This window comes from Nematostella vectensis, chromosome 7 (genome assembly GCF_932526225.1).
Source record: "Nematostella vectensis chromosome 7, jaNemVect1.1, whole genome shotgun sequence".
NCBI lineage: Eukaryota > Metazoa > Cnidaria > Anthozoa > Actiniaria > Edwardsiidae > Nematostella > Nematostella vectensis.
This window is the reverse complement of record NC_064040.1, coordinates 11,638,938-11,847,384: the sequence shown is the minus strand read 5'-3', so window position 1 is coordinate 11,847,384 and position 208,447 is coordinate 11,638,938. Positions and strand designations below refer to the sequence as shown.

At 40.1% G+C, this 208,447-nt stretch overlaps 17 protein-coding genes across 30 annotated transcripts; 6 read left to right on the top strand and 11 right to left on the bottom strand.

Annotated features, from left to right (window-relative positions):
* Positions 1–1,921: 1,921 nt before the first annotated feature.
* LOC5504788 lies at positions 1,922–6,599 on the bottom strand. 4 transcript variants are annotated; one of them, XM_032373129.2, is made up of 5 exons: positions 6,446–6,589; positions 6,307–6,379; positions 5,873–5,951; positions 4,581–4,871; positions 1,922–4,092 (listed from the first exon to the last, which is right to left on the bottom strand). In XM_032373129.2, the coding sequence occupies exons 3-5, from the start codon at positions 5,886–5,888 to the stop codon at positions 3,794–3,796; spliced, it is 606 nt and encodes a 201-aa protein (XP_032229020.1). In that variant the 5' UTR covers positions 5,889–5,951; positions 6,307–6,379; positions 6,446–6,589; the 3' UTR covers positions 1,922–3,793. The 4 variants fall into 4 exon arrangements, with proteins under 4 accessions (XP_032229020.1, XP_032229019.1, XP_048586173.1 ...); XM_032373128.2 differs by lacking the exon at positions 6,307–6,379 and having other exon boundaries at positions 6,446–6,590; XM_048730216.1 differs by lacking the exons at positions 5,873–5,951; positions 6,307–6,379 and adding an exon at positions 5,686–5,802 and having other exon boundaries at positions 6,446–6,588.
* Positions 6,600–7,181: 582 nt separating this feature from the next.
* Positions 7,182–16,591, bottom strand: LOC116612434. 2 transcript variants are annotated; one of them, XR_004293907.2, is made up of 7 exons: positions 16,127–16,591; positions 15,105–15,825; positions 14,336–14,626; positions 13,162–13,506; positions 11,258–11,659; positions 7,412–8,351; positions 7,182–7,381 (listed from the first exon to the last, which is right to left on the bottom strand). XR_004293907.2 is itself a non-coding variant. In XM_032373134.2 (6 exons), the coding sequence occupies exons 1-6, from the start codon at positions 16,196–16,198 to the stop codon at positions 8,173–8,175; spliced, it is 2,010 nt and encodes a 669-aa protein (XP_032229025.2). In that variant the 5' UTR covers positions 16,199–16,591; the 3' UTR covers positions 7,182–8,172. The 2 variants fall into 2 exon arrangements, 1 of the variants encoding a protein (XP_032229025.2); XM_032373134.2 differs by having other exon boundaries at positions 7,182–8,351.
* A 691-nt stretch (positions 16,592–17,282) lies between these two features.
* LOC5504791 lies at positions 17,283–42,571 on the top strand. Of its 3 annotated transcripts, XM_048729932.1 has the most exons (35): positions 17,283–17,433; positions 17,643–17,941; positions 18,920–19,061; positions 19,325–19,465; positions 19,806–19,966; positions 20,754–20,889; positions 21,172–21,485; positions 21,811–21,955; positions 22,595–22,758; positions 23,385–23,528; positions 23,634–23,775; positions 24,319–24,488; positions 24,610–24,735; positions 24,904–25,045; positions 25,122–25,379; positions 25,677–25,802; positions 26,014–26,139; positions 28,333–28,458; positions 28,635–28,763; positions 28,987–29,112; positions 29,470–29,595; positions 29,765–29,890; positions 30,356–30,478; positions 30,551–30,667; positions 30,753–30,878; positions 31,347–31,472; positions 32,105–32,230; positions 32,666–32,791; positions 32,976–33,092; positions 33,260–33,705; positions 34,176–35,639; positions 36,724–36,858; positions 36,937–37,068; positions 37,514–42,133; positions 42,266–42,571. In XM_048729932.1, the coding sequence occupies exons 1-35, from the start codon at positions 17,373–17,375 to the stop codon at positions 42,335–42,337; spliced, it is 11,160 nt and encodes a 3,719-aa protein (XP_048585889.1). In that variant the 5' UTR covers positions 17,283–17,372; the 3' UTR covers positions 42,338–42,571. The 3 variants fall into 3 exon arrangements, with proteins under 3 accessions (XP_048585889.1, XP_032229016.2, XP_048585890.1); XM_032373125.2 differs by having other exon boundaries at positions 32,976–33,093; positions 33,261–33,705; positions 37,514–42,571; XM_048729933.1 differs by lacking the exons at positions 17,283–17,433; positions 17,643–17,941 and having other exon boundaries at positions 19,870–19,966; positions 37,514–42,571.
* Positions 42,572–45,414: 2,843 nt separating this feature from the next.
* On the top strand, positions 45,415–49,029 carry LOC5504797 (kelch-like protein 20). The gene is made up of 4 exons (XM_048729934.1): positions 45,415–46,548; positions 47,036–47,316; positions 47,753–48,175; positions 48,731–49,029. Exons 1-4 carry the CDS (start codon positions 45,692–45,694, stop codon positions 48,973–48,975), a joined length of 1,806 nt encoding a protein of 601 aa, XP_048585891.1. The 5' UTR covers positions 45,415–45,691; the 3' UTR covers positions 48,976–49,029.
* Positions 49,030–50,695: 1,666 nt separating this feature from the next.
* On the bottom strand, positions 50,696–54,909 carry LOC5504805. Its single transcript, XM_032373123.2, has 5 exons — positions 54,819–54,909; positions 53,960–54,110; positions 53,105–53,206; positions 51,700–51,790; positions 50,696–51,106 (listed from the first exon to the last, which is right to left on the bottom strand). The coding sequence occupies exons 2-5, from the start codon at positions 54,064–54,066 to the stop codon at positions 51,017–51,019; spliced, it is 390 nt and encodes a 129-aa protein (XP_032229014.2). The 5' UTR covers positions 54,067–54,110; positions 54,819–54,909; the 3' UTR covers positions 50,696–51,016.
* A 607-nt stretch (positions 54,910–55,516) lies between these two features.
* Positions 55,517–62,206, top strand: LOC5504804. 2 transcript variants are annotated; one of them, XM_001625639.3, is made up of 8 exons: positions 55,517–55,692; positions 57,869–58,120; positions 58,807–58,913; positions 59,292–59,490; positions 59,760–59,990; positions 60,388–60,487; positions 60,953–61,011; positions 61,435–62,206. In XM_001625639.3, the coding sequence occupies exons 1-8, from the start codon at positions 55,638–55,640 to the stop codon at positions 61,482–61,484; spliced, it is 1,053 nt and encodes a 350-aa protein (XP_001625689.2). In that variant the 5' UTR covers positions 55,517–55,637; the 3' UTR covers positions 61,485–62,206. The 2 variants fall into 2 exon arrangements, with proteins under 2 accessions (XP_001625689.2, XP_048585892.1); XM_048729935.1 differs by lacking the exons at positions 55,517–55,692; positions 57,869–58,120 and adding an exon at positions 58,435–58,456.
* A 16,625-nt stretch (positions 62,207–78,831) lies between these two features.
* LOC5504807 (stress response protein NST1) lies at positions 78,832–88,588 on the bottom strand. The gene is made up of 12 exons (XM_048730542.1): positions 88,317–88,588; positions 86,849–86,944; positions 86,356–86,427; positions 85,647–86,084; positions 84,808–84,915; positions 84,194–84,282; positions 83,281–83,362; positions 82,669–82,737; positions 82,135–82,215; positions 81,419–81,573; positions 80,618–80,768; positions 78,832–80,183 (listed from the first exon to the last, which is right to left on the bottom strand). The coding sequence occupies exons 1-12, from the start codon at positions 88,371–88,373 to the stop codon at positions 79,767–79,769; spliced, it is 1,815 nt and encodes a 604-aa protein (XP_048586499.1). The 5' UTR covers positions 88,374–88,588; the 3' UTR covers positions 78,832–79,766.
* A 2,087-nt stretch (positions 88,589–90,675) lies between these two features.
* Positions 90,676–101,414, bottom strand: LOC5504806 (glutaminyl-peptide cyclotransferase). Its single transcript, XM_032373141.2, has 7 exons — positions 101,222–101,414; positions 100,961–101,110; positions 97,968–98,243; positions 96,209–96,343; positions 93,277–93,376; positions 92,743–92,862; positions 90,676–92,085 (listed from the first exon to the last, which is right to left on the bottom strand). The coding sequence occupies exons 1-7, from the start codon at positions 101,294–101,296 to the stop codon at positions 91,871–91,873; spliced, it is 1,071 nt and encodes a 356-aa protein (XP_032229032.1). The 5' UTR covers positions 101,297–101,414; the 3' UTR covers positions 90,676–91,870.
* Positions 101,415–105,092: 3,678 nt separating this feature from the next.
* Positions 105,093–109,712, bottom strand: LOC5504811. The gene is made up of 5 exons (XM_032373140.2): positions 109,104–109,712; positions 108,290–108,421; positions 106,430–106,604; positions 105,986–106,137; positions 105,093–105,697 (listed from the first exon to the last, which is right to left on the bottom strand). The coding sequence occupies exons 1-5, from the start codon at positions 109,573–109,575 to the stop codon at positions 105,492–105,494; spliced, it is 1,137 nt and encodes a 378-aa protein (XP_032229031.2). The 5' UTR covers positions 109,576–109,712; the 3' UTR covers positions 105,093–105,491.
* Positions 109,713–110,664: 952 nt separating this feature from the next.
* On the bottom strand, positions 110,665–131,523 carry LOC116612435 (neuroblast differentiation-associated protein AHNAK). Its single transcript, XM_048730543.1, has 11 exons — positions 131,191–131,523; positions 130,972–131,091; positions 127,224–127,420; positions 126,578–126,725; positions 126,019–126,147; positions 124,844–125,676; positions 124,367–124,508; positions 123,832–123,963; positions 113,632–123,177; positions 112,651–113,369; positions 110,665–111,711 (listed from the first exon to the last, which is right to left on the bottom strand). The coding sequence occupies exons 1-11, from the start codon at positions 131,375–131,377 to the stop codon at positions 111,295–111,297; spliced, it is 12,570 nt and encodes a 4,189-aa protein (XP_048586500.1). The 5' UTR covers positions 131,378–131,523; the 3' UTR covers positions 110,665–111,294.
* A 9,294-nt stretch (positions 131,524–140,817) lies between these two features.
* Positions 140,818–151,994, bottom strand: LOC5504809 (N-terminal kinase-like protein). Its single transcript, XM_032373133.2, has 19 exons — positions 151,772–151,994; positions 151,639–151,698; positions 150,680–150,760; positions 150,372–150,488; positions 149,817–150,052; positions 148,773–149,019; positions 147,936–148,094; positions 147,453–147,560; positions 147,038–147,151; positions 146,552–146,641; positions 146,228–146,290; positions 145,822–146,010; positions 144,727–144,805; positions 144,030–144,197; positions 143,166–143,302; positions 142,949–143,047; positions 142,623–142,712; positions 142,223–142,351; positions 140,818–141,715 (listed from the first exon to the last, which is right to left on the bottom strand). The coding sequence occupies exons 1-19, from the start codon at positions 151,898–151,900 to the stop codon at positions 141,149–141,151; spliced, it is 2,862 nt and encodes a 953-aa protein (XP_032229024.2). The 5' UTR covers positions 151,901–151,994; the 3' UTR covers positions 140,818–141,148.
* A 213-nt stretch (positions 151,995–152,207) lies between these two features.
* On the top strand, positions 152,208–158,249 carry LOC5504798 (CCR4-NOT transcription complex subunit 9). Of its 3 annotated transcripts, none has more exons than XM_032373116.2 (9): positions 152,208–152,377; positions 152,944–153,077; positions 153,323–153,375; positions 153,468–153,535; positions 153,869–153,956; positions 154,404–154,510; positions 155,087–155,182; positions 156,149–156,339; positions 156,701–157,140. In XM_032373116.2, the coding sequence occupies exons 1-9, from the start codon at positions 152,354–152,356 to the stop codon at positions 156,753–156,755; spliced, it is 816 nt and encodes a 271-aa protein (XP_032229007.1). In that variant the 5' UTR covers positions 152,208–152,353; the 3' UTR covers positions 156,756–157,140. The 3 variants fall into 3 exon arrangements, with proteins under 3 accessions (XP_032229007.1, XP_032229008.1, XP_001625688.1); XM_032373117.2 differs by lacking the exon at positions 156,701–157,140 and adding an exon at positions 156,519–156,576; XM_001625638.3 differs by having other exon boundaries at positions 152,210–152,377; positions 157,057–158,249.
* LOC5504800 (peptidyl-prolyl cis-trans isomerase FKBP3) lies at positions 158,247–162,641 on the bottom strand. The gene is made up of 6 exons (XM_032373118.2): positions 162,494–162,641; positions 160,935–161,156; positions 160,322–160,451; positions 159,735–159,811; positions 159,411–159,508; positions 158,247–158,573 (listed from the first exon to the last, which is right to left on the bottom strand). The coding sequence occupies exons 1-6, from the start codon at positions 162,596–162,598 to the stop codon at positions 158,516–158,518; spliced, it is 690 nt and encodes a 229-aa protein (XP_032229009.1). The 5' UTR covers positions 162,599–162,641; the 3' UTR covers positions 158,247–158,515.
* Positions 162,642–162,975: 334 nt separating this feature from the next.
* Positions 162,976–169,518, top strand: LOC5504799 (serine/threonine/tyrosine-interacting protein A). Its single transcript, XM_001625637.3, has 12 exons — positions 162,976–163,202; positions 163,280–163,312; positions 164,284–164,337; positions 164,477–164,574; positions 165,135–165,195; positions 165,789–165,825; positions 165,937–165,976; positions 167,054–167,104; positions 167,221–167,293; positions 167,887–167,965; positions 168,501–168,558; positions 168,663–169,518. Coding segments are annotated over exons 1-12 (657 nt in total). The 5' UTR covers positions 162,976–163,130; the 3' UTR covers positions 168,664–169,518.
* Positions 169,519–171,840: 2,322 nt separating this feature from the next.
* Positions 171,841–186,988, bottom strand: LOC5504803. Of its 4 annotated transcripts, none has more exons than XM_032373137.2 (7): positions 185,626–186,982; positions 182,293–182,493; positions 181,603–181,677; positions 180,903–181,143; positions 180,078–180,281; positions 178,657–179,187; positions 171,841–173,324 (listed from the first exon to the last, which is right to left on the bottom strand). In XM_032373137.2, exons 2-7 carry the CDS (start codon positions 182,404–182,406, stop codon positions 172,333–172,335), a joined length of 2,157 nt encoding a protein of 718 aa, XP_032229028.2. In that variant the 5' UTR covers positions 182,407–182,493; positions 185,626–186,982; the 3' UTR covers positions 171,841–172,332. The 4 variants fall into 4 exon arrangements, with proteins under 4 accessions (XP_032229028.2, XP_032229027.2, XP_048586361.1 ...); XM_048730405.1 differs by adding an exon at positions 177,456–177,488 and having other exon boundaries at positions 173,194–173,324; positions 182,293–186,988; XM_032373136.2 differs by lacking the exon at positions 185,626–186,982 and having other exon boundaries at positions 182,293–184,823.
* A 980-nt stretch (positions 186,989–187,968) lies between these two features.
* LOC5504802 lies at positions 187,969–201,981 on the bottom strand. Of its 2 annotated transcripts, XM_048730403.1 has the most exons (7): positions 201,919–201,958; positions 200,592–200,792; positions 197,871–197,945; positions 197,201–197,431; positions 196,420–196,623; positions 195,004–195,534; positions 187,969–190,286 (listed from the first exon to the last, which is right to left on the bottom strand). In XM_048730403.1, exons 4-7 carry the CDS (start codon positions 197,283–197,285, stop codon positions 189,295–189,297), a joined length of 1,812 nt encoding a protein of 603 aa, XP_048586360.1. In that variant the 5' UTR covers positions 197,286–197,431; positions 197,871–197,945; positions 200,592–200,792; positions 201,919–201,958; the 3' UTR covers positions 187,969–189,294. The 2 variants fall into 2 exon arrangements, with proteins under 2 accessions (XP_048586360.1, XP_032229023.2); XM_032373132.2 differs by having other exon boundaries at positions 200,592–201,981.
* A 1,584-nt stretch (positions 201,982–203,565) lies between these two features.
* LOC5504813 (heat shock protein beta-6) lies at positions 203,566–208,219 on the top strand. The gene is made up of 2 exons (XM_032373131.2): positions 203,566–203,688; positions 207,238–208,219. The coding sequence occupies exon 2, from the start codon at positions 207,357–207,359 to the stop codon at positions 207,963–207,965; it is 609 nt and encodes a 202-aa protein (XP_032229022.1). The 5' UTR covers positions 203,566–203,688; positions 207,238–207,356; the 3' UTR covers positions 207,966–208,219.
* The last annotated feature ends 228 nt before the right edge of the window (positions 208,220–208,447 follow it).

Below are 208,447 nucleotides of genomic sequence, written 5' to 3'. Positions count from 1 at the left end.
TTACATGGAAGAGTATGAAATTAATAAGGGGTCTGAAATTTCAAGGTGTGGTGAATCGCTATGCCATATGCAGGGGGTCGACTGTATACTATCTTTTTACCTCATCATTCCAAGCGATTTCCTCTATAATCTTTAACAGCTCAAATGCCAGAAGGTCCTGGAAACATGCGTAATCAATATTTCCGTCTCCATAATATCTTCAGTAGTTTGGCAGCTTGCTTTTTGGTTGATGGTTTTGCATTTATCTTCTCCATATCCTCTTCACTGAGGACATCCTCTTGGGAGAGCTGACTGAGAAGTGGTTCAGCCTCAAGGTTTTGCTCTAGCCGAACATAGCATCTACAAATAACCTCCATGTCACGCTCTTCTATATCTAAAAAGATGTATCTTAGTACAAATGGTCTGGGGTGTGATTTTTGATATGAATATTTGTGTTTTTTGTATTTACACATTTTGGATATTGCCCCTCCCCTCCCCCGTCCATATTAGGTTGAGAAATGTTTTGTTTTCGAATATTGGGATTCTCCGAAGGCCAGGTGCGCTGGGCCACTGGGCGAGCACGATCGAGAATTCCAAAGCCTCCTCCACAGGCGTCTCTAAACAGAAACAAAAAATAGAGAAACGCTGTGTTGGGATTTCTGTGGTAGCCGGAAGCGTCCAACCACAGGAATCCCGACACAGCGTTTCTCTCTTTCTTTCTCTGTTTCTGGAGACACCTACGGAGGAGGCTAAAAATTCCCAATATTCGAAAACAAACTATTTCCAAAAAAGCCCGAATGAGAGCCGGCTACTGTTGCAAGGAAAATGTCAGCCTGAAGAAAATAAACATTTAAAAGCTTATGCTTGCTCATTATTTTAACCAGTGCCTCTCTGTCTGTTTTATTTTACAGGCGCGTATCCAGGATTGGCTGAGAGGGGTGCGCAGTCATAGGTATCATATGGAAAAAGCATGGTATTTGAAGAATCCTTAGTAAAAAATGACCCTATTTTTGGCCGCCGATAAGGGGGGGGGGGGGGGGGGTGCGCGCGCACTCTGCGCACCCTCCTGTGTACGCATCTGTTTTATGGTCAAAAGCTCTCACATTATTGAGTAGCGGCTCACAAATCATGCTCGAAGCCAGAAGTGAAGGAGAAGAGACATAAAAAGTTTCAACGCCGTGCGAAGGCTGATTTCAATGCGCGAATTCGTGGGGTCGATTTTATATTATGTTCATTCAATGTCGACCTGTCGACCAGAAAATCTGACGCTACTCAACAGATCCTTGATGTCGAGCCCAATTTTTCTATAAACAAGATCAGGGTTCCGACAATTCACAGCTAGTAAAAATGCTCTTGTTGCTGTACATCCACCTTAACACCCTGAGTTGGTGAGGAACCTTTTTCTCCCTTCCAATCCTTTACCACTCATACATCACTAATTATATTGTGATATTTATACCGTGTAATTCTCAGCTCACGCGTTCCTGTATCCTTCGTTGTCTCCTTGATTGCGTTAGTTGTGTCGACTTGCAAAAGTTCGAAACGTTTAGCATTTCCTAGAAACTCCACTTTGATTCACACCGATTATAAAAGTGACGACATACATCTTGACATTTGACCTGTGACAATTTTTGGGTATACCTGTGGATTCGCCGGGCATAGTCTAGGATATTTTGAATGAATCAGCATTCGATACTTCAGACACTATTTCGGAGGAACTCACTCTGTTTATCGCAGAATGGGAAGGGCTTGGACATATATACATGTCCGCATCCTCATTGGCTTTGGTTGCTTACTTCACTGTCAAGGTTGTCACAGTTTAGCCTGCGAAAGCAAGCTCAATCTTCGTTCTTCCCAGCTAAGACTCCCCGAAACGCTTCCTTAGCAGGCTAGCCACAGGGAAGCGCGGGTCGCACTATAAACAACACCCTACACACAAAAACACATTTACAGCGGTTATCAATAAATATATATATATATATTTTTTAAAGCGCTGTGAGTACTTTATTTTCAAGAGGATGCTGTAGATTAGATTATTAAGGATAAAGCTATTTAAAATTTTCAAATACACTCTTTTTTTAAAGGAACGACTATTTTTTCAGTTGAGGCTGGGCCGTTCTTATTTTTGGGACATATTAAGGCTGATATGTTCATAACGATGTTCTTAAATTTTAGTGTATATAAGAATATAATATCCAATGAATTAGGAAGAGAATTACACTTATGATCAATAGCAATAATAAGGTTGTTACTATGAGCACAATTTGATTCTGCATTTTAGAACGCATCAGGACTAAAAAAAGAAACGTTTTTCTACTATCTTGAGCCTCGGCATGTTCTTAGCATGTTCCTAAATTTTGGTAAAATATCAGGCTGGACGTTCTTATAAAAAGGCTCTTATAAAAAAGAGTGTATTCGACAATTGTCCTTTGAACTAGAATGGGCTATGATCCCAGAGTCCTTAAGTAACAAACAGCGGTAACAATGGTCCTAGCAAAAGTCACACTATTCTATTTTTAGACAAACTATCTATTTGAATCATATTTACTTCAAACTCTAGCCTAGGTTTGCTTGTACAGATTAGCGTGTCAAAATATTCGACTTGAACGAAGAAGTCACGTGACTTTTTGGGTGGCACACTCACGAGCGCTCAGGCTTTTCACAAAAAGATGCTTTTTTAGGGTTTGTGAATTTTCCAAAAAGTTTCTTTGCCAGAGATGGATCATTTTCTTTGAAAGGTTTTATCTTTTCGTCCTTCTCCGGCGCAGACATTTCAGGGGTTTATTTTGGTTTGAATTTCCACGCAAAAAGTCACATGATTTGCAAAGGGCACGCTCGCAAACTCGATCGACCAAAAAGACATTTTTTTTTAAAGGATATCGATAAACCTTTACCCTCTAACCAAACAACTTTTATCTTTAGCAAGTTTCTGCATTAGTCGATTCTTCTAGCCCCCAGCCCCTTCCCACAAAACAACAACAACAAAAAACAAAGATCAAATGGCTCACCCCTGATTGGGAAAATTCAAATACCTAAACAACTTATGAATTAAAAATGCGATAATTAGGCCACAATATGTAAAAGTTGAACAAAATCCTAAAAAGAACAGCTGCAGCAAAAAGGTATAACATCTATATTATATAAAATATTATGTTTGCTATAAAAATATCTTAGATCAAAATATTTTACAACATTTGATGATTTGCAAAGGGAAGAATTACTGAAATTGGTTAAAAAAATGCTAAAAAAGTGTCCAAAAAAATGTACCCAGATATTGAAGGGCAAACTAAAGAAACCTTATTCTTTTACTTATTTCTCTAAGCATTCCCTTTGCATACAGTACGGTAACTTATGACAAAGTGAAATTCCAGAAAAAAAGGCTTATGCATAGTTTAAGATAACATATTTACAATACTAATTCCACTAAAATCAGCGGAGAAGCCAGGATTTTTAACAGGGGGGTCCCAGAATGCCCTGTCAAGGAATTTTCTCCTGTATTTTAGATAATATCTCATACATTTACTGTATTTTTGGCTGCAAGAAGGGGAACCCTCTGGGCCATCCCCCTGTCTTTGCCCCTGAAAATTCCATCTTAAAGCAGCATTGTCACTAGTTTACTTCTGGTCGATTATGTAATAATCTCTGATTATTTTTAATGTCATTAGAAGTTTCTTTGAGGATGTGACTGATAGTTTAGAGTGGATGGCCTGTTAAATACAGTGGATTGTAATGGAATCTTTTTTTCTGGTTGGTTGAAGTTTCCTTTGGCCCTCTGGAATTAATCTGGTGACAATGCCGCTTTACAAATCTAAGATTAATGCCGTCTCTCTTTTCTTTGGGATTTCTTATGAAACATCCATGACATAATGCTATTTGATCTTTGGATTTCATTTCTGTTAGGTTCTGCATCACTCTGATGGTAATCATCAATTTGTTGCTGCAGATCAATAACTTTGTGATTGAGTTCTTTGACAGTCTGGTGATAGTCTGCTTCTAGTTGGTTGTACTTTTGTTCCAATTCATTGTACTGCTTCTGCAGTGCTGCCTTTTGAATCTCAATGATTTGGCATCGGTCTAAATTCCCATCAACTTCTTCGCGGAAGTTTTTTATTTCTGTGTTTAAAATGGTGCAAAACATAAAATGGTTGCATCTTATGCTCAGCAATATGTTAATTCAGGGTATCAATAATAATATGATTTTTATTCCTGCCGTATGGAATTATAATAGTCAATAATTTATTTACTTTTTATAGTAGTATTGAAAGTGAAAATTTAAAACAACATCTCAATATAATTTACTGAGCCTAGCTGAGACTAATGGGAGCCTGTGTCACAATCAATCCAGCCAAGCTTACCTTGATCAGTTGAGAGTGATAATAGATACATGTCAAAAAGTTCATATTTTTTTAACAAATTGTAAACAAGTGGGAGTGCCCAACCTCAAAAGTTATTGTTTTGCTCCTTTGTAAACTAATAGATATCTTTTTAATCTTTTTTTTTTCTTCTATCTATTTTTTTAGAAAAATTGCAAAAGCAATATAACACAGAAAGTTTGGTTAGTCATGCATGGATATATTTCATGCAAATAAAAACTCCCCTACCTTCATCATTCCAAGCAACTCTTTCTAACAGCTCAAATGCCAGAAAGTCCTGGATCTTTGCCAGGAGAAGAGCTTTAATTAACATGCGTAATCCATATTTCCGTCTGCATAATATCTTCAGTAGTTTGGCAGCTTGCTTTTTGGTTGATGGTTTTGCATTTATCTTCTCCATATCCTCTTCACTGAGGACATCATCTTGGAAGAGCTGACTGAGATGTGGTCCAGCCTCAAGGTTTTTCTCTAGCCGAACATAGCATCTACGAATGACCTCTCTGTCATGGTCTTCCATATCTAAAAAGTAATAACAGTACAGTTCTAGGTTAGAGATTATTAACCTTTAAATGGTTTTGCTTTATTTTTAGTTCCCTAATTGTGTTTTGTTTTTAGCACAAGTACATGCTCTAATCCCTTACAACATCATAGCTTCAGATAAATGGTATTTTTGGAAGAAGCAAAGAGTTAAAACTTTCCATTGAAAGCAAGCTGTTTTCAAATTGCTAAGTTTTGAAAGTAACACACAATTAATACTTTGGATTGGCAAGACTAAATATATTCTGGAGCTGATATACAAGTGAGAATTGAAAATATTATGAGTTAAACTGTAATAAAATTAATGTTTATTCCAGTATAAGCTGATATAAGTACGGAGCTCATAACTAATGTATGTAGACGTTTTGACCATGATAATATGGGTTCTAAACTGGCAGATAACTCACAAAGCTGTTCGAGCAACTTCTTTGGCCTTTATTCCCTCTATATATTATGAATCCTAATGAAACTTACCCCAAATCAATCCCTGAAATGTATAAGATGATGTTTTCAGCACTCATGTTTGTTTAGTTTAGTAGCACAGGTAGAAACAGTGATTTAGTTTGACACCAACCTTGGTTTTGTATATTTATGTTGTTATAGGGAAACAAATCACACAATTTTGAAACACTGGTGGTAAAAAACCCATGAGTCATTGCCAAGTTGCTGTAACAGTTTTGTGTGTTTTATCCTGCCAGTTTAGAACCTATATCATAATGAAATGGCTATGGTTATCAGTAGCGGATCTAGGAGGAGGGTTTAGGGGGTCTAACAAACAAAATGTAACAAAACATACCCCCTCAGCCCTTTATCACTGAGCCAAACCCAAAGCTAGATCCGCCCCTGGTTATGGAAGAACTGTTTTTTTCTATGGACGAACTGGTCGATGGTCGAAACGTCTGGTATTCATATACTGTATAAACAATCTCTGTTATGAACCACAAACTCAAAGCTGGTTCAATAGATATTCATAATATCTGTACCTTGTCTTTCTTTCATATAAGTTCCCAATATCTGGAATTCAATTCCCCTTTATTTTCGCCAATCCCTTACCACTGCCAACTACAAAAAGAACCTGAAATCATTCTTCCTAGCAATAGAAACTACAAAGCAACAAGACGACAAGTAGTATTTTTAGTTCTTATGCGTGTGGAGTAGTATTCAGAACTTATCATGTGTTACATACTTTGCTGACCAAGCCTAATAAGCCTCTGTCTTCGGCTTTTCCCTTATTGTATATACATTTAAAATATTCAATAATGATTTATTGATTGATTGATCGAGTGCCTTGCGAGTAATTCGATCCTTGCGGATCCCTGGTCACCTGCGACGTATTTGACCTGTCGCACGTCGCACCTAGACATTAGCGTTAAGCTATAATAGGTTAATTTATAAAAATATTTATAAGTATTCGCACCTGAAAATGTCGTGAGGAATATCACACACGGATGATAACACAACAACGCAACTCTGACTCAACTGTGCTTTTGCTGTATTCAACGATTATATAGTAAGGATAAAATTCTACGAAAACAAACAAAAATTATCTGACTTACCAGAAGAATCTAAATTTGCGTGCAAGTTCCGCTCAATGTGGAGGAACAATCACTTTGAGTCACTCCACATTTTCTCACCAGCAGCAATGGCAGCAGATCTTCGAACTTCCTGTTCTGCTCTGTCAGTCATTGGGTAGGCTGTGGGAATAATGGATCGCGCGAGAAGTGGATACTAGCTGGGGATTTTTCTCGGTCGGTACACAGGGAGCCCAAGCTATGTTATGTAGAGTGAGATAGGGGTGACCGAATTTTACAAAACTTCACGAGGTAATTAAAATGATCACTTCTAACCGTTCGTTGAGTTTCGTGTGATTTTATTAAGAACTTCTCACAAAACCCCAAAACCACTAACTTTGAGCTCCCTGTGGTCGGTCATGGCTAAAAGAGACAAAGAGGGGGGGAGGGGTGGGTGGAGGGGTCTAGAAATTAGTTTGAAGTTGTTTGAACCTGTAAATATTTCGATAATTTTGTTTTCGACCCGTCGATCCAAGTGCGGACTGGAAACTGAACTGAGGCTGGGTACTTCGAGGGAGAATTTCTGTGGTTTCTGAATCTTTACTAGTCAGCAGACTTTTACTAGACGTTCGCGCGACGACGGGTGGGACGGTTCTGTTTGGGAAAAATGTGCGAGGGGGGGAGGCGATTCTTCACTTTTACTTTCAGTACCAATCTCTCTTCTGGTAAGACATTCTCCTAAAATTCACAAGCATTATATAACATTATAACAACACAAAGATACTGGAAACATTTTAATTATATCTGCTATATTTACAATGTATTTAGACCAGGGACTTCCTCGCTTTACCGTGAGAAATGTACAGGCCAAGCTCGTGACAACGAGGGGATTTTGCAAGAATTTAAAATTTGTTACACAAAATAATGAATAATTTTGAATAATGAATAATAACACTATAAAAATTCGATTCAGTACAATATCTAGATTGCTTAATTTATCGTGGTATACACCACCATGTTAAATGGTAGAAAGGGTCGGAAAATGGTGATTGGAAAATGGCAGCCCGATAGAAAGGAACAATCGATCTTAATTACTTCAATCAAATGTAGAGATGTGCGATTGTCGGCGTGTTATTTACAACTATTCATTAATGTTTTTTTTTTCAATGCATGGTTCTGTCTTAGCTGGGGTTTTTTACGACCTTAATTCATACGAATTATTAGTACCTACAGGGCCGTGGCAGGGGCATTTGGGGCACGTGGCACACCAATATTTAAAAAATTTATATGGAAATGACCAGCAGGGGCGTGGCTGTGACCCCTAACTTTCTTGATGTTTCTGTACCGAGAGGCCTGCTACGACTCTGCCATAAGCAACTTCCGTTCTTAGAGAATGATGTTTTCGAGTTTTTAAATGCATGCATGCATGCGCAATGGGCCAGCATCGGCGAAAATAACCTCGACGCACCGTGACAAGCCTCTTTCGATTTGCAGCAGACTAGTACCCAGTCGTTACTTGCTGTTGCGGGGACATCTATTTAACCTCTCCAGAATGCATCGCGCGGGGTCTGGGTACGAGACTGGGTTTGCAGCTGTGCAGGCGGGGAGCATTGCGTGACTCCGACAGGAGCGGCTGCAAACATGACTATACCCTGTGACCCGCAGAGATCCATTTGTGGGAGATATAACACTTGTTGCATCTTTCAGTTTGGGTTTAAGTATTCGGACAGGGGTTGCCTTTAGCCTCCCCGTATGTTCGTAATGGCAGCACATCAGGCATCAACATCTCGTCTTGGCAAAAAAGGTGAGTCTTCTGTCTGATCATCTGTTAGCTGAAGCCTTTCTTCAGGAGACGGATCATTCGACAACTGCCTACTAAGAGCATCCTTCCCTTTTGCAAAATAGTTCTTTAAGCTGGTTTGCGACGATTTACGTCTAGGGGGCTGGCCACCTTTGAAGACAAAAAGATATAAGAGTGGTAGTTGCAATTGACCCCAAAACTACTTTAAGTTGCAAGAGGGAAGATGGATGGGAGTAGGTATGTGTCGTTGATAATGATCTAGTAGTGGGTCCTTAAGGGTGTACTGCATGAAAAAAAATATAAAATAGAAAAGGAAATATATTTAAGTTGGGTCCTTAAGTCACCATGGAAATGTTTGGGGCCGGTACCCTGGAGGCGTCGTCATCACCAATATGGGAGTGGGGTGGTTCCAGGCGGTGACCGTTACCTATTGCGAACAAAATGGGTCCCTGTCGGGGGTGGGGGTACGACTTGCTCCCTTAAAGCCGCATTGTCACCAGTTTACTTCCGGTCGATTACGTAACAATATCCAATGATATTTAACGGAAAACGCGAAAAATATTTCAAAATATTGAAAGCAGTGTGTCTATTGGAAGTTTCTTTGAGGATGTGATTGATAATTTAGAGCGGATGGCCTGTTAAATATCTCGGATTTTAATGGATTCTTTTGTCTTTTAACGGTTGAGGTTTCCGTCGGACCTCCGGAAGTAAACTGGTGACAATGCGGCTTTAAACGTCCTGTAAACACTAAGGATATTATAGAAAATCTTGCAAAGAATACGAAGTCGGCGTGTTTTTGCCCGTTTGATGATTATAATTTACTTCCGCTTGTGTATACTGCGTATAGGTTGTTGCACAAGTTTGTTGGTTTTTTGGTATTGGATGAAACCGAATTATTAGATTTCAACTGCAACGAAAAAACAAACATCGAAAAATCTTTCCGTATCACTGCACTTTGTCTCGTCTCGTACGACAAAAGCTGTGTAAGGTTGCACAAGTTTGTTGGTTTTTTGGTATTGGATGAAACCGAATTATTAGATTTCAACTGCAACGAAAAAACAAACATCGAAAAATCTTTCCGTATCACTGCACTTTGTCTCGTCTCGTACGACAAAAGCTGTGTAAGGTAAATTAGAAAACATGCACGGAGCAGCAAAAACAGCCGGAAGGTTATAGAGAATTTGAAAACTACGAAGGGAAAATAACATGTTCCTCATAAACCTACAAAAAGGAAAAGGTGAGCTGGCAACAAACGAGATTTACGACGTTACCATTTCCGACGTTTCAACAGAACATGGTAAAACTCATTAGTTGCTATATGATACGATGAGATAGACCGAAGTTGAGGATGATGATTGATGTGGCTTATATAAAAGATCTGTGTATTGATGGCGCTAGTTTACCATTAGATTATGAGCGATTATAAGTACAAGCAGGAGGGGGGGGGGGGGGGGGGGCTATTTGAAGCGGATGACCAAGAGACCATGATATAAGAGAACGAATCCCCGTGGCCTATGATGTCGACCATGAAAGCTATTTTTAGATTGCGTGAGCTTGTCAATCATAGCATCCATACATGTTTCGTCGCGCCATATTTGGTTATGGGCACCCCTAGCTAGTACAATTTCACACCAATTTTTTCCCTCTGCACTTCTTTACTTCGTTCGCTACCTGTTTTTATCCTTTTAGCTGCTCTTCAAGGCTCATGATCACAATGCTACTCATGGAGTGGTTTATCTAATGTTCAGTTATCTAAATGTTATATAAATAATTGAACGGGAAGAAGTCGGGAAGACGGTGAACTTGGAGTTCATCCAAGATGCATCGTGCAGACTCCTAAAAAGTTATTTTTCTCTGCAATTCGGTGAGATAGAATACCTAGGCATTCTCAGAGTCTATGTTATGTATTTTAATACAAGAAGGCCTTTATATTTCTTTGATTTAAAACATTTTTAGATGAATGAACTTCAATTCTTCACGCAAATGTTCAGAAATCATGTCACTCGAGAAACCCTTGTCACTGGAATAAGATTTACTTCATTATAAAGAAATCTTTTATTTGTAATATCGGTGTGAATATAATGGCATTAAGTTCTGGATGTATCTTTTTCATTAAAAGGGAGCTGGAAGAGAATTGTTTTTTGTAAACACAGATTTATGATTGATTGTTGTGTTATAATTTGCGAATCAGCAGTGAAAACTTTTACTGGCGAAGTTGACCCCAGAGCCTAAAATCACGCACTTTATGCATTTCAATGTCCTAGAAACGGTTGATTGGCTCCAGCGTACTCTATGGAATATCATTTTTACAGCGTTCGTAAAAAAGGAAGGTATTTTCGGTCAAAAAGATTTCCAAAACATCCTTTGCCGGATCACATTGCTCAAGGAATTGATCGCGCGTAAGACTCATGTTGCTAGGAAACGTGAGCCCTAACCAATCAGAGACGTATCTAAAAATAACTGCTTGTTCTAAAAAATAGTTTTTACGGACGTCATCATTGGAACATACCCTAATACGGGGGATTCGTTCTCTTACATCATGGTCTCTTGGGATGACCTATTCGTGAATTCCAGTATTCGAACTAAAGGGTCCAAGCATATGCATCATACAACAGATCGGAGAACTCTTCCCTGCCCATCCCCTCTCCCCCTCCCTCCACTTTTGGGACAGCTCCGCCGCCCTGATCTCTAAATAGGATTTTTGGGGATGCGGGATATAGCATTTTGAGCGATTGGAAAACTATCCAGAGACCCCAAGCTTCGCGAAGCGGATCTTTGGTAGTGAAGCTTGCAGTCTCTGGTACCCGGTAAACAGGTAAGGGGAAACGGAAATTCGGGGAAAAAAAAGCGGGATTCGGGATAGAAATGTCGTACGGGATGGACTATCTTGAGTTTTCTCTCGGGATAACAGGATTTGAGGAAAAATTATCGGGATAACAAAATTCGGGGACCCTGTTGTGGGCTTTTCTGGATTATGATGATAACTATAATATTTTTTTATGATGATTTATGCTTTCAAAAAGAATAACTTATAACGTAGTGAATGTATCACTTACCTTCACTTGTATTCGATTGGTTTGATTTGGCCGAATCCGAGCTTTGCTGTCGCGAGTAGGCACGCTTTCTCTCGAGATTTTCCGGCCCAGGCAAGCTTTTCGGTTCATCGCGATCCTCAAGTGAATCAAAAGACCTGTCTAATGGATTACCACTGACTTGATGAGACTGCCTCGTAGGCGGCTTGCCATCCAGTTCGTCTTCACTTTGGTAAGGAGATTCGTGCAGTCCAGGGTTAGAAAACTTAAACTTGACAAGAGGAGGTGATGGATCCCGTGGAGGGGTAGCCACGTACACATTACGGTCGTGCACTGGTGAATTTTTTGGGCTTGATGGGCTTTGTAGGTCGACCGTTAGCGGCAGAGATTCGCTGGAAAGCTCTATTCCACTTTCCGCCCGATTTGCTGTGAAAGTGAACAAAATAATGGGGTTATAAGTGAAAAGACTGTGAAAAGGGAAGTGTACACGCGGATCTCGGGCCGAAAAAAAAACTTTGAGAATGAGACCTTATGAGGTCCGCGTGCACAGGCCGTCTGCAGGGTTCCCGTGCGCGAGTCTCCACCACTATACAAAGAAAGACAGGTTTAAATGGTCTATAAGAGATGCGATTCAGTAAAACTCCGTAACACAGGGAGTTTGAAGCCGATTTTCCGTAGTCAATGATTCTAGATAAAAATACAAAAAAATGCTGTTTTAGTGTGAAGATCTATAATCTCGGGAGTAAAAATCCAGTTTCCGATGGGCATTTTACAAATCAACTCACTATTTCGAGCTTTGGAGGTGAGCGGGCCGGTATCGCGGGGTCCGGATCGTAGGATACCGGGCCTCACGAGAGCCAATCAGAGCATGCGATTTGATGGATACCGGACCCCGAAAAAAAAAACTTGTTTTTATGAATTATAAATGAAGCTCTTTTCTCATTATCTTTTGTCAATCTTACCCAAAATAGGAAATTATCAATTGAGGATGGGCCGTTCTTAATTTGGAGCGTTTGAACACTGAAATCTTTCTTAGATGTGTATCTAAAAACATTCCACCCAATGCTGTATTAGAAGAGAATCACACAAAAGATCAATTGAAAACAATTGGTTGTGAGTAAAGTAAAGATCTAATAAACGCTCCCTATCTGAAGAACGCCTCCTTTTTGGTGCAACACCCCCCTAAGCTTACAAGTTTGTATTGAACGCCCCTCTCTTTTAAATGCCTCCCCTTACCCTACCCCGCTCCCATCTCTCCCAGCTTAAAACTGACATGGGGATTCAAATTAATCTTGCATAATCAGCACTGGTAAGCGAGTAGCGTCTTGCACAATGTGAAGGAATGCTACCAAGGCTATAATTCAATGAGATCCTGACTGAAATGAGAACAATGCTGCACTTGGCTGTATTATATTGTTATAAATAGTTAATAATAAGCACCCCTCTCTTATCAACGCCTCCCTCAAACCATCAAAATTTAAAAAAAAACGCCCCCATATTCATGATTATACTTATATTTATAATTTACAAATAAACAATTGAGTTGAATTGAACATTGTAGCCTTAGATTCTCAATTTTATCATGAAAATTAATAAACTAGAAATATCATTGAAGGAAAGTTAATTATAATCAATTGATATAATTAAATGATATATCATAATGTTCAAGATATCAAATTTATATTAACAATTCATGCTTATTAGACACAATGTACTAAACTGAAGTCATTACACAGATAAATAGCTAATGAAACATTTGGACAGTAAACAACACATGTGATCTTGTGGAGTTTTTCAGTTTTTATAAAAGAAAACACATGTGATCTTGTGGAAAACACATGTAATCTTGTGGCGTTTTTCAGAGACATAATTAAATTAATATTATAGTGAGTTTGTTTTAACACTTAAATCATCAAAATTATACTTACATTTTTCAGTATTTTTAGGCTCCCTCTTCCCGGAAGGTATTTCTCCCAAATGCTTGTCTACTGTAAGTTCTCCTTCCAGTTTAAGGACAGCATCTCTTCGATTTATTGTCTTCAAATATTTGCAAAATGTGTAAACTGTCAAATCGGGCTTGGCAGATTTTATATAATCTATCACGTCTTGGGCTGCACCATCTTTTCCATCAAAAGAATTCAGTGTAACTCTTTCCATTCCATACTCCGTTCCTACTTTTTTCCAGTTTCCTATACTGTGTGAATGTTTAGTTGACAGAAGTTGAACTAGAATACTCTCACTTTCTTGGGATAAATCGTAAATTTTCTTGTACTCTGAAATAGATAAGGCAGAAATAAATAATTAAATAAATAAATAAGGCAGAAAAATAAGGTAGAAAATAAATAATAAATAAATAAATAATATAGTCATCTTTCCAGAATGCAAATATTTTTAGAAGGTACAACATTATTCCGTATTTGCTTGAGTTGTAAAGAATGTATTTGAATTGTTTTTTTATAATACTAATCTAAAAAAAATTGGCGGTATATTGAGGTATGACTGGCCTAGTGGTTAGCAACCTGGCCTCTCATCGCTGCGGTCCAAGTTTAAATCACAGCTCTGAACTAGGAGACTTTTCTTGGGTTCAGTCTGGAAATGAATTTGGTGCTGTAAGTGTGTTGATCTTGTTTCTCCTGTGCTTCTAGTCTGAATGACACAGTTTGAATGACACAAACAAAAACCAAACGTCTCATCTCCTAAATATTTAACTCAAAATATCTGCACCTGTGTGCTATTCATAAGAGAAGGATATTGCTCCTGGTAACAAACCTGTGAACAAATCTCTGAACCAAAGAGGGCAAAGAGCCACCATGTGGATTTGCCTCGATTGGGAACCGTCGTTGTCATAGTTGCGGTCATATGTTGTCATTGTTATTATTAGAATTATATTGGGGTGGGCTTAGTCCATACTCAATGGAAAAGCAAACTCCAAACATAAGCTGTTCATTAGGTTAATTGTTTGGCAGTTTTTATTGTTTCATTCCTTCTTCGGTATTAGGATCTGAACTAAGTTCAATCCCTTGCCATTTTATGCTAGATTAAAGTGTAATCTGTAATACTGAGTTCAATGTTAGTTAGTATGTGAATACTAAATAGTCCAACCTTTGTTTGGTGAAGGTGTGACATCAAGCTCTTTATCCTCTGTCTTCTCCTGGTTGGTGTGATGAGAGCAGGACACAGAACAGTAATATACACCAAATTGAGGTACAGTTAAATGTTTCAAAGTCAAATTTTCTCTTCTTTCCCCCTGTATTTCAATTCCATCTTTATACCATTGGTACCTTGGGGAGCAACAATTGGGATAGGGTTCCATAATGTTGCAAACAAATGAATGACTTTTTCCTTCTTGCATTGTTTTGAGAGTTTGCTCAGGACTGTGAACTATTTTAATGCCTAAACAAAAAAAACAAAACAAAAAAGAAACATTTACTATCTGTAGATATCTACATTTTGTAAATATTCAGTGAAACATGAAGTGCTATCAAGGGGCACTTGATTTATTGTGTCCTGTTGTGCTGCAGTTTGTGAAATTGTCAGCAGCAGCAGAGGAGGTGGTTGAAAGGCTGTCAGCCACATAATAAAAGTAACAAAGATAGAACCAACTAATTTTCCCCTCCCATAACCATTTTCTCCTACCACCTCTTAACATTTAAATGTCTTTCCTTTATTTATGGCTTTATTTTACTTCTTATTCCATTTTCATTAAAGATTCAAAGCTTATCAGTATCATGCCCCATCAGTATTTGAAGGTCCTAAAGTGTTTTTCATGTCTAGCATCTAAGAATATTATAAAAAAGAGGAGAAATTAGAAGCAAAATGTAAAAGGTCATAACTATGTTAATAAATGCATAGCCAACTAAAAACAACATACCACACTCTTGTTGTCCTTGAGACCTGAGAGGGTAACCTTCTTCAGGGCCTCCATTTTGACCAGCTTGTCCTTGTTGTCTCCCTCTTTCCCTCTTTTTCTTTTTCCGACGTATCCAATAAAAAATAAAGATTCCCAATAATATTGCTACAATAACTGCTATTACAATCCAAGTAATGCTCCACTTTGAGATGCCTCCAGGACCCTCTGTTGCTGTTTGGTATTCTGTGGTGCTCTTGGCGGGTAAACTTGTCTGGCCTGAAAATCTTGGTGTAGGTGTTGGGCATGTGTCATGTATAGAACACTGGCGTTGTTTAGGTAAGCCTTGAGCAGCACATTCTGCTTGTAACACTGCAGATTCAGGTTTACAGCAGTAGGAGCATGGCTGGCAGTCATGTGTACTATTTTCATAGTATGTCCTTGGCTTGTGCTTGCAATCATCTGTGCACTGTGTATCACTCTCAACTGTACAGTTCTTTTTTACTCTAGTTGTGCATATGTGACAAGGTTTGCATGAGCTTACTCCGTATGTGTCAGAGTAAGTTTTACCAGAAGTACAAGACACACACTCTATTTTTGGAGGATGATAGAGCTTCTTTCCACAAGATGGCTCGAGACCTTGGCCATGCGGGCATTCCTGACAGTTTTGGCATACGGAGGTTCCATCACCATGGTCAATCGTATACTGATTAGACTCGCATCTTTCTCCATCTGTGAAATCAACCTAAACAAAAGAGTTCATTAGCAACTGCCCTGAAAGTCGAGATTGTTTTATAAACATAACAAAATTGTCAACATAGAAAATATACCGCACATTGCACTGTGGAGGAACTTTTTCGTGTGTTGTGGATTTACAAACATCATGTGAGTAATGAGGTTCCTTGATTCGCAACTAATTGCATGCATAAGTAAGGATAAAGTCAAGTACAGTCAAATTAAACTAATCAATTTGACTAAACTCTAGCAAAATAATCATTAAGTTATGTTACCGAGTTAAAAAGCAGCTACGAAGTTTAAAAACTCACCGCAAATGCGAAAAACACCGCACAGTAAAGCAACAGTCTGCTTCCTAAAGAAAACATCAATCTGTCCGACATGATACAACTGGAATTGTGGTTTAGGTTAGTAGCTGGGTTTGATTCAAAATGGCCGAAACCCTTCGGCTTGCAAATAAGGATCTAGAGCTGTGTAACCAAACATATTTCATTCAAAGTGTAAACTTTGCATAGTAGAGTACTAAATGGTTTAGCTTACACTTGTTGCGAAACATTAGAAGCATAAACAGAATTTCAGTGTTCGAACTGTTGATCGCATTTCCTACGGGGATTTTTTTAGTTCGATTTTTGCGTGATGTGTCTATATTTAGGTCTGATGTCACGCATCAAACTCACTGATCTTTTGTGAATATTTCTTGTGCAATTATGCATGTATATAACCTAGACTTATACTAAGATGTACCCTGGAACAGCCGGGTAAACCGAAGTAGACTCGATCTTATCCCAGTTTCCTTTGAAAATAATCAAACTGATAGATTTGTTTGTGGGTACCACAGGAAACCCGTTATCATGTTTTCATTGCGTAAACGATACGGGAGGAGCTGAGGGCACACCATTACAAAAGATACAAGAAGACAACACATACACATGTACAATATTGTTTGCATTTAACAAAAAAAAAAAAAAAACTTCTTAGGCCCCGTCTACCCGTCAAAACGCAAAATCTTTTTTTACGAATCCGGCTCTCGTCCAAAGACGCGCAAGCGGAACGCAGGTAATTTTCCGATTCTCACTAGGACGTAAGCGCTTGTCCTAGTGAGTCCGCGCCTCGCTACCTCGCTTGCGTTTCTAGTTCCTTGGCATGGCTTACGCACGAGAAGACTAGTACACGCGGCGAGGTGTCACGTGCGCGCGCATGTATAATGGCGTGGAGTAGCAGAGTAGCGCGCCCTATGCGAGTTCCAGTAAAACGCGAATTTATTATCATAATAGTAGGTTCACATTGTGTGGAAGAGGTTAACTTGATAAACTAACTGAGACGTATTGATACATTATTAAGTCTTATCCAAATGTTTCATCAAGTTTTGCCTGTACTCGTTTCGAAAATAGCCAATCACAGTCAAGCGCACATAACTCCACATGACGGTAAGCGCGCGCTATTTTTATTCGTCAGTTAACCGTTTTCTTATCATCCTCTTGTCGTTGGAAAAGTACAAAACATGGAGCTTTTAGAACTTGTTTGCGTTTCTTTTTGAGGCATGGTGATCAATTTCAGATGGCTTCTTTAGGAAGCACGTTTATTCTCATTATATCCGTTTGGTTGGGCTTGTGCAAGGGTAAGGCGAATGGTTTTGTTTCCTGGCATTTTCACGTTGATATCTTCATGTCAGCTGCTCGTACATTTTCGCGATTGGGATTTGATATAAATTGGTATCAGGGGAAGGGATGTTTGATACCATGTTTGATAGCATGAAAGGGGTTGAGAAATTTGATGAAAAAAGATACTTCTTAAAGAATATAACACCCGTTTTCAATTTTGCCGCAGGTGAATCTCCGTTGATGTCTCAGGTTTTTACAGATGCTTACTCAGCGACTACAACTGGTTCAGGCTCTTCCAAACTTAACCTCTTGATGAATGTATATGATAACGTCTGTTGGGTTCCTTCGACCGCCACGGATCCTAACGATTTTGTTGTGATAAATACAAAAGCGAGGAATTGGCTAATTGCAGTTGCTACAAGGGGCTGTGGGACGTTTGCAGACGAGTTTGTGAAATCTTACAAACTAGAGTATAGCCTCGATAACAGGAACTGGATTTTGTATGAGGAGGATGGGTCAGTGAAGGTATGAACAGTCAGCCTCTTTACTTATAAAGACCATTTGAAAATACCTAAAAGAACATATCCCAGTTTAAAACAACTTTTGATAAAAAAACCTATTATTTTATGAATGCGAAGTCGAAAAAAAAATTTTATTTGGTAAGAGGGCTTGCAATAAAAGTGTGAAATTTAGTACTAAAAAGTAGTACTAAATGTTATTTAGTGTTTCACGCTTTTATTTCAAGCACTCATTTTTTTTATGAATTTTACAAGACACCCTACTGGGTTCAAAATTGCCGCTTTTTGCGCTCTCGATCAAACAATTTATTGCCACTAATTAACATAAGTAAACATTTTGTCTAAAAGAACACTGCTATTATGGGAAAAAGAAGCACCCGGACATTCCCCTTTCTAGGGAGCTAAAATCCGGAGGCTAAGCAAAGAAGTAGGCTATGGATTCGTTTCGTCGGACGAACACGAAACGATTTGTCTTCCATTTTGTATTTTTCCTACGAGTAAATGAAATGGCGGTCGACCGCGCTATCAAGTTAAAAATTAAAATCAACTCCTCCACCAAATCCTCCATTTGATCGCTGTTGAGGCTGCCAGCGTAAGCGTAAGCCTCACGGATCAAAAGAACCAAGGCTTTTAATTCTAGAGAAGAGACATTTTAATATTTTTCTGATTTTTTTTTTTAGAAAATTTAAATCTTTCTTATTTTGATAGTTATTAGAACTGAATTCCCAGCTTAAACGAAGAGTACAATGCAAAAAAACTGTTAATCGAACATATTTTTTTAAACAAGTTTGTTTTTTTAATATCCCATTTCAATTTGACTTGGACTCTTTAGGTGTAATGGAAGTCTGTTGAAAATTTTACTTCTACAATAAATGGAAGGGGAGATATGGGAGCGATAGGGAAGGGTAAAGGGAAAGCCAAGTTCTACCTGCTGACGGCGATCAACGATGATATAATTGACATTGATCTAATTTTCAATCAACAGATTTTTGCAGCCAATAACGATTCTTCTACTATAGTGAAACATTACCTGACCTCTCCACTAGAATTGGTTTATCTAAGGCTGTATCCAATTGAATATAACACCGACAAAGGACTTCAGCTAGAGATCTTCGTTGAAAGTGCAGGTAGGTATGAGCACAATCTAAATAAAATGATTTATATTGTTATTGTATTATTATAATTTTTTCTTTTTTCTTTTTCATTGTACCAATCATGTAAGCTATACATCGATCCTTCACTCCTGTACTCTTAATATATCTGAAATTAAGCCACTCAAGCCTCCGGCTTTGGCTCTTCCTATGTATGTTATCACCAATTTTTACCAATAAAAATTGATTAACTGAATACCCGCCATTCAAACTTTGTTCTATCATTAAATTTCTTGCAGAGTGTAACTATAATCTTGGAATAGAGACTTTCATGATCGGCTCAGACCAATTATCAGCGTCTAGTTTTAAAGACAGTAGTCATGAACCGAGGCATGCAAGAATCACCAACACTAATGTATGGTGCGCGGACCCAGGTGTAGGTAGGAACACTGGAATTATCGTATGATACCTCTTGTACATTTGCAGGGTCCAGAGGTTTTTGTTATATTGTTAAAATCATTAGAGGTTAGTACATTAGACAACTTACATGAGGCGTCAGAAGCCCCCCCCCCCCTTCACATACACCAACATCACACACACACACACACGACAAAAACCACACACAAACACATTTTTATTTCATCCTCAAATGCAAATAACATAGATTTGACCCAGAACATAATTTTGATGCTACACAAACGTTTCTGCGCGCGGGGAATTTATCCTAGGTATGGCACGATTTATAACAGACTGCTTAAAATCATTTACCCATTTTTTTAGGAGGTGACGTGTATCTGCAGGTAGACTTAGGCGTTGCCACTATAATCACCGGCTTTTTCAGCAGACCTATCACAAACAATTATGGTGTGATGTCCTACAAAGTCAGCCACAGCCTTGACGCAACAACGTGGAAAGATTACAAAGAGAACGGCATAACTAAGGTATAGCTACTGTTTATCATTTTCTTGTAGTTGAGTCATGAATTAATGTAAAATTGATTGTATTGAAATATATGCTAACAGGAATACTATAAGAATATTTTATTTGTTCTGAAAATCCACTTTTTCCTTCCCTTATTAATGCTGAGTCCAGGCTCGATACACCTATTTCAAAATAAGGTTGTCAGTGCAAACGGCGACTGTCAAATAGACCAAGCGATGTAAGAGCGATGCATTTATTACATTTATTTGGAAGGCGTAAGATTTACATTTATTTTCTGAATTTGGAACAGACACATTGGAATCCATTGGTTCTTGTGGCTGGGCCGTAGCAAGGGGTGGGCTCCCCCAATCTTACATGGGCTGCTACGGCGCTGAACTACCGTTTGCGCTGAGAACATTTATTGAAATATATATTTATGTATATGTATACTCTCCAATGCTACCAGACAAACGCATTAAGTCGAGACTCCCTTCCTATTATCATACATTAACTGTAATTTCAAACGATAGCCTTGAAATTCGTTGACATATCAAACCTGGGCTATTATCATTATTTATGAAAAAGACAGTACGTTATCCATGAGAACAATGTTTGTTTAGTACAAAGTATGAGATACATAATATATTATGATAATAAGAGCCAGCGAAATCATTGTCATCATCATCATCATCATCATCGTCATCGTCATCATCATCATCATTATGTTCATCATGTTTTAACCACATCTTGTCATCATCACTACCACAACAATCACCATCACCATCATCTTCATTTTCTTGTCTTTAGGTGTTTTCACATGATGGGTCCTATCATGCGATGGGATTCTGGATTTCCGAATCATTCAAGGCTTTACATGTGCGCTTCACATCATTGTCGAGAATCACCGAAGATTGTATGGGCTTAGAGCTAATGGGATGTCGAGGTAACTGAAGTATTCAACTGTAAACTTTATAGTTAGGGTAGTAATCTTACATCCATGCCAGTGCTCAAAACCTCGTTTTAGATTTCTTTTACTTCTTCAAGTTGAAACATTCGGCTAAGACATCGAGCCTCATCAATATGACGCTGTTCTTAGTCCATGTGTGGAGGCGTTGTAAAGTTCTTCGCAAACACATCCTCTTGTCCTGTGTTCAACCGAGCTTACTGATGTTGTCCCTGCTTGCGCGTAGCTTGACATTAAGTGTACAAAGCATTTTGTCAACAGGAAAATGTCGGGACATGGATGTAGGAATGGGAGATGGCCGAATTCCGGATGGAAGCTTAGCATCCTCATCAACAAAGGATGGCAATACACCTGCTTCGAACGGTCGCTTGAGGTACACAGGCGGACAGTCATGGTGTCCCTCTTCCGGCGATGCCACGCCTTATCTTGAAATTGACCTAGGTTCGAGTCACATCATTTGCGTGCTTGCAACACAAGGCAATCCTCAGGCCGATGAGTGGACCACCCAGTTTAAAATCGAGTTTTCAGTTAATGGTACTTCTTGGCAATATTTCCAATCTGGCGGAACAGACAAGGTGAGTCTCGCTTTAGTGTCATTTTGAGGCATACTCTAAGTCCTAACATACTCTAAAAAGCGACAATATTGATGTGACATTTGCTTAGCAGAGTATACTACTAGAGAAAACTACTAGAATGAATCTCCCGCCATAATCAGCAGTTTTTTTCTTTTTTGTGTACCCCTTTAAAACGTTGTTTAATATTGGAAGGTTTTGTGAGGTAATTAGCCAACGTTTTCTTTGTATTGCTGCCATAAGAGCGTAGCTGTGACAGCAATGTTGGCTGATGTGTTGCTATTTGCAAGGGTCTTTCTGTACTTATTTGTATTTCTAATTAATTTAGGTATTTACAGCCAACAGTGACCGGGGCACAATCGTAAGACAGTTTTTAAGTAACGTTTTACTTGCACAATATATACGATTCCGACCAGTGGCATGGAGCGGACTTGGGTGTCTTCGGACAGAGCTGTTTGGAGGGACAGAAATTGGTGAGATTAATCAATTAAAAATTAAAATCAGCTTCATTATATTATTTAATTCAATTTTCAAGAAAAATTAGAATAGGCGCTATCTACCCGTGGCCTAGCGGTTAGCATATGCACACTGGCTCTCATCATCATCATCATCATCATCGTCGTCGTCGTCGTCATCATCACTATCACCATCACCATCACCATCACCATCACCATCACCATCACCATCACCATCACCATCACCATCACCATCACCATCACCATCACCATCACCATCACCATCACCATCACCATCACCATCATCACCATCACCATCATCACCATCATTATCCCCATCATCATAATCACCATCATCATTGTCATAATTACTGTTATTCTATTTATTTATTTATGCTATACAATATCATTTTTTTGGTTGTCTCAAATGATCATTGCTCAGTTATTTATGGAAATACCTTTTGAGTTCTAAAACATTCATCACCACCATCATTATCCCCATCATCATAATCACCATCATCATTGTCATCATTACTGTTATTCTATTTATTTATTTATGCTATACAATATCATTTTTTTTTGGTTGTCTCAAATGATCATTGCTCAGTTATTTATGGAAATACCTTTTGAGTTCTAAAACATTTGAGTTCTAAACAGGCTGTCAGAAAACACCGGTTGGACTCTCTGTATATGGACCAATGCCTGGTCACCACGTCACAAGTACTACTTTCTATAGTAAGCGTTATGGTACGTTAAGATCTCGATTATACTCCGATTTTGGATGGGCTGCACAAGATGTTGGCGCGGATAACTTCATTCAGGCAAGTTTCTCAGATTTTACCTCTTTAATCTGATCTAACCATGGCACTCAAAATAGTTTCTATTTAAAATAATCTCATCTAAAAAGGTAGGCTCTCACTTGGACGTAAGCGCAAGCGCAGCGCACGCAATTTCCCGATTCTCACTGGAACGCAAGCGCAAGAGGAAGCGAAATGGGAAGAGCAAGTAGAAGCGCAAGAGAACGCAACTGCTTGATTTTCTTGTGCTTGCGCTTGTGACCGATTCTCACTTGTGGTCCGCTTCCGTTTGCGCTTACGCCTGTACTTGCTAGTGAGAACCAACATTCAAGGGACTTCCTTAAGATTACTGATTCAATGTGACTATGGAAGTGACGTAAACCCTGCTCAAACTTTTACCATAATTGTCGAAATCTAATTGTATAAGTATGATTAAAAGCCATTTCTACAGCTTTTTGAAGCACTAGGGAAGTTCTTATCATCTTATTTTTATATTTTTTTGTGAAAATAGGTTTTCATGCTAGAAAAAAAAGGAATCCTACTGTAAGCCCTCTTGTTTTTTCTATTGCCTTTGAATCTAAAAGTTTTTCACCTTTTTTTAAAGAAAAATTGTCATACCATATCAATTCATTTTTTTCTTATATTTATAGCTAGATCTAGGCGACTCGTATATCATTAGCGCCGTAGCAACGATGGGCAACTCAGTCTTGGGAGAGTGGGTCACAGCATATAAATTGCACTATTCCAAGGATGGAGAGACATGGACTGCAATACAGGAGGGAGGCACTGAAAGGGTATACATTTTGTGATAAAATCTAAAGCATTGTTAAACATGCAAGTGATGCGCTGATAAAGAAAATGCAAAATCCCTTTTCTTTAAAATCGCTATTTCTATGAAGGTTTTCGCTGGCAATACTGCAAGTGGTTTGAACTACGTAAAAAACACGTTCTCTCCTGTCATAATGATGTTCGTCAAGCTCATACCAACAAGCTACTACCAATACTTGACAATACGTATTGAGTATTACGGAATAAAGCAAGGTAAGGCACGAATAAGATCCTAATATCCAAGAATGTGTTAAAATTTTTTAGGATAAGACTCTTAAACCACCCCCATTAAACCAGAACCTGTTTTGAATAACTCTTACAGCTAAATTCGTTGTTGCGCGACCTCGGCGAATCCAAAATCCTTGTCTCGTTTGGGAATAGCGCGTAGTCAGACACAAGCTTTTGGGGCGGTTTGTCTGGTTTTCATTGTTTGGTTTGATTGACTACGCGCTATTCCTAAACGAAGAAAATAATTTTCGATTCTGGAAGGTCGCGCAACAACGAATTTGGCTATGAACATGTATGTTTTTTATATGCATTGCGTGAAGACGACTCATAGTCAACTTGAATTCAAAAGCCTTACAATGAATTGAAAAATTTCCACTGTCACTATCGAGCTCGGTTCTCCCGCATGCTTACAGTCGATGAGAACTTGTTTTAGATTCGGAGATTTAGTTAAGCTTTATCATATGACTCAAACGGGACGAACGTTTCTCATTCTTTATTATTATTTTTGTTATCGTCAATATCACATAGACTGTTGTAGAAGTTTGGGAGTTGAGTACAAGTCACAAATGGATGATTCGCGTATCACATCGTCCTCGAACTCGGACGCGACTCATGTTGCTAGTATCGGACGCTTGTACGATTGGAGGAGTGGCTGGTGTCGATCAGACGCTACGCCTTCTACCGACGAATACCTGCAAGTAAGTGCAAAGATCGCAAGCTAAGTATATCTAAGCATGGTTGCTAAGCTTACATGTTAACTGTAGTAACACTTTTTATGATTACACGTTTTCTGTTTTAAACTTGTCAACTTAAACCTAGGTTGACCTTGCCCAAACGACACATATAGCTGGTTTTAAAGTTCAGAAGGACAAGGACCATAATTACTACACCACCTCATACGATGTCTGGGTGGGAACCAGCCTATCAACTTGGCAGCAATTTACGGTGTGTATCTTTGCATATTACAGTCAACCATTTCAAGCAACACTCAACCTTACAGTGACCACTTCGAAAGTTTTGTGAAGTAAACAAATATGCGAGAAACATACTATTTATTAATTTGCAATCCAAGTTTATTAAAAGGCAATGAAAGGAAATGATTCTCTTGCACAGGGCATAACTCTAACAACACCTAATGAGGAGATGCCTGAAGTGCATTGGCTGAGCGAGTCTACAACTGCTCGCTACGTTCGTTATATTCCCAAAACATGGATGGGAAACGGTTGTATGAGAGTCGAGGTTGTGGGGAGAAAAGGCAAGTAGATTTCTGTGACTTTCTATAACCAAGATAGAAAAAATATAAACAAAATAATGCTCTTGTTTCTTAATAGTTACTGAATGTTCGGCAGCTGCATTACATCCACCCTGTGATACCCTTTGTGTCGTCGCTGACACTGACAGTGGGTACCAATGCCTTTGCAATCCTGGCTATCATTTAGATAGCGACCCACACATATGCAGCGACATTGACGAGTGCACTAGCGGGAGTCATACATGTGCACCTAGTGGTGGTGTCTGTACAAATACCATGGGCTCATACACGTGCGCCTGCGATTCGGGATATACTGGCGATGGACAAATATGCACAGGTAAAACACAATGCTCTTTATTTTTGTTTGAATATTGATTTAAGAAAAGATAAAAGAATACTTGTTTGATTTATTCAATTTATTTGTCAAGGGCATGAATGCAAAAGGTCACCTTTCAGCTAAGCTGATCTGTCCATAAAAGCTCAGTGAAAGCACCATCAAGACGTGCTAGTTTAACAAATAGTTTCTCGTTTAATTAATAGCTTATTTCTCTCCTTCCATATAACATGGCCAAAAGCGACTATAACGATTTTTGTTGTTTATATATAATTTTTTTGTACAAATATTTGTACATAGATGTTGACGAGTGTTCGACTGGGAGCCACACATGCGCACCTAGTGGAAGCACGTGTACAAACAATGCAGGCTCATTCACGTGCGCGTGCAACGCAGGATATACTGGAGATGGGTATTCTTGTTTAGGTAATGAAAAATGGACCGCAAGGAATTTCTAATATATTCTCTAGGTTAGGTCTTTTTTTATCATTATTTTTTCGTTATGGATATTGCCTGCTTTATGTATTATCACCAGTATAATCTATAAAGATATTTCTTAAAGTAAAGGCTTTAGATGATTAGACGACATTATATTAATCTACAAGCGATAGACTGATCTTACTTACTTCATATTTAGATATTGATGAATGTTCCAGCGGAGGCCACTTATGCGCGCCAAGTGGAAGCACGTGTACAAACACCGTTGGCGCATTCACGTGCGCATGCAATGCAGGGTATACCGGTGACGGAGTAACATGCACTGGTAGGTAGTATGAAGTAAACAAGAACATTTTTCCAACGACTGACTAACACATTTTAAAATAAAAGCACGAAATGTTGATTATCTTTAAAAATATCTTTACTTATTTTAAACGTTACTTCTGTCGGACAAACCTCTTTGATTGGTCGAGTGGTATGATGTCATCAACCTGCACAGGTTTCAGCTTTGAACTTTGGGCGCCATTATAAGAAAGACATAAAAACATGGCAAAAACACAAAATTTGTCTGAGATAGACGTATACCTTTAATCCAGGGATACAAAGGATAAGGGATAAAAAAATCCATGCAAGTATAAAAAAGGAAGCAAGTATAAAAAACCATGCAAGTATAAAAAAACCATTCAAGTATAAAATAATCCATGCAAGTATACAAAATCCATGCAAGTATAAAAAAACCATGCAAGTATAAAAAATCCAAAATTTTGTATATACAAAATTTTTTTTATACTTGCGTGTTTTTTTTTTATACTTGCACGGATTTTTTTATACTTGCATGGATTTTTTATACTTGCATGGATTTTTTATACTTGCATGGATTTTGTATATTTGCATGGATTTTGTATACTTGCATGGATTTTTTATACTTGCATGGATTTTGTATACTTGCATGTTTTTTTTTATACTTGCATGGTTTTTTTATACTTGCATGGTTTTTTATACTTGCATGTTTTTTTATACTTGTATGGATTTTGTATGCTTGCATGGATTTTTGTATACTTGTATGGATCTTTGTATACTTGCATGGATTTTGTATACTTGCATGGATTTTTTATACTTGCATGTTTTTTTTTATACTTGCATGGTTTTTTTATAGTTGCATGGATTTTGTATACTTGCATGGATTTTTTTTATACTTGCATGGATCTTTCAATACTTGCATGGTTTTTTTTATACTTGCATGGTTTTTTTTTATACTTGCATGGTTTTTTTTTAAACTTGCATGGATTTTGTATACTTGCATGGATTTTTTATACTTGCATGGATTTTTTTTATACTTGCATGGATTTTGTATACTTGCATGGATTTTTGTATACTTATGCATGGATTTTTTATACTTGCATGGATTTTGTATACTTGCATGGATTTTTTATACTTGCATGGTTTTTTAATACTTGCATGGATTTTGTATACTTGCATGGATTTTTGTATACTTGCATGGATTTTTGTATACTTGCATGGATTTTGTATACTTGCATGGATTTTGTATACTTGCATGGATTTTTTTATACTTGCATGGTTTTTTATACTTGCATGTTTTTTTTATACTTGCATGTTTTTTTTATACTTGCACGGAATTTTTCATACATGCATAGATTTTTTTATACTTGCATGGATTTTGTATACTTGAATGCATGTTTTTTTATACCTGCATGTTTTTTTAAACTTGCATGTTTTTTTATACTTGCATGGATTTTGTATACTTGCATGGATTTTTTTATACTTGCATGGATTTTTTTATACTTGCATGGGTTTGTTTATACTTGCATGGGTTTGTTTATACTTGCATGGATTTTGTATACTTGCATGTTTTTTATACTTGCATGTTTTTTTTATACTTGCATGGTTTTTTATACTTGCATGGATTTTTTTATACTTGCATGGATTTTTTTATAATTGCATGGGTTTTTTTATACTTGCATGTTTTTTTATACTTGCACGGATTTTTTTATACTTGCATGAATTTTTTTATACTTGCATGGATTTTGTATACTTGCATGGTTTTTTTTATACTTGCATGGATTTCGTATACTTGCATGGATTTTTGTATACTTGCATGTTTTTTTGTATACTTGCATGGATTATTTTACCCTTGCATGGATTTTTTTATACTTGCATGGATTTTGTATACTTGCAGGGATTTTTTTTATACTTGCATGGGTTTTGTATACTTGCATGGAACTTGTAAACTCACGGAATCTTTACTTCCTAGCAAAGTTTTTTTGCATAATCTTGTGAATTTGTATACTTGCAATGATTATTTAATAGTTGCACGGATAGTTTGGCATAACTTGATTGTCAAATTGATACTATAGTGCGAAAATGAATTTTAAAACGTTTGGCGCCTGATACAAGGAAAGTTAGTGTTAACATGTGGCTGAACCTTTGTCGTTAGTATTAAGAGAAGAACGAGCATTAATAACGTTTCCCTTTTTATATCTATTGTTTTAACATACAGATATTGACGAATGTTCCGATGGAACCAACACTTGCGCACCGATAGGTAGCTCGTGCACAAACAACGCAGGCTCATACACTTGCTCTTGTAATGCTGGATACGCCGGCGACGGAGAGACTTGCGTAGGTAGGAACAATAATGTTAAAATCCCAGTACTCATTTGCTTGTCTGACACCCCTGGTTCCTTTTGGTTTGAATTTTGAAGATTGTGTTTGATTATTTTATATTTCGACATAGAATTGATCCTGTTGTAGGATGGATTGATTTTCTTTGAATCACTCATACTTTATTGCTGTTTTCAGAGGATATTGATGAATGTTCGAGCGGGGCTCATACATGTGCTCCAAGTGGCAGCACGTGCACAAACACCGTGGGCTCATACACTTGCGCTTGTAATGTTGGATATACCGGCGACGGGGAGACTTGCGTAGGTAGGTTATATAATTTTATTTTAAGAGCTAAACTAAAATTCTTCTTCTTAAAATTCAAATTTAAAGTTGAATAAAACAAATAAGATAAAGTAAAATGTCTTTTATCGATGGATGATCAGGTAGTTTTTTTGTTGGTGTAAATATTATTTAAGATTGTTTGGTCCTCGTTTCTTTTTATCTGCATATTAGAATTGACCGTATTCCCTCATCCTCGTGATTTAAGATATCGACGAATGCTCAGCTGGAAGTCACACATGTGCCCCTAGTGTTAGCACTTGTACAAACACCGTGGGATCATTCACTTGTGCATGTAACGCTGGTTACACAGGAGACGGAGAGGCTTGCACAGGTAAAATATGTGTATATGATTGCAGTGTTTTATCACTGGGTTTTCGTTTGTAAGTCATTAGATCCTCACCCAAACCAGTCACCTACACATTTTGTAGTTTTTGCTAACTATGCCATTAGATTGCTTATCGTAATATATAGAGAGATGGGATTATCAGAAAATTTTACTTAGCGAACCGATAAGTATTCCATGAATTTTATTAAATAACATTGGCAAAATAGCGGTATGGGTGATGGTGAGTAGGAATCTAGACATCACATAAGCATAAGCATTCTCATAAGCAGTTTATTTTAAACTCATCCTGTTGCAAATGGATTATAAGAATAATAGGCTAATTTATTCCATTACTTCTTGCAGACATTGATGAATGTACTGACGGAGTCCACACATGCGCTCTCAATGGCAGCACGTGCACAAACACGGTGGGCTCATACACATGCGCGTGTAATGCAGGGTATACCGGTAACGGAGAAACTTGTGCAGGTAAATAATAATTATAATATTTGAGAGCGACGGCGCAACCAAGAAGTGTGTGGAAATGAGAGAGGATATGTACAAATTCTGTATATATTTTGACAAATGGCAAGCAATATGCCTTCCAAAATTTAGCAATAAGATAGATATCAAAGAATGTATTACTCTGAATCTGTAGATATTGACGAATGCTCCGCTGGAAGCCACACATGCGCACCGAGTGGAAGCACGTGCACAAACAACGTGGGCTCATACGTATGCACATGCAGTACTGGATACAGCGGTGATGGAGATACTTGCACAGGTAAGGATCACGTGATAACGTCTAGGTACGTGGGCTAGCAAATGGGCATGCAACATAAGGTTAATAAAGAAAGAGAAATAATGTCATGTATCAACCCGCTGATTTATTTTTACGTGAAGGGTCTAGGAGAGAGTTTGTGCACAATAACTCAGTAACTTGTTTTATAACAAATGTAGCCGAAAATCGAAACCTCTCAAAATATCTTGAAGCCCGTCAGTTTTTTTAAATTAACAAATTATAACAGTTTTTTTTTAACTCTAAAAGAGTGTTTTCCTGCATAGTTTTATATGCTCAATACCGGGCAATTAGCTAACCTTTTATCTTATGTATACATCTAGCTGTTTCTTCGGGATGGGTACAAAGCATTCCATTTTTCATGTTCTGTCACTACGAGCAAAGCAATCTCAATGATTGTTTTAACTTTTTTTTATTTTGATGATAAAACGCAATGTCATTATTCCACAGATATTGATGAATGTACTGGACTTCACACATGCGCCTCTGTCGGCAGTACGTGTACTAACAGTGTAGGATCCTACTCATGTTCCTGCAATATTCTATACACGGGAGATGGTCATACTTGTACAGGTAACATTTCTTATAACCAAGCTCATAATTGATTATGTCTTATTTTTTTAAAACCTATCTCCTCCATTTCAGACCTGTGTAGTGCTGAAAACAGCTGTGCTCCAATTGGAAGCTCGTGCACATTAACCAATGACTCATACACTTGTGCCTGCAATTCAGGTTTTCTTGGAGACGGGTATAATTGTACAGGTTTGTACTAATACATCTGTGTTTCAAATTTTCTATAAGCTACTCTTAAATACTATATAATGATATCTTTGGGTTTCTCTTTTAGAAATCGACGAGTGTGTCACTGGATCACACACATGCGCAGTTAACACAAGCACGTGCACAAACAATGTGGGCTCATTCACATGCGCCTGTAATCCGGGGTACAATGGAGATGGACATGTGTGTTCAGGTATAAAAATGTTTAAGTTAAGTACATGTTTGAAGCACTAATACCAGATGTAGATTTATTTCATTTGCTGCAATTTTGAGTATTCTGCGAAACACTTGGTTACCGCTATACCACTTGCTATAGCTTCCGTCAGTCAGTCTTTTAATTTAAACGGAGTACAGATTATTGTGTGCCCTCTGACTGGTCAACAATCAAAGTCATCTAATCAGAGGGCGAAAACTGAAATCGGTTAATGATTCAGATTGACAGAAGATAGTGTTCGCAAAATGCTCAAAACCGCAGAATACAAATTTGTTTTTGTTATTAGAATAAAAACAATACTTTAAATGAAAGGACATTTCTAAAGGAGTCAAGTAGTAAGTGTCAAATTTATAAACTCATTAATGCTTAGGGTTAAATGGCTTTTGGCTCGTTTCTTGAAATGTTGCTTTAATCTGTGGCGTTCTAATGATGATTTAAAATCCTCAGATGTCGATGAATGTTCTACTGGAACCAGCACTTGCGCCCCAATGGGCAGCGTTTGTACGAATACTTTCGGCTCACACACGTGTGCCTGTATTAGTGGGTTTACAGGGAGTGGTCACGATTGTAATGGTAAGTAAAACTTACGTAGACGGATTGCAAGTCTACTGTATATAAACTTTATAACGTAAATCTATTTCTTTAGATTCTACAATTCACGTTGTCACATGTGTCTTTTTGAGTGCTCTTTTTAATTGTAACATCTTTACACTCGTTGTACAAAGTCACACGTGCATCTTGTGTTTTTCGTTTCCGAGTTGCGACTAGTTTTTGGTGTCGGAAGCCATTTCACAGTTTCGGCGGCCGTATGACCGCTAACCAATGAGAGAGCGCCGAAAAACACAAGGCGTCAAGAAGGCAGACAATAAAAACATACGCAAATACGCACTGATTCAACAACAACGCAAAGCTAAGAAGCAATTCGAACTTTTTTGAATTGCTAGCTTTGAGTTAATCGGTATTTTCTCTTGGTTGTGTCTAAAGCTGTGAAAGATGGCGGATTGAAAAAGTTATGATTGACGTCTACTAAAATACAGTTGTGACTCGTAAAGGAAAGGCACAGGGTGTACGTGTGTCTGAAAACGAGTGTAAAAAGGTGTACGCGTCAATATCTATGGATGGATTTATTATTGTTATTTTGATAACTGAAGCTCTATGTGTCACAAGGACGATAGGTAGCAATTTGTTTTCTTTTCTAATTTTAGACATCAACGAGTGTGCTGCCGACATTTTCCCCTGTGCACCTAGCGGTAGCAACTGCACGAACACTATGGGCTCATTCACGTGCTCTTGTAGCCCAGGATTCATCGGCGATGGACATAACTGTACAGGTATGTGCCATCATAATACATCTTAGAACGGGAATAGCAACTATAAATATAAATGCACATTAATTGTTGAAACGAGACTTTGAAGCAAAAGTATGGTGCAACATTGATTTTAATCGTTTTAATCATATCCGTTTGTAAAATAACAAAAGGCCCCGTGCATATATTTAATTTATTTTATTGGCATTATTTGTACGATAAGATATCTTAACCAGTACTGTCGCCTTTTTTGTGGGTTTATTCTTTGTATGAGTAAAACGAGAACACCATGTAATTCCCCCCAACCGAAAAAAAGGCATCGCCGCGTTTTACCGCTTTTGTGTTTTTTCTATCCACCTTCCGCCTTCCGTTTTGTTGGTCTATAGTTCCCACTGTTTGGATATTTGCCGTCAGCCTTCCGTGTGTCTAACATTGCTTTTTTTTTATTTAAAACACAAGATTTTGACGAGTGTATCGACGGGAATCATACTTGCGCACCTATTGGTGGCAATTGCACAAACACCGTGGGCTCATACACGTGCACTTGTACTGCTGAATATGTAGGCAACGGGCACTACTGTTCAGGTATGTACTGTACTGCTTTATAATGTTTGCCATGTACTTTTTACCATCCACATATTAATTGCACGATTGAACGCGTAAATAAAGCAATTTTGGCTTTATATGTTTATTTCCGCAAAGCAAAAGGAAACAGACAGACAGACTTGCATGCTTCTAGAATAACTGCGTCATGTTGTCTTCTTTTTAGTTTTAAATACTGGAAGGGGTACAGTTGGAGCTAGTACGGTAACTGGTGCCATAGCAGGAGGAAGTGTAGGGGGGCTGTTTCTTATCGGAGCAATTGTTGCTGCAATCTTCATAACAAGGTAACCTAAAGCAACTAAACATTTTCTCCCTTTTAACAACGAAAAAAGTAATGCTTGAAGTTTAATCTGGTCTCAAATTGTCTCCACACTCTTGTCCAAATCGCGGTCGTTGTTCGAACCATGCAAAAGCCTCTGACAAAAGTCATAATATTTATTCTTGTTTACCGATATAGGAGGAAAAGGACAACTATCTCACACAGACAGCCCCAGGATGATGAACTCATAGCAATCGAAATGATCGATCAAGGTGATGACCAAGAGATTCCAAAGATAATAGATGGAGTCTCAGCCACAAGAAACAACGAGTCAAAAGTAACTTCTGCACTCGTTCATACCGCGCCGCAAAGGTCTGATCAACCGCCTAATATGCCTAAAAGACTATTTGAAATGCGGAAATACCAATTCTATAAAGACCTTCCCCCACATTACGCGACCCCAGGACGAAGACGATCTTTTAGTGGATTCCATCTCGATGAAAAGGATATGGTTTTGGCATACAAAAGTTATTCTGAGCTTTCTGTGCTAAGCGAAGAGTGGATTGAAGGATGGAGAACTTATCAAACTGATGACAGTACACAGTTTACAGAGAGCCCCACAGCAGGACGATGTCAGGTTTGTTTTCCTTCTTTCGCTACAGTGATGCAGGCAAAGCACAAATTAGTAATAAGGCCAAAGGTATACTTGTGAGAAACGCTTTCTAAAGGCTTTGCTCAATTGCACAAAGATAAAAGCAAGTGCCGGTGATCTTTGCTGGGCTCAAACTTGTACACAGTGCAGCAACTATTGTCACTCGGTTACAGGGGATTCGACTAATCGAGAATGAAAATTAAGCAAACCTTTAATTTCTTAATAGAAGTTGCGTTTGGCCTATCTTAGCACGATTAAACTTTCTAATTGACGTTTATTCTTTAACCTTGATCGCGACTCGCTGGTTTAATAGAAGGCTCAACGTGTAAAAGTGTATATAAAAAAAGGTTTCCTTCATTAGGGCCTGGCCCTGCACGATAACCGTAAATTATTCAGTCAGTGAATCAATATAGCTATCTATGTGCTATCCTAATTTTGATTGTAAATATTTGCAGAGGTCCTACTCCGAGTTTTACCCCACAACATTCTCGCAGCCATCGTCTCGTGAAAGTCGTTCCGATATGAGAGTAGAAGTCCCATCTGCTTTAGTAAGTGCTTTAAAGAAAAGTCAAACTTTTGAGGATGCTAGAAACGCCGCACCTTCTAGTCCCACAGCTCAAGTCACCAGAAGTAGTATAGAATCGCAGGCCTCGAAAGAATCTATAAAAGCGTCAGATGACAGAACTAATCAAGTATTGAATTACGCATCTTCCGAGACAAGCTCACAAGAGGGACAGCGCCTTTTGGATGTTACTCCATCTACAAACAAGCAATGTTCGAAAGCGTCTGTTTTAGGACGATTATCTCAAGAATCGTTTCCGTCTTCAAGCTCTTCTTACGGAGACTACCGCAGTTCTGATGAAGTTGGAGAGCCTATTAAGCTAGATAAATTCGAGTCCCAGAGAAGACGTGTTTCTGTCGCTATTAGCGGACTCTTGTCGTCAATTGATAATAAAACCAACTTCTCTATACTCCTTGGCACCCCCACAACAAGCCAGTCTAGCTTATCAATACAAGACGAAGTCGACCGGAGAAAAAGCTCGAAACTAACAGATGATTTACAATCAAATCGAACTGATACAACCTCACGCTCCTCATCAAATGAAAAAGTTGTCGAAAGAAATGCATCGTCTTTAGGGGCTATTGGGTATGCCGGGTCCAGCACAAGAACAAGTTTACGCTCCCTTAGCAGCGATGTAATTGATAATTCGCTGATAGATTTGAAAAGAGAAGCAGAAAATTTTACGCCTCGCGAGCCCCTGACGGATCAAAAGCATCATTCAGCATCCGGTGAAGCTTCCCCTGTGGTAACATCTACGGTCAACACGCTCAAGTCGGAAAAAGATTTAAATACTGATATGGACAGGTCTCAGGCTTTTGTTATGGGAGTAACAGATAAAGTTGCCTCTCTTACTACTGTAGTAAACGATCGCCCGTCTATTGAAGAGCCTCAAAAAGAGGTTGACACTTCACCAGGCTTCGAACCAGAACAGGCATCAAACGATCAAGAACTTGGACGTAAGAATGCGAAAAAGCGTCATGGAGTGTTTGGATTCGCCCGTAAAAATATCTGGGATAGATGGCGGAAATCTAAGCCTGATGCATCACCATTAGAGGAAAATACAGCGCAACACCAGACTCTTTCGGAATTAACATCCTCTCCTGGTCCCTCGATTGCAGTTTTATCAGTTGAACCAAAGCTGTCTTCAAGTTTTAATGATAGCCCCACTAAAGATGTTGAAAGTAACGCCGCGGCTCGATCTTCAATATCTAATCTCTCAGTCAGGAGCTTTTCGTTGTCTACAGAAGATTTGAAGACAAATAACAACGTGCATGGTCCTAAGGGAACTTCGCCGCAGAGCGTAGTCTCTGGTTTCACTGAGGGATCCATTTGCAGCGAGAAGTCTTTAGAAAAAAAGGTATTTAACGATCCTTAAATGATAATAGGGTGTTTTAGATCCACGATGCCGGCAAGAGGACGCCGGCTCGCGCTTGTTATATTTCCTGCTTTGCATCCTAAAGAGGACGTGAAAGAGCATAACATTCCATGTTGAACAGGACGCGACGCCGAGGAGAAATTCGAGTGCGCGCAATAGATCTTGTTCTCGCTGGCGTCGTGGATCTAAGGCCTGATTCATACGTCGCGCTCTTGTCTTCTTTGCAGCCTTCCGCTCCTGTCGTGCCGAATCTTATTGTCTACTTGGATCGACACAATTGATCTCAGCGTTGATTCAGATGTCGCGCTCAATAGGTTGCGAGTAGTAAATGTTGGCTTGATGCGGAGTTTTGTGTTCTACAGAATAAAAAAAAATATGGTATTTGATTCGGCACATCTAAAGCTCGACGTTTGAATCGGTGTCGTCCTTCTGCCTTGCAGCACGACTGGTGCAGCCGCGTATATATGCCGAATCCAAACTATTAGATTCGGCACGGCAGGAGCGCGACGTATGAATCGGGCTTTAATCACCCTAATAATTTGCAAGACCACACAAAAGGCCACTTTACTTCTTTCTAACTAAGGCTAAGTTCAAACGTCGTATTATTTATGAGCCGTACCCAATGCAAATGCGTGCAAATGGAGATGAAACAATCGACTCGATTTATTTGCAAGCATTTGCATTGAATACGGCTCATGGATAATATTATGTTATGTCTTTGATCCTGAGGTGCTTTCATGATAACTATAGTCCGTGACCCATCTTGATTTGCGCGTCTTATTGGGCCACGAGACCTCTGATAGATTTATCAGCCATCTCAGGTCACTTTTATCAACCGTTTTAGGAACAAAAGTTATCTACTAAAAGGTTTATATGAGGATAAAATGCAGGTATACCACCGTTAACTTCTATTTGACCACCTCTCAGTAACAGTTCCCAGTACGCTATGTTCTCCTCCATCGTTGAGGCCTATATTTGGATTCTACCAACCAGCAGAATGGGGTCTTATTAGCTAGCGATAGGGTTCTTTTTGCCAATGTCTCTAACTAGATTTGCGCTTCCTAAGGACTACACGTCGAATACGTCTCATCCAACAAGTACAGAGACTGGACCCCGATCCCACGTGATGTACGATTGGAACAGTTATCGAAGTGAGCACGGTTCACCATCTACTGAGAACTCTATTGACAGCGGGAGTGAGGTATTGTTCCCTAATGGTGATATTGAGGTAATAAATCCAGTAATGGTAGGGCTAACACATGTTTTTTTTTGCTTGCAGAGGCTGTCGCCTCTTTACTCCCCCACCACTTTTTCTGAAGCATCTTCTCGTGCAAGTCCAACAAGTTCTACCACGAGCGCAGATGCGCCAGTTGCTCTGAGTGAGGACAGTTCGATTTCTCCATCCCATCAGGTAGATAGACCCAAAATACATTTCGTTTACACCAGTACTAAGAGTCTACAAAATACGTATTTAGATTTCTTTTCAATTCCTGTGTAGAGGGTTGTTATGAATGTTTAAGCTTCAGTGGAAACTCAATGTAGCCTCTTCGATAAAAGGTCATAAGATGTCGTAGAAAACTCACCTTGTCCTGAAGTACACATTCAGTGCTTGCAAAGGGCTCTGCCCTCGAGACATATTTTCATTCTTTTAGAATTGGTAAACCTATAATAAGTTTATGTGAGAATTACAAGCGATTTCAAGTCGTTTTGTTGTGAAAAAGAACTTGTTTGCTGTCAGTTAAAGAAAAAAAATATATATATACTTTTCAAGATATAAGGCAAACGAGTTTTATTATTGATATTCTTTATCGATAAGTATTAGCGTTTTTGCCGTGATACGACGTTCCATGTCCTAGATATTCTGGACCGCCAGTCACCCGTCAGCGCATAGCCAAGCCGCGGCTTCTGGAGAGTTGAGCTCATATCAGACACCGACTACCAACATCGAAGCGGCTTCTGACACGAGTGAAACCCAAAGAGCATTATACAAGAGTGTGTATGTGGCTTTGGGAAGTATAATACCTGAATTGATCGATACCACAAGGAAGCAAGTGTCTGACAAGCGTGATAAAGAAATTAAGGACAAGTCTCATTTTATGTCAAGTTCCGAAGTGTCAGATGAAGAAATGACATCAATTGGACGACCGGAATCGATAACGACTAAGAAAAGTTTGTCTTCAACTGATAAAAACACTAACTCAAGTTCAAGGATAGACATGAGCCAACTAGTAGACCCAAACGAAATATCGACGGAAGCGTTGTACCATGCATTCACGCCAGGCGAAGGTCAATCAAGCTTAAGGGCTAAAGAATCGCTAGTTGTTAACAGTGAGACGAACTCGATTTCCGATAAAGAAGAATTTACACGTGTGCAAGGAAAGACGGAGTCGGATTCTTATATGTTCGGTTTAAGCCACAGTGGTTCGGACGGTCATAGTGTATCTCGTGAATCGGCAAGTTCTGCGTTTTCATCAAGTGATGACATGGGGGAGCCCTTAAAACTGGATAAATTTGAACACCAGCGAAAACACGTTTCGTTGGCTATTGGGGGTCTTTTATCAGCCTTGGACAAACAGAGCACTGTACTTCGTGGTAGCTCCAAAACAAGCCATTCTAGTTTGTCCTCACAAGGTGAGGTCCAAAAAGGAGAAAGTATAAAACCTGTGAATCCCACGTACCAACCGAAAAAAATTTCCAGTTCTGTGTCATTTGAAAGAAGTGACAAGTCTCAGAAAGAGGGTGGCGAAGGGAATATAAAAGACCACCGTACATTGCCTAGCGGAGATTTGACTGGGCAAATAATAGCCCTGGACAATAAGACATCGGACATAGACATCCAGTCTCTCAGTATCGAGACGGAATCAGAAGATTCTTATATTGAAAAGTCGAGTTCGTCGGTCTGTATTGTAGATATCGAGAGTGAAAACTCCAGTCGAAATGAAATACAGGGGAATGCTGAAGCTGTCAATAAAGCTCTCCAGGCGATAGACGACACTGATAGGGAAGAGTACATCTCTTCTTGTGTTGAGACAGAACAATCATGCGACGATCTTGGACCCAAGAAAACGCATGTAAAGAAGCGCCATGGTGTGTTTGGATTTGCTGGGAAAAATATCTGGGAGAGATGGCGAACACAAAAACCATCTACTGAGCCTGTTTCGATAATGCAGTCTCAAAACACTCCACCAGTTGAAACCGAATTGTCTGCCGGAAGTCGGACAAGTCTGCCGAAAGTCAGCGCAATTAAACCTTCTGTGGCGTACGGCCAATTGGATGACACTGAGATACATGAAACTAACCTTTCCGCGTCCTCAATCCCTAGCGAGAAAGTCAAAAGCTTGTTTATGTCTTCCACTTTAGACACCCCATCATCACTGAGCATAACATCGGGTTCTACGGAGAATTCCATTTTGGTCGATCAAGGTCAATCAAGTAAGGAATCTCAAACCACCCAGGAACCGTCTTCCAGAAATTCAAGCATAGACCTCGACAAACGCGTAGATGTTTTCCTCGAAAAGCTAGAGAAAGAAAGAAGAGCATCATTTCGCTCTGCAAGTTCTGCTTCCCAGGAACACATGCCAGGGAGTTTACCTGATGCCTTAAATCCGTCAGTACCAGCTAGCTTATCAATCAAGAAGACCGAGTCCCGCGTCTCCATCAGCAGTGATCGTATTGACGAGTTTCTAGACAAACTCGAACGTGAGCGAAGGTATTCTATGCTCCCTTCGGGCTCAAATTTCTCATCTTCGAGATGTGATGTCCCACAACTTGTTACAGACGAATCAGTCATATCTCACGAAAAAGCGTCAACTTCTTCAGCTACTAATTTTAAGGAATCCCAAACCTCCAGACTTCACTCTACTGGCACTGCTGATGTAGCAGAATGTATACAATCAGCAAGTCCCTTGAGTTCAACTCACGAGAGGAAAACACCAGAGTCTTTCAGTGAGAGTTCTACCAACGGCGAATGGCCTTGGGGAAGACGGCGCTCCCCAGCAAGCAGCAACGATTCGTATGGCAAGCTGCCATCAGATGTTCCACCGGCTCCCAGCCTTGAAAGATGGAATACGATTGTGGATGCTATTCGAAAGAAAAAGGAGACGAATCGTAGGTTGTCTGATTCCGATGCTGAGTCTCCCGATTATACTGTGCGCAATGGTGCTCGTTGGTTATATAAAAGCGACTCTCAGCTTTCGGAATTAAGTTCTACCGACTACTGTGACCCTAGTATCATCAAGAAAGTTTTAGGAGTCAAATCCAGCAAGGAAATCTCTTTGCTGGAGAAAGATGTTACAACAAGCGAATCTGTGTACACGAGTCGCTCAACACCTTCCGATCATGGATTATTGAAATCAAAAGATCCGCATCCAGATACACTTCAAACGACATCGCAAGACCAATCCAAGAGTCGGTCTGGTATCAAAGCATCGCATTCTGGTGACAAGTCTCAAGTGTCGGCGCCGCTTGCACATGGAGACAGGTTACCTGGTATCGCTCAGGCAATGCCTCTGGAAAAGCAAGACACACCAGCACTAGGGGTCGAAATGTCAAATAACTATCCAAGTCCTTACATAGCATCATCAGAATCAGATGATTCTCTTGATAAATCCATTAAAGATTACTCGGACAGTAATTCTAGTGGGATTGGAGAGCCTGATGAAATCGACAAATTTAAGCGCTATCGAAAACGTTTTCTAATGGCGATTGGAAGTCTTCTATCATCCATTGATCACAAAGGTAGCCCCTCTATACTTTCTGGTACTTCGGCAACAAGCCAATCTAGCGTGTCAACGGAAGGTGAAGTAGACAAGGGAGAAAGTCAACACCTTACAGACTATTTACAATCGAAGAAGACAGACGAGAGCCCCCACTCTACGTCATTTACGAAAGTTGAAGAAATAAGTACTTTAACTTCAGGAGATATGGAAAGAACAGGGCCGATAGCCGAATCCCGTCTACGTTCTCCCGGAAGCGGTACTATTGGGGCCAGACACCATTCAATGTTGAATACAGAATCTGGCACAGAAGAGCTGTTTCAGAAGAAAATGCCAGAGAAGAAAGAAGTCGTACACGTGACCACGACAGAGATGACAAACAAGACAATAAAAGAGTCTGAACATGCTCAGTATCAGTCTCCAAGTGCTGCAGGAAGAAATGCTTCCGAAAATCAAGAAGGACTCGTAAAAAAGCGTCATGGTGTGTTTGGGTTTGCCCGCAGAAACATCTGGGACAGATGGAGAAGATCCAAACCCAATACGTCTTTACCAATACACACGGAAACGCCTTCTGAGCCTGATCAAACGCAACAGCTGTCAGGGATTGCCCAACCAGTTGCTGTGGAATTATCTACAGGCACTGAAATGCAAACTTCTGTACGTGAGACACCCTCGGAAGTTAAGAGCTTGTCCATGCCTTCCACTACTGATTCAAGCTTCAATTTCCATGAGCAATCACAGAGCGTAACATCAGGTGCTATCAAGAGTTCTTTTTCGCTCAAAAACAGCCAAACAAGTGAAGAGTCGTCAAACAAACAGGAACTTTCTGTATTCCATCCACTCGAAGACCTCAACAAACGCTTGGACGCTTTCCTTGAAAAAGTAGCGCAAGAAAGAAGAAACTCATTTCGCTCCACAAGCTCCACCTCTCACGACCACTCAGGAAGTGCACAGTTAGCTCATTCCAAAGATGACGCCATCAATCCCTCTCTAACATCCATCTCAATCAGAAAGACGGAATCCCGCGTCTCCGTTAGCAGTGATCGTATTGACAAGTTTCTTGAAAAACTCGAACACGAGCGAAGAAACTCTGTGCTCCCTTCAAGCTCTCATTTCTTAACTGCGAAAAACATTCAAGACTATGAAATAACAGATCCCAAACCCAATACTGCTCCAGTCACATCAACCAACAACGAAGAATCAATCCCTATATTCACAAAGGTCAATACATCCATGACATCTGCGTCTTCATCAGCTAAAGTTCACTTTTCGAACGCTGCTTCTGACCATGACGAACCACAAAGTCCTGTTAATGCTTTTCATGATATGAAAACACTAGAATCCTTTAGTGAGGGTCCTACCAGTGGCGAGTGGTCTCTGAAAGGACACCGCTCCCCAACAAGCAGCAACGATTCTTATGGAAAGGTGCAAGCGGATGTTCCACCGGCACCAAGCCTTGAAAGATGGAATATGATTGTGGATGCCATTCAAAAGAAAAATCAATCGAATCGTAGGTTTTCAGAATCTGACGTTGAGTCTCCAGAAGGTTATGATGTATATTCCTCTTATAAAAGTGAATCTCAGCTTTTGGAAGCACAATCTGCTGACTACTGCGACCCTCGTTTTATAAGGAAGATTTTTGGAATCGAGGAGGAATTCAGCAGAGAAACCCCTCTGGTGGAGGAAGATGTCACAACAAGCGAGTCCTCTGTGAAAACGAATCTGGCTACGTATTCTAACCGTGAATTATCGAAGTCCGAGGCATCCGATTCAAGTATCGAATCAAAAGCCGAAGAGAAGAAATCTCAAGGGATCCAGTCGCTAGCCCTGGGAGATGTTTGTTACGGCTTCGTACAAACTTCGTACTCTAACCGTGAATTATCGGAGTCCGAGGCATCCGATTCAAGTATCGAATCAAAAGCCGAAGAGAAGAAATCTCAAGGGATCCAGTCGCTAGCCCTGTGAGATGTTTGTTACGAAAGCCATGTTATCGGACAATCTCCAAGCACTCCTCTGTAACCCATGTAATTAATTACGCAAATTTTCCTTTTATAAAGTTTTATATAGATTGTATATTTGGAGTTACCTAAAATTTTAAAAGCTAAGCCGTTGTCAAGCCAGCTTTAATCCCCCCCCCCACCCAGTTTAAGCTCTTTTTGTTTGTATCCTTTCTTGTAATAAATGATTTATTTTATGTAACTTGTCTGTTTCTCCCTTAAGTAAGCTCTATGCAAAGTGCACCAGCATATGAAATTGTCAGGGTGTACTGACATCTGTTGCTAAGGAAAATTGAATATAGCATAAAAGCCTTGTAGAAAGTAATAAGGGTCTGATATTTGCCAAGTTGATCACCAAAAGTGTGCTGACTTTTTAGATGACGTTACCCGTGACGTCATCATGTGACGTCATAGATAAAGAATAAAGCAAATTTTTCAAGTAAACTTGCTCTAAAATAAATAATGAATACGTTTTATGAATCTTGAGAGATCGGCGCATAAAGCCAAGCATGCGTTTAAAAATGAATCAGGAATTATTTTTTGACGATTTTTCAAAGGTCCTGAAATCCAGATTACTTTTGATATAATTTCCGTTTCTGTTAGATTAACTCTAAATCCATGCTTGGCTATATAAAGGAGATTTCAATAATAGGGAATAATGAAAAAAAATATTGCGTTTTGAAATAATTTGGCGACAATAAAAACTTTTTTTTTAGAAAATTCAGAACCGGAAGTAAAACAAAGCCCGCGCGTGCACAGACGGCCTGCTCAAACACGCTGATAACTCAGATGATCTGATGATGAAATTGAAATGAAGTTTAAACACTAATTCCAATAGTGTTTCGTAGTATTTACACTTCTGAGGAACCATATCCATCATGTCATGATCAAAACTGAAATAGGGTTTTATAAATTCGGATACAGCGCGCGCTACTTTGAAATAAGATTTTCAATGCGTGCGCGAGCGTCTGCAACCGGTGTTTACAGCGCGCGCAGATATAGTGGAATTGAAAACTTGGGCTTTAAAAACATTGCCTTGAAAATCTTCGCTGAATTTTTGTTTGTTTTTACAAACATAGGAAAAAAGGTAAGGTTGAGATCAACTTAAAGTCCATTTTTGTGAACTTATAGTGCATATTTAAAAGGAGTCAGTCCTAGTTAGTGCAGGTTTAAAAGAAGTTCGTCCTTTTATCCCTCTGATAAAGCTTTGTAACAGGTTTCACAGTTCTGGACCGTAATGAGCGAACGCCCATTCCCCTAGAGTTTTGCATTTAGTTTCCGGAACTACCTGTATATTAGCTATGTTTGATCTACGATTATAGGACGAACGAATGTAGTTGAGTGTTTTCAGATAGGAGGGAGCGTTATTAATAATGCTGTGGTAAAGTTGGAGCAGAATTTTGTAGCGTACCGTAAATGTCCAGGTAGCCAGTAACTCAATCAGGACAGGTGTGATGTGGTCAAATATTTGGTACCAGTTCCACAACACGCGCAGCAGCATCGAGGATCCGTTGGAGACGATTCACTAACTTGGCATTTAGGTAGAATAAGAACCAGTTACAGCAGTCTAGGTGTGTCGTAACAAAGGCATGGATGAGAATTTTACAAGCCTTTTCATTTTAAGTACTTCTTTATTTGTCGAACAGAATAAAAGCCACGGAATGCCTTGCTACAAACATTGCTCAAATGTACAATCCATGCTCATGTTCCAATCAAACCAAGCACCAAAGTTCTTCACCTCTGCGACTGGTTTGATTTGACCGACACTTTGTTGATGTTGACATGAGCCAATTACCAAGAATTTCGCCTTAGAGTCATTTACCTTAAAGCGATGGCTGATCATCCGAGCGCGTACTTCAGATATGCATACCTCGATTGTCTTCAAGGCATCTTCTTAACCTGACGGATGTGACGGATTAAAATCTGAGTACCATCAGCATACCCATGTGCGTTGGGGAGGTGTTGATTGATGATGTTAAAAATGCCACTTTCATAAATGATGAAGAGAATAGGACCAAGACAGCTACCCGAGGAATACCTTGTGTTGTTTATGACGATGTTTTTTATCTAATTCTCTTATGCTTTCTAGTTTTGTCTACAAATAGCTCGTTTATTGCTACCCGGAAGTGGATTTTCCTCTGTTGTGGTCTGGGTACGGGCCTGTATATATCTAATTAATGATTACATAAATAAATGTTTGCGTGTATTATTATTATTATTATTATTATTATTATTATTATTATTATTATTATTATTATTATTATTATTATTATTATTATTATTATTGTTATTATTGTTGTTGTTGTTGTTGTTGTTGTTATTATTTTTTTTTGAAAATCCGCGGTTCCGCACAAAGTTTTCTTCATCCGAATCCACAACGCATAATAAAAGAAAACAATCGATTTTTCCCTAAGTCAAGAATCGGCAAAGTCTGCAGTCACGATTCAGAATCCGAAATCCGAAGTTAAATTTTCAATAGATCCGTGATCTGGTACATTTTAAGAATCCTACAATCCGCTCTTTTTTTCCTTTAAATCTTAAAACCGCGTGCCATTTTAGGCCGGATCCGACGATTCGAAAACCTCTTCCATCCAGAATCCCTACAGCGTGAACGGTCTTAAAAAAGATTCCGCAATAGTAATTAAATTAATAATGAAAGGCAAAACGCCCGTCCAACATAAAAAAGAACCAAAGAATGAGTGCTTCTTACGAATACATTGACGTTTTTTTTGTCTCACATATGAGTGAATCTGTCACCGAAACTTGGGCATATTTTAAAGTACACAAATTTGCATAGGAAAAATTTAGTTTTGCTTGATTGTGTTTAAGAGAAGATAGGAAAAGCTTGTTTATAGTATTTTAAGATACATCCAGAATTGTTTTTTATTCATTATAAAGATCGCTTCAGCTTCAACTCAAACAAAAAGTTCCTACAAACATTTTGTTTTGCTTGTCATCACGCTAGGTAAATAATTCATCCGGCTCACGAACGTACATCATACAAGCTTGTGGCGCGTGTCACGTATGGCTCGCCACAATAGAGCACCTGTAAGGGAAGAAAAAAACATCTGTATGGAAGCATGTTTAAAGATAAGATCTCCTGAATGGAATATGGTTGGGAATCGATGTTAGAGTCAAGCATCGATTGAGGCAAGACACCGCTCTACAGTGAAGCCTTGACCTTTTCTTGTGTGTTTATAAAGCCCTTGGCAAATACGTCTGAGCTTGAAAATAACACCCGTATGACATTTCAAAGCGTTAATCGATTCACAAGCAAAGAGTACTCAACGCCGTTTTGAGAGCAACTTTTGATTCTAAAAAAATGAGCTGTAACAAGTTAGAAGATTCTCATGTCTACGGAAGCCATCTTGTTTCGGACGACAGATTTCGCCGGTTCGTGTTTAGAGAGTTGAATGAAATGCGAAAACGCGAGTTTCTTTGTGATGTTATCATACTGGCTGACAATGGTTGTCGCCGATTTCCCGCTCATCGCGCCGTTCTCGCTGCTAGCAGCCGATATTTCCACAAACTGTACAACGGGACGACGCTAGCTCGCTACAGCAGAGAAACCATCTTAAGCGGGATATGTGACAGGGAGCTAGAGACAGTCGTTCACTACATCTATACCTCTGAGGTGTGTATAGACGGAGATAACGTTCGAGCACTTTTACACGCCGCTTATAATCTAGGCCTGGATTTACTGACTTTAGCTTGCGAGAAATATCTGGTAGAAAACGTTCACCACGAGAATAGCATTGAATTAATGGTCCTAGCGCAAATGTATTCGTGTGACAAGTTACTAAAGACCACGGGACAGTGCATAGGAGAGCACTTCTTAAGACTGAGTAACACTCAGCCATTCTTCAGGATGTCACCCCGACAGCTTCAACAGATCATTGCCGATGATGATTTGAATATAAGTCGAGAAGAGGAGGTCTACAACGCTGTAATAAAATGGATAAGGTTCGATTACGAGAGACGGAGGGACGATTTCCCGAACCTGATTAATCACATTCGGCTGCAGTTCATACCGAGGAGGTTCCTAGTGAATACGGTCGACAAGGAGCCACTGGTGAGGTCATCGGAGTTCTGCCGAGGCCTATTAGCTGATGCGCTGGCGCTCAAAGCGGTTGACAGGAAAAAGATCTGCATTTACGGTCATCTGCATCATAAAAAGAGGTGAGAAATAAATGTGTGCACTGCAATCGACTTTCGACCGGGAAAAATGAAATTTAGATAAGTGTCAAGGATCCAGGGGGGGGGTCACTGGTGATACGCCAGTGATTACAAAGGGGTCAAGGCTCTGGTGGGGGTGGGTGGATGTTTCCTGAATTACACAATGCTCTTGAGGTATAGTGTGTACTATTCAAAAATTACCAAAAATACTCCCCCCTCCCCACACCCTTGGGCGCATTGTAGAGTTTAGGTCTGAAAGTTATCAAGTTAGTTGTCTTGCAAGCGCTATTTGAACATTGTACCACAATGAAACAGAAAGCAAAATCGGCGTAAATTCGGAAGTTTGGCTTCGTTCTGTTTTTGATTGACGGTGAAATTCTCACTTCCCACTGTGTCCTCGTATAGTCGCAGAAACTTTTACTTGTTTTACTGGAGTGTTTAAACACTTCCATTTGTGCAAAGATATTCATTCTTTTCTGCTTTATTCAAGATGGCGGACACACCTGATGAAAGTCATCATGATTGTGGGCGGAATAACGGAGGACTCGGACCCAGGCTCTAGCAGTTATTGCTACAATCCGCTGACCAATACATGGTATTCAGTGGCGCGGATCAAACAGGATCGCCTCGATTTCGGGATGTCACGTGTCGGTTATTGGCTGTTTGTCGTAGGAGGGAGTTCGCCTAGAGAGAGCGGCAGTGTCCTGGCTAGTGTGGAGAGGTTTGACCCGAAATACAACAAGTGGGAAAAGATGGAAAGCTTGATACAAGGTAAGAAACTATGAATCAAAAGATGATGTCCTCTATCCTCTGCTTTGAACTTTGGTGTTTTGAAAGTATATTCTTCTATTCGTTTGTTCTCGAACAAAGAAAGGAAAGTGGAAAAAAAACAAAAACAATTGGAGTAGCTAATCACTCTTATTGTAGCTAGATACTGAATTTCGAGAGCGCAGATTCAAACGTAGTCGAGTTGAAGGCATGGGAAGACAGTCGCCATACAACTCATATCCGACCACGGAACACAGCTAAAATCTAAGTGGGAAGGAAGGGGGAAGGTTTGGTGTTGGCCACTGTTTGAATGCATCTTATTATCTAAGACAACAACGAGGAAAGGAAAGGCGGCAATAGATTAGGATATATGTGTCGACAAAGGTATATCACGTATCCTTTAATGACATTTCAGCACCCTAAAAAAATTCTGTTACAGCTCGATCGAAATTTGAGCTGGCAGAGGTAGAAGGGAAGCTTTATTCCATTGGCGGAACGATAGGAGGCGATCCGCTTACCAGAGACAATGCAGTTGAATGCTATGATCACGTGAATAACACGTGGAGTTCACGTGCGGCGCCGCACCAGCTTCGCCATTTCTGCAGCACCGCGGTACTTCACTGCAGGATCTACGCTATCGGAGGTATTTCGCGCTGCGGGACCGTTCTGAGCACGGTGGAACGGTATGAGCCGCAGTACGATAGATGGATGACAGCGGCTGCCCTTAACACGGCAAGGGGCGGAGCATGCGCAGTTGTACTGAATGGTCATATTTACGTGATGGGCGGGTCATCTGAACGGTCCGCGCTGAGCTCGTGTGAGGTCTATAACCCAAGTATAAATAAATGGACCTACTTCTCAGGTAAATTCAGCACTCAATTTCTAGTAGGGGATTTTCTCTAAGCTGGTCACGTGACTTTTGGGTGGCAAAACATCAAAACAAACGCTGGAGAGAGCGACGAAAAAAAATTGATGGCGGTTAAGTTGGTAGTGTAGGATTTCTCCTAGTGAATGGTGATGGTGGTGGTGGTCGTGATGATGTTGGTGTCGACTACGTTTGTAGTGGTAGTGTGATGGTGGTAGTGAAGATGATGATGTTAGTGATATGTTGAGGTGATGTTAATGACGGTGGTGATTTTGGTTGAGGTGGTGGTTTTAATAACGATGGTAGTGATGGCGCTGGTTATTATAGTAGTGGTGGTGGTGGTATTGTTTATCATAGATATGGCGTTGGTGGGTATGTTAGTTTGGTGTAGCTATGATGTTTTTTATCATTGCCGAAACGTTTGACAATAGCGGTGACGATTGTTGTGATGGTGTCTGGTTGAGATACTAAGATTCTACGGGTGCAGCCTTATTTGAAATAGGTGTATACCACTCAGATTGCAAGTAACAAAATGTTTTATTCTATCGTCAGATATGAGCATCAAGAGGGACCGCGCAGGCGCTGCTGTCTTTGACGACAAGATCTATGTATTTGGCGGTTCCTATGGCAACGTCGTGATTGACACTGTCGAGTGTTACGACCCTGCTGTTGGACGATGGGAGACTGTGGCCCACCTTCCAAATGCGAGGCACGGCTTTAAGTGCGCATGCGCGCTTGTGAACAAAGAACTTGTGCGTGAAGTGAAGGTTAAGGCGAAGTCAGAGAAACTCATTTAAAGCAATCCATCTCCAGCATAGCATTATAATTTAAAATAAAAGTTAAACTAGTCTCAAAGTGTGCCTCCATTTTCTTGTATTGTGTTACGAAGGTCGGTAAGGGATAGATTTTTAAAAAGTTGGAAGAATTTTTTTCAAGGATTTATGGAATTTTAACGTTCTAAATGGCGAGGCCTGTGATCACAAACAAAAGTAGTTAAATCCACATCGGTCTAATTCTACAGGGCCGGGCTCCTAGAAAGCAGGTTAATGCTAACCCAGAGATGAATAAGGTTGCTATCCAATCAAATGTCTCGATAACCACATTCATCTGTGGATAAGCGCCAACGAAGGTCGGTAAGGGATAGTTTTTTTTAAAGTTGAGTTAGCACCGGTAGTGCGGGATATCTACAATGCATCTGTTATCCAGGGTTACATTCCAGATGAGCTCAAGGAGTCTATTGTGTCGCCAATTCCCAAGTGTAATCCCCCTAAGACTGTGGATTCCGATCTGCGTCCGATCTCGCTTACGTCCCAACTGTCCAAGGTACTGGAAGGTTTCGCCAATAGTTCATTATTTAACCAGGTGCAGAACCGCCTTGATGATAAACAGTTCGCAGTGCGGGAAAGTCTACCACCCAAGCGCTTGTTTATTTCCTGCATACTATTCTTGAGTCTTTGGACAGGGGAAGTAGTTACACAAAAGTCTTCTTCTCAGATTTCAGCAAGGGCTTTGATCTCGTGGACCACCATGCCTTGCTACAAGAACTTGAAATATTAGGTGTGCATGAATGTACCACACGCTGGTGTGGCGCATTTCTAGTTGATCGCCAACAAAGAGTGCGGATCGAAGATAAATGGTCATCCCAGATATCACCTCGTGGTGGTATTCCCCAAGGGACCAGGCTGGCGCCCCTTTTGTTCGCGGTACTCGTGAATAGCCTTGCTGATGAGTGGAGCACCAGGCTTAAATACGTGGACGACGCTACAGTTCTTGAATTCATACCCCGCAATTCCCCAAGCTACCTGCCAATTGTAGCTTCTGGCCATGGTCGCTACGCAACACAACGAAACATGCGACTAAACCCCAAGAAATGTAAAGAAATGGTAATCGATTTCTTGCATTATAAGTCTACGGTTTTAAGCCCCCTCTTAATTGGCGGTTTTGTTATAGAGCGAGTTTCAAGCAATAAGCTATTGGGTGTCTCCATCTCTGATGATCTGTCATGGAATTTACATTGCGAAACCATATTCAAGAAAGCAATGAAGCGTCTCTACGACCTCCGGGTGCTGAAGAAGAGCGGTCTCGCCTCCGAAGACCTGGCCACAGTATACTGCTCCATTGCTCGAGTACGCCTCTCCAGCATGGGCCGCGCTGCCGGGTTATCTCAGCGAGCTGCTGGAGTCAGTGCAGAGGAAGGCCCTGCGCACCATCTTTCCTGGGGTGACTTATGAGGAAGCTCTACTCCGAGCGAGTCTAGAACCATTGTGTTTTAGAAGAGAGGTGGCCTGTAAGAAATTTGTAACCAGCTTTCAAGCCCGCGTTCTCCTGTCCGGGATCCTTAAGGAGCCGGTGGTGACTGACCTAAAGTACAACCTCAGAGCTGGTTCACAGTCGCACCACGCCTCCTCGGGCAGAACTAATAGGTTCAACAATTTTATCACTGTAAAGTACCAATGAATATTGTGTTGCTTGTATAAGTTGCTTTTAGTTGATGTTGCTGACAAACCTGTAATTCAGTTACGACTGCAAGTGGTTTATTAAAACGATTGGTTGATTGATTGATTGATTGATTGACAACCTGCTTTCGAGGAACCGGGCCTAGGATGACAAATGACAGCTGCAATCTTTTGAGGTAAAAAGTTCCAGATTTTTATGTCCAAGGAAATGAATCGCTGGTGCCATAACTTCACAAGTAGGTGATTGCAAAAAATACGATATTGTCAAGTCATTTTACAACTGATTTTCAAAAATAATTACAAATATTGATTTTATAAAGAGATTGTTGCTGTGAGTGTGAATAAGGGCGTATATCATCAAGCATGTCACTACCCTTGTTTGTTAACTGCTTGTAGTCATCACTATATGTCTGTTCCATTTATAGCAGAACAGGACGAGACTCTTCAGTAACAACGAGAACCAGAGGCATATCTAGAAAAAAAACATCTTGAATTGTAAAAAAATAGATACACACATGGTTTACTACAGATATACACTACTGATCTTGTCAAACTAAAACAAACACAAATAAAAATCTTAATATATAAGATGGATAATATGGTGGACAAACATGATTTTAGCTACAACATTGTTCTAATAGCACATGGAGAAATCAAACAGGCGAACAGTTGTAGACTTAACCCCATCAAAAAATCTTTAGCTTGCCAATATGACCTTAAATACATTCCTCTCTATAGAATAATTATAGTTTATCTCTCAAAAAGAGGGGCAAACTCCACTGACAACATTGTACTGTTCAAATGTTACATTTCCTTATCATCTTTCTAAGATTTTACAAATCTTGTTCAATATATCTGACAAGGGAACACTATAATATTACACGACACAATGGTAAACTCTTAATACAGAAATCAGTATCTTGGAAAAAACAAACTGTGCTACGATATTTTCAGTTGATTCTCCTTAGTTCGTAAAATTGAGAACCTCTTTGAAATGATTATGAAATGGAAGTTCGAAGAAGACCCTACAATTCAAAGATGTTTAGTAAAATTAAAAAAACTTACAGTGATAGCCAGAAACCAATAAAAAGCTCCATAACAGTCAGAAAATTTGGGGGTGAAAAAATGCCAGTCTTGTTTATTGTTGTACCAGCAACTGCAAAACAAAAAAAAGCATAATATAAAGAGTTGAACTGTTTACAGTCATGCCCGCCCAACCACTGCCACCACAGAAGTTCATGACAAGTTTTTGACAAGTTTGAAGGCTTCTGGTTTAGAAAGCAGTTCGCTTTGGCGGAAATTTTTAATCCTTTTCCAGTTTTCAGGAACCTCCGTTGGGATTATTCTTCATTATGGATATAAATTAAGCTAAGGAATACTTTAATTTGCATGTTATTTTGATCACACACTTTTTGTTAATAAAATTCACTTTCTTGAAATAAATATCTAATCTCGCCTAAAATCGTCTCGGTAGGTTTTATGCGAATTGAGGCTACTCCTTATTTTGTACAGAGAAAGAATGCTAGGGCTCCACCAGGAGGGGAAATATAGTAAGCGAGAAATAGCAAGACTGCTACATGTGAGCCGACCGTATGTTGACATAATTGTGAAGTGGTACAACGAAGCCAATGTTTCTATCCCAGCCCTAAAAACAACACCCGGCCCATACAAAATCGACACTGCACCAGAGTTGAACGCCTCATGAAACCAAGTATTTTTGGTAAAGAAATACAGCAGAGGCTTTTTTTAGTACTTTCATTAGTACAGCAGAGGCTTTTATTAGCACTTCATCGGGAAATGATATTCACAAATCATTTCACAAATAAACAAAGTGTCACGAACCAAAAACGGAATGACAAGGAAACACATAATTGTAATCCTGTGTGAATCAATGACTCCCGATGTTGCGATAAAAACAGATAACTATCTCGATGAGATTGCAAAATTAAGGGAAGTGTCATTATTTATCATGGGGGTGATCAAGGGGGGGGGGGAATAATTTATTATGAAACTGCAGAAATAAACCAACTAAATAGATCCCTAATCCCTTTTTCAGAGAGTTTATTCACTTCTATTTATCACATTTGGGCTAATACTGTAGCATCAAAAACTTATTCAAATATAATAAATATATTATACGCTTGTGCGAAGTACTGTAATCAAGAATATTGTACATTGTTTTCTTTTCTTTCTAACTTTCTTAGAACAACCTTGCTAGTGCCTCTTTAAGCTTGAATTTGCCTGCTTTTTATTCGGCTTGGACTTGGGGGAAAAGTGGATAAGCCTGCTATCTGCCATAGCCATAGTCCCAGGGCCATAGCAGGCCAGGGGGGAAGGGGGGGGGGGGTGTTTGGCACAGATACATAAATAAAACTGGGAGGAGGAACAGCTACGTCCCTATTCTACTAGTCATTTGCTGGTCTGGTCCTGAGTTTACCCCAAGCTGCTTTGAGGAAAATAACTTTCTTACCTGTTTATGGTGAAAGACCCACACCAAGACTTGAAGCCAATAGAAACAATAGTTGCAGCAAGACAACCAGCACACATCCCAGTGAAAAACATGCTTCGCATCCTATTAAATTAAACAATGAATTTTACTTACAGTGTATTTCTTCCAAGAAATTAAAAATACTAAACAGTAAAACATTGACGCCTCAATCGAACGTGATGAGAGTTCCATCTCTCACGACTGTGCACTCTCACTGATTAACATTCACTTTGAACATGCTCAAATTCAACACAAGAGTTTTCACCATTTGGTCACATAAATAAGAGTTAAGTCTTTTATTACTATAATGCCCTGAGATGCCCGTAAAATATAGGCCCAACTTCAAAACGTCAGAAATGCAAACTGCCTTTTGGATTTTTTTTTTTTGAAAGATGTGTTTAGAAATTATTCTTCTATGGCCTATAGGATTCTGAAGGGAAAAGCTGTCCGTTTTCTGCCGAAAAAGTTGCCTCGAAGAGTCGAAGTTGTGATTGCCAACCTGTGAACCTTCCTACCCCTACCCTGTTTATTACTAGTGGGGAGGAGGTGAACAGAGATGAGGGAGGAAAATCGCCTAAACTGTTATGAATCACGTCTAAAACGGAACCACATCAATGTATGACAACATCTTCAAGAAACTGGCTTTATTACAGATATATTGGGTAAACAAATTAAACATAATATTCGATACACGAACATTTCGTCAGGTTTGCCCGTGGTCCTAGCGACATTCGATGTTTACCGTATCTTTAGGTATTAAAAAAATATTGAATGTTTCAAATACTAACAAAATGTTCAGTGCATTATAACATGACTATCCAGACTTCTAGACCTTACCATTTTCTTTCTTGTAGACGAAGTTTGATTGCTAGAGTATCCGCCAGAAAACTCACAACACATAGAAGTGCGGAGACGAAACACCACATTCTTGATCCACCATCCATATGCCTTCGCACTTCAAATATCTCCCCGAATAAAATACACTGCCCTGCACAGCGATAAAGTGATATCGTGATAAGTATTAGACTGGCCACATTGCAGATCCAGCTTAACAGTAGAAAAAACCCGCTGAGCCGAACATCAAAGCACTCGATTACAGATGACAAAATTCTTAGCCTAAAAAAAACCATAATAACTTTTGAAAAGTCATTGAGTTCACTAAGATATTTACGTCATATTTAGCTGGAATAGCGATTATTGAATTATTGATATTGAATTCGGGGATTAATCATGGAGTTGCATCAAAGTTTTCCCACAAGATATCATGTTCTGTTGAACTCCGAAAATTGTTTATCACATCAGTCACGGTTGGAATCCTGCAAGGCGTCCCTTGAATTGAGTGCGCGGCCCTGACTATGCGTCCAATCTCGTTTCCAGAGCCCACGGCCAGTGCTGAAAAACGCAAGACTAGTTCCAGTACCGCGCGGTTAAACCAGCCTTTTTGTTTTGAAATGGCGGCGTTTTACCGGCGAACTGTCACATTTTGGTGAATGTTAAGAAAACTAGACCAAACCTAAGGCTAAAATTTTCTTTATGACTCCCTCATTATCAAACAAATCTGTCATCTTTTGTACAGTATGGTTTTAATGCTGTACAGTTAGTCAAAACAACGACTGAAGTCATCCTTTCGTGAACGAGTCAACAGCCAGAACACGCGCATGCGCATACGTTGTTCAGCACTGTCGAGCCCACGTACCTTTCTGGCACAAAAATAAGTGGGCTCTGGGTAGACTCTGGGCTTCTCTGTTGTTAATGTTCTCTACCTTCCCTTCAAAAGTTGCGGTAACCTAAGAACAAAAACACAACAACCCCATCTTTGTTAACTATGGCCGAGCTGACCTCGATGCCCTTGGTACCCGAAGATGGATAGCTCGAGTGATAAATAGTTCGCCAAGCATTCGGGTGTTCGGTGGAAAAGGACCAAAAAAAGTGACGTGAATAAAAATCTGTTTTTTTCCCCTGTTGCACTGGTGCTGTGCATTGCACCTTTATATAAATGGTCAGGGTCCTTTAAAAAGGGTCAACTATAATACCAGTTTCTTCCACTAATTTTTGTCGTTGATGTATTCGCCGTTTGCACCGACAAGGCTGATAACCTTTTTATGCAATTTGCTGTGTGATTTTATGCTTTTTGCATTGGATTAGGGATTCCCCAGGGTTTTTTTTCGGTGCTTTTATTAGCAGAGGCACCCGGATAAATCAAATCAATAAACATGCAAATTACATTAGTCGTCATATGCACTTGACAACAAAATTTTAACAAACAATCATGAGCTCCAATCCCTATTATATACTGTTGCTAACGGCAACACCAAACACTTTTTTTCATTGGACGCCATCTTACAATGACGTCATAGGGTTATTATGCATTTGTTTTAATCGATGACTCAAAATAGAATGTAAAACCGTTCCGTCATCTTTACAGGAACAAACACTAGGACTCTACAGCTTGACAAAACAACTTGAGCTTTGCGAGTCTTAGAGTATCTAATACAATCCAGGGAAGGTTCTCGTCATGAAAGCATACAGTGTATTGTTTGTCATCACCGTGTTTGGATGTGTATTCCTAGGTAAGTGCTGAATATATTCATCTTTCTTGTTATGTAATTTCGTCTGCCTGCGTTAGTGATCGTAGTTCTGAAAATGTATCGTTGAAAAGTAATGCATGACATGTTTTTACCACAAATGGTTTGCAAATCCACAGAAAGTTCGACACTATATTTTATACGGCTTTATAAAGGCCAGAGCGTACTCTGCTTATGAGAATATTAGAAAATATATTACCGAGCTGATTTTCAGCTGCCGCTTGCGCGAGGACGGATGACCTCCAAAAAAAGCAGATGAAAAGTGATCTTTCCTTTTAAACACAAGCACAGTTTGCAGAGTAAACAGTCTTTTTCGTTTTCCGGGTATGACAAATAGCAAAGTCCTCTTAACGTCTGTTTATTTATTTCTAGTGAAAATTGTTTTGAATTGTGTTATGGTTAGCAACAGAATTAATTAAGCATACTTTCTATTTTAAAGTCTTGTTCTTCTATGCTGTTAGAAATGGCTTACCAGAGTCATGTAGCATCTACTTGGAAACAAAGATTCTTGCCTAAACAAACAACAAAACTTGAACAGACCGGTTGTGTCTTTTCGTTTAAGCGCAGTCCTAATGGTTTATGGAAATTTCCTAAAAAGTAATAAATTATTGACGCACGAGGGGCTCCTTATTGCCCATGGTATTATGCAGGATTGTCGAAAAGTCTTATTTACTTAAATTGGTTACAACAATTGCAAATTTTATAAAAAAAATTGACATTTTCAACTGTTTCAATAAAATAAGAAATATAAATAGAACTTTTAGATCCTAGACTTCGCTAAATTTTGAAGCTCCGCGAATAAGCTTTACAGCCTTTTCTAAAGATCGGCAAAATACAATTTGTTTCTGAATTACTCATTTTCTAACGTCAACCAAAGCTAATTGAATGCGGGTTAAAGAAAACCGTATAACTGCTTACTGTACAAGTCCCGCCGCCTCCCCCTAGCAATAGCCCCGATATTAGTCTCAGCGTCGTCTTTGACCTGAATTTCGCCCAACTCAATTTATTCGTCCATTATGTGGTTTCAGCCTTATCGTAGGCAAGGTTTTATGCTAACCAAGCTATCTCATATTGTACGACTACTATAATTTTGCTCTTCAACAGCACGAGTTCTTGACGGCACACCGCTTTGTCACAGACCCGGCTAGAGCTACATTTTCGTCGGGTTTCTTTGGGACTCAACGGGTTCGAAATTTACGCCGGGTCAGCTAATTTTAATTTCAGGCCCGTACCCAGGGGGGCGAACGCACCTCCCCCCCCCCCCCACAACGTTCTAAGGTCCACTTTCGGTTCTCATTTGTAGACAAAACTAAAAAGCATAAGCTAGATCAGTCTGGTATGTAGCCAAATCCGACAATTAACATCCCGTGGCAATACTGCAAAGGCATATAAACAGTTTTTTACGGGGCCGTTCAGAGAACTCACCCCCCCCCCCCCCCCCCACATGAAAATGAGCTAGATAGATAGATAGATATTTTATTCATGGCACCTTATAAAAAATTTACATCGGCGTAAATCCACAAATAATGTTTTTCTTACTTTGCCTTTTGCATTTTTTTTTCTTGTAATAATGTTTTTCTTACTTTGCCTTTTTCATTTTGCTTTCTTGTCATCAAGCTTCACATTTCTTGCCTTCATACATTCAAAAATATGTTTCGCTAAGCGCCGATTCACGTTTTCATTCCGGCTCAATCCCATAATTCTGACGAAATTATTTTCTTTGTTGGCATGGTGTCTAACATTGATACCTGCATGCGTTTTAAGGAATTCCAGTAAATTATCCCGATCATTTTTATAGGCCGGACATTCTAACAGAAAATGCTATTTATCCTCCACTTTACCTGTCTGGAATACTAAGCATTTTCTTTCGTTAGGTTTTTTATATGGCTTTTCATACCTTCCAGTTTCAATTGCTAGCTTATGATTGGTTAGCCTGCATTTAGTAAGAGCAATCCTATGGTCAATATTTGTTACGTCCGTTAGATAATCTCTAAATTGTGGGACAGTTTAAACTTTCTGAGCATACGCTGAGGTACATTTTGTCAGATTTCGGCCATCCCCCCCCCCCCCCCCCCCCCCCCCGGGGACGGCTTGGCCTTCTTTACCACAAAAGACCTATTACAGAGAAAAGTTTATAACATTTGCTACTTGTGTATGGCAGCATCCTGCACGGAGGAGAAATCAGATGAAAAGTCCACCCCGGCACCGGTGAAGTGGGGTGTCCGATTTTCGGACAAGGAGCCCTGCATGTGCGCTGACCCAACTGGCACACCCCACCACGCCCGCCCATCTCACCACCCCCATCAGCCCAAGACACACCACAAACACAACAAGGACCATCACCACGGTCGCCGTAATCAGAAGCGCCGCATGCATACCCCTATGTACTGCAAGTGCCTGCCTAAGATGACAGGTAGGGTATACATGATTGTGAAGTTGGGTAATCAAAATACTCATCTAAAATGACAGGTAGGGTATACATGATTGTGAAGTTGGGTAATCAAAATACTCATCTAAGATGACAGGTAGGGTATACATGATTGTGAAGTTGGGTAATCAAAATACTCATCTAAGATGACAGGTAGGGTATACATGATTGTGAAGTTGGGTAATCAAAGTACCCATCTAAGATGACAGGTAGGGTATACATGATTGTTAAGTTGGGTAATCAAAGTACCCATCTAAGATGACAGGTAGGGTATACATGATTGTTAAGTTGGGTAATCAAAGTACCCATCTAAGATGACAGGTAGGGTATACATGATTGTGAAGTTGGGTAATCAAAGTACCCATCTAAGATGACAGGTAGGGTATACATGATTGTTAAGTTGGGTAATCAAAATACTCATCTAAGATGACAGGTAGGGTATACATGATTGTTAAGTTGGGTAATCAAAGTACCCATCTAAGATGACGGTGAGTCTGCATGACTTATTCATATGCAAAGTAGGGTGTACATGATTATTTAATAGGATACACCGTATCTCCTGAAGATGATTGTAGCGTGTATGTGATTTCAGCTCTCATAAGCTCTTGTATGCTCATATAAGACATCGCAACAAGATATTTTTTGGATAACATTTGTGTCGATCTCTACAGAGAAGAAGTTTGCCGTCAAAATGACCTTCAACATGACCTTCGTGGATGAGATGAAGGATGTAAAGTCCATCCAGGCTCAGAAGCTGATTGGACAAGTTGAGACAATGGTAACCATGTCAACCCACTGCCATAGTAAAGTTATGAATATTGGAATTTGGGACCCTATTTTCTGTCCCCAGTGCCCCGTCCCCTTCTACAGAAATAAAACTAATTAAAGGCTCGGTATCTATTCCCCCGTCCAGTCAACGTTTTATTCAATGCAATACAATTGATGATTTTAAGAAAGTGACATTTTACAGGATTTTTACCAAATAAACTACAGAATAGATTACCGTGAAAACGCTCTTTATAGTCATTTGCGAGAGTGTGGTAAGTTATTGTCAACGGTCTTACGCGCAACTCGTAATGAGTAGGTAAGAAATAAATTACTTAGAGATACAAGGCATACCAGGATCATCTTGAACTACAGCCGTTTTTATTTCTAGATTCGTAAAATCCTGAAACCCAAAAAGATTGGCAACTGGAAGTTGTTCAAAGGCAGCGTGATCGTGTCCTACGAGTTGACCTACGACATGGCCTCCACCGAGAACCCTGAACCTGCTATTCGGGCTGCTATCAAGAAGGGCGAGTTGAAGGAGCTCAAGGTCGTGGAGGAGCATGTTTACGTACAAGACGCTTACCCAGGCAAGTCTATGAACGCATCTCCATGTCTTGAAAAACCGGCATTTCTACTTGATTAATTCAGGGGTTTTACTTTTGACAGTTCGAACTGTTAAAAAAGGAACATTTTCGCTCTGAATTTTTCATTGCCTAAAGATAGAAGCTCAAGTAGAACTGTGACATCCCCCGTGGGGATGGCACAACAAAAAAATAAAAAAATACACAACAAGGGAGGGAAAATGGGGACGCACTAGATAAAACACTGTAGCTGATTTTTGTGCGGCGCTTTTCAGGCGTGAAAATTGGACAATGGCAGACGAACGAGGACGACCACGAGGAAATGTGCGAGGATTACCACTACAAGCACGGCAAGGCGGGAGAAGAAAAGATGATGAAGGAAGAGTGCATCGTGCTGCAAGAAAGGTCGTGCTATGAAGTGAACAACTCCTGCGAGGGAATACTGCTCAAGCGAGAGGTGTCTTGCTTCCATGGCTGCAGCAAGTCCTGGTGGGACTACGGATGCTGTGAGTATCGTACTACACAAGGGCTTACTTGAAGTATACTACCCAAGGGGTGGGGGGGTTACTTGAAGTATACACTTTCCAAGTGGGAAAGTGCGCTTTATGGATATACGCTTTATGGATATGTGCAATTAGTGTATGTGCCGTGTACTCTTGCGCCCCTGCCTCTAAAAATGCTAGAATGATGATCGTCCAGACGCATGGTTTATCTGCTTACCCCTAGCCCTGCGAGCACCCAAGTCCATGCTTGCATCCTCCCCAGACCCCCCTACCCTCCCCGCCATAGAAAATCATGGCTACGTTTTCTTAGGCACTGATGTCTTTATGTACGCTTCCTTATGTACTGATGTACATATGTTTGCTTTCTTATGTACTGAATGTTGTAATGTGACTGTTCTAGGGCGTTACACTCATGGCCACCGTGTTATTTACCTCGTGTGTGGTGTGATTGCCGCCATAATGATGTTAACCCTCATCATCTCCCTTGTCGTCAGGAAGAGGTAGGTCTCTTGGATAAGATGTCAGAAACGTTCCCTCAATTTTCAATCATTCTCATAAAGATCACCATCCTTCTGTTATTGTTTATAATCGAAATACTAAGGTTTATTCGCAAGGAAACTAAAAAAATCTATGAATGAAGTCTAATACATTATTCATGATATTTTGTTGAAAATGTCTTGGTTACTTGCTTTAATTATCTAATGGAAATGGATGCTTTGTGTGACTCGCCATTGAGCGGAAGCATAAAATGGCGGCATGATTGGCCTTCAATATTATGATAAATTAATTATGTGGAAAGAAATCATCATGTGAAACAATTCATACCTTACCTAAGGCAATAATTTTTTTTTATGGCAATAGCTTTCAGACGTCAACCGACGGAAATGAGTGCTTCCAATACAAGCCCTAGGGGTGGTTGTTTTTTGCCCCCAACTTATACGTATGCTTTCTATCCTGGTGTATAGATCCTTGCGGTATGTAGAGAAGAGGACCTCGTCTGACAGCGACCTCAAGCACCTTACTGGTATGAAATGAACCAATTAGCGAGCAAGAAATCCCACTGCTTGCTTTTAAGCCTTTGCATTGATTGGACAAAATTCAATATACACCCGGCAAAACAGTTGCGTAAATTTACACCAAAAAATGAAAGAAATAACACTTGAAAAACGGTTGCGTTATCAATGGATTGTCTTTCTACATCTTTTTACGTAAGGGGGTGTTTATTAAATTACTTTTACTAAAGATGGGGGGATTTTATGGTGTCCTTAGTCCTTTTTCTCCCTCAAGATATTTTTTTAAAAATTCTCCCTTACAATCATATTTTTAGATTAAATATTTAAAAAAAAGATATTGCATTCCGTGTGAATAATCGCTTTCTCTCATAACGCTGTTTGTAATGTATAGTATGGTGTGCGCCGGTTTGTTCTCATCATTGTTTTTATTTCAGACGCAGATTACTGTGCTGGTCCCTTGCCAACCAAGACCCCCCTGGCTTGAGCTAATGGGTCTCCTGGTCAGAAGAGCCATAATCAGGACCCCCTGGCTTTTAAAAGACATGGGCATTAGCTCCACACTTGCACGGCTACCCAGAGAGTTGCTTGATAACCTCCTACTTGCACGTATTTATAACAGGGTATTCATTCATTCACTCAGTTTTGATATCAAATACAGTCCAGTAGAACCTCGATAACGAGAACTTTTATAAATCCAACTCCCTCTTCCTAACTTTTTTCCCCCTAATTTAGCTCCTTAGTTCCTTAATTTCTATTCGGATAATTCGAACTCCGTGCTTATTCTTGAAAATAGTTCGAAGTTCCCAAGAGACCAAATTTAGAGTCATCTCCACATGGACAATTCGAACTTCCCGCTAGCCAAAAATTGGTTCCTTTAAAAATCCGAGTTAACGGGGTTCCACTGTAAATACTTATTGCTACAGTTCCGATAATTCAGTTTCTAGTAATCTTTTAGATGAGTGGCTATTGTAAATATAATTTTACATGTTTCTGAGTTGCACACTGATCTGGAGGCTGCACGTTTTGTACAGTGAAATGAGTTTGGACAAATTTACGTTCAACGGCTTACATTTATGATTTCAACCTGTATTAGAATTTCAACCTGTTGTAATGTTTGAAAAATCATTTTAGAAAACGTGTCATTTGTAGCATCACTTGCATTTCATTAACCTAATAAAACCACAATAAAAACTTTGAAAAAATAAACTGCTTCTTGGTTTTCGCTGAACTCTTCTGCGATGCTTCTTGTCTTGTTCAGCGCTTGCGAGTCGAGTCGACAGGGAAAGTTTCAAAATGAGCGTGAACTTCTTAAATTGGTGAGATAAGACTCGATTCAATTGAAATCTAAAGACTGGTATGTTTCTAAAGTGTTTTTGCGCTGGATTGGCGATTTGTTGATTCCGGCGATTTTATCTGGTCTCGTGTTCGTAGTGGTTTCGCGTTCGTAGTTAGGTTGAGTTACACAAGCCTTGTCTATACTTCTATTCTGATGGAAACACATCGGGCCTCAAACTCGCGATTTAAACATTCTAGCCAAGTGTGAACTGAATTCCGATACCAGCGCACACTCTAGACAAACAACGCACCCATTTTGAACGCCCTGTTACCTTTAAATTTTCAAAAGTTCATTTTTGTCCAAAACATCCACAAAACAAAAAAGAACGCAGCGGTAGTTATGGAAATTATCGATCATAGTTCTCTTTTCCCCTAAATAATGGTAAAATCTGAATAATCTAAGTAGACAGAATTTCGGGAATCGCATACACTTTTTGACAAACGCACACATTTTTACTGCACAGTTCCCAATAAATATTAAAAAGTTCATTTAAGTACAAAATGTCCACAAAACAAAATAAGGCGCATCAAAAGTCTAGGAAATTATTGATTATAATTATCTAAGTAACCACACACTTTTTTAGTAAACGCACAATTTTCGACAAACGCACACAATTTGACCGCATATTTCCTTATAAATATTGACAAGTTCATTTTAGTACAAAATGTATACAAAACAAAAAACGGCGCATCAGAAGTTATGGAAATTATTGATAATAGTCCTTTTTTCTTTGAAAAAAATGGTAAAATCGGAATATCTCGATACCAGCGCACACTTTTTGACAAACGCACACATTTTTACTGCACATTTCCCTATAAATTTTCAAAAGTTCATTTCAGTACGAAATGCCCACAAAACAAAAAAGAGCACACCGTTAGTCATGGAAATTATTGATCACAGTTCTCTTTTCTCTAAAAAGGTAAAATCGGAATTATTTTAGTAAACAGAATTTCGATATCAGCGCACACTTTTTGACAAACGCACACATTTTGACCGCACATTTCCCCGTAAATTTTTAAAAGTTCATTTCAGTACAAAATGTCCACAAAACAAAATAAGGCGCATCAAAAGTCTAGGAAATTATTGATTTTAATTATCTAAGTAAACAGAATTTCGATACCAACACACTTTTCGACAAACGCACACAATTTGACCGCATATTTCCTTATGAATATGGACAAGTTCATTTGAGTACAAAATGTATACAAAACAAAAAAGGGCGCATCAGAAGTCATGGAAATTATTGATCATAGGCTTTTTTCTCTGAAAAAATGGTAAAATCAGAATTCTCGATACAAGCGCACACTTTTTGACAAACGCACACATTTTTACCGCACATTTCCCTATAAATTTTCAAAAGTTTATTTCAGTACGAAACGTTCATAAAACAAAAAAGCAAAAAAGAGCACACCGCTAGTCATGGAAATTATTGATCATAGTTCTCTTTTCTCTGGAAAACTGGTAAAATCGGAATTATTTCAGTAAACAGAATTTCGATATCAGCGCACACTTTTTGACAAACGCACACATTTTTACCGCACATTTCCCCATAAATATTGACAAGTTCATTTTAGTACAAAATGTATACAAAAGAAAAAACGGCGCATCAGAATTTATGGAAATTATTGATCATAGTCCTTTTTTCTCTGAAAAAATGGTAAAATCGGAATATCTCGATACCAGCGCACACTTTTTTACAAACGCACACATTTTTACTGCACATTTCCCTATAAATTTTCAAAAGTTCATTTCAGTACAAAATGCCCACAAAACAAAAAAGAGCACATCATTGGTCATGGAAATTATTGATTACAGTTCTCTTTTCTCTAAAAAAGGTAAAATCGGAATTATTTTAGTAAACAGAATTTCGATATCAGCGCACACTTTTTGACAAACGCACACATTTTGACCGCACATTTCCCCGTAAATTTTTAAAAGTTCATTTCAGTTTATCTCCTGCAGTTTCCGTGTCCGAACACGGTCCCATCTATAAACAAGGTGAAATTGTATTCCTGTCCAATAAAAGCAAAGCTGATAAATTATCTCAAAGAAACGCTTGGCCATATGTGCCATATGCTAAGCCATATCTCTCTTGTTTTACTCTCAAACCGAAAGGGAAAAGCATCAGTCTGCATCATCAGCACAAAAAAAAAAAAAAAGAGATACATACATTATAAAACAGAATGAGGGCCATTAGACGGGTGTTGCAGACTGGCAAGCGTCCGGACTCCAGATGGTCTTGGGTTGTGTGTGTTGCTTCATTTTTTATACATTTTCTCGTCGGAGGGATCTCTAATTCGTTTGGCACGATGTTTCTAGCCCTTCTCGAAGAGTTTAAGCAAAGTGAATTAGAAACAGGTAAGGAAAGATTATAAAAATATAGGAGAAACGTCTGTACCTAGGGCCTCGTTACTGGTAATGTGTTGGCTAACTGATGTTTAGAATTCATTTGAATAACCTTTGCTACTAGGGCAGCCTAAAATAATATCGGTGGGCGGCAAAATTGGTAGGTCGTAAGAAAATTATTAAGATTGTATTATTATTTTTCTTTTTTTTTTGCTGAAAGAAGAAAATGCTTTTCGTTGTAGCGTCTTTGAAGGGATGTAAGAGATAAGTCTAAACGCCATCCACAGAATAGATATTCTCCATTAAAAAGAACTGTTCACTCAAAGAGCCCTTGTCAGCCAAACCTTTTTTGTTGTTTTTACTTAATATTGCAAGGCACATAATGTAATAAAATCTCGAAATAACCATCTAAAAACAAAGTTTGACTCTTTATTCACCAAATTCAATCGAAAATACCGCATTGGCTTTTTCAAACCAGCCGATGGAAATGGATGCTTTTTCATACTTGGTACTTTGCTAGGATGACAAAATGGTGGATGCGTCTCCTTGGTACGTAATGGTCAATTCTCTCGTCTTTATTTCAGCCGGTGTAGGCTCCCTTGCCATAGGCATGACCTATTTCTGCGGACCTGTTTCCTCTGCCCTGTGTCAGCGGTTTGGCTGCCGCGTAATAGCATGCGCAGGGAGTGTCCTATTCATGACGTCATCGCTCATTACGTCATGCACGACGAACATCCCGCTAATGTACGTCACGTTCGGGATAATAGGAGGATTCGCCCTCAGCTTGATGTATTTCTCGTCTCTGCTCGTACTGATTGAGTACTTTATCAAGAGACTTTCACTCGCTAACGGTATCGTCTTAGCAGGCTCCGAGAGCGGGACATTGGCATTTAGTTTTCTTTTAGGTAAGATGTGCTCAAAATATGGCGTCCATGCCGGATTCAAGGCCTTAGCTGGCTCATCTGTCATAGGAGTTATTGCTTGTCTTGTGTATTTTCCTGTGATCAAAGATGAAGAGCGATTGGATGAGCATTTTGGTCACGACATAGCGCACGTGTCTCTACGTGACAAATGCACGGATGCCGTTAGACTTGGCATTCAGTGGCAAAACAAAGCGTTTGTGCTGTGGATCTTTGGATTGTTCCTGGTGTTTTTTGCTGTGTATATCCCATTCACATATTTGGTAAGTGAGTAACTAAATGCTTGCCTTGACGGGGACACGTGTAATGGTAGAGCGCAGGACGGGCGGGGTGGGAGAGTTGAAGGGAGGGGGAGTTTGGAGATTGTTCAGAGAGGCGAAAAGGGGATCGGGAATAAGATGGCAAGCATAATTCAGAGAATCGAAATCGTACACTGAATTTTCTGGGAAACGTAACATCAACAAAAAATGAAGAAAAATAATTCCCTTTTTGTCATAACCTATGACCATTATATGGAGAAAGAAATAACATTGTTAGACTTGTTTAAGTATTTCTTGATCTCAAATTATGAGGTTTATGTACAAGTATTTTGGTAACGATTAAGTCCAAATCACTGCAAGCGCCGTCAATAAACATAATCACTTTAGTTAGGCTAAAATCATAGCTTGGATTGGCTGATTTGATTTCGTGCAAGGTCAAAGATATCATAAGCGAAAAGTCCAGCATTTGTAAATACTTCAGATGAAAATACTGAGTTTTTCAGCGAGGAGAGAGGGGGGCGGGGGGCTGGAAGGCGTGCTACGCTAATGAAGCATTTCAATGTTGCCTCTCCAGCTCAATATTAATTATGAATTTCTTTGCCCCAGGTCCAAGTCGCGCAGCTCAAAGGTATCCCACCGTCCCAGGGCGCACTCTTGGTAGGACTCATGTCCATGAGTGGGACAGTCGGGAAGATCGTGTATGGGCGGATCGCGGACTTGCGGTCGGTGAACCGCCTCTATCTGCTCCAGGCCTCTCTGCTCGCTATCTCCATTGGAGCGATCGTGTTTCCGTTATCGCGCTCGTACCCAGTCTTCCTTGCATACGCCCTGGCCCACGGGCTCTTGGACGGCGGGGCTGCAGTCCTGCTTGGACTCATCACTAGAGATATAGTTGGCAAGGAGCTCATGTCTGCAGCAGTTGGCAGTATGTACGGGGTGGCGGCGATCCCCTTGAGTGCCGGGCCCCCTGTGGCAGGTATGTGATGAGTTGGGTCTGGGTTCTATTTGGAGATAGGTGGCAAGGAGTGGGTGCTGCTGTACGGGGTGGGGGCGATTTCCTTAACTACCGGGCCCCCTGTGGCAGGCATGTGCTGCGAGAGTAGATAATCTCTTACTCTCGCACTTGTCTGGTTCTCTGATGTTGTTTGTCTGGGCTCTCATGACGCCGTGCGTCATCCCAATCTCTCTTTAATCTAAACTGTTGCCTTGTTCTCAGGTCTGATGTTTGAAAGCTTCGGCTCACATGACGCAGTGTACTATCTGGCTGCAGCGCTAACCCTGGCTGGTGCCTCAATCATGAGTCTAATTCCACGAGTCTCACGCGAGCATCGCGCGAGGCTCGAAAGATTACTACTCGGGATCGACGAGCGCTCCGACAACATATCGACAATTGACGACCAAAAGCTCGCGGAGCTACTTGAGTTCAACTCGCCGGGAGAAATGATGCTCGGGAGACTTCGGGCGCGTCTCGACTCCACCTCGGGCTCGGTGTGCTCTCGCCGATCATCCAGCTTTGTTGGAATGTTCGGAATCGTCGCGGACGATAACTATCGCGATGTGTCGTCGTATAGAAGTCGGCTTGGCTCGGATACTATCAGCAACATAGATTTGTCTGCTGTAGGGAACAGACGATCGTCTCGCCAAGGATCGATTATTTCTCGGCGGAGCTCGTCTTTTGGTCGGAAGGGATCAAGACCATCTCGCCTTTGCTCGGTCGCTGGAGCACAAGGGTCGATATCATCTCGTCTGTGCTCGGCTATTAGTCGACAAGGGTCGATATCATCTCGTCTGTGCTCGGCTATTAGTCGACAAGGGTCGATATCATCTCGTCTGTGCTCGACTATTAGTCGACAAGGGTCGATATCATCTCGTCTGAGCTCGGCTATTAGTCGACGGGGATCGATGTCATCTCGTTCAAGCTCTGACGTTGGAATAAAAGGGTCGATATTATCTCGTCCGAACTCAGAGTTTAAAGTACAAGGGTCGATATTATCTAGTCCGAGTTCAGACGTTGGAGGACAAGAACCGATATCATCTCGTCAAAGTTCAGAGGTTAAAGGACAAGGGTCACTCCCATCTTGTCCGAGCTCGGCTATTCGTCGACAAGGATCGATAATACCTCGTCCATCTGCGGTTAAAGGAGAAGAGTCGATATCATCTCAACAGGGCTCGGCCGTTGGAGGGCAAAGACCGCCATCATCTCTACAGAACACGGCTGTTGTACAGCATGGCTCTGGATTATCTTTTCCTGAAATCGCATCATCACCCGATCCACTCTTACCGATAGAAGAGAGGCAGGTCAATATATGCGCCAAGCCAGCGGGTATCCCCAGTGGGCACAGTCTCCCAACGGTCAGTGGAGAAGAATCATCATTTGGAAACAACCTCTCAAGGGTACAGCAATGACTTTATTGTAAACTATCCTGTATATTATGGAGCATCTTATGTGGTATGTCATCCGTGTGTCTTGTTTTGTCACGATATCTATATGATTTGGTTTTTTATATTTCAGAACCCAGGACAAAAAAAACCAGCCATAATTAATAGGCCATACAATCGTTTTTTTTTATGTCCGTAAAGAGCTGGGAGAGGGGGAGGGGGGGTCCGTAAAGAGCTGGGAGAGGGGGAGGGTGGGGGTCCGTAAAGAGCTGGAAGAAGGGGGGGGTCCGTAAAGAGCTGGAAGAGGGGGGTGGTCCGTAAAAAGCTGGAAGAGGGGGGGGGTCCGTAAAGAGCTGGGAGAGGGGGAGGGGGGTCCGTAAAGAGCTGGGAGAGGGGGAGGGGGGGGGGTCCGTAAAGAGCTGGGAGAGGGGGAGGGGGGGTCCGTAAAGAGCTGGAAGGGGGGGGGGGGGGGTCCGTAAAGAGCTGAAAGAGGGGGGGTCCGTAAAGAGCTGGGAGAGGGGGAGGGGGGTCCGTAAAGAGCTGGAAGAGGGGGGTCCGTAGAGAGCTGGGAGGGGGGGTCCGTAAAGAGCTGGGAGAGGGGGAGGGGGGGTCCGTAAAGAGCTGGAAGAGGGGGGGTCCGTAAAGAGCTGGGAGAGGTGGAGGGGGGGTCCGTAAAGAGCTGGGAGAGGGGGGGGGTCCGTAAAGAGCTGAGAGAGGGGGGGTTCGTAAAGAGCTGGGAGAGGGGGGGTCCGTAAAGAGCTGGGAGAGGGGGGGTCCGTAAAATGCCCTGCCAGGGATCCAATTCTTGCAAAGATTCTATTGATGCCATTATAATATCCAAAATAAACTTATAAAGTGGGAAAATAATGATAACTGAATAAAGAAAATAAAATCAGTTATCCAAAATTCCCTTGAATTGTGGCATAACACATTTAGTCTGGGATGTAAAAACCAATTTCAAAGTAATAAGCAAAAATAAGTACATATTGGTTTCTTGTATCGGCTGCTTTTAAGAAGCTTTTGTATAGGAATGCTCAGGAAGACGTTTTTTTGAGACCTTTTCACGTCTTTTAATATACTCTTTTTTTATAAGAACGTTCAATTTTCAGTGGAAAAAAAATATATAGTACCCAACGATCCATAGCAATTATAAGGTTGTTACTATGAGCGCAATTTGGTTCTGCGTTTTAGAACGCATCAGGACTAAAAAAGAAACAAAATTTCTGCTATCTGAGCCTTGGCATATGTTCTTAGCATGTTCTTAAAATTTGATGAAATCTCAGGCTGGACGTTCTTAAAAAGGTTCTTGTAAAAAAGAGTGTGTTAAAATAAAAGCAGGTGTTGCTGATAAGGGTAATTAGAAAAACATGAGTTACCCCTGGAGAGAGGATATGAACAGTATTTTGTCATTTCTACAAAGCTTTATCTAATTGTATTTGTCACTGGCCCACAATGTTTTCGACGAGCGATGCCATGCCAAGAAAGATGAATGTCTCGATTTATTTAATTGTGTGCTCGTCATTTTGCTTCTGTTAAGCGACTTGTTATTGAAGTTATTTGAATAATTAATTTTCAAGCAGAAGCAATTAACTACGAATGTGGAAATACACCTACACACATACACGGCGGCATAGAGAGCAGAGCGGTTTATAAACAGTGAAAACAAGCCGTCTAGGTAAGACTTACCCTGTAATAGCCAGTCATAAAGTTCCAAAAAAAAGGAACTATAACTGTTACAAACTCTCAGATCTATACCAAACTTAATCAGAGGTGATTGTCCCTTTTTTTTTTTTTTGCCAAAATTAAGTTTTGCATTTCATCTGACGTATCATTTTTGTCAAAAGGAAGTTTTTCACTTCAAATGACGTTTTTTTCTGACTCTTTATTCAAAGCTTTTTAGTAAAACAGTTTGCAATTTCCCCATGGTTTTATGCTTTGTAATAGCCACTATACCATTAACCTGGTGATCGTTAGAGATTGAACTGTTTGATTAGTTGTGGGACAAATATATAAACAGCTTTTTAGGTCACGGAAAATGACCATACATATAGATGTATCCTGAATAATTGCAAAACAAGTAGAGCTTTATGGTAAAGCCTGGAATCTTAACACCACCATCTAGCACAGGCCCGTACCCAGAATTTTTCACACCCCCGAAAAAAAAAGTTTTTTTATGCCTTTGCAGTATTGCCACGGGACGTTAATTGTCGGATTTGGCTACATATCAGCTGATCTAGTTTATGCTTTACAGTTTTGTCTAAAAATAGCACGTCTATTGAGAACGGAAAGTGGACCTTCGGCCGTTGTGGAGGGGGGGTGCGTTCGCACCCCCTGAACCCCCCCTGGGTACGGCCCTGTAGCAACTGTGCAGCATGATCGCGATACCTAATAAAGCATCTGGGTCCAAATGGGGGCAGTAATAAAGTTCCTTGTCCTGTCTTTTACCGATTTATACTGTTTACAAATACAAAAAATAACATTCCGGCGTCATTTGGCATTTTGGGAGTCTTCTAAATAAAAAACAAGTACATGTTGGATACACTCTTTTTGTTTTTTTAAGAACCTTTTTGAAAAGGACGTCTAGCCTTAGATCTCACCAAATTCCAAGAACATACTAAGAACATACCGAGGCCCAAAATATTATTTTGTCATAGTGTTTTGCGTTCTTGCAGGATCATAATATTGTGTAAATGATAACAATAGCCACAGAATTATATAAAGAAATTTATTATCGATGAGGGAATTCCACGGTAAATTCAGGCGTGACCCAGGGGGGTGCAGGGGGTGCGAACGCACCCCCCCAACAGCCGAAGGTCCACTTATCAGAAACTTATTCCCTACCTCCCTCCCCCCCCCCCCCCTTTCCTGGAAAAATTAGGTCCACTTTTTCGGATTTCGCACGTTCCCAAGAAAAAACCTGAAATTTCACGCGAAAAAAACGATATCGCACGAATCCCATCGTGTGATATCGTGTTTAAGTGAAATTACACGTGGAATTCACGAATCGATGATGGATTATTTTTAAATCCTATTGTCAAATTCTTTTTTGTGGTTGAAGAGAGTTTTATGCGCTATTTTTAGTTGGCGAAAAAGTTATTTCGTAGTTGTTATCACCATCCAATGAGACGCGAGCATTTTTTTACATTCGATCTATCCCGTTCAGAAAATTGAATCCATTTTGTTATCAAGAAAAAAAGACAACGGTTTGATTGAGGTATTTTAATTTTCGATGGTACAATTAATAGCTGGATATTTATCGGATTGAGAAGTATTAAGAAGTAAGCACCTGCTCACCAAATCTGTGAGGATTCGTAGTTCTAACCTGAGATGAGAAAATGGACAGATCAAAACAGAAAAGAGTTTTCACTACAAAACGCGTGTCTTCAAATTTAAGAGGAAATCGTGACTTCCTCCGGATGGGAAGTAAACAACATGGAGATTGACAGCAATGCTCATTGGGGAGTTGTTGAAGTTAGTAAGTTCCAGAAACAGACAGCTCACTGCACTATCGAGAACCGGTGGTTGTGGTACAGAGGGATTTTTACGCTTGGTGGGTAGCCACTTCTTTTTTCTGGTGTTGTAGGCCTTCATACACTCTTTGAATTCTTGTATTTCGTTTAAAATATACGTAACGATTGTAATTTCATTCATGGTTTTTGTCTTTTCTGCGGCAAGAGCAGTCATCTCGGTGTTTTGACTTTCGTCGCAGTTTATTATGTCCTATACTAGCAAGAGACAAAGGCTTAGAAAGTTTGAACGAAAGTTTTTCAATCCTGGCAAGTCCAGACTGAGACCAAGTCTCAGGGCAAAAGTTTCTTCCTAAAAAATCGATCTATATCTATAACAGAAGTAGTTTTATGAGAACTTTGATTTTCTCAGCTTATGCTTGTAAGATATGATTCGCGTTGGGAAAAAGTTCGTGGTACACCTGTGCTTTTATTGAAATCCACTTTTCAACTATTGAATTCCACCATGATTCCACTCTGTCTTGACCGATGAGATCGCGCGTAAGAATTGGAACATAGGATTCTGTGTTTAAATCATGTAGTCATATAATGCTTCAAAAGAAACACGGCCTAGCTTCAACTGAAGATTCCACGTAAGTAAAGAGTTTAGTCATTCCACAGGATGTAAATTGTAATGGTGTAATGTACTTATGAACCTCAGGCTCTCTTTCTATTTGCTCTACTATTGATATACCATCAGAATTGAAATGAGCTTTATTCCTAAAATAACGACGTCTTCCTTCTTAGTTGAACCTTTCTTTGGATAAGAAAGGAGACATCTCGCTCTCCTGCCTACATATTGCAATCTGTGATCGGGCAGAAGGAAACATGCTATAAACATCCAGCCCTATTAGTCTGTCTTGGCTTTTAATCCTTTTTTTTCTTTATCAGTTCTGTACATGTTCAGAATTTTCCCTCTGAGGTCACAGACCTTTAAATCTTTAAATAACTTAATTGCCTCTAGCGAGCTAATCCGGCAAATGGCGGTCAGCGGAGGCTGGCGCGTGAGAACGATAACGGGCGACAACATGTACATAACAAACGAAAAACACGATGAAAGCCCATCATCGAATTAGCTCGCTAGGTAAGGCCGCTACAAAGTTGGCTGCAGATTGTAGACAGGGAAAAACTGCCTGCGGTAAAGCATTCCAGACGGGGATAGTGCGTGAGTAGAAGGAGAACTGGAAAGCGTTAATTTTAGCTGGGAGGAGTGAAAATTGGTAGCTATTACAGGCACTGGTTCTTGTGAAGTAGACGGCAGGTTTAGGTGAAACATCAAGGGGAAAATCAATTTTGACGAGGCCGGAGTTTATCTTATAAAAAAGTGCGAGGTCACTAACTATTCTTCGATGACGGAGTGACTGCCAGCCTAACACATTAATCATTTGGGTAACGCTACTTGTTCTTTGGTAATCCCCTGTGGTAAAGCGTGCGGCTCTACGCTGGACAGATTCCAACGTGCTAATATCCCTCTTGGTATGTGGAGACCATGCCACCGAACCGTACTCTAGGATGGGGCGGACGAGGGACGTGTAGGCTCGCTCCTTGATTCGGACTGAACACGATGAAAGGTTCCTCTGTAGCACTCCTAAGACTCGATTCGCCTTCTTTTTAACTTCCTCAGCTTGCATGTCCCAACGAAGGCTTGATGTGATGTAGACGCCTAGGTATTTTTGGCACGTGACGCTCTCGAGGACGGAACCGCATACGGAGTACACCCCTACTGATGGATGACGCTTCAGAGTGATTGACATGATGTAGCACTTTTTTTGGCGCAAAAGCCATTTGCCATTTCTCCGCCCAGAGTTCCAGAAGGTGTAGTTCTTCTTGGAGAATATCGTGGTCGTCAGGTGAGTTGATTGGGCGGTATAATACACTGTCGTCGGCAAACAGCCTTACATGCGACTTCAGACCAGTTGGCATGTCGTTGATGAAGAGCAAGAATAAGACCGGGCCTAAGACAGTGCCTTGGGGGACTCCAGAAGTCACTGGAGACCATTCTGAACAAGACCCATTCACAACGAAGCGTTGCCTTCTATCCGTAAGGAAGCAATGAAGCCAAGTGAGTAGTTTCCCCCTGATCCCGTAATATTGAGCTTTAAGGAGGCGACGCTGATGGGGAACAGTGTCAAACGCCTTGGCAAAATCCAAGAACACAACATCAACTTGACCATAGGCGTTTAAAACGGAGGCCCAGTCGTGGATCACTGAAGTAAGTCGAGTATCACATAAAAGACCTTGCTGAAATCCGTGTTGGAGATGCGTTATTATTTGATTCGCGCAAAGATGGTTTGTAACATGCTTGCAGACTACGTGTTCCATGACTTTAGAGATCAAAGATGTTAAAGATACTGGGCGATAATTCTTGGGGTCCGCTCTGTGGCCTTTCTTGAAGATTGCTGTAACGTTGGCGTCCTTCCAGGCGGCAGGTAGAGAGCCCGAGTCATAAGACTGTTGAAATAGTGGAACTAGCAACGGGGCAAGTTCGCCAGCGGCTTCTATCAGGATACGTGCTGGCACAGAGTCGGGACCGGAGGCATTGTTGGGCTGGATGTTCTTTAGCTGCTTATGGATGCCATTAGTTGTAAATGTCAGGTCAGGAATGTTGGTCCTCTTGCGTGAAGACGCTGTCGTATTGGACGCGCAATGCCTCCGCTTTGGATGAATCTGACGCGCAGATCTGGTCACCTTGAAAGAGGGTCGGGATACCCAAGGACTCGGAGCGCAGCAGCTTAAGGTACGACCACGCCCTTTTTGCTCCGCCAAGATTAGGTGTACTAGGGTCCGGCGCAAGCCCACCCAGGACCTCGCTCTCAAGTATATATTATGCGTGTCTCTGATGCATTTGGTTGTATAGTTCCGTATACGTCTGTACGAGCGGAGATCTTTTTCCTTCGAAGAGCGTTTGGCTTTTTTGTAAGCTCTATCTCGTTTACGCATAAGCCGCTTGATGGCTGGGCTCATCCAGGGAAGGTGGCGTTTCCCCTTCGACATCTTGTGTGGGGGGAATCCTTCAAGCCTTCAAAAAGTGCAGCCCAATTCTCATCGACAGATCTTAGCGGGAATGATGCCATGTAATCAGTTCCGAAGGTAGACAAGTAGGACCTCAGGCCATCGTAGTCAGCTTTATGGTACTGGTAGATTTTGTGGGGCGCCTTTGGGGTATACTTTGGTGAAGTATCAACCTCGAATAAAACAGCCCCCTCGTGGTCGCTCAAGCCGTTGGTCACATGACACGCCTGGATGAGTCCTGGGTTAGACGAAAACACCAGATCGAGATAGTTGTTTTTGCGTGTCGGGGGCTTTTACGTGTTGGGAAAGGCTAAACATGTCTGCTGTTTCGGTAAGTTTGTGGTCCCAAGAGCGTGCAGAGGGGATAAGCGCTGCTTCGCCGCTTGACCAATCGATTCCGGGACAGTTGAAGTCGCCGCCGAGAATGACGCATGGGAGTTGAGTGTGTTTGCTGTAGAGCTTGCAGAGGTGATCATTGAGCAGGCTAAGCGCGTCTTCGTCAGGAGGGGGTCGATAAAAACTAGTGAAGAATAGCTTTTTGCGCTTCACAAGTTGGATCGAGCATGTAATGATCTCGCAGCTGTCGACGTCTACACCACGTTCCTCCGCCGCAGGAAAGGTCGTTGCGGACGGCGACGAATACACCGCCACCGAATAGAGTTCTGTCCTTACGAAAAAATTCGTAATTTTCAGGGAACACTGAATATGCCGGTATGTTTGAATCGGTTTTGCTTTCGCATCCAAGAATGCAAAATCGCTTCACGGCCACGAGAGCCTTTCTTTCTTTCATCTTTGCGGCCATCCACCACCTGCGATGGCTTTGAGATCAGCCTCGCGCTGATAGTCGGGCTCACCAAGTTGTCTCTCAGGCTGTCAGGTTAGATGGGTCTGAAAGCCACCATGGGAGCTACTAGAGCGCTGCTAAGACACATGCGATGAGATCTTAGATGCGTTACGTGTGAGTGGGCGAAATGTTATCGCCAGGGGCACTCGCCTGTTCTTATTATGGCGTATTTTGGGACTCTGTTTTGGCTTTTCCTTTAGGGCTGGTTTCCATATAATCGTTAGTGTCGCGGCTATCGCCACCCTTGTGCTGACACAAAAAATATGTTTGGAGCGATGTGAGCGATTTACCCGTTTCCATATAATCGCAGCTGTCACGCGGATGGCGCGAAAATCGAGACAAAATGGCGGCTACTGATGAGCGACTCTTGCTTCAAGCCTGCTATCTCCTTGCCCTGTTACGGCGTAGAAGACAAAGAGGATTGCGAAGATCCAGAAGGGATCGAATTGAACTTTTTTCAAATAACGCCTGCAGCCACAGTTCCGATGTTTTGAACTTTTTCCAGCTTCACATTCACTCATGTTAAATTTATCGCCTATAACTTATTTTTTTGTAAAGGCAGTTGTATTTCTGTACCTCTTCCATGAACAAGACAGTGTTCACCCCTCTGCCCCCGCCAGACGCTATTTTTTGTGATAGAAGGTGGGATTCTGAGATATGATAGTCACGTACGCAATGAGCTCTGGGACATATTTTTGTCCCTACCGTCGCGACTAGTAAAAATATTGGTTTCCATTTAAAAAAATGAACTATCGCCTCTGTCGCTACTGTCGCCGAGATATATTTTTTTCTGTCTCCGCAACAGTGCCGTTTCTTGTCGCAGCTATCGCAACCGTCGCCGAACAGAGCGTTTCCATATGATCGGCGCCGTCGTGGGACACGTTTTTCGACGACGGTGGCGACAGTCGCGACGCGAGCGACTATATGGAAACCAGGCTTTATTATCTTCTTATACACAACAGACCAAGGCATTCCATCTGAGATAACAGAATGATCCTATCAGAGAGAATAGCTGTTAGCTCAAATAGTTATTCAATCCAAAAATGTTTATGGTTTTCATTAACATTGAGAGAAAAATCTCGAAATAAATTAGATTTTAATCTAATTCCATTAACCATGCCAATCGAAATATTGCAATAGCTTACGCCAACATCCTCTCCCTGGTGGTCTTCTTGTCTACGAAGTGCATGCGCAAACGACCATACTTCTTACTGATCAGCTTAAGTGTGGCGGATTTCTTGGTCGGCGTCAGCGTCCTAGAAAAGATCCCGCAACTTGAGCTCTCGACGAGCGAACACGTGATTCGCAGTAATATCGGCTTCGTAGCCGACCCTTCTTCCCTGTACGCACTGACTGGCATCGCTATAGAGCGCCTTCCCCTTTTTCCACCGCTTTACTGGAGTCTGGCTCTACGTTATACTGGTCGGGTTTCCATGGTTACTCGCAACAGCCGTGATGACGTCATTCATCGGTATCTTCCACCTTGGCTTATCTCGCTCCGTTGAGTTCTACCTGTTTCTGACCATCCCCATCTCTCTTGCTACCATCATCATCAGTCACATTGCACTTGTCATCAGGCTTAATTGCGTTCGTGAGTATAGCCTGGAGTGCGCCTTGCGCCAGCTAGCTTTACGGAACCGGAAGTTGGCAGAACGCTGGCAATTGTCACGCTGGCGTCGATGATCACGTGGTGACCGTATGGTTTGTATAAGCTCGTGGTTGCGTACTGCGACTCTTGCGTCAAGTCCACGAGTATCATACTCGGGCTGAAACCCCTGCGCTACAGTAACTCGGCGATTAATGTGGTCGTGTATATGTCACGCATAACGGAGTTCAGGCGATATATTCTCGATTTTTTCTGTTGCAGCAGAGTGCAAACAGGGACAGGAAGCAGCCGAGTGCGTCCCACTAATGAGGGAGAAACACCCATGGCCATGTATCGACTATAGCCTAGTGACGGCCACACATCAGCCCTATAAAGGTAACGCCCATGGTCATATACCAGCTGTACCCAGGTGACGCCCATTTTCATATATCAGCTCTACCCAGGTGATGATACCCATGGACATATATCAGTTGAACTCAGGTAACGCCCATGGTCATATATTAGTTGTACCCAGGTGACACCCATGGTCATAAATCAGCTGTACCCAGGTGATACCCATGGTTATATATCAGCTGTACCCTGGTAACGCCCATGGACATATATCAGTTTGCTCCAGGTAACACCCATGGTCATATATCAGCTGTACCCAAGTGACGCCCGTGGTAATATATCAGCTGTACCCTAGGTGACGCCCATGGTCATATATCAGCTGTTGTCAAACACTATTTCCATGCGTTGTCTTACCGATGCATACCCCTGTAGACTTCCTTACGAACATCGCCCGCGTCACCCTAGCGCAGCGTCTTCTGGTTTTCCACGACAATATGGACCTCAATGCGCGCGCTCACGAATCGCTCAAAAACGGCGTTGTGTTCCTGGACGGCAAATCAAGGGCGGCACTTCCCTATTTTCCCGTTTTACGCGCGCTTACGATCGCGTTAACGATCGGAGAAGACACATTTGTACGAGGTATATGGAGTATCTATCGGCTGTTGGCATGGAGATCGCGTAAACTGCGGTCAGTTTAGTTTAATCTTTGTTTATCGAGGGTAACATATTTAACCGAATATACAGTTTTCTAACATATGGCCCTCGGTTAGTAAGCACTGTCACTGGGGATGGTCACTGCCAGAGGGTTTATTGCGTCCCCAGTGGTTCTTTTACGTCCCTTCGGTTCAGGTTAATGTAGTGCAGCTGGAAGAGACGGGACCTCCATTTGAGTGTCCTTATCCGAGAAGACTGGAAACATGTGAGAATAACTTCAACTCACTTGTGACACAAATTCGAATCAAGACAGGAACTCGGAAAAAATCCCCAGATTGAGCCAGGATTCGAACCTGGGCCACAGCGGTGAGAGGACGACGCCCTAACACACTAGGCCACCCGTGCTTCCAATGAAGCAATGTTGTAAAAAGATGTGAACAACTTTCAAATTTTCTATTTTCAATTTGGGCATAAACTTCCTTTTTGGAGGTAGCTCGAGAGTTAACTGTTGTCAGACATCGAAAGCCTACTCAGAGTTGGCCAAAAAATGAAAAGCGTGAAAAAGTACAAATAGAAAGGAGATTCAGGATTACATGGGGGTAATTAAAAGGTAAAACAATTTTAATATAGAGTCACACTTTTGAATAGCAGTTTATTACGAAAATATTTGTTTTCTTATAGTAATTAAATGCTTTAAATAGAACCTCGCGACTGGCACGTAAGTTGATATGTACATAGGTACGTATAAAAATACTTATCGCATAAATAATAACTTGACTAAATCAATATTCTGCTAAATACATGTGATTGCCTTTATATTATTTTTTTGTAAATGCAGTGAAAAATCAAATGATGGTGAATTGAGAAATCGAGATTTTAGAACAATATGATCGCATTGGATCGCAGGACGAGTTTCCATATAATCGTACACGATTGCCTGCGATCATATGGAAATTTCGCGATCTTCCCCGCTATTTCGAAATTATAGTGAATAACCACAACTAATAGACCTTACCAATTATTATATAAATGGCTTTCCCCGTCTTCTTTGCCAAAAGTGCAGAGTTATTGAATTATCCTGGATAAAACATATGTTAAAATGTGAACTGGTGAATTCAGCATAACAAGGATAAGCACTGAATATCAAAAATCCATCAATGAATATTGCAATATTTAAAAACAACACTAGGAAGTTCCTGGTCCTGGCCAGCAGGGAGATAATCTTACACGAGCCCATTCCAAGGACAACACGGGGCTTTTTTCGTGAGAATAATAATTATCTGTTTACCACTGCATTCTGAATGGTACTTCACATCCTTTTGTCGATGTGTTTTCGGTAGGTCATTATTAGCTCGACGGCGGGTCCTCGATAGATCGTCGGTAGATCGACGGTCGCTAGAAGCTCGACGGCGGTTCGTCGATATAGATCGTCGGTTGATCGACGGTCGCTAGTAGGCTCGGCGGCGGGTCGTCGGTTGGTCGACGGTCGCCAGTAGTTTGTCGGCGGGTCGTCGGTAGGTCAATAGTAGCTCGTGGCTTATTAGTAGTCCATCGTCAGGTTTTCGACCATGGGCTACATCACAACACATAACGCACTCGTTACCTTTTCATTACCATTCGTAACTCGACCATTTCCAGTCTCACCACCGTCCTTGCTATTACCCCTCGCGGGAGACTTTGACGTTTTACTCGATTTCGAGTTCTTAACGGAATCGCTGCTCCCAGAGCCTTTAGAGTGAACGGACTCTTTGGAAGGCTCTCTCGCAAGTCGCGCATGGGAACCGTTATTGCTGTGGATACTCATCCTCGAGGGCCTGAGTCCGACTCGTGAGTTGCGCATGTCTGCCGTAGTTTTACGTAGAATTTCGTCGACAGAAGGCCCGGATGAGTCCGAGGCGAGGTCCGCGCTTTTACGGGCGAGTTCGAGCTGTGTTTCCAAATGTTTGACTTTTTGAGTGAGACGTTTGTTCTCGACCGCAAGCGCTTCCATCTGTACACACACACAAACAAAACAAGAAATAGATAAATACCACACGATCTTGCTATGGAAGTTATATGAAGGGTATATGAAGGGTGAAGAGGAAGTTTTGGCTTTAAAGACATTCGGCCCGACCTGGATGACACTGCTGTTTTTTTTCTATAGAGATGTAGAAAAAATGGTCAATGAAATCTTATGCCCAGATAGATGTGCCATATCACAGTAATAAATTGGAGGGGGAGGGGGCACCCCATAGTCTTGAAACTTGTCTAGAAGCCGAAAAAAAAAGACATTAACTTAATAAAACTTCATGCACTTTCCTGATATTCTTGATAAGGACTTTTTGCCCAGTCACTCAAAAGGGTTCCTTGATCCAACTTGACGAGTTGACAATGTCTACAAGCATTTGCACATTTTCTAAATCCCACAGGGAGCCCATTACTAACCGTCTGATGCGTCTCGGCCTCCCGCTCGTTCCCAGCTTCCACGGCTTTCTTCAGCGTAAACAGCTCCTCTAGTAGCTGCTTGTTCTGGTACTTGAGTTCTTCAATGCGCATGTCCGTTCCGCGGTTCAGTCCGCTGACTCGACTGGCGCTCCTACACCGGCGGAAAAAAAAACGATACAGTATTTGGTGAAATTGAAAGTACACGAAGCAAACGGCTTGAAGACCCTAAAGCGAAATTTAAACTAAATTTGGTGCCAGAGGTTCTCACACCACTAAGCAACCGAATGCGCAACGATAGAAAATCGATCGCATCCGAATAAGCCGGGCGTTCGAAGATTTGTGTCCCCCTTGTCACGTTATCAAGATTTTTTGAGAAAAGATCTATTTTTACCTCGGATCATCCTTAGTAGAATATCACCCGCTTTTTACGCTGAATCACCCGCATTGGGTAAAATAAAAATATCAAGGGTTTTCTGCGATCGGTAGCAGGCCCATCCCCCCTTATGAACCTACGATCCGGCGTTTTCGTAATAGGGGATTATGCGCTAAGAGATCACGTGATCTTTCTGGGTGGCAAATCAAAACAAAAAAATCAAACAAAAAATATCAGAAATGACTGAGCCCGTCACACCAGAGTATGACGGGAAAATAAAATCTTTAAATAAAACTAATCCCTTTCTGAAGAAAAAATAATAATTCGTAAGCGCCAAATAAGTTGCTTTTTGTTGCTGTTATTTTACCGCTGAAAGCCTGAGCGCGCGCTAGTTTGCAGCCCAAACAGTCACGTGATCCCTATTTTACCTAGAGCGTCGCTCAACCAATGGTGGCGGCGGTATCGCGCTCGCCCCAGACTCCTCTTGTTCCAAGGCTTGCTGCATGTTCTGCTCCAGAGCTTTGCTTTTGTTGAGCAGGCGCTCACGCTTAGCTTCCAGCTCTTGCGATAACGTGTCAAGATCCTGACGAAATTTGAAAATAAATATATTACCATAACATACTTTTGAAAGCAAATTATCAGGTATAACTTATTCATTACTATAAGCCCCCAGCTCCAAGACGGCAAAAATGTAAACTAAACATCATTAGATTCGGTTACTTGGAAGATGATCTTCAAAAGTGCTTGGAAGCAATGTAATAGAAATGACTCCGTTGAATCAATCTCGACGTACAAACATCTATAAGGACAGCTTTAATTATGCCCCAACAAAGTTAATAATGCCAATGATGTCCTTAGGGAAATATCCTGATGTGAAAAGCTGCGATTGTTTTTTTTTAGCAAATTACAAGCAAAGCTCTTGTCAGCAACAGGCTGTTAGAGCGCAATCGCTAGACTAAAGAGATACCGCAGTGTATTTTTGGAAACTTTAAGGTATATCATCTAGGGTTAGCGGTAGCTGAACTTGACTGGTAGTGTGGAAGAGAGGGAGGATTCTGTTTTCAGTCCTGTTTATCTCACAATTTTGGATCTATGATCGACCACGTCCTCTCCCTCCACAGGAATTTAATACCATGGGACTTACATTCTGTAGCTCGACCAAGTCCTTCTCTTTATTGTTGCATACTGCGTGACGTCGATTCAGGTACTCCTCGTAATCACGAATCTACGGCAAGAAAAGAATTATTATGTTATCCACAGCCAACTGTTTCCATAGCTGTCGAGCCTAAGCTAATTCACTTGTTTCAGGTGGACGACTTGTTGCATTTTCAGGCATCAGTCTCTCACATAATCGGGTTGTCGAGATCCATCATTGCCTGGAAAACTATTGATGAGGTGCTAGATTCAAGCTCCTCCATCCACTTCGCAGTAATGTATTTCTATTTGGTATAAGAGGCGGTTGGTGAAGTCACCAATCAGAAGCCACCGTGTTTGCCTCGTTCCCGACCAATCAGAAGCAGGCATAACTTACTCATAACGAGAAGGGAGAACGAGAGTCAGATCGCGAAATTGCAGCCTCGCCAATATCGTTCGCGGCCGAACAATGATAAACTCCGCTTACAAATATTTATTTTTGTTTGATCGGGGATTGTTTAGATTTCATGGCGCATAGCGTTACCTCTCGGTCTTGCTCGATAGCTTGCTTCTTTCTCTCCTCGAGTTCCAGTTCTTGCTTTGTTATCAAAGCCTAAGAAGAAAGAACAACGTTCAGAAACTAAGGTTATAAATTTCAACAAAATAGGCAATAAACCTTTCCCAAACTAATTATGTTAAGGATTAGAATGGCATGTGTTCAGGGGCGTGCCTAGACACAAAAAACAGGGGGTCTAGAGTTATCAACTGACCACGGATCAATTAATTTTAAATTGGCATCTTTAGCTCTGGTAATAGGTCACAAGATCCATCTAGAAAACACAACAAGAAGATGAACTTCATCACCCACTCCTCCCAGGCATCTCTTCTCATTGGAAAGAAAAATAGTTTTTTTTCAATGCGGGGTTCCTGTGGCGAATAGAGAAGAAAAATAACGCAGGGGGAATCCCGAATCTGAATAAAGGCCATTACAGAGTTGAGTTGCCTGCGGAAAAGGCTAAAGATGAACTACGACTAGGGGTATAGTTGTATTAACTACTACAAAGAAAGGGGTCAACCGGGGTCGAGCTCATCTTGTCACATACCCCCCCCCTCCTCCCCAAGACACGCACCTGGAGTTATTAGTAAGATTCATTACCTCGTGTTCGTGGTATCTTTGTCGTCGTTCTTCCAACTTTTCCTCGTTTTGAAACTCTTCCAGCTCTTCCTCGAACTTGCGCCTAAAAACGAAACGAGGGACACATAAATCCCTGTCAAAACTATGGGGGTAATTCTAGTGTTGTTGTAGCATTGCAACAACAAGACTAGGATAATCCAAAGATGCTGTGGGAATCCCCTTGTTGGGTGAAGTGCCTCGAAAGCAATAAAATGAGGTACCATTTTGAGTGTTGTTTTGTCTTTATCTTAAACTGTTCAGCGTTTATAGACAAGTCTCTCCCGTGATTGATAATTAAGAGCGGATGGCCTGCTAAATATAGTATTTTGTAAGTTGAGGTAAAGTTGTGCGATTGCCGCTTTAAAAATAATAAGAAAAGGTTGTCAGTGTGAATAAAAAGTGGTAATTGCAAAATGGAAAACGGTAACCGTATATATATTTTATCAAAATGCTGAGAAAAATTTAAGAATTATTGTGTAGTTCCAGAAAACATCCATACCCCCCATTGAGGGGATTGGAAATACTGGGGGGGTGGGGGGGGGGTTTCAAACGCCCAGGAATTTCCAGAGGGGAGGGGGTGGGGTTAAAATGCCATTTTTCCTTAACAGTTACTGTATTTATTTTTTTCCAGGGGGTTGGAAATTCCAGAGGGGTGGGGGGAAGGTATGGCTATTTTCTGGAACTACACATTTGTGGTTACGGCCTTACGGCCGAAGGTTCTCAATGTATGGTACTAGATTCGCTGGAGTCACAAATTATTGAGTAAGGGCACCTTTCGGCCTTAGAACAGCTATTTGGCATTCGCTGTTTCCAATAAAAACATTTTTTAACGATTGGTGTATACAATAGGTGTATGTGATTTGTGTATTGGAGCATATGTATACTAGCGCCTTACTTTTGCTCCTCTCTCTGCAAGTGTATATTGTTGATATCCGTAATGTACTCGTGTCTCCGTGCTTCTAAGTCTTTCTTCAGCTGTTCCATCTAAAGAGAGATAGAACATTTTAACAAAAGACTCTGTATAGATGCAGTTGTTAGCTAAAAGCAGGTATTCGTACCATGGCTTCTAAGGTGAGGGGGGGGGGCATAAAAGAGGATAGTGGGTAAGGGTGGGGGATGGTGGAAAGGGTAGGTAGTGTTGTGAGTAGTCCCATATATGTAGTCACGCCATCACGTGACTCACTACTGTTATGTAAGCTTGCCATGTGCTTAAAAGTTAAAACTTAAAAGTTGCTTGTTGATCTTGTCCGATTATAATAGTTAGCATGCAAAAAAAAAAAAAAAATAAATAAACTTTGCAGAAGCACTATTAAGGCTTGTTACCATATGATTGCAAACAGGTGATCAGGTACAATTATATTTGAAAAATCACAGTGTGATTGTGTGCGATCGAGTGGGATCATATGGAAACTAGTTGCAAAGCAAAGAAACGACACAGAAAGCTCTGCACAAGAGGAAAACGCTAATATTGTGTTTCGCATGAATAAACATAAAACCATACAACATCACCTCTTTGTTTGTCTCTTCTCTCGCTTTCTTCAGACTTTCACTCAGATCACTTAGTTGTCTTTGAACAGAGTTCTTGCGTTGTGAAAGTGCTGATTCAAGCTGATTTACCTACAAGTAGATTAAAACGTTCATATGATTATGTCGCTTAAGGCCTCATTTCTAAATCCTTGATGACTCAGATGGGGAGAATGCATACTCAGTGAAAATTCTGGCAGAAATATTACTGCTCTCCCTCTTGAAAATGGCATTGCAAGTAGCAGGATTTCTTTTTTTTGGGGGGGGGGGGGGATATACAAAGCTGTCAACTCATCCGCATTGGCTCTTTTGTTTTTTGTTTTCACATATTTACTGTATTTCACCCGATTTCACAAAATTTGTATCCAAGTTGTGTTGACAGCTATATGGGTATATTACGAAAACATGTAAAACTCAGTAATTCTTCAAAGCTATGTGTCTAGCACCAAACTCATCAGGGCCGTATCAAGGGGTGGGGTACTTGGGGCCAGGCCTGTAGCCAGAATCAGAATTCTACCGAGGTAAAGCTAGCCACAGGTTGGATGATAAATCCAACAAAAGCATGTGTTTTATCTCATACTTTTCAATTGTGAAACACTAAACATCAAAATTTTACCGAGGCGAGTGTCTCACTTGTCTCATGCTGGCTATGGCCCTGAGGGCACATGCCCAAAACATTTCATGAAGAAAAAAACAAAAAAACAGTAGGGGTGTGTCTGTGACCCCAATACTGAATTTACTGTTTCTGTATTGTGCCTTCCTAAAATTTCAAGGCCTGTTCTGCGCATCCATAAACAAATAATATATATATTTGCAAAGCTTACCTGAGATACCTTCTCTCCAGTTTCTTTGTTATTGTATTCATTTTTGCTCGCAATTTCTTGATGTTCATATGAAGTATCTGTCACTGCATCTCCATTTTGAACAACCCCAATATTACCATTTACATCTTTACGATTTTCCCCTGATTTATCCACAAGGTAGCCATATTTTCCTAATCCATGATTACTCCCTTCTTCACTTGTATCAGTTCCATAGTCATTATCATCATCTTCATCATCATCATCATCATCATCATAGTCATCGTCATCATCATCACCACTGTCGTCATCATGACCATTCATATAATAGCTTGTGAAATTGATGTTAGTAGACAAATGGCTGGTATGGCTTCCTTCTTCATCTGACAACTCAGTGTATTGGGAGTAGCTGTAGGAGAACTCTTCATTGTTTGACAAGTTGAAATGCACTCTTCTCTTGGCCTGGGAATAAGACAATAGTGTCAAAACTAAAGGGATGTAGCAAGGGGGGGTGGTGGGCACTGGGGGATGCCGTATGCACCCTGCGCACCCCCCTGTGTATGTGCCTGCCCCGCTCCTCCAAAAATCAAATCTGTCTGGGGGGCTGCCCTTCCTCATCTGCCCCCACCCCTCCCCTCATCAAAGTAGTATTAAATAAAACAGTAATTAAAGGTGTCTTATAATCCTCTTCAGCAACAGGAAATCATTTGATCCCTTTTCTAGTAAAAACTACCTTATTATTCTTTCCCTCCTTTATTCTATCAGCTGCCTCCAGCAAATTGTCCAGCTGAGAATCTGAGGAGCACTGAAAACAAAACCAACAGAAACATAATCAAGTCAACTCATGATTCATGGAATCATATGTCCTATTGACCGTTTAATAACAAAGTTATCTTGCCCAAATCATGATAAACCACGAAATTTGTGAAATGTGACATCATCTGGTCTAAATGACAGTTCAAAGTTGTTCTTTGGCCACTTTTTTCTTGATGTTTCAGGCTCTAATTTATAATTTCCTAGATTTAATTTTTTTAAATTTAAAACTTAAAAGATTTAATAAAATGGTTAATGTTATTTTCTTAGACCGTGATTGGTAAAATTGTGGGAATTGACCCATATGATTTGTGATGACTACCCCCCTCTTCAACCAATGTGTTATGTAGTCTATTGTAGTGAGAATGTACATTTAAATCTATGTATAATGAACAACCAGATAGCAAACAAACCTCAGAGTTAGACCGCTCATTCCGTCTGAAGTAAACACCACCATTCAAATACTGTTTGTTTGTTTCATTGTCTTTTTTGGGACCCTGCTTTAATACCTAAACAACAACAACAACAAAATTCAGCCAAAGTTTACTGACTTGAGAATCACAGATGTAAAGGCTCATCACAAAGGGGTACTGCATCGGGAAATGAAGGGGGGGAGGGGTAACAGTTATACATATCACTCCCCCTGCATCATCACCACTGGCCCCTTTGGAGTGGTATTTTTAACAAAATGTATTGGGAGCTAAACCCATGAATTCCATCCATCATATGTTTTAGAAAAAAAAACATATTTTATACCTCCTAGTGACATCAGCAAGAGGCTGCGGGGGTATCTTATTGGCAATTATTGCATACCCCTATGGGCTAATTTGATCACTGTTTACTGAATCTTTTCCAAGTAACTCACCTACTCAAGGTGAATTATGGTACACAGTTTTTACCTTTATGAAATCATAACAATTTTACCTTCCTTCTTTGAATTGCCAATGTGTACATTTCAAATTTGTTTGGTTTCGAGATAAAACAGAGGTGACCATTTTTATGCTTTTATGAGATTATATCAAAATAGAGAGTAATGTATAACAAATGGATTCATTCAAATATATATCCAAAAAAAGAGTGAGTATAAAGATGATTTGAAAAGGAGAAGGATTAAAACCCCTAAATATAAGACTATAGCAAAATGGATAAGCAGGTGGTTATAGTAGGAGCAACGTGTTGTTGAAGAATTGAAAGTTCCTGTTTCGACCCCATACTTGGATAAAGTAATATATTAGCATACTGCTTCTTGATAAATTCTCACCAATGCCAAGGTTTTAGCGTTTACAATAGTCGGACTAATTAAACCAAAAATTGAAATTAATTTTTTATAATCTAACTCCAAGCGATCAAACCCAAAAGGCATCAATAAACAAAAGCATATCAGCAAATAGGAAAGGTATATGATCGCTCCTAAAGGTTGTACTGTAAGATGAAAAACTCTTAGAAGATTAACAGTAGCTAAAATATTAAAATACACAAATCCTTTGGCAAACATAACACGATCTTCCTGAATAAAGAATCAACCCATTTTCTCGCTTTTTCAATTGAATATATAAATTTGAAGCATGTATAGTACAAAGACACCCTTTAAAAAGTATTTAGATGCAGGACAGAGATACCATTCTGGTGTTTCTCGGGGAAATCAAGACAAAGTCCGGGAGTTTGGCAACACCGAAAGATGTAAACACATGGAAAAAATATCGATCAATATAAACTAAAATGGCGGTGAAGTAATAGCTACATATGCCATCTACACAATCCAAGGAACCAAAAAGGCTAAATTTCACGATGGAAAGTCATTTTGGTGCTTTTAGAAACATTACAACCAATAAACACACTACATACCACGGTTGCTTGCTATCCCGTTTTGTCCTAACTTACCTCCGAATACGAAGTCTTTCTCTCAACAAGAACAGTGGAATCTGTCATTTCTACCATTATGGCCTAGACTTCAACCCATCTTGGAGAATTTATAATAACCGCAATGAATTTTGGTAAAGTATCTTTGACAAGAGTTCGTTCCGTTCTAATATTTTAGTCGTAACATGGCTGCGGGCAACATTGTGAAGACCTCAAAGGATTATGGGAGATAATCACTTTGGCAACCCCTTGCTTTGCTTAGGAGGGGGTGGTCTTTTAAACAAGCCTATCGTCTACTAGAGACGCGTTTTTTATAACGTGGATATCTTTACGCTGCTTTTTATTTCTTTTCACGTTAATAAGAATATACACGCACAATAAGAGGAATATTTCAAAACTTTCACAAATGAGAACAAACTATATAAAAAATTACAAATCCTTAAATTCCAAGATATTATATCATATCTCAACTGTCAATTCATGTTCAAATTTTACTCAAGATTATTACCTACTCCATTTAATAATTTCTTCACACTCATCAGCTCAAGGCACACGTATGAAACCAGGCTAGCCTCGAGCTCATCCTACTGTCTTCCATCAGTTCATACAAACTATAGCAAGTTCAATATTCGCTTCCAAGGAGTTATAACATGGAATAAAATCGACTACTCAGCTAAGCAGCTAGCCTTTAACCGATTCAAAAAAACTATAAAAAGAAATTTCATAATCTCTTACTAGATCTGAGACGTTTTTGCCATGTATATTTTCATGTATGTATAATTTTCGCTCTGTATGTACCGTTCTTATCTAAGTTTATTCATACATTCTTTTCCTTTTCTTTTCGTGTTTGCTTGTCTTTTTTTTTGCTGTTTTTTATACTTGTGCCTCGTTGACGACAGAATCTCGTAAGTTATTTAATTTTGGCTGTCTAGCTAGATTAGCTTTTTAGTTGTTTCTAGACAGCCAGTACCCGATTTGTATTAAAGTATTTAGTTTTGTATTGTAATTTCATCTTGTGGTACAAAATAAAATATATTGTATTGTATTGTATAACTCGCTCTGCTTATTAGAATTTGTAACCTCAGATACATCCATCAATGCAAGCCCCCCAGCTAGGGTTATATGTTTACTTGATGGGTTCACATTTGGCAAGTGTCCTAAGTTGGCTAGGGTCTTCTAGCAGAGAGAAAGTGAAACCGCGTAGGACAAAGGGAAATGGAAATCTTTCTAGGGCGGGGTTCGGTCGGCCCGATCTGACACAAAGATATTGGGTGTGGTTTTGTACCCGACTTTTTTCTTCATAGACCGAAGCAGTGAGCCGAAAAAAAAGACCGACAAACCGTTACGTCTAAAAAGCGACTAAAAGAGGAAAGCATATTCTTAACCTTACACACTACATCTCAGCATAACCATAACAAGTGGCATAACCATAACATTAAGACAAGGCTGGGATTTAGGGTATTTTGATTATTTCTTTCCAAGTGTGAGTTCGAGTGTGATAGCGGGGTGCTGGGTCCGAAATCTTTAGCCTAGCCGTAAAAGTTTAAGGTGTCAAACAAGATTTTTTTGGCATTTCTTGGATGGTCTGTATGAGGTTCAATCGATGGGGTCAAGAGACCACCACTCACACATTCCCGAGTGCCAACTAGAGTCAGTGATCACCCCTCACACATTCCAAGAGCCAATTAGAGCCAGTGATCACCCCTCACAAATTCCAAGAGCCAATTAGAGTCAGTGATCACCCCTCACAAATTCCAAGAGCCAATTAGAGTCAGTGATCACCCCTCACACATTCCAAGAGCCAATTAGAGTCAGTGATCACCCCCACACATTCCAAGAGCCAATTAGAGTCAGTGATCACCCCTCACACATTCCAAGAGCCAATTAGAGTCAGTGATCACCCCTCACACATTCCAAGAGCCAATTAGAGTCAGTGATCACCCCTCATGCATTCCAAGAGCCAATTAGAGTCAGTGATCACCCCTCACACATTCCAAGGGCCAATTAGAGTCAGTGATCACCCCTCACACATTCCAAGAGCCAATTAGAGTCAGTGATCACCCCTCACACATTCCAAGAGCCAATTAGAGTCAGTGATCACCCCTCACGCATTCCAAGAGCCAATTAGAGTCAGTGATCACCCCTCACACATTCCAAGGGCCAATTAGAGTCAGTGATCACTCCTCACAAATTCCAAGTGTCAATTAGAGTCAGTGATCACCCCTCAAATACCACAAGGAAATGAGATAGGACCTCCCCTCACATACCTAAGGGGCAGGCAGGCAGGACCTCCCGTCACATACCTAAGGGGCAGGGGGGGGGGGTGAGGAAGACACGTGAGGACCATGGGGAGGATGGGTCGAAAAAAACTTCAACAAAATCATTGGCTGTATTTATTGTTAGTTTATGCATTACGTAACCATTCGAGCACCATGCAATATAAATTTCGTGATAAACAGAGACCATATTTTCAGCACGTATGAGAGATTCCTCAGCGCTCCCTCTCTCCACTACTGACTTTCTCAGAGGCGTCGGAGAATATTATCGAGATAATAAAATCCAGATTCCATTCTATTCAGGTTCCATTTAATTCTGTCTCACACTTCTCTCTATAACCTTTTTTTTCTAAAACCATGCAAGTAGAAGCATGCTGAGATACAGAAACAGCATTTTCCACGCATGCTGTCACAACCTCACCGTCTTTTTAAAACGTCCTTTTCCAATAACCATCCAAAGAGTATAAATCATATTTGAAAATCACCTTTTTTAGAGATAGGATATCTTTAAATTGAATTAATTATATTAAATTATATTTTGTTTTACAATTCTTGGGAGGCTATGCCCTTTCGGTTTTCCCTTGACGTTATTGCGTAAGACATTTTTCAGTTGGTTTTAGCAACAGTACAGGGGCGGGTCCAGCTTTTCGCTAAAGGGGGGGGGGGGGGGTTGGCTCAGTGAAAAAAGGGAGGAGGGGGTAATGTTTTTTGTTACATATATGGCTTTCCGGTGGCCCAAAGGGTGGTGGTGGGGGTATAAACCCCCTAAACCCTCTCCCCCTAGATCCGCTACTGATACTGGCCTTGTATTAGCCATGAAAACGGTACAACACATATACACAATAAAGACGATCCCACGGACAACATATAGTTATAAAAATACCTACATGTCAACTAAAGCTTACTACGAGTTTGACTATTTTGCGAAATCTTGCCAACGATATCCAACTTCTAAACCGCTTCCGTGTGTTTGAAAATTTCTGATTTACAGGGGTCGTTGAAAAGTTTAACAACATGGGTTCGCAGGATACTTAAATCGCAGTAATACACAGGGATACAGAGGTTCATCAATTCCGCAGCGACGATAATGATTTTGTTTAGCTGCAGCTGCAGTTTTTTCTTAGGGAGGGTGGGCTTAATTTTCATCCACATCCCGCTCCCCCGCCACTTGAAGGGCGTGGTCTACCCCTTTAGCACCCGACAATATAACTTAAATGAGGAACCTCTATACAAAACTATATGAAAGGTTTTCTGGGAAAATGCCTAGACTCTGTTACACATATTGCAATGCTGTTAACTTTAAAATTCATTTGTATTTGTGTTAGTGTTAGGCACTTGGGATTTTTTGGCTGGGTAGACTGTAGGCACAGGAAGCCCATACTCCTCTGCGATGAATTCTCGGAATATCTTAATGAGATTCTCGATGACCACGTGATCTAGATGCTGCGCGTCATCCGTGGACTTGTGCCAAACTTCAGGGAATGGGATGGGGATAATGTGAAGTATGGGCACTCCTAGAAAACACAATATTTTTATTTTTATCTTATCAGCTTCGCCACAATAGGCGGGGTAGCCGCAACAGCATGGCCATTTACTGCGGACCATTTACTGCCATTTACTGCGGACCATAAAATGATGCAGTTAAAAATGTCCTTAAAATAGATGTTTAAATAGTATTCGGTTGTCATGGAAGTCCCAAAAGTGTTCTTTTTAACGAGGTTCCAGTGTACAAGACAGTCTTGTGACTCCCAACAGTGTCCTTATTAACGAGGTATTAGACAATCTATTGTGTCCTTATCAAAAGGGTTACATTATTCGATCAAGGCAATTCGACCAATGGAAGAGGCCAGCAAGCCATAGAAAAAGTCAGAAAAAGCGTCTGCCATTCCCCTTCACTCTTGGTAACACACGTCACGATATTATGGGGTTTTAGACAATCTATTATGTCCTTACCAAAAGGGTTACATTATTCGACCAAGGCAGTTCGACCAATAGAAGAGGCCAGCAAGCCATAGAAAAAATCAGAAAAGGCGTCTGCCATTCCCCTTCACTCTTGGTAACAAACGGTCACAATATGATGAAGGGGACGGTACAAAGGGTTATTATTAACTAAAAAAATAAATTCCCGGTCTTTCTATGGGTTAGGGAAAGCTAAAAGAGTCAAACCATACCTTTTCTCAGGAAAGGGATATGGTCGTCTTCTATGTAGATGCCTTCTTGCAGGCCAATGTTGGTGCGGAAATAATTTTCGTACGGACCAATCAGATCGCCTCGGTTGGCCATGGCGACCTCTGCAAAATACAATAGAAAAAGGTCAACCTAAAGGCGAACCAGATTTTCCTCTTAGGCTCTTTCTAAGATGCGCGAATTTATGAGAACCAGTTGCTCTTTTAGCCTCTTATCTCTTCTTTGGGATTTTTAAAATGCTCTCTAGCCGGTTTGATTTTAGCATACTTGTGTTTGTAAGTGAAATTTCGTCACCGGGGTATGGGCATAAAAACTCCTTCGGCCCAGTTTGGACGCCGCTCCTAACATGTGCCGTCCCACATGTGAATGAAATTGAAACGATCAGTACAGTTTATTTGCATGTATTTGCATTTAGAACGCCAAATGAAAAGAGCTACGTTAATCTAATCCTCACTCGTCCAGCTCGTTGAGCTCTGGTAGCGGAATTTGGGGCACCCTAGAATAAGTGGTATTTGTACCTATTTTATGTAGTCTGTGGAAATACGGCGAGGTCTTGCTCGACATGTCGTAAAAGGCAGGTCTTGGGGAGCCGATGAGATCCAGTAATATAAGAGATTCCTATGAAAAAAAGATAAGAATCAGCGTGTGTAGTAGGGCAATGGATCAACGTATCAAGACATGACCCAAAAGTATTTTGGGAACCTAAGTAATCAAAACTATAACAAGTGAGTGCATAAGAAGGGTGTCTGGGTCAGTGTACAGGCCCGTAGCCAGGGCGGAGGGGGGGGGGGGGGGTTCGGACGAACCCCCCCACCCGGCTTGAAGGTCCGCTCAGAGCAAACAAAAATATATAACGTTTGGCTGGAGATATACCATGCGCATCAATATGTCTTTAAAATAACTAAAACAATTTATAATAATTATCTTTATTATTATCGCTTTATGTTAAAAAGTACCCTATTAATAACATTTTAAATACAAGATTGATTGCCTAATGTTATAAGGCGAGTAGAGGGGTATATTGGAAATTTGGTCCTCTGAAATGGAAAAACGAACCACCCCGCTCAAAATCCTGGCTACGGGCCTGGTGTATTAGGACGTGCGCTTTGATGTAGGTGTGTGGGTAGTAGTGTAGTTGGGTGTGTGCGTAAGTTCTATAGGGTGCCTGAAGAGTGGTAGGGTGCATGTGGAAGTGTAGTTGGGTGCGTGCTTAATGCAGTAGGTGCTTGTCTGAATGCAGTAAGGTGCGTGCATAAGCGCTGTAGGGTGCATGAAAAAATGGCAGTATGGTGCTTGTATCAATGTAGTAAGGTGCTTGTATAAACGTAGTAGGTGCGTGCATAATTGTAGTAAGTAGCGTGCATAAATGTAGTAGGTTGCTTGCATAAGTGTAATAGGGTTCGTATAGTGCTTGTATAGATGTAGTAGGGTGCTTGTTAAGTGTAGTTGGGTGCGTGCATAAGTGTAGAAGGGTGCGTGCGTAAGTGTAGTAGGGTGCATGCATAAGTGTAGAAGGGTGCGTGCGTAAGTGTAGTAGGGTGCATGCATAAGTGTAGTAGGGTGCATGCGTAAGTGTAGTAGGGTGCATGCGTAAGTGTAGTAGGGTGCATGCGTAAGTGAAGTAGGTTGCGTGCGTTAGTGTAGTAGGGTGCGTGCGTAAGTGTAGTAGGGTGCGTGCGTAAGTGTAGTAGGTTGCGTGCGTTAGTGTAGTAGGTTGCGTGCATAAATGTAGTAGGTTGCGAGCATAAGTGTAGTAGGGTGCGTGCATAAATGTAGTAGGGTGCGTGCGTAAGTGTAGTAGGGTGCGAGCATAAGTGTAGTAGGGTGTGTGCGTAAGTGTAAAGAGGTTTCAATAACTTTTGAAGTAGCAAAAGCAAACTGTGCTTGGGAAGTACATGGCTGGGGCTTTGATGCATAGAATAATGGCTCAAGGTCCCCAGATTGGATAGGGTATCTCACCAGTTTATAAAAATTGATCAGATAAAAATATGGCAATGGTGCAATTCTTCACGTAAAACCAGAAGTCATCAAAATATTGTGTTCCATCTCTTTTACTTTCCATTGAAAATGATGATGCATTTGGTTAAAAAATATCCAGATATAAGGGTTCAATAGCTTGATTCACACAATCCCAAATCTTTTTACTTACTACTGCTACTTTGTATAGAGAAAAAAATACAATAACGACAGATGTGACCTCCCATGAGAAAAAAAAAACAATAGAACAATACGGAACAAGGTTTTCTTTTACCTATTTTCTTCCGATAAAGCGCTATCTGAAAGACTGCTGTAGAGTTTGGGTTCAAAATCACCAATGATCCTCTTTGATAAAAATCAAAGATGGCAGCAACGTGCGGTGAGCATGAAAAAAGCCGGCGGTTCACCGCCAATAGCCGCCTTCTAATGAAACCACTCAGTGTAGTATGATTCGTGTAGTAGGGTTCGTTTATAATGCAGTATGATGCTTGTATAAATGTAGTAGGGTGCATGCGTAAGAGTAGCAGTGTACTTGCATAAGTGTAGTAGGGTGCGTGCATAAGTGTAGTAGGGTGCGTGCGTAAGTGTAGTAGGGTGCGTGCATAAGTGTAGTAGGGTGCATGCATAAGTGTAGAAGGGTGCGTGCGTAAGTGTAGTAGGGTGCGTGCGTTTGTGTAGTAGGTTGCGTGCATAAGTGTAGTAGATTGCATGCATAAGTGTAGTAGGGTGCGTGCATAAGTGTAGTAGGGTGCATGCATAAGTGTAGTAGGGTGCGTGCATAAGTGTAGTAGGTTGCGTGCATAAGTGTAGTAGGGTGCGTGCATAAGTGTAGTAGGTTGCGTGCATAAGTGTAGTAGGGTGCGTGCATAAGTGTAGTAGGGTGCGTGCGTAAGTGTAGTAGGGTGCGTGCGTAAGTGTAGTAGGGTGCGTGCGTAAGTGTAGTAGGGTGCGTGCGTAAGTGTAGTAGGTTGCGTGCATAAGTGTAGTAGGTTGCGTGCATAAGTGTAGTAGGTTGCGTGCATAAGTGTAGTAGGGTGCGTGCATAAGTGTAGTAGGTTGCGTGCATAAGTGTAGTAGGGTGCGTGCATAAGTGTAGTAGGGTGCGTGCGTAAGTGTAGTAGGGTGCGTGCGTAAGTGTAGTAGGGTGCGTGCGTAAGTGTAGTAGGTTGCGTGCATAAGTGTAGTAGGTTGCGTGCATAAGTGTAGTAGGTTGCGTGCATAAGTGTAGTAGGGTGCGTGCATAAGTGTAGTAGGGTGCGTGCATAAGTGTAGTAGGGTGCGTGCGTAAGTGTAGTAGGGTGCGTGCGTAAGTGTAGTAGGGTGCTGGTATAAATATTGTTGGGTGCTTGCATAAGTGTAGTAGGGTGCGTGCGTAAGAGTAGTCGGTTGCTGGTATAAAAGTAGTAAGAGTGCTTGATAGATGTAGAAGGGTGAGTGCGTAGTGTGGTGAGTGTGTGTAAAGTATGTACTCACCACGTTGTCTAGCTGGGACTCGTTTTGCCATCTTTCTGCGAGATGCCGAGCGCCGTAAATTGAGTCGCTTGCGCTCCATTCCTTGAACGCCTCTTCGCCATCAAAAAACACCATTTGAAGGGTCACATAAGAATTCTAAGAAATCAATAAACATTTCTTATGTGAGTCAATTACTTAATTATCAGCTTCTATCTACTTCGAAGGATGAAAACATGAGCAATGAGTTGAGATAAATCATAATCTCAATTTCAAGAAACCAAGATTATACCAATGAATGTATCCTATTTGACAGCGAAGGTACGCGATTTTTTCCTAAAAAACGAATATTGATAATTTTAAATAAAAAAAAATCAACTGTTATTTTGGTGTCCGTTGTTATTTCCGTTTTGTAGCTATTTGCATGTTAAACTTTTCAGAAACCTAACAACTGCAAGAGCATGGTTAAACGATGTTTATGTGGGGATATTAGTTCGAAAAATTATATATTAATGCCCTAAGCTCTATCCATTCAAAGCTAAATTACACTTCGCTAAATTGTTTTATGGCCAGAAGCAGATGATATAAACCCGGCTTGTTATTCGCTAGAAATCAGGTCATTATTTTTTTTATCTCGTTTTCGTTCTAATCATCCGTAGCGTTTTTTTTATCTTATTTTATTCTTGATGATTGTCTCGGTATTCTGTCTCGGTTTTTATTTCGGGATCGATAAAAAAAATAATAAAAAACAGCGGTAAAATGCCGGGTCAAGGCAGACGTTTTCCTTATTCATTAAGGACCCCTTTAAGCACTTAAAGCTTGGGAGAATATATGTTCCTCTTTGAATATGAATAATTTCAAAACGACAAAAGGAAAAGAGAGACTCAAACATCTTTATTTAAAACATCCCCCGCAGCTGTTAGTTAAACGCGACCGCCAATAACGGCAGCGGGAACCCTGTGTGCAACAATCCATCTGCCTACCGTGGGCGTAGCCATAGTTACCCGAATGACGTCATAAAGTGTGACAGCTAAATACGTAGGTAAGCTGTGTACACTCGTGCGCAGAGCTTTCTGTGCAAAGTAAACGAGCGACACAGAAAGCTCTGCGCACATTGGGTAGTACGCCAGGCCCGTACCCAGGGGGGTGCAGGGGGTGCGAACGCACCCCCCCCCCACAACGGCCGAAGGTCAACTTTCGGTTCCCAATAGACGTGCTATTTGTAGACAAATCTATAAAGTATAAGCTAGATCAATCTCTGGTATGTAGCCAAATATGACGATAAACGTCCCGTGGAGATACTGCAAAGGCATAAAAACTCTTTATTCTTCCGGGGGTGGTCAGATTTTTATCAGAGAACTCCCCCCGCTCCCGGTTAAATTAGGTCGACTTTTTTTAGATTCCGCACCCTCCACCCCAAGAAAAATCCTGGGTACGGGCCTGTACGCAGGGCTGCTAATGAAGCGATTTGCCGTAATTGAGCAATAAAACTTCCAAGTAAAAAGTCCTTCATAAAAACATACATCTACGCGGAAAATATATATTTTAAAATGGTAAAAGCAGTGTGTCCATTGAAAGTTTCTTTAAGAATGTGACTGATAATTTAGAGAAGTCTTACCCAAAAACCAGCCACGCACACGGCGCTTCTTGGTACAGTCAATGGTACAGGTGCAATGTTACTTAAAAAGCGCTTACATTCTACTTTCGTGCACTTTTGCGTGCGAAAATCTTCCATGACATCTTATGAAAATCAGTTTTTTTCTTCATTCTCTTTTACACATACCTTCTTTAAGTGATTAAAAAAATGCCTCATAGACACGGCCAGCTCAAGCATCATGGCACATGGTACAGCAGAGTCGATAGCCCCGATGAACTCCGGTTCCTTCGTCTTAGGGTAATATTTCGAGTCATAATGAGCAGCTATAACAAGCCTTCTTTCAGCTTCGGGGTTTACTGTAGCGATTATGTTTTCAAAATGCTTGACACCAAATGGTGTGTCAGCCTCAAACTCATCTGTACTCACATTCCAGCCAAGTTTCTTTAAAAAGTCTTTGATAAACTGCAAGAAAAATGGACTAGGAGTGTTAGATATCACGCTAAGCAAGTTACACTTTTTTGTAAGATCGTCAAAATTTCAGTAAAGGGCAGTTTTTATTTTTATAACATTTGTTAAAATGCTAAAATGTTCTTAACGATGTTCTAAAATTTAAGTGTTGATAAAAAATATAATACCTAATGAATTATTAGGCAGAAAATACACACACTGAACAATAGCAATAATGTCTAAGTTTGTTATTATCAGGTACACTTCCCTGTTATTATGAAAACACCATTTGACTATGCATTTAAGAACGCATTAGATGTTTACCCCATCCATGGTGCATACTAAGTCAAAAGTATTCATCATTTTCTCTTATAAAACAGAGCTTTAAGGCATTAGAAATACAATATTGGAGAAATACTAAAAACTTATTTAAGAGAATACTGATGAAATGGAGTATTTCAAAGATGGTTTTAGGTTATTTTAAGCTTTTTTATGATGCTGTCCAGGTATCTATTAAAACAGGCTATTTTTTGGCTTGCCGTTTAAATAAATTATTTTACAGTTTCTTCTCCAGGTAACTGATTGAAATCCCTGAGGATAAAATCATTACAAATCAAATAAAAGAGAAACAATGTCCATTAAAACATCTACTTTTGTGCAATTCTAAATCCCTTCAGCACCCTCGTGATTATCATATACCATAAAGGAGGAATTCAACATGAAATGATAAAAATAATCAAATGAAGACTTTCCCAAATAGTTACAAATTTATCAATTAAAACCCCCATTCAAGCTAAAGGACAAGTCAAAGATGTGAAGTGATTGTCCTTTGTAAATAGTCGTAGCTTGTAATGGAATTCGACAATGAGAAGATCAGAACTGCCAATGCTTCTAGATTAATGAAAATAAGATCTTGTTTTCAAGCTTTTGCATGCTTTAATTAAAGAAGGGATTCAAAATTGCTTAGGAGACAGGAAATAGAAGTTTTGTTAGTGAAAAAATCATCTCTAGATATTTTTTTGGGCAAAGAGTAAGCTTAAATCAAAAGAGAAGTATGTAGTACTTATCATCCATGGATCATATCTTTTTACAAGACCACAAATTGTGACTAAGTGCCAGAAATTAATTCTAAAATTTCCCAAATGAATTGAATCAGCAAGCAATCTTTTGTACTTACCTCAGATAGGCTGAGAAGGCCTCCTCATAAAAGATTAACAAATTAACATGTATAGCTTTATGGCCCCTATATTTTTCTTAACTTTTTCCACAAAAAAAGTGAATGAAAAAATAACACCATAGGCAAATGAATTAATCTGCTCACTCTAGTGCATAATCTTGGAAATTGTATTTACTCTCGGGGGCTTATTGGCAAGACAAAGAAATATTAAATTAAGTCCACTTAGAATTTTCAAATAAAAACAACCAAATTTTTCAATTTCCTGTCTTCACCAGCTGGCTTTAAGGCCTCTGTTGTTCGATTTGGACCTTTATAAAAAACACTAAAGAAAAATATAGAGATAGTTTAATATAGAAGACTTAAAATAAGCTTTACTCACACAAAAATGGAAATATGAAATACTCTTTTGAGTAAATTAGTTTGTAGAGTTATTTAAAAATTCATACACATAAGAGCAATGTGAAACTGAAGGGCACTAAATTTTGATAATAGGTTTATCTATTACAGCTTTTAAGACATTTTCTCAACCCACAAAAAGATATTGTCCTCAAAGACAAATAAAAATCCTCCCTGTTGCTCGAATCACCCAAAAACGGAATATTCAACAAGATTAAAAATAGCCAATTTTAAAGAAAATACGCTTAAAATCGCCGAAATTTAATTTTCTTGGCTGATTATGCTACATAAAACGGGATTTGAAATTAGATCCCTTGTTATCTGATGGGCAATTTCACAGGGTTTTCCCGTTAGAAAAGTGAAAGCGCGAAATCATTATGAAAGCCATTCACCAGTTTCTTTTCCGGATTAAAAAAAATCTAATAGTTTTTTTTAAGTACTAAAGTACTAAAAAGAAAATCCGTCAATATTTCGAATTTATCTTGTTTACTTTAAATAAAGTCATTCAACCTTTTTTAAGTTGTTAAAAGTTGATCAGGTCGATAGAGTAGGGTATCAAACACGATGGAAGTTAGGCGGTGCGAAAACAACCGAGCGTGCTACAAGCAATTATCACAACTTGTATCAGCCGTTTTGCTGAATGCTGGAAACATTAGAGTATCTTATCTAAAAATGCTGAGGTAAAAGCATAGTATTGATGCGGGCGTAAGATTTAATTTACTACCAGTCGCATATGATAAATTGCGAAGGTTCTACGGTGAGATTTCCCGACCATTCGCTCCATTGAACCGCGAAAGATATAGAATAAAATGGAATAAAACGAAATAGAAATCCAACTTGTCGCATACCGGGTTGTTTGTGGTTAAGTCCAATGGATCCTTTTTTTTATCTGATAAACATTACCAAACACTCATACATAGTTACTAAGGCTTTATTAGCTTGGAGTTTATTGGCCTCGACACATTGAATCGAGAAATATTTCACGCTCTACTCAATGGTAATACGAAAAGCAAACCAAGTCGTTAGATAAGGCCTCAAGGCCATGTGTTTCTACCAAATCGCTAATAAAGCCGGATGAATTCAGAACCAAACAGAAAGTGTCAACGACTAGAGACATCTCAACTCTTATTATAAGATTTTTCGAGAGTTGAAAACTTACCGTTTTGACAATGCGATGTCCCTCAGAGCCCGGAGTCCGTACTCGCATCAGAGGCTTCAAAACATTCTCGAGAAAATCATCATACTGGGTTAAGCTAGACAGAAATCTCTTTTGGGCATTTCCTAGGCTTCTGGGCTTTAATCGACGTTGCTGAATAAAATATATTAGACCATCAGTTAGCTAGAGAATTCACAGAACGTTAAGTTTGCTAAGTCAGATCGAATCAACAGAATTGTGACACACGAGACGGAATTTACACACCGGTTGATCGCGAATATATGCCTCCGTGTAAAGAAGAGTAGACGCTAGAAGGCAGAGGACTACTTTGAAGTACATTGTACGGCGTTAAATCGCCTTGCTTGCCAGCTAAAGCCTAATGACTAGCCAAACCATCTGCCCCAATATTTTGTACTCGCCGCTAAAGTGATTATCGAATTAGTGTTGTGGCGAAAACTAGGGCCCATTCCCTCCTACCGTGCGTAGTTTATTCTTCCATAACAAAAATATCAATATCGTTTATCAATATTGTATCTTTCATCACATTTTCATTTGGGCAAATAGACTACCGTCTGAGTAAGGTCAAGTATTTTTCAAAATATTTTGGAACGCTTAAAATAGTTGATCAAAATAGGGAAGCAATGACTGGCGGAATTCAAAAAGGGTTGCGCAAATGAACTCGCGATGGAAGTTCTCTTGTTTATAGTAATTTAATCTTATTTTGTTTTGACCTGTCGGACAATGTTGGGTCTCGCTATTCATGCTCAGCTATTTATAATTTGAAAAGACATCGATTAGCTCGAATGATTATCTGGCAAAATAAAAAAATAATAATAAACGCACTTTTGTAGCTTTACGTATTCAGTCAGCTATCAGTCTGTCTGGGGTAACATTTCACCATATCACATAGCATAAAGAAAAGGCTTCTGACAGACCAATGAAAATAGACAAAAATCTGTATGACAAACAAAATGCATTTTTATTGACGTATGTTTCCCCCCATCCCCAGCAAGGCATAATCTTGATGTGAAAATATCAGATAGTTTGTTCCTGTGAATTCGTTAGTTACCTTTCGTAGAGCTAAAGTTTTATCAGAATAAGATTCGTATAGATATCCAGGCCCCATATTATCAAACGATAACATCAATCAAACTGCTTGAAGTTAGGGAAATTTGAAGACCAGCTAACTAGAGATACATGGCGGAATAAAAGCAACATTTTATATTTTTTCCTAGATTGTTTTCATCAATGAGTAATTGAAAAAAAAGGTCAGGGCATACCTAACCATACTGTGAGAGAAGAGAGCGCCATTGAGGCTACAGATTACAGAGATTGGACAATGTGACTAGTGCACTCTAGGAGAAATGGTGCGTATTCTACAAATACAACACTAAAGGCTATAAATATATTTCTCATAAGACAAGGAAAGGCGAATAAAACAACAGAACAGGCCCCTTGCGGTGTCCAGATATTGGGATACGGTATATCATTTTTTAAAGCGTTGAATTGTTGAAAAAAATCCGCACTAATTCTCCGCACGTCCCTGTGTTTTCGACAATGCTCGCTTTTCTCGACCCCTTTGCCTCCACGCCTGATTTCGTGATAAAAGGGGATTGTTGACATTTCGCTTGGGTCTTCCATGTTAAAGGCACAGGGTGTGTTCCGCCTCCATCCATTCTTTCACTATTTAGCGTTCTACTGTAAACTTGAGATGATAAATGGACCTGTCAGTGAGGTAGATTGTTTAGAGAAAATGTGAGCTGATAGTGCTCACATACGCCAATCATCATTAGTGAATAACCCTCAGAAGATCCATCAGACGCAAGATTCTAAGCGCGAATGTTTAGTCATGAAATATCATGAAATAACTTATGAAAAAGACTTTTGTAAAATGACCATCTACTGGAAATTCCTGAAACATGCACCATTTCAAATGCATAGATCCATAGAAACTATTTTAAAGATTACTCCTTTTTTGGAAAGTCAATATAGTTTAATAAAAATAAAAAGTCACAATTTTATGAAGTACTTATTTCAAAAGAGAGAAACATTTGGATGTCACAGCCATCAAAGCGCAATTATACACCATTATTTTTTTTTTCAAAAAAAGAAACCCCACTCTTTGGTAAATAATCCAATCTTGAAATACTGGCACCAACATCGTTGTCATTATCATAAAGTTGGTTAAAAATAAATACATGCCCATTTTCATAGCCAATTTCATAGCCATTTTCAAAACCAATAATTATGTCTGTCAGTCTACTTGTTCGAGTGCAATAGGACTAGTATGTCCTTTCCAGTGTACGCCCTGTCAGGTTACACACAATTAAAAAATCGATTAACACCTGAATAAGAAACAAAACACAACACAAAAAAGAATATCTGGACTATGGACATTATGTCTCGCATTAAATTTTGTAGTTTTATCTTGGTAGACTTATTAATTGCGTATAGCATGGTAGTAGGTTTTCCTCGCTTTACTAAACTAAGGAAGGAACATTTATTGTCTTCATAATTAGCAAGATTTCGTATCTAAAGATGGCAGTTCCGCCTCACATGAGAACAAGAACAAAGATTTTTTGAGAAAAGAGAGACAAAACATTCTCATCCAAGGCATAGAGTTTTCTAACCCTCTATAGGAGGATTTTTCTTTCTAAATTATCGGATCTATGCTATATATGTTTTATTTAAAGGACTTTCATATATTTTAAAATACTTTTTTTAAATGACGGGTTTTGAATGTCGAAGAAAAGTAAAATATATTACATAATCAAAGATGACGAAAAATACATTTGAATTAAAATACATTTAACGCAAGTATGACATCAAGGTCTAATGTATAAGGCGAGTCCAAAATGTAGAAAGGGAAAGTGCAACAGTAAAACATATATTTATACCTTTTTATAAATAGTTTTTTTGATGAAGAGTCTTACTATAGTCATGAAGAGATTTTTTGCTTTCTAAAAGACAGAATACATTAAACTGATTTTGTATTACCTGGGAAAGCTTCGCACGCCTTCGCAATCCTTCAAGCTCTTATCTTATTTTATACACCTATTTCAAATAAGGTCGAACTCGAAGAATCCATGTGTCTTAAACCGCAGTGCTTCATGGGTATGAAAAATCAACGTGAATAAAAACAAACACAGGTTTAGAAAGCTTTAATATTCTTCTTTATATACCCCTAAACGGTCACACGGCGTTTAGAGACCAGGATTCAGCCATTTATACGTTACCCATGAGCCACTGCGGGTTACGATACATTGATTCGCGGGTGCAACCTTAATGGAAATAGGTATATAACTCAAAATTGCGGTTAAGGTGAAGTATGTTCCTAGATTTTGTGGAATGCATCTAATCTCTAATTCATACAATCCATGGCGGGCTCCCCTTCTACTAAATCTTCATACGTGCGAAAATCCCTCCGTACGTTTTACGTTTTATCCCTTTTTAGGGCTTGATCCTCTTCTCTTCGGAAAAATTCTGAATCCGCTCCCGAAGGGCCGAAGATCCGTACCACCTGCCCATTATCGGTACACATTTCATCTCTAGATGTTTACAGGGCTAAACTGTGGAAAAAGGCGGAGCATTTCAGATAATAATAATATAGTATGTAATGTGTGAAGGAGGGCAACTCGATTTGTGCTTGATTAGATTTATAAACGATAAAAGCGTGCTCATAAGTATTGGTAAAGTAAGATATATACTAAATTCCATTTCTTTTCCCAGGCCATTAGATACAAAAATAGCAGATATGTCAAAATACATTATCATTCGCACAAGGAGATCAATCTCTGCCTTTTGCTGTACACGTTGCTGATCGCGAGAAAAGGTTGCCCTCCACGGTACTAATTGATGAAAGTATTGATTTTTCCTGTGTATTTCAGCAAAGACACAATTACCGGTGGCCGATCGGAACACTAGGGGAATTTCGAAATCAATTTTCTCAGGAAATCTGAAAATATTTTTATCTATGGTACCGGTGACAAAAATAAACATTTTCTATGGAGAAAAAAATTATTTTGTTTTGATATATATAATTTTGGATTAAATACCATAGCTAATACTTGTAATGAAATGAATGAAAGATTTTAAGGAATTTATAATCGAATTACCAAAACAACATTCATTCTTCTAGACTGCCTTTGTTTTTTTATTAATTAACTTCTTGTCCAACAGGAACTGTTTTTCATATCCTACCCCTTAGAAAATACAGACGGATGAGTGGAGCGATCACAAAATGAATATGTTAGCAGCAGCACTGAAAAATATATCATATACATCAGGATGATGTATATATTTGATGTGATTATCATAAAAAAATATCTACTGTAAAAGTATGAAAATGCCTAAAAAAATAAAACTAAACTGTCTAAACAAAAGCAAATCATTCAAGAGTCAAGACCGAGAAGAAGCGGATAAGGTGAATGGATCCCAGTCAAGCGTTGGCCTGCGGCTGGCCAAAACCCAATAACAAACTCGTTACGAACACCAGAGACTAGACTGGTCGATCTCTAAGTAAGTTAAGACAAAGTTAGGCAGTAGAAGTTGGTGGTAGGCCTTGACCGCTGAACGGCTTCTCGTCCTGGTATTTCTTGTAGTTGAACATCGCTGCTAGCTTGTTCTGTTTCCATAGCACCAGGATGACCGCTGACACAATAACAAGGACGAGGATGACTGGTACGAGTACGCCAACAAGTAGTACTGTGTTGTCAGACTTGGGCTTGTCGGTTGGTTGAACTAAAAAAAAAGAGTAATTGACAGTCGACTCCCCTATCAGTGGAACCTCGGTAACCTGAATCTCTTGTTTACTCAAGCAAAAACATTTTCTTGGGAAAATCGTATCGTATCGTACCCTGGGTACCAGAAGCAGTCAACGACAGGCGGAGCCTCTGGTTCGCAGGGTAATCGTATCGTAAAACGTTTTCTCAGTAACTCAAGGACAATTACTGCTTGTAAAAGTCTCGGGCTGTGACGTCATCGAGATAGAGGTGGGGGGGGGGGGGGTGAGGCGTTAGCTTTTCTTACCTGGGTAAAACTCTTTCCAGTATTCAGGAGAGGGCCACTTGGTATGCTTGCAAAAGCCATGGGCTGTGACGTCATCGGGGTAGCGCTCGCAGTTGACGTAATAGCGTGCACCTCGCGAAGTTAAGATTTCCGGGCAATCTGTTGCTATGGACCTGAATTTTAACCGGAATCATCATCACATCATCATCATCATCGTCTTCGTCGTCGTTATCACCATCATCATCCATCATCATCTATCATCATCATCTATCATCTATCATCATCATCATCGTCGTCATCACCATCCTAATTATCACCACCACCACCATCGTCATCAACATCGTCATCGTCATCGTCATCGTCGTCGTCATCATCATCATCATCATCACATCATCATCATCTCGCCATCGCCATCTCCATTGCTATCGCTATCGCTATAGTCATCGCCGTCCTCGTAGTAATCACCTGCAGATTCCTTGGCAAACCGTGTAGTAGGCGGTTCCCTCGTGAGGAAAGCACGGTTGCATCACGCCGCCGCAGAACAGCCTCTTGATGCTGAGCGCACATTTTGAATTGTTACCCATCGTCCACATGATTCTCTGGAGTATGGACGAGGGATGTGGCTTACTCGGCTCGCCATCTGATACAAACGAAAACTTTCACTGCTTTATGCTTACTTCTTATGCCGTTTGTTGTTTAAACTAGGTAGTAAGAAGCACATCATCACTTGAAGCGCACAATAGGTAGAATTATGCTATCTAAATACCTGCTATATTTAAAAAAGAAGATAGAGCAAATCTAAAAAAGCCAGTCAAGACCATGATCCTGCCGTACGCCTTTAGACGTGGCTCCTGGACACATACACCTATTTCAAAAAAGGTTGTCAGTGCAAATGGCGAATGGGAAATAGTAAATGGCAGTTCTAAGCCCGAACGGTGCTTCTGGGTACTAATCATTCGTAAAATTAAAGGTGTTAAATAAAGTCTAGCAATGTCAGAGACATACATTAGTGATCTTTAATGGATAATTGTTTGATTTATCCACATTCTTCAGCATTTAGTAGAAATTTAATAAGACCCATGGTTCCTTTCGGTCCTAGAACTGCCATTTGCCAATCGCCATTTGCTGTTTCGCACTGACAACGTTTTTTGAAATAGGTATATGTACACAAAAGCGTATGTTGTAATTTGATGATTGTCTTAATATGGATCAAATGGAGCATGTATTATGTAATTCATATTTGATTGACATTGATTGACAGAATCACGTGATTGGTGTGACATGTTAAAATAATATAGCGCATTTGTAGAGTAGTCTTTTAGAGGGAGTCAAAATGTTAAGAGTTTTCAGGTAGTTGTTTTCAAAAAGTATTCAAAATAGTATTCAAAAGTGTCTTAAAAGGTATTCAAACCTAGACGGCAAACCTAGTCTCAGGCGCTCTGACCCGGATTTCTGTTGTGGTTTCGTATTGTGTGTGACGTCAAAAGCGAGTCCCAGGCCCCGGCCCTCCTCATGCTTCAAGCAGGATAATTTAGGGCTCAAGATTCCTTTAGTGTAGTTTTCCTGAACTGAGTCACCATTCGATCCGCCTGAGTACTCCTATTTCAAATAAGGCTGCACTCGAGAATCCATGTGTCGTAACCCGCCAGGGGGGTGGCGGTTGCTCCCCCCTTCTAGCAGCCAAAAATACAGTAAATGTATGAGACATTATCTAAAATACAGGAGAAAATGCCTTGAAAGGGGGTTTTGGGCCCCCTTCTGTTAAAAATTCTGGCTACGCCACTGCCCGCGGTGGTTCATGGGTAACGTAAAACGGCTGAATCACTGTATCTGAAAGCAATGTGAATGTTTATAAGGAAATGAACAAGAATTATACAGCTTTTGAAACCCGGATTTGTATTTTATTTACGCTTATTTGTTTTTTACTTCATACCCACTGCAGGTTACAATACACAGATTCTCCGAGTGCAACCTTATTTGAAGTGACGCCAAAATGTAATTACAGGTTACACGCACAAAAGTCTTCATAGAACTCCCTCAACCACTAAACACCTTTAATTTCTAGCAACAATACGCGAATAAAGGTTGATGGTCTTTTCCATGTGTTCACGTCATATTTTTGGCTAAGCACCTTTGTACCCGAATCCCTTTGCCATGGACCCCTTTCCCTTCTTTTAATGTTGTAGTGAAACATCTGTAACCCTTGTTGCTCAACATTGATTAGGGAAGAGGGGGAATTCATCTGGTTACAATTTACAGGAAATTTGTGTACATAACTGACTTAGACATCATTTTATCAACCATTTAGTTTCTAACAACCCTCACCTGTCATGTTTTTCTTGTAGAAAAAACGATAGGCCTGCACCTGGTTTTCAGGGGTAGCAATTGTGTACTGGTAGCCAAGGTTCTCGCAGAATGGAAAGTTCACCATCTTCTGACAGCCACGATCAAACGGGCCTTAGCGAAACAATAACATAATGTCACAAGCAAGCCATTTCAAGAGTTACATTAATAACTGCGAACTTCAGCTGAACTTCTATCGGTATCGCCGACTTGAGTGACACTTCATTATACCTTCAGAAAACGTGTCACGCAGTCGGCTGTAGGCTCGATTTCCAGCTCGTTTCTATAAGCTCGCAATGGCGATAAGACCGGCTGGAAAAAGAGCCTAGGTCAGCTGCTACCTACAAAATAGTTATTGTTCTGTGTTTGCCAAAGAATGAAGTAACTGTCAAGTATTGTATTGAGTGATTGGTGCGTTCTTGACCCCTCTGTTTCAGTTGGTTATGTAATAAAAATGCAGAGTAGTGCATAGATGTTCAAATACCTGTCTATGTTAATTTTAAAAGTCTAAAAGTATCTAGTGTTGATGCTGAAATTTTATAAGTTCATCTTAAAAATGTCTAGCGCTGGTGATCTAAGCCCTAGTAATTAGCCCCCTTTCCAGAAACTTGTTAAGGTAAAGGGGGCTTATTGTACCATAACCAAAGTCAATAATTTAAAAAGAGTAGAATGTCCACATTTAAAGGCAGATCATAAAGCGCGTCTCTGTATATCACCGAACTGCTCGCTTTTCCCATACAAGGCGTGAAATGGTATTAATGAAAGATTATAGTTGTATAATCGTCGCGCATTTTACCTGTCCCGTTAGTAACGTGAAGATCCGTAAATTGCGGCGGCTCGTAGCATTTTCCAGAGGCAGCCGTTTCATCAGGTAGTAAGACACAGCGACCAATGAAATCATCGATCCACCACTCGGGAACGGATCCCTCACATCGCTTCAAAAACTCAGTGCATATCCTACGACAAGGCAGTAAAGGCTCACTGCTCCCCTCTCTGCAATACGGAGCGTACATAGCACAACCAATAGCTTCTCCAATCTGCGCAACAGAGCAGTTTTTCACACCGTTCACGAGGTACTTGTGGTAAAAGCCAACCCAACGGAGAGAGCGCTTTGAGACGTTGGGTGGGACGGGAAAGGTGGTGGTGTAGCCGGCGGCCGTGCAGGGTGCAAAATACGACTTGTCCTTCATCTGTACGCATTGCTGTGCAACAGTACAGTACAGGATTGCGAGTGCGCACAGCGCGAAGAGACGAGTTGCATCAGCCATCGATATTTGCGTCGAAGCTTGTAAGGCGTTGACTGTTCTAACGTTAGCGAGTTTCACGAAATTCTTAGAGACGTGTCACCCTGGAAGCTTCCCCGTTGCCCTCTTTTCGAACTTTAATATAGACCCACTTCAGTTCGAGTAAAGGAATGTCAAAAGCGTTTGTGTGTTGTCATGGCAACACAAGTGTACTGTCAATTTTTATAATGCGATAGATAAAAAAATGTAAATATGCCAATCAATTTGGCATTGCTATAATCTTGGTCATCACGTTTCAAATATTACCGATCATTTCAAATATTTTGAACACAAAAAGCAACACTTTTTTTCGTAGTGTTCCACGGCGGGACTCTTATGGGTCACTGTGGTTAGCCGTTATAGGGCGGCCTTGACAGCAGGTGGTTACTATTCACACCTACACCACTAGACTGCCACTGCTTATTTGAATATTTTTAAGGAAATAATTGATTCGATATTCCATCAAAAAGAAAGCGCCGCTAATGCGTCCCTAAGGATGTAGAATGGTTAGCGCTAGACACTGGGTTCTTTCCAGCCTTCATAGCATGCTCAATGCTCTCCACTAGGTCTCCGCGCACCTTACTTTGTCTTTAGATTGAAGGATGAGTAGAGGGGTGTCAATTTACAAGAGTAGGCGTCACTCTAGCTTGGCGGAATTTATGCATAAGATTTATAACGTCTTCTCAAAGTTAACACAAAATTAGAAGGGAGCATTTGAGTGTAGCCTGCCCCATCCCCAACCATTGTTGCTGGCCCTGACAATTGGGTAATTATTGATTTACGGACTAATATAATGAGATGACCTGATTGTCAGAGTAATTAAAAGAGGGAAAACAACAAGCTTTAGATGCGCGATGGAATCGCAAGTAAATAAGTAAACTCAAGGTTGAATTGGTTCGTCTTACGCCTTTTTTAAAATGCAGTTTTGTTGTTGACGTTTGTCGAAGAGCGTGGGTGAGGGATGGTGATGGTGGTGGGGGGAGGGAACATTTTAACCTTGTGTTGATATTTCTTTTCCTGCATCTAAAAACAAAAGTCTGGTTTTATTGCCCCGTTGATGAAGACAAAATCATGTCGAATATTACTTATTTATTACAAAGTATAATGCAAATCATTTTATTGCTTGGCAAATTATGTCAAAGCGAATACTACATGTTAATTTCTCAGAAAGATTAGAAAATATGGCTATAGTGAAGTGACTATTGAATAAATACTTTGAAATATAGTTTGTCTGATTAGCACAAATAACGGTGGATCTTATCTATCAAAAATTGGTTGACAAAGTCTATAATGGAATATACAAACTGGAATTCAGTGCTGCGATACTAGTGGCGTTACTGCTGTAATCGAATAATAATAATATTTCTACAATGAAAATATTTTGTATTATTTTGAATTATTTTTCGTTTGACTACAAAATGCGTGAGCAAATTTATATTTTGACGAAATCCATCATAAATTGCGATATAATGCGTTATCACTGTTGTTGGGTCTTCTATAAAGTGGGCACGTCAATATAGAAGCTTTCAACTGTGAGAAAGCTTATTAATTTCGAATGAAATACCTCTAATGTTGCGAAGCATAAGCTTTTTAAGCGTTTGTTCTGTTTATGATTTGTTTCTATGTAAGAAAACCATTTTTCGAAAATATGACATTCTTAGAAAATATAATCGAAATATTCAACTCCTCTAACACCTATTCAGACTATATTTCTGTAAACGTACGGGTTGCACCATTCGAGTTGGACGCATTTAGATCGATCTCAAACGGCGACGTGCTAGTTCCAATCAAAAGTTCCCTCATTAACGGCATATCGGCAGACAACGATGGATTCAACGACAAATCGGTAGCAAGTCGATCAAGATCGGGAGATAACGGAGCAGCAGAAGTGTCGAGATCGTCTGCCTGATTGACGTTTTGAGTAGGCTTTGCTGGCTTTGATTGCGCTCTAGGTTTTGGTTCGGGTTTCTGAGGATGACCGCCTGACGCCTCAGGCACTCGAGGTGATTGTCTCCTTGCTGGAACAGGCTGGGCCGGTCTGTTTGTTCTTGGTCGAGGCTTAGGTTGAGCTTGGGGCTGTGTCTTGTTCACTTTATCGTCTACTGATGGTCTGATGTCTGTCTTTTGGGAAAACAAACAGTATCACTGTTGGGAAAACACACGATACAACATTAACATGCAGCTATTAGTTCATCGAGTACACCGCGTAAGTCTTGTTTGCAGGTAAAATTTCCTGTACAGGAGACCGAAAAAAAAATAAAATAGAAAGGAAGTGGTGGCACACTCAAGATATTAATAGATATAAAGCGGGCGTTTGTTAACACACGAGAGGGTTCGTCTGCTTATTCGCCACTCCTATGCTGCGCGGAGGATTGGGTCGAGTTTATAAGCGAACACAGCATGGCGTCGTAAACATGTTGGTGCGATACTGAATGAAAGCTAGGAAATTAAAGGTTTTAGCAATTCTGTTTTCTGGAATATATCCTTTAGTAAGATTCACAACACCGACACTGGCACCGTTCGACGTCATATTAAATTGCATCCCCTAATCGTATCCCAGCATGCTGTTCGCTTATCAACTCGACGGCACCGTTCGACGTCATATTAAATTGCATCCCCTAATCGTATCCCAGCATGCTGTTCGCTTATCAACTCGATCCCCCGCGCAACGTAAAAATTGCGAATAAAGCAAATAGTATCATCCGACAGTTTTTTGCACAGCCCTGCCCGGTCAGCCACATACTAAAGTAAATGTTGACAAAGCACCACGAAGCACCATAAAAGTTGTGAAAAAGGCACAGGTTTCACTGTCCAAGTATGATAGAAGCTGGCGCTGGTAGCAACGGGCTATACCATGAGTTTCCGTGGGAGTTGCTTATGAGCCATTAGAGGGGAGATCCAAGCTAGCCTGGATAATCACGCATACTATTTTGTGGTTCTGTCGGTCAAAAAGATCCTCAGTTTTGCGTTAGGAGAACTTAAAACTCCTCGCGCATACCAGATGCACAACAGATGGCGTAGGCCCTTTAAACTTTAAAAACTAGATCAATGGGTTTTTACCTTCTTATCGAACTGTGCCTTTCTTTCTCTGAGAGTAAGTCCTCGGGTCTCTCCAGGTTTACCCGACTCCATGAACTGCCTCCGTCTCTCTAGATCTCGCTGCTGCTGGGACATTAACCTTCTCTGCCCTTCCGTCTCCTCTTCTCTTGGCTTTTGAAGGTATGGTAATTGAACGGAAAGCTGTTTCTTTCGCTCGGAAAGCGAAGCTATTTTAGGGCTATCCGTGTCTTTCCTAGTCGACGAGGTCGTGGATATCGGGATATCGACTTCGACAGGAGCAATATTTCGACCGAATGCCGTTGAGACAGGTGTAGACTTAGGCCTCGGTCTCGCCTCGGCGCCAGGACGTTTCTGTCTCATTTCGACGCCTGTGACAGGTTCGTACGATCTCCGCTTGGGCTCATCAACGCTTTTGTTAGCCTTTGCAGTTTCAAGCTCCCAAAGCATCTTCCTACTCTCCCTTGGTACTTCGATGTCTGTGGACCTAGGTCTGGGTCGCTCTCTGTTAAGGTCGAACATACCCTCGTGCAGTCGTCTCCTTGGTGCACCTCCAAGGTCTCGGATTTTTTGCCGGTCCTGACTAGTAGGTGATGTCGGCTGCTGGTCCTGGGGGCTAGGTTCAGTACGCTCGGCGGTACTGAGTGGTCCTTTAACATGGGGGATTTTAGAGAATACGAATGAGGGACTGACTTTTTCTGCGCGGTCAATACTTCTGGATTCTGTTAAAAAAAATATGATATTGTTATGCATCAATTCTTGACATAACAGATTGACGGCTAATTCGCTAACAGAGACTCGTACACGAACATTTCCACATTTAAAATCCTCGTTTTAACCATGTCACATAATGCTCTAGTATCTTAAGTGGATAACTTTACTAGTGGGTACCCACTATTAATGGTTCCCAAAAATTCTAACTAAAGTTGTCGAAAGTATAGTTATTATCATTTTAAAATGGCCATAATTCTTAGTTTGACTTACTTGGTCGGTCTAGTTGCTCTGTAGACCTGCTCATATCCCCTACTCTGCCATAATGCCTCATCCACGGATCATCCTTCGCGTCATCGTCAAGTGAGATCTCCGAAGATAAAGGTCTCAAAGGACTCGTCCTTGGGGGAAGCGATCTTGCCCTCGCCTTCCTTTCCCCTGAATTTCGTCTCACAGGCTTTCCGTCTTCATCTAGAATAGAATCTTGATCAATGTATCCTTGAACTATCTCCCACAGCCTTGAATCAATGTTGGATGGCGACGTCGGAGAGGTAGGGTGTTTCGAAGATTGAGCGTCTGGCTTTGGGACTAGCTTGAGATTAACCGTGCCACCCGCTGATGGGAATACCTTTGTTGATTCAACCTTCATGACAGTTTGCTTGGTCTTCACTATTTTCCTGTCTCCGGGATCTTCCCCAAACATCTTATCAAAATCTTCGTCAAGAGTTTCAACAACTGAGCTTTCGACCACTTGGATTTGCTCAGGATCAACAGAGACGTCTGCAGATGGAAGGCGGAAGGTTTTCTTTCCAGTATCTCTTTTGGCGTTATCTTCACTCTCACTCGAAGAGCTTGAACTACTACTAGAGCTAGTGTCTTTTCCTGGGACTGTCAAAGGGCTTGGCGAAGACTTAATTTTGGGGGTTACTACCTCATGAACGGGGAACTTAACGTCAACGCGTTTTTCCTCATCAGAGGAAGATGAAGATGACGATGATGAAGAGGAATTAGATTTAGGGAGTCCTTTAATTTTTGGCTTTTCTACATCTACGCCAAACTTAGTTGTTCCATCTGGACCGGAGAGAGAGCTAGCAGAACTTTTCCTTTCGGCTGTGATATCGGCCTCGACGATTGGCATCCTAGGTCCCTTAAAGCCAAGTTTACTTTTGCCTTCACTGCCTGAGCTCGACTTCCTCCTTCGTCTTCTTCTCTGTTTCTCGCCGTCGGATGATGAGCTAGACGACTTCCGATGCCGCTGCTTGGCAAGCTCCAAACCACCTTTAATTCTTGGTGCTTTAATTTCATCGTCAGACGAGCTTGAACTAGAGCTAGAACGATCTCTTCTTGCGCCGATCTTAAGCTTTGTTGCTTCTCCTTTTACTTTAAGATCTTTTCCATCATATTGAAGGTCATCAAAATGAGTGTCATGCGCCACTGTTTCGAGATCGTCCGTTTGCACGACAGTTACTATGTCGTCATTAAAATTATGATCATGACTGATATTAAATCCACCACCAAATGAAGGCCCACTCACGTTAAAGTCGGGTCCCTCAACACCACCGGTCTGTTTGGGGGTGCTAAAACCGGCATTAGCATCTCCCTCGAAGTCTAAATTTGGACCACTGATATCAACCGTAGGTCCCCTGAGGCTTGCATCGGCAGACGGCTTATCTGGGCTCTGGGAACCTTTAAGCCAACCAGGAAGTTTCAAACCGAACCAAGAATCATTGTCTTTATCGTCTCGATCAGGCGTTGCTATGTAGCCACCAACATCAGGACCTCTCATGTCTCCCGTCACCGACGGACCTTTTACACTAGGGCCTCTAACAACATCTGGGGTGCCCATCTTGACTTCAAATGACGGGCCTTTAACGTCGGGCATCGTTGATCCTGTATCATGCTCGAAATCAATTTTTCCTGAAGGCAACTTGATGTCAGGTTTGTCAATGCTAGGACCTTGAATACCGACGTCAGGAGTATTTACAAAACCTTTCACGGTAGCATCTTCAGTTTCAGGAAATCCGTGGTCTAGTTTGTAAGACTTAGATTTGCCTTTCAGGCTTGGCATATGGAAATGAGGAGCCTTGAATTTCCAACGGCTATCGACATCAGCATCAGGTCCCTCGATGCCTCCTTTGAAATCAGCATCAGGGGAGTCTATGTCTCCTTTCACTTTAGGCCCTTTAAACTCAGGCCCCTCAACCTCAATATCACCAGACTTTCCCTTCCCACCAAAGGAAGGGCCCTTAAATTTTGGCATCTTAGGTCCTTTGAACTTCCAGCCTGGTCCATGGATATCAGCATCAGGTCCATCGATGTCTCCCTTTACGTTGACGTCTGGTGTATCAATGTCTCCTGTTGAAATGATATTTGGTGTGTCGATGTTGCCTTTCACATTAGGGCCATCGAAGTCCGGCCCTTTCAAGTTGATGTCAGGGATGTCAACGTCTCCTTTCACTTTGGGACCTTTAAAATCAGGCCCCTCGACATCGATGTCGGCAGGTTTCCCTTGTCCCCCGAAGGATGGTCCCTTGAATTTAGGCATCTTGAATTTTGGCCTTGAGAATCCGTGAGAATGGTCATCGTCCGAATCTGAGGAAGATCCGTCATGGTCGCCCTTGATTTTAAATCCGGGTCCCTTGATGTTTGCATCTGGAAGATTTATACTGCCGCCTGCTGAGCCATCGATATCAGACCCTTTAATACTTGCGTCTGGGACTAAGACGTTTGATTTTACTTCAGATTTATCGAAGTCAGGGCCATCGTAGTCAATGTCGCCAGACTTTCCTTTCCCTCCGAATGATGGTCCCTTGAACTTGGGCATCTTAGGTCCTTTGAACTTCCAACCAGGGCTGTCAATATCGGCATCAGGTCCGTCGATGTCTCCCTTCACATTGAAGTCAGGGGTATCGATGTCGCCTTTCAAGTTTATGTCAGGGGTGTCAATGTCTCCTTTCACTTTGGGGCCATCGAAGTCCGGCGCCTTAATATCTATATCACCAGACTTTCCTTTTCCTCCGAATGACGGTCCCTTGAACTTGGGCATCTTAGGTCCTTTGAACTTCCAACCAGGGCTGTCAATATCGGCATCAGGTCCGTCGATGTCTCCCTTCACATTGAAGTCAGGGGTATCGATGTCGCCTTTCAAGTTTATGTCAGGGGTGTCAACGTCTCCTTTCACTTTGGGACCTTTAAAATCAGGCCCCTCGACATCGATGTCGCCAGATTTCCCTTGTCCCCCAAAGGATGGTCCCTTGAATTTAGGCATCTTGAATTTCGGCATTGAGAATCCGTGAGAATGGTCATCGTCCGAATCTGAGGAAGATCCTTCATGGTCGCCCTTGATTTTTAATCCGGGTCCCTTGATGTTTGCATCTGGTAGGTTTATACCGCCGCCTGCTGAGCCATCGATATCAGGCCCTTTAATACTTGCGTCTGGAACCTCGACGTTTGCTTTTACTTTAGGTTTATCGAAGTCAGGGCCATCGTAGTCACTATCGCCAGACTTTCCTTTCCCTCCGAATGATGGTCCCTTGAACTTGGGCATCTTAGGTCCTTTGAACTTCCACCCAGGGCTGTCAATATCGGCATCAGGTCCGTCGATGTCTCCCTTCACATTGAAGTCAGGGGTATCGATGTCGCCTTTCAAGTTTATGTCAGGGGTGTCAACGTCTCCTTTCACTTTGGGACCTTTAAAATCAGGCCCCTCGACATCGATGTCGCCAGATTTCCCTTGTCCCCCAAAGGATGGTCCCTTGAATTTAGGCATTTTGAATTTCGGCATTGAGAATCCGTGAGAATGGTCATCGTCTGAATCTGAGGAAGATTCTTCATGGTCGGCCTTGATTTTTAATCCGGGTCCCTTGATGTTTGCATCTGGTAGATTTATCCTGCCGCCTGCTGAGCCATCGATATCAGGCCCTTTAATACTTGCGTCTGGAACCTCGACGTTTGCTTTTACTTTAGGTTTATCGAAGTCAGGGCCATCGTAGTCACTATCGCCAGACTTTCCTTTCCCTCCGAATGATGGTCCCTTCAACTTGGGCATCTTAGGTCCTTTGAACTTCCACCCAGGGCTGTCAATATCGGCATCAGGTCCGTCGATGTCTCCCTTCACATTGAAGTCAGGGGTATCGATGTCGCCTTTCAAGTTTATGTCAGGGGTGTCAATGTCTCCTTTTATTTTGGGACCTTTAAAACCTGGTCCCTCGACTTCGATGTCGCCAGATTTCCCTTTTCCCCCGAAGGATGGTCCCTTGAACTTGGGCATCTTTGGTCCCTTGAACTTCCAGCCTGGTCCGTTGATATCAGCATCAGGTCCATCGATGTCTCCCTTTACGTTGACGTCTGGTGTATCAATGTCTCCTTTCACATTGACGTCAGGGGTGTCAATGTCTCCTTCCACTTTTTGACCTTTAAACTCTGGCCCGTCGACATCGATGTCGCCAGATTTCCCTTTTCCCCCGAAGGATGGTCCCTTGAATTTAGGCATCTTGAGTTTTGGCATTGAGAATCCGTGAGAATGGTCATCGTCCGAATCTGAGGAAGATCCGTCATGGTCGCCCTTGATTTTAAATCCGGGTCCCTTGATGTTTGCATCTGGAAGATTTATACCGCCGCCTGCTGAGCCATCGATATCAGGCCCTTTAATACTTGTGTCTGGAACATCTACGTCAAATTGCACTGGTGGGCCATTAAAATCTGAGCCATGAACATCTACATCTGGAGTTTTGCCTTTTCCTCCGAAAGAAGGGGATTTGAAATTTGGCATTTTGGGCCCTTTGAACTTCCAGCCTAGCCCATCGATATCTACATCAGGTCCATTGATGTCTCCTTTCACATTGACATCTGGCGTGTCTAAGTCTCCTTTTACGTTAATGTCTGGAGTGTCGATTTCGCCTTTCAACTTCGGGCTTTTAAAGTCAGGTCCATCGAAGTCAATGTCGCCAGACTTTCCTTTTCCCCCAAATGACGGTCCTTTGAATTTTGGCATCTTAGGTCCTTTAAACTTCCAGCCTGGTCCATGCAAATCAGCATCAGGTCCATCGATGTCTCCCTTTACGTTGACGTCTGGTGTATCAATGTCTCCTTTTAAATTGATATCGGGAGTGTCGATGTCGCCTTTCACATTAGGTCCGTCAAAGTCCGGTCCCTCAATATCTATATCGCCAGACTTTCCCTTTCCTCCGAATGACGGTCCCTTGAACTTGGGCATCTTAGGTCCTTTGAACTTCCACCCAGGGCTGTCAATATCGGCATCAGGTCCTTCGATGTCTCCTTTCACATTGAAGTCAGGGGTATCGATGTCTCCTTTCACATTGACGTCAGGGGTGTCAATGTCTCCTTCCACTTTGGGGCCTTTTAACTCTGGCCCCTCGACATCGATGTCGCCAGATTTCCCTTTTCCCCCGAAGGATGGTCCCTTGAATTTAGGCATCTTGAATTTCGGCATTGAGAATCCGTGAGAATGGTCACCGTCCGAATCTGAGGAAGATCCGTCATGGTCGCCCTTGATTTTAAATCCGGGTCCCTTGATGTTTGCATCTGGAAGATTTATACTGCCGCCTGCTGAGCCATCGATATCAGGCCCTTTAATACTTGCGTCTGGAACCTCGACGTTTGCTTTTACTTTGGGACCATCGAAGTCAGGTCCATCGTAGTCAATGTCGCCAGACTTTCCTTTTCCCCCAAATGACGGTCCTTTGAATTTTGGCATCTTAGGTCCTTTAAACTTCCAGCCTGGTCCATGCACATCAGCATCAGGTCCATCGATGTCTCCCTTTACGTTGACGTCTGGTGTATCAATGTCTCCTTTTAAATTGATATCGGGAGTGTCGATGTCGCCTTTCACATTAGGTCCGTGGAAGTCCGGTCCCTCAATATCTATATCGCCAGACTTTCCCTTTCCTCCGAATGACGGTCCCTTGAATTTGGGCATCTTTGGTCCCTTGAACTTCCAGCTTGGACCGTTGATATCAGCATCAGGTCCATCGATGTCTCCCTTTACGTTGAAGTCAGGGGTATCGATGTCTCCTTTCACATTGACGTCAGGGGTGTCAATGTCTCCTTCCACTTTGGGGCCTTTTAACTCTGGCCCCTCGACATCGATGTCGCCAGATTTCCCTTTTCCCCCGAAGGATGGTCCCTTGAATTTAGGCATCTTGAATTTCGGCATTGAGAATCCGTGAGAATGGTCATCGTCAGAATCTGAGGAAGATCCGTCATGGTCGCCCTTGATTTTGAATCCGGGCCCCTTGATGTTTGCATCTGGAAGATTTATACCGCCGCCTGCTGAGCCATCGATATCAGGCCCTTTAATACTTGCGTCTGGAACCTCGACGTTAGCTTTTACTTTGGGACCATCGAAGTCAGGTCCATCGTAGTCAATGTCGCCAGACTTTCCTTTTCCCCCAAATGACGGTCCTTTGAATTTTGGCATCTTAGGTCCTTTAAACTTCCAGCCTGGTCCATGCACATCAGCATCAGGTCCATCGATGTCTCCCTTTACGTTGACGTCTGGTGTATCAATGTCTCCTTTTAAATTGATATCGGGAGTGTCGATGTCGCCTTTCACATTAGGTCCGTGGAAGTCCGGTCCCTCAATATCTATATCGCCAGACTTTCCCTTTCCTCCGAATGACGGTCCCTTGAATTTGGGCATCTTTGGTCCCTTGAACTTCCAGCTTGGACCGTTGATATCAGCATCAGGTCCATCGATGTCTCCCTTTACGTTGAAGTCAGGGGTATCGATGTCTCCTTTCACATTGACGTCAGGGGTGTCAATGTCTCCTTCCACTTTGGGGCCTTTTAACTCTGGCCCCTCGACATCGATGTCGCCAGATTTCTCTTTTCCCCCGAAGGATGGTCCCTTGAATTTAGGCATCTTGAATTTCGGCATTGAGAATCCGTGAGAATGGTCATCGTCCGAATCTGAGGAAGATCCGTCATGGTCGCCCTTGATTTTGAATCCGGGTCCCTTGATGTTTGCATCTGGAAGATTTATACCGCCGCCTGCTGAGCCATCGATATCAGGCCCTTTAATACTTGCGTCTGGAACCTCGACGTTTGCTTTTACTTTGGGACCATCGAAGTCAGGTCCATCGTAGTCAATGTCGCCAGACTTTCCTTTTCCCCCAAATGACGGTCCTTTGAATTTTGGCATCTTAGGTCCTTTAAACTTCCAGCCTGGTCCGTGCACATCAGCATCAGGTCCGTCGATGTCTCCCTTTACGTTGACGTCTGGTGTATCAATGTCTCCTTTTAAATTGATATCGGGAGGGTCGATGTCGCCTTTCACATTAGGTCCGTCGAAGTCCGGTCCCTCAATATCTATATCGCCAGACTTTCCTTTTCCTCCGAATGACGGTCCCTTGAATTTGGGCATCTTTGGTCCCTTGAACTTCCAGCTTGGACCGTTGATATCAGCATCAGGTCCATCGATGTCTCCCTTTACGTTGAAGTCAGGGGTATCGATGTCTCCTTTCACATTGACGTCAGGGGTGTCAATGTCTCCTTCCACTTTGGGGCCTTTTAACTCTGGCCCCTCGACATCGATGTCGCCAGATTTCCCTTTTCCCCCGAAGGATGGTCCCTTGAATTTAGGCATCTTGAATTTCGGCATTGAGAATCCGTGAGAATGGTCATCGTCCGAATCTGAGGAAGATCCGTCATGGTCGCCCTTGATTTTGAATCCGGGTCCCTTGATGTTTGCATCTGGAAGATTTATACCGCCGCCTGCTGAGCCATCGATATCAGGCCCTTTAATACTTGCGTCTGGAACCTCGACGTTTGCTTTTACTTTGGGACCATCGAAGTCAGGTCCATCGTAGTCAATGTCGCCAGACTTTCCTTTTCCCCCAAATGACGGTCCTTTGAATTTTGGCATCTTAGGTCCTTTAAACTTCCAGCCTGGTCCGTGCACATCAGCATCAGGTCCGTCGATGTCTCCCTTTACGTTGACGTCTGGTGTATCAATGTCTCCTTTTAAATTGATATCGGGAGGGTCGATGTCGCCTTTCACATTAGGTCCGTCGAAGTCCGGTCCCTCAATATCTATATCGCCAGACTTTCCCTTTCCTCCGAATGACGGTCCCTTGAATTTGGGCATCTTTGGTCCCTTGAACTTCCAGCTTGGACCGTTGATATCAGCATCAGGTCCATCGATGTCTCCCTTTACGTTGAAGTCAGGGGTATCGATGTCTCCTTTCACATTGACGTCAGGGGTGTCAATGTCTCCTTCCACTTTGGGGCCTTTTAACTCTGGCCCCTCGACATCGATGTCGCCAGATTTCCCTTTTCCCCCGAAGGATGGTCCCTTGAATTTAGGCATCTTGAATTTCGGCATTGAGAATCCGTGAGAATGGTCATCGTCAGAATCTGAGGAAGATCCGTCATGGTCGCCCTTGATTTTGAATCCGGGCCCCTTGATGTTTGCATCTGGAAGATTTATACCGCCGCCTGCTGAGCCATCGATATCAGGCCCTTTAATACTTGCGTCTGGAACCTCAACGTTAGCTTTTACTTTGGGACCATCGAAGTCAGGTCCATCGTAGTCAATGTCGCCAGACTTTCCTTTTCCCCCAAATGTCGGTCCTTTAAATTTTGGCATCTTAGGTCCTTTAAACTTCCAGCCTGGTCCATGCACATCAGCATCAGGTCCGTCGATGTCTCCCTTTACGTTGACGTCTGGTGTATCAATGTCTCCTTTTAAATTGATATCGGGAGTGTCGATGTCACCTTTTACATTAGGGCCATCGAAGTCCGGTCCCTCGATATCTATATGACCTGACTTTCCTTTTCCTTCGAATGACGGTCCCTTGAACTTTGGCATCTTAGGTCCCTTGAACTTCCAGCCTGGTCCGTTGATATCAGCATCAGGACTGTCTATATCTCCTTTTACGTTGACTTCTGGGGAGTCAATTTTTCCCTTTATGTCAATGTCAGGGGAGTCAATGTCTCCGTTAAAGTCTGGACCATGTATATCTACGTCTGGCGAGCGTCCGTTTCCACCAAATTTCGGCATCTTTGGTCCCTTAAATTTCCAGCTGGAGCCATCTACATCAGCATCAGGTCCTTCAATGTCGACATCCCCTTTTATATTAGGAGTTTTTGCTTTGCCTTCGAATGTAGGCTCCTTGATGTTTGGTCCCTTCCATCCCGGACCCTTGATACCTGGTCCATCGATGTTTGGATCAAAGTCCGGGCCAGCAATCTCAGGTCCTCTGACTGACATGTCTGTAGCATCGATTTGTTTCTTTACTTTAGGAAACCGAGGACCATCAACGTTGATACCTGGCCGAGATGGTGATGGAATGTCGAAGTCTCCATCTAGGTCACCTTTTGGTCCGTTAACCTCAAAATCTGGTCCATCTATGCTTCCTCTTGGCTTTGGAAGTTCGTAGTGATTGTCAAAGTCGTCGCCACCCTTAGGCGAGGCGCAGCAAGAAACTTTCGCACCTTTTATCTTTTTATTACCTTTGACATTAGGCCTTTTGATGTTAGCGTTGGTACCGTGAACATCTGGGCCGTCAATATCCACGTCTACAAAGCCTTCAGGATTATTCACTGATCCCGAAGGACCTCTAACGTTAACATCGTCTTGTGGAACTTTCCCTTTGGGACCTCTGACATTCACGTCTGGCCGTGACACCTTTCCTTCAGGACCTTTTACGTTATTATCTGCTCCATCTCCGTCTACGCCGTACGAATAGTTTGCTTCGCCTTTTGTTTTTGGTGAGCCACAGCAGCTGAATTTTGGCTTTGACATCTTGGCGTCTGGTGTATGCACATCAACTTCTGGTTTCTTCCACTTCAGATTAGCTGTGTTAAGAATATCAAAGTGAGTGGCTTTGAATAGGAAATGGAGATACCCAAAAGGTAAACAGAGATTAAATTATATTTCATGGAAAACAGACTTCAAATTATATTTTATTGGAAGACGATAGATATTTAAAGCGGATGTTTCATACAGATAACATATGTTTTAGTTTAGGTAGCTTTAATATGTTCAATGATCATATCAAAGGGGTATAGAAGGGCATCACTATTTCAAAAAGTCCAAATATGGAAATTCTTGGAGAAATTACGTGATCTTTCTAATTGTATAATTTGCAGACTGTTTTTAAATACCGAAGGATCTACTGTAAGGAATCTCTAAAAAAATAACACGTTTTATGATAATGGATGGCAAGCAGAAATTTAACGTTTTCTTTTCCTTTAAAATCTCGTACCTGATTAAAGTCCAATTAAAACGCGGGCTTGCACAAGTTAATATTTCTAAAATCTATTGTCGACTTAAAAAAGGCCAATCACGCCTAATAGAAATATCATTCATAAGGTATAAAACTTCAATCATAGGTGGTTATTTAAAGGTTTTCTTGCAAATAGACCGCTGTATTTTCAATTGTAAACAATAACAAAGGAGTGACCGATCGGTATTCTATAAGTATGAATAGGTTGAACAGAGAACAGTACCTTTTGTATCGCGCGAGTTCTTGACAATAGTAAGGTCGATTTGATGTCCCTGTGTATGTCTTATCAAATTCATCGCTTCCTCGTGTGACTTTCCCTTTATCGACTTGCCATTAATGCCAACAATTTCATCTCCTGCAGACATAAAGCAGCTTTTACTGACTTTTTACTATATACTGTGCATTAGCAGTATTTGTAAAAGCATTGCAAAAGATGTATTCACCCTATTCTGACACCACCCTACCTCTTGCACTATCCCATTACAACCCCTATCTTTCTGCCATCGCTAACATTCGAGCCTCGTGCAAACAGCATCAGCAATGAATACACGTAACCAGGATGTCCTGCAATGTTTTACTACTTGCCTATTTTTCATTATACAAGGCCATTTCGCCAACATTTCCTTTGTTTTGGGACCAGCAGACCAAGGCTATTCTAAGCACGAACGATGCAAGCGCTGTTCTTACGAGGTTTTAAAAACAGCAGTCTCTCCATTTCCTGATAGAGCGTTACATGATTGAAACCTCCACCTCCCTACCTGGCTCAAGACCACCGACTTGCGAAGGAGGAGCAAAGACTTTTCTCACGAAGAGCGCAGGGCTTGGCATGCCTGGCTCCTTGGCGATGAGGAACTTAAGCGCGCCATTAGCATCCTTTAACACTATTGTCTCTTTCTTGGGCTGCAGAAGGTTAATATGCGAGGGTTATTGGGAGGAATGAGAGGTAATTAAGATGATGAAGTAACCAGTCAAATACGCCGTGGATAAAACCGTAATTATTTGGCTTAACTTTTTAAGATAAGTGCATTCATTCTTCTTAAATGAAAAATTTACGGCCATCTATTGAATACACTGATGTCAAAATTTAACCTAATCCCCGTATCACCCTTAGGGACGAAAGATGCAAATGAGAAGCACATACAACAATCGAATTATAATTATTATTACATACCCTAACAGTATGTGGTATGTATAAAATATATACGAAACAACACAATTTATTAATTTACACTTACCCCGACAATGTATGGAATGTCCGCCCCATCCACAGATGTGTCCAGGTCTGCAGATGGTCCAGACAACTTCGGGCCTTTCACATTCACTCCGCCGCTTCCACTTGGTCCGTCAAATGACGGGCCACTTAAGGAACCCCCAGGCCCATCAAACGATGCTCCACCTTTAGGTGCTTTGATATTAGCGCCTCCTCCTATATTCAAATCTGGACCTTGCACTGAGCCTTTTGGTCCGCCAAATGAGGCCCCTCCTTTAGGCCCATCAAAGGAGGGTCCACTGAGAGATCCATCAGGGCCATTGAATGAGACTCCTCCCTTCGGTCCATCAAAGGAAGGCCCTCTCAGAGATCCGTCTGGTCCACCAAATGAAGCCCCTCCCTTAGGTCCATCAAAGGAAGGTCCTCTCAGAGATCCACCCGGTCCATCAAATGAAGCCCCTCCTTTGGGTCCATTAAATGATGGTCCCCTAAAGTCGACATCCGTACCTTCCAGGGAGGCGTCTAAATCAGGACTTTCAAAAGCTGCATTCTCAATACCCTGCCGCACAGGTAACTCTACTTCCGGTGTCTTGACGCCTCCGTCGATGTCAATAACATGTGATCTTGGACTGATATTGGGACCCTTGAGGTCTCGTCCTTTGTATTCTACGGGCTCCATCTCGTATGAGTAGTTCATGTCACCTTTTGTCTTTGGCTTGGAACAGCAGCTCATGCCACCCTTGGCCTTGGATGCTTTAGGCACGGAGGCGTTAGGCCCGGATATGTGGGCGTCTCCTTCGGGCATGTTGATTTTTGTTTCAGGTAGCCTGGCACTTGGCGCTCTTGCTTTCATTTTACCTTTGAAGGTTAAGAAGGGATTGGTCTATCTAACTGATCTATCTTCAGAGCAAAAATAACTTTGATTTGGTTGCTGGTAAGAGCTCACCTTTAATATCGAGTGAGCTCTTGACAATAAAAAGAAAATAATTAAATTGGTATATCTTTAAGCAAAGTTACCTTTGAAGGTAAAAAAGGGATTGGTCTATCTAATTGGTCTATCTTCAGAGCAAAAATAACTTTGATTTGGTTGCTGCTAAGAGCTCACCTTTAATATCGAGTGAGTTCTTGACAATAAAAAAAATTAAATTGGTCTATCTTTAAGCAAAGTTAACTTAGACTTGGATGCTGCTAAGAGCTCACCTTTAATATCGAGGGAGTTCTTGACTATCTTCAGGTCTATTTTACCCGGGGAACTCTTGATAAGATCCATGGCCTGTTGATGAGTCATGTCCTCTGTGTTCACACCATTGATACCTACGACTTCATCTCCTGTTGGTTACAGATGTGAAAGTGAGCAGACATCATCCTTTGGAAATATTGTTATTGTAGACGAGAGTTCGTCTAATCCATCCTCCTCCCCTCTCCTTAGAAGACGGCAGTCTCTACGATTTCCCACACATATTGCGAAAGATAAATAGGTTCTCATTAAAAAGAAGTTTCCTGCGACGTTATCCAGGTTTTTTTTATTGATAGTGTATAAATGAAAAGAAAAAAAAATCACTATTACGGATATTTGCATGCACATAAAAAAAATATGTTTCCCAAACATTTTTTTATTACGCAAATGTGCTAGTTTTATTTTATACCCATGAAGCACTTTGGGATATGATACGTATCGGTTCTCGAGTGCAAACTTACTGAAAATTGTTGTTTATTCCAGAGTTACAAAATGCGATAAAATATTTGTGGTACTACTAACCACGTTCCAGGACACCTCCTTCCGCCGATGGACTGCCAGGAATGACGTTGCGAACGAACATGGCAGGTTTCTGGAACCCCTTTTCCTCGGCTACAACCAGGCCTAATGACCCATTTGGTGCGCGCTTAATTGATGTGTCCACAGTTGGCTGTAGGTTTTATAAATAATAATAAACTGGGGCTAGCTAATCACTCTCATTGCAGCTAGATGCTGATAATTCAGGCAATATTTGAAAGAATATCTAGACATCGTATTTATGACGTCCTTGTGACGTCATAATTGATTCGACCACACCCAAAATAAGGCGTGACGATTCTTTACATGCTGGTGACTATTGTCTGTAAGTTTGATGGTCATAGCTTAAGCGGTTCATGAAATACGGGGCCTTTTAGCCCCCCTAGGGTTGGAGCAATGCTTTAAAAAATGGAACAAAATCATTGTAATAGTTATTTTCTTCGTGCAAAGGAAAGCATGACGAGGGACCTAACACCCCGCCATTTGACGCTTCCCGCATAACCAGTCATACTGCTAACATCTACTATTTCAAACGAGTAACTAAGATACTAAGTAACTGTGATAATTGTGGATAATACTTTTTTTTGTAGCAAATAATTGGCTGATCGGAATTCCTTAGGTTTATACTCACACCAACAATGTATGGTATCTTCCCGTCTGCATCCAGGCCGCCGTTGTCAAAGGATGGCCCGTTGAGAGAGCCCCCTGAGCCTTGGAGGGATCCTTTTGGCCCGTTGATAGAGCCACTGAAATTGTTATTTGGGACGTCCACGTCCACGGCCATCTCACGGCTTCCAGGACGGAATGATGGGCCGGACATGGATCCACCTAAAATGAGAAAGAACGTACGGTGAGTTAGATAGGAATACTATTAATGATTATAATTAAAGAGCTCTTGTCATCTAGAACTTTGTTATTGTTTTAATTCAATAATGAAAGACAAACTATGTGAAAAAAATCTCGAATTAACGATCTTAAAAGATTTAACATTTATGACCAATTTCAATAAAATATGACAATAGCTTTCGCAAATCAGCCGATGGAAATGGATGCTTTATTTATATATATTAAGTATTGATAACACTATATATACTAGGTATTATATTAGAAGAAAAAAAATGGTGATTAACAGAGAAATTGATGGAAAACATGGCCATGTTACTGACGCTAATAAAGGTTGAACGATGAAAGATCGCAGTGGACGGGGCGGTAGCAACGACTCATTATGATAGTGATGGCATGACATTGTTGAGAAGTAAGCCAAAATAGTCGCTACGATGATGATTGAACTATGATGATAACAATGATTATGATTACAATGATGACGATGAAAAAAGGACAAAGGTCGTGTCGGTATCGATAATGATGATGATGATGTAGAATGGCTAATGATTATAAATAGCAGCATAATGACGTAGAGGTCGACGATGGTCGTTAATGACCATAGCGGATTCAGAGAAATGGGGACCAGGATTTATTTCTTAAATTTTTTATTGCGATTTTTGTGCCCCTCCCTTCGGTGCCTCCACTGGATCCAATACAAATCATGTCAATCAGTTTTTGTTCTCAGATTAAATAGGATATTTTTTTAAACCTTAAGACTTAAGACAGCAATATTTTTACAGGACCATATTGCATATAATCTATTTTCTGATATTAGCCCTGCGGTGGAATTTCGCGATTTTCAAACTCAGTTTTCAACACGAGACACAGATAAGTTAAACGTCTCCAAAACCTGATTCATTCGCGTGATATAAAATCGGTTCTAACTGTTTAAGCCCAGAGGCAATGTTATACGGGCGGTAAACTTTTAATATGCGCGATCCAACAAGCAAGTTTCAAGGATGGCAAATAAATGCTCTTAAGAACATGCTGATATCTTCACAAAGACTTTCCCTTAAAAAAGAAATCATGATTAAACCATCTAAATCATTTTACTAGTAATTATACATTTGCTCTTGTACGTACCACACTCAAATTTTACGTTCCCCCAAAGGCATGGAGTGAAATTAAACAAACCAAATCGAGCGCAAGCACGAAACTACCCATAACGTTTATTCAAATCACAAATACCACATAAGGAGCTACAAGGCGCATAAAATGTTTAATCTTGGTATATATATATATATATATATATATATATATATATATATATATATATATATAGTGTGTAGAATATATATATATATATATATTCTACACTCGGGTAATAACTTATATCGATTATTCGAATTCCAATGGCGCGGGATACCTGTGGTAGAGAGTATATGCAAAAGAAATTAAAGGTAGCCTACTGTGCGTTTTAATGAGCAGTGACATGGAATTCGAGTATATAGACGCTCTCCAATGCTATAAGGAACCATTCTCACAGCTAAAATGACAAGAAATGTATCCGATGGTTCTGCGCAAATACATAAAATACCTCTCTAAGAACTTTAAGTTATTAGTTGAAGTGCTTTTTAGGATCATTTGAACAGGCTTCGGATGACTAAAACAGAGAAATGAAAAGAATTCATGAAGCTTTTGCACGAATATTTTCCCAACATTAGAATTAACTCAGTGTGGCCCTAAATAGAAAATTCCTGTTTTGCATTGCAAGCTAGAGGTACAGAGGGTACCATGGAATTAGATGACAAATCCATGCGAAAGTATGCAATCCGTGATGTTTCAAGTGTCAATTGTTTGATGATAAACATTAAAGAGAATAGGTAATCATTCCTTGATACAAAGAGGTAGCCAAAATGACAATTACATGAAATATCACTCTTAAAGTTGAAACAATGCTAACATAATATTTGGACAAAAAAAACAGGAAATAAATAGACGGTGTTATTAAGAAAAAAAATAGAATTGGCTTTATAAACAACAGAGGTTTCGTTCCATATGGTTTGCAAGGGCATTGTTCGATGCCGCCTTGAAAAAATCAACAAATCTTATCTGAAAAATCTACCAATTACGGCATTCGATGTTCTTTCGCGTGATTGGCATACCAATGTTAGAAAAATAAAAATATCTAAAGTGTTTGTGCTTAGACTCTTGATAACTGAGACGTGAGCATGTTTTCTCACGATCTACCAGGCCACGATAAGTCAATAAAAATAAATATGGTAAGCAACCTTCCGGTTATAAAACGGGCTTTTTCATATCCATGGCATAATCATAGTAGTGCTGAGCAGTTTTACTTTTCCCACGCCACACAAACATTAAACGTTAAATGTCTTAGCATTAATTTACCAACAATCATATCTGACTTCCGGATATAAAACTGATTGACAAAATTTAATTAAACAAACTTGGAATCATCGATAAGCAAGGCGATTTGAAATGCAGTTGTCTCCGCAAAATTGTGTGGGACGATTGAACGACTATGAAAACCAAGGGGCTAGTTTCCTAGAAGATGAGTCTGTATGGTGGAAATATTATATCTGCTAATCATGTATGCGTACAAATGACCGTCGGATATGCGAGATATTTTGCTATCTGCAATTTGGACTTCTTTGTAAATACTAATATCGTTAACAAATTATTTCGATTGCAAAAGATATTATATTCATTGTAATTTGGATGGATTCCAATTACCAGAAGAAACGATATACCATTAACCAGAAAGCTGCAATCAGATTGATAAATGTCATTTTTACAGAAGAACTGCTTTAAGAAAGAATAACCTATATCTGAGTTAATTGTATTTTTTTTTTCATTTCGAAGGTCACGCGTGACTAGAGTCAATGCAACGAGCAAATCTATCAAGTTTCAAAAACAAACTCACATGTCAATAAACTTCTTACAGACAATGATCAGACAGTGAAATAGTAGAAGTCACTTATGCAAGGGTTTTAAAATTCCCACCATGTAAATTATCTGCACGTTTGGGGCAACTTACTCTATTGTTTGTAAACATTTCAAGGCTAGATGTAAAAAAAAAAAATGACTATCAAATGCTTTGCCAATTTCCATAGCGGGTTGTTAAACACTTAAAGTAATTGAATTTCGATTTTAAAAATTAACCTAAAGCATTAAACGAAAATAAGTTAGTGATTTGTGAGAAATTTGCCAGGTCAATATAAATATTATACTGGAATTATAGCTCAGTGAGCCTGTTCTGTTCGATTAGTCATATAATTATGCTAAAATAATTACAAGTCGCCACATCAACAAACATTTACGAGCTTGGGAAAGAAAACTTAGAGGATAAATATTTATTATACAAAAACATTTACAAAATGGTTAAGATAAAAGCTACTATATGCATAAACCCACATTACAATTTCACCACCTAACACGAATATTCTGGATTCTTTGCTTTCTATAGTTGTCAACACAAAGCGTGATCAGCCTGGCATTTTGAGTACTTTTTTAATTCATAATTTACAACTTACTATAAGGAGGGAGTCTGAAGTTGCCTTTGCAATGCGGACATCCGATAATCGCCCCAGCTTCATATTTTCCGGACGTCTTTTCTGCGCCATCTAACTCAACGTCCTGGTCCTTGGGTTTTCCTGTGAAAATAAAAAAAAAACAATCGATAAAGTGCATCTTTTTGGGATCCGACTGTCACCTAGGAAATAAAATTCAAGAGTAAATTCAAGTGTTCTTACCGGGTTTTCGAAGGCAAAAATACCATATCAAAGCGGCAACTATTGCTGCAAATATTACAGCTCCAAGAGTTCCAAACACCGACGCTAAAATTTCAGTTGTGCAAGCCCCCTGTACTCCATGTATTTGCCCGCACCAAACCAGCAGACTCAGAAGTACTGAGCACTGCTGTAAACAGTTCATAGCCATTAAGATGCCGAATTTTCAGCTCATATTGTGGAATCGTCCATTAGGATGAGTTTGTATGGTAAGCGAAGGCAAGAATCTATCGTATGTAGAGTTTGCGATGAATCACACACGGCGTATTGCACCGCTAGTCTTGGCCATTGAAATGAAGACTATTGCCTTGTCAATTAACGGCCCGATAGCTGCCTGTCATTGGCTCAAACCAATGATCCGGAGAATCGACTTTCTCCGATTGCTTTACACGGCATTCCAAGTATTTCGCGGGATTGTATATTAGAAACATTCCTTTGGCCGAGTGAATCATACGATGCTGACCTTGTCCACTCTCTCAAGGCATGATTCAAAATTCTCCTGTCTAACTCTTATTATTACTTTATGATACTATTTCTAAAATGAGATGGATCAAATTTTATCTTTTTTGTCACCTGTGGAACACACGGCAAAGAAAGAAACGCTTTTTGCATTATTGTTCTCTTGTGACACAACCATTTCAGGATTACTGAGTGGAGCGGGTTAAGGGGGCAAGCGGTGTTTGGCAACGGCTTAGCTTCGTTTCCAAATCGGATCTCAAAATTTTAATTTTAAATGGCGTTGTGTTGTTTACACCCTATTCCGCTATTGTTAACAAGCAATTATAGAATATGCACAATTTCTTCTATTTGCTGAAACGACTATAATTGCAGAAAAGCGCGACTCGGTGTACTTGTGGAGTACATTGTCAAAGCAAACGCCTCAACTTATATTGTGTCGTGTTTAGCTAAAAAATATTTCAGGAATGTGAGTGCTATTGAATATTGAATAGATCATAAAGCTATATTGTCCCGTACAAGCTCTTTTATTTGAAGCACTAATTAATAGAATTATTTAGGATTTGATTTATAGAATTGGAGTAATACTGCCGCTGAAAAAAAAATCTGAGCAAGCTGACTTGTCAAGAAAAGTCAATATGGCTTAAAATAAACTTTTATTTCTAGACAGCTTCAAACGCCCCATAGACATTGTTTAAAACACGCTTAGTCTTAAGTTGTTTACTTTTACTCTTGTAGATTGTTAAAAACATTTTGAAACAAGCGCCTGAGAGTGATTCGCCTCAGAATAATTCTACATCCCTTTGGAAACGCTACAAAACACGCTTCTTTTGTCGGCGCTGGCCCATGTCTCTGCTTGAATGAGCAATGAATTAACAGTTAAATCAAAAACCCGAAAATACAATAAACCCTGTTGTACCTCCCTTGGGGACCGGTCACAAAACAAATGGAGTTGGACAATGACAAATGCTTTACGAGATGTTTCTGGAAAAACAGTGAGAAAAATGCAAAGAAGAACGCAGAAAATGTGCCAAATTGTATAACGAATTTTGTACCATTCCAAAGGAATCAAGAGAAAACGATATCAATATAATAATTTTGCGTGAGAACATTAAAAAATGACAGTGGCGGTATATTCGATGTGCGATCTCAGGCAAACAACACGAAGATGTACCAATGAACCCACGCCTCTTGGGTACTGAAGTAGGGTGGGGATGACTTAAGCGAGCAGTGCGTTAGTGAGAGAGAAAGATGAGTGAACTCTAAGAGTAAGCAAATATATGACTAGTTCATTAGGGGTGGTGGTGGAGGGGGGTAACGTTTAAACTGTTGTTAATAATTCACTTGATTAACCGAAAGTAACGGATTGGGGGAAATAAGGCAAACTGGGAAAATAAAAGGCAAACCTATATGTTTTTTTAACCTCAATCCCTTTTAACCGTTACATCTTTTCATATTTCAACAAGAAAGGGTGTGTCCTCACAAGATAAATTTTACACTCACCCACATCACCAAAAATAATATAATTACACCGTAAAGTTTCTGGAAATAAAAAAAAAACAAAAACAAAAAAAAAAAACAAAAAAAAAACAATGAGGTTGAGGAGTTCTTCTGGTTAAATTGTATAGAAACGTTTAGTTATCTGTATTTGTCATCTGAGTATAGCCGGGAAGATCTTGTTTTACATGTCCAAATTACACCTCATATTTCGCGGCGCTAGCAGATTAGATGGTATCTTGCTGGTAAAGTTATCCATGTGTTGAAGAAAAATAAAAACCAAATATTTGACATCTTCTTATCTGTTCTATCAAGCGATATCAATATTATTTGGAGGCAAACAGCTTCTAATGTCGACATCTGATACCCAAATAGCGCATTGTTTTAGGCTTAAACTAGACGGGATGGCACCGAGAACCTTTATTGTATCACGTTAATACTGATTCGTATTACCAAAAAAATTCCTGCTGGGTTTAACCAGGAACAACCTATCCCCTAGTACTAGCCAGCCTCATGCTACAAGACCCCTACCAGCTTTCCATGATCATTTATATTTTTTATGCTGTTGTTTTTCTACACTATTCATGTATAGAATGTATTCAACAGTGCGAAGCCTCAAGCCTTAGCGAACAAAAGAAGTTGTTTACGAGCCCTATATTACTAAACGAGAACGTACACAAAAGATTAATCAGAGCGTTCCATCCAAAGTATTACACTTTTAAGGAGTAGATCGGGTCAGAAATAAAATAGCGCTCTTAGAAAAGAAAAGGTGATTCGGCGAACGTAGCAAACTTGTGAATATTGGAGGAAGGACTAACACGCCTAGTCTGCTTAGCAGCCGCTTTTAGAGCTGCTAAGCAGACTAAAACAAGCCAAGATCCCAGATCTAATACGTAGCGTAAAACTGTTATATGACTGTGCGCAGGGGCGTAGCCAGGGAGTGGCCCAGGGGGCCTGCCCCCCCCTTCTAGCAGCCAAAAATACAGTAAATGTATGAGACATCATCTAAAATACAAAAAATGCCTTGAAATGGCCTTTTGGGCCCCCTCCTGTTAAAAATCCTGGCTACGCCGCTGGTGTGTTATCTGAAATTATCGAAGCTCGTGAAAAAAGTCGCGCCAAAGTAGAACTTCATTTTATATGGCAGATGTGATATTCCGAGATATTTTCAGTTCCAGCTTGTTCCTCAGCGTTAAATAATCGATAGGCAAAAAGGCTGCCAAACTCGACCGGAAGTCCGTATAGTTGGCCTGTTCTAAATCTTGTTAGCAGTTGTTCTGGCTTTCTGACGCGCAAAATTCGATGTTGCGTGGCCATCCAGGATCCGAAATCCTGCTCTCGTTTAAGAATAGCGCGTAGTCAATTCAAACAATCAAAACCGCCTGAGGGCGGCCACGAAACAAATTCGGCTGTAATAACATAAAAAGGACGCATTAGCTACATGTTTTTCGGGTTCCCTCTTTGCATCGACGACTTTTGTTTGATTGATGTTGTCATAGCAACAAAGCACCCTTTATAAAAATGTCATAATCAGTGGACTGAGTGCATAAATTCGTCGAATAATCGCTAGATTACTCTTCTCAAATACACTGCTCTGTTATTTTCATCAGTAAAAAGTCCAGTTAAATATACTTTTCTACCAATTCATGTACAATTACTCACGTCGCTTAAGTGGTCTATTTAATGACATTGTTTTACATTGGCAGTCTTTACATTATCTTGAATCTACAGCACGAAAAAAAAAACATTACACCAAATAGATGTCAAAATGGAAAATAAAATATGAACTTAAAATAATGAAAGCCTTTTTAATTTTTTTTTCTGAATGAAATCAGAAGTAAGGTCGTCGTATTCAAGGTGAATACGTATTGATAAACCACTTGAGGATATCACGATATGGGACGTGCAAATGGTTTGAAAAGTTGCACGGAATCAAATGATTCGTGTCATATACGAACTTCAAAATAATGACTAATATCACGCTATTTTGTGAACCAAGCTAGACACACGCGAGCAGCATCACAGCGTGACGTGAAAAACCTTCACGCATCTTTGAGCTCCACCCGTGCATGACTGCATTCAAAGAATGCTAAAAATAGAACTAGCTACATCACCACTTAGGCTAAGTTCAAACGTCGTATTATCCATGAGCCGTATTCAATGCAAATGCCTGCAAATGACGATTATACAATCGACTTGGTTCATTTTACGGCTCATGGATAATACGACGTTTGAACTTAGCCTTAAGCACTTAAAATTCCTATCTTTGTCTGATAGTGTTCGCCGAAGTAATAACATTGGGACAAGCTCGTTATATTCAGTCGAACCTCAATTAAACGGTCACCCTCGATGGGTCTTCAAGTGACCGCTTGACTCTTTGAACAAGTTCAATCATACACCAAGACTATATGAAGCATAAAGCTATGACCCACCCTTTGTAGAAATGTTGCGATAAGTGAACATTAAGGCACAACTAGCATACACATATTGGCACAGTGGGACCAAAACGGGACGCTAGCACAGTTTATTATTCGTGCAGTTTGGAAACCATGGACAACTGCTTCGTCCTTATTAGGACTCATCAGCAAGGAAGGCTGTCATGGCTACAGCTAACAGTCTTGATACAAATAGTGGCCACCCTAAATAGAAGATGCTCGTAGTTACTGCCTGTAGGGACTGCATACTGCACATCTTACACAGACCAATCAATTGGGGTGTTCAGGCTGCGATGTAGAGATATGCATATTATAAAGGGATTTGAACTTGGAAACGCAATCAAGAAAATATGCCATGACGCCCACATCGGCTATTTTAAAAGCTGCGTCTAACTCTTCAAGTAGTGATGAGAGAATGGCCTGGAACGTGCTGGGTTTGAACGAGAGGTATTACATTCCTTACAGAACGGAGAACATCCTATTGCCTGTGGTTTATGGTGTGACGTCACCAAAAACCTTCTCACCAGCCCCTCTCGACCAATCACAGGAATCCTACCAAGCCAAGTGTTACCGGACCGACCAGTTCGGGGAAAACAAGAGCGCATTTTTATGAGTTATTTACAAATTCAATACATCATCAATATTAATATTCCTTCATACCTGTTCTAGTCTAGTGGGAGTCAAAAGGTACATTTTTCACTGGTGACTCAGAGACGCCCCCTTGGAGCTAAAATACATATTTAGCAGATTAGCTCAGCTCTTCCTTTATCGAGTGGCGACTGAAAGTAGCGAATTGTAAATGAATTGTTGAAATCAAAGCAAAAAACAGTTAGGCATGGCCACGATTCTTTGGGATGTGACAGGGCAAATTATATTATTTGATAAAGACAATAAAGAATAAATCATGTTACGACTAGAAGTATTTCTAGTTCAAGTCTTTATGTACAGTAAACTCCGCTCTGAAGGGAAAAATCTGATAAGTTATTAGGAGTTGATTGGATTTTTTTTAATGGTTGCTCATAGTTTTAGAAAAATAAATAAAGAAGCATCATTGTCTATAGTACCTTTTAAACAATAAACTAATAGCTAACGAATGCTAATGCGTAAAGAGAGGGGAGTTGGAGAGTCGGACTCTGTAATTAATATTGATATAAAGACGAGAAAAGCGGTCAAAGTACATTAGAATGTGGCAAACTGGTGTACTTATGGTAAGCTGAATAGTGAGCTAAAACATCTTATGGTCATATGGCGCATTTGAAATTAAATTAGTTGATATTATCTAATGAACAGAAACACTAGAGCGTCTGAGTCCCGAGGGGCGGGGATACTGATGCCAATAACATATTACGCGCTAAATGGAATCATTAGCTTGATTGTTCTCATTCAAGATAAAGACTATGGTCTCTTATTAGACTATCGCGAAGACCCTGAAGGTCGTGGAGTGGAGGAACTTAATTGAACATTTTGCATATTTGACATCATGCATCACAAACCCATCGGAGCTGCCAGCCCGGGTCATAACGTCTGTCCTATGCATAGCCCCTGCTCTATTTACGACTCGTGACTCGTACGACCCATCATCGAGAATCCAGGACGTCGAGATTAGCGTATAGAGGGGCAGGAACTAGACGAAAAGAGGCTCCGAAGTCTTGCGCTTCGTTTTCGCTCCTCGTTACGTAAGACCCTCTTCAAATGACGCCGTAAACGCCGCCTAGCAAATAAATAACTTGACCCCAGTCTTCTGCCTCTGCTCTCTTTGTCCTACAGCCCCTTGCTCGCAACCACGGTTCAATCAATCAATCAATCAAGTTTATTTCACCAAATAATAGTATAATGATAATAATGCAAAAAATAGTGATGATGAGGAGTCTACTAAAAGCACAATGCTTATGAGGTGTAGACCCCTGTCGCAGACTAAGTAGCGTCTCTACGTGCTAAAACATTAGCGTTGTTATGTTATGGCACAACCGTTATGTTGTCATGTGACTGGAATGAGGGTCTATGAAGAACTTTGTAATGTTGTTAAAAGAAAACTTGTAAGTAGCATAATGCGTTGGTTTAACGGCGTGCCAGAGTCGCACCGTTCTGGTTCGGTTGAGGTTGGACCATAGATCTGTAGAGCTTTCTAGAGCGGCGAGATAATGCGACCCTGGCACGCCGTATAATGTGGCCCTAACTCAATCAGCAGAGGTGTTAGAACTCAAAGTCTCGTCTAGGAAGGTTTGGCTTTCGCTCCCACCCCCTTCACCTGGCGGATGCAGTAAAGTTATAGTGTAGTAATACTCAATGATTGCTCAAAATAGCTGGGAGGTGTTGTTGGGGTGGTGGTGGTGGTGGTGGGGGGGGGGGGGGGGGTTATTGTATTCTGTGGAGGCATCGCGCACGCAATACGCATCAATGGACACCAATGTCATGACATTAATAAAATCAGGCCACAGACCATGGAATGTCGGGTCTAATTAGCAGACAGACGTAAAGGCAATCTGATGTTCCCCAAGCCTTGCTAGCGTTCGCTTTCTAACAGCATGAGTGAGCCAAATAGTTTAATAAACATTCTGAGGTATTCACGATTTGCAAACAGGCGATGGGGCTCCCACAGCCGTCTATGAAATTCGGGGAATGGTGCGTCGAGGAATGCAACGGTCATATATGATAACTCAAAATTGCAAACAGATGCCGATACAATATAACAGCTAGCGGTAAGATCAGCAAGGACGCATTTCTATATTAAAATGTGTTAGCCTCTGCAGTGGCAAGAGTCGTTTAGCATCTTTGGATAGTAAATGGATGTCCGTGTGTGTGTGAGGGGGGTGGGGGCATGCAATCAAAAATTCAATTACACGTTTGGACAATCAGTAGCGTTTATTGACAATCAGTTATAAAAAATAGAAAATTTATTAGTGCTATTAACATAAACAAAGACAATCAATAAGCCTTTTCAGACAATCATGTTCATCAACGTGACATTCACCAATGTGGTTTGACAACCATTTATCCGATTTAAACCAAACAACAAGGAAAAATAAAATTTCATTAGAGTTATATTTTTCTTTTTTCTTTGAACAGTTGGCTCCTAAAATTAAAAGAAATATAGAACTATAAATAATTTTAACAAAAAACCAGACAAACAAACAACACTTTTTGTGGAGGGTTTATAAAAGCAAAAAGTATATACTCACTCGTTCGCTCTAGAAAAACAGAAAACGTTTGTATGAGAAATGCCGCCAAGAAACCCCTCGAACACAGGGAAGAGCTAGAAAAGGGGAGAGAGAACGTATACCGCCAAGTATGTGGTCAAATTGGAAGAAATATCACAGTCACTTTGGCTATTTCGCCCACTAACGGTCTTTTCTTCCACTTATCTATCATCGGGGGAATGAATGCACAAAGATTAAACGACTTTACAAACACGACTGAATCTTTACCCCAACGAAAACGTCATTTTTAATTACGACGGTGCACCAGCGCACCATAACCCACTAGATACCGGCCCAAACACTGAGCTAAAAAGTTACCGCACCACAGCCCATTTCTCAACATCGGAGGCTACAACATCTAGGAACAGTCACGGGAGCGAAATGTGGGCAATGGTTTCGTTTTATGCAAACCTATATACCTGTTATAGAGATCAATTTCACGTATAAATGTCACTTCAAAAATCGAAATAAAACTAATGATATTTTCTTTTCTTATAATGTTTGTTTGAATCGAACAAATGATTGTCAAACCACATTCATTAATGTCCACCTTGATGAACATGATTGTCTGAAAAGGCTTGTTGATTGTCGTTGTTTATGTTAATAACACTAATGAATTTTCTATTTTTTATAACTGATTGTCATTAAACGCTACTGATTGTCCAAACGTGCAAATGATTTTTTTTGCACGCAAAAGAATGCTCGTTCCAATCGAATTGAATGTCCAAGTGCGTTATTGTTTCTCCGTTGATGCTAATGAATGTTCGCGAATATTCAATTATTGTTATTGAAAGTCGAGTCACGCTAAATGATGTTTCGTGCGATGTTGATGAACGTACAATACACGCTATCGATGTAACTTTTGGCACAAATGAATGTCCCTTTCCCGTTAATGAACAGCAAAAGGTGTAACACGGAAAGGGGATGAAAAGACGGCCAACGTATTCTAGAAGATAAGAACTGCTGGAATGGTTCATTTTCGAATTCTACTATGTCCGCTGCACAGAAAACCTGAGGACGCATGGAAATAGTCGAGGCCTATAGCACCAAAGGGAATTTCCAGGGGCGTAGAACGAAATCCTAAAAATTAGAATCCGAGGCCGAACTAAATGAGGACCATTGAAAGAAACTCTTCTTGGTACTAGACCTCCCCAAACTTCAATATTTTCTTTATCACGAAGTTCGGCCCCTTTTATGTTTTGGCTTCGCTTCGTATTGGGGGACAAAGGGTAAACAGCAAAAGGACAAAGGGAGTGCGATGTGAATATGCGTATAAACGGGTGTCAGTAGAAGAGGGCGGGGTTAAGGTGCATGGATTTAAGGCCGGGCCTAGCCAATGATTGATTTTGGGATTTACGGTATTGTGTACATTATTTTAAACATTTCTGCGTTTGTTTGAGCTTGAAAATGATCAGAATGTTTCGATGTTGTTTTAGAGAGACCAGAGCCTTTAAACATCCTCTCATTTTTGTGCTCAAAGGTATAAAGGGGACCAGATATTTTTTTAAGTAGACAGAAGACCGGGCTAAATTGAGCAAGAGAGAAATTAGCCTTCTGTCATCATTGGTTGAGTCGTCTTTGCTTCTTATTTTTTTATCGGCAACTTGTGTCCAGGCCTCAACAATCAGGGAGGGCCCTGACATGTTATGTAAGGAGTAGATAAAAAAAATGCGTGAATGGACACATTTTAACAGAATGGAAAGACGGAAATGGGGTGGTGAGGGGGGGGGGGGGGGGGGGAAGGGGGGGTGTGTGGGTGGTAGTAAGAGACTAGCCTGCGAGCCAGTCTTTCCTTTTGCGTCTGTAGTCCTTTCAGCCAAATTCGTTGTTGCACGACCCCGGCGAATCCAAAATCCATGTCTCGTTTGGAAATAGCGCGTAATCGACACGAGGTTTGGGGGCGGTTTGTCTGGTTTTGATTGTTTGGTTTGATTGACTATACGCTATTCCCAAACGAAGGAATTTTTTGCTGAGGAGCTCAGCCAACAAATGACAGAACGCCTACACAATGCATTGTAGTTTTTTACTCTAGAACTGGTTTCTATTCATTTTACAAGTTGCTGACGCTTGTAACGCTATGAATATATCCTCTCTCGCATGAGGAGCTAGTGTGTATTACATTTCATGTCAATGTCAATATGATAGAATTCTTATGAGTGATGAGCAAAATCTCAGAGAAACGTGATGAGCAAAACCTCAACCACCTTCAAATGAATTTATTACAAATTCTTCTTTTGTGAAAAACTGCCTAAATATAGAATCTCTTATAATACACAAATTTTAAAATAATTCTATGAAAAAGAAATCACTTGAAGTGAAAAATTCATTGTATTTTGATTATTGTATTTTAACCCCCCCTAGCTTGGAAGGCCCTTTAGCAGCCCGTTTTTCCTTCATTGCCAGCAATCTTTGCTGCTTCCTTTCTTCTCGTTTTTGCTTAGCTAACTCTGCTTTACTCGGTCCCCCTGTGGAGACAGCGTCCATGGATCCCCAATCGCCAGTGTCCCAGCCCCCACCGTCCCAGCCACCCGCAGAAGCATGGGAAGGAGGCTCCGTTTTTGCAGGCACACTTTTCACTTTGGGTTTATCGCTAGGGACATTATCAAGCGGGCCCACCTCATCTAGGCCCCAGTCTCCCCCGCCAACACCACCACTACTGGCTGTCGATTTCGAGGACTTTGTGGAGCCGAAAGAGCCAGTTCGCACTGGATCCTGTACAGACGACTCGAGAGAACCCCAGTCAGAAGTGTCCCAATTACCCCCTCCAAAGCCTCCGCCGTCGTTTTGCGTTTTCTTTGCCGTTCCTTGCGTTTTAGTACCAGCTTCCGTTGATGGTTTGTTGACAGGTTTTTGTTGGCGTTTAGATCGCGCAAGTTTATCAGATTTCTTTTGTTCAACATTAGACTGTTATAAACAACAAAAAGTATCATAAAATACAGCTGTTTGGGTTTAAAACTTTTGGTAAGTTTCATCCTCGGGGACCCAGGGCGTCGCGGAGATCGGGCACACAGGGAGCGCGCGAGAAAGAAGGAGCACTGAAAGACGTCTTTTAGCCTGTTTCTTTCTCGCGTCGCGCTCCCTGTGTGCCCGATCTCCGCGACGCCCTGGGTCCCCGAGGATGGGTAAGTTTTGGGTGAGTTATTCGTCACTTCCACAAGGGTGAGTACCCGTGTCCCTTTCGATCTAAGTCCTGATGCGCTTGCTGCGTGTAGTTTAATGAGGGAATAAATGCCCCTGGCACCCATGAGTGTAACTGATAAGTATGCGGTGCATTCTGGGAAGGGTGAGGAGTGTGGCACATCCCACGACCCATAGAATAACATTCCCATGATGCAGTTTGCACATAGCGCTGTTGTACTGTACTATTCGCTAACAGGCGACACAGGGTACCCATATTACAAGTCCACTCACCAATCCAGAAAAAGGGTCGTCTGCGAAGGGGATGTCACCAAACGTATCCGCTGGCCCTGCAAACAGCAGGCTCGCACTCTTTGGCTGGCCGGCCTTATTGCTGTATGTTGAGCTTGTATCGGGTTTATCCTGAAAGGGAACGGTGAGCAAAATAAGAACTCTCTAACCGGTGATTTAGACAGAAAGAATAAGTCGTATGGGACTTGCCCGCAACACCTCTACAACTCGAATCGTCCAGTGTAAAACAGCCTCCCAATCCGCTAGGACGTTTGGCTACGAAAATCGTAGTGTGTAATTCAGGGATAAAACATGTCGTAGGAAGGTTGCATACGACAAAAATAAATCTTGCATTGTCGACAGGAATGCAGATATACATATATCATTCGAGCTTGTGGTCTACCTGTGGTTTGTCACTTGTTATTGTGGACCAATCATCGTTATTCCAGTCATCGTAATCACTTCCGCTATCTGCATCTTCCTGCTCGGCATCCTGAAAAAATTACATTTTTGATTTGGCAGCGAGCGAGAGTGTTTCTTGTTTTCCCGCCTTTTTGAAATCGATCGATAAACTAATCGATATTCCGCGAAAGCGAAAGTTGATATGTTTTCTTGTCATTTTTATTTCAAAAAGCCATATAATAAACAACTTACTAACCTCGACCGTTCGGTCATACCGGGAAATATCAAACCTCGGCGGTAGTTAGTATGCTAGTGTGTTCGCCTTACCTTTCTAGACTCTGCGGCGTTCTGCCACGATTCGCACTCTTGTTTGACCGCCATCAGGTCATTTCTCATCTCGCCAACAATACTACGAGACTGAGTCGGCTGTTTTAATGGAATGGGGATAAATACCATAGATTATTATTCTCATAACATTTTGTATTCATTGTAGAAAAATAACCATAAACAATCGTTAAGATGAAGCTAATGTCGCTTATGCTACCTTAGGCTCGCTCCAGTCCCCTCCCCAGTCCTCGTCATAGTCGCTACCAGACTCATCCCCTGTCACAGGTGGCGGAGTAGCACTGGGCCGAGTTGCCGGAGGTTTTTGTGGTTGTGGCCTACGCGGTGAATCGGTAACTAAGAAACAGAGAAAAAAGACTTGTTACTTGATAACGTACATTTGTTAACTTTGTACTAGCCCTCGCCATATTGTTTTTTAAATGAACTGAGTTTCTATAAATCTCAGCTTTTAGAAACCACAAAAAAACTGGTATTAGACTTCTTCTCTGTATTTATTAAAGACAAAAATTTGGAAGAGTCGAATACTAGTTTTTGGCGTTTTGTATTTATTCTTCTGGTTCACAAACACGACAATTTGGGCTTTTTGTACATATTCCCAATTTTTTCAAAATATAAAAGACAATGACAATAAATTATCCAGATGCTATCCTACTTATAACTCTTTCCTACTTCTATTGATTAACAACCTATATTCGACTGACGGGAGGAAGAGCTGTCTATGATAAAAATCACATGGCAGGACTTAGATAACATATTTGTGCAACGTGGAGGCCGAAAACTGTTTATAGCCGAACAACATCATAAAAAGAACTTACTTCCAAAGATGAACAACACAAACATATAACTATCTGGAAGATTGAAGCGCATTTGATCGTCTTGGATAGTAATAATCTTGGCTGTTTAGTTTAATTTCTAATGTCTTTCAGCACTTCGAAACACGCTTAAAAGTTGCTGTATCCTATTTGATGGTATAACTTACAAGGCTACAGACAAGTTTTAGAACAAATGTTGAATGCCTCACGGATAACAGACTTATTGTCGATATTTCAACGTCGTATCGTACCTGGTTTTCCTGTAGCAGGCGGGGGTCCAGCTTGCTCTGCTGGGGGTGTTGCGGGGCCGGGCGCGCCGGCGGCGGCAGGCGCTCCCCCCCTGTAGAGCTTGGAGGTTAGAGAGGTGACCGCCCACCCTGTCCATGACGATGCGCTACCATCTGCAGTCGACTGATCAGCTACAAACACAATATAAGAAAATACATATAAACATGTATTCCCTGCCATCGACAAGAACGGAAGGTATACGGTATGACTTCAAGAGGGGGATGGTCGAAAGGATGGTACCAAACTAGAAACTTTTATTTCGGTGAGACAATGATACAATTCTGGACTGGATGGACTTCGAGAAACAAATGCAACCTTAAAAATAAACCTAGACAATTCAATTTGTATATAGCTGTTCATATGGATCTGTACTTTATGCTTAAAAACGAAATGAAATAAAATATAAGTATGTATTCATGTGAAATCGGGATATGTCAACAAATATTCACCAATGAAATTAGTCTGAAGAACGTGCGTGGAAGTTACACTCAAGTGTGTCTTGTGAGCAGATTTATCAAACTGTCTCTGGCTTAAGCGTCGACATATGATTGGTCAAAGTTAATCCGCATAATCCGCATAACCCGCCCCTAACCTCACTGTAAAAAGCAGATGACTATGTATGGTCGCATCGTATTTTATCATCGAAAAGATATACAGTACCTGCGGTGTTCATGGCAGATTCTGGGTCCTCTGACGCCTTTTCTAGTTTACCAATAAACAGCTTGACCGCTTTGAACGTCTGAAATAGAACAAGGTAAACCCATGTACACCTATTTCAATTAAGTTTGACAATAAAAAATGGAAAATGGAACAAAGTTTGACTAACAATATTGTTTTCTTGTGTTAAAAATGCGTGCATTTCACTACATGAGCCTCACTGGAAGCCTAAATGGCCTCACTGAGTCATAGACACAGGATCTGTATTCTCTAAACCAGTAGTGTAAGGCATTTGGCATTCTCCAATTTCTTTTAGTCAACATTAATTGAAAAAGGTGTATGCGAACCTCACAACAAAACGAAAAACCCAACAAAATACCAAAAGTGTGAGAAAGCATCAAGTTCCATCGATATCGCCATCTAATAAAATCTATGACAGCGACCATCCCGCTGCAGTAGTCCTTCTAGTGTCTCTACGTTACAAAGGTAGAGCCTAACAGAAGCAGAAGCGTTCTCACAATGTCGGCTCTAAGGAAGCTTATTGGAGAGAAGGGCTTCAAAGAAATGGAGGATTAAAAGAGTATCGCGTTATAGCATATCCGAATCAAATTAGTGGGGGGTTTTCTCTCTACCTGGTCACTGACTTTCTTTCTCACGCTACCTGGTCACTTGCTTTCTCTCCCTCTCTCCCTCTCTACCTGGTTACTAGCTTTTTCCCTCTCTACCTGGTCTCTTGCTTTCTTTCTCCATCTACCTGGTCACTGGCTTTCTTTCCCTCTCTACCTGGTCGCGGACTTTCTTCTCTCTCTACCTGGTCACTGGCATTCTTTCCCTCTTTACCTGGTCGCGGGCTTTCTTTGTCTGTCCCTACCTGGTCGTGGACACCCTTCTGTCCCTACCTGGTCGCGGACTTTCTTCTCTCTCAACCTGGTCACTGGCATTCTTTCCCGCATTTCCTGGTCGCGGGCTGTCTTTCTCTCTCTCTCTACCTGGTCGCGGACATTCTTCTTTCCCTACCTGGTTACTTGCTTTCTCTCTCTACCTGGTCGCGGGCTTTCTTCTCTCTCTACCTGGTCACGGACTTTCTTCTGTCCTTACCTGGTCGCGGACTTTCTTCTCTGGGTCCACAGTGAGTGGACACAGTGCCGGCAGTATACGTGCGGCCACATCCTTTAGAGGGTAGAACTCGCTGGTCACGCAGAACGCCATCACGCCAGCAGTCCGAGCGGGTGGGAACGGGTCGCGAAATGGACGTAGGAACGCAGACACGAGAACCTTCTGTCTAGTCTGGAAGTGAGAAATCACGCGGGGAAACTCACGTAAAAAATTGAAATGGCTGCGACTTTATGGCTGATTCTCAGCGCTGAATAAGTTTTTTATATGTAATTTGCAGGCAAAAGACGTAGCGCGCGCGAGTTCAATCAAAAGTTCGCCAATCGAAAAAGTGAATATATGTGCTATTTGAAGACTAGATGTGCGGGCGAATGGATGAATCCAGTCTTACCGCAGGTGGTAGATGACAGGCTATCTTGCCAAGACAGACTGTAGTATTGGTTCTTATTCCCGCCTGAAAAATAAATGACACAGTCGTGATTTTCACGGCGCATTCACTGTATATTCGCACCGGAACATATTTTCAATTGGCCACAGATTGAATTAAATAGCAACTAGAGAAACTGCGGGTAAGCGGTAGAAAAAAATAAGTGGTCTGCCCGCCTACAAGGAGACTTCAAATCTCTTGGTGTTGCGAGACCTAGAGCCCCATCGCCTACAAATCTCTTGGTTTTGCGTGACTAAGAGACAAATCGCCTACGGGGAGACTACAAACCTCTTGGTCCATCTGTAACTTGGCGAAGTGCTTCAGCAGATGGCTATTGATGGTCTTCTCACTCAGCTTTGGAGTCAACAGCAGCATCGCCTAGATCACAATGTGTCAAATATGTCAAAAGGCCAGGGCATGCCAAGCAGTATTCTAGAATTTCGAGGTTCTCCACCAAAATCTACACAAACAAATGCTGTTAAGCCTACGACACACTAGGCGATTTTGTACGCTCGTATAAGCGAATTTCGATCGCCAGATCTGTCTGCTGCCGCGCCGTCGAATTCGCCGATATCTTGACGTCTGATTCGTCCGTTACTGGCGATCAGCGGTGATTGAATTCGCTCATACGAGCTTACAAAATCGTCTAGTGTGCCGTACGCCTTAGGAGGGCAGGTGGCGACGTCCAACTTACCGCTAGGCCTATTTAAAGCCTGGGAGCCATTAACCTTCTGACTCCCAGGGCTACGAAAGAGATACTGTATGTATGATTACCTTGACCGTCTGTTCTCTCATGGCAGGGACGGTGTCTCCAAAGCCCAGGGCAACATGGGGAAAGATCTGCTCGTCAACGACTTGAGGCTTCAGGTGCTGAACGAACAGCTCAAGCTGAAACAGATGAATAAAATAAGTATAAGAAAGAATGCCAATTAACTACTTCACTTACATTTGATTCAGCATCAGAAAAGTTTATCTCTCATCTTTTCCTTTAAATACGAGATAAGGTTAAGTTATTCAACTTTGTTCCAAACTGGTTGTATCAAGATAATTAAGGGGGAAAATGAACTACTTGAACCAGGAGCCACAGCATCTAAATTTCAGAAGCTAAAAATAAGAGATGAATGATGATAAAGGGGCTGATACAAACAATGGAATCGGCTCTTATCTGCCTGTAAGGGGTAAACATTACCTGTTGGAGAAGCTGTATTCTCGTTGCTCTGTCAGTTGATGAGAAAAGCTTGACTACACATGGCACTATTCTCTTCTCATATTCTTCAGACTCAAGAAGCTTGCCAACCTACAGAAAACAGATTATATTTTAAAGCACATAGTTTGACACTTACTGGCAAGAAACCACCTTACATCAGACAATACTGTGAAAACATGTTGTTTTAAAGTTCTAAATCATGCCATTCCTCAGGCTGACTATTATTCAGTAACTGTAAATAGGATCTAGAAGCCTATTCACAGGAGAATAGGCCCTTAATTTAAGTGCACCATGCAGACACTCGCCCCCTTCATGGCCCCACCCAGCGCTTACTAAACATCCACACCTCTAGACTGTAGACTGACCTCCCCACTCCTTCCACCCGGTAAAAATTAGGTCCACGTTTTCGGATTTCGCAACACCCCAATAAAAAACCTGGGTACGGGCCTGCAGCCGTAGACTGACCTTGAATAAGGGTCCCAGCACAGCAGATCCAGCCGCACCAAACTCGAAAGCATTAATAAGCTGTGGGAGGATCCTGTGCTTGCAGAATAGTTCAGGGAATGTGTCAACAGATGAGCTCAGTGAGGAAAAGAATTTCTTTTGCTCTTTGGGATCCTTGATCTGGAATTAACAAACACACAGTATTTTCTAAGAATGAGTTTCATTGTTTAATGTACCTGAACCCCTTAAAAACAAGCTAAGCAGCAAATAGTTCTTTTTTTTCAGATAAATTTTGCAGAAATTTCTGTGATACAGCACCTCTATTTTTGGAAAAGGTTGGGAGCTTAAAAGAGATGACTGAATGCAGTATATGTTAGTAACTTGATATTTTTGGGCTATGTGAGTTATCTGATTTATAGAGACCGGTCACTCAATTGTTAGTCACTCAACAGAGCCATTAACTGTATGGTACACTGTACCATAATATGTCTAAGATATAAAGCTAACCAGTAAAACTGTGAACACCCAAAATTGTGTGTGGAATGTCTATTGTCATCTAGTGAATCACAAGCAAGAGTTCAGACACTCAGATTTGCTGAGTCATGTTTATTTTTGTCTATTATAAATTCTTGCATGTATTGGTCAGATAAAAAAGTTTATACTACATTGTGCTGTTTAAGGTTCTGTTGGTCTGGCTGTTATGTAATGTAAACATGCTTTAACCTCATTTTTAAATGAATTGAACCTCATTTGAAAGCAGAATAGGGATGCAGTTTACTGGGATACTTAATAATCACTTTAAAATCCACAATAGGCATGAATACACTGGTACTTTCACCTGAGAGAAAAGGACAGTACCTGAAGTTCAGAGAGGAAGAGATTGGCCTCAACAAAGGCATTATCCAGATAATTGCCACTAGCACGACAATTCTCAATAAACTTGGTAGGGTTCGGCCGTATCCTAGGGTTTGCGCTCACTAGCTCCCCATAATGTACTAAGAGAGACTTTGGAATCTTGCCAACAGTCTTCAGAGAGGCAGGTCGCGGTAACGTCCCATTGAACACTTCCCATATCAGACATCCCAGCCCCCAGACATCAGCTGACCTGTGGGCAAATGAATTGAGAAACTGAACAAATTCTTGGCTGGGATAGATGGAGTATTGGTATAGATTGCAGTATCACAGTTATTACGTATCCTTTTATTATCCACAGTCAAACATCTTCTTACTCAAAAGTAAGAAACTTTTTGATTTTGGTTTATTTTAAAAGGGATAGGAGGTATAAAAGATGAACAATTTGGATGGAATCCTGATATCATAAAATCTAAAGGACACCAAAACATTGCTTTTCGTTCACCTCAACAATCCTAAGATAAATTTCCTTATTTTAACTTTGATATTTTCTCTGGTCGTCAAATTCATACCAAGAAAAGCTGCACTCAAGTGTCAAATTACTTAATCCCTCACTTAAATGCCTCTTACGGTTGCTTGCGCGTCAATCAACTGAACTTTTTGCTGAACTTCGCCATCAATTTTTAGGGTCGAAATTATAAATATACAACATTTAACTTTTTTTCCCTTCAACAAATTTTTTTCTTACCTACACAGAGGCTATATCACCACATATTGAACTGATTTTGGCAATATCGTCAAAAAGCTCAATTTTGCGTCAGTCTCAAATAAGTGCAAAAAATGTTGTTTACTTTTTAAGTGCGACTACATTATTGCTTGTTAATACAAATACAAGTTTTAACTGTGTACACTCTCCATACATTGAGCCGTCTTTGGTAAAAAATCTAGAGCAATCGCATAAACATTGACGCTTCTGTGGGAAGTTTAAAATTGATGATGCGCTCAGTTTGTGATCTGTTGATCAACGCGCAAGCGACCTTCAATGCTCACCATTTCTGTAATTTCTTGTTCATCTTACTGTACTTCCTTCCCTCTGGAGGGTCATACACCTGAAGTGCTGGCAGTATACTGTTATCTGTAACATCTGCACCAGGAGGAGGCTCAATAGGTTGAACATACTCAACCCCACCAAGTTTCCACTCCCCGGCCACATCCACATATATAGATGCCATGCAGATGTTACCATGCATGAGGTTACAGTCATTCAGAAGGAAGCTGAGGCCAGCCTGGTGACAGAGAAATCATGTTTTCAATAAGTGATGATCACATTTTCGTACCACTTACCAAGGTGGCCTCAAATGCAGTCATTTCGCTAAAAAATATAAAGTAAGACACTCCCAACATACCAGTCAAAAAGTATTGTCCTTTTTTCTTATTGGTTCTTATTCCGTTTTAACTTAAGTTAAAGTTAACCATACTGTAAGTTAAAATCAAGACATGATAATTTACTGGGTGTATTGCTGTGGATGTAGGTGATGTGATGTGATTGTCACCTTTTTTCATGTACTGATAAAAAATGGATGATGTGAAAAGTCAATCTCTTACAGCTATTTGGTGTATTCCCCAGGAGATGGCAAGGTCAGACTTAATGCTGGTCTCATCCGCCATGTATATTTCTAATGGAGTGACTGGTTCAGTTACCAAGTAGATCAAGGTATCAGACTGCAAATACAAATGATCAATCAGACAAACTAACATTACAGCGCAAACTAACTCTTATAACACCTCAGACACCCCGCTCACCTTTCTGGACACGCACCTGCTGGTAATGTCACACATAGCACAACTATCTAACTTCAAAAAATTGATCTTTCACTAAGGAATTCGAATGCATTTCAGTTCAACATACATACCTCCAAACTATCAATGTATGTCACTATGTTGGGGTGGCGAAGAGTCTTTAACCTCTTGATTGCAGATTTAGCCAGCTGAATCTGTCAGTAATATCACAAATAAAACAAAAATAAGAGTAAGGGACCTAGAATAACCATTAAAAAAAAGGAAAATCACAAAAAGGATATTTGGTTTAATTTTCAAGAAAAAAAATTACTGCGATAAGCCCACAATGTTGAATAAGAATTGTTGCATCAAATCATATTCACAGTGGCTAGATGAGAGGTAGCCACTGAAGGTCTTGAATGAGCTAAATAAGGGGTTGTTTATAATTTCTTTGAAACACACTAGAAAAGGTAACTTTAATAAAGATACCCTTATAACTTTATTAAGATAATGAAATTGTTGATGGATTTATTGATGTCATTGGCAAGAAAAAAAATCTCTCTGCCTGTGTACAGAATGACAATGTAGTTCATTCAAGACCTATAGCAGCTGGATACCCCTCACTTATGTACATAGCCATGTGAAACATATACATATTTTCTCCAGAATTCTGGATTTTCAAGTTAAATCAGTATAATTGCCATGAGTTGGGAAAGAAGGCATCACCAATTATGCATTCCAAATACTAAAAATCACAAATGTTTTTTGTTGCGAAGGTGTTTTTAAAACAGGCAAGCAGCCAACACACCCATTGGGGCAAAAGAGCTGGACCGAGATGCTCTTGTAGAAGAGATAATGATTTCGCCTAAAATAACACATTGATAAACATGTAAGTTATTGTCAATTTCTTAAAAGCGTGATAAACATTTACGGCCGATCCTTTTAAAAAGTAAGTCTAGCCAGGGAAGTGCGCACTTCCCTGGTTTAGCCATCATTCTCTATGGTACCAGCTGTGTTGACGAAAATTACTAATGTTGACCTGTTGGGCAATCGCGACGGGCAATGCAATAACACACAACGAGATCACCAGTACCTTATGATCCGACGAGGCCTTCACGTCTAACGCAAACACTGTAACGGCTTGCCCCGTAGCCTACACATGAACAAAAATCAGACTTTCGAACTTAAAACACACACAACACAATGAAATTATTGATTTCTCTTACTTTTTTCTTGCCCTGGTGAACAGACCACGGAGACTTGCTCTCAGAAGCCGGCAGCTTTTCTCCCACTTCATACGGGAAATTCTGGGCCCCACTGCCCATTTTACCGATTAAATTCCACAATCCCTGCATTTTGTTCAATGGAAATTGTATAAAAAAGACATTACTCAACCAGAAACATTTTCGAAAGTTTTGCTTTTTGCCTTCGTGGCATCGCGCTAGTCCACTGGACGAAAATGCACAGGGAGCCCAATTATTAAACTTTTTCTAAAGTGCATGATTATAGACTCTGACCAATAAACCATATCCAGAATATTTCAAAATATATTTTTAAATTACTAATTTTGGCTGTTTTAGAGAGAAAGAAATATCGGTAGCGAATGTATTTTTTTTTCTGAATGAAACTCAAGTTCACGTGGGTTACCTTTGGATAATTATTGGTGCTCGTAGCATGCTCGCATACCATTCCGAGTCGCCATCTTTGTTTTGTTATCACATATTCCTTGTAGAAAGTTGTTCCATTAAAAATCTACTCTGGCTTCGTTTTTGGCACCCGATATTCCATTTATTGGAAGTGGGAAGGAGATGATGCATCAGTTAGGGCAACCGGTAAGTCTTATTTGGATTTTCAAATACTTCACAACAAAAAACGAGTCGGACGTTGAGTCTATATTATCCACGCCTTTTCTTATCGACTCTACCATGTTTTATCTGATAGCGATTACAATACCATTTAAAACAGAGGTATTTCTTTGTTTATGAACTAAGCCAATGATAGTTAAGTGGTGTCGTTTCTTAATACTTAAAGGATTTGTGGATTACTTATCCAACAGTGGTAAGAATGTCCGTCGTTTTTTAAGCAAAAATCTTCGGTACATTGTCTTTGAAATGATAACAAGGAAGACAATCACTAAGTCTATCATTGCCGAAACGCAAAAATAATCAGCTAGAAAATTGTATAAAATTACGATGATGTCTATTGAGTAACTTAAATGCCTTTTTTTTTAATAAATAAAGAGGTTCAGTTGTGCGGTTGTACGAAGAGATAATTCTAACAAAGTAACATAAAGAGCTCCTTCTGCTTCGCTGTGGCAACCAGTGTAAAAAACAGTTATCAACCGAGTCTTATTAGTAGTAAGTGCAATAACAAGTTTGGATTTTACTTTTTTTTTCAGAGGGGTTTCCCACACCCTCACCCTGGCACGCCCCAGTTAGCAGGGCTGTCTGATGTCGACCGTGAAAAGATCTACGCATGGGTCTTGGAGTTGTCAAGTCCCGAAACACGGGAACATGCTCTTTTAGAACTCAGGTAATAACATATTTACACTTAAATGTATCATTGTTATATTAAACACTAGACTGCAAAGTTGGGGCAAACAATGACAAGAAATATTATGTACATATGTATATTATGTACATTATATAATCAGTGGCTAAGACCCACATGTTTTAGCAGCTGTTCTAGACATCTTATACACTGCTTCTCATATGTCAAGTTCTAAAGTGATTTAGTAATCAAAATTACAGTTATATTATTTATTTTTGATTATTTAGTAAGAAAAGAGAAGTTGTTCCAGATCTAGCTCCAATGCTTTGGCATTCTTTTGGTGAGTGATTAGAAAGCTTGTTGTTTTTATTCACATTTTATTTTTAATTGACTGTTTATTTGTGTCTTGACTGTGTCAATCATATTCCATAGGAACTATAGCTGCTCTACTTCAAGAAATAGTCAATATTTATCCAGTTATCAACCCTCCAAACCTCACAGTAAGACTAATCACACATTTATGCCTCTCTCTTTGAATTTGCCTGAATGTTTTTTCCAAGGATCTCTATTCTTTCATCATCAATATTCAACATCTCCTTTATTTGAATTGTTTCTCTTGCCAGGCCCACTAGTCCAATAGAGTTTGTTATGCTTTAGTAATCTTACAATCTGTCGCATTGTTTCTCTTGCAAGGCCCACCAGTTCAATAGAGTTTGTAATGCCTTATCACTCTTACAATGTGTTGCATTGTTTCTCTTGCCAGGCCCACCAGTCCAATAGAGTTTGTAATGCCTTATCACTCTTACAATGTGTTGCATTGTTTCTCTTGCCAGGCCCACCAGTCCAATAGAGTTTGTAATGCCTTAGCACTCTTACAATGTGTCGCATCACATCCTGAAACTAGATCTGTCTTCCTCCAAGGTGAGTTTTTTTTTATTACTGAGCTAGTCATACAAATCCTGTTATATAGATTCTTGTATATGTCAGGTGGTAGAGAAGACAGATATTTTAGTATCCACCAATAACATTGTGTGAGAGCATCTAGATTTTTACTGATTTGTTAGAGCTTTGTGAAGTCAACCATTTTAAACCTTAAAGGATTCCAATTGAAATGCACTTTAGCAATCAATCATTGAGCCAAAAAAATGCTCAGTTCAAATTAAACCATAACATAAACCTTCTAGTTATGAAGTTCATGTCTTTTGAAACTGTTTGGCTACCTAATTGTTTTAAAACTTCTTCTTGGTGGCCATGGTACTGTAGTTTTTGTGTAACACTTGTGGTTACAATGTATTTACTTTAGAACCACACTTTGTTTATCAATAACCACATACAGATCAGTCTAATGTTTGTTTGTTTTTATGTCAGCACACATCCCACTTTTCCTATACCCATTCCTTCACACCACAAGCAAGACTAGGCCATTTGAATATCTTCGCCTCACCAGCCTGGGGGTCGTGGGAGCATTAGTAAAGGTAAAATCAGATATTTTTTTATTACTTTCAGGCCCGTAGTCAGGGGGGGTTCTGGGGTTAGGAAGAACCTCCCCACTCGACTGGAAGGTCCACTCTAATATAGGAAAATTGAGTACCACTGCTTGCGAAAAAGCTCCGCTAAATAGGTAAACGAACCCTCCCGCTCAGAATCCTTACTACATGTCTGACATTTTACTCTTTTTTTGTATGCATCAGTGGCTCACACACGGGCTCACAGTTCCCTCTACCATTGCTAGGGCATACTGTAAGAACAGTAAAGCCAGCTCCCATCACCCTTTGGACTAACCTTTGGGAATAAATGTTTAAGATATAAAAATCTATTTTGTGAAGAAGCCCAGAGTTTTGTGTCGCCCTGATTATATGTGAATGAGTTGACAGCTTTGTAACAAACAGCGACCTGAAACCATGACTTGGTCACCTTAAAAAAAAGTATTGAAACTTTTGTTGAAGTTATTTTGTTTTAGCTTTTTTTTTATTATCGTAAGGTAAGTCCCATTTGAGCTTCTAACAATTTATTTAACAATTTATTTTTATTTATCCCTTTTTTTCCCCAAGACTGACGAGACTGAAGTTATCACCTTTCTTTTGACGACCGAGATTATCCCTCTGTGCCTGCGAATCATGGAATCTGGGAGTGAACTCTCCAAAACTGTAAGTGGTACACTGTGCCTGCAAATCATGGAATCTGGGAGTGAACTCTCCAAAACTGTTAGTGGTACACTGTGCCTGCAAATCATGGAATCTGGGAGTGAACTCTCCAAAACTGTAAGTAGTACACAGTGCCTGCAAATCATGGAATCTGGGAGTGAACTCTCCAAAACTGTAAGTGGTACACTGTGCCTGCAAATCATGGAATCTGGGAGTGAACTCTCCAAAACTGTAAGTGGTACACTGTGCCTGCAAATCATGGAATCTGGGAGTGAACTCTCCAAAACTGTAAGTGGTACACAGTGCCTGTGAATCATGGAATTTGGGAGTGAACTCTCCAAAACTGTTAGTGGTACACTGTGCATGCTAAGGATGTATACAGTGTTTTGATGACGTTGTCGTTAGAGTCCCCCCGACATACAGTACCTTAGAAACAACAATGTTTGACCTGTGTTATAGTGTTTGTATTCAAATGATTTGACGAAATCCTTAGGTTGTTACAAATCCGGTTGATTGTTGTTACAAATGCGGTTGTTCAACATTGTTACATATCCGGTTGATTTTTGCTACAAGTCTGGTTGTTGTTACATACCTGGTTGATTGTTGTTACAAATCCGGTTGTTGTTACATATCTGGTTGATTGTTGTTACAAATCCAATTGTTGTTGCATACCCTGTTGATTGTCACACATCCGTGTGATACAAGGGATACCCCAGTTTAGTGCTTTACAGGCAAAGGCAACAAATCATCCAAGAAATACCTTGTGGTACATACTTTCCCTTTGGGAAACATGCTAAATTCAATAATAAAAATCTTTAATTATGATTAATATAAAATTCCTTTTTGCATCACACTGCTCTTCTATTGGATTTGCCAATACCAATAGTGGTTAGAATGTTTGTTCTTGATTATTACATATGGGTTTTAATAAAATTGTTTAAATGTTTATTCTGAATTTTTTTCTCCCAGGTTGCTACATTTATCCTTCAAAAGATCCTTCTTGATGAGACAGGTTTGTCCTACATCTGTCAGACATATGAGCGCTTCTCACATGTGGCCATGATACTTGGGAAAATGGTGCTTGCTTTAGCGAAAGACCAGTCAGCAAGGCTCTTGAAGCATGTGGTGCGCTGCTATCTCAGGCTCTCAGACAATCCCAGGTAAGTTACATCTCCTGCTGTCTCTTTAGTGGAAGCCGGTGAGCTCATACTCATTTGTTTAAATGATCATATGTACCTAGTACAATTCAATTTGTGCATGAAGGTTCTTGATCTTGACTATATTTGGTCTCTACCCTCTGTACGCTTGTGATTTTTAAACCTGTATTGAACCAATGTAGGGCCCGTGAACCTTGCGCCAATGCCTTGATAACCTCATTTTAAACCTGTATTGAACCAATGTAGGGCCTGTGAAGCCTTGCGCCAATGCCTTGATAACCTCATTTTAAACCTGTATTGAACCAATGTAGGGCCCGTGAAGCTTGTGCTAACCTCATTTTAAACCTGTATTGAACCAATGTAGGGCCCGTGAAGCCTTGCGCCAATGCCTTGATAACCTCATTTTAAACCTGTATTGAACCAATGTAGGGCCCGTGAAGCTTGTGATAACCTCATTTTAAACCTGTATTGAACCAATGTAGGGCCCGTGAAGTCTTGCGCCAATGCCTTGATAACCTCATTTTAAACCTGTATTGGACCAATGTAGGGCCCGTGAAGCTTTGCGCTAATGCCTTGATAACCTCATTTTAAACCTGTATTGGACCAATGTAGGGCCCCTCATTTTAAACCTGTATTGGACCAATGTAGGGCCCCTCATTTTAAACCTGTATTGGACCAATGTAGGGCCCCTCATTTTAAACCTGTATTGAACCAATGTAGGGCCCGTGAAGCCTTGCGCCAATGCCTTCCAGACCAGTTAAAAGACGGCACATTCTCAACCTGTCTCAAAGATGATGCATCTACCAAAAGATGGTTGAGCCAGCTGATGAAAAACTTACAAGAGCAGACCATTGCTGACCCTCGTAGTATGCCGCCACTTACATCCTAGCCAGTACATGGAATACAATAAAAGGCAGCAGTTACACCCCCATTGTAAAACCCACATAAACTGATCATACAGGCAGAGATATACACGTATTTAACAAAAGGTTGCCAGTACAAATGGCCAATGGCTTTTAAGTACTAATTATTCGAAAAATTAAAGGTGTTAAATAAAGTCCAGCAATGTCAGAGCCAAGCATTGGAAACCTTTAATGGATAATTGTTTTGATTTATCCTTATTCTTCGAAACGCATGGTTACTTTCGGTCGTAGAACTGCTATTTGCCAATCACTATTTGCACTGACAACCTTTATTGAAATAGGTGTATCTTGGAAATACTGTATCTGCTCAATGCAAATGAAGTCAGTTTTACTTGAAATGTTCACTGTAATCCTCTATACATACAGTACGTTTTTAGAAGAGGAAATGGGTAAAGAAGTTTGACCAGCAAGTTCTTGATTGCACTCTTTTGATGTTTTCAAGAACTTTTCAAACTTGCATTTCTTCCTGTAAACATGAAAAATGCTTTTCACCTAGGCTACGGTTTTCTATCATTCTGGAATGGGAATGGTTGGTAGAAAATGTTCAGAATGCCATTCTGCTATGTGGAATGGCCTTCATTCCATTCAGGAATGGGAACGCGGGATAAACAAATGCTTGCTTTTTCTATTCTAATAATTCTAATTCCAGAATCACGAGTATGCCTAGACAACTTTTTTTTTCCTTTCAAATTTCAGCCAACATTTATTAAGAAGTCTTGTAAATAGTGTTTAGTAAAATACTGGTAGGCATAGTTTAGATGCTGTTCTTTTCGTGTACCCTTGTACCCTTTCAAATGCATTAATCGAAGTTGATTGTTTTATCTTCATTTTCATGCATTTACGCTTGAAACAGCACATGGAAAGTCTGGCACCTAAACTAGGCTGTACTGTGTACATATAAGTTTTATGGTGTACTGTATGCCTATTTTGATATACTGTATATAAAAACCAATTGCTAGTGAATATGTTGAAATAAAACTCTCAACATCATTTTTATTTTTTTATTTTTTTAAAGCATAATTTGAATAGTAAAATCAATTTTTATCAACATTTCAAATTATGCTTTCTGCAGTAAATGATTGACTATAAAAAGTCTATTTCATTTTAACAACTACAATGTAATTCCTTTAAAGGATAAGTTGAGTAACATCACAAATATGTAGCAATCAGTTCAGTTTATGCTTTACACTTGGTAGGAATGAATAGCTTTCTCATGCTCTCTTGGTGCTATTAAGCTCTGACGATTGTTTTCTTGCCTACTTGGCAACATTAACCAGCTCTACTTCAAAGATGAGTGTTGAAAATGGAGGTATTCTTACAAAATAGTTAAGGAAAATAACTTGACACACTAGCGAAGAGTTGGAAATGCATAGTTGAGGGAAGCATGGTGAAGATAAAGGCCATATTTCAAGTCAACTTCAATGAAGTGAAGAACTTCCACAATACCATCACATCTAGACTAGTATACCAAAAACATCCACGTTATCAAAATACCATCCATGTTATCAAAACGCCATCCATGTTATCAAAATACCATCCATGTTATCAAAATGCCATCCATGTTATCAAAATGCCATCCATGTTATCAAAATACCATCCATGTTATCAAAATACCATCCATGTTATCAAAATACCATCCATGTTATCAAAATACCATCCATGTTATCAAAATACCATCCATGTTATCAAAATACCATCCATGTTATCAAAATACCATCCATGTTATCAAAATACCATCCATGTTATCAAAATACCATCCATGTTATCAAAATACCATCCATGTTATCAAAATACCATCCATGTTATCAAAATACCATCCATGTTATCAAAATACTATGTTATTGTCTGGGAAATCTTGGAGAAAACACATTTTCAAAACAAATTAGCCTAGTAGCCTATGGGGAATGATAAGGAACAAGTGAATAAGTAATCATGAAATAATATCATTGACAAAAACGTAATACATGGTGAATGTAACAGGAAGGAGATGGGGTCTAACCAGCGACAAGGTGAAGTCCCCCCCCCCCCCAAAGAAAATACTCCATTGCTTCCACTGTGTATGTGATACAGGGGCAAGGAGGGGAGTGATCATAAGGCTGTGTGTAGAAAATGGTACAACACGGTAATGAATGGCTGTTATGACAAGGATACTTTGCATCAGGGAAGCCCTTGCGACCATATGCCCACTCCGAGTCAATTGTCAGCTCTGCTTTCTCTCCCTGACTCATAGTCAACAGGGCTTCATCCCACTATAAAAGAAAAAAAACTTTTAGGCAGTTCTCATTTGAGACCTTTAAATAGCTTTTACTTTTAATGACTTTTAGGTAGAGGTATATTAGCCATTTTAAAACAGAGTATGAGAACTACTTAAAGATTGACATTGCACAGTTTCCTTTTAATGTTTTAAAAAAGCAACATTAAAGACAACATTGATAGTTGAGTAGCTATATATAGGCACTATATCTTTGCTCTTACCCCTCTAATGACTTTGCCTCTTCCTACAGGGAAAATCAAAGGCTTGATATCTCCCTTCTTGTTTCTTTTGGCAGTATCTGGATATTATTAAATAAAAGGGTTTGGTAGGGTGGCCTTTGGGGTGGGAAAGGAATACAAATATAATCATGTTAAATTAAAATGCAGGTTTCACAAGCCAAAGGATTGCTTCACACACTGCACTAACTTGTATTAGCAAAAGTGAACAAAATACTGTAACTGGAAATAATAATAATAATAATACTCGATTATTAGTCCTCTCGTAGCCTTAAAAGCTAAATTACAGGATTCCATTATCAAATATAATAAATAATGATTAATTGATACAATATAATAAATATAAAGGTAGTATGGGCAGTCAGATAGCCAAGGCCAGCGCGTGTTTGTTTGTGACAAAGTTGCCAAAACTATTGGTCGCAAAAGGTTTGATGTGATTGCCAGTGCGCGTTCTTAACTGGTAGCTATGGGTTGTCTTGCACAAGCCGGTACACTGGTAACTGATAACAATATACTTAACTACCCTGATTTTACCCAACATTATTACATAAGAATTGTTTTCAAGTCTATACCTGATCTGTTTGTGTCAAAGACTGTGCCATCTTCCAGTTTGCCGACATACAGACAAGAGACCATGTCTCCCTTGTCAGGATAGGATACCTTATCCCCCTCCTTTAGAATCCTCTTCTTGTACTTTGGTTCCTGTGGTTCCAAATCAAAGCACATTAAGTGCTGAATGATGCGATTCTCAGGCAAAAGCAAACACAATCTTAGTGTTGAATCCTCAAGTACAGCTACTGAACAAGAGGCTAGCTTCAGTCACTGTTTTTAGCTTTTATTTAAACAATACTCGTGCAGAAGATTTAAGGTTTGTCACCTTTTCTAGAAGGAGTCATTATAAACAGTAACTATGGCACTGGGTTTCCTTTACTTTCAAGTAAAATGCTGCCATTTCGTAACAAAAGTATGATGAACTAGTCTAACAATAATGCAATTCTCACATCACATACAATGCTTGAGGGGTAATGGCTTCAATTTTCCTCTACCACCCCTACACCTCTCAATTCAATCCTGAATTATGAAATTGAAGCTTATGAAATGTTTTGGAAGCCCCCCCCCCCCCCCCCCAGGTTAAAAAGTGCCTTTTAATAATTACAGTTATATAACAGTATATATCTCAGTTACCTCTTTGACTTCAACCGTCTTTTTTTTGTTTTTCTTTTCTGTGATGGCCAGGGCATTGGCTTTGTCACTCATGGCTTTCAGCTGGTCTTCTAGACTTTCTTCACCCTCTTTCTTGAAGGCTTTTTCCTCAAACAGCTTATTGTAAGCTGCCGCAAGCTGATCTTTCTTGCTTGTCTTGGCCACATTATTTAGTTTGCCATTGAGCTTGTTCTCCTTGAGGAACTGTTGGGCATAAGACAGATTCAGTAGGACACCAAGCTTGTACTGGCTCTAGATTTCTGAAGTAAAGCTAGTTTTAGGAAAAACCAGGGCATATTCATACCTGTCAACCTATGGAAATCTCAGGGCTTAAGATTTTTTTGGGGGAGGGGTGGGGTAATTTAAATTTGTGGGGAGGGTTGGGATATATTTTTAGCGGGGGGGTGGGTGGGTATATGTTGCAGGCACAAAGCTCTGGCGCACAATGCACTTAGATCTCACGAGGGTATTAGATAAATTGCGCTACATAAGTGTTAACATTATTTTAATAGAAAATAGGCAAAATGTCGATTTTCTATAGAATATTTTGCTAAAAAGCGTGAGATTTGGTTCTCCACGTGGGAGAGAGGGAGAAGAGGTCCAAAATCTTGAGACTCTCGCCTAATGCGGGAGAGTTGACAGGTATGTATGTCGATTTTCTATAGAATATTTTGCTAAAAAGCGTGAGATTTGGTTCTCCACGTGGGAGAGAGGGAGAAGGGGTCCAAAATCTTGAGACTCTCACCTAATGCGGGAGAGTTGACAGGTATGTATGTCGATTTTCTATAGAATATTTTGCTAAAAAGCGTGAGATTTGGTTCTCCACGTGGGAGAGAGGGAGAAGGGGTCCAAAATCTTGAGACTCTCGCCTAATGCGGGAGAGTTGACAGGTACGCATATGCCTCAGTTATGATTACAAAAAGTTATAATAATGTTGTTGGTGTTGCCTGCTGGCAGGTATTTACTTTGTGTTTTGAGAGCATAAACTTCTGTGATTACTATCTACTATATTGTTAGCTATGCACAAACCCCAGGGGTTGTAACATAAAATGGCAGCCATTCAAATGAAAGGGTAGAATAAGATAAAAAATGAGACTTACAGGAAAAAAGTTTTCCTGCTGCCGATTAAGACAAGATTGGGGTTTTCGTGTTTTGTGCAAATGCATGACCCCCCCCCCCCCCAAAAAAAAAGGGCGAGTTTGTAAACCACGTGTTTTTATTCTTTTTTACTAGTGACAACCCGTTAGAACACAGTAAACTCTTCCAACGGGTTGTCTCTAAAAAGAATAAAAACACGTGGTTTACAAACTCGCCGTTTTTGCCTTCGCGATTGCTTCTATTTTGTTTTTTGCTAAAAATGGTTTAAAAGTGTCAATGACCCATTAAAAAATTGAGTGGGCAGTCATGTTCGGGCTGTGCTAAAGAAGGATAATCAAAATTAGCTCGAATTTCTTTGCTCGAGTTCTTGTTTTCACACCATAAAACCCTCCACCTTTGCGTCCAAATGAGCAAATATAACGTGAGATTGACCTGGCTGTTACCTCAAAACTTGCATTTTCGTGAAGGAACTTGATAATATCCTTCTTGCTCACGGCGTCAGAATTCAACTGTTCGTCTGTGTACTCACGCGTTGGTTCAGCCGCCATTTTGAGAAATGTGTCAAAACGAGGCTGGCCGCGCGTGAAAAAAAAGAAAGAAACCTGGGATAAAAATATTTTTGTAAATTTAAGAATACACCAATGAATAAGAAACAAAGTCAGGCCTGAACTAATGCAATAAGCATAAAATAAAAATAGAGTTAAAATTAGATATCTAAATCATACAAATTTCACCATAATAAGAATGTAATTTAACAAGCCGGGAATCAACATTAAAAACAAGACATGAAAATTTAGTCAGAAATGATATGCTCTCCAATAAATTTTAAGCGTATTCTTATTTTTTAAAGAAGGTTTTGTGTCGTTTTTCTTTTCCGGAGTTTTTGTTATGACGGGATCCCTGTTGTAAAATGCTAGTTTAGTGACAGTAGCATGCTCTAATGTCTGAAACTTGTCAACACAAAATGGCGGCAAACAGAAGAAAGAGTTTGTGTGCGATGTGCTTTCTGTGATAATTTGACGGCTCCTATGAGGTTCGGTGCAGAGTACAACCATACTTAGAGACTCTTAGCTAAAGGGGATGGCCATGGAGAGTCCTAGCGCTTTTCCAGTCTGCAAATTTCCAAAGATTCCCAACGAAGACGACATAGCGGTAAGCGTATCTGATGGTTTGGTTGTACTTAACTTAGTCAAATCTTATCGACCAAACTTACTTTGTTTTGTGTTAAGGACTGGACATATTCTAAAAGAAGAGAAATGCAGGTAAGCTCTTTTCCTACCTTTGTATGTATTCCCTTATTCAAACACTTTTGTTTACTAACAAACTTCTAACTTTTCATCCATCCACCTGTGAAATTTTGACTTGATTCTGCGCAGAATCCGGAGTACATATGAGCTAGCTACACTGTGCTTTGTTCTTAGGTCGCATTGAAAAAAACAATAGGACTTTATCGTCCACACAATTGAGCAGATCTTTATGTTAGATTTGATCAGACTTTTAGGTTTTTAAGAGTTTTAGAAGACTTTGAAGTGAAGGGCTCCGTTCAGAGGGTATGGTATGAAGCATATCTCTAGCAGGGGCCGGTTGCACAAAGCCTGGATAAGTCTTATCTACCGGTTAAATCCTTGTCCAGCGGATATGAGTTATCCGAGTTGCATGATTCGGTTGCACAAAGCCCGGCGAATAAAAGTTATCCAGCGGTTAAAGTTATCCGGGTGATAGAGGTCGGATAAAATCTTATCCACCAAATAAATGTGATGAAAAAACAAAATGACATCTTTCTTTCAAAATTTTTCGTCAGGATTTAGATTAATTTTAGACACAGTGAAAGTTGAAACACATGCAAACTACGAATTTTACAGTTCGTAAATTTACAATTAACTACGAACTTACATGCAGCTCTGTCAGGACTGGAATCAAACTATATTGCCCATTCTGTCTAGAAATGTGACTCCCAAAGACAGGAAGAAGCTAAACACTATCCCCTGTGATCATTCCATGATTTACATGCACTTTGCCTCTATAAACTGTTTGTTTTCTGGCACTTTTAGTAGATTTTTCAACGGTCACCATTTTGTTTGAAGGAAAAACAGCGCGTGCTTTGCATATTTACCATGGAAACGGGAAGCCATTTAGTGGTAAATGATGGCAATTCAGCGGATTGTTATCCAGCCTTCTATCCACGCTTTGTGCAACTGGCCCTTGTACTTTATCATTGTTTTTGGTTACACAGGAGATTGTCCCAGGAATATTCCTAGGTCCATACTCAGCTGCTATGAAGAGCAAGGTATCATTAATAATGATTGATTATCATTAATTATAATTATTGTTATTATTAATATTCATTTCAAAATAGTCAGCTGTAAATAATGCTTTGCTTTTAATCTTTGGGCTATAATAGCCACTAAATTACTCTTTAATTTTAGCTTGAACATCTGAAAAGCCAAGGGATAACACATATTGTCTGTATTCGCCAAAATATCGAGGCAAACTTTGTCAAGCCCAACTTCCCTAATGATTTTCTGTAAGTAAAAAAAAATTACATTATTTGCATTCTAGCAATCACAGTGAGGACACAGAAAGCGGGCCATGCTTTGTCCAATCAGATTCGGTTTGAACACACTGTAAACATTAAAAAAAAAAAAGTTCAGCCAATGAGAAACGCCAGACGTTGTTTATTTGACCTCGTACTTGTAGTCCACTGTGGGAAACACAAACATGTGCGTTTCTCATTGGCTGAACATTTTGTTTTCAAATTGTTTACGGTGTTGAAGCAGAATCTGATTGGTGAAAGTTGTTCAGCATGGCCCCCTTTCTGTGCCCTCACTGTAAGACAGTCCTTTGTGAGCACTCATCTTTTCTATGTAAGATTTAAGATGAACAAAGTTAGAGCAGGGTGTTAGTTATTATTTGGGACAAATTATATATTGTATTTGGTGCAAGGAATGTTGATTAAGTGATGTTCGAGATGGATTAAAATGATTTAAAGTGCCTTTAGAACAATGGAAGGAAGGAAGTAGAACGGTTTAAAACTTCAAAGATAAATACTTATGCTATTGTTGACCTCTCTTTTCGTGTTTTTAGCTACCTTGTGCTAGATGTAGCTGACACAACAACAGAAAATATCATTAGATATTTCCCCCAGGTAGAGTAGCAACACTGGATGTAGCTTACTCTCCATGACTCAATGAAGTCAATGCCAAAACATTTTCAATACCATCTTTGATGAGTGTCCATCAAATACCAGAGATAGTTTATTGTGAAAGTAACAATATTTGGGCTAGTCAACCTGTTGTAACTTGCAAGATGCAATTTAGACTGTTACTCCTACTGTAATTACTGAGAGGGTACAATAAGCTTCAAAGTGACAAAGGGTTATACTTCAAAAGGTTATACTTACTGATGAACTTTAAATCGACTGCTATTTGTCAATGTCACTACACCTTGCAATCTACTTTATACATATTTCTTGTCTTTGGATTCTATAGATTGCTATTTTTCTTATGTACATAACTCAAATAAACTTGGCTTACCTGTAATTCACAGCAGAGAAAGTATAAATGAGTAAATGGTGCCGTTAAGGTTTTTTTTTCTACCTCTCTATATGTACAAAAAACAGAGTTATTGTGGATGCGATTTTCTTAGGTTATCAAACAGATAATAAAACCCAATCATTTGATTGCCTAAGATACATACTATGATATCCCCTAGCTCAGCAGGTTTGTCCATCTCTCTTAGGTAAAAGCTTTTGTAGATGACTGTGTCTCCAAGGGTGGTAAGCTTACCAGCTTTGTATCTTATCCACATCACCTGTATTATCTGTCATTCTTCTACTAAAAGGTTTCATGATAATGTTGCTAATACTGCGTCTTATTGTCTACAACAGGAAAAGTTCTGGTTCATGGCAATGCTGGAATATCCCGCAGGTAAATAAAAAAGAAATTTAAAATGTAATCTTTAAAGGTTCATAGTTTATGTCAATGACTCAATATTGCAATCCTTGAGAAGTACAGTAGTTTTGCCAATAGAACCAATTGTTTTGAATGCTGAGGTATAATATTTTTTGCAAGATGTTATGCATAGCCAGGGTGCACTGCCTGAACAAGTGGGTAATGATTTTTTTGTGATAACTTCAGGGCTTCTTGAATTACGCGGAAAAAAACTCAAAATTACACGGAATTCTTTGCTAAATTACGCGGAAAATTAATCATTACGCAGGATTTTGCAATACATTTTTTTATAAAAATCAAAATTTTGCGGAATTCTTTACTGAATTACGTGGTAAATTACACGGAATATCAACTGTTACATCCAAACTACATTTTGTACCGAAGGAAAGCACGAAATAACTTGAAAAAGGTTTATTTTTGCGCGAAAATATCTTCGGCCAGTTTTCATTGGCTCCTAGCCACCAGCCAATTAAAAAAGGTATTTTATTATTAGTCCTAGGTCTTCGCGGTTTAGCAAAGAACGCCCAGTCATTTTTGTTTTTGAAATTCAGTTTAAAATATCGCACTCTTACAAAGAATATCTGTCATTTTTTACGAGAAATAGAAGTAAGAACCCTAAAAGAACACATCAGCTGTGTACTTAAATGTTTTGTCTTTCAAAACTTAGCTAAATTACGCAGAAAATATGGGAATTTGTGGATTACGCGGATTATGTGGAGAAAGCCAAATTACACGCTTCCGCACTAGCGCGTAATTCCAGAAGCCCTTAACTTGCTCTGGGTGTATGGACAAGAAACTCAAATTATGAAGTGGTTTACAGTATGTCATTCACTGGAGTCTTGTAGAACAACAAAATAATGCTAGTAAAAACACACATGATCTGTTGCATAGAAAGTAGTTTCTATACTGTATGTATAACCAATTTTGCAATGCTTCCTTTGCATAGCACATCAAACTCCTTGAAATCTTGTGATTTTTTTCTATCCCCCCCCCCCCCCCTTAACAGAAGGCCTGCATTTGACTCACCTAAGAGAGTTGTTAAATGACTTTTAGTGCTGCCCTTATGATTGCCTATATCATGGAGACCTATGGACTTGCATACAGGTATGTCTAGCTACCTTTTGTGCCTGTTTATTTGTAATATATATTTTTATATATCAAGTGTAATGCTGCATTTAGCAAATCTTTTAAGTTCATGCTTTCATCATATTCTTTATCAGGGAAGCATTTCTATTTGTGCAGCAGAGAAGATTTTGTATCAACCCAAATGAGGGATTTACCCAGCAGCTTATGGTAATGCATGATTATCATTTCTGACCATTTCCTGTTTCCTAAATTTCCCACCACAACATGTAGGGCCTGTACCTCCCACAACCGCCAAAAGTCCATTTTCAGTTTGCATTAGACATGCCTTTTGTAGACAAATCTCTAAAGCATAAGCAAAAATTAGATAAAAAAGGTCATTAGGTCATTCTAGACAACTCTGGTATGTAAGTCATTCTTTTTTTGTAGTCAAATCTGATAATAAAAGTCCCATGAAGATACTGCAATGGTAGAAAAAAATACCTTTTTGTTAAATATTTTTTTTATAATCAGAAAACTCTCCCCCTCCCCCCCCAAAAAAAAAAAAGGAAAAAGGAAAAAGAAACAAATTAGGTCCACTTTTTCGGATTTCGTATCCCCCGAAGAAAAAATCCTGGCTACAGGCCTGCATGTAACAAGCTAAAATCTCTCCGAAAAAGCTAACACATGCTTTACATATGCTTGATGTGGTTAATTGCCTATTACAGACTGTTATTGAATGATCATTGTTTTCAAGGAAATAACATACATAAATGTATTCTGCTCATGTTTTATTGCTTACCATGTTTGATGTTTGTTGCTAGGAATATGAGCCTATTTATCTAGCTAACTACCAAGCAAAGCAACAAATAGCTAATATGGAGAGCATGGGAAGACCAAATGGTAATGCCTAGTGCACACTAGCGACATAACCACATAACGACATGGGCGTGCGCATTCTGTCTATCCCGACATTGACATAATGACATACTGTAAGAGAAAAAACATAGCGACATAAGAGATAAGCAGGCACTTCCTAAAGTCCTAAAATTTTGTTGTTTCAAAGGCTGTATTTTATTACTCTCGTCTAGGCAGCCATCTCTATTAAGAGACCACTCCTGCCATTTTTCATTGCCAAATGTATTATTCACTGTTGCTTTTACCTTTATTAAGTGGCCAGAAAATCACATTATTGGATTTAAGAAATAGGTTAAGAGTTGATAAAAAATTGATGGAAGACGATTATACAAGCAACCACTTTTACTTAGAAATTTGTAACCGCTATCATTTTAAGGTATAATAATTCTAGTTTTCAATTGAATCATTATAAAGTAGCCACTTTAACAGGGTCATGGGATGGCTGTATAGAATGAACCTGGTATTTTCCCTTGACCTGGTCAAACACATATTCAAGTTCCTTTTGTCCCTCCTGTCACAGGGGGAGTGAAGAGGTCTTACGAAGATGACATGGAGGATGGAAATTGGCAACCGTTATGGTAAGAACCATTTTCTTTCTGCTCTGAGATAGAATTTCTGCTCTTACAAAGAATGCTGCAGCCATGGGAGATGTGATTTGAATTTTTCCTTTTCCAAATTACAGACATCTACTTGCCACTCTTTATGCATCTAAGTTTGGTACAAGATGCATTCACAGCCGGCTGTATTACAAGGCTCTTTAGTATGGTGAAGTGGTGTGTCGTCAAACACTAAAAGATTAAATCAGTTGATGGCCACGCCTGCAGGACTATGTTGTCAAGGGAACAATCACAAACAATGTGTTTTCTTACATTTTTATTTTCTAAATAATAAAATATACCTGATTACAGCCAAAATGGTAGCTTTTAAGCATCAAGTCAACATGACTCCAGGGATTCATTATTTATAGTAAGGGTTTTTAGATCAAATGCTTTTATACAATGACTTGTGTAGCTACTGTACATCCCTAACAAGTGCCATTTACAATGTGGGTATATGATGCTGAGGCTATGGGTTACTAAACTCAATAACCTTGCAAAAGGGTCGGATAAAAAGCGTCAGTTGTGGGACAATTATCTTTATTTGAAACTATAGAGTGATAGTTTACAAATACTGCACAGTTTCTTTTTCTGAAGTTTATAGCCCCACTAAAGCCAAACCTGGTCAGAATGCCAAGGGCTTGACAAATGACAAATATTCTGTTTTACTGTAAGCCCTTTAGATTCTTTATTTTGAAGAGATCTGTAGTTTGTGGATTGTTATTTAAGGCTACTTTCTAATGACCACTCAGATAGCATCAATATAAAGTCAAATAGTATCATATATTTTAATATATTGCCATGCTAAAAATACAGTCTATGTCGAAAACATATATTCCAGGAAATCTCGTTCTTTTCTTTTTTTTTTTCTTTTACTGGAAGTTGTATATGTTGTTTTCCAAAATGCAAAATATTGGTAATAAACAGAGCTTGAAACTTAAATATTTTTTTCTATCTTGTAAACATATTGCACCACCTATAAGAACACATGTATTATATACCAGGGGCCGGTTGCACAAAGCCTGGATATGTTATCTGCCGGATAGGCGCTTCCCACCCGTTAAAAATCCCTATCCAGCGATAGTTATCCGGCGGATAAAATAGCATTGCACAAAGCGTGGATAGAACGCTGGATAACTATCCGCTGAATAGTCGTCATTTACCACTAAATAGCGTCCCGCGCGCTGTTTTTACTTCAAACAAAATGGCGACCGTTGAAAATGCTACAAACAAGCAATTTATCGAGGCAAAGTACATGTAAATCATAAAATGATCAAAGAGGGTAGTGTGTAGCTTCTTCCCAGTGGCAGATCTTGGACATTTAGAAAGGGCGGGTGACCTTTTTGGCATAGTCCATGACCTGTTTCGCCTAGTGCAGTGGCCTGGCTTACTGTCGCGAACATTGCCTGGTTCTCACCCATCGCATACATGGGTGCACATTATACAAGGGTGCACATTATACAAGGGTGCACATTATACAATGGTGCGCATTACACAAGGGTGCACATTATACAAGGGTGCGCATTATACAAGGGTGCGCATTATACAAGTGTGCACATTATACAAGGATGCACATTATACAAGGATGCACATTATACAAGGGTGCGCATTATACAAGGGTGCGCATTATACAAGGGTGCACTTTATGCAAAAGTGCACATTATACAAGGGTGCACATTATACAAGGGTGCGCATTATACAAGGGTGCACATTATACAACGGTGCACATTATACAAGGGTGCGCATTATACAAGGGTGCACATTATACAAGGGTGCGCATTATACAAGGGTGCACATTATACAAGAGTGCGCATTATACAAGGGTGCACATTATACAAGGGTGCACATTATACAAGAGTGCACATTATACAAGGGTGCACATTATACAAGGGTGCGCATTATTCAAGGGTGCGCATTATTCAAGGGTGCACATTATACAAAAGTGCACATTATACAAGGGTGCACATTATACAAGGGTGCACATTATACAAGGATACACATTATACAAGGGTGCACATTATACAAGGGTGCACTTTATACAAAAGTGCACATTATACAAGGGTGCACATTATACAAGGGTGCACATTATACAAGGGTGCACATTATACAAGGATACACATTATACAAGGGTGCGCATTATACAAGGGTGCACATTATACAAAAGTGCACATTATACAAGGGTGCACATTATACAAGGGTGCACATTATACAAGGATACACATTATACAAGGGTGCACATTATACAAGGGTGCACATTATACAAGATTGCACATTATACAAGGGTGCGGATTATACAAGGGTGCGCATTATACAAGGGTGCACATTAAACAAGGGTACACATTATACAAGGGTGCGCATTATACAAGGGTGCACATTATACAAGGATGCGCATTATACAAGGGTGCACATTATACAAGGATGCGCATTATACAAGGGTGCACATTATACAAGGGTGCGCATTATACAAGGGTGCACATTATACAAGGGTGCGCATTATACAAGGGTGCGCATTATACAAGTGTGCACATTATACAAGGATGCACATTATACAAGGATGCACATTATACAAGGGTGCGCATTATACAAGGGTGCGCATTATACAAGGGTGCACATTATACAAGGGTGAACATTATACAAGGATGCACATTATACAAGGGTGAACATTATACAAGGGTGCACATTATACAAGGATGCACATTATACAAGAGTGCGCATTATACAAGGGTGCACTTTATACAAGGGTGCACATTATACAAGGGTGCACATTATACAAGGAAGCACATTATACAAGGGTGCACATTATACATGGGTGCACATTATACAAGGGTGCGCATTATACAAGGGTGCGCATTATACAAGGGTGCACATTATACAAGGGTGCACATTATACAAGGGTGCACTTTATACAAGGGTGCACATTATACATGGGTGCACATTATACAAGGGTGCGCATTATACAAGGGTGCGCATTAAACAAGGGTGCGCATTATACAAGGGTGCACATTATACAAGGGTGCACATTAAACAAGGGTGTACATTATACAAGGGTGCGCATTATACAAGGGTGCACATTATACAAGGGTGCGCATTATACAAGGGTGCACATTATACAAGGATGCGCATTATACAAGGGTGCACATTATACAAAGATGCGCATTATACAAGGGTGCGCATTATACAAAGGTGCGTGTCACATATCTAGATAGTGGTATATAAGATACATAATAGTGTTCATAAGCCTATAATTAACATTGACCATTTTGATAAATTTGTCACAATAAAATTTATTGGTGAATGTATTTTTCCTATGTAAGGTTTATTCTCAACCCTTCTGTAAATTTGCCCAGCAGTTCGTATATTAGTGAATGTGATTGTCCAATGTATGCGCGACCTTCATGTTATTCAGCCCCTGGCTACGAAGAGATCAAATAAACTACTATTATCATTAATGCGCATTTTACATGTGCTTTTAAGATTTGGGTGTACATCTAACACGGGTGCCATTTTACTCGAGTACCAATTTAACCTGGTTATAAAATGTTGTTCAATCTGGTTTTACATGTTCACCAACGTTGCTCACGGATTATGCGCGGATGTGCCTTATACAAGGGCTTTACATGCATTATTACACGGGTGCGGATTATTGCATATTACACTGGCGCGCGTTATGCACAAGTGCACGGCTCGTCTGCGGAGCTACTCTGTTTTTGCCAAGGTGCAAAATTCCACTTTATCCCTATGTCGATTGTTTACCTCTTATTTGCAGTAACAAAACCCTCTCATGGTAGGCGCTTTCTTTAATATACAGTCCGGTTGCGTTCCGTACATGTTAATTCGGCTGATTGTCCCTTGTACCTCAATCTCACCGCTGTAGAAAAACTTGACAAGAGCTTCAAACACACCCCCTGATGGACGGACCTCAAATTGAATTTGATAACTGCACTCATCTTCACGACCTTTGTCTTGGACTCTCATATTTGCCATTTTTTGATGCGCGCTGATGACCTTCTTTAGTTCCAACCGGTGGCATAGTTTTCTTGAAGACGGATTCGTCGCTAGAAGTTCATTAATGTGAGCTAAGGCCTTGCGTGCGGCCTTTACGACTTGGAGATGCGATGTGCTTACCGGAATCCACGTTAAGCACGGACACCACTGCTCGTCAATATGAGCATCTGCACAGGTCCTGTTCAGGGGTAGCCTCCTTAATAAACTAGTGCCATAGGTGTTACTAGTGGTATTACTTGGAAAGTCCATCAAGTCAAGAAATGTTGCATGGAGGTCGTATGGGGAAATAATCACATTCGTGTTCCTTTGAAGGTTTTCCGCCAGCCTGGGAAATTTTTTCTTAAACCACTCAGGAATATACACAGAAAGGAAAGGCATTCGTTCTTCCATTTTCCCCTGATTAGTGAATCGGATCTCTCCAAAGCGCGGCCCGTGATCAGAATTAATAATAAGCAAGGTTTCATTGAATAGATTTTCCACTTTTGCTGTTTTTAAAAACGTTAAGAACTCTAGGTCTGCTGCACTGAGGGTATTTACCCTTCTGTGGCCGATGTCACATAGAAAAGTGTAACCAAACTTCCGTCTCCCGGGGTAAGCCTGAATAAAGCTCTTGAGGTAGTTGAACTGAAGTCTGACCTGGGGCTGTCCTCCACAACATAGTCCAGATGTGGCAAGCCAGAATGGCCTTCCGAAATGATCCGAGGGGGGCTCCTTGAAGCCATTAGCGAAATAATTGAAAGCCCCTGCAAAAACAGGAAGCAACTTCGTTAAAAAAGCTAACAAATCGCCTGGAGACGTCTGTCCTTAGCCTCCTCAGCAGACATCTCAAAGAAAAAGAAAAAAAGAAGAAAAAAACTGATTTGGGTTTCCTGTGGCAAAAAACCGGAAGTGCAAAAAAGGGAGCGCTGCAGTGGAGAAGGGGGATGGGAAAGAGAACTCTTTTTTTCCTCGCCCCATTCTCTATTTTTCCCCTTCTTCTTCTCCTTAGTCTACCTTCTCCCCAATTTTCCACAGGTAACCCGTTATTTCTCTTGTTTTCCTTACAATGCTGAGTTACCTGCCGAGGAGGCTAGGTTACACGAGGCAATTTTCCCTACAAGGTGCAACACCAGGAAATTTCGCGTGTATAAATCAACTTTTGCATCTTGCAATGCGGTATTTCTTGCAAGTTTTAAGAACAGTAGAATTGGATCCTGCAGAACTTTGTAAAAAAAAAAAAACAATTGGTTTCTGTAGCATTAATAAAGAAATGATTTGTAAATGTATATATATGATTGAATCTATGGAATAATTTATTTGTCATTATTACTGAAAGTGTTTGCTAATCTAACAAATCGCCTGGAGACGTCTGTCCTTAGACTCCTCAGCAGACATCTTAAACTTAAAGAAAAAAAGAAGAAAAAACTGATTTGGGTTTCCTGTGGCAAAAAAACGGAAGTGAAAAACAGGAAGCGCTGCAGTGGAGAAGGGGGATGGGAAAGAGAACTATTTTTTCCTCTCCCCATTCTCTCGCTTTTCCTCTCTTATTCTCCTTAGTCTCCCTCCTCCATAAATTTCCACAGGTAACCCGTTCAAAAGTCGTATTTATCCATGAGTCCTATTCAATGCAAATGTGTGCAAATGAAAATGAAACAATCGACTCGATTCGTTTACATGCATTTGCATTGAATTCGGCTCAATGATAATACGACGTTCGAACTAGGCCTAAGAGTGATTAAAGCTAAGTAGGAAAACTAGGCTGAGTTGGAAAACTAGGCTAAGTAGAGAAACTAGACTAAGTAGGAAAACTAGACTAAGTAGGAAAACTAGGCTAAGTAGAAAAACTAGACTAAGTAGGAAAACTAGACTAAGTAGAAAAACTAGGCTAAGTAGGAAAACTAGACTAAGTAGAAAAACTAGACTAAGTAGGAAAACTAGGCTAAGTAGAAAAACTAGACTAAGTAGAAAAACTAGGCTAAGTAGAAAAACTAGACTAAGTAGGAAAACTAGACTAAGTAGAAAAACTAGACTAAGTAGAAAAACTAGACTAAGTAGAAAAACTAGACTAAGTAGGAAAACTAGGCTAAGTAGGAAAACTAGGCTAAGTAGAAAAACTAGACTAAGTAGGAAAACTAGGCTAAGTAGAGAAACTAGACTAAGTAGGAAAACTAGGCTAAGTAGGAAAACTAGACTAAGTAGGAAAACTAGACTAAGTAGAGAAACTACACTAAGTAGGAAAACTAGGCTGAGTAGGAAAACTAGACTAAGTAGGAAAACTAGGCTGAGGAGGAAAACTAGACTAAGTAGGAAAACTAGGCTAAGTAGGAAAACTAGACTAAGTAGGAAAACTAGGCTAAGTAGAAAAACTAGGCTAAGTAGAAAAACTAGACTAAGTAGGAAAACTAGACTAAGTAGGAAAACTAGGCTAAGTAGGAAAACTAGGCTAAGTAGAAAAACTAGACTAAGTAGGAAAACTAGACTAAGTAGAAAAACTAGACTAAGTAGAAAAACTAGGCTGAGTAGGAAAACTAGGCTAAGTAGGAAAACTAGACTAAGTAGAAAAACTAGACTAAGTAGGAAAACTAGACTAAGTAGAAAAACTAGACTAAGTAGGAAAACTAGGCTAAGTAGGAAAACTAGACTAAGTAGAAAAACTAGACTAAGTAGGAAAACTAGACTAAGTAGGAAAACTATACTAAGTAGGAAAACTAGACTAAGTAGAAAAACTAGACTAAGTAGGAAAACTAGACTAAGTAGAAAAACTAGACTAGGTAGGAAAACTAGACTAAGTAGGAAAACTATACTAAGTAGGAAAACTAGACTAAGTAGAAAAACTAGACTAAGTAGGAAAACTAGACTAAGTAGGAAAACTATACTAAGTAGGAAAACTAGACTAAGTAGGAAAACTAGACTAATTAGGAAAACTAGACTAAGTAGAAAAACTAGACTAGGTAGGAAAACTAGACTAAGTAGGAAAACTAGACTAAGTAGGAAAACTAGACTAAGTAGAAAAACTAGACTAAGTAGGAAAACTAGGCTAAGTAGAAAAACTAGACTAAGTAGGAAAACTAGGCTAAGTAGAAAAACTAGACTAAGTAGGAAAACTAGACTAAGTAGAAAAACTAGACTAAGTAGAAAAACTAGACTAAGTAGAAAAACTAGACTAAGTAGAAAAACTAGACTAAGTAGAAAAACTAGGCTAAGTAGGAAAACTAGGCTAAGTAGGAAAACTAGGCTAAGTAGAAAAACTAGACTAAGTAGGAAAACTAGGCTAAGTAGAGAAACTAGACTAAGTAGGAAAACTAGGCTAAGTAGGAAAACTAGACTAAGTAGGAAAACTAGACTAAGTAGAGAAACTAGACTAAGTAGGAAAACTAGGCTGAGTAGGAAAACTAGGCTAAGTAGGAAAACTAGGCTGAGGAGGAAAACTAGACTAAGTAGGAAAACTAGGCTAAGTAGGAAAACTAGACTAAGTAGGAAAACTAGGCTAAGTAGAAAAACTAGGCTAAGTAGAAAAACTAGACTAAGTAGGAAAACTAGACTAAGTAGGAAAACTAGGCTAAGTAGAAAAACTAGACTAAGTAGGAAAACTAGACTAAGTAGAAAAACTAGACTAAGTAGGAAAACTAGGCTAAGTAGGAAAACTAGGCTAAGTAGGAAAACTAGACTAAGTAGAAAAACTAGACTAAGTAGGAAAACTAGACTAAGTAGAAAAACTAGACTAAGTAGGAAAACTAGGCTAAGTAGGAAAACTAGACTAAGTAGAAAAACTAGACTAAGTAGGAAAACTAGACTAAGTAGAAAAACTAGACTAAGTAGGAAAACTAGGCTAAGTAGGAAAACTAGGCTAAGTAGGAAAACTAGACTAAGTAGAAAAACTAGACTAAGTAGGAAAACTAGACTAAGTAGGAAAACTAGACTAAGTAGGAAAACTAGACTAAGTAGGAAAACTAGACTAAGTAGGAAAACTAGGCTAAGTAGGAAAACTAGACTAAGTAGAAAAACTAGGCTAAGTAGAAAAACTAGACTAAGTAGGAAAACTATACTAAGCATGAAAACTAGACTAAGTAGAAAAACTAGACTAAGTAGGAAAACTAGACTAAGTAGAAAAACTAGACTAGGTAGGAAAACTAGACTAAGTAGGAAAACTAGACTAAGTAGGAAAACTAGACTAAGTAGGAAAACTAGGCTAGGTAGGAAAACTAGACTAAGTAGGAAAACTAGACTTAGTAGAAAAACTAGACTAAGTAGGAAAACTAGGCTACGGGCGCGGTTATTTATTACTAGGTGGGGTAAATATGTAGGCGGGGGCTACGTTTTATGGGGCACCGATTTAAAGGGGACACATTTTTTGGGCTATCATTGAAGGAAAGTCTAATTTTTTAGTTGCCGAATTAAAGTCTAGTTTAAATATAATATTGAGCGAGAGAGTCTTTGTTCAGTTTATTATGTTCACAATGTTTCATACTATTGTATATCTAGTCCCATATTGTTTAGGTACCAATCGTATCTATATATAAATAAATGTGATGTTTAGTTGTGGATTGCTACATATATATTTCTCCTCAACCCCCCCTCCCCTTACGGCAAAAAACTTTGCCCTAATCTGATTCGGCCGAAACAGGCTCGCAATATGGCGGGCATTTAAACGATTCCCAGAATGGGCCAGTGCACTCTTCTAAGCTGCTATTATAAGCTTGACCAACCACCCCAACCAGCTTCACCAACCACCATCGTCACCATCACTTGCACCATTACTCACATCATCACCATCACTTGCACAATTTCTCACATCGTCACCATCACTTGCACCATTTCTCACATCATCACCAACACTAACACCATTGTCTATCTCTGTGCCACTCTTAAATTAGAAAGTGAAGATTCATACTTACATTAATCAGAACAAAATCGCCATGCTAGCTGATCTATATTATAATATAGGTTATATTCAGTTACACTCAACAGTATTTTAAGTCTCTGTGGTTTTAAAGACATAGAATTATAAAAAAGTGGAGGTGGTTATGGGGGGTACACATTTTCGGGCCTCGTCTTAGGGGTGGGGTAACGACTTTTGCGCTTTGATTTGAGGGGGGGGGGGGGTGGCAAAGTTTTTTAGCCCAGGGTATTGCAAAAATGCCGACCCCACCCCCCCAGTAATAAATCAAGGCTCCCTAAGAAGATTACGTAGGGAAACTGGACCAAGTAGGAAAACTAGACTAAGTAAGAAAAATTCTAAATAGGAAAACTAGACCAAGTAGGAAAACTAGACTAATTAAGAAAAATTCTAAATAGGAAAACTAGGCTAAGTAGGAAAACTAGCCTAAGTAGGAAAGCAAGACTAAGTAAGAAAAATTCTAAATAGGAAAACTAGGCTAAGTAGGAAAACTAGGCTCATAAATAAACCCCTTAAGTAACTGTGTGTATCCATCCCCACCAGTGTCGTGTCTAGAGATAAAAGCAGGGTGGTGTCCAGAGTTGTTATTCATTGACCAACCAAATCAAATGGGCATCCTTAGCCTCAGATCCATCTAGTGAATGTATAGACATTTTTTCTATTCTAATACACACATAAAATTGTCTCAACAACCAATAAATGTGTTCGTCTCATAAGCACGGATCCCTTTCGGAACACGTTCTGGGCCATTTTGTGTTTAGCCGATGGTTATACATGTCTTGGAAATTCTTCTCACTACAAACGATGGACCTGTTGCTTCGCGAAATGCAAGTATCGACTAAGATGCCGTTTTGTCAATAAAACATTAACAAAGTTAATGTTCGGATCTTTTGTATGAAATTTTAAAGTTTAGTAATTAACTGCAAGATATTATTCTCTGCATTTTTTAGAAGCAAGGAATGTAGTAATTCTTTTGACGATTTTGTTCTTTTTTTTTAAAGAAAATGTCCACAAAGCATATTCAGTGAAATCGGCCCTAGAAGCGCCAATAGGGGACTTACTTTGTTTGATAAAAGAAGGATAACTCCCAACTCGATATGTGTAGTGCAAGATACAGCTAAAAGTCTGCTTAGCAATGACGCGCCTTCGACTGGCTAGGACTTTCTTTCGAAATAAAATCTTAAATCATGTTGACTCACCGAGATGTGAAAAGTCTTCACTGAACATTGTCACAAACCCTTTCTTCTCAAACTTCTTAAACACAAACGGCCACCTATCGACAGTACCATCTGGTTCACTCCATTGCTTGGTATTCTCGTCCCAGGGTCTCCCTGTCAAGACAGCACTCATGTATGGCGCCGTGCCGTCGCCGACGACCGAGAAACCCTTGAACACGTACGACCCGAATTCTTGACTGAGAAAATCATAAGTCTTAGGCAACATCCGCTCAAAGTGAACAGCAGAGGTGCTGTCTAAGGTCATCATCATTATATTCAGCGGTGCGTTGTTATTGAGCATGCGCCGTTCAATCCCGGGTTTCTCCACCACCGAGAGATGAAAGTTTTTCTTTTTTTCTTTGTTCTTTAGAATGGATATGACTTCCCAGAAGTCTTCTTGGACTTGCAGAGACTTAGCTGTCAGGTTAAAGTGCCATGGTGGGCCGTACGTGATAGTATCGTCGTTTTTACCGCGGCGTATTGGACGCGCGTGGAGGCTAGTGACTTGAGGGTCTGGATGAAGGTAAGAACATAATGCCATCATTGTCTAATAAAACCTCTTCCAAATTTACCCAAAGGTATTGCTATGACATTTGAAAGAATAACGAAATGTATAATGAATAACGAAATGTGAAATTGAGTAGCATGTGTAAATGAAGCTGCTTTAAAGCGGCGTTGTCGCCAGTTTATTCCACGTCGATTACGTGACAATCTCCGATGATTTTTAACGGAAAACTCTAAATATGTTTCTAAATTGTAAAAGTAGTGTGTCTATTGGAAGTTACTTTGAGGATGTGACTGATAATTTAGAACGTGTTGACTATGGCTCAGGCTATTTCCTATTTTCGTATGCACATCTATAATACTGGCATTTATGTAATTAGAATCTGTGCAATTCTTAGCAAAACGTAAGGGGCTAGTGACAGATGGATTCTGTGTGTCGGTTGAGGTTTAAGTCGGACCCCCGGAAGTAAACTGGCGCCAATGCCGCTTTAAGCAATCGAAATGATAACAAGCTCTATCAACTAAATGGGTCAAGTTCGATACAAAAATGTAACTCCATAGCTTGTAGGTAAAACTGGATGCTTGCAAGCCATTCTCCGTGATGGAATTTGCTCCTAAATTGTGTGATTTTTGTGAAAGATCTCCGCTGTGAATTGTGTGAAAGAGCTCCGCTCCCTTCACACGGAGGGAAACTTCTGGAAGTTTTTGAATAACAGCAAAAAAACCTGAACAAATGGTTTTTAACCCTGGAGATCGGCACTGAAAGATGTGATTATCCCTGAATGTGATTAACATTCCAGGAATCACCCTTTAGTCACGTGAGTAAAATGTGCCTTAACTATTCCCTAACAGTTTGCAAAAAATCTTTCCCGACACCCATCCTTCCTTACCAAACTCACCTTTTGTCGCATTTTCTCTCATTTGCAGGACGCCATGCTCAAGTTTGGTGTGCAGATGATTGACGTCACAGGTGATTGGTGGCAGCCTCTCTACAAGGTGCATTATCTCCTCATAGTACTTTTGGAGTTTTGGGAGTTTACAGCCGCCGTTTCCAGCAGTCAGGTTGGTCAGCGGTACCGCGCATGTCAAGTCGGTTTTAAGAGCTAAAAAAGAAATAAGCTGTTGGTACACGTATATTTTGCTATGCGACGCGCGCTACCGTGGTCACATTGAACAAAAGCTGAAGAAAAAGAAATAAGCTGTTTGTAAAAGTATACTTTTCTATGCGACGTTCGCTACCGTGGTCACATTGAACAAAAGCTGAAGAAAAAGAAATAAGCTGTTTGTAAAAGTATACTTTGCTATGCGACGTTCGCTACCATGGCCACATTGAACAAAAGCTGAAGAAAAAGAAATAAGTTGTTTGTAAAAGTATACTTTGCTTTGCAAGAATCAAAGTACACATCACACAAACCTGCATTATTTACTACGCCTGTTTCTTAGTTGAAGTTTGATTTAATCATATAGCGCATTTATCGCCACCTTTTGGCTCACAAAACCTTTTGCGTAAAAAATCGAGGTTTTTGGACGGAGGAGGGGGTAATGTCTTATTGGCTCCTGTTTGCCTGTCTCCTCCTCAGGGACGAATTCAGAAAGCCTATAATCAAGACGTTTTAGTCATATTCACATGTAACTTCGAACAGAAGTATCTAAAAAATTATCATTAATACTGAAGAGTGCTTCCACTATTTGGTTGAGATTCAAGCAAAAGCCCTAGATCTCACCATTGATATAGAGGTCAATGTAGCTACGCTTGATGTACAAGCTCCTTTCTTTGCTCTCTGACGGAACACCAAATGAAACCTTCATCCTTGACCAGATTCCTGTCTTGTTGGGCAGCCTGTGGTAAATGAATCCCTTGCAAGATGTGCCGAATCCGTCACATTTATTTGCGATGTCACTAACGTTGTTACGGGACTGGTGGATGAACATATTCCCGATTCCTGGTAAATCAACTCCTGGTACCTAGAAAAAAATTGTGGGGTACGAAAACCGCAAAACCGAGCAGAATAACGCACAAAAACCGCACAGAAAAACGCGAAAACCGCAAAACTGTAAAACCGTCAAAAAAGTCAATAACCGTAAACCGCGCAGTATAGAGAAACCACAATACCGTGGAATTAAATACGAAAAACCGAAAAAACGCGCCAGAGTTAAGGAAAAACCGCATCACCGCAAACCCTTACGCCCCCTCGATATAGACTCCGGAAGATAGGTTTTCATCCCGTTTTTTGGGAGATTAAGGCATCCCAAAGTTCGGATTTGCTCATGCGCAAATCATAATATCATAAAGTTCATAACCCCATTCTTTGTTGTACTTTCGCATACTTGCTCCACAGTGGCTTTCCAATTTTTTTTAAGAAACGCTTGTACAGAAACATATCTCCCGTGGGTGAAACAGCGTATACGAGATGATATACGTACCACTACATAACCAGGTAGCACCGATTCGATAGGGAGTAGGCTAGCGTTGATTATTGGATCTGGTATTTGGTCACCCTGGTAACAAGAACAAACGGGATATACTGATCAGCAGTTTTCATATCAGATGTTGAAAGGTCTGGAGGGAAGGGGGGAGGGATGGGGTTCTCAAGTCGGTAGCAGTGAAAATTACAGCACGTTGACGATAGGAGAGTATATAACGTTATTGCTCATATTAGCACCAAGCTACCAACAAACACCCCGCTTCGAATAAACGCACCCTTTAGCTTCAAAATTATCCAATAAGCGCCCCTTCTTGTGATCTTCCCCCCACCCCTCCGCCACCCCCCCCCCCCCCCCCATGACACACACACAAAAGTATGACCGAACGCCACGCTTGAAGCGCCCATTAAGTTACTCGTTGTATTATTAATCAAGGAAAGAAATGTCCTGATCTATACTATAGGGCTGTTTTCGTTAAATTTCTTACTACTAGGGGGTGCTAGCTGATTTGCCTTGAAATTCAATATTTGAAGTAAAGACAAGTGTAGAACCCACAAAGGTAATCCATGCTTTTTCTAATTGTTTGCAGGCTAGATGTCTGTTTGTCGGGTGTGTGTGTGTGGTGGAGGGGGGGGGGGGGTTGTACGTACTTTGCACACACCCCTAATTACTCTTCTGCTTCGCTCTCACCTTGATGGTTCCCATTTCACTGTATTTGTTATACAAGAAGAGCAGTAGAGCAACTTTTATCAGAGATACTAGAAACAGCACTCGAAGACCAATCCGGAAAGCAGTACACACCATCTTCACCTGGATCCTTCGGTGACAATTTATGGAGGTTATGTAGGCAACAAATGCTCAGTGCTTTGGTTGGCCCGCAACTTCGTCAGTCTCATCAAAATAAACAAAAAAAAGTTTTCGCTTAAGAGCCCATGAGCGCATCACTCCCAGCCCGTTGCTATGATTCTATGCTATAATTGCAAGCACAAAGGCCGTCTAGTTGCATACCAATTAAATACGCCCAAGGGTCTTTAAAATAATTAAGATCATTTATAAGTTGTTGACCAAATGGAATCTGTAAGGCTAGCTCAAATGTCGTATTATCTATTAGCCGTATTCAATGCAAATGTATGCAACTGAATCGTGTCGATTGTTTCCCCTTTATTTGCATACATTTGCATTGAATACGGCTAATACGTTTAAACTTATCATAAAAGTCAGATTTTCTTTGTGCGTTCGTCAAACGATTCCAGTTTTATTATTCTACTACAACAATTGCACGTAATCTCGCTTTCTGATTGGTTGTTAGCTATGCACCGCAGTGATCCTAAATTCCTCAGTTCCTAATCGGGGTCAGGGGGGGGGGTACTTCATAAGATATGCTTAATTGGTAAAATACCTCATTTACCGAGTAAAATCAGCTATTGTCGATGGTAAGGCATTATAAATATATATATATATTTATAAAACTATTTATTGTATTAAACTATTCTTTGTAATTTTCGTGGATTCTAGACTAATGTCTTGTAGAGTATCTTGTCTGGTTTCTAGACGCTTGCAATTTTCTATGTAATATACAAGTGAATAGCTCTAAAGTTTTTCTTTGAATGTCCGTTTCCTAATAGTAAGAATTCTATTTACGAAACACGCGTTTTCAGATCCTACTTAATTTACGCAACAACCCGTAATCAGTTCCTACTTCAGTAAAAATTAAAATTGTTCCTACCTCATTTCAATTTCTACACACAAATCCAAATTCGTACCCTGATTTCTTTACTCAGTTTTATTATACTATGTGTTGTGCATTAAAGTGCGTGTAAAAGGTGTAAACGTTTTTTCTATATAATTAGAAATTACTACTTGCGATCACGAGTAGGAACCAATTAGAAACTGGTCTAAAACATGATGCAAATCTATATGAATTTCGTTAAAAAAAATGAATTCCTCTTTTTTCGGATAATTCTTATTATATCCCGGTGACACCTAACTGTCCGTAATTTTTTAGATCTAAGCGTGACTTCCACTTGGTGGTCTTCACCGTCCACAACATTCGCATATAACATTAGAAGTCATTCTGCAGTTAATCTAGGAACTTATAGCATGAATCTTTGGAAATAGCACTGAGTAATTTTGAGAGAAGGTATCTGAATTGAAGTAGAGACTAGAGTGGTTTCAATCTTAATCTGTGAAACACTAACTATTAGTTGGTGTGTAACAGTGCGTTATATACAAAACAAAACAATAGAGAAATAAAATAATTTACTCGTATTACTATATCTTAACGTGTAGTATGCCACTAACTGTTTCACGGATTAATTGAAATCACTCTATATTGTAATGAGTCGTTGCTTCTTTTAGAATCGCCTTTTGAATGTTTTGCACTAGTAGCTACTAGTAATGACTCTAATAGAAATTCAGCATAAACCGCTAAATAGCGCAAAAATTGATGTAATAACATAGTGTTGGCGTATTTCCAGCCGTAATCTCCAATTCTATACAGAAAATAGCTATTTTTTTTTATATTGAAAATTTACCCCTACCCCCCCTTTACTATTAGGAACTGGGGAGCCAAGAAGTTTTAGGAACCAGGATCGCCGCGGTTAGTTATGCTAAATCAGAGGACAACACGGAATTCGTCATTCGCACAGTCCTTGCAGGTCCACTTGAAGCGAAAGAGATCAATAACCTATCCAACTTCGCGAAATGCTGGTTCTCAACCTTTTCTCTAGTAAATGTATTTTGCATCCGTGGACACTAAAAGTACCGGAAACCTCGGGTTTAGAAGCTAAAGTTTTCAATTTTCGTCGCTTATCTGCGCGCTTTGCAGAAGCCATTTCAAACGAGCGCGCCTTTTGCCGCGCAGCACGACCGGTGGTGGTTAGTTGAACTTGTTCATGTACCGAATCCAAATAATTAGATTCTGCACGGCAGGAGCCGAAAACAAATATCCCATAGTTTTCCGTGGTACATACCGTGGTATATACACCTATTTCAATAAAGGTTGTCAGTGCGAACAGCGAATGGCAATTGCCAAATGGCAGTTCTACGACCGAAAGGTGTCTATGGGTAGTAATTATTTGTAAAAATAAAGGAGATTAATTAACTCAAGCGATGTCAGAACCATATATTAATTACATTAAATGGACAGTCGTGTGTTTTATTTATATTTTTCTGAATTTGGAACAAATATTTTGGGATCCATGGGTCCTTTCGGTCGTAGAACTTTTTGACAATCGCCATTTGCCGTTTGCAATGACAACGTTTTTTGAAATAGGTTTATATCCCATAGTCTTGAGTCTGCCCTGAAGAAGTCTTATTAACGACGAAAATTTGGCAGAGTCGAATTCCAGTTTACCGTGGTATATACGGTCTCGTAAGTTCACAACATTTTGTACATGAGGTGACGAATATTGTGGTGTAAGAGTATATACCACGGAAAGAAATTTGTGACGGGTCAGTTGTTTCAAAGTTAGTAGTACTAACTATGATCGTTTACAGTTCTTTTTTGCCGCGCCGTCAGGACGCAGCTGTTATTATTCTTTCAAATAAAGAAGTACGCAACTGTGTACCGAGTTTCAAATTAAAAAGTAAGCCATTTACCGTACATTCGTGATTTATCGAAAGTAATGATTTCGGTAAAGCATATTTTCTCTTAAACAAGTTCGATATACGAAAAAAAATACTATTCACGGGTTGAAAGCCAATTATGAACAAATGCTGTTGAAAAAAAAAGCTTGGAGAATTTTGCTATAAATTTACAAGATACTATTTAACAGTTAATGCTCGAGCGATATAGCGAAACAGGTTTTTTGTAGTTACACAAATCACATCATCTGTGACGTCGCAAAATCGTGCCAAAATAGCAATTTGTGTTGGGCCTTAAAATCTATTATAAGAATTAAGCAAATGCTTAAATTAATTCAAATGGATTTTTATTTCGTTTGGTTTTACGCTATTGGTGAGAAGGTAAAGCGGAAGGGGGTTCTGACGTCCTGTGGTGTTTAAAACTCATCCAAAACTTACCTTGTTCGTGGCTCCAAGCTGGAAAGAATGAGACTTAAAGTAAAGAGTAAATAACCCATCTCATCTCAACCCAGCCGCTCAACTAACGTCAACATCATCCCTCGTGGCCACGGAAACCCGTCAAAGTCTCTTTTTGATGATTGAAGGCAATTAAAAAAGGAGTAATCATAACAGCAGTAAAAAAAAAAGACCTTCAGGACTTACTAGTTTATGCTTAAAGTGTTTTACAATGAAACATTCTATATTAAGTATTTTGTTTTTGGCACTATAGATTTGTTAGTGTTTGGGAACTACAGTTCACACAAGCGTTTAAGGGGAATCCAAAATCCATGTCTCGTTTGGGAGTAGCGCATAGTCAGACACAAGCTTTGAGGGCGGTTTTTCTGGTTTTGATTGTTTGGTTTGATTTACTACGCGTTATTCCCGAGTTTTGGATTCTGACAGGTCGCGCGACAACGAATTTGACTATAAAGCTGTGCCACAGCCTAGTTCTCCAGGATGCAGCAAAAGAGTGTGCCTCTCTTTGTTTTTGGTTTTGAGGATACATTATTCACAACAGATAGCTTACTTTCGAATGCGTTGTATCGCGTCGCCGCATTTTCAAAACATCGATTTGTTTTTGTCTTTTTGGATTATCTGTTCAGCCAGTCAAATTATTCTAGGCCAATCAGATTCTTGCCATCTTTCGCCTGGTGCAGTGGCCTGGCTTTCTGTCACGACACTGTTTGGTTTTTGTCCAGAGGATAGCCAGGGAAGTGCACAAAGCGGGATTCTGATTGGCTTAGAATGGTTTTACTGACGGAACAGAAAACCAAAACAAATCGTGTTTTGAAAGCGCGGGTCGCGATACAACGGATTCGACAGTAATATATAAAAAGTTATTTTGTCGCCATGCCTCGTGCGCCTTTCTATTTAACGTTCTTCATCATTTGGTTCTTTTCAAACATCAACATTTTTAGGTTATTTAGTTTCTAAAAGATGGTTAGGTGATTTAAAAAAACAAGTTTTTTACACGTGTTTGCGCGTTGCTCATTTGTTTGATGTAGTGGGGTTACGGTTACTATCGACACAAAAATGGGTTCTTGGTAAATATCCAATTCCCTTTTTAAAAATGACTTTGATGAAGACGGCGCCGGAGGAAAACTTCTCTGATAGATTTAAAACGTTCTCCATCAAACTATAACGAGGAAAACGCAAAGTTTTACGGTCAGTTGTGGACGTAAGCGTTATATACGCTTATCACATGCACACGCTAAGACATTTACTGCAAACTATGTGTTTCAATAGTTCTATTCGATGATTAAGCTTGACATTTTTATTTAACACATTGACCCCTCAACCGGCCTGTACCTGCAACCCCACCAAAAATTCATAAATTCAAAATAAACACAACAAGATGAAGATACTCAGGCATTAGTCTAAGGGATAAATGGTCTTGCAGATATGCATCCAACCAAGGTGTTGGCAACTACTCTTAAGCCAAATAATAGCACAGGTTCTTTGACAAATTTCAAACCGAACTAGGAAAGAAAAGCAGAATCATCCCTCTCAATAAAACGCTCAAAATACCACACAAGGGAGAGAGGTCTGCAAACACAGCTCAAGACACAAATAGATACCTTTATTCTGATCTTCCAGGGTAATTTCCATGGCCTCAAAACACAATGTCCACTCCTTGAAGGCTTGTAAAACCACGAAGATGCCTTTACGGATTGCAAAGCATTCTGGGAGATCCAGGGAAAAATTCACGAGGAGAGGGCCAGTCAACACTCCTCTTCCCAAAATAAGATGGTTTTTTATAAGTCTTTTCACCCCGAAGCCAAACAAATCAATTCCAGGTCATACAGACCCAGAATAGCAGTGTAAACAATTTTGGAATCAATTTGGTTTCAGAAAAGACAGCATTTAGGAGAGCTGTGGTGATTCATTAGAAAATTATTTTCTCATCCAGGCAAAGCCAAACAAGAAAAAATCATCATGAAAAGGTAGATCCTTTGCTTGCAAATATCCATACGCAAAGCACTCAATTATGCCCCAACAGAATTCATGATGTCCTGAGACACTTTCCTAATATCCTCATAGCTGTATTTTTTATGAAAAATACAAGCAACCATCAACTTGTGCATGCTTCAGCACAACGACGAGGGATTAAAAGTGAGGACCGCAAAGCACTGTTGGAAAGCTTGGATACCGCTGACTAGGTGCAGCTGTGTTTGACTTTGACGGGCTGTATAAAACTCAGAATAGGGGGGCAAGTATCTGATTTCAGTCTGTTTTTTTGTAAATTAAGCTAAAAAATAGCCAGGAGGCAATGGGTTAATGCTTGAAATACTAAAAGAAACATTTACGGTGAACTTACATTTATTGAATCTGGAAATATGCTTTATGCCCTTAGGGCAGTTTTTGAGACGAAGGCTTGTAGAACCCAGCCGCTTAACTAACGTCAAACAAAGTTGAAAAGCGCGCGTTTTCACGGGAGCGCTTAATACACACGTGAGCATTATACACTTAGGCGCGGTCTTTCGTGTACTGTATGGATACACATTCAGGGTGCGCATTATACAAGGGTGCACATTATACAAGGGTGCACATTATACAAGGGTTCGCGTTATACAAGGGTGCGCATTATACAAGGGTACACATTATAGAAGGGTGTACATTATACAAGGGTGCACATTGTACAAGGGTGCGCATTATACAAATGTGCACATTATACAAGGGTGCACATTATACCAGGGTGCACATTATACAAGGGTGCACATTATACAAGGGTGCACATTATACAAGGGTGCACATTATACAAGGGTGCGCATTATCAAGGTTGCACATTATACAAGGGTGTACATTATACAGGGGTGCGCATTATACAAGGGTGCACATTATACAAGGATGCGCATTATACAAGGGTGCACATTATACAAGGATGCATATTATACAAGGGTGCACATTATACAAGGGTGCATATACAAGGATGCACATTATACAAGGGTGCACATTATACAAGGATACAAATTATACAAGGGTGCACATTATACAAGGGTGCGTATTATACAAGGGACCACATTATACAAGGATGCACATGATACAAGGGTGCACGTTATACAAGGGTGCGTGTCACACATACCTAGATAGTAGTATGTAGATATATAATAGTGTTCATAAGCCTATCGTTAACACTAACCGTTTTGATAAATTTGTCACAATGAAGTTTGTTGGTGAATGTATTCTTCCTATTTAAGGCGTATTTGTAACCCTTCTGTAATTTTGCCCCAGCAGCTCGTATATTAGTTAATGTGATGTATGCGCGACCGTCATGTTGTTCAGTCCCTGGCTGCGAAGCGATCAAATAAACTATTATCATTAATGCGCTCCATGTGCTTTTAGGATTTGGGTATACATAGAACACGGGTGCACATTTTACTGAGTACCCATTTAACCTGGTTATAAAATGTTGTTCAATCTGGTTTTACATGTTCAGCGACGTTGCTCACGGATTATGCGCGGATGTGCCTTATACATAAGGGCTGTACATGCATTATTACACGGGTGCGAATTATTGCATATTACACTGGCGCGCGTTATGCACAAGTGCACGGCTCGTCTGCGGAGCTACTCTGTTTTTGCCAAGGTGCAAAATTCCACTTTATCCCTATATAGATTGTTTACCTCTTATTTGCAGTAACAAAACCCTCTCATGGTTGGCGCTTTCTTCAATATACAGTCCGGTTGTGTTCCGTACATGTTAATTCGGCTGATTGTCCCTTGTACCTCAATCTCACCGCTGTAGAAAAACTTGACAAGAGCTTCAAACACACCCCCTGATGGACGGACCTCAAATTGAATTTGATAACTGCACTCATCTTCACGAGCTTTGTCTTGGACTCTCATATTTGCCATTTTTTGATGCGCGCTGATGACCTTCTTTAGTTCCAACCGGTGGCATAGTTTTCTCGAAGACGGATTCGTCGCTAGAAGTTCATTAATGTGATCTAAGGCCTTGCGTGCGGCCTTTACGACTTGGAGATGCGATGTGCTTACCGGAATCCATGTTAAGCACGGACACCACTGCTCGTCAATATGAGCATCTGCACAGGTCCTGTTCAAGGCTAGCTTCCTTAATAAACTAGTGCCATAGGTGTTACTAGTGGTATTACTTGGAAAGTCCATCAAGTCAAGAAATGTTGCATGGAGGTCGTATGGGGAAATAATCACATTCGTGTTCCTTTGAAGGTTTTCCGCCAGCTTGGGAAATTTTTTCTTAAACCACTCAGGAATATACACAGAAAGGAAAGGCATTCGTTCTTCCATTTTCCCCTGATTAGTAAATCGGATCTCTCCAAAGCGTGGCCCGTGATCAGAATTAATAATAAGCAAGGTTTCATTGAATAGATTTTCCTCTTTTGCTGTTTTTAAAAACGTTAAGAACTCTAGGTCTGCTGCACTGAGGGTATTTACCCTTCTGTGGCCGATGTCACATAGAAAAGTGTAACCAAACTTCCGTCTCCCGGGGTAAGCCTGAATAAAGCTCTTGAGGTAGTTGAACTGAAGTCTGACCTGGGGCTGTCCTCCACAACATAGTCCAGATGTGGCAAGCCAGAATGGCCTTCCGAAATGATCCGAGGGGGGCTCCTTGAAGCCATTAGCGAAATAATTGAAAGCCCCTGCAAAAATAGGAATCAACTTCGTTAAAAAAGCTAACAAATCGCCTGGAGACGTCTGTCCTTAGCCTCCTCAGCAGACATCTCAAAGAAAAAGAAAAAAAGAAGAAAAAAACTGATTTGGGTTTCCTGTGGCAAAAAACCGGAAGTGCAAAAAAGGGAGCGCTGCAGTGGAGAATGGGGATGGGAAAGAGAACTCTTTTTTTCCTCGCCCCATTCTCTATTTTTCCCCTTCTTCTTCTCCTTAGTCTACCTTCTCCCCAATTTTCCACAGGTAACCCGTTATTTCTCTTGTTTTCCTTACAATGCTGAGTTGCCTGCCGAGGAGGCTAGGTTACACGAGGCAATTTTCCCTACAAGGTGCAACACCAGGAAATTTCGCGTGTATAAATCAACTTTTGCATCTTGCAATGCGGTATTTCTTGCAAGTTTTAAGAACAGTAGAATTGGATCCTGCAGAACTTTGTAAAAAAAAAAACAATTGGTTTCTGTAGCATTAATAAAGAAATGATTTGTAAATGTATATATATGATTGAATCTATGGAATAATTTATTTGTCATTATTACTGAAAGTGTTTGCTAATCTAACAAATCGCCTGGAGACGTCTGTCCTTAGACTCCTCAGCAGACATCTTAAACTTAAAGAAAAAAAGAAGAAAAAACTGATTTGGGTTTCCTGTGGCAAAAAAACGGAAGTGAAAAACAGGAAGCGCTGCAGTGGAGAAGGGGAATGGGAAAGAGAACTATTTTTTCCTCTCCCCATTCTCTCGCTTTTCCTCTCTTATTCTCCTTAGTCTCCCTCCTCCATAAATTCCCACAGGTAACCCGTTCAAAAGTCGTATTTATCCATGAGTCCTATTCAATGCAAATGTGTGCAAATGAAAATGAAACAATCGGCTCGATTCGTTTACATGCATTTGCATTGAATTCGGCTCAATGATAATACGACGTTCGAACTAGGCCTAAGAGTGATTAAAGCTAAGTAGGAAAACTAGGCTGAGTTGGAAAACTAGGCTAAGTAGAGAAACTAGACTAAGTAGGAAAACTAGACTAAGTAGGAAAACTAGGCTAAGTAGAAAAACTAGACTAAGTAGGAAAACTAGACTAAGTAGAAAAACTAGGCTAAGTAGGAAAACTAGACTAAGTAGAAAAACTAGACTAAGTAGGAAAACTAGGCTAAGTAGAAAAACTAGACTAAGTAGGAAAACTAGGCTAAGTAGAAAAACTAGACTAAGTAGGAAAACTAGACTAAGTAGAAAAACTAGACTAAGTAGAAAAACTAGACTAAGTAGAAAAACTAGACTAAGTAGGAAAACTAGGCTAAGTAGGAAAACTAGGCTAAGTAGGAAAACTAGGCTAAGTAGAAAAACTAGACTAAGTAGGAAAACTAGGCTAAGTAGAGAAACTAGACTAAGTAGGAAAACTAGGCTAAGTAGGAAAACTGGACTAAGTAGGAAAACTAGACTAAGTAGAGAAACTAGACTAAGTAGGAAAACTAGGCTGAGTAGGAAAACTAGACTAAGTAGGAAAACTAGGCTGAGGAGGAAAACTAGACTAAGTAGGAAAACTAGGCTAAGTAGGAAAACTAGACTAAGTAGGAAAACTAGGCTAAGTAGAAAAACTAGGCTAAGTAGAAAAACTAGACTAAGTAGGAAAACTAGACTAAGTAGGAAAACTAGGCTAAGTAGAAAAACTAGACTAAGTAGGAAAGCTAGACTAAGTAGAAAAACTAGACTAAGTAGGAAAACTAGGCTAAGTAGGAAAACTAGGCTAAGTAGGAAAACTAGACTAAGTAGAAAAACTAGACTAAGTAGGAAAACTAGACTAAGTAGAAAAACTAGACTAAGTAGGAAAACTAGGCTAAGTAGGAAAACTAGGCTAAGTAGGAAAACTAGGCTAAGTAGGAAAACTAGACTAAGTAGAAAAACTAGACTAAGTAGGAAAACTAGGCTAAGTAGGAAAACTAGGCTAAGTAGGAAAACTAGACTAAGTAGAAAAACTAGACTAAGTAGGAAAACTAGACTAAGTAGGAAAACTAGACTAAGTAGGAAAACTAGACTAAGTAGGAAAACTAGGCTAAGTAGGAAAACTAGGCTAAGTAGGAAAACTAGACTAAGTAGAAAAACTAGGCTAAGTAGAAAAACTAGACTAAGTAGGAAAACTATACTAAGTAGGAAAACTAGACTAAGTAGAAAAACTAGACTAAGTAGGAAAACTAGGCTAAGTAGGAAAACTAGGCTAAGTAGGAAAACTAGGCTAAGTAGGAAAACTAGGCTAAGTAGGAAAACTAGACTAAGTAGAAAAACTAGACTAAGTAGGAAAACTAGGCTAAGTAGGAAAACTAGGCTAAGTAGGAAAACTAGACTAAGTAGAAAAACTAGACTAAGTAGGAAAACTAGACTAAGTAGGAAAACTAGACTAAGTAGGAAAACTAGACTAAGTAGGAAAACTAGACTAAGTAGAAAAACTAGGCTAAGTAGGAAAACTAGACTAAGTAGAAAAACTAGGCTAAGTAGAAAAACTAGACTAAGTAGGAAAACTATACTAAGTAGGAAAACTAGACTAAGTAGAAAAACTAGACTAAGTAGGAAAACTACACTAAGTAGAAAAACTAGACTAGGTAGGAAAACTAGACTAAGTAGGAAAACTAGACTAAGTAGGAAAACTAGGCTGAGTAGAAAAACTAGACTAAGTAGGAAAACTAGACTAAGTAGAAAAACTAGACTAAGTAGGAAAACTAGGCTACGGGCGCGGTTATTTATTACTAGGTGGGGCAAATATGTAGGCGGGGGCTACGTTTTATGGGGCACCGATTTAAAGGGGACACATTTTTTTGGGCTATCATTGAAGGAAAGTCTAATTTTTTAGTTGCCGAATTAAAGTCTAGTTTAAATATAATATTGAGCGAGAGAGTCTTTGTTCAATTTATTATGTTCACAATGTTTCATACTATTGTATATCTAGTCCCATATTGTTTAGGTACCAATCGTATCTATATATAAATAAATGTGATGTTTAGTTGTGGATTGCTACATATATATTTCTCCTCAACCCCCCCTCCCCTTACGGCAAAAAACTTTGCCCTAATCTGATTCGGCCGAAACAGGCTCGCAATATGGCGGGCATTTAAACGATTCCCAGAATGGGCCAGTGCAGTCTTCTAAGCTGCTATTATAAGCTTGACCAACCACCCCAACCAGCTTCACCAACCACCATCGTCACCATCACTTGCACCATTACTCAAATCATCACCATCACTTGAACAATTTCTCACATCGTCACCATCACTTGCACCATTTCTCACATCATCACCAACACTAACACCATTGTCTATCTCTGTGCCACTCTTAAATTAGAAAGTGAAGATTCATACTTACATTAATCAGAACAAAATCGCCATGCTAGCTGATCTATATTATAATATAGGTTATATTCAGTTACACTCAACAGTATTTTAAGTCTCTGTGGTTTTAAAGACATAGAATTATAAAAAAGTGGAGGTGGTTATGGGGGGTACACATTTTAAGGCCTCGTCTTAGGGGTGGGGTAACGATTTTTGCGCTTTGATTTGAGGGGGGGGGGGGTGGCAAAGTTTTTTAGCCCAGGGTATTGCAAAAATGCCGACCCCACCCCCCCAGTAATAAATCAAGGCTCCCTAAGAAGATTACGTAGGGAAACTAGACCAAGTAGGAAAACTAGCCTAAGTAGGAAAGCAAGACTAAGTAAGAAAAATTCTAAATAGGAAAACTAGGCTAAGTAGGAAAACTAGACTAAGTAGGAAAACTAGCCTAAGTAGGAAAGCAAGACTAAGTAAGAAAAATTCTAAATAGGAAAACTAGGCTAAGTAGGAAAACTAGACTAAGTAGGAAAACTAGACTAAGTAAGAAAAATTCTAAATAGGAAAACTAGGCTAAGTAGGAAAACTAGACTAAGTAGGAAAGCAAGACTAAGTAAGAAAAATTCTAAATAGGAAAACTAGGCTAAGTAGAAAAACTAGGCTCATAAATAAACCCCTTAAGTAACTGTGTGTATCCATCCCCACCAGTGTCGTGTCTAGAGATAAAAGCAGGGTGGGGTCCAGAGTTGTTATTCATTGACCAATCAAATCAAATGGGCATCCTTAGCCTCAGATCCATCTAGTGAATGGATAGACAATTTTTCTATTCTAATTCACACATAAAATTGTCTCAACAACCAATAAATGTGTTCGTCTCATAAGCACGGATCCCTTTCGGAACACGTTCTGGGCCATTTTGTGTTTAGCCGATGGTTATACATGTCTTGGAAATTCTTCTCACTACAAACGATGGACCTGTTGCTTCGCGAAATGCAAGTATCGACTAAGATGCCGTTTTGTCAATAAAACATTAACAAAGTTAATGTTCGGATCTTTTGTATGAAATTTTAAAGTTTAGTAATTAACTGCAAGACATTATTCTCTGCATTTTTTAGAAGCAAGGAATGTAGTAATTCTTTTGACGATTTTGTTCTTTTTTTTTTTAAAGAAAATGTCCACAAAGCATATTCAGTGAAATCGGCCCTAGAAGCGCCAAAAGGGGACTTACTTTGTTTGATGAATTAGTCCAAGCAATAAAAAAAGGGTAACTCCCAACCCGATATGTGTAGTGCAAGATACAGCTAAAAGTCTGCTTAGCAATGACGCGCCTTCGACTGGCTAGGACTTTCTTTCGAAATAAAATCTTAAATCATGTTGACTCACCGAGATGTGAAAAGTCTTCACTGAACATTGTCACAAACCCTTTCTTCTCAAACTTCTTAAACACAAACGGCCACCTATCGACAGTACCATCTGGTTCACTCCATTGCTTGGTATTCTCGTCCCAGGGTCTCCCTGTCAAGACAGCACTCATGTATGGCGCCGTGCCGTCGCCGACGACCGAGAAACCCTTGAACACGTACGACCCGAATTCTTGACTGAGAAAATCATAAGTCTTAGGCAACATCCGCTCAAAGTGAACAGCAGAGGTGCTGTCTAAGGTCATCATCATTATATTCAGCGGTGCGTTGTTATTGAGCATGCGCCGTTCAATCCCGGGTTTCTCCACCACCGAGAGATGAAAGTTTTTATTTTCTTCTTTGTTCTTTAGAATGGATATGACTTCCCAGAAGTCTTCTTGGACTTGCAGAGACTTAGCTGTCAGGTTAAAGTGCCATGGTGGGCCGTACGTGATAGTATCGTCGTTTTTACCGCGGCGTATTGGACGCGCGTGGAGGCTAGTGACTTGAGGGTCTGGATGAAGGTAAGAACATAATGCCATCATTGTCTAATAAAACCTCTTCCAAATTTACCCAAAGGTATTGCTATGACATTTGAAAGAATAACGAAATGTATAATGAATAACGAAATGTGAAATTGAGTAGCATGTGTAAATGAAGCTGCTTTAAAGCGGCGTTGTCGCCAGTTTATTCCACGTCGGTTACGTGACAATCTCCGATGATTTTTAACGGAAAACTCTAAATATGTTTCTAAATTGTAAAAGTAGTGTGTCTATTGGAAGTTACTTTGAGGATGTGACTGATAATTTAGAACGTGTTGACTATGGCTCAGGCTATTTCCTATTTTCGTATGCACATCTATAAAACTGGCATTTATGTAATTAGAATCTGTGCAATTCTTAGCAAAAGGGGCTAGTGACAGATGGATTCTGTGTGTCGGTTGAGGTTTAAGTCGGACCCCCGGAAGTAAACTGGCGCCAATGCCGCTTTAAGCAATCGAAATGATAACAAGCTCTATCAACTAAATGGGTCAAGTTCGATACAAAAATGTAACTCCATAGCTTGTAGGTAAAACTGGATGCTTGCAAGCCATTCTCCGTGATGCAATTTGCTCGTAAATTGTGTGATTTTTGTGAAAGATCTCCGCTGTGAATTGTGTGAAAGAGCTCCGCTCCCTTCACACGGAGGGAAACTTCTTGAAGTTTTTGAATAACAGCAAAAAAACCTGAACAAAGGGTTTTTAACCCTGGAGATCGGCACTGAAAGATGTGATTATCCCTGAATGTGATTAACATTCCAGGAATCACCCTTTAGTCACGTGAGTAAAATGTGCCTTAACTATTCCCTAACAGTTTGCAAAAAATCTTTCCCGACACCCATCCTTCCTTACCAAACTCACCTTTTGTCGCATTCTCTCTCATTTGCAGGACGCCATGCTCAAGTTTGGTGTGCAGATGATTGACGTCACAGGTGATTGGTGGCAGCCTCTTTACAAGGTGCATTATCTCCTCATAGTACTTTTGGAGTTTTGGGAGTTTACAGCCGCCGTTTCCAGCAGTCAGGTTGGTCAGCGGTACCGCGCATGTCAAGTCGGTTTTAAGAGCTAAAAAAGAAATAAGCTGTTGGTACACGTATATTTTGCTATGCGACGCGAGCTACCGTGGTCACATTGAACAAAAGCTGTAGAAATAAGCTGTTTGTAAAAGTATACTTTGCTATGCGACGTTCGCTACCATGGCCACATTGAACAAAAGCTGAAGAAAAAGAAATAAGCTGTTTGTAAAAGTATACTTTGCTATGCGACGGCCACATTGAAAAAGACAGTTAGCCAGTTTTAAGGTGCATGAATCAAAGTACACATCACACAAACCTGCATTCTCTACTACGCCTGTTTCTTAGTTAAAGTTTGATTTAATCATAAAGCGCCACCTTTTGGCTCACTTCACAAAACCTTTTATTAAGGTGCGAGGAAAATCGAGAAGGTTTTAGGACTGAGGAGGGGGTAATGTCTTATTGGCTCCTGTTTCCTTGTCTCCTCAGAGACGAATTCAGAAGCTTATAATCAAGACGCATTGATCATATTCATATGTAACTTTGAGAAGTATTTCAAAAATTATCATTACTACTGAAGAGTGCTTCCACTATTTGGTTAAGTTTCAAGCAAAAGCCCTAGATCTCACCATTGATATAGAGGTCAATGTAGCTACGCTTGATGTACAAGCTCTTTTCTTTGCTCTCTGACGGAACACCAAATGAAATCTTCATCCTTGACCAGATGCCTGTCTTGTTGGGCAGCCTGTGGTAAGTGAATCCCTTGCAAGATGTGCCGTATCCGTCACATTCTTTGGCGATGTCACTAACGTTGTTACGGGACTGGTAGCCGTAATTCCTGGTAAATCAACTCCTGGTACCTGAAAAAATTGGGGATACGAATACTGGAAAACCGCGCAGAATAACCCACAGAAACCGCACAGAAAAACGCCAAAACCGTCAAAAAGTCAATAACCGTAAACCTCGCAGTATAGAGAAACCACAATACCGTGGAATTAAATACGTAAAACCGAAAAAACGCGCCAGAGTTAAGGCAAAACCGCATCACCGCAAACCCTTACGCCCCCCTCGATATAGACTCATGAAGATAGGTTTTCATCCCGTTACTCGGACGATTAAGGCTTCGCAAAGTTCGGATTTGCTCATGCTCAAATCATAATATACATAACTTAAATGACTCTTCATAACCCCATTCTTTGTGGTACTTTTGCATACTTGCTTTCCAATTTTGTTAAGAAACGCTTGTACAGAAACATATCTCCCGTGGGTGAAACAGCGTATACGAGTTGATATACGTACCACTACATAACCAGGTAGCACTGATTCGATAGGGAGTAGGCTAGCGTTGATTATGGGATCTGGTATTTGGTCACCCTGGTAACAAGAACAAACAGATATACTGATCATCAGCTGTCATCTGATAGATGTTGAAAGGTCTGGAGGGAAAGGGGAGGAGGGGGGAGGGGGGATGGAGGGAAGGGGGGGGGTGGGTCCCCAAGTCGGAAGTTGTTAAAATTACAGTATGATGACGATAAAAGAGTATATAACGTTATTGCTCATATTAGCACCAAGCTACCAACAAACACCCCGCTTCGAATAAACGCACCCTTTAGCTTCAAAATTATCCAATAAGCGCCCCTTCTTGTGATCATCCACCACCCCTCCGCCAGCCCCCCCCCCCCCCCCCCCCCTTCCCCATGACACACACACAAAAGTATGACCGAACGCCATGCTTGAAGCGCCAGTAAGTTACTCGTTGTATTATCAATCAACGAAAGAAATGTCCTGATCTATATTTTAGGGCTGTTTTCGTTGAATTTCTTACTACTAAGAGGGGCTGGCTGATTTGCTTTGAAATTCAATATTTGAAGTAAAGACAAGTGTAGAACCCACAAACATATCAAGAAAATTTAGCCAAAAATTGTCATTTTTCCAAACGCGGTCACTTCCATACAAGGAAACAAATATATTCCTTATTTGGAAAAACTGTAAGATTCTTGTCATTTTTAAGGTTGCCACACCGCAGGTGCTTCGTAAACTTAAAGGCGCATTGTCACTAGTTTACTTCCGGTCGATTACGTAACAATATCCGATGATTTTTAAAGGAAAACGCAAAAATATTTCAAAATATTGAAAGCAGTGTGTCTATTGGAAGTTTCTTAGAGGATGTGATTGATAATTTAGAGCGGACGGCCTGTTAAATATCTCGGATTCTAATATATTCTTTTGTCTTTTAACGGTTGAGGTTTCCGTCGGACCTCCGGAAGTAAACTGGTGACAATGCGGCTTTAATGATTTGTAATCAGAAGAGAAAAAGAGTGACTGTGATCTTTTTTGGTCAATGGAGAAAGTATCTGAGATGAAACTTAGATTCCTCGGTACCAGTCCCTCAAAACGACAACGTTTTCTTCATATGGGTAATAAATGCCCCATAAGTTAAAAAAAGTTGCTCACAAATGTAATAAACCCACAATTGTAATAAGAAGTTGCCCACAAATGTAATAAACCCACAATTGTAATAAGAATTTGCCCACAAATGTAATAAATATACAATGTCATGTAGAGATTCAGGTACTGCCTAAAAGCCAAGCACGCTTCGAATACCCTGCCTTCGTCGATGACTGCATAATAGTGACCATAACGATTTACAAATCTCCCAATTGTCTGTTTATGTGAAATCCGTTTTGAACTTGGCATCATAGCAGAAATATGTTGACTTACACCATTGAAAGGTAGTACGAGGAGTAACTAGTTCTCTAAGTTTATGAATGTTGTAACTATCAGAAATGGCGGATTTACTACAAGTGTGGGTATCAAAGCAGAATTTTATAAGAATCTTAAAAGACTCTCATGAATATTACACAGTTACTCTGCTCTTATCAGATGTCTTAAGAATTGGTATATTAGTTCTGCAATTTTTCTGAATTTTACAGTCATATAGACGAACCCAGTGGACCAAAATTAATTGAAAGTATATTTTTAGCTGAATATCCTTAATGCACGTTGTAGACGTGTCTTTAACAGCGCCCCCCAGAGCTATCGGAAAATTCTCCTCCCCTTCCACCCCACTACCCAACCCGAAATTCTGGACCACTTGGTACCTCTTGGTACATTTGTGGGCATTATTTCATTTGTGGGCTCTACAAAGGTCTCAGAATCCTGAATAAATAAATCAAAAACGCAGGTTAGTCTGCGTAGCAAGCACAAAGGGCTGGGGCAGATGAAGGATAGACCCCGCTTGCGAGAACACGATGGAGCGAATGTAGCGCGCGAGCTGTTTTTTTTTTTTTTTTTTCTGGGGGGGGGGGGGGGGGGGTGTCGACATACCTGCCTCATTCGCGAGGGGCTGACTTAGAATATCGCTGACTCCTTTTTAGTAAGTGCGTCAGACAGGAATAGACACGAATAAAGACAATATGAGTTACTGTAAGGGATAGAAAGGAACTCCAATTGCACATAGGATGGTGTACTGGACGGAATACACAGATAAAAAGGACTCGATAGGAGAGGTAGCAGTCGGTAGAAACTCATGTCCTGCTTATTTGATGGAGGCAATTTGTATGCAAGTTGACGCCCAACGAAGGCAAAGCGACTGTTCATAACATTTGCTATCTTGAATAACATAGCTTATTTTTTAATTGTTATAGAAGTTTTTTTGTATTCCTTTAGTTATCCATGCTTTTCCTAGTTGTTCTAGTTTACGCTAAGTGATAATTTTTATGGGATTGTGCTTCTCTGCGCTTAGAGATAATTTTTATGGGATTGTGCTTCTTTACGCTTAGAGATTTTTTTTTTATGTGATTGTGCTTGTTTATATGCGGTTACTTTAAAAAAAAATCCTTACCTCTTCCTAGCGCGCGCGCCTCGCCTCGCCCCTGCCTCTCTTCTTTCCAAACCCTTTAGACTAGCTACGCAGGCTAGATATCTGTTTGTCGGGTGTGTGTGTGTGGGGGGGGGGGGGGGGGGGGAGCTGTACGCATTTTGCACACACCCCTAATTACTCTTCTGCTTCGCTCTCACCTTGATGGTTCCCATTTCACTGTATTTGTTATACAAGAAGAGCAGTAGAGCAACTTTTATCAGAGATACTAGAAACAGCACTCGAAGACCAATCCGGAAAGCAGTACACACCATCTTCACCTGGATCCTTCGGTGACGGTTTATGGAGGTTATGTGGCCAACAAATGCTCAGTGCTTTGGTTGGCCCGCAACTTCGTCAGTCTCATCAAAATAAACAAAAAATAGTGATTATATCACTCTCAGCCTGTTGCTATGATTCTATGCTATAATTGCAAGCACAAAGACCGCCTAGTTGCATACCAATTAGATACGCCCAAGGGTCTTAAAAATAATTAAGATCATTTATAAGTCTTGACCAAATGGAATCTGTAAGGCTAAGTTCAAACGTCGTATTATGCATGAGCCGTATTCAATGCAAATGTATGCAAATGAATCGTGTCGATTGTTTCCCCTTCATTTGCATACATTTGCATTGAATACAACTCATGGATAATACGACACTGTAGTTAGTAGTACTAAAAGTCGTACTAAAAGCACGACTGGTGGTTAGTTGAACTTGTTCATGTACCGAATCCAAATAATTAGATTCGGCACGGCAGGAGCCGAAAACAAATTTTCCGTGGTATATACCGTGGTATATATATCCCATAATTTTCCGTGGTATATACGGTCTCGTAAAGTTCACAACATTTTGTACATGAGGTGACGAATATTGTGGAGTAAGAGTACATGCCACGGAAACAATAGGAAATTTGTTAAATGAATCTTTGACGGATCAGTTGTTTCAAAGTTAGTAGTACTAACTATTACTGCGTCAGGACGCAGCTGTTATTATTCTTTCAAATAAAAAAGTACGCAACTGTGTACCGAGTTTTAAAATAAAAAGCAATCCATTTACCTCACATTCGTGATTTATCGAAAGTGATGATTTCGGTAAAACATATTTTCTCTTAAACAAGTTTGATATACTAAAAAAATACTGTTCACGGGTTGGAAGCCAATTATGAACAAATGCTGTTGAAATAGCATGGAGAATTTTGCTATAAATTTACAAGATACTATTTACGTAATATTTAACAGTTAATGCTCGAGCGATAAAGCGAAACAGGTTTTTTGTAGTTTCACAAATCACATCGTTTGTGACGTCGCAAAATCGTGCCAAAATAGTAATCTGTGTTGGGCCGTGAAATCTATTATAAGAATTAAGCAAATGCTTAAATTAATTCAAAGGGATTTTTATTTCGTTTGGTTTTACGCTATTGGTGAGAAGGTAAAGCGGAAGGGGGTTCTGACGTCCTGTGGTGTTTAAAACTCATCCAAAACTTACCTTGTTCGTGGCTCCAAGCTGGAAAGAATGAGACTTAACTCTTAAAGCAAGGAGTAAATAACCCACTATCATCTCTCGTGACCACGGAAACCCGTCAAAGTCTCTTTTTGATGATTAAAGGCGATTAAAAATAAGGAATAATCATAACAGCAGCAAAAAAAAAAAAAAAAAAAAAAAACACCTTCAGGACTTGTAACTAGTTTATGCTTAAAGTGTTTTACAATGAAACGTTCTATATCAAGTATTTTGTTTTTGGCACTACACATTTGTTAGTGATTGGGAACTACAGTTCACACAAGCGTTTAAGGAATTTATATTTTTTAAAGAACTTTGTTTTTCAGTTTAAAATTTACAAATTTCAACCTATTTTTCACACTCATTTGTCTTGAATAAGTTTGTCTTTGCTTTGATTTGTTTGACAAATAGCATGTTTGCTGTGGGTATTCCGCCTCTTACAGCTAAATTCGTTGTTGCGCGACCTTGGCGAATCCAAAATCCATGTCTCGTTTGGGATTAGCGCATATTCAGACACAAGCTTTGAGGGCGGTTTTTCTGGTTTTGATTTTTTGGTTTGATTGACTACGCGTTATTCCCAAACGAGTTTTGGATTCTGACAGGTCGCGCAACAACAAATTTGACTATATATTCATAGGTTATTTCACGGTTGGTGAGCGCGTACGATTTTTATTCACGAGTTGTGTAAAACAAACGAACGAGCGCAGCGACTTATTTATTATATACATACCGAGATTTAAAATAAGCGAAAAGAACTTTCAGATATAAAACATATCTTTATTTTTTTTTTCTTTCAAAGGAAAATTTGCACGGTCGGCAAGGAAGCCGAGTGAATAAACGAGTGAATAAAAACTGTACAAACCACTTTCCATGCTGTATTTTGTTTATTGTATACATACTGAGAAATTTATAATAAGCTTATTACATAACATTTAATTAGACTTGGTTGCAGAGGCTCCTAGGTTTGTGCTGTTCGTCTGTTCAGTTGAAGACAGACAGAAATTTACATTGAAATGTATCTGTCTCGCTTATGTTACGCACGAGACTGATGTTAGGTAGCGTTTTAACAGCCTTACATCTCGCTCGGTTTTTCCCTTTGTATTCTTGTTTTCAAGACTTTCTACATAATCCTCTACAGTGTCATTGAGAGTAGCAAATCTATTGTCTTCTTTGTAATTTCGTTTTCCTGTCCGTCTATGAACTCTTCTATTGACGAATCTAGGCTCTGAAAACGGGTAGTCGACTGATTTGAAGCCATCTTACTAAAGAAAAAAGGAATGGCGAGCGAACTAAGACACACCAAGGAGTTTCGAGCGCTTTTCACTAGTGGAAAAAATCGTACGACGAATCAGTTGGCTTCTCTAGCGCGAAGAGACTAGTTTTATCAAAATGGTTTTTGGCGCGTAAATCTCGCTATGTATATAATAGAATGAGTTATTTTGTCGCCATGCCTTTTGCGCCTTTCTATTTAACATTCTTCATCGTTTGGTTCTTATCAAATATCAACATGTTTTAGGTTTTAGGTTACGTTATATTGAAAAACAAACAACTAGTTTCTTACACGTGTTTGCGCGTGGCTCATTTGTTTGATGTAGTGGGGTTACGGTTACTATCGACACAAAAATGGGTTCTTGGTAAATATCCAATTCCCTTTTTAAAAATGACTTTGATGAAGACGGCGCCGGAGGAAAACTTCTCTGATAGATTTAAAACGTTCTCCATCAAACTATAACGAGGAAAACGCAAAGTTTTACGGTCAGTTGTGGACGTAAGCGTTATATACGCTTATCACATACACACGCTGAGACATTTACTGAAAACTATGTGTTGCAATAGTTCTATTCGATGATCAAGCTTGACATTTTTATTTAATGCATGAAATACTAAAAGAAACATTTACGGCGAACTTCAATTTATCGAATCTGAAAATATGCTTTATGCCCTTAGAGCAGTTTTTGAGACGACGGCTTGTAGAATCCAGCCGCTCAACTAACGTCAAACAAAGTTACAAAGCGCGCGTTTTTCACGCGAGCGCTTTATACACACGTGAGAATTATACACTTAGGCGCGGTCTTTCGTGTACTGTATGGATACACATTTAGGGTGCGCATTATACAAGGGTGCACATTATACAAGGGTGCACATTATACAAGGATGCACATTATACAAGGGTGCGCATTATACAAGGGTGCACATTATACAAGGGTGCACATTATACAAGGGTGCACATTATACAAGGGTGCGCATTATACAATACAGGTACCAAATTACTGGAAGATGCAACTACAAATCTTTGTGAATACAAATATTTCAATTCACTATCCTTTTCCTACTTCAGTCTAACAGCACAGTTATATCATTCTTCAATGTTAACCTCCCAGTTAACCCAGACAAAGTTAGCATAGATAAGAAAAGAGAAATCACATTTGACAGCACCATTAGGGAGGGGAAGGGCTTCTAAAATAGTCAGATGGTGTTGTTTGTCCTATCTTAAGGTATGAAATTATGCTAACTGCTTTTAATTAAGGAGTGTTCAAAATGCTTAGAAAAATTGCTGACCACACCCAAAGTGTTATCCCTTAAGGTTGAGATCGATCATCCCCTTCTGTTTTTGTGGGAGTCTCTTTGGGTAAATGGGAATGGTAAACAGCAATTTTACCCAATAGCAGATATGACTTTAATGTATCTATTTTATAATATCTTAAATGCACAAAGGATGCTGAATAGCAAATCAAATCATTGCTACTCAAAAAAAAAAAAAAGGAAAAAGAAATCAATTTTGTTTATTTTAATTGCTAAAACTTTTGGGCAGTATCAACCAAATATCAAAAATATTTTTCAAAGGGGAAGAATGCAGATTGAATGAAAAGGAAAAATATATTTTAAAGGAAAGAAAGGAAAGCTAAATATTTTGCTAAATATGCTGCTCATCATCCATGTCTTCATACAGTCTCACATCATGGCTTTTGGGCATTAATAGTTCACCTGAATCAGAAAAAAAATCGTTCGTTGTTATTTCAATTTTCTAATTTTCTTAAAACATGAGAACAAACGTAGAGGGAAACAAATAATTAGATTAGTATCATTACCAAACAGAAACAGACCACTATTGGCTTTATATGAGAAAGAAAGAGAGACATTTTGACGTTTTTAGGTATTTACCATAATATTTTGGACAAAAACAGCATAGACAGGAGAAAAAAAGAGAAAAAAGATTTTGCAAGGATGATTGTGAAATGCTTTTTGCTTTTCCTCACACATTTGCCAATAAATAGCAAATAAATTCTCAAATGATCCATAGTTTTACCAACACAACTGTGTATACACGAGTCATCAAGGTCGTTCTTACCTGAGCTAGATAGATAAGTCTTGATTTGTAGATGTATTTTTCTTATTTGTATTGAGGAAAAGTTTCTTTAACGATTATAACAGAACTGGGAAGCCGTTTTAGTGCGCGCCAAAATAGCATCCAATCAGCGTTCAAGAAATTGATCTCCCAGCCAATAAAAAACATAGTGGAAGCAAGATGATTGAATAGTGACACCGGGAAAATCAGAGAAGTTAAAACGACGAAAATCGTTTTGTTTGAAGATTATTACACTGTCAACTCTCCCGCATTAGGCGGGAGTCTCAAGATTTTGGACCCCTTCTCCCGCTCTCTCGCGTTGAACACCAAATCTCCCGCTTTTTAGCGATTTTTATCGCTTTCGAAAAATTATTTTATAGAAAATCGTAATTTTGCCTATTTTCTATTAAAATATTTAAAACAATAATTCCCTTGCGTAGCGCAATTTATCTAACACCCTCGTGAGATCTATAAGTGGATTTGTTCGCGAGAGCTTTTTATACGGCAAACGCCTGCAAAGTTAAACCCACCCCTCCCAAAAAAAATGCATATACCCCACCCCTCCCCCAAAAAAATCTCAAGCCTTGAGATTTTCGGAGGTTGATAGGTATGTTATTATCAGAAATATTTGCAAACAAAAAGAATTACACTTAAAAGGAATATGACAGGAGTTACGTTTTGATTCATATATTCTATTCACACTATTAATATGAAATATAAAAATATGAAAGAAAAAAATCTCTTACATAAAATAGGGCAGCAATAATATCAATGATTCTTTTTACATGTCATGTTAGCTGCTGCTAGATAAAAACGAAAATCATTTTACGATTAGACAAAGCAAATTGTGAGAGCGCATTAGGCCTTTGATTTAAACCATTAACCGGCTGAGCGTCCGATGGACATCATAAGCCTCCAGGCATGTGTCTGTGTTTTGTATGAACCTTGATGGGAGAGAAGGGAGAGTCCTAGGTAGATAGCTATCGCAATACCATAATTATCAGTACGACATCACTGCGATAACTATCCTTTCAAGTTCGCTTTTTTGCAGGACAGAATCAGCTTCACGAGGTCGTTCCAGAAGATAGCAGCATTCTACAGGGTGGTAAAGGGTATTTTCGTGAAACGAGATTTGGCCCTATTTTCACTGTCGAGAAACTTGAAATCGCCCATTTCGACGTCCGCGATATCTCGGGAGCAATATCTTTGCTATTCAATGCGTGGACATTTTCACCCGAGATAAAATCTTAGTGTACTCACAATATAGCACAAAATAAAGGGTTTTCCAGTATAGATAGCTCTAATAAAAATGGAAAGCAATAATATACAACACTATAAGTGTTTATAATTGAGGTTTTTAGGTTTTTATTATGCCGTGAGGAATTCCTTTCATAAGATAATTGACAAAGTGAATGATGGTTTATCGAGATCTAGGAAATGCAACGATGCTTCCAGACGGTAAAAGGTCGACTGCCACATTGAGAAATTTGTAAAAAGATTCCGTCTACTGAATCAAACATCTTCAGACTACTATAAAAATTATAACGGGTTACAATAGCACTTTATGGACTTATCAGTCAAAAACCCTAAAGAATTAACCCCAAAATCTCGAAAGGCAAATCCGAGTTTCTGTTATCATAAGGCTGTGGTTTAGCCATCTCGTAAAGATTAATAACATAGAAGTTCAACAAATACCCCAAATCCTTCGGTAAATTGTGATTGATGAGACTGAAAAAAACATATTTTTTGTGACACCTTTTACAAAAACGAAACTACGGCATCTTCCATTAAAATTTTCTTTATAACTCTCAAAAGGCCAAAGGCGACCGTGAGACGTTGATATACAATGCAAAGAGGCACTTAGAAGCTCGCTAGGTCAAAATTAGCGAACCTTTTGGTGGAATTTAAAACAGTCTGGTATTGATATCACACAGTGATTGATATTTGCTCATTTTTAGGCATGAATGGTCTTTAGCGAGCAAGGCGGTGCTCCCCCAAGGACTTGAAACACCAGGCAACCACTCGACTCGAACAGCTCGGTGAGACGAGGAACTGTTCCTTAGCGGCAAATACAGAGATGGAAGGAGACAAGGTGGAAATCGCTACTCTAGACGTGAAAAACTACAGACCCGAGGAAATCTCTCTGAAGGTGGAACACGGAAGGATTAAGATCGATGGAAAGCACAAAAGCGAAGGGGAGCACGGATACGAAACAAGTGAATTTCACAGAAGCTATAATCTTCCCGATGGCGTCGACGTATCGACTGTTTCTTCACGCATTACTGGGGACGGTCTTCTGCACATTGAAGCCCTGAAAGCAGAGCCCCAGGAGACTGAAGTGTCACTGGTTGGAGCTTCGACTGGTTCAGCCGGCGACATTGCAAAGATCGACGACAAAAGATTCACAGTGACGCTGGATGTTAGCAGCTTCTCGCCCGATGACATCGTGGTTAAAGTTTATGGGAACGAGCTGTCCGTGCGAGCAAAGAAAGAAAAAGAGGAGCACGGTCACTTTACCTCGCGCCATTTTAACCGGCATTTTGTGCTGCCAAAAGATGTCGACATGGATTCGCTTGTTTCTCGATTGGGTAAAGACGGCAAGCTGTACATCGAAGCTAAAAGAATCCTCCACCCAACTCCACATGAAAGACAAGTGAATATTCTAAGAGACGCAGATGAATCTTAAACTATTTAAATTAAACCATGGAGTGAACACTGATGAACAGATATCGCCTAAAGGTTCGTTTTTCGCCTCTATTTGCGTGTAGTTACAGATGACAGCTATGGAAGAAAATTGACTAATGGGACCTCTGTTTCGTCTTCTCAAACAAAACAACAACTTTTATCTAAGCTGATTTTAATGAAATTATCTGATGTGTAAGGGAACGGGGCGCATGTTTTTTGTTTATTTTAAATAAATTAAGTATTCTATAGAAGGAATATTTATTTCTCTGTTTTATAAACTTGTTTTAAAGGGCCGGGAGGGTTGGCGAGCGTGACTAGCGTGACATGTACCTTGAATTCTATGCACCGAACATGGCGTTCCAATGTGGAGTAAGAGCGCTCTAAACAACAGAGAGTTCTGATAAAAAGGAAAGGGACTTTGTTATCATGATTATTGTGTAATCTCATATTAAATACAAGTACTTATCCTAAATACCCGATGAA

Bases quoted from the DNA above. Each gene is read 5' to 3' on its own strand.
- LOC5504788 (XM_032373128.2), bottom strand. The intron at 4,093-4,580 runs GTAGGGGAGTTT...TTTTAAACACAG, and splicing joins AGTTGCTTGGAATGATGAAG to AAATAAAAAACTTCCGCGAA.
- LOC116612434 (XM_032373134.2), bottom strand. From the start codon at position 16,198: ATGTCGGACAGATTGATGTTTTCTTTAGGAAGCAGACTGTTGCTTTAC. The intron at 15,826-16,126 runs GTGAGTTTTTAA...TCTTTTGTTTAG, and splicing joins CGGTGTTTTTCGCATTTGCG to GTTGATTTCACAGATGGAGA. The intron at 11,660-13,161 runs GTAAGTATAATT...TCACTTTCACAG, and splicing joins GCCTAAAAATACTGAAAAAT to CAAATCGGGCGGAAAGTGGA.
- LOC5504791 (XM_032373125.2), top strand. From the start codon at position 17,373: ATGGCTTCTTTAGGAAGCACGTTTATTCTCATTATATCCGTTTGGTTG. The intron at 30,479-30,550 runs GTAACATTTCTT...CCTCCATTTCAG, and splicing joins AGATGGTCATACTTGTACAG to ACCTGTGTAGTGCTGAAAAC. The intron at 31,473-32,104 runs GTAAGTAAAACT...TTCTAATTTTAG, and splicing joins GAGTGGTCACGATTGTAATG to ACATCAACGAGTGTGCTGCC.
- LOC5504797 (XM_048729934.1), top strand. From the start codon at position 45,692: ATGAGCTGTAACAAGTTAGAAGATTCTCATGTCTACGGAAGCCATCTT. The intron at 46,549-47,035 runs GTGAGAAATAAA...GCTTTATTCAAG, and splicing joins CATCTGCATCATAAAAAGAG to ATGGCGGACACACCTGATGA. The intron at 48,176-48,730 runs GTAAATTCAGCA...TTCTATCGTCAG, and splicing joins TAAATGGACCTACTTCTCAG to ATATGAGCATCAAGAGGGAC.
- LOC5504805 (XM_032373123.2), bottom strand. From the start codon at position 54,066: ATGGATGGTGGATCAAGAATGTGGTGTTTCGTCTCCGCACTTCTATGT. The intron at 53,207-53,959 runs GTAAGGTCTAGA...TTAATTTAATAG, and splicing joins CGTCTACAAGAAAGAAAATG to GATGCGAAGCATGTTTTTCA. The intron at 51,791-53,104 runs GTAAGAAAGTTA...TTTGTTTTGCAG, and splicing joins GGGTCTTTCACCATAAACAG to TTGCTGGTACAACAATAAAC.
- LOC5504804 (XM_001625639.3), top strand. From the start codon at position 55,638: ATGAAAGCATACAGTGTATTGTTTGTCATCACCGTGTTTGGATGTGTA. The intron at 59,991-60,387 runs GTGAGTATCGTA...TGACTGTTCTAG, and splicing joins CTGGTGGGACTACGGATGCT to GGCGTTACACTCATGGCCAC. The intron at 60,488-60,952 runs GTAGGTCTCTTG...CCTGGTGTATAG, and splicing joins TCCCTTGTCGTCAGGAAGAG to ATCCTTGCGGTATGTAGAGA.
- LOC5504807 (XM_048730542.1), bottom strand. From the start codon at position 88,373: ATGGTAGAAATGACAGATTCCACTGTTCTTGTTGAGAGAAAGACTTCG. The intron at 84,283-84,807 runs GTGATGTTGTAT...ATCTCTCTTTAG, and splicing joins GAGAAGAGACAAACAAAGAG to ATGGAACAGCTGAAGAAAGA. The intron at 80,184-80,617 runs GTTAGTAATGGG...GTGTGTGTACAG, and splicing joins AGGCCGAGACGCATCAGACG to ATGGAAGCGCTTGCGGTCGA.
- LOC5504806 (XM_032373141.2), bottom strand. From the start codon at position 101,296: ATGTACTTCAAAGTAGTCCTCTGCCTTCTAGCGTCTACTCTTCTTTAC. The intron at 93,377-96,208 runs GTGAGTACATAC...TTTTTTTCATAG, and splicing joins AGTCCCAGCTAGACAACGTG to GAATCTCTTATATTACTGGA. The intron at 92,863-93,276 runs GTACAAATACCA...TGTATTTTGCAG, and splicing joins CCACAGACTACATAAAATAG to AGGTCGCCATGGCCAACCGA.
- LOC5504811 (XM_032373140.2), bottom strand. From the start codon at position 109,575: ATGGCTGATGCAACTCGTCTCTTCGCGCTGTGCGCACTCGCAATCCTG. The intron at 106,605-108,289 runs GTGAGGGTTGTT...CGTTTGTATCAG, and splicing joins CTACAAGAAAAACATGACAG to ATGGCGAGCCGAGTAAGCCA. The intron at 105,698-105,985 runs GTAAGAAAAGCT...CTTTTTTTTTAG, and splicing joins CTGGAAAGAGTTTTACCCAG to TTCAACCAACCGACAAGCCC.
- LOC116612435 (XM_048730543.1), bottom strand. From the start codon at position 131,377: ATGGCTATGAACTGTTTACAGCAGTGCTCAGTACTTCTGAGTCTGCTG. The intron at 123,964-124,366 runs GTAGGGAGGTGG...TTATGTCTGCAG, and splicing joins AGTCGGTGGTCTTGAGCCAG to GAGATGAAATTGTTGGCATT. The intron at 113,370-113,631 runs GTAAGTCAAACT...TTTTTTTAACAG, and splicing joins AGAGCAACTAGACCGACCAA to AATCCAGAAGTATTGACCGC.
- LOC5504809 (XM_032373133.2), bottom strand. From the start codon at position 151,900: ATGCAGGGATTGTGGAATTTAATCGGTAAAATGGGCAGTGGGGCCCAG. The intron at 151,699-151,771 runs GTAAGAGAAATC...GTTCATGTGTAG, and splicing joins TTCACCAGGGCAAGAAAAAA to GCTACGGGGCAAGCCGTTAC. The intron at 141,716-142,222 runs GTGAGTGGACTT...TGTTTATAACAG, and splicing joins ACGACCCTTTTTCTGGATTG to TCTAATGTTGAACAAAAGAA.
- LOC5504798 (XM_001625638.3), top strand. From the start codon at position 152,354: ATGATGCATCAGTTAGGGCAACCG. The intron at 153,376-153,467 runs GTGAGTGATTAG...CATATTCCATAG, and splicing joins AATGCTTTGGCATTCTTTTG to GAACTATAGCTGCTCTACTT. The intron at 153,957-154,403 runs GTGAGTTTTTTT...TTTTTATGTCAG, and splicing joins TAGATCTGTCTTCCTCCAAG to CACACATCCCACTTTTCCTA.
- LOC5504800 (XM_032373118.2), bottom strand. From the start codon at position 162,598: ATGGCGGCTGAACCAACGCGTGAGTACACAGACGAACAGTTGAATTCT. The intron at 159,812-160,321 runs GTATAGACTTGA...AATAATATCCAG, and splicing joins CTTTGACACAAACAGATCAG to ATACTGCCAAAAGAAACAAG. The intron at 158,574-159,410 runs GTATCCTTGTCA...CTATTTTGTAAG, and splicing joins AAGGGCTTCCCTGATGCAAA to AATACCTCCATTTTCAACAC.
- LOC5504799 (XM_001625637.3), top strand. From the start codon at position 163,131: ATGGCCATGGAGAGTCCTAGCGCTTTTCCAGTCTGCAAATTTCCAAAG. The intron at 165,826-165,936 runs GTAAGCTTACCA...TGTCTACAACAG, and splicing joins TGACTGTGTCTCCAAGGGTG to GAAAAGTTCTGGTTCATGGC. The intron at 167,294-167,886 runs GTAATGCATGAT...GTTTGTTGCTAG, and splicing joins GATTTACCCAGCAGCTTATG to GAATATGAGCCTATTTATCT.
- LOC5504803 (XM_032373137.2), bottom strand. From the start codon at position 182,406: ATGGTGTGTACTGCTTTCCGGATTGGTCTTCGAGTGCTGTTTCTAGTA. The intron at 180,282-180,902 runs GTGAGATCTAGG...TTTCTTTTTTAG, and splicing joins CATTGACCTCTATATCAATG to CTCTTAAAACCGACTTGACA. The intron at 179,188-180,077 runs GTGAGTTTGGTA...ACCTTCATCCAG, and splicing joins GAGAGAAAATGCGACAAAAG to ACCCTCAAGTCACTAGCCTC.
- LOC5504802 (XM_032373132.2), bottom strand. From the start codon at position 197,285: ATGAAGATTTCATTTGGTGTTCCGTCAGAGAGCAAAGAAAAGAGCTTG. The intron at 196,624-197,200 runs GTGAGATCTAGG...TTTCTTTTTTAG, and splicing joins CATTGACCTCTATATCAATG to CTCTTAAAACCGACTTGACA. The intron at 190,287-195,003 runs GTGAGTCAACAT...CTATTTTTGCAG, and splicing joins TGAAGACTTTTCACATCTCG to GGGCTTTCAATTATTTCGCT.
- LOC5504813 (XM_032373131.2), top strand. From the start codon at position 207,357: ATGGAAGGAGACAAGGTGGAAATCGCTACTCTAGACGTGAAAAACTAC.